Source organism: Notamacropus eugenii, chromosome 3 (genome assembly GCF_028372415.1).
Source record: "Notamacropus eugenii isolate mMacEug1 chromosome 3, mMacEug1.pri_v2, whole genome shotgun sequence".
Classification (NCBI taxonomy): domain Eukaryota; kingdom Metazoa; phylum Chordata; class Mammalia; order Diprotodontia; family Macropodidae; genus Notamacropus; species Notamacropus eugenii.
The window spans coordinates 432,486,600-432,715,315 of record NC_092874.1 but is presented as its reverse complement, the minus strand read 5'-3'; the positions used below and the strand labels follow the sequence as shown (position 1 = coordinate 432,715,315).

Genomic DNA, 228,716 nt, shown 5'->3' with positions numbered 1-228,716 from the left:
CTCCTCCTCCTCCTCCTCCTCCTCCTCCTCCTCCTCCTCCTCCTCCTCCTCCTCCTCCTCCTCCTCCTCCTCCTCCTCCTCCTCCTCCTCCTCCTCCTCTCCTCCTCCTCCTCCTCCTCCTCCTCCTCCTCCTCCTCCCCCTCCTCCTCCTCCTCCTCCCACCTCCTCCTCCTCCTCCTCCTCCTCCTCCCCTCCTCCTCTCTCCTTGCCCCCTCCCAGTCCAGGACCCTGCCCCCAGCCTCCGCCCCCCGCCCCGGCCCCGGCCCCGGCCGCACTTGGCGATCGCGCAGGAAGAGCGCGCTGACACTCCGGAGCCGCAGCCGCCGTCACCGTCACCGGAGCTGCCCGGTCTGGCTCGGCTCAGCTGGGGCGGACACCGGGAGCCAGGGACGCCACCGGCCGCAGGTCAGAGCGCCCCCGCTGGGCTGGGCCGCGGCCGCGGGGACCGGGGAGAGGGCTGTCCAAAACAGCCCGGGGCTGGGTGCCTGGGGCCAAGAGCCCCCACGCGTCTGGGGTCCCGTAGCCGGGAGCACTCGTGTCGCCGGGTGTCCCGGGATCAGGGCTCCCTCCTCGGCCGCCGTGTCCCGGACTACGAGGGTCGCGGACCTAGATGTCTTGGGATAAAGATTCACAGGCGTGCCCAGTGGCCCGAGTTTAAGGGCACGCGGGTCTGTGTGTGCCCGAGTCACTAAAGGAGACTCGCAGCTCCTGTGGCCCGGGCCGAGGGGGCTCTGAGCCGAAAGGAAGCCGCGCAGGGTGCGTGTTCCCTGCCCCGGGACAAGAGACTCTGGGGTCTTATGTCACGGAAGAGAGAGGGCACCGAGGCTTGGCTCCAGGGCTAAGTGGCCCCGGAAAGGAGTCGTAGAACTTAAGCGACCTGGGGTCAGAGGGAGCTGAGTCCGAGTGCCCTGGAATACGGAGGGTTGGGAAGGGGGTCACTGTCCCCCGAGAATAGGGAGGGAAGTTTCCTGGGAGACTGTGTGCCCTGTGTGAAGGGCGGACGCCATGCAAGTGGCTCCCCCCCGGCCTTGCCGACCTAGGCAAGGGAACAGAGCATCTGTCTCTCTGTCTGACTGTCCTTCTGTCCGCCAGGTCTGCCCTGGGGTTGTAGTGCAGGGAAGTAACAGGTGATGACAGCCCCCAGCCCTCCCGAAGTTCTGGGAGCATGCACGGGGCAGGAGGGGCCCAGGGATGCCAGCCTGCTTCCGAGCAGCAGGATGAGCGCGCTGGTACTAGGAGTTCCCCAGTGTGCCCCGTGCTGCCAAGCTGAGTCCCTCGATGCCATGTGGGCACGGCGCAGGACAGCAGCAGGCTATGCTCCTCTGAACTCTTGCGGGGGAAACGAGGTGGGTCAGGTAAACAGAGATGACAGGTTCCTTGGGGTTGGGGGTGGAAGGAGGGTGTGAGGGTGAAGAGAAAGGTGGTACTTTGTGCCTGGGCTTTTGGGGAGGGGCCAGGGAAAGAGCGCCGGAAACTGGGAGTCACCGATCCACGGCTTTTATATGGGGTCAGGTGAAGAGGAGGAGCAGCTGCTCCACTTTGATCCGAAGGGGTAGGAGGGCTCCGTCGGCACCTTCATCGCCGCTGACTTCTACAACTTGGGTGAGTCAGCTCGCATCAGCGACATTTTCTTGAAGTGCTTTGGTGAGAAAGTTTGCGGAACGTTTGGCATTTGCAGTGGTGACTGACAGCGGAGCCGGCTGAAGCCCTGGAGGGATCCTTGTGAGACCACTAGCCCATAAAGTCCGAGTGAAAGCCAGTAGTGATATTCTGGTAATAACTGACCTGTAATACTATTGGGGACTTGGAATATTTATCATTCTGACCTAAAAGCATTAAGGGCTTTTAAAGTAACTTTGCCTAATGAGCTTAAGGCCAAAATGCATAGGTGTAATTTCTTCTGGTAATTTGCTTGAATTAGCTGTTGAAAATATTTGGACGGGGAAATGGACTTTGGACATATTTTAATTAAAATGTATCATTTTATCAGCCATGCTACTTTTCACTTCAAAGGTGTGGTTTTGGTTTTTGTTTTATTTTTTTTCAAGTTGTGAAAAGAAAGTTTCTCTCTATGGAGAGATCAATGAATTACTTATTCATAAAACGGACCCTGTCAAACTAAGTGCCTAACCACAGTGGACTTCAGGTGCCCTGTAACCCTCCTCTTGTGCATAGGAAACTCATCATTGCTATGTAGTAACGTAGAGCTAACTCCCCCTTCTTGTTCTCTTTAGGAATTGGACATGGATGTTCCATAAAAATTTCGGGGGAAATTACTTAGGAAATTAAATACTGTAATAAAATGATGGACAGGTATCATTGATCATCATAAGCCTCCCCCCCAAAAAATAAGCCCTGATAGCCTTTTTGTGATTGTACATCGATTATACATTTTCGAGTAAATAGTAATAGACAAATTTCAGGATTTTTCTAATTGTTACAATAAAATGTCTTAGTTTTCCATTTTTGTGAATAACTTCAGCTTTAAGTATTATGCAGTCATGGACAATTTTACATGAGAAATTAAATATTTGTAATTACTAAATCATAGAATTGGAACTGAAAGGGTAATTAAGAAAAGTTTTTGGAGAATTGGAGTTTGAGATTTGATGTAAGAACAAAAGTTCCTGACAGTTTGGGTAGAATGGATTATGTCCCCTTCCCCCAAAGGTCTTCAGGCAAAGGTGGATGCTTGTCCTGTTGTAGAGGGGATACAGGTAGGGTTAGATGGCCTCTGATGTCCCATCCAACCTGAGAGTCAGGAATTCTGTGGTGGCAATTATACTCATTTTCTCACTTAAATCGTGGTTATTTGTATATCTTATGGTGGCCCAGCCTCTTTCACTATATTATAAACTCTTTGAGGGCAACATACCCTGCCATCTTTCTTTTCCCAGAGCTTAGTCAACAGTAGGTGCTTAATAAGTGTTTATTAAATTCAATCGAGAATATATCAGTCAAAAGGAAAATGCAAAAATAGAACTACACATTTTTCTTTTGTCATAACATATACTTTACACAAATGATTTTCTTCCTCCTTTATTTAAATCATATGACATATGATATTCAGTATGCTGACGATACCTTTAAAACTAGATGGGTATATTAAATTTTAAGACTCAGCTGGGGACCAGCATGGCTTTTTCTTTTCTTTGCTACATGATATAGGAAAAACCCTACTTCTGTTGCTCTGATACCAGATTTTTATCAAATATTCCTCTTCAGCCCTTTGTTTTCTAGTTTTTAACCACAAGCACAGTAAAACCAGCATTATTGAAACTAACATTGGCATCAATAAAACAGGAAGCTGCTCAAAGTAGAAATTATAGTTTCAGAGACAAAATGACCCCCTTTAAGAAAAGGAAAAAAAAAGCATTTCTCTAAAATTGCTTAAGTCAGATTCCTGCCTGCCCATGTTGGGATGGGGAGAGTGGGTTTGGATTCTTTAAAAGCCCAAAAACCCCCGGACCAATCCATAACTTCATTAAAACTAAAACGTGGACCAGGGTCACCTCTTTTAATAGATCTTCACAACTTAGCTACTTGGAAAACAATTTTTGGAATTGCAGTTTTAAATGATAAATGTAGCATTTTCTTTGAAAAGAGCTAGTTTCCTGTTCTTCAGAAATTAGGTCTCTGCTGCCTTACATATTTCAGTATTATTTATTTTAAAAGAGTGATAAATTACTTGTAGAAGAATTACAGTGTTACTTTCAAAGTCCTCAGGACATTTTAAATTTATACTGGAGGAAAAAAAGAGTTTGATTTAGAGGTATGAATCAGAAATACATTATGATGCTGGCTCTCTTTGCCAATAAGCTGTGTGAATTGTGAACATATTCCTTGTTCCTCGTCCTCCTGAGAAGTCTGTTTGCAAACTCTCTTCTCAGCCAGCCAATTTGTTAATTAATTAGAGATGAATTAGAGGTACTTCTGTATAATTATGTATTATTATAATTCTGTTACATTTAGGCTATAAACAATACATTGCATTAGTAACAGAGAAATCTTTATGAAACAAAAAGTTATGATGTTCTTAAGTGTTTTACATATCGAGGCCTGTATTCTTTTCTTGAAATCTGCATCCTTAAAGTATTTTTAGCCATCTCTTCATCCATTATTTTCTTCAGCTGTGTTTATATAGTTAGAGACTAGGAAAGAAAGATTCCCTCATTATAGTTCACCTGAATTTGGAAGTACAGTTCTGGCTTTGACCTTTTGGGAGCTGTGTTAACAATCTATATGTAGTAAATTGGATAGACTGAATCCTTAGGTCTCATCAGGAAATAAGATGTGTGAGTATTAGTGGCAAGAGGAAAAGTTGATTTGAACCACTACTAAATGAGGCCCTTTTTCATATCTAACAAAAAAAAAAAGTTACATTTTTAACATGAGTTTGACATTATTAAAAATCTATTCAGTTACACTAATGAAGTAATAGTGGAAAACACCTTAACTGAAGCACAAATTTGGTCTAATTACAATCCTTTTTTAAATCTTAGCTTGCTCTTTATTGGTCCACTTAAATCTTATGAGTGAACCGGGAATGGCCTTGTTTACTTGTAAAAACCCTTTAAGATAGAAATCAAACTTTTTTGACTACAAAAAAATAGTAGTAGCAATGGTGAGTAACATCTATCTTGGTGACCCTGGCTATCTTCTGTATATTATAGAACTTTTGTTAACAGGTATGGAGATTGGTGATGTGAATTGAGGGATATCGGAAGCAGGGACTTTAGAGGCCTTCTGATTCTGAAGTCCTTCATGGTATTTTTTTTCTGAACATTTTTACATTTTCCAGAGGCAGATTTAGGTTACTTTTGGGGAAGGTTAAGGTTAGGATTTTTTTTAACATTAATTTTGCAGGTACATCAAAAGATGAAAGATTTATCTATTTATTTAAGAGAACTAATTGAAGTAGGTATGTGTATTATTACTGAAAAGTAAATTCTTCTAGATCAGGCCTTGATTTACAGGGTGTCCCAAAAGTCTCAGTGCCATTTCAGGCAGTAATAGCTTTAGTGCCCTTAGCTCTAATAATTTAACACAGCACTAAGACTTCTGGGACACCTTGTATTAGAAGGAACTGTAACTTTTTTTCTTATGACAAAAGATGCTTTAATTACTTTTACTTGAACACAAGTAAGAAATAAATATTCTTAGTATTTTTTCAATAATAACTTTAACAAAGCAAACATATGGATTCTTTAATAATCAATGAATGTAAATAAGCAATGAATGTAAAATGTGTGTTTTAAGATCTAACTGGTATTTTAAAATAGACTATTTCAGCAATCTGTGAAACTTAAAATACTGTGTTCTGCAGCTAACTCAATCTTCACCTTCCTCTTCCTGTTCACTTATAGACTGGAAAAGAAAAATGATCTTTCCTGCTTTTTAAATGGCCAAATGATTTCTTAATTTAGAATAAATGAATTCTGAGGAAGAAAACATTCTACATCTGCTAAAGAAAGTGTTCAAAATCAAATGACCATTTTAATAGTCCCTGCTGAATGTAGGTGCCTAAGAGGCTTCCTCTAGCTCTTGGGTGTGACTTTAACACCCCCTCAGCAAACATTTCTTGAGTGATGTGACCTTGGCTCAGAAATTCATTACATTCAGTATTATGGAAGGATGCTTGCTGGATGCTCATCTTAGAGGCAGCTCATTTCCTACCACTTAGAATGAATACAAAGGCTAAGTACTGAGATCATTAACAAGAAAATTAGCTAGAAATAGATAGACCTGTTGGGAGCAGTTTATAGAACTTTACTGAAAAGGTTGTCGGAATAATATCTCAAATAATACCCAATTTGAGTCTATAATCCCCATTGCATTAGGACATTTTGGAATTTGATCATATTAAAATGAAAACTTTGTATTTTATTTTTACACAAAGCATTTTTAGTCATTGATATTTTTTTTTAGAAGTGATTTTTGTCCATTCCCGTGAAGATTCCAAAAGATCGTGTCTTTGCACAGTGGTCCATTTTTGTAGCAGAAGCCACTAGAAGAATATACTGCTTTTAATCAACAAACCTGGAACTTTTCTTTATGAATCATGCAAAGTCATTTTAACATTAAATGAACTTAAGGAACTGCATGTACCAAGAAAAGGGGAGTGTGTGAGATGAAGCAATTTACTGACTAGTTCCTTAGTGACTTCCGAGTTTATACATCTCTCTAACCCTTCACTAATTTCCAGGTAGAAATATCATGTGGGGGAAGGGAGGGGAGGAGAATTCCTGTTGTGGAATGACTAAAGGATTGAGCCTCTGAGGCCACGACTAAACTGTCCTGGTGTATAGCCACTGTCCTCAGGAATCATGAGGAATAAAGGAGAAAACATGAGCAAAGGTAGAAGAGAAACAGAGGGAGGGGAGGGAAGGTGTATGGGGGGGTGGAAAAGTGCATAGAGACATGGATTTATTAAGCACCAATGATATAATTCTGTGCAAGTGCTGCGCTGAAATTGTCATTTCATTTAATCTTCACAACAACCTTTAAGAAGTAGGTGTTGTGATTATTCTCATTTTATATTGAAGAAACTGAGGCAGATAGGTGAAGTGACTTCCCCAGGGTCACTCAGCTACTAAGTTTCTCAAGCAGAATTTGAATTCATTTCTTTCTGACTAGGGGCAGCTAGGTAGTGTAATGGGTAGAGCATTGGGCTTGGAACCAGAAAGATTCAGCTTTCTGAGTTCAAATCTGGCCTCAGATACTTACTAACTGATTGACCCTGGGCAAGCCACTGAACCCTCTTTGCCTCAGTTTCCCCATCTGTAAAATGAGCTGGAGGAGGAAATGGCAAACAACTCCTGTATCTCTGCCAAGAAAACCCCAAATGGAGTCATGAAAAGTCTGACACAATTGAAAAAACTTTGACTTCCTGATGGCTCTTCCAGTACTCTATTCCTTGTATCACTTAATTGATCAAAGGGATGATCATCCTTCTAGTCACCTTGATATGAAACCTCAGTGTTAATTCTGTACCCTTCCTTCTTCCTCATCCGCCATATCCAATCAGTTGCCATATCTCATAGGTCCTACTTCCATAACTTCTCTTGCACCTGGCTCCTCTCCACTTACACAGCAGAGAGAAGGGGACAGATACAGGCGGGTATTGTCAGAACCTATCCATTGGTCTCCCTGTTTCCTGATTCTCTCCACCTCCAATCCAATTCCACATACCCTCCCAAATAGAGGTTCCTAGAGTCTAACTCTACTCATATGCCTCCTCTGTTTAGAAGCCACCATGGCTCCCTATCTCACGAGGCTCCAACAGTTCTAGTGCACTCCAGGCTCTATTTACTTCCATTCTCCCTCAGGTACTGCATTACTGAGAAATTGAACCACACTCTGTTTCCCTTATGAGAGGTTCCAATCCCCCCTGGGATGGGTGCCTTTACAGACTTAACTCCCCATTCTTGGAACGCTCTCCCACCTTCGTGCTGTCTCTTGGAATCCCTGGCTTCCTTCAAGAATCAGTGCTAATTTCCCTCATTGTGATTTCCACAGTTATTTGTCCCTCTGTCTCCTTCCCCCTCCCTAAAAAAATGACTTCATATTTACACCATCTATGTTTTGTGTATTTATCTGTGCACAAATTGTTTTCTCTGATAAATAAATGCCTTGGGAGCAGTAACTGTTTCTTTTGGCTTTCTCACTTTGTATCCCTGTCCCCTAACACAGTGCCTGGCACAAAGGCACTTAACAAGCAAGCAACTTAACTGACCCCAGGGCTTCTGTATCCAATGGGTCATTTCATAGAAGAGCCAGAAAATCTCAGAGGGAAGGTCCTTTCCTAAACTTCACAGTACTCTTCTTGTGACAGGAAGAAATGACCTCATCGGCTAATGCTACCAGAATCAATACAAAATAGAAATGTAATTTTGGAAGCAGGAACCTGAATCATATGATAGTGATTTGATTTATAGTCAGTTTGGCAAATGTAAGCAGTGTGCAAAAGTGTTTCAGCTCAATCATTTTAGGAAACAGATCGAGGGTATTTCTAGTAGGAACGGATTCACTACGTATTTAATTTTTTTTTGTTTGGTTTGTAGCTGAGTAAAATAATGAATATTGGTGTTTGGTTGGGTTTATGGCTCAGCAAAGTAATCCAGTCCTTTCCTGTTTTTGATGTGTGGTTCACGACTTTTGAAGCAGTATAACAGGCTTTCTGGGAGAATTGTTTGATGTAAATGAGACTCACCGAAGCCAGTTCTAAGTCTTAGTAGACAGAGCTCAGACTGATATATACTTGCTGAGAGAAGTTCTTCACAGTATTTTACCCAAGTGGAAGATGCCAGGGAGGTGGAGAAATAATAAAACACCCTGACCTTTGCCTCAGCCCCCACAACTTCTAGGCTGTATTGTGGCTGGGCAGAGGCCTGGCTATTATAACTCAGATTGTAAGATTTGCAGTGTATTTTAAATATATTCTCTGATTTGAACCTCACAATAGTAGCCTTGTAAAGTAGGTTGTATTATAAGTCCCATTTTGCAGATGAGAAAACTGAGACCCAGAAAGATGAAAGGACTTGACCAGGGTCACACAGCCAGTGTTACAGGAAGGATTCGGACCCAAGTCTTCCTGACTCCAAAATTTAGCTTTCTAGCCACGTTATCAGCCTGTCTCTCTGGGAAGCAGAGTATGAGTTGAGGTGTCTAAGAATCTATTTGGATCCAGCTGAGGAGAACTAAATACCTCCAGAGCTAGCTGCTTTTCATTATATTTTCATTATATTTGAGGACTGACAGGATCTGACTTCTATCTTTGTGGAACCCAGGTCTTTCGGGCTCTAGGCCTGCTCTCTACCACTGCTAGACCGGATACATACTAGGTGCTTCATAATGTCTATTGATCAATTGATTATTAGATTATAAACCGCCTAAAGGAAGGGATGGTATTATTTCATTTTTGTGTTCTCAGCGCCAGTCTTAAAGATCTTCAGATCCTAGGCACTTATCAGATGGGAATAGAATGAAATTTTCTCATCTGCCCTCTGCAAATATGGACCCTACCTCATGTCTTTCCACTATAGCTTTTTCTTTGAAGGTTTTCTGTCTTCTAGAGTTCCTCTGTTGGAAAGCAAATAAATACTTTACACCTTAAATTTCAGCTAACACCTTAGGCTGTCATTTTTGTATCCTGGGATTAATTTCTGAAGGAAACCTCAGAGGTCATTGAATTTACACTAGGAATTTTACCATTGAGTAAACTGAATGTTACCTAAAGTCACAGCAAGTATTAGCCAGGATTCAAACTCTGGTCTTTAGACTTTAATACTATTTGTCTCCTGTTTCTCTAAAGACTCTTCAGGCTTTAAAGACAAAATCATGGGTATGAGAAGGAGAAAAGGGGAACATTTCTTTACTTAACAACTTTCTCTAGGGCTAGACTTAAAAGGCTAATTGGAAAAAATGTAGTAGATTATAAGCTCCTTGAGGGCAAAAATAGTCTTTTGCTTCTTTTTGTATCCCCAGAATTTAGCACTGTCCCTGATACCTTGTCAGTGCTTAATAAATATTGATTGATTGAAAAATATCGAGGGGTAAAAGATATTCCTTTTCTTTACACTCATTTTCTCATGAATAACAGAAGTTAGAAATTTCATCTCCCAGAATATTTTTCTCCCAACATCTGAATATGCACAGTTTTATTATTTTCTAGTATTCGTTTGCCTAAGGAATATTCCATTTTGATTTGTGGTTTAATGACCAATGTGTGGGATAAAACTATCTGTGTTTTTACTCTTCATTTCAGCCTTTTACTTTTTCCATGACCTTGAAGACAGTGCACCTGTGTCTTCAGCTTTAGCTTGTTCAGTCTTTTAAAATGGTCATCATTTTAACCCTGTCCAGGTTTTCATGATGGAAAAAAAGGGACTGAAGAGGTATAGCTATTGGTACTATGTTCTTTCTCTCTTTCCCTTTCTTTTTTCTTTCTTTTTTCGAGGCATTCAGAGTTAAGTGACTTGCCCAGGAACACATAGCTAGTAAGTGTCTGAGACCGGATTTGAACTCGGGTCTTCCTAACTCCGGAGCCCATGCTTCATACATTTTGCCACCTAGCTGCCCCTCTCTTTCTCTTTCTTGATTTTTTAAATTTTTAAGTAATTTTTTTAGAGAAATTTTTTATTCCTTCCTTCTTTCCTTCCTTTCTAAATGAAGACATGAAACTACTAGTAATATCTCCTCCTTTTTCCTTCCTTTTTTCCTTCTCATTTCTTCTTTTCTTTCTCTTCTTTTCTTCTATGTGGTTCTGTTATCAGTAAAAACTGAAATTATAAAGTTGTTCCACCAAATAATTTCAGTATTTGCTTCATTTAGTTTTTTTCCTCGGATATTTCATCAGATAATTAGAGTAAATCTACATGCTTCTGGTAAATAGAAACGAGGCAGTTCCCTCAAAAGCAATTTCATATGTTTTGTGAATAGAGTAGCAGGTTGTATGTTACAGAGAGGAAAAGCTCATCATCTTCCCTCATGACTAAGCATCCTACCTGCAAGTCATTCTGTTTTTCCACTTTAGTCAAACTAAAGCCTATAAATCCAAGACAAAGAATCCCAAAGTCCCATCTTGCTGAACTGACAGGTAATTGTGCCGCTGGTTGATAATTACCTCTTTTGAAAATCTACATGCAAATATGTACATTATGTTATACATTCATTCAACATTTATTAAACATCTGTTGTGTTCCATAGTACCGTTTTGGGGCCACAAAGGAAGTCTTTCTCAACCCTCTTCCCTCAATATCCTGCCCTCTGAGATTACATTCCCTCCACACTGCATTTGTTGTGTATATACCTAGTTATTTTCACTTTGGATTTCCCCATCAGAATGTGAGCTTCTTGAGGCCAGGGAGTTTTCAGTCTTTCTCTGTATCCCTAGTGCTCAGCACTGGGCCTGGTACATACAGTAAGCACTTATTGAGATAATCCCTGCCCACAAAGAACTTAAGGTGAGAGTGGGAGGTGAAGGAGGGAAGATCTCCTAATTCATATAAGTAAATATAATATAAAAAGTCAAGTACTTGTAACTTGAATGATGACCAGGATAGGTCTTTGGTAAGAGATGGTCCTTGGGCTGAGCTTTGATGAAAGCTAGAGAGATTAGATCCTAAAAGATGTATTTCAAGTGTGGGGGTGGGTGAGACAGCTGGTGTACATGTTGACTTGTACATGTATGAGAAAGATGGAAAGCATGAATGATATGTATGTCCATAATGAGGAAGACTTTATCAAAATAAGCATGTCAGTCAGCTTTCAAAGATAGAGAACATGGTTAGCCAAGGTGCGTTGTAGGGTCATTTTATTCCATGTTTTCCTAAAGCATTAGGAACTAATTGGAAACATGATAGTTTCATACAGCAATCATGCTTTGTCATTTTAGTATTTGTTGCTTAGTATCCTCCCAGGATCCTGGTCCTTCTTTGGCTAGAGCAATCCTGGAAAGATGAGTCAATGGTGATTCTAGATCCAACTTTTGGGTTGTAACTGATGAGTTCAGAACTCATCCTTTTTAAAAATTTGTTAGTGTCCAAATTCAGCTGCCATTAATTTTGTTTCCCGCCTATTCACAAAGAACTTTCTGCAGTCATCCATCTGAGGTGATTTCTCCCTAGTTGAAAGAACTAGTGGCAATGCAAAGAACGTGGGGAGGTAGACTGCAGGGCGAGAGGTACCATTTGTCCAATTGCTAAGGCAGAGAGCCTTCCAGAATGCCTGTATTTTGGTGACATGACCATGGAGGAGTTCAAGGTCTGGTTCTTAGCTTTTGAGATTTAGAACCTTGATTGTTATCAATTAACTCGGGGTTGGAAGTGGAATGTCAGGCACTAAGGAATTGATTTACAGTAATAACTTACAAAATGCTAATTTATAAACCAGAAGATCTTTGCATTTATTTAGAATGTGATATATGCCTTCCCAATGATAAGAATAGACATGTGTATAATTCAGGGAACGTGTGAAACTAATACTGTACTCTGAAAGTTTCTTGGTGAGCCAGGAATCAGATCAAAGGAATCCAGATAGTCTTCATTCTCCAGGATCAAATATAAACTCGTCTGTTTCTCTTGTAAAACCCTTCACAAGCTGGCCCCAGTCTATCTTTCCAGCCTAGTTGGCCATTACAATTTTCCCCACACTCTGGGATCCAGCCAAACTGGCCTTCTCTCTCTCTATCACATGTGACTCTCCACATCGCAGGACTCTTTGCATTGTCCATCTTCCATTCCTGGAATTCACTCCCTCCTTACTGGTGCCTCATAGAATTTCTCTTCCTTTCTTCCTTCCTTCAAGATTCTGATCAAGCCCAGTCTTCAAAATGTAGCCCTCAAAATTCCCCCAGCTACTAATGTCCTTCCTGCCAAATTACCTTTTATTTTGTATTTATTCTGTACATTCTCATGTAATTTGCTTTCTTTCCCACTGGAATATAAACAGGCTCCTCAAGAGTAAGGACTGCTTGATTCGTAGTATTGCTATCTTAAGTGCCTTGCACTTAGCTTAAGACTAGAATGGAGAAATGTGGACACTATATTTAAGTTAAATAGTAACTACTGGTTGAAAAGTCATACTCAGAATCTCAGTGTCAAAGGAACTCCAACAGCCTTCTGATGAATACCTAAACAGGTTGAACGAACCTAAGTTATTGGAGGTAATATGGCCTGGTGTGACTATAACTGGATTTGGAGTCAAAGGACCTGGCACATAGTAGGGGCTTTATAAGAGCTTGTTGATTGATTGTAGTATACTTTCTCCAAGATGTGGTTGAACCAGATGAACTAAATGTGTATCTCTAGTGACAAGTATATCTTTCTACCACACGTAAGGGCCTCTTTCCCCTGGGCAGCAATGTATCCATACAGTTAAATTCTTACTCTTTGGAGATCCTTTTTCTAGACGTCATGTAGATCAGTGGTATAAAATTCAAATAGCAAGGAATCTTTACAGGCCACATGTTGACTTAGAAAAACCACAGATTAATATTATTTATGTTGGATTTTTAAAAATTTCTTTTGCTAAACATTTCCCAATTTCACTTAAATGTGATTCAGCAGCAGTTCTCACCACTTGGGAGCTACTTTGCCTCCTCAGGCCCCCAGTGTTACACCTTTGATATAGACCATTATTGTTTAGTTTTTATAGCATCTCTTCAGCTATTTATTATTCATTAAATAATAATTTCTCTTATTTGTAATAATTTAAATTTCTCCTAAAGTTATGAGACATCCTTATCATGGAATCATAAGATTTATATAGAAATAGATATTCAGTCTCAGTTCATTTATTTATTTACAGCTAGTTTGTTAATTAGATGTTCAACATCCTTTTCATTTTATTACCAAGGACCTCTGAACCAACCAACTCCTCCAATATCTTTCTGTTAGAGCTGCCAGATTGGTAGATCAGGACAAGACATTTGACAGACTCTTGTTAGACAATAAGTTTCATAAAGACGTGAGCCATATTATGTTATTTATTGTTTCCATTTTGTCATTCATTGTGCTAAATCATTATATACAGGTGATAAAAAAGGTAAAAACTTAAGAGATACACCAAGACTTCTGGCACACCTTCTATTTGTTGAAATGAATAAATAAATCAGTGAATTAATGGCTTGAGACTAAAATGGAGAAATGTGGACTGGATACTACATTTAAGTAAACTGGTAAACAGGTTGAAAGAACCTAGGATATTGGAGGTAATATGACACAGGGTGAACCTAACTGGATTTGGAGTCAAAGGACCTGAGTTCAGATCCATCCTCTTTCATTTACCTGCCTGTGTGACCTTGGACAAGTCACGTAACCCTCTGAAATTCAGTTTTCTGACCTGCAAAATAATGGGATTGGAGTAGATAACCTGTAAGTCATTTCCACTTTGGCTCTCAGGCCCTGTGAGCCTATGGAAAAGAAAAGATTTTAGGGGAGGAGCGAGACTTTATATGTCAAGTGTTTTGCAAATTCCTAAGTGGGGTTTTTGTTATACCAGTGAAAGTTGCTTATCTCATGTTCATTTATATATTCTATAGAAAAGATAAACCAAATATGTTCTGGGTCTTGTTCTGATAGTTCTTCCTCCTTCCCCCCCCCCCATTTGTGCTATATAACTATAGTACCCCCTTTTTTCATCCTACTTTTCCTGGAAGAGATTCCTAATGCTAACTCATGTGTGTATGTCAAATTGAAAATATGGTGCTGTCTACTTGTACCTGTCAGTTCTATTTCCATTTCCCTTTGAGTCGCTTAAAAAGGATTCGTTGTCTTCAAATATTTGAAAAGCTGTCATTTGGAAGAGGGATTAGTTTGCTCTGTGCAACTCCAGATATCAGCTGGGAGGATTGTAAGTGACAAAGCAGGTATTGACCTTCATTGATAAGGGAAATTTCTTTATCAGAAATTCCCTATACCAATGAAATCATGAGTCTGATCCCAAAAAGCCCTACTACCTCCAGATAACAGAATCTGGATCACTGGAAGAAAATTACAAGGGGAACAGATTTCAGGTCAAAATTAGGGAAAAAATAAAAACAGTGTCCTACCAGAGCTATGGAGAATGCCAGATGATCTCCCTTATGAAGTAATAAGCTTCCTATCATTATCAGTGTTCAAACAGTAACTGTTATCACCACTAGTCAAGATTAATTCAAATCTGTTCATTCACTTATTCATCAAATAGTTATTGAGATTCTATAAGACATAGGGGGCAGAAGGGGAGTAAACAGAATAAGACATATTTCCTGCCTTCAAAACTTCCTCTTTGGTAGGGAAGTTAAGATTTATGTGGTTAGGGCAGCCAGGTAGTGCAGTGGATAGAATCAACTTTGGAGTCAGGAGGACCTAAGTTCAAATCCAGCTCTAGACACTTAACTCACTAGCTGTGTGACCCTGAGCAGGTCATTTAATCCTCATTGCCTTGCGAAAAGCCAAAAAAAGTTACATGGATTATATAGTAAACCTTAAATGTGAAAGTGTGAGGAAAGCAATATTTACAAAGTACCATGACAGTTGGGAGCCAGAAGAGGTAGATTGTTTGTGGAGAGGGCACATGGGTAGGTAGCATTGAAGTGGGTTGAACATTTGGTTGTCTCGCTTGGCATTTGCCCAATATAACATTTGTACATGATCATCAGTCTTCCTGTGAGCTATTTATTTACTTGTTAAACCATCCCTTTCCATTCCTCTCCCCTAAGACTCCTTTTTTGACAATTCTCAAACTAAATGTCTGGTTCTCCTTCTCCTTCCCTCACATTGAACTTATATTCATAATTAGTGACCAATAAAGAACCATTGCAGATTTTAGGGCTCCTTTGCAAATGGCCATTAAGAGGCCTAGATAACCATGTTGTATAGTTGTAATAATAACCCAACAAATTAAACAAGGGTTTAAAATAGCATGAGAACAGATGTTTCCCCAAAACCCTCTTGCAGCAACCTTGGTCCTCTGTGTGAAAATTGTAAAACTGCCAGAAAAAAAAATTTTTTTTAAAATCTGTATAAATAGCTCTTGAATTAATTCAATTCCCCCTGCTCCCTCCCCTTTTTCATTGTATTGTACAAGAAATCCCAAAGGGAGCCCTGGGGAGTGCTTTCTTCTTTCACCCAGATTAGGGGGGTTGAGTTTTTACTTCTCTTTCTTTGGGACATCTTTGAAGAACTTTTCATTGCTTTGGAATTGAACAGCATTTATTAAATTGTTAAGTTTTATTGTTTATTATTCATGCAAAAACATGAATAATCACCCTTTCAAAAGCTATTTTGAAGTTTTTTATATCAGTAGCTGTGCCTCTCATCTTTGCCCTCTTCTCTTTAATTTGTGACTATTTGTCCAATTTGTAAGAGGATTTTTTACCCTCTATTTATACTGGGCAATGAACAAGCTTTCAGTTGGAGGGAAAATAGAATAGCGGAAAATTGGAAAGAGCCCCAGGTTTAGAGTGAGGGGATTTACTTGTTATTTACTACTTAAAAGATGGGGTGGCCCAGTGCATAAAGCACCAGGTCTGGAGTCAGGAAGACCTGAGTTCAAATCTGGCCTCAGACACTTATTAGCTATGTGACTCTGGGCAAGTCACTTAACCCTGTTTGCCTCAGTTTTCTCATCTGCAAAATGAACTAGAGAAGGAAATGGCAAACCACTCCAACCGAGAAAACCCAAATGTCACAAAGAGTCCAACATCACTGAACAACAACTAACCTGTATGTCTTCAGGTAAGTCACCCTCTGATAAAATGAGGAGACTGGACGAAATGAAGTCTGTTCTAGTCTTTCCTTTCAATGTAATTGTGACTTTTCTAATTTTTTAAAATGAAAATGTCACCTCCTCTTGGAAAAAATATTAACCTGAATCAAGTATCTTGCTCTCATAGTTAATATTGACTTAGGGCAGTGTAGTTTTCCAAAGTTTGGGGAGCCGGAGGTTTTGTTTTCATTTTTTTGTTTTGGCCTCTGGGCATAGTATATTTCCTTGCCCTGAGGAACGTAGAACCAGATAGGGGGGAAGTTTGAACATCTGCCTGTGATTTTTAGGATAAGTTTGGTATAATTGGAGAGGGGGCACACCCTTTGAGAACCACTAGGCGAAGATTGAACTTTCAAGAGATATATATCAAGTCTCCAAATTAAGATACAAATGACCCAGATATAATTTGATTAATGAATCGGGAATGAGAGGGGGAACAGGAGCCATTTTAATGAAGTCAACCTGAGGATGGTGGAAATGAAGTAAATCCTGATCTTTTCCAAGCTGGGTTGCTAGTGATCATAGAGGCAACTGAGCAGGAGGCAGTAAGTACTGTCTTGGGTACTGACTTCTTTGGGCAGACAGCCCTGCCCAATGGGAGGGCATCCTCTCTTTCCCCATGTTGGTGCAAGGGAGTTGATTCTCTGGGCTTCCTACTAAGGAACCACAGGAAGGAACACACACACACACACACACACACACACACACACACACACACACATTGAAAGGGTACATTGCGGTAAGGATGGACATTCTAGAATCATTCAACAAGTATTTATTAAGCACATACTATTTACCAGGCTTAGGGTGGTAACAATGACAAATGTGGGATAGCTCCTGCCCTCAAGGTGCTTACCTTCTATAAATGCTTTCCTATACGTCTAATAATATTTCTAGCTAGGATAAAGAAATTCTGACAGAATGTACTATTCAAATGTAGTCTCCTTGTTAGTAATTATTATTATACATGCAAATGTAGATTTTCAGAGTTTGGGGAATTAGATTTTTGACATGAGTCTTAATTGTTAATGCAGCTCTACTCAGATGTAATCAAAAGATTAATTCTTTGTACCATGGCTTATTCAATTCAATGAAATATGTGTTTATGATTTATTGTGTACCTAGAATATATGTTATATATGCTGAATATATATTTTCTCATATAATAGATAGGTAGGTAGATAGACATAGGTATATTATGCATTAGGCCTTAAGGATCATTCTACGTAGAGAGTATGGCCAAGAAGGGTTTGGACAAGATTGATAGTATTGGCAAAGGAGGCCTTTCTTTTGGCTTTAAAGATAATTTCCCTGTCATCAAAATATTCATATGTATCAATAACTTCATCGATTTTCATAGCTCCCTCCAACAATACATAATTGATAACCCATCTAGTGTGCCTCTTGTCCATGTCTTCCCATAATTTCATTACAGGAGTTCACCCAAAATGCTGGAGGCCCTCCTTTCTCCTGACACCCTGAAAATACCAATGGAACCCTCTGGCTGGCTACCTCTCATCTTTTCCTGTTATACATTTCCTTGGTGACATCTTTTTACTCCTGTTCTTTGAAGAATTGAACATCACTTGTTGTCTCCTGGACACTTCCACCTGGGTGCCCCATAGTAATTTCAAATTTAACATGTCCAAAACTGAAGTCATTATCTCTTCCTCTAAACACACCTCTCTTCCTGAATTCCCTTTTTCTATTAAGGGCATCACCTTTAGGCACTGAGTCATTGTTAACTCTTCTCTCTCACTTCACATCCAATTAGTTGGTCAGTCCTTGTTGATTCTACCTCCACAATATCTCTCATTTCCACCCCTTTCTCCCACCCTGCCTCTCTTTATTCAAAGGTTACCACCCTAATCTGGCCCTCCTTGCTTTTTACCTGTATTTGCTCAACTTCCAGCCTCTCCCCTCTCCAATCCAGCCTTCACACAGCTGCCTGATCATCCCTTTTCTCTGCTTGAGAAGTTTCAGCAGCTCTCTGTCTCCTATAAGATATAATACACACTCCTGTGTTTCACACTTAAGGCTCCTCATGCTCTGGCTCATCCTCTTCTTCTGCACTTATTTCACATTATTCTTCCTTACATATTCCAAACTTCAACCAAAGTGTCCTACTTGCTTTTCTCTGTACAAGGCAATCTCCCACTCACCTCCCTTTGCATAATATTTACTTATTTACTGGAACCCCCAGTAGAATATAAGTTTCTCGAGGGCACAAAGATATGTACATATATTTTTGTCTTTGTAACCTCAGAGCCTAGGGAGATGTACTACGTATCGGATGCTTAATAAATCCTTATTGAATGAATGATGGCACGTTTGGGACTTTGATGATCTCTCCTTGATGGGGTGTGACCCATTGACACCACATTGAGGTTGGTTGAGTCATGGCATTTGGGATAATTGATTGAATCAAGGCTGGTGTATATCTGAGCTACACCCTTGGACTTGACCTTTATAGGGGAGTAGAAACAGATGTGGAGAGGAGACAAAGACCAGAACTCATCCTCCCCCACCTCTTTCCCCCACCTCCACACCCAGGACTTCAGTCCTCATTCTGTAAATAGCCCCTCTCTTATCTGTATCACTTAGGTTTGCTCTCTGATCATAAGCTTTATTAACGATTTTAAAATAAAACTTTATGTTTAGAAATTATATTCACATTTACCTTTTTAGAAAACTTTTTTTCCCCACAAAGCAAAGGTATACCTTTACATTCCTTTGGACTGGAAATCACATGTTTCAGGGCAGTATGACCAACTACAGGATTCACAGCTTTGCTTGAATTTGTGCAACCTTAGAAGACCTTATCTTAATTGACCACATTTTGGGACATATCATTTTCTCTGGCATAGCAACTACTAACTGCACTGCCCATCTCACTGGCCAGATCATTGATTCAATTTAGTCATTAAAACAACAGAAGATATCCAAGTAACCAATTAAAAGCAGATTTATAACCATGTGAAACTTTTTTGGGGGGAAATTATCCACCCCTTTAAAAAAATCTTTAAAAAAAAACAGACAGAAAGCACTTTTTAAGGAATCCAGATGGAGTTAAAATAGCCACTGACATTTATATAGTGCTGGAGATTTTAATTGCCTTAGCAACATGGTTTTGTTTAATGCTCAGACCAACCTTTTCAGGTGGGTTCTACAGGTATTATTATCCACATTTTTACAGATGAGGACACTGGCGGACTTGCCTATGTTCCCACAGCAAATCAGTTTCAGAGGTGAGGACTCAAACCCAGGTTTCTTGAGATTTCTGGCCCAGTATTCTTTCCACTATACAGCCCTGCCTTGGATAAAGCAAAGGTACTGGTTCTGGAGTTTTGGCACTGGTAGTCCCTTCTCATAAAGCTCGAGTCAGGAAGAATCAAAGGATTCAATTTAATTTTTCCTGAATTCATTTCAGATCAATTTGCATTGACCTGTCACTATTTATTGAGTTCCTACAACATACTCAGTGTCAATGAGTCAGTCAGTATGCATTATTTTAAGCACCTACTATGTGCCAGGCAAGCCACGTGGCATACTCTAAAAGGAACAGAAGACATTGTCCCTGAGTTTGAGGGGGTCTAGGTGAAAAGGCTGAAACACGCACAAGGAAAGATAACAATGAACAGTGACTGTCCCATGAATGGTAAGACCAGAGTTTCCAGTTCCTTGGTTCTCATCAAGTTGTGTAGGTGACCACAGGGTGACTGAGGGACAGTCTTTAAACCACACCTCCATGCAGTGGTCACAGAATGTTTGGCAATAGTTCTCAAGATCTCATAATTCCTCACTGATAGAGCTTTCCCACAGTGCAATCTCTCCCCTTCCTGGTAGTCTTTAAGCAAAGACTAGATGACCATTAGAGTGCTGGTTCTGAAGTTAGGAAGACCCAAATTCAAATCCAACCTCAGATGTTTACTAGCTGTGTGATCCTGGGCAAGTCATGTAATCTTTTTTTTTTTTTTTGCCTCAATTTCCTCAGCTGTAAAATAGAGATAATACTAGCGCCTATCTCCCAGGGTTGTTATAAGGATCAAATAAGATTTATAAAGTATGTCCTGTACATAGTAGGAACTACATAAATGATAACTTATTATTGGTATTATTACTAATTATAAATATCATTATCTCTTGTAGAGGAGCTTCTTTCCAAGAGATAATTGATTGAACTCGATTCCTTTCTACTCCAAAATGTTCAGGTTCTTTGACTTTAAGTCTCAGAATGACCTTTGACCCTGAACAAAAACACTGGACATAGAGTTAATTCTTGATGGTTCACAGTAAATTTTTAATCTCTGGATGATTTCCTCAGCCATGTAGCATTCTTATGTCCTGCCTTCCCCATTATCAATGGATACGTTAAGAAAATACAAACTGATTTGTGAATTAAGTATAGCTAGAAATATAAATATGCTGTACCTCACCCCCTCCTTCCAAATCATAGAGTGGCACTGAAGAAACACTGCCATACAAATCCTGAAAATTGTTAATTCCGCTCAGCAACAGATATTTACCATGGTCAGAGTGCCATACCTGAATTAATTTCACACTTGGTTGAAGGAGGCCAGGGAAAGCGATGCTAGGTTTGGAAGTTAGAACATTTGGGGGATTAAATTCTGGTTTTGCTACTTTGTAGACATGGAAAAGTAAACCTTTTGGGAATGTCAGTTTCTTCATTTCTAAAATGAGATGATGGGGCTAGATGGCCCATAAAGTGCCTTCCGGCATTTGTTCTGCTATCCTTATGATTGGGTCATCATTAAGGTCCCTTTCCATGATAAGCCTTATTTTTACTATCTTATATCATGGCATAATGATTTCATGTGTATGAATCCTGGGCACCCCATGAAATCTGAAGTTCCTAAGAACGTGACCTCACCCTTCTTTTTATCCCACCTGATACTTACCATAGTACTGGCACTTAGTAGGCACTCAGTAAGTATTTGCTAAATTGACTTGATTCTAAACATAGGTGTGGAATTTTCTTTAAAAAAAAATTTCTTTGAAATAACTGTGTTTCTACCACTGTCCTTGCTGACAAATATGAAAGAAGCTCGACTGAATGTCTTTCTTATGACAGTGGGAACCACAGTGGTTTAAAATCCATGCCAGAACCTTGAATTTTCTAGAGCAGGTAAGATGGGATATGAAAGGGAAAAATGTTAATTATAGGTTTTAACATTCTACCTTGGATCTTTCGTTGTTTGGGTCCGAAGAACAGGTTTTTACAGCCCAAGGGCTTGAGTTGTGTGCTACTGTTCTGCTTTGGAAGCTTCCCATAGCAAATGGAACCAATTCTGTTGAGTGCTATCGTCCTAGAAGCATTCCCACTTCTCTGTAATCAACAATATCACCCTTGGTAGATATGGGAAAGGATCAAAAGGGAAGTTTTTGTTTATTGTCATATTTAGCCATTTGCTAAATAGTCATTAAGCGGTTGGTCTTTTATTATATTTTTTAACAAGGCACAATAATTATGAATTAATTGACTCATTCAGCTGTCCTATATGTCCTCAAATTGTTTTTATTATAGTATTGAGCAGTTAAAGCAGCCTCAGTCTTGTGATTAACATCTATTGCATAAGACAGCCATTGTATGTGACTTAAACAGCACCCAATCAGATAGAAGACAGGGGTAATGATTTATATATACTAGGGAAACAATTGGAGGGACCAGTTTTCATATGGTCTTATGAAATCTGCGCCTACTCTTTCTCTGTAGGAATTAATCTATTGATGTAGGAGTCTAATAAGAAAGAATAACTGTAGTGAGTTTGTACCCTCTTCTCCCATGGGCAGCCTGCCACCCCACTCCCACTGTTGCACCTGTTCATCTGTTGGCGTAAGGGAAGGGCACCAGCAGTGTTAATGATAAATAATAACCATAGCAGCTCCCATTTGTATTGTACTGTACAGTTTGCAGGGTAGTTTCTTCATAACAAACAATGTAGGGCAAATGTTATGCCCATTTTACAGCTGAGGAGACCAAGGCTCAGAAAAGTTAGATGATAAAACATAGCCATACCCCTTCAAGTGGCAGAATTAGGGCTTGGGACTTTTGATTCCAAGTCCAGTGTCCTTTTCTAGTGAATTAATGACTTAGGATGTTCTGGAAGGAAAAGAAGAGAAAGAAGTGGAGTTGCTTGAATCCATGCAATTTTCTTTCACTTACTTAATAAAGAATTATAGTAGGCACCACAGTATACCAGGGCATTTTTTTAAAAAATGGATTGTAAGCCATGGTCCCTTGCCCTCCAGGAGATTATAGTTAAGTACAGGGCAACATACGAATAAATGTTAAAATGAGTAGAAATAATGAGTTAGTGTCTTGGGAAAAACTGTTGAGCTTGGAGTTGGGAGATTTCGTTTTAAATTCTTTTTCTACTCCTTATTACTCGTGTGGCTACAGGCAAACCATGCAATTACTTTTGGCCTCAGTTTCCTCATTTATAATAATGATGATGGTAATAATAGTAATAGCTAATATTTCTATGACAATCTAAGGTTTATAGAGTGCTGTACGTGTCGTCTCATTTTATTATTGAAACAACTCAACGCAATAGTAGCAATTATGATCCTCATTTTACTGGTGAAGAAACTGAGACTGAATGAGCTGCCCAGGATCACACAGTTACTAAGTGTTTGAGGCTGGTTTCCAACTCCAGCATGCTGCCCAGCTAGCTGCCTCACATTTGGAAAATGGTGGAGATGGAATAAATTATCTCTATAAAGTCCCTTTCAACTCAATCACATAATCTTGTGAAGAAGTAAAACTAAGTAGTAAGACTCTATATAATGTTGAAGAGGTGATGGGCCTGCTGCTCATTAGAAGCAGACCAGCCCCAGTATTCTTAAACAGCAGCAAATGCTGTTTGTACAAGGCATGGGGACATTTTTTAGACTAACGTCTGTGGTGCCCTGTTGGCATTAGTACTGTCATATTGTTGTTGAGTGATTTCAATTGTGTCCAACTTTTCACAACCCCGTTTGGGGTTTTCTTGGCAAAGATACTGGAGTAGTTCACCATTTCCTTGTCCACCTCATTTTACAGATGAGGAAACTGAGGCAAACAGGGTTAAAGTGACTTGCCTAGGGTCACCTAGCTAGTAAGTGTCTGAGGCCAGATTTGAACTCAGGAAGATGAGTCTTTCTGACTTCAGGCCTGTCAGCCTATCCACTGTGCCATCTAACTGTCCTACTACTATTGTGTCCTGCTGCATAGTAAACATTTTCATGCACTTATTAGATGTTGATAAAATGTCAGCCCTTAACCACTTTTATGTGTTTGAAATTTTTGAAATTCAAGTGTACCTTCCATAACATAAATAAACACTAGAATATCACACACACACACACACACACACACACAGAGAGAGAAGAAAGAAAACCCAGTGTAGTCTGGAATAGTTGATGGAGGCCTTACGAAGGTGGCTAAACTGTGAAAGATAAGGCAGAAAGAAATGGAAAAGCATTCCAGTGTGGAAAAGCCATATGAGCAAATTTCGAATGACAAGGAAGGGGCTAGCCTGGTTGCTGGGAGAGGCTTTGTTTTTAGGAAGTAGTTAAAAAGAAGCAAAGCCAAGATGAGCTCTCCCAAATTCACCTCCAATCAACTTTAAAAAGTTGCTTTAAAAGGGATATTGAGACTAAAATGCTATCTATACTAGGAGCTGACTACCTTGATAACTGACCAGTCCTTTATTGTGGGTGGAATTCATGCATTGGAAATCTAAGTGTTTCTATCACAGGTGGGATGTTGGACTGAGTGTTGGTTGAATAATGAAATGAGTGAGCTTCAAGGTTCTTTACAGTTCTGAAGCTCTCATGATTCCCTCATCCTACTTAGTACTGCTTCTTTGGGAAGACACATTTCTATTTCTTCCGTGAAGAAATTGACAGCAATGTCTTGCTTGAATTAGAATGCACCCCTTTGTTCTGTCCATTTTCACAGAACCTATCTTATAGATAGAACTTAAAGGACATAGAACTTAAAGGCAGTAGTTCTTAAACTCGAGTCTGTGAATTTGTTTTATAAAAGTTTTGATAGCTGTATTTCAATATAAATGGTTTCCTGTAAATGTATGTATTCTATATTTTATTACATGCATTTAAATATATGATTCTGAGAAAGGGTCCATAGGTTTCACCTGGCTCACACTCAAAAATGGTTAAGGATTTCTTAAGTCAAGAAGCATTTATTAAGCCATTACCATGTGTCAGGCCCCTTGCTAAGTGGTGGGGGTACAAAGAAAGGTAAAAACCTGTCCCTAATCTTAAGTAATCTAATGGGGGAGATCACATGCAGATAACTATGTATTGGAGATGATCAATAGCAGGAAGGAAAGGCATTAAACTTTAAAGTAGATCCAGAAAGGCTTCTTCTTGCAGAAAGTGAGATTTTAGCTCTGTATCTTGGAGTACATTAACCTAGAAATGACTGTAGGTTTGATTGTCAACATATCTCTGTGCACAGTTATGCATGTATGCATATACATACATACATACGTACATACATGTATACACACACCCCTCTCTCTTAATCACTGTCCTCTGAGGTAGCATTCATTCCAATCTAAGTTTTTAAAATATATTCTTCTTACAAGTGACTTATTATTTTTTTCAAGTGACTTATAAGGCAGATTTCTACAAAGCAAAGTTAAGTAAGATATTGTCAAAAAGCAGCTAATCTCCCCATTGTTTTCTCTTTCTTCTTCTGTGATGTTGTACTGTGGTTGAAAGAGTCTGGGCATCATACTCCATAAGAGGAAACAGGGAGAGAGCTATACTGGGGATGCCATTTTTGTGTGGGTAAAAGTTCAAACAAAGTCCCATAAGGCATAAAGCCATCCAAATAGCCCTGGATTGAAATAAGAATGGGGGCAGGAGGAGGACAAAGGAAAAGGGAAAAAAAGGGACTTAGATCCTTAGCTGCCTGTGTGACCTCGTGTCCTGTTCCTTCCTTGGGTCTCAGTAACTTCATCTGTAAAATGATGGGGTTGGTCCAGTTGGCCTCTGTGGTTCCTTCTAGCTCCACATGTATGATCTTATGCTCTCTGAGGCATAATAATATATATACGCACATATGTATATATATGGTATATGCCTACTATATATTTGTATGTATGTATATACATGTATACCATACTCTATACTATTTAGCATACATATATACACATATACGTATCATATGTAAAGTTATATCCGTAATAGTTTATGCATATCCTCAAGGTTTGCAATATAACTATTCTATTTGAGTCTCTTTTTTTACCCTCATTTTTACAGTTGAGGAAACTGAGGCTCTGTGAGGTTCAGGCTTATCATCTTAGTCTTAAAAAAACCAGCAAAATGCTAGCAACATTGTGTTTCCCCACTTTTTGCTAAAAGAATAGCTCCCCATGCAAAGGATCAAGTGAACCTGTTTTGGTTTCTTTAAAGTCCCACCCTCACATTGGAGAATTCTCATATGCCTTTAATTCAGAGAAGAGGGATTGTTTTAAATTTAGACAGGTTATTATGGCCTTTGTACTATCAGTTGAAGGAAAAAGATTAGCAATAGAGCAAGATCCAATTTGGTTATATAAACAAAACAGACTTCAGTCTAGGCATGTAGAGAGCCTCAGTTTTCTTGGGAAACTGTTCTCTTTACTTTGGAGGAACATATTGTGAATCCAACCCTTTTTGTGATATGGTCTCCTATATGTTTCTGTTCTGAGCTAAAAACAGTAGTCTTAAAATTTTGAGAAGTTTTTAAAGGTATAACTTTTTCCTTGAAAAATGACCACATTTTTTTTTTAATTCTAGAAAGATAATTACATTTGATTCTCATCTTATCTGAAAGTATTACCTTAACACTTGTTTAAGATATATACCCTTAAACAAGATAGGGAGCTAAAAAAAAATAGCTGTCTTTCTTGTGACTACGTTTTCACTCACAAGACCAGTTTCTTTAAGGCAATGTGAAAGAATGTAAAGTGGACTGTGTTTGAAGTCTCAAGACCTGGTCCCAATTCTGCCCTCTTACTATGAGCCGTGTGGCTTTGAGTAAGTCACTTGACTTCCATAGGTCTTCTTTTCTTTATCTCTAAAGGTTTTGGACTTGATGATGTCTCAGGTCTGTCTGGTCTAAATCTCTGATCCTATATGAAACTCCTGATTTGAAAGGCTGTTGGTTGCAGATTTTTGAGCTCTCATAATCTCTCTTTTTGATATGATATATCAGAGAACAGTGATAACTTCCTCTGATTCTCACATTCCAAGAGGAAATATGGCACAGTAGAATTTGAAGTTAGAAGACCCAGCTTGAATCTCAGACTTTGGACATCAGTTTCTTCATTTGTAAAATGAAAGGATTGGACTAGACAAGCTTTACATATGTTTCTATGAGACAACTCACTTGCTTTAGAATGAGAGAGAGAAGAGGGAGAACTGGCGCTCTCTCTCTCTCTCTCTCTCTCCCCTCTCCTCTCCTCTCCCTTCCTCCTCAGTACCTCTTCCTTTGTCTCCCTCTCTATGCTCTTCCCTCCTCTTCTGTCCCGTATTCGCTCTTTCTTCATCTCTCTGCTTCTGTTGTGTATTCTCTTCCTTTCTTCCTCCATTTCTTACGTCCTTTCTTTTTCTTCCTTTGCTTTTATCACTTAGCCCTCATCTTCTTGGCACTTTTTTAACTTTCAATAATATGGAACAGAACAATTTTATTTATCGTATTTTCTTTTCTCAATTTTAAAAGCAGTCTAACGGAATACTTTATATTTCACTTTTAAACAAATAAAATTAAGTTTCTGATTCCTTGTGTGTGGTTAGGTTGTTTATTTGTTTTTTGGGAGGGATAGGGTTGAGTAGTCAATGACCCTTGCCAGTGGGTTTCGGATGCAGTTATTTCACAGTGTCTTCTAAAAGTAATTTCCCTGGGTTGTCCATGGTCCTTGAGTTTAGGATGAAGTTAGATTGTGGTGACCTCTGAAAGTTTATTTTTATAGGTTATTGAAATATAAGCTACAGCTGTTATCCATTTAAAAAAAAGTGTCCCACACAGTACTTTGCACGTGTAGTAGTAGATCCCTGATTTCTAGGCTCTTATAATGGAATTAACAGTTTCTCTTAAAGTACATATAGTTATACATTTATATACAGACATTCTGTGTGTGTGTGTGTGTGTGTGTGTGTGTGTATGTGTCTGTGTGAGTGGATATGTATGAGTTTTGCACTATTGCTTCCGAATCCTCCCAAATAAAACACCATCCACTGTTAAGAAATTCTTACTTGTTTCACCCCTTCCCTCAGTCACATTATTAATGTCAACACACATAGTAATTGACTGGTCATCATCTTCTGGCTGACAATCAGACATAATTTAAATATTTGAAGTCAAGTTCTGTAGTTGGACTATATCTCCTATGAAGACATCTATACAAACCTTATGTTTCAAACTTAATATGCGTTGTCTTCGCATCTCTTAAAGTGCTCTGCATGTAAGAGGTACCCAAGAAGAATCTGTTGAATGAATGGAACACATTGATTGGTTTTTCCTCAGGCTAATTCTCTCACTTGGGCTAAATTACCTCAGTTTTACTTCCAGTAGCAAAAAATGATTTCTCTAAAATGTTTTATTCTATTGAAGTATCAAATTCGTCTTCCTGGGCTCCAACTGGGGAAGCATCTTTCATGGTCTCTGGATAACCCAGTTAACGAAATGTAATTAGAAGTCTTGTTTCAGATTAAAAATTAGATAGTTTGAAAATAGAATTAATGGAAATAGAAAATAGAACTAATCTTGTTATTGAAATCACTTGGGAGTGTGCCCATATGTTATATAAGTCAAAGATATTTTTTCTTGTACAGTTGGCTAATTCTTTGATTGATTCTTTACTGCTATGCAAATATTTTAAATCTCTTATTCTGTTTTCCTGAAAATTAAATGTGAAGTAAGTTAAAACATTAGATTATATGGTGATTCTTAAATAAAGTTATAGTAATATCTTTTGCTCCTAGAAAACAAATTACCAAAGACGGAGAATATAGAGGAATGATCCCGAGTTATACCAGAAGAGTTAAATGCCACAAGTAATGAAATGTTAGGTTGGACTCCATAAATAATAAAGTCAAAAGAGATAAACAATTTGCCTAGGTGAAATTGACATAGAAAAATGAACGATCTTATTGGCAACTAAAAACATTCAAATTAAACAACTTTAGGCTAACATTACATTAAAATTGCTGATAAAACCCAATGTTGGGAGGGATGGAAGAACAGATTTCTTTGATCGTTGCTATTGGCATTGTCTTTATGGTTAGAGAGTCTGTAACATTTTACAACTATAAAATGATTCATATCCATTAACCTGATCATTCCATTTTGGGAAACTCCCTCCCTTTGGCCTCTCCCCCACCTGCTAAGAAGTCAAACAATATGATATCAATTACACATATGAAATCATGCAAAACATATTTCCATAGTAGCCATGCTGCCAAAAAAGCCAGGAAAATAAAGAAAGTGAGAAAATTATACTGCAGTTTGCATTCAGAGTTCATCCGTTCTCTCTCTAGAGATGATATCACTTTTCATCATAAGTCTTTCAGAATTTTCTTGCATCATTGTGTTAATCAGATTAGCTGTCTTTCACAGTTGATCATCATTAAAATATTACTGTATACAATGATCTCCTAATTCTGTTGACTTTCTGAAATCATCAGGCTCATCATTTTTTATAGCATGATAGTATTTCATCACAATCATATGCCACAACTTGCTTATCCATTCCCCGATTGATGGGCATCCTGTCAATTTCTAATTCTTTATTCCCACAGAAACCTGCTTTAAATATTTTTGTAGCTATAGGTTCTTTTCCTTTTTCTTTGATCTCTTTGGGATACAGACCTAGTAGGGGTATTGCTGGATCAAAGGGTATGCTCAGTTTTATAACCCTTTGGGCATGGTTCCAAATTGTTCTCCAGAATGGTTGAACCAGTTCTCTACTCTACCAACAGTACGTTAGTGTTGCCATTTTCCCACTAGGGGTAATCTCCTCTAGTATTTGTCATTTTCCTTTTCTTTCATATTTGTTAGTCATATAGGTGTGAGATAATGCCTCAGAGTTATTTTAATTTACATTTCTCTGATTAATAATTATTTAGACCACTTCTTTCATATGACTATAGGTGGCTTTGATTTCTTCCTCTGAAAAGTGCCCCTTTATAGCTTAGGCCAATTTATCATTTGGATAATTACTCTTGTTCTTATAAATTAGACTCATTTCCCTATATATTTGAGAAATGAGGCTAGTTATTGACATTTTAAAAACAGTATGAACACATTGACGATATGTAATATGTTATTTTAATTAGACGCTTAAGAGAGTTTGGAGTGATGTGAATAAAGTTTTACATAAACTACATTCCTTTTTGTAAAGTTGCTTGCAATCATAATAAAAATAGATTTAAAATAAAGAAGTCAACTACCTATTTAGGTAAGTAGAATCCAAGCGGATGAAGGCTAGAGGGAGAAGATTGCGCAATTGATCTATACCTACACCTATACTTATACTTCCTCACTTGCAGCCCCAAATCTGGATTTGGTCTTCAAACTCAACTAAAACCTTTCTTCTGAAAGTCACTGGTGACTTCCTTCTTGCCAAATACCACTTGACTTTTTCTCCGTTCTCTTTCTTCTTGCCCTTCTTTCCAGCATCTGACAATCCTGACCAAAACTCTTTTCAGCTTCTGCTCCCCTATTTTTCAGGTATCAGCCCTAGACAGGGTTGTTTTTTTCCTGCTCTACTAATTCTTCTTTTTCTGATATCTTTTCTTCCTCTGAGTTTCCTTCTGTGTCCCTGTCAATGCAGATCAAGGTATGATCCTCAGCGTTTGCTCTGAACTCTCTCTGCCTCAATGAGCTCTAATACTTTCATGTTGATGACCCTTAATCTTTATCTTTGATCTTAGTTTGGAAATCACCTGGTCAGTCTATCAACAAGCATTGATTAAGGCTTGCTGAGCACTGTGCTATGTACTGGAGATATATACAGTCCCTGCCATCAAGAATTTGGGATGACAGCGTATACATATATAGATGTATACACAATAAACACAAACCAATTTGGGAGGAAAGGGACTAGCAGCTGGCGCAGAAAATGTGTAGTCTCAACTTTTCCTTTTACAGATGGGGAAACTGAGGCCCAGGAAGGTTAAATATCTTGTTCAGGATCACATAGGCATTTAGTAACAGAACCTGGACTAGAATCCAGGTCTACTGCTTCTCAGTCCATCTTCTTTCTACTACATCATACTGCCCCTCTTCCATTCCATGTCCAGTCTTGTAGCTACAGCTGCCTAATGGACATTTCTGCATCCATCTCCTCAAGTTCAACTTGTACAAAATTGAACACATCATCTTTGTCTCAAACTGGTTTCCCTCTCTTGACTTCCCTTTTCCATAAATAACACCACCATTCTCCCAGTCAGCCAGGCTCAGAAAATCTCAGAGTCATCTCTGAAACTTCCCCCATATCTCAGTCACCAAATTCTATCCGTGTTTTCTTAAAATCTCTCTTGAATATGCCCCCTTTCTTTTCTAGCTTGACTATTGCTGCTCCAGTCTAGGCCCTCATTGCCTCATGCTCGTATTCCCATAATTGTCCGTCCTTGAGTTGCTTACCACCACCACCACCACCACTACCACCTACACATACCTAATCCATCCTACATACTGCCACCAGACTGATTTTCCTAAAATTTTCCTTCTCTGCTCAAGAAACTCCAGTGGCTCCCTCTAATTACCTATCCACCTGTTCAAAGTCTACTCCGTCTTCAGGGACTGTCTTGGGTCCAAACTCTTTCCCCAAACCTTCTTGACTACTCTGTCTTGCAATAATATATCTTTACCTCATCTTAATTATCTGGAATTACTATTGTGTGTGTGTGTGTGTGTGTGTGTGTGTATACATAAATGTGTATGTGTATATACATAAATCTGTGTGTATGTCCATATTGTATACCTATATATGTGTGTACATAAATGAGTCTATATAGATACATGTTTGTATATGTACCTATCTATCTATATACATCTATGTATATACATACTTGTGTGTGTGTGTGGGAGAGAGAGAGAGTATCTTAGAGTTCTCACCTTGGAGATTCACTTGTAAATGATATTGTACTGAAATCATCAAGCTCCAGAACCTTGCTGTGACTGTTGTTCAGTTGCGTCCGATTCTTCATGACCCATTTGGGCTTTTCTTGGCAGAGATTTTTCAGCTCATTTTACAGATGAGGAAACTGTGGCAAAGAGGGTTAAGTATCTGAGGCCAGATTTGAACTCATGAAGATCAGTTTTCCTGACATCTGCCTCCTCATTTAGTTTAATTCCTCCATTTAAGAAATGAGGCTTGAAGAGTTGGGCTAGTTAGCCAGAATCACAGCAGTTTCATGTTGGAGCTGGGACTAGAGACCCTGGTCTTCTTGAGTCTGTTACTCCGTGCTACTTTTGCTTCATTCAGTATTAAATACATTAATTAACAGCTTTAATTTCTTGCCGTCCCTGACAATCCAAGATCCTTTGACCTCTCTATCTTGCTACTACAGAAGAGAAGGAGTAGGAATACTTGAATTTTAAAGAAAAAGATTTGGTTGTTGTTTTCCAAAATTTCAGTTCTCATGTGTTTTCTGTGCTATAAGGAATCTATGTGTCCCTTTAGTAAACCTTGTGTGCTACAAGGATGAGTGGCATTGATATGAACTCATAGTAGGAGCCCACACTGCCATCTCCTAGGGCCATAGGGACATAGATTTGGAACTTGAAGAGACCTCTGATACAACTGAGTCTAACACCCTCTTTTGACAGATGACGTACAGATGAAGTCTATAAGTAACTCTCTTTCAAGGTCATACAGGTAATAAAGTCAAGGCCTGAACCTTGAGCTGGAGAAGGAAATGGCATACTGCACCATGCTTCCTCCTTATAGTCTAATCACTTTGGCCAAGGAAACAAAGGAAAAAAAACCTCCAAAAGCATGGGAGGTTAAAGGGCAGTGCATGAAGGACCGCCAACTTTAAAACTCTAAACTCAGTTCTAAAAATAAATGCTTTGTTATAATTAAAGCAGGGATGGTATTATTATTAATAGCAGTACTCAGTACCAGCACAGCTTTTCATGTTCAAAGCTGTAGTATTCACAGTATATGCCATACCCCGAAGGGTACTAGATAATAACTATTCAAAGAAAACTTGAAAACTCTGTTGGAACTGGGCAGTCCTTTTCCAGATTGGAACTGGCTTGAACTCTAACATGAAGGAACGTTTCAACCCTGAGGTCTTCTGCTTCCATAAGATACACTGGGCCAGTCTAGCAGTATGGGAAGCACAAAGCTAGAGGTACTAGCATCAGAGAGAAGAAAACTCAGAGTTTATTTTGGGGTCAGAATGTACAAAATGTTCTTCTTTGCCTGGGTGCTGGGACTGCTAGGCTGAAACTGATATGATTCCTGGCACTGGCATTATTTTGTCTTCCCAGAGAGGACAACGTCTGTGAGATTCCTTTGTCCTCTTCATAAAATTCTAAATGGATAGGTCCCAAATCTGACCCCCAATTGACTTAGAAAAAGTGACTATTCTCATTTTTCATTTGACTGTTGTTTATCTACTGAAAGTAGAACGTGTCTTTACTGCTTCCCAAATTCTTCATAGTGTATGGGTTATACCTGCAGCTACTAAGCTAATATGTCACTTATATCCAGTGACATTATCCCCAAGATATTGTTGCATTTTTCAAGTAACTTATTTTGAGGTAATGAATGCTTCCTAGAGCTGACAATAGGCAGGGAGAAGGAGGTGGAGTCCAAAGATCTGGGTTTGGATCCTGGTTTTTCCATTTACTACCTCCATGACCTAAGATAGGTGCCAATATCTCCGGGTTTCAGTTTTCTCACCCGTAAAATGAGATTGGAATCCTTGGACTAGATGGTCTATAAGGTCCCTTGTGGTGGTTGTTCAGTTTTTCAGTTGTGTCCTACTCTTCGTGACCCAATTTGGGGTTTTCTTGGCAAAGATACTAGAGTGGTTTGCCATTTCCTTCTCCAGCTCATTTAATAGATGAAGAAATTGGTGCAAACAGGGTTAAATGACTTGCCCAGGGTCACAGCTAGTAAATGTCTGAGGCCAGATTTGAACTCAGGAAGAGGAGGCTTTTGTGACTACAGGCACAGCACTCTGTGCACTATAGCCCCTTCAAGCTCTAAATCTCTGATGTTATGACAATAAATCTATAGGCATCTCTGTGAAGCAGATGTCATTGTTAGCTCCATGTAACCTGGAGAAGGGGATAGAACAGAGAACTGACCTTAGAGGCAGAAAGTCCTGGATTCAAGTGTCTCCTCTGGCACATAATGGCTGGACAAGTCATTTAACCTCTCATTTCCCCACTCCCCTCCCCACCAGATAACTGTCTGAGTTGCTGAACAGGTAAAGGGGCTTTTCTCATCAGGAATTCCCAAAACCAATGAAATCACAGATTGTTTTAAAAAGTGAATCCTAATAATTATCTTTACATGTAACTGGAAATAACTACTATTTTAAAAGAAATTTAAGTGAATAATACCTCTCTGGAGAGAAGGAGGTGGAACCCATCCCAAGATCAGTGACTAAATTTGAAAGCCAGTGGGGGAAAACAGAATGGTGCCTAATGTAGGAATTGTTTTAGTGGGTTCCTCTGGCCCTCCATCCTATACCATTATTCTTAAACTTACATGGGTTTAGGATGAGGGAAGAGTTGTTCTTTCAGAGGGAGACTGTCTGGGTTCTCCCTAAAGACTTTGTGATCATATATTAAAATCAAGTTTGTTTTTTTCTTTCTCAGATCTGAAGAGGACAGAGTTGAAAGCATATTCATATACAGTCAGAAGACAGTTTTCTAGATTGAGTCAACTTTAAGGTAGGTGAAAAATTATTTTGAATACTGAATCTATACTTAACTTTGTCTTCTTAAGAACAAGCCCTTTCTTCCCAATGTTCTTTTCTACTGTGGAATTACTTAGAAAACTTTATTTTGACTATCTTAGTAGTTTCCATGATATTTTACCATCCCCTTCAAGGAGTGAGTAGTAGCACATTTTTCCTAAGACAAAACAAAGATAGGACAGAGACCTAGGGATGGTGAAACATATAAATGCTTAGAAACAAATCTCTAATCAGTTTTTCAAGTTACTCTTATTTTTCTGTGGCTAATAATACATTAACTCAAGTTTCGAAGCCTTTCATAAAAAGGCAGTGGGGTATAATGGATAGAGTTGTTTTGAAGTCAGAAAGACCTGCTTCTGACACAGTGGTCATGTGATCATGGACAGGTCACTGAACCTCTCAGTGACCTTGTATACCCATTTAAGACTTAACAGATGAGTTGTCAGGCTACATCTGTGAAGGTTTCCACACTATGAAGTACCTACCCCAATGAAATCACACATGCAAACCAAAGAGACCCCACAATTTTATAATTATATTAAAGATGTTAAGCTTGATTCTACCCTGTATGTCATAGGATTAAAATCTTTTAAGCATATAGGCATTCCCTCCTTTCCTCTTCATGCTTAGCTCCAAAAAGAATAATTGCTTGCCCATTTCTGATAGCCTACATGTTGGAATAACTGCCTTCCCAGGACTGGATCTACGATTTGGTACGGTAGTCAGCTATGCAAATGATGAGATATGAACAACGCCAGCAATGTCTCCTGTCCCCAAATCTGGTCTCCAAATACCTGTCAGTGTCTGAGATTTCACCATTTGAGATTTTTTGTCCCCTTTTGGTCTATAAAGTATTTCTTTCTCTGAGACTTTTAAAAGTCTTACTGGGGAACCTGACCACTTAAACTGCCATTGTGAGGTATGAGTTGAGAGCAAGTTGGAAGCAAAGATCATGGGAAATGGCACCCAGGGTAGACACCTGGTAGGACAATAAGGAGAGTGACCGCAAGAGGAGAAAAGGATCTAGAAATGAGAGAGGGAAGCACTAAGAGGACAAATTCTGCCAACTTCACTTTTGCTCAGGGTTTAGTACCATGATGAGGGTACTCAGTGTTATAGCTCTGCTCTCATTCTAAACAAGGAAATAAATGTTTTTGCCTGGCCGGAATCAACCTGGGGTCATAGCTCTAGAGCTGGAAAAGGCCTCAGAGGATATCAAATCTCAACCTCTTTGTTTTACTTATGAAGAAACTGTCCATGCTCACACGGTTTCCCTTTCTCCCCCTCTTTGTGTTATGCTAATACAGCCCCCAGCATCAGCATGGGACATGGGAGTCAGGCAGGTCAAGAGACCGATGATGTCAAGTGTGATTTTAAGTTCTGGGGGAAGAGATCAAAACTGCATTGAATTTGGAGCCTGAGAACATCTAGGCTCAAATGCCAACTCTTCAATTTGCTACTTTTGTGGTCTTAGATAAATCATTTAAGTTGTCTTTGTCCTCAGTTCTCTCATCTGTAAAATGTTTTGAGCTACTTGGTCTCTAAAGTCCCTTCACCATCATTCTTGTTGTCTAGTTATTTTTCAGTCATATCTGATTCTTCATGACCTCTTTTAGGGTTTTCTTGGCAAAGATGCTGGAGTGATTTGCCGTTTCTTTTCCGGTTTATTTTACAGATGAGAAAACTGAGACAAACAGGGTTAAGTGACTCACCCAGGATCACATAGCTAATAAATGTCTGAGACTAGATTTGAACTCAGGAAGATGAGTCTTCCTAACTCTAGGTCCTACCTGCTATCCAGTGTGCCACCTAGTTACCCACAAAGTCCCTTCTCTAAACTCTAAAGTTATAATCCTGTGTTCCTAAATTGTTGATATATTTTTGTGGATTTGAGAAGATCATATTTGCTTTCAAGGGAGCAGACATGGCTGTTGACTAATAAATAGTATTTTTTAATAAAAGTGAAATTATTGGGGTCCCTGAGTAGGGAACCAACACAGATGATCACTACTTTTCATTATAGCACAGTGCCAAGTCAATGCTTGCCCTTTGCAAGCGATGTATCCATGCCTACAACTGGGTCATACTGCCAAATCCCCTAAGTCTTTTCTTGAAACCTCTGGTTAACTCCAAGAATACCTAGGACTGTAGGTCCAGATGGTAGGGCTTTGTCTCTGGGGAGATCCAGCAATTCCTAAAAATCACTAGCTAAACAAGTGGATGCTCTGAGAGAGCATGAAAAATTCATGAGACTCATTTAGAACATAAAAGCTCTTTGAAAGAAAGGATTGTTTCGCCCTTTGTATTTGTATCCCATGAACCTGTTTAATAAATACCTGCTGCTTGATTAATTATACTCGATGTATCTTGAGGAACCCTGGTAGTACTTTTCTAAAGTCATTAAATAGCACAATCAGCAGAAGCCACGATGACTGAGAGAGGAATTGTCAAAAGTCATCATGGAGTTACTTGCATCAGCAATATTTGCTCAATTTTCAGCAACTTAATGTATCCCAGAGTTGAGTTTCAGTTCTTTCACAAACTATAGAAGGACAGAGAGGGTTGGAAATTGAGTCTAGGTTAGGACTGTATTCCTTAGTCTTCTTAACTAACCTCTCCTGGTTGCCTTACCCCTACTCTTTTCTAGCTCAGCCACCACTTAAAATCAGTAACTCCCCATCCCTTCAGAAGATTCGCTACACCTTCCTTTTGGCTACCCTCTCCTACAGTTTCCAGTGGGTACCAGTCAGTCAGCAAGCATCTATGAAATGCTTTCTATGTGCCAGGCACTGTGTTAAGTGTTGAAGATACAAACCGGTTTTTAAAAAATGGCACCTTCTCTCAAGGAGTCAAATAGGGGGTAACGATATGCAAATAATTATGGAAATAGAAGATATATATATATGTATATATAGTGTAAATACAAATAGGAGGGGTGATATCAGATAGAAGGTTCTGGTAGTAGCGGGCAGAGGTGAAGCTTACAGAAAGTGGGGAAGCAGGGAAAACCACAGGTAGAGATGAGGAGGGAGAGCATTCCAGGCATGAGGAACAAAGACCAGTAGAAGACCCAAAGTCGAAAACTGGATTGTTGGGTGTGCTAAGCAGCAGGTAGAGCAGTGTAACTGGATCATAGAGTATGTAGAGGGGAGTCAAATATGGAAGAAGACTAGTCGGCAGAGGCCAGGTCATGAAAGGCTTTAAAGGTTTTAAATGAAGACCAACTCAGAACTGGCACAATCCTGGGATCTTTTGCAGTCCCCTCAGTTTTGCTTTCAGAGTTCTACACTTCTTTGAGCCAGGTTGAATATTACCAGAAGACTTGTATCTGATCAGTAGGGTTGGATTAAGCGAAGGGAGACTGGCAAAGAGGAACCAGCTGAAATTTAGGTGTATCTGTGCTCCTGAGGAAATTATATATTAATTCAGTTTTAAAATATTTAGTGAATACCTCTTAGGTATAAGATGCTATCGGCGGCATGGAAGGGGATATGAAAATGAAGACCTAATCCTCGTTGACAACGTAATTGTTTTAGGAAGGGTAGGGCCTTTCCCTCATCCTCTCCCCCAAAAGATTAAGATAAGCATAAAAATAACCAGTAACACAAAGTAGAATGAAATGTGTCCCTAGAAGAATATGTGCTGAGCATAAGGGAGGCTCAGAAGAGAGGCTCTCATTTGGTAAGGTGCCATTTAAGCTAGACCTGAAAGGATGCATATGTCCCTAAGTAGGGATCCAAGGGTAAGGGCTTTCTAGCCAGAGGAAACAGCATGAGCAACAGTAGAAAAGAGTGGAAACCATAAATAATATCGCTTGACTGAACTGGAGAGTGCCTGTCAGTCAAAGAGGCTGGAAAGACAGGTCCAGGCTGTATTGCTGAGGACCTGGACTCTTACTGAGTTTAGACTGTTTCTTTTTTCAGTAAGTAGTGGGGAGCCATTGAAGGTTTTGGAGCACCATAATAGGAAGTGGGCTTTGGGAAATTTTATTTGGAAAACAGTGTATTGGTTGGATTGGAAAGTAAAGACATTGGCGTTGGGGAGTCTAGTTAAGAGAATTCTGTGTTGTTAGCTAGCTAGAAGCTTTAATTAAGGTAGGGACAATAGGAACAGAAAAGAAGCAAGGGAAATGAGGTATTGTAGAGGTAGAATCACTGGAACTAGACAAATCTATCGGAACTGAGCGGGGGATGGGTGGGGGCGGTGTTACTGAACAAGGGCACAGGGACAAGGGAAGAAAATGAATCAAAGATCACCAAACTTTCAATTTTGGACAGTTGAGGATATTGGTGGTACCACTGACAAAAATGGAGAAGTCCAGAGGAAGTCTCTAAGCTTGTAAGAGAAGAAGAGGTTTGAACTGGACCTAATGAACTTGAGGTCCTGGTGGGACAGAATATGTATCACTTAAAAACTCAGAAGTTTTGGTTTTTTGCAAACATTGAGATCATGTACAAAAAATAGCGACTTTTCAGATGTGAAAGACAGAGGCCAAAATTTGACAGGTCTCTGTCTCTATATATTTATAGAGAGTTTTTATGTATGTATACACACATATGTGTATACACATGTATGTGTACATTTTACATATGAACACACATATACAGAGTGAGAGACACACACGTATACACACACACTTTTGTATGTGTGTGTTTTTTTTTAAGAAATCTTAGATTTTTGGAAGAAGTCTCTAAAATCTCAGGGCTGTTACTCACTTCAGAATCCCCACTAATGGTACACTTTTCCATGAAACAGGAAGTACCAGAAATCCTGAGAGACAGCTCTCCCTCATCCCCTGGGATTTCCTCTGAGCCTCCTTTGTCAGGATGCCCCTCCCTGATCAGCCACAAACCTTTGGGGCAGTTTTTCTACCCAGATCCTTTCAGGATATTCCCCACCAACTATCCACCATTAGGAATGGTTCCTGCACCATAAATTTTGTAAGTCTGAAACTTGGTACACAGGAAACTCTGGAGCCCAGGCAGCTGGGAGAGTCGCCTGTGGGGTTAATTTATAACTAAGACAAATGAATCTATAAAAAGAAGGAAAACTCTATGAGAAATATGTTAACTGATGGCAAGTGGTGGGGGAAGGGGCTTAGAAAAATGCTATCTGAACTTGTTTGGTCCCAGTGATTTTACGGCTAAGGAATTCAATTATAGGTGTGCTGGGTGCAGCAAATCACAATTCTGTAAATTACTGATGGGACACAAAGATCTTTATCGTTTTCTGTATGTATCCACATGCAAAGTTCAGTCCTGCCTTCTGTAAATAAACTCTGATGCCTACTCTATACTGCCATGCCTACAGCTCCAGGGGTTGGAATATAGAGAACTTTTGAAACCTCACGGTATAATATTGGGCATATTTATAAATGAGATTAGCAAATAGGGCGGATTACTTTTCTTTTCAGGACTAGGACCATTCATTTGTTTCATTTTGCATGATTAGGCTTTATGGCATTTAAAAAGGACTCCATATATATCGGTTAATAGATGCATTTTTTAAAAAAATATCACCAGGAATTAGAAATGCTTTTAAAGTAACAGAATCTCAAAGTTGGAAATTACCCCAGAGGCCATTTAGTTCAACTAGTACAGAAATCCTTGGATGTGGCATTCTTTAGAAGGGTGGGGGGAGACTCACCTAATAGCTTAGGTATGAGCTGACTTCTTATTTGACCAAGGGAGGCTGATTAACCTCTAGGCAGTTATAGACTGTTTCCTAAAGGATTGCGTTCTAAATCTATACTAAAAGGTCAAATTCAAACATTTCAACCTTCCACTGGTTCCATCTTCTGTAAGAAGCCTTTTCTAATTCCCCTTAGTGCTAGCCCCTTCCCTTCAACATTATCTCTCCATCTCTCCTGCCCACATCTTGTTTTTCATAGTTGTTTTCGTGTTGTCTCCTAAGTGGATTGTGACTCCTTGGCGGAGAACGGAGAACTTTTTTTGCTTCATTTTATTACCTTTGTTTTTGTATAATGACTTAGCACATCTTAGGCATGCAATACATTTTTGTTGACTTGACTTTGCTTGTTGACTTGAGCTTTCATTTCTTAGCTGGTTCTTAAAAGGCATAAGTCAGGACCTTTTTTCCTATCTGTCATTGGTAAGTAATTGACACTTAGCAGGCCATTTTACCAAGGTAGAGAAAAATCAATAATTTCTTAAAATGTTGTTATTACTTAAGTCACAGAATCATAGATTTAGAGTTGAAAGATGGATAGATAGATAGATAGATAGATAGATAGATAGATAGACAGACAGATAATCATCCAGTCTGACCCTACCTCCCCTTCTTTTACAGATGAAGAAAGTGAGGCCTTAAGTAGTCAGATTTTTATAATTTAAATCGTTTGGGGGAGGGAGAGAAGAATTCATATAAACATAATTTTATTTTAAATTTTAAAGCTGAAAGATGTCATCATGAAATAGAAATTGTAGGTTCTTGTTATGTAGTTTCTAACATGATATGTTCATATGATTTTTTTGATAAGTCTTTATGGGTAGATCACAAGAGGCCATGTTCCATCTTGGCCTATTTTTTTCTTGCCAATATTTATAACCCTTGGTACAAGGTCCATTCATTAATTATGAAACTAAGCACCAAATCTTTCATGATGTATTATATGATGATATGAGAATTTAGCAATCATATATCCATAAAATAGCTATAATAAATTCAGGATTAAAGGTGACTCATTCAACTTACTGATGAAACTTATTTTAAAAAATCAAATAAAAGGTACATAAGTCTATAGATTCTGCAAACCATCGAAAAGACAATCTTCTACCGATACAGAAAGATTTTTTTTTATCATTTAGACCACTCCAATTTAATTTGAAAAATCATTTGGAATCAAAAAGGCAGAAGAGTTCATCTTTCTCTTCTTTCAGTTTTTGGGTATGCATTTAAAAAAAAGGTGAAGGTTGAGTGAAAGGCAAAATACTGATTTTAAATTTCCACATTGTTGCCTAGTCTGAATGGTTGATTTCATTTTCTTTAACAGAAGCAAAATTCGCCTTTTCAGGTTGTTAAGTAAAATTGCTAAAGATTTTTAAGTTAAATGAAGATAATTATGCATTTCTTATTGAAAAAAACTTGATACTATAAGCTTAATGCTTAGTTAAATAAAACCATTTAAATATAATTTGTTTTGGGTAATAGCAATTCTGTCTAGTATGCGTGTGTGTGTATATTCGTCCTTCATTGCCGAGGAAGACCACGCCATCAGAGAAATGATGACATGACTTGCACTTGACTTGGTTTTGAGTGAGGGAGGGCAGTCTGTCTAGTATAAAGTGGTAAGGATTGCTCTTGAATAGGACCTGTTCATTTTGAGATAGTTCACCTTTCCAGGACTTTAGAAACACTTTCCGTCAGCTTTGGTAATACTTGAGTTATTCAGCTTTTTTGTAATTGCCAAATTAATCAGAAAAAAATATCAAGTATATCATTACTTGGAGATGTGTACTCTGTATCTTCTACGAATGAAATCTTGATCTCTTTCTGAGTTATGAAGAATGCGCATGAAGTTTCATATAGCTTGCCTTTCTCAATGAGTGTGGGAGGGGCAAGCAGGAGGGAGAGAATTTGGAACTCAAAAATTTTTTTAAATGAATGTTGGAATGTGAATGAAGATTTAACTAAACCATAAAAATATATTTTTCAAGAGAAAATTATTATGCTGAAGTCTCTTGATCTGATTAGTAAATTAAGCCAAGTCTTATCAGCTCAATCAAGATTTAAATCAAATCCACATGGGAATAGGTCAATTCCTTTCTTGTTAGCAAGTATTTATTAAGCACTTACTCTGTCCTAGGTCCAGAGGTATCAAAAAAAAAAAGTTCTGCACCTTACAGAAGTTTACATTCTACTGTATGAACTGTGGTTAAGTCAATTTAAAAAAAAATTTCCTAAGTCTGATTATTTGCAATGCAATTCCACATCTGCCATTAACCACCACCACCATCATCATCATCAAAGATGCCAGCCTAAAGAGCAAAGTAGTCCCCACTAGACTGGCATTGGGGAAGTGCAGCCAGATAGCTTTCTCCTTTTTTTCTCAAGGGAAATTAGCTTTTTTCCATTCCTCCCATCTACCAGTCACCCATTACTCTGTCATAACAGGGGATTCAGTTTTATACTCCTGAATTTGTTGTAAATGGATAAGCCAGAAACGTGGTGTACGTGGCTTCATTTTTCTTGTGCTCACAAAAGGGACCACGTTTTTCCTGCACCAATAAAAGACTTGTCTTCTCCTTTTCTCAAGGTCCATTAATAACCTTTAAGCTATTTGATTTACTGTGTTCTTCTGATGACCTTAAAGGTAACACAACTGTTGTCTCTTTCATGCTATTTTTGGTGTTTTGATGGAACATTCGCCTTTTCCCTTCAGTCCAGGTCCTGAGGTCCAAAAGAACTTAAACTGTTAAAAGTTTGTAATTTTCAACTTTTTTTTATCCCCAATAGAACACACATAGGAAACATGGTGACGTAAACATCTTCATTAATCTTTGAAAGTCACAAGACTTGGTTGTTGTGACAAGAAACAATTAGGAGTCAATTTCAGGGAAATACCATAATGCTGTTGCTTTTGTTGTCTTTTGTTAACAAGCCACATGACTTTCCTTTCAAACCCAAGGAATACAGAGTGTGAACTTCTTTCAAGATCACAGTGTCATCAGCATCGCAGGAATGTACACTTTCCTAACCTAGTTTGTTCCCTATAATTTGTGATCGCTATTTTCCTTATCTTCGAAGGAAGTACAGCAACTCCCACTGGGGAAATACCATGTTAACTTGATCCTAAAATAAATCTAAGGGAAAGGTCACATCCTAATAACTTGTGCAAATCTAAATTCCCATGGAGATTGAAAATCATTTTGTATGACTAGGGCATTAACAATGCACTTCCAGAGAATGTTTTAGAATCTGAGAGCACTTTGTGTACAAGTGTAGGCACCAAAATATAGATACAACAGCCAAGACTAAATGTTTTTAGTGTCCTATTGCTATAAATATTCAGAAAAAAAATTAACTTGAATAATAAGCCACAACTTTAGAAAAAAAGCACCACCTCCTTTCACTGGAAATTTAAGAGGTATTACTAAGCAGTTATGACTGCTTAGTAATAGTTACTATTACTAGCAGTTACCACGTGCTAATATTGAAAATGCCTGTGGAACTCTTCCAGCAATCACAAAAATGCCTTAGTAAACAATCTTTTATGAAAGTCAACTCCTAATCATATGTGGATGGGGTGACCACCAGTAGCTTGTTCAAGGTTGATAGAGTTGAAGGCACATGAGGGACGACGATGTGAAGCCTCAAATTTCCCTAGAGGATGATTCCTTCCACTCCCAATCCTCCAAAGGATGTAGAATGCTCTCTATGTATTTTAGACCTCTATTATCTGTCTTTGGCATGTGGGGGAGGGTTGTCTCCCCCAGGTCTGTTTCTGCAACTTTTTAAAGCTTAATCCAAGATAGGGGCTCATATCTAAATAAGCCATGATTCATATTCCCAAATGCCTCCATTAGGCATCCCCAATGTGGGGGTCAGTGGAACAACTCCATTAGGAAAACATGAAAATCAAAAATGTGGTGTCCATGAGCAAGTTTATACCTGGGCTGGAGGGTCATCTGTCAGTTCTGTGAGTCTCAGTTTCCTCATCAGTTCAATGGCGTCAGTAACTGCCATGCCTTCTTTATAGCCTTCTTGTGGAAATAGATGGGATAATGCACATACAGGGCTTTGAGAAGTTTAAGAAATATACAAATATAAGGAATGGCAAGTTCAGCAGGCCTTCATTCCCTCCCACTTAACCAAAGTGATCTCCTGTCTCCAACTTCCTTTCCCCTCCAAACCTCTGTACGATGCTGCCAGATCAACTCTCCAAAGCACAGATCTGATCACTAGTTCCAAAAAACTTCAATGCTGAACAAGTAATAACTACTTGCAACTAAAGTTTACAAATTAAAAAAATAATAACATCTAACATTTCTATGGCATTTTTTAAGGTTACAAAATCCATTACATTAATTATCTCATTTGCTTCTTGTGATCCCTTGTGGCAGCCCACACATGCATTACTAACCCTGTTTTACATATTTGACCAGGGTCCTCAAATCCAGGTACCTCATTTTACAGTTGAAGAAACTGAGGCATGAAAGAGATAAATTGCTGGTCCTAGATCCCACAGGTAATTAATATCAGAGGCAGGATTTGGACCTAGGTCCTTAGTCATCAGAACTATTTCCCTTTTTCTGTCCTCCTGACTCCAGGGCTGTGCTCTATCTAATGTACCACTTGGCCACCCTAATATCAAGTCCTTTTCCCTTTCTCCCTTAAATTGATCACAGTTAGTTTCCACTGGGCCAGCAATATTATTTTCTGAAAATAACTGCCTTCTAAGTGATGTCCAGCAGGAGTAATACTCAGTAAGTGTTGTTTGCTCACATCTGTGAATGTATTACACCCTTGCAGGGAAAGTAAGCTTCTTAAAGTCAGAGAATGTATCTCCAGTATAGTGTCTGGTATATTTTTTTTTGTTTTGATTGGGATGTGTGATCTTATTGGTATAGGAAACTTCTTCTATGAATGTAAAAGGGCAGCTGTATTCTGCAGTTCGTATACCCTGCACAATTGTTTGAGGCACTGAGAAGTTAGGTGACTTATCTAGGGTCATCCAGTCAGTATGTGTCCAGATGGAACTTGAACCCAAGACATCATGACTTGAAGGTCTGGCTCTCTAGCTACACCTTATTGCAGAGCACAAGAAGATATGTCTGTTGACTAACTGCTTTGGTGATTATCCTCATTTTTCAAATAAAGAAGCCCAGAGGAGAGAGATATGTCTGCCTCCCCGTCAGGTAAAAGCTCTGGTTCTAATCCCTATCACGGGGTTCTCTTTCTGCACCAATAATTGTCTTCCCTTCAGTCCTTGTTTTAAAAGCATAGAATCTTAATATAAGTTGTTTCATTTTTTAAAGATGCAGAGACGCTCCATTTTATAGGCAAGATGGATGGCTTCCATGAACATAGCTAACCTTGTCTGTGGTATGCTGTTGAATGCGGACCTGTGTGTCTTTTAGATGCTTGTTCTGGATTATTAGTTCCTTGAGGTTGGAGACCTAGTCCTGTTTCCCCTTACAGTATTTTGCAAAGTACTTTATACCAGCTTTGTGCTCAGTCAATATTTGTGGCTGTTTTTCCATCTGAATTTTGCCCTAGGGCACTGTGGCTCCTCATTCCCAAGCCTCCACCCTCACACTGCAAATGGAAGCCTGGAATGCTGTTTGATTTTCTTTTTTTTACATGCTACTGCACAGTTTCTTGACAAAGATCATTTGATTCAATTCAACAAGCATATGTTTGCACACTTAAAGAGTGTGTAAACCTTCCTACTTGGATGCCCTGAGTGATGGGTCCCAACCTTAGTTTGTTTGTACCAGGGATCACCTATTGAATCACTGAGAGTTTTCCATATCTAACAGTTTCAAATAGGAAATAAATATGGAAGTTGCTTTTTAATAATTATTCAAGTGATACCTTCATAGAATTTCCAGAGCTACCTGGTTGTGGTTGTTGTTGAGTCATTTTCAGTTGTGCCCAACTCTTCATGATTCCATTTGGGACTTTCTTGACAAAGAAACTGGAATAGTTTGCCATTTCCTTCTCCAGCCCATTTTACAGATGAGGAAACTGAGTGAGCTACCTGATACCTTTCATCTATGTTTACATGAGAAGGAAAATCCAATTCCTTTTACCTATAGATGGAATGAGATTCATCATTTATCCCCCATCCCTTCATTTCATGTTGCCCTAGGGTCATCGTTTTCTTTTGTTTTGATTCATATTTTTGTTACATTTTAAGTTCTGAAGGAGTCATGGATTTTGAACCAGGAAAGACCTAAGAAATCATCTAGCCCAAGCCCTTTCTATTACAGATGAGAGACTGAGAGTAAGGGAAATAGGATGGAAAAGGTTGACTTGTAAGATATATGTATCTGCATCTAAATGTAGAGGCAGAGAAAATGTTATCTGTGTACCAAGAAACTGTTTGTGCAATGTAATGCATCACATTTGCACGTGTAATTTGCATTCTAGAATTGTAGAGTGAGAAGGAACCCTATTTTTTTTTTTTTTACAAACCACCACATTTACAAATAAGCAAAGGGAACAGAAACCAGAGAAATTTAATGACTTTGCCCAAAGTCGCATAACTACTGAGTGGCAAAAGCCAAGCTTAAAATGGAGGTCTTCTGCTGATTTGTTGCCTAATGTTCTTTTCACTACGCAGTTCTACCTCCTACATCAAAATGCAAAATAATAAAGCAATTTATATTAAGATCACATCCCCTTTAAGAATGACTGATCTCCAGCCAATGAAATGGCTAATAGTAGGATGGGATAGAGTAAAATATTAGCTCCTGCTTCACGTGGCAATTTGTTAAGTCATTAGAATTTTTTCAACAATAATCTAGAAAAAAAGGATTCCACTCATCTACTTTTTTTACCCATGATGCCTGAGGGCTTAAAGAATAAACAGTTCCATTGAGAAGGAAAAAGAGAGGTTGTCTAAAGAACTCAACCCACTTAGATTTTTAAAAGATGTATAAGGAAGATGGAAGCAAGGGCAGTGGGGTAACATGGTTTAGTTTTGTAAAAACAGTGTCAGTAGTGCTAACACTCAGAATGCGATGAGAAAAACTAAGGGGCAACCGAATTGGGAGAATGAAAAGCAGCAAAGAAGAAATTGAGTTACTGCTTAGTAAATGGGATGAGGGATGGTCACTGATGATTGAGAAGAGACAAAGTTCCACTTACTCTGCTTCTCTTTTCTCTGCCAATGATCTTTATTTTGGAAATGATAGAACAAAAATGACTAATAAGGAGTGGATACCCAAGCTAAATGAGGAGATTATGAAAGGACAGCTAGGTGGCCTAGATACATTCAAATATCTGGCCTATCTTTAGGTACCAAAAGAACGACATCCTCGGGTATTAAAAGAATTGTCATGTGCAATTGCTGAGCCTGTATTAGTAATGTTTAAAGCAAGAGGAAGAGTAAGAGAGTTGCATAGAAGTTGTTACCTTAGCTTTCCAAAAGGGACTTCCAGGTCCTGGAATGCCAAATGCAGTGCGATTTCCACTGTACTGCTCTAGGATCTAGAGTTCCGTTGGAAGAGAAGACCAGCTTAAAAACAGAAAGGAAGCATGAGGAGATCAGGACAGAGATGAGTAGGTTGAGGTGAATCTAAGAGATGATCAAATACCAAGTAAATGGCTAGGGAGACAAAAGTATTGAATATTTGAAAATGACACCAAAAAATGTGCTCCATTCACCAGGAGTTGGAAGAGCATGGTAACACGTAATAGATAGTATTGGTCCCTGGCACCCACAGCTCAAGTGAGCAAAAAGTTTGGGACTAATTTATTTATTTCCTAGTAGCAGATTTAACTTATGTCTTATAAAATATTTTCCTTTCTCCTTCTTCCTATCTGTCTTTTCTTTTTTTACTTTCTTTGTATGTGTTTCTCTGTCTCCAAGTGCATGTCTCTGTACCCCTCTATTCCCTACCCTTCTGTCTCTCTCAGATGTACCTTCATATACTTGAAATGGCTACAATAGATAATTGGACTATATGTGTTACTGTTGGTTTCGTTTATTTCTAATTTTACAAGTGAATAGATCCTTTTATTTTTCTCTAAAATATATACACATGTGTGTGTGTGTGTGTATATATATTTTTATATAAAACACACACACACACACACACACACACACACACACATATATATCTAGAGAGAGAGAGAGAAAGATACATACTTCTATATAGCTCTTGATAGGAAAAAAGAAATGTTTCCTATTCCTGAAGATATGGTTCTGACTGAGACAGGAACAACATTTTTAATCTAAAAAAAGATAAATTTCCGAGTCAATCCAAATTCTGTTACCTCCAAAACCAAAATTCTGAAACATTCTTTCTAACCCTTGTAAACTACAAAATCCAGGACTTCCCAGTGAAAAGAGGCCTTTTGCTGTAGGCCTCACTCTTTTCCATCTATCCCTCCCCAATCTCTTCTTCAGTTTTCTTTACGGCAATGCAGACTTCATTTCATTTTGTTCAACTGGGCACTACGTTGTTTATGAACTTATTTGGGGTCACTATAATAAGTTTGCTTCATTTCATTGCATCGTTGACATTTTGGGAAAGGGTAACTAAAGCCTGGAAATTAACTAAAATTCTCATGAGAGCTTCTGAAAATTTTTTTAAATAGACATTTGGTTTTATAGAACTTTAAATCATTCTTCCAATTTTCCATTTTGTTCCATTTTAATTCTATCAAGTATTTTTCCTTTGTAAAAAAATTTTTTAGATTATGGAAAAAAATGGGTGTAGAAACAGCAACAAAGAGAGCTATTTCTGAACAAATTTTGTGACACCAAATTGCTTCATTGCAGAAAAAGCCACAGAAAGTCATCCCAAATTTAGTAATCTGGCCCGGCTGAAACACATGATGTGAGCTGTCCGTAGGCTCATTGGAAAGGTTACCAAGAGTCATCCTAAGAAGTTTTGCTTCCTCATTGGGTTCTTGCTTACCCAGGAAATAGCTTGAGTTGTAAAAAGTCTGAAATATGACAGTATAATTTATTGCATTCTTAGTTAGAAATATTTTGCCCAAGAGTTCTGGGGCAAAAAGAGAAAATTTAGCTTAATTTGCAGCATTTACTAAATTACCATTTTGTAAGTACCTCCCAGAGTCATTTTCCAGACCATCCCATTGGCAAGCCTGTGACAGTTTTCATTCTTCATGTGACAGAAAAGGCATTGCCAAACCCAAACCAACTCAGACCCAACTGGTTCATATTTTTTAAATAAAACAGAGTAGAACTAAGACTGGAAAATTCTTGGTCCAAGCTCATGTCTTGGGCTTTAGAGCACTTTCCAGGAAATTATCAGTTTCAGTTAGTGCTTGGTAGAGTCTTCCCAGTCTCTGGATCTTATTGATAAAGGGTTGGGGTCAGAGGTCTTGCATTGTGGTATTAGCAGATTTTATCTCTGGTGACTCACCAACTGAGAGACATCCCTGGCCCCTTTCTGATACCCTACCCCTCCTGGTTTGCTCCCTTAAAGATGAAGTTATTGTTCAGCCGGTTTTTTCCTGAGGTAGATATTTGAGGTTATGTGGGGGTAGTAGCTAAGGCAGCTCATGGGTGGTGATGGTGTTGTAAGGAAGAGAGTGTTGATCTGAGTCAAGAAGAGCTGAGTTCAAGTCTTACCTCACACATTTGACCTCTCAAGCTTTAGTTTCTTATGTGAAAATAATAATAGCAATTCCTACAGAGCATGGATGTGAACATCAAATGAAATAATGCCATGTAAAGCACTTTACAACCCTGTATAAATATGATATTTACATAAGCATATAAATGGAAGCTGTTATTATCTGGGGTCCAAACCAGAGCCCACTGATGACTACATATGCTCACTGGGTCCTTTTCTAAAATCAAAAGGTAGGATGTGAGTTTAAAGTCGTCAACCAACCAAAAAGAGCCAGCTTTTCTCTCCAGTATTTCAAGATAGTAAACTGCAGCATGTGTCTGTGTCATCCATTGTTCTGGGAAAATATGAATGTAAAGATCACCAAAGAGAATTACAATTTTCCCCTCCCCCCTATCCATTCACCTTCATTTTCTTGGTTTTCTATAACTACACGATAATAGTCAGAAAATAGGATGAAAAATTCATTGTGCCATGGTGGGCTGAGGAAGGCTGAATAATTATGTTGTTTAAAATCTGTTAGGAATGGGGTATGAAAGGAATATGCTGTGAAGGAGAAGGAAAGTGAAGTATTAGGCAAATCTGGCTCTTCCTCTTCTTTGGTTTTAGGAGGGGGCGTGGATTTGAGTTGTGCTATTGACACATGGCTAATCTGTGTCACCACTTACATCACAAACCTCCTACATCCAGGGAGTATTAACTCAACTGAAAAATCAGGCTTTCGAGTTGAGTCTTGGCAAATGAGGACCAAGGCAAGAAACAAGTAGTTTATTTATTTAGATTTTTTTGAGTTAGTGTCTTTGGGCATCTAGTTTAGAATATCAGTCAGCAGGACCTGGAAAACACATCGCATGTAAGGTTATAGTAAATGTTACCATGCTCCAGGTCAGGGATTTGATCCCAGGAAACTTGAAACTGAAGTCATTGTCTCTTGTTTATTTGTCAAGTTACTGAAAGGGAATGAGGATCCCTGACTTAAATAGACTGGAGGACTTAGCACAGAAGTTTGAGTTGGCGTGCTGGTGGGCAGCATTAAGAGAGGCCAAGAACCTAGGAACCCACAAAAGTTGACATACCACTCTTCCAGAATGAAGATGGGGGGCGGGGAGAGAGGGTTACATTTGCTGCACAGAGCAACTCAGGAGTATTCAGAGGAAAACAATAAATTTTGAAACATGCATGAGATAGTAGAAAGAACTCTGAACTGGACTGTCTAAAGGCCCCGGTTTTAAGTCCAGCGATACCACCAACTGGAATAGCTTTGCTGGGTGATCTTAGGCAAGTTTCTGTCAAATGAGGCTGTTAGACTTACATAATCTTCAAGGCCCTTGCAACTCTATGACTCTGTGATGGTCCACGTGACAAAGATGGTTTTATAAAATCATGATGTTTTCCAGCCATGCTTATAATTATAAATATTATTTTAATATCATATATTACATATAATTATAATATAAATAATAAATATTAAATAATATGTAGATATAAGGAAGATAGGATTAATTCACTACATTGGGAATAGACAAGAGGTTGAAATTACCAGCAAAAAATTAAGCCTTTTAGACATATGTAATTTTCAGTCCTCCTTTGAAATCCTCCTCTCCTATAAATAGTACAGTACAATATATGAAGAAGATGTTCAAGAAACATCTTTTGAATTAAATTGAAATAGTTGAAATTAGTTTATCATTTTATTTAGTTTAATAGTATTGTTATTATTAGTTTCTTCTTTACCCAAGGTACAGAGAGGTGGCAGTTTTGTCCAAAGCAGAGCTTCTCCTGCCCATATGGGAACTTATTGCACCTATGAAGACATACATGGTTCAAAACCAGTGGATGAAACCAAGGAGTAGATGCTCCAGGGTTCCTAATTCTCAGGATCCATCATTGTAGAACAAAGTTTTCTACATGTCAGTAAATATGTGTTTTGATTTTCTCCTCAGTCATTCTCATGTTTACAATATGGAAATCGAACCCGTAAGTAGGGATGGCACCTCAGAGCTGGAAGGCACCTCAGAAGCCAGCTGGGTCAGTCTCCTGTACACTCTTTCCAAGGAGGCATCTTCCCATCTCTTACTGCAGATCTCTAGGAATGGAGAACTTACTACTTCTTATGGTATCCTAATGCATATCGATGTAGCATGGATTTAGTGAGTACCTGCTATGTGCCAACTAGTGCTGGGCACCTGGGGGTGATAAAAAGACAAAAGGTGACACTGCCTTTGCCCTCAAAAAGCTTCTTTTTCTACTCAGGGGAAGTCACATATAGGCAGCAAGTTAAGTATGCATATTGTATCTAGAGAGTAAATACAAATTAATGGCCAGGGAAAGCACTAAAAACTGGCAGGGGTAGAGGAAGTCAAGAAAGACCTTGTTGTAGAAGAGGGCACCTGAGCTGTCTTTGAGGGAAGCTAGAGATCCCAGGAGGTAGAGGTGAGGACAAAGAGTGAGCACCAGTTGTTTGGAAGGTTTTCCTTATGTCCATCCTAAACTTGACTCTTTGTAACTTCTGACTCATCATTCCTAGTAACTTAAAATATTGAATTGAATGTTACTGCAACTGTGTCTAAAGGCTATTCACAAAATAGAAAGCTCAAAAATTAGTTTTAAAAATCAAAAGCAAGATTTTTGAAATATCTGGTGTTAATTTCTATAAAAATTGCATAAGCAAGCTAATTATCTGTCTTTTTTCTTGTTTTTCACACACACACATAACACACACACACACACACACACACACACACACTCCAAACTGCAGTAAAATAGTCAATTTTATTTGAGTACAATAAAGTGTATTGAACACCCTTGTTCAATACTGGCTGACTCACTGTCAAAGTCACTTTCATCCTTTTGCCAAAATTGATACCTGAATGTCAATTTCTTTTTTCTACTAGAAGCTTTCTCTTCATGGATTCCATGATTCTGTATAAAGTTCTTTCCTTCCTTTCAAATGTCTACATTCAATAACACCCATATATTGCATAAATGATCCCTGGGAAGTGATTTCTATGAAGAGGAACTATGCCCATTTTCTTAAAGCAGTAGATTTTTAGAGCCTCAGAGCAGGAGTCCCTAATCTGGGGTCCATAAACTTGTTTTAAAAATATTTTGTTAACTACATTTTAATATAATAGGTTTCCTTTGTAATTCTGTTCTTACCCCCTTTAAAAACATGATTGTGAGTATGATGGGGACATAGTTTTCACCAGGCTGCCAGAGGGTCCATGATACCAAAAAGTGGAAATTCCTGAATTCAAGCTTCATCCACTGAGCTGATGCACATTTATCAATTTTCTGCAATATATAATCGACCTGATTATGTTGGTCTGTTATTTCCCTCACTTACCAGGTGATAAAATTGAGGCCCAGAAAGATGTAATCCCTTGTGTAATATTATTGCGCAGCAAAGATGGGGAGGGAGCCCAGTTCTCCTGACTCGTAATCCAGAATACTTTCTGCTATTAGTGAAGTTTGCGGAAACAAATACCAAACTACCATAAAAGCCTAAGAAATTTGAAAAACCTTATATTTCTGTCATAGGGACTTCTACAAATGTGATAAGTTAGTTAAATTAAATATTGTATGTTTTATTGTAATGAAAATATACTATTATACACATTAATTTTCTGATCTAAGATATTTGGTTATTAGTTTTCAGTTTTTTCCAAGAAATGAATTCTTTGAGACTAATCTGTGATTTTTTTGACTTTATTCTTAGTTCCTAGAAAACATTTTAACTTAGAGGAAGAGGTGGCTTCTTGTCAGGACATTTTATTTCTTTCCCCTCCTCTCTATGTTAATATGCAGCTCATTACAATTGGCTCTGGATTGAGTGAATCCATATAATATAACTTTAATGGTGGGTTTATATATTATTTATAACTGGCTAAGGCATTGGGCTAATGACTCCACAGTGGGAGTTAAAACTCCCTTAGTGACTACATTTTGACTCCAAGGAGTGTTTGTTTGATTAGAAGGGTGAGAAAATGGGTAACATCCTATCCTCACCTCTATAGTCAATTGTGTGGCAGATTTCCAATATTATCATCTTTATTCTTTTCTCCAACACCCCCAGATTCTGTCCCATCAAGTTTCCACTGCCACTCCCACTATCCCATTCTGAGCTAAGTGCTTTAGAGTAGAACTCAGCAGTGTCCTTCTGCTCAGGAATTTGCCTCTCAGTAACATGGACTCACACTCAATGACTTTGTCATCATCCCAGTATTGGCCATGCTCAACCCCTTCCTTTCCAATCCCAGTTATTATTAGAGTTGTGGATAGATTGCAAAAAATCCATGGACTTGAATAGGGGGAAAAATTGACATTTTTACTTTAGCTTATTTCACTTACTTTCCTTTGTAATTCTATATATTTTATTTTGCTCATTTAAAAACATATTTTCTGAGAAGGACTCTATAGGTAGGTACCAACAGATTGCCAGAGAGATCCATGACACAGAAAATGTTAAGAACCCCTCAACTTAAACATGATTGTTTGGATTAATAGGGAATGGTGAGAGAGAGCCCTTGAAAGGTACTGTTAGTCTTTAAGCCTGTTCAAAGGTAAGTTGTGTGAATCTGTAATTGTACTGTGTTTCCCCTGCTCCCTAAATGGTGCTCCCATTTTCCATCATGCCTTGTTAAACTTTAAATGCCTACTTGAACTAACAGTATATGCAGAACCTTGGCATGCAGGATGGGAAGAAAGGCACACTGAGAAAGACCCTAGTCTTCAATGTGGAATGGGGGGGGGGGGTTTCCTTTTTTTATCCTTGGTGACAGTGAAGAGTTAATCCATGATACTATTTCATCACAAATACAACTGAATTGAGCCTACCAAATCATTCAGTCAGACTGGTTCAATCATTGTGTGTGTTGACCCACCCATATTGCGTAGGAAGAAACATATTTTTAAAAGTCCAAAGCAATATTATGATTTTTTTTATAGCTCAAATGAGCCTGGTTAACTCATTATAACATTTGGCCAAGCAAGCATATTAAGATAATGTATTGTTCCCAAATAAATCTCATGGTGATATGTCAAACCAAGGGTTACCTTCTCTTGAATGGATGCCAGAGTGTGATAGAGATCTGATTCCACAAGACATCCAAATAGTGTTTATGAAACCAACTTAGGGGCTGAAGTATCTGACTTGACTTTAATATCCTCAGTATGAATATTTCACTTCTTTTCCCAGAGTTTCATCAAGTAAAACTTTGATTAACTGGAATGCTCAGTGGGTGAGTGATACTGGTTATCAAAGTAGAAACCAAAGTAGAAAACCTTTTTGGTTTTAAACTTTGTTGTCCAAAACATTTTCTGAAATGCCCCAGTCCTCTTCCCCTGCCTGACGACGCATGATATAATTGAATTTTTTTTGATAATTTAGGATCTTGAAGTACCTCAAGGACATCATCTTGAACAAAGTCTTCCTTTGACCTTAGATGACATTACATATCTTCTTCTTTTTCCATTTCATGTTTTAGTTTGCACTAGAGTTATTTTGTCCTCTGCAAGCCCCCAACCTCTCCTCCCCCATCATAACAGTGCGTGTTTATCTAAAGCATTATAAGTAACAAAGTGCTTTCCTCACTACAACCCTAGGAGACAGAAGGAGTACAATTTTTATTGCCTCAGTTTTACAGATGAGAAAATTAAGTCTTGGAGGATTTAAGGGACTCTCCCATGGGTACACAACTGAGTTTGACCCCAGAATTGAACTGGCTTTTTTTCAGTTGATCCTTCCGTTGTATCACTTGACTTCAAAACTGTCTGCTCCATAAGGACAAGAACTCTATCTCATTCTCCAATGTACCTCCTGCCATACTTAGCAGAGTGCTCTGCACAAGAGTAGCTAGTTAACAAATAATATATTGGATTTTTTGAATTGAATCAACTGTTATAGTAAAAGACTGTAGAAGAACTAGAGCATGTGCTGGGAGACTGAGCTAAGTCTTTACCAACTTCAGACAAACATGCCCCAAAACTGCTTATAAAAATAAATCTCAGTTATCCACTTGCATCCATAATATTTAGTTCTTTCTTTTAAAAATCATACAGACAAAATTCTAGTTAATTGGAGGTTCTGTTTATCTGGGTTGCAGTTTTTACTTTTAAAAAATATTTTATGTATAGGTTCCTATGGTGTCTCTAGTAGAACAGCCCTAATGTGTTAATAATAGTGTAACCATAGTGTCAGTAATAACCTGATAGTGAAGGTGTCATTCATTGTAGTTTCTCCCTTCCTCCATAATGTTATGCATGTATGAGACACAGAAAGTGTTCACGGGATCATAGGTTTAGAACTGAAAGGCTTTAGAGACCATATAATCCAACTCTAAGTTTACAGATGAAGAAACTGAGACCCAGAGAGGTTAAGACATTAGTCCAACCCCAGCTTCTGGGATAAGAACTCATTGTTTGACAAAAATTGCTGGGAAAACTGGATAACAGTGTGGCCGAAATTAGGCATAGACCCATACCTGACACCGTACACAAGAATAAAGTCCAAATGGGTACATGATTTAGGTATAAAGATTGATACCATGAATAAACTGGAGAAGCAAGGAATAGTGTATTTATCAGATCTATGGAGAAGGGAAGAATTCTTTACTAAAGGAGAGATAGAATGCATTATGAAATGCAAAATGGATAACTTTGATTACATTAAACTGAGAAGTTTTTGCACAACCAAACCCAATGCAACCAAAATCCGGAGGGATGTAGTAAATTGGGAAAGAATTTTTACAGCTAAGCTCGGGGATAAAGGCCTCATTTCTAGAATATATAGAGAACTGATCCAAATGTACAATCATACAAGTCATTCCCCAATTGATAAATGGTCAAAGGATATGAACAGGCAATTTTCAGAGGAAGAAATTAAAGCTATCTATAATCATATGAAAAAATGCTCTAAATCACTATTGGTTAGAGAGATGCAAATCAAAACAACTCTGAGGTACCACATCACACCTATAAGATTGGCAAACATGACAGAACAAGAAAATGATAAATGCTGGAGAGGATGTGGGAAAGTTGGAACACTAATTCATTGTTGGTGGAGCTGCAAGCGCATCCAACCATTCTGGAGAGCAATTTGGAACTATGCCCAAAGGGCTACAAAAATGTGCATACCCTTTGACCCAGCAATATCGCTACTAGGACTATATCCCCAAGAGATCATAAAAATGGGAAAGGGTCCCACATGTACAAAAATATTTATAGCAGCACTCTATGTAGTTGCCAAAAACTGGAAGTCAAGGGGATGTCCATCAATTGGGGAATGGCTGAATAAATTATGGTATATGAATGTAATGGAGTACTATTGTGCCATAAGAAATGATGAACAAGAAGACTTCAGAGAGGCCTGGAAGGACTTATATGACCTGATGCTGAGTGAAAGGAGCAGAACCAGGAGAACTTTATGCACAGCAACAACCACAGTGTGTGAGAGTTTTTTCTGGTAGACTTAGATTTTTGTAATAACACAAGAACTTCTTACCAAAAAAAAAAAAAAAATCCCAATGGAGGATCTCAAGGCAAAATGCCTGCCACACTCAGAGAGAGAAATATGGAAGTCACTCACATATTGTAGCAGATCATGTTTGTGTATGTGTATGTGTTTGTGTATCATGTTCTGATTTGTTATACGATTTCTTTCATTTATCTTAGTCTGACTACATAGCATGACTATAGTGAAAATATACTCAATAGGAAAGTATATGTAGAATCTATACAGAATCGTATGCAGTCGTGGGGAGGGAGGGGGGGAGTGGGGGGTAGGTGGGGGGGATAAAATCGCAATTGTATGGCAGTGATTGTTAAACATTACAAAATAAAAAAAAAAAAAAGACATTAGTCCAAGTACAGATATTTTAGGGACAGAGACAGAGTTTCAACCTAAGCCCTTTGACACTATATCTTGTGTTCTTTGTACTGTATCTTGCTCATCTCGTGATTGACTGTTGACTTGACTTGATGAGATTTGATTTAATTTGGCAAGGTCAGTTTTTGCAAGGTTAGACTTTTTAAAGTCAGGGCATATTTCTACAGTTCTAATTCATTCATGAACATATGTATCAGGGTCATTGGCTTATATGTGATCTCTTTCAGTCTCGTTTAACAAGCTATTATGGACAAAAATATTTGTTAAGAGAACTGTGCTATAGAGTTGTAGTGTCTGGAGGTGGGAGAAAATGCCAAGATAAATAAGCTGCAGAATTTACCATCATGGAACTTATGTTCCGATAAAAGATTATGGATATCTATCTCCATAAGCCTAGTTCAAAATAGGACATGATAGTTATGTATGAGGGACAGAAGCAAGATATATTATGTGGAATTAGGGGTAGAGACTAGACCTCTTTTTTTCACTGACCTAGGGAACTTCCTCTCCCAATGTGGATCAGCCCCTTCCCTGAAATTTACAGCAAAATGACTTGCTTAGGATTAAATACCAGTACATGCCAGAGGCTGCTCTTGAACCCCAGTCTTCTTGGCTCCAAAACTGGCTCTCTATCCATTAGGGCACAGCTACCTCTATTAATACAGAGACAGGAAGAGAGGTGAAAGCAATTTGTCATGTGGTCTTTGCAAAATTAATTCTACCTAGTATTCTAATGTAAAGGGACCAAGATAATGCACTGAGTGTTCTATTGCTTCAAAAGCTGCCGTGCCTCCTTTAATCATCTATGCTTCTTTTTTGTGCAATTTTATTTTACTATACCCTTCTTAGTATAGGGTAGCCTCTCCTGAATTACCGAATGTAATTCATCAAACATCCTTTTCTCAGGATGTTCACAAGATATAATTTTACTGGTATAATCTTGGTCAAATGATGACCATAGGTAATATGAAAGTTCATGTCTAAACTTATTATTGGTCTCATAGTGTAATTTCTGCTTGGTTTTAGTATCTATCTTCCTAAATTTTAGTATTGGAAAGCTTTTAGATCACTGATTTATCTGATTTAGAAATAATCCAGTTATGTAAAATGGAAACAACAGAAGTTGACACTAAAATCTTTTTTCTGGCCATAGATTGATTCTCTTGATTATAGTTTGAGAGTTGATTTAGTGGGGAGTTGGCACAGTGATCACATCTAAATGATGGCCTTTATGATTTGATAATTATTTCATAATGCCAAAAGAGTTTATTAAAGCTGATATCACCAATCCATGGGCCATGTGATCTTGGTGACCTTAGTCATAGCCAAAAGATTCAGTCATTGTGATCATTGTGGTTTAGGACCCCAGCCCTACAAGTGGTAGAAATTTATTAGTACTAAATTGTGAGTTCCATGAGGGCAAGGATTCTGTCTTAATTAATTGTTCGGTATTCTATAGTACTTAACACAGTAATAATATTTAGCATTTATATAGCTCTTTAAGGTTTCCAAATTATTGTACATATGTTAGCTCCTTTGGTCCTCACAACAACTCTGAGGTAGATGCTATTATTATACCCATTTTACAGATAAGGAAACTGAGGCTGAAAGAGGCTAAATGACTTGCCTAGGGTCACACAGTATCTGAGGTGAATTTGAACTGGGTCTTCCTGACTCCAGGTCTAGTTCTTTTACTCACTCTGCCACCTAGCTGCCTCCAGGCACTTAATAATGCATACTGAAGTGTACTTCCGGATCTTCTACCATTTGTGGATCTTATAGTTTGTCTGTGTTAAATTTTCCTGACCCTGCCTTTCTGTGTCTGATTCTTCTGTAGTCGTCTAGACAGCCTTAAATTTTTGAATATTTTTCTCCACATAAACTGAATGTTTTATTTGGGCATAATCAATACCTGTCACCTGGTAGAAGCCTAGATACTTCTAAGTACAGTTTGTAATTCAAATAGGCATTGGTTATCTCATGTCTGACTGTTTGCAGAGAAGCCTAGGGCACAAATCTACTCAGCTACTTCCCACCCTCCTTTGAAAAAGGACTGATCTGAATCTTTAATATTTAAAATAAACAAATACATAAGAAGACAAGCACACTCAGGTATTTGTGTACACACACACACGCGCACACGCACACACACACGCACACGCACACACACGCACACACACACGCACACACACACGCGCGTACACACACACGCACACGCACGCACACACACGCACGCACGCACACACGCACACACACACGCACGCACACGCGCACACACACGCACACGCGCACACGCACACACGTGCACACGCATGCACACACGTACACACGCGCGCACACACACACGCACGCACACACATACACACGCACACACACACACACACGCACACACACACACCCCATTCTAATCTGTGGGTCCCTAGGGAAATGATAGCATTATTGAATAAGATGTAGCAACTGATTTGGAAGAGAGCAGTAGGTGAGAGTGAACTGGGCCAATCAGCCTACAGTGGAGTGTCCTCACAGCTCCTGACTTGCAGGATCTAAATTTCCACTGTGAAACACTCCCCTATGCTAAGGCCGCCATCCCAAAGAACCCGCTTGGAGGTGATAAAGGAGGGGGCCTCTTTTAAAAGAAAAAGTCTTCAGCCAGCATCTAGTGTACTGAGACAAAACCTAGTTCTGGCATTTAATTAAAGGCATCACTGCTGATAAGCATTCAGAGCAAGCAAAATGAGAACTGATCAGCCTCAAACTCTGAGTTGCATTATGAATCAAGTGTGCAGACCTCAAGATTTATTAGATTAGTGACTGCTGCTGATTTGTGGGACATTAATAAGGTCAGGAGTTTGCAGCATCTCTCTTGTCTTCAATACAAATGTTGGGCTTCCTGTGTGAGACTGTTCACATTGGGATAATCTCACCTCTTGACAGATTATGAGTATTAATGATACTCAGTGACATCTAGCAGAAACCTTTTCAGAGGAAATAAGAGATAAAAGATAGTATGAATCTCTCTTTTAAATGAAAAAAGTCTTACTCTAAGACAGAAGTTGTTAACCTTTTCGTATGTCTTGGACTACTTTGGCAGTATAATGAAACTTTTCTCAGAATAATATTTCTAAAGACATAAATACAGAGGATTACGAAGGAAATCAATTATATTGAAATACAGTTGTCAAAATATTGTAAAAAATAACAAGTCCATAGGCCTCAAGTTAGGAATGCCTGCTCCGAAGAAGTATAGTGAACCTGAAGAGGCAAAACATACCTCTCTCCTTCCTTTCTTTCCAGAGACAGGGAAATCCAAGTGTGGAGCACTGCATGTACCATCAGACTTGGTTGATATGTTGGTTTAGCTGAGCTGTTCCCCACTCCTTTTTATCTGTCTTTTTTATTCTTTTTTTTTAAACAAAGGATGGTTCTCCGAGGAAGGGAAGGAGAAGAATATTGGAAAGTGATATACAAAACAGAATTTTAAAATACTTGTGTGTGTATGTGTATACATATATGTGTGTGTGTGTATAGAGAGAGAGAAAGAATGTCAGTAAAAAATAAAGCATGTAACTGAGCAGTTTTGTGGGGGTCTCCATGATACCCTTTGTTTCTGTAGAAATGTTTTACTTGTGATGTTTTCCCCTTTAAGGTATCTACCAAAGGGCTAGGCCATCAATTTCATCATGATCATTTCCTAGATGTGAGTTCGTAATGATTAACTTTTCAAATAAATCTATTTTAAAGGAAGCCCTTTAGTTATTAAATTACAAAATAATGCTTTTAGTGTCCTCATCACAGTATACGTTCTCTGAGTGAACGAGTAACAGCAGGGCCTCCTTGTAACAAAAACAGTATGAGATCCAAAGGACTTGGTGGCCAGAGGCTGGGGGGAAGGGCAGAGCAAGGAAAGTTAGGGAAGAGCTGGGATAAACTGATGAAGTGGGGGAAATGCTGGTTCTGGATGGAGTCCGAGGACCTGGCTTTGAAGCGTGGCTCTGACACTCAGTACCTGTGTAATTCTGGTCAAGTCTCTTATGCTTTCTTGGCCTCCATTTCCTAATTTGTAAAATTATGACTTTGGACCAAATGACCTCCAAGTTGCTTTCCGATTCAAAGTCAATGTTTCATTGATTATTAATCCTGTAAATGGGAAAGATAAAGCTTCATTTCTTTTGCACTGACCCTTCTTCATGCCCCTGATGCTCTCTGTCCTCTTCTGCCCCATTTACATCTGCTAAGTCTCATCTCAAGTATTACTTTCTGCATAAAGCCTGTACTGACTGCCCCCAACTACTAGTGAGTGCCTTCCTTCCTAAACTGCCTTATATTTATTTTGCATTGTGTATGTATGCACATACATATACATTCCTATATGCATATGTGATACACATATATATGTGTTGGCTTATCCAATAGAATACAAGCTCACAGGGTTCACTGTTACATTTTTCAGGGACTATTAGCATCATTTTTATATTTCCAGTGCCCAGTAGAAAGTAGGTGCTTAATGAATGCTTATTAATCAATTACTTGAAAATACATAGATATAGGGATTGAACTTGTGAATCCGTTAGTGAAGGGAACTCCTGGGTGAGGATCCTTCCTCTTCCAATGCAGCTCAGCACATTCTTTTCGACTTATAGTCTTAGAAAGTTGCCTGGAGCGCAGGACTTGCCCACAAGTCAGTATGTAATAGAGGCAGAGATAGGTCTCCCTCCCCTTGAAGCTTGGGTCTCTGTTTCCTACTCCATGTTACCTTTCAATATGAAGACTGAACATGTTAGTATTAACATGTTAGACCTGTGATTTCATTGGTCTAGGGCAGACATGTCATACATGTAGCTCAGACTACATGCAGCCCACATCAGCTGTTTTGGCCCAAACCTGATTGAAATGTAATTGGAAAAATTTAACAAAATAAATAAAAATATAACAAAACATAGATAATATTAATATGTGGTTTTCAGTGTCAATACGCAGCCTTTGAAAATCCCCATGTATAGTTTGATAACGCCCATGTCTTTTTTAGTGCTGTCTAGGGAACTCCTGGTGGGGAAATTTCCTTTGCCAATGTGAATTGGCATTTGCTCTGTGAGTTGTCATTTTATAGAGTTGCCTAGAGCACTGGGAAATTAAATATCTTGCCCAGTTTCTCCTGGGTAACGTTTATCTTCCTGAGTCTCTAACTTTCCATCCACTCTCCTGGGAGTCTCTCAATCTATATCTCTCTCACAGAGACAGAGAGAGACAGAGAGAGAGAGAGAGAGAGAGAGAGAGAGAGAGAGAGAACACCTCTCTTCTTCCTTTTTTAACAGTAACACAAGAGAAATTTATCCTAAATCCTAGGAGATACGTTCACTGTTGTTGAGCCATTTCAGTTGTGTCTGACTCTTTGTGACCCCCTTTGGGGTTTTCTTGGCAGAGAGATTGGAGTGGTTTGCTATTTCCTTCTTCAGCTAATTTTACAGATGAAGAAACTGAGGCAAACAGGGTTAAGTGACTTGTCTGGGTTCACACACCTACTAAAGTCTCTGAGACCAGATTTGAACTCAGGAAAATGATGAGTCTTCCTGACTTCTGCCCGGGCACTCTTTCTGCTGCTCCACCTAGCTGTGCACTAGATAGAGATGAAAAACCTAATCTCAGCACTAGAAGCCTTTACGAATAAGAGAAATGTTTCTATCATTAGCCCCAAATAATCAAAAAGTACCATATACCTACTGCATAACCATAGAATTTTAGTATTGGGAAGGGACATCGGTGACCATCGAGTCTCACCAATACCTGAAAAAGTATTCCCACTATACTTTATCTAATACATGGTCATCCACCCACTACTTGAGGACCTTCAGTGAGGGGTAACCCACTATCTCCTCACACAAACAACTCATTCCACTTTTGGTCTTGTTAGGCAATGCCCTCCTTTATACCAAGCCTAAATCTGCTTCTTTGCAATTTCTATAGTGCCTGGTTTTACTCTAGTAGAGTTAATAGGAATGAAGGGTTTAGTACAGTGCTTGGCACATAGTAGGCACTATATAACGCTTATTCTCTTCTCCCTATTGTCGGGGATGCAGAAATAAAAGACATGCTCTGTAATGGGCTAACAAGCAGTCTGTATGGGGAATAATCAACCGCAGCACAGGCAGAAGAATTGGTTCTAGGTTGCGGACAGATACGTCCCAGATGCTGTTACCTCATTAACATTTAGTAGCAGTGCTATTGGTTTGTCAGCAACAAACTCAAGGGAATCCTCTCAGAAATCCTGCCATAGCATGTTTTGGCATTTTGCCTGTTTTTATAACATTGTTCCACTTGAATTAACTGCCCTGGTAACATTGTCTTAGCAACTGTTATGTTTTTGAGGAAAAAATGAACATTAAGCACAGGATGCTTGTGGGATTTACCATGAATACAGGAGCATTTCTTAAAGAGGAGAGATCCTGGTGGCTTGGCGTGATCGGAGGAGGCAGGCTGTGAGTTGGGTCTCGGAGAACAGAATTCAGATCAATGGGAAGACTTTGACTGGTTTTGTTAGTTGTTTTTTCTCTTCTTGTATTTTTCCTTAAAAATTTTCTTTGTTATAAAAGATGACTCTGGGAGGGAGGGACCCGAAGGGAAATTATCAATTAAAAATTTTTTTAAGATAAAGAGAAAGGACAGTGTGAGAAAGGGGAAAAGACAAACAAAGACAAGAATGTGAAGAGGTGGCCTGAGTCTAACTAGAAGTGGAATTTACAAATTGGGAGGAAGAAATAATTATAGAAAATCTTTAAGAATAAATTTAGAATGGCTTACGCGTGGCATTCCCTGGATCCTGTGATAACTGACTGGAAGAGCTCTGACTGTCCCAGATTCCTAGAATCCGTGGAATGTGAGATCTGGAAATGAATTTAGAAACCTTTACCCCAACGCCTTCATTTTACAAATTCAGACAACCAAGAACCCTACAGTTCCATAGAGGGTGAAGGAGGCATAAGTCACTTTCCTGCTATTATGTTCTTAAATTTAATGTTCTATGGTCTGTTGCAAAGGAAGAGCAAATCTTGCATGGGTGGTAATTAAATGAGTGTTGTGATGGAAGCTCATCTTCTGTAGATTCAATGGAAACATCTTCAGGACAGCTCCAGGAGGAGACAGTTTGGCAGGGATACCCTGTCCACCCTCCCTTTGATTTCTTTCACTAGGTCTGTATATTTTGAAATCTTTTCATTCTACATAGATTAAAGATCTTTGAGTATTTAGTACAGTGACCATAAAAATATTCATGAAGAAGATTATGTTGATGGGGGCAATTGCAGGCGACATTTGTTTGTGATTATTGCCATTATTATAGAAAAGTCATTCTTCTTGTCTATTTCTATGGAGTTCAGATAAAAATGATCCTAGGACAAATTGCTATCCTGCAATTTCTATTTAATTTCCTATAGACATATTGTACAAATGGATAAAACTGTGATAAATGTGAAACAGAAGTATTAGCTTGGGAGCTCATTCTCTTTAGCCTCACTGAAAGCATCCTTCATGTAATTCAGCAGCCTTCTCAGCTTGGAACTTTTCTCAAGAATGGAACCTCACCCTAGAACATTTTCCTTCACCTGATCCCCTTCTCCCATGATTGAGTTCCTTGTGGGACCTCCATTTTGGGGATGAGCCCAAGCCAACCATGGTTTGTTCCTCTCCGAGCTGTGTTTCTAACTCTATGGACTTCATCATACCCCTGCAAGTATCTCCCCACCCCCATCCCCTACTTTCAACTCCTTTCTAAGGATTGTCTTAGCCCACTGGAATGTAAGTTTCTTGAGGACAAGAACTGTTTCTCTTTTTGGCTTTTATTTGTATACCCAGTGCTTAGCAAAGTGCCTGGCACAGAGTAAGCGCTGAATAAATGTTTGTTGCTGGCTGGCCAGCCCATGTGTAATAATAGATTGACAAAGGTGATATTTACCATAGCCTCTTCTCACATGATTCCGTTTTCTTTTGCTAGGTCTCTATATTTTGAAAGCTTTTTGTTCCATGTAGCCCCAGAGATTCTGAATATTTGGCCTAGTGGCATTTGTTATCAATATTGTCCCAAGTTTTTATATCCAGATCATTGTGAGAAACTAGGGTCTGTGATAATACTCAGTTTTCTGACAGTTTGTGGGTTGAGTTCTTAATGACATTTTGACATCTGTGTCTATGGTATGAGGATTTGCCATCTACCAGTCAATGGAAGACTCATGATGTATAATTACAGTTGCCAGGTTAATAAATCTTGGTTGATATTTGGTAGGTGATGAATTTTGCTGCTTTTGCAATAATGTATTGCATGGTTAGTATTGTTACTAATGGCAGAACCAGACCTAGAACCCAAATCTTCTGACAATCTACCATCTTTCCTCTATACCAACTCACATCTTAAGCCTCAGTTCAGTAACGATTTCCCAGTTTCTCTTTCTGTAAGGTCTTTCCATGACTTAGACAAATGATGATTGCTATTCATTGTAGTCATTTGCACGTGACAAAGCACTTAAAATATATTTTCTAATTTAATTTTCACAAGAACCCAGGGACACAGGTAGACCAATATCCTCCTCCCACTTTTGCTAAAGAGAAAACTGAGAGTCAAAAAGATTAAGTGCCCAGTCACATGTATAATAAATAGACTAATAGGACTCTAATGAGTGTTTTGACTTTAAATCCAAAGCTATTTCTACTACAGTACAATGAATGTCTGTCGGCAACTTGTTTACATGGGCCTGAAAAATTCATCTCACTGGGTATAACACTCTCCTATTATTAGGAGAAAGCATTAGAGAAAGCATTTCTTGTATTTCTATGCTCTGGCTTAGGTCCCAGGCAAAAAATTTTCTATGTGCATTGAACTCTTTCACTAGCAAATTATATGACCCTGCCTTCAGCCTTGTTTTTCTTATCTATGGAAGAAGCTGGAGGAGATGTCCTCAGGCCTATCATGTTTCTACTTTTTTTTTAAAGTATACATTTCCTTTTTTAATGGAAGACCTGTGTCATTGAAATGTCAGAAAATAAATTTAGAGCTAGAAGAGACCATTCATTTATCTCAACACTTTCAGTTGTACTAGTGGGGAAGGTTAGTGGGCTGAGACATCTGAAGAGTCCTGTACCTGCCCAAGCCCATCCAGGTGAGTAAGAGGCAGAGCTGGGATTTGAACCTGAGACTTCTAGCCGTCTCTCCATTTTGATGCACTGCCCTTGTAAGTAATTGACAGAGGTAAGATTCAGACCTAGATCCTTTTGTTCCTAATTCAGCATTCTTGAAGTCATCACCCAGAGAACACTAAAACTACTTGGTGATACTATACTTCCTTTGCTTTCTGTTCCAAAGTCCTGAACTATATGTATCTTCTTCCCCAAGTCCTTGATCAGTAATGTATGTTGGCCTCAACTTGTAGCCCTATCTCAGGCACAATTCCCAAAGTGTTTATGTGGAGTTCCTTTCTAGGATGAATATGCCCAGGGCCACGTTCTCATCCTTTCTCATCCTCTCAAGTCCTCCATGGAGGATCTCCCACAGATAACAATACACTTCTCCCTTGAGGCAGTACATGCAAGAAACAATGGCCCATACAATGGAATTCTCCTTTAAACCTACCTGGGCTGAGAACCTGGCCCATTGTTTGCCTGCCTGCTGCCTGAGGAGGAGAATGTACTCTTTGGGTCCCCATAAAGATCTTTGGCATGTCCACCTTCTTGGATTCTGTTAATTTACCACAGCATCAATTAAGCAATCTGGATTTCTTCCCACTGTTCATTTCAATGCATGGGATCCTTGGACCTTTGCCTGGAATGACTGGAGGCCTTTTGGGGTGTTTGTTCACCTGATGGTGTGCAACAGTTATCAAAATGCCAGTGATAGGGGGCAGAAAGGGAGAGCATCAGGGTGTACAAATGGATTCCAAAAATTCGTGGCACCTGTAAGCAGGGAGAGAAGTTCCTTAGAGAAAGGAACTTGCATGTTCCCAAATAAATGTTCATTAATTTAGCATCCTTCTTTCTGGAATGCAGTATGCCTCTAGCAAAGCTTATGAGTAGTGGATGGAAGGTGGGATGGAAGGTCGCTAGAGGAACCCGTAAACCTGTCAGGAGTTTTTGACTTTCTTCCCATAGCTGTGCTGCTTTGTCACATAACTTCGGTTGGGGTGGGGGGTATAGAGGGGCACTAGGGAGGTCTGTGCCTTCCCATGCCTTTTAGGAATAATCTACACCTTAAAAACTACTGAAGTTCCGGCTGACAGAAATTGTTGTGGAAAAAAATTGAGCTTCATTTGCATAGGGTAGGATTAATGGGGATTAATAAACATAAAGGAATTCAGCGGTAGAACAAAGAAAGGATTGCAAACCATGTTGGAAACTAAGTCATAGTCCTCAGAGGGGAAAAATGACATTGATTTGGGGCTTTAAAATTTCCATGAGGAAATAACATTTAATTGCACAAAAATCCTATGAAGCAGGCACTGTAGGTGTTATTGTCCCCATTTTACTGTTGGGAAAACAGGTTCAGGGAAGTTAACTGACTTGCTCATGGTTACATAGTGAGTAAGCCTCGGAAACAGTATTTGAACCCTGGTCTTTCTAACACCAAGACCAGCATTTGATTCAGCACATCTTTCTGCCTTTCATATTATTACGTGAACATAGGAAGGGTGGAGGAAACAGATTCCCACCAAGAACACTGCTGCAGAAAAAAAAAAATTTAAGGAATGCTGGTGTGAGAGTTCTTCACTGGGAAACCAAGTTGTGCCCTCTTTTATCTACATGAATACATTGTAAGAGTAGAGCTGAAAGGTATGTCAATATCCAAATGGTCTAAGGCTTTTATTTCTATGGTTGAGAAAACTGAAGCCCATGGAGGTCAAAGGACTGGCCCAAGGTCACCAAGTAATAAATGTCAGAAGTAGAGCCCTCTGACTCCAAAGTAATTTCATTTCCTACTGTACTATTGCATATACGGTTTAATTTTTCAAATGAATGTGTATAATATGAAATGTTTAATTCTAAAAATAACCATCCATCAAACTATGAGCAAATTCTAGTTCTGAGTCTCATGGTCCATAGTATAGGCATATAATAGACAATTAAAAACTGGACAGTTCCAGAATTCTTTCTCCCCATTGCAGATTTTTACAACTTCTCATAGAAACAAAATTGAGTAGTTTGAATTTCCACTCTTTTTACTTACCCCTCTCAGTCTACCAATAAGGGTGATCATGAACAACAGAAGGGACCCAGGATGCATCTGAAATCTGTGGACTTTCGGTTTGGATCCTGGCTGTGCTCTCTTGCTACTTTTGTGACTTGCAACAAATTATTTAACTTCCCTGGCCCTCAGTTTCCTCACCTATAAAAATGAAAGGATTGAAACAGGAGCCTTCAGAGGGCCCCTCATGGAGAATATCAGTCTTCTGACATGTCGTAAATAACTGATATTTATTTGACATTTGTAGAATGGCATTCATTTCAGTATTCCTGTTCTCATAGCTTAATTTTTAAAAAATTTTGGATGAATGACTACTACCTTCATTAATCCATCAAAATGCTAATTTTTAAGCCTGCTAAACATAGTCAATATGCTTGGATTAACTCTTTTCTTTCCCCAAAGCCAATTATTTGAGGCAGACGGTATGCTGCCATTTTTATTACTGCTAAAAAATTCTCATCTCAAATAATTATTAATGACAGATTAAGAAACTGCATTTTCTAGGAAGCAATAACAGCTAAAAAGATAAGAAAATCCTTTTGTGCTTTGGGAGTTAACCCAAGGAAATAGTTTCCTAAAGTAAGGCATCATTAGCTTAGTAAAAATTTTTCCTAGTATTGAGAAGTACCTTCTCATGAGCTGTGTCTGACAGCTGGCTCTAGGGAGCTGATGTACCAGCTTTCTGGGGGAAAGTCTGGAATCTGGATTTCTAAACTATTTCTCTTCACTATTCCGTCTTAAGGAAACCAGCAGAAAGCAAATGACTCAGTTTGAGCAAAGACCTACTACTATTGTGTGGAGGGAAGTTATGTATATTAATATAGAGGAAAGTTGGATACATTCTAAATTATGACAATTTCAAATGTTATTGCTTGTGGGACCTGTTCTTTTCATTGATGAGTTTCCCAAAGCAATTCAAAATCATCATTTTTCCTTTGAATCAACTGGCATTTCTTACTATGTGTCAGGCACTTGCTAAGGGCTAAGGATACACAGAAAAGCAGAGCAAACAGAAAATCTCAATCCCTGTCTTAAGGAGAAGGACCTAAAGTGGATCATTTTTCTAGATTCATATTCAACATTAAGGCCTTTCCCATGATTCCTCCATACATTTTATTCCTAAAAGAGATTTACATGTAGTCTATTAAGGAGAGAGGTTTTCTAATGCCTGAGTGACAGCATTATCAAGGAGCTGTCATTTATACCATTTTGGTAATAAGCTGTCAAGTTCAGGATGTGAAATTTTGAATATGCAAAAACAAATAAGCCTAGTGGTAAACAGTACAGCTACAAACTGTAAACCAGATTCCTTACCATTTTTTTTCGCAGTCTTGTTTAGTAATCTCTAATATTTTCTTACTTTGTTTTGAGTTCTTACCACCCAGGCATTGCACAAACATTGGGAACAGGAAATGGTAAATTCCAAACAGTAATTCCATTATTTTTGGAGCAACATAAACTATGTTAATGAGAGAGGAAACCTAACCTGTACTATGAGGAACAATACTTTTAAACTATGTTATTTCTCCTCAGAAGTACCATGATGCTTTATTAAAAGACCTATGAATATGAAAGAAAAATATTTCGAGAGCTAGATTGCTCAATTGATTTGATCTTCAAATATTAACCAAATTTCATAGTGACATTGCTTGCTAAAGTAAAATGTTTTCACAAGTTATTCAGCCACTTAAAGTCATAAAAAATTGCTTTCAAATCATGCCTCAGATACTAAATATGGGAGGTGGAGAACAAGTCATTTAATTTCCATGTGCCTCATGTTCCTCATTTGTAAGCTGAAGGGGTTACACTCAGCGGACTCCAAAGCCCCTTCTAGTTTTAAAATCTCTGATCCTATAAGTGAATAATTGTATAAATGCTGACAGTCTGACCGAATGAAGTTTGGTATGAATTTCCTTTGATTTTCCAAATCCATTTCATAGTAATCTTTTGATAGATTTCAAATGATCCATACTTTGTGTTCTATAAATTCTGCATTGGTACAGTCTTAGGTCTGAGATTGTACTTCTTTCTCATAAACCTATGACTCTAAGCTCACCCTTCCATAAGACATTTGTAGCTTTCACAACGTAACTCACTGTGAATGTATATGGGGACATAACAGGTCTGGGTGGAATTTCTCTTCTTGGAAGATTGATGAAACCAGAACCCAAGAGGCCTAAATACAAAATGTTTTCCCATAGCGTAAATAAGGGTTAGGTGACACAATCACTCTGTTTACTTTTTCATGCTGGAAACCAAACTCACTGAAACACTTGCAGCTATTTAAACCAAGAGAATGCTATAAAAACAAGGGTTATTACTGTATGCAAAGGCAAGTTAACATATTTGATACATGATGTGTTGTTTTGCAGGGGTGAAGAGGTTGTCTTTTTGGAAGGTTGCTTCAAAAAAAAAATAATTTTAAATGGCTTCAGTAAATCCCTAGGAAGTGGTTAGACTAGATAAATTAGGCCCTTTGGCAGGTATTGTAGACATTACACCCTTCTTCATCTTAACTTGTCAAAATGAAAGGAATTTTTATTTAGAATTAAATTTTAGGTATTTTATTTTATATTGGATATGCAGCTTCAGATGAGGACTATTGGGTAATACTGTGACTGTCTTGCACTCTATAACTCTAACAGGAGCAGGGGCTAGATTGCTGGACCTGGAATCAGGAAGACTTAGTTCAGATCTAGACTCAGACACTTAATTGCTGCGGAACCCAGGCAAATCACTTAACCTTTGTCTGCCTTATTTGTAAAGGTGGGATAATAACCACACCTAGCTCCCGTGTTGTCGTGAGGATAAAATATTTGTACAAAGCTTTGCAAATTTTAAAGCACTATACAAATGCTAGCTATTATTATTAAAATGTAATTTAAATTTTAAAAACATTTTTAAAAAATTTATTATACACAAGAAATTTCACATAAAAATCATCATTTCCATGTATAGCATAGAATGGAAAAAGAGTCACAGATGAAACTGAAATTGCTATTATGTAGAGTCTGCTTTTCCTTTTAAATATATAATAAATTTAACATGTAGATTTCAATCCTGTCTGTGATTCCTTCTGGCCTTTCCTCTATTCTCTCCTGAAAATGAGGAGGTTGGATAGGAGATCATCTCTTGGGTCACTTTCAACCCAAAGTCTGTGATTCCCATAACTAATCTCCATGAAGGCAAGGAGAATGGCTTATTTGCCATTGTATCTCCCAACAGGACCTTGCATACAATAAGTGTTCCAAAAATACTTGTTGAAGGGATGAATTTGACTTTTTAGAAAACAAGAAGTATCACAGTCAAATGATTAAAAGACTCATGATCATTGGACAAAAATTCAGCTATAAAATAAATTTTTGTTGTTGAGTCCATTTCAGTCACTTCCAACTCTTCACGACCCCGTTTTGGGGTTTTGTTGGCAAAGATCCTAGAGTGATTTGCTGTTTCCTTCTGCAGTTCATTTTATAGCTGAGAAACTGAGGCAAACAGGGTTAAAAGACTTGCCCAGGGTCACACAGCTAGTAAGTATCTGAAGTCAGATTTTGAACTCATGCAGATGACTCTTCATGGTTCCAAGCCCAGTATTCTGTCTACTTCACCACCCAGTTGCCTGTAAAACAAATAGTTCCACATAACTTTGTAATGATAGAAGGCATGCTATTAAATATTTGTGCATAGAGTTGACCTTAGAATCACTGGTTGTTAGAGCTAGAAAAAAGACCCTCTCCATTTACACATAAAGGCAACGTGTGTGTGTGTGTGTGTGTGTGTGTGTCCATAGGACCAGAACAGAGATAGAGATAGAAGTGGAGATAAAAAGCTGGAAGGGACCTTAGATCCAAGACAAGATAACAGGCATACATTAAGCACCTACTACGTGCCAGGCACTGCACTGGGGGATAAAGGCAAAAACTACAACAAAACCCAGTCCCTGCTCTCAAATAGCTCACAGTTAAATTAGAGGCCATCTAGTCCAGTACCTTCATTTTAAAGATGAAGAAACAGAAAACAGAGAAATGAAATGACTTGTCCAAGGTGAAGCAGTAAGCTGTAGAACCAGAATCAAATGACCTGTCTTAGATCTCCTAGCTGGTTAGTGGCAGGACTCGTCCTAGATTCCAAGCTCTCTGACTCTTGGCCCAGTGAATTTTTTGCATTGCTGCACTACTTGAATTCGGGGAAGGGAGGACAGGAGAGAATACTTTCTGTAGGGTAACTTAGGGACAAAATATGTTCCATCTCCTGAGAACCCTCAGTGGAGCCATGAACCTTTCATTTGTTAACTAACCAAAACACTATAGGCACTAAGGTTATTAATCACTAACAATAACTATCTTTCTTTTGGGGAAGTCTAAAGAAATGACTGTTTAGTGAGTACACTGGGACTGCTTTTGCCCCAAGAATTGGCAGCTCCAAAGGCCAGGCAAGAAGATGGTACCAAGATTGGCATGATCATGACAGGTTTCTCTTCCCTCTCTTCCTGTGGGAAGGTCCAGCTAGTGGGTGCTGGTAGGTGAGATTTGCATCCAGGGTGCAGGTTTATTTGTCCTCCTAGAATTCATGGAGCCCCCTGTCTTGTATTGCCTCCCCAGTGGATGTGAAGAAACCTTTTACTGATGCAACCATTCCTGGAGGCTAAAGTTTGGGGCCAATTCTCCTTGTACTGGTGAGAGACAGCTCTCTTGGGGAGAAGAAGGAGAGAGGCATTTCAGCGTGCGTTCCAGGCATTAGGTACTAAATGACTGGCCTATGTCAGTGGGCACACCATGGGGAATTTAAGTTTTCTTGTTGAAACATGAAGAAAACAGTGTTGTTCTCAGTCCATTTGATCTCTCTCATCTCCTGCTTGTGAGATGCACATGAGACAGTGTGGCAGGTAGCTAGTCTTTCATTGTAGAAAACCAGCAAGTTTAAAAAAACTGAGAGAGACAGACAGACAGACGCAGGCCCAGGACTCAAAAGACCTCAGTTCAAGTGGCATTGGACAAGTCATTTGACCTCCCTTGGCCTTAGTTTCTTTACCTGTAAAATGAGAGGTTGGTTCAGACAGCCTCTGAACATCCCATTCTTTCCCCTTGTCTGCCCCTGTTCACTCCCTGTGCCACTCCAGATGAGGAAACTCTACCAGTGTTGATGGGCAGTATTCTGAAATGAACAGTCTTACAAAGTTGTTAGGACAGTGGGAGGATGAGTGATGTGCCCAGGGTCACCCAGCAGTTTTCAAAGACTACAGTTAGCATCTGGGCAGTGAAAGTGGAGGACCTTCCTTCCTTATTGCTATGTAAATTTCCAGGAGACTTCTTTCTTGAATTTTATATAGGTGATCTCCTTCTAGGATTGGGAGAGTAAGGTACTATACGTAGGAACTCATTCCCTGCAAATTGGTAGGGACTCATGACCTGCAAGTTGCTAAGCTACCTGAAACACACTGGACAAAACCCCAGAGCCCTGAGACTGTAACTCATCCTATATATTCTTGCACTGGTAACTCCTACTTGGATTTTGCCAGCATAAAGGGCATAGGATGCTAAGGAATTGCTTTTTGGAGAATGATGCTAATAACACCTGCCATATCTGCTTTATGGAGCTTTTGTGAAGGTTGAATGAGACAGAAAACATGACTTAGAGCTGATGAAAGATTTCAGGTGTGACCTTAGATGACTGCGTAGACGAGTCACTACTTTCTCATCTGCAAAATGAGGACTCACCTTCCCTTTTGCCACTTATGAGATAGATCACTGTGAGCAAACACAAGACAAACAGCATGGTGTGGTAGGAAAAGTGTGGACCTGGAAGACAAGGAGCCTGGGTTTCCATTCTAGCTCTGCCGCTAATTTCTTCCGTTGTTCACAGAGGCCGACCTCTTGAGCTGTTTGAGTCTATTTCCTCTTCAATATAAGGGAGCAGTTACACCACATGATTTCAAAGGTCCTTTCTAGGTCTAAACTTGATAGTGTTTGTGAATAGGAACACCACCATTGGAAGATAAATGCAGATAAATATAATGAGCTATTTTTTTGGCTTTATCCACATCTCTTTAAGAATTGGTAGAGAAAGAACTATAAACTGCAGTTCTAAAATACTCATCATCTTGGCAAGAAGGTCTTTCCATGTTTTACAAATCCGCCCATTTAATCCTTTTGGTTGATAAATAGGTTCACACTCAATTTATAAGTAGAAAATGTAGGCAAAGAATAGTTAGTCCACACATTCTAATTTTTTTTTCTTGGCATGGTAATATTAGGTCCAATACCAGCATGCCCTACCTCTCCATATTTCTCATACCAGCCATTTTTAAAAGTCATATATTTAAGAAGCAGTTGATAAAAAGGGGCAACTAAGTGGTTCAGTGGACAGACTATTGGACCTGGAGTCAGGAAGCTCTACCTTCAAATCTGACCTCAGACACTCATGTGTGAGTCTGTGCACATCACTTAACCCTGTTTGCCTCAGTTTCTTCATCTGTAAACTGAGCTGGAGAAGGAAATAGCAAACCACTCTAGTGTCTTTGCCAAGAAACCATGAAACCCAACTGGGGTCATGAAGAGCCGAAAACACCTGAACAATAAATGATGATGAGTTCAGATTACAGCTTAGTATTTATAATAAAATTTAAGGAGTAATCATATAGCATAATGAAACTTAGAGCTGGAAAAAGGACCTCAGAGATAATAGAGTCCAACTCCTTCATTTCATTCATGAGAAAACTCAAGCTCAGATAGAGCTTGTCCTTCAATAATGATGAATTTGTCCAAGAAAATGCATTATGTCTGGTGTACACATGCTGTTTATGTATGCTTGCATATGTGTGTATTAATTAGGCTTTCATCATAAAGTGTTAGTCTTACTGTTTTAGACACATGTACTAATTCTAATGGAAAGAATGTATATTAAATAATAAGCAAAGTATTGGCAAGTATAACTTGAATCTCCCCCTAACCCAAGGCCAACTCAGATGTAAAAGCTGAACATCACATTATAACGAGTAGATTTCTGAATGCTCAGTGGGGAAGGAGCGATCCCTTTCTTGGGATTTTTAGGTGGATAGAGATAAGATATTCAAAAGGACTCTAATTATCTGTGTAATTGGGACCAAATAAAAGCTTGCTTTGACTTCAGTTACCTCTATAAAGAAGAGCTGGGTTTTTGTTACTGTTTTGTTAGAAATGGAAATACAATTATGCCCACTTTCCACTTCCCTCTGCATTTAAGCTCAGCAAATAATGCTTTCCCACTAAACTTCTGCTCTGTAATAGACAAGGAAACTTTCACTAGGCCATCTGAAGGATAAATGGTTACCCAACGTTGATTAGCCAGATCTGTAGTCTAGTTTGGGGGTGCTAGGGTAAGTACAATTTAGAGAACTGTTGCATACGACTTAACCCACTTAAGGATAGCCATATTGCGAAGTCTTTGCCATCTGATATGTTAGCCCTATGTGGGGGTATATTTTTAAATCAGCAAGTCACTGCAATCCTATTAGGCCACTTCCATGACAAGAGGAGGCCTGCTCCCACATTAGGAACTTGGCACGCTGAGCTTCTTTCCTCGCCAAAAAGGGCAAAGGCCTTGAGCAAGAAGACAGCTTTTCCTGATTACAAAACTGACCATAATTCCTTGCCAAACTATTAGTATAGAAAACTTTCTTTCTTCCTTTCTTTTTTCTTTCCCTTTCTTCCTTCCTTTTCCTTCTTTCCTTCCTTCTCTTTCTTTTTTCTTCCTTTCTTTTTCCCTAGTGTCACTTCAGTTTTTCAGAGAGTAAGGATTCCATTTTTTATTATGACAGGATATAGAATTTCGGCATCAGATGATGCAACATTGCTGCATTTTTATTGATTAAGAAAACTCAATCAAGTTTTAGAAAAACACAACTCCTTCAGTGCATGAAAACATTCAGTCATTAAAAAACTCTAGTCCCTTCACTAATTAATTTTATAGATTTGTTTGCCATTTCAGACTGTACAGACTAATAGAACAATTGTTCTTTAGTTTTTAGCACTCTAGTGTCTTAGCATTTACATGCAGGATTTAAAATTTTAATATATAGTCCTGTCCAAAAGCGTTCCTTAGAAAATAGAGCTGGAAGCTTATCTCTGAGGATGATATGAGAATATACCTCCTTTCCTTTTTTTTGTAGAAATAGAGAATTTTATGGGGCAGTTCAGTAGTGCAGTGGATAGAATGCTGGGCCTGGAGTCAAGAAAACCTGAGTTTGGCTTTAAACACTTACTAGCTGTGTGAACCTGGGCAAGTCACTCAGCCCTATTTGCCTCAGTTTCCTCATCTATAAAATGAGCTAGAGAAGGAAATGGCAAACCACTCCAGTATCTTTAACAAGAAAACTCCAAATGGGATCACAAAGAGTTAAACACGACTGAAAACAACAAGAGGGAAAATGTGGGAAATGACCCATTCTACGGAATTTGATTGCTATATTTGTTAATTTTGCCAATCTCCTTTCTTTCCTTTTTATTCCTTATGATAAGGGGAAACTCTCCAGGTGGGATAGGGAGGAGGGATTTATTGGGAAGTGAGAATGATATAAAAACAAAGGTATCAATTTTTTAAAAGAATGAAAGGAAACTAAAATTGGATGCCTGTTTGAGTAAACAAGAGGCCTCCTATGGTTTGGAGTTTTAAAGCTGGACCTTAAAAATCTCCTCTAGCCATGCAAAACGTCCCTTTCAGCTCCAGGATACCATGATTCTACGAAAGTTAAGTTAATCTTGCCGTTCATAACATGAAGACCTAGAGTTTCTCCTTTTAAAAGGAAACCTCTGACTCTTGAACAATCTCCTTGCTTAGATCATTCTGTCTGTAGATCTCTTCCCTCACTAGGGAGCATGTGGGTCACCATCGAGACGATGTGGCAACGCCTTATTTGTAACAGCTCCTAGAGTTGCTAAAGCAGCAAGTAACAACGTGACCCAATGGCTTGAGTCGACAGCTGGCTCTCCAACACTGGGCAACCCTCTTTAATCAGGGATTGAGCTTTGAAATTTCCCATTCTCCCTTCTGCTTTTATTTCCGAATACTCAAGGACTGCTTTCTTATATGTGTAGGGTTTCCACTTATTTCATTCCTTCAGGATTGGGATTGGTTTTTTTTCCCTCTTGGTTGATTAAGCATTTTTTAAAAAGTCATGCTATCAGTATTTTGCCATCTCTCCCACTATGTCTGTCTCAGCAGGGAAAAGATAGGGAGATTCTCCTACTGACACACACAGATTCTTTTCACTGATATACAGCTTGAAAAAAGTTCAGAAGAGAAAACTGACTCTTCAGGAAAAGGCTGTGGGGAAACATTTTTGTTCTTCTGTTAAAAGGTTCTTGCGTTCTATGTTTTTAAAAATATGAACGTGATGGCTGGAAGCCAGGAGTTTTCACTACAGTACTGAGCCGCATGGTTGGTCTGCTCTGTGTCTGCTTGCGGAATGTGCTCAGCACCTGTAAATGAAACCCAGCCTGGCCCATAAGTCTTAGTGTGGTTTTAAACTTTAGTAGTTTAAAACTTCGCTGAGACTTTTGCGATACCTGGTATTTTATCTCTGCTTCCACCTACTGAACATTAAGCATGAACAGAAATTCATATCTAAAAGCACCACTATTCATTTTGATCATTTGCCTGGGTGCACATTTCCAAAGGGTGCTTGGGGCTTTTTCGATAATTTTTTTTAAAGGATGACTGTAACTCTTGTTTTTGCTTTTACTGTGCATACACACATAGATGCACACGTTGCTGTTTATGAACCTTGTTTTTTTAAAAAAAAAAAAAAAGGTATTCTTGTTAATTTCTTCACGGAACCTGCAAAGTGTAATATATCTGTTCCTCCAGCTCATCCTAGTAGAGTTCCTCATCACAAGATTTATATTTTTCCTTCTTGGTCATGATCTCCATGCAAATATGACATGTGGTAAGTCTTGTTGACAGTTTCACACTTTAAAAATGGAGAAGCTAAAAACACTATGGAGTTAAACCGTTGTTTATTAAAGGGTGAACCAATAAATATGAAACTCATTAATTTTACAGAGTATCTACCATGTTGATGTCATATACAAATTTGAGAAGAAAAAGACATTCATTGGAAAATTTTAAAATATTTTCTAAAACACTTGTATGAAATAGGACTTTATTTAGAGGAAATCATGGTCCTTCAGTCCATGCTTATGTCTATTACTATGTTTTCATGAGAGTATATGAAATGGTGCTATGTAGTCTATTTTTACAAACCAGAAGAATTATTGCTCTTTTTCCTCTGTTGTTAATTTAACCCATGTTAGGGCAGGATGTCCTGGCTATTGTGACATAGCTCCTAGGTCAAAATTTGATAGCTTTGTCTGTTTCTAAAGAATATGTCTAGAATGTAGTACAACACCCCTTTTTGGTTTAAGAGTGAGTGCTGTTTTATGGTAAGGCATATTTATGTGATCTAAGTTAGCTTTCATTTTCTGCTTATCTCTTATTTTACGTCTTGGATTTACCCTTTAAATTTTCTTTCAAATCTTGAATCTACTTAGACATTTCTGAGGGGTTTTTGTTTTGTTTTGTTTTTTGTCTTAGCTTTTGTTTGAAAGATTAGAACTGTACAAAATGAAAACACTGGTTAGCCCTTGGCTATGTACTGTCTGTACTCATCTCTGATGGCTTCTTTTACGTAATCAATCAAAAAGCATTTTTAAGTGCCTACTGCATGCTGGTCACAGGGGTTCTAAAAAGGAATGCAAAGATACTCTCAAGTAATTTGCATTTGATCATAAATCATTTCTAATAGATTGTTTGCTCGTCAGGACAGATTCTCTTTTATATTTCATTTGCATTACCATTAATACAATGTGGTCACTTACTTAATAGTGCCTGATGTCTTAATTGATTAATTTAACTGAACAGTTTTATTTCCCCTTGGAAATTTGAACCCACCCAAGAATTTGCATCATTGATTTAGAGGTAGAAGAAATTAAGAAGTCATCTCAGTCAACCCCCTCATGTAACAGATTAAGAAATTGAGGTGCACAGTGTTTAAGTGATTTGACCACTCAGGTGGCGAACTGGGATCTGGACCCAGGCCCTATGTCTCCAAATTCAGCATGATTTTTCTTTTGCATTGTAAATCCAGGCTTCAGTTAGGATGTCATTCATTCATTCATATGTATCTGAATTAAGAATGGTTGAATACAAGTCCAAAAGGGGCATATACTTAAGTGACACATTTTGTTTAAATACCTTCTGCCCATGAGTAAACTGACTTAGCTTTTATTAACATTGAGGCTTGTAACTTCTGTCAAGCCATCAACAAGTATTTACGAAGTACCTACTAGTTCCAGGAATTTTGCTAGGTACTAGAAATACAGGGTCAGAGAATGATATAAGCACCACCCAAAATGAGCTTACATCGAATGGAGGAGACAGCAAGTCCATATAAAAACATGGACAACAAAATATAGTTACAAACACATACACAAAATTGTTTCACAGAAGTTTGGGAGGGAAGGCACCATCAGTGGTGGGCTTGAGGAAAGGCTTCATGCAGACAATGGGGGATGAGCTGCTTCTTAAGGAAAGAAAGTCTGTGAGAGAAAGCTAAGGATGGAAGGCATTCTAGACATGTGGCGCTCACAGTTCAAGGGCTTGGAGGTGGAGATCCAATGTCCTGAGTGAAGAGCCAGAGAAGGCCAAATGGCTGGGTTGCAGAGTCTAGGAGTAGGAGGGTAATGGCCAGTGAGGCTAGAAAGAAGTTGGAGCCAGGTTGTGTAAGGAAGGACAACGTGGTGGTTCAAGTTTTAGCAGTTACTGAGATAATTCAGGCAAGAAAATACACTCAGTTATTAAATTTAAAATGGCTTTTTTGGTTTGAAGGGTCCAGATAATGGGCTATAACACTAACATTCACTAGGTGACACTTCACTTATAGCCTCATGTGACCACAGAGCTCTTACATTTGCCCTCAGTTCCCAGAATTGTGTCTTTCCTTTCTTTTATCGATATGAACACATCAAACAACCCTCAGTAACCTTGTGCTGGATCCAAAGCCATTTCCACAAGTAGAAGTTGGCAAGGTCAATCAAGGGGAGAAGCTTCCACAGGTAGAACTCTTGCCTTTGATGCCAGACTCAGGCCTGTGTGAATTTTCTGAATTTTAGACTGTTGCACCAGAGCAGGTGATAATCTTGATGACACATTCATCCTCCAGAGCATGTTAAGCAATGAAGATGCCTTAGAGTCAAGATGAATGATAAAGGGTGCCGCAGAGGCTGCTTCCACTGAGAGGCTCCCCTGAGACAGGGGGTGATTATTGGATGCCATTTGTACTTTAATATACCTCAGTAATGTCTACCAACAACCAGGGATAGATACTTGAAAGCATTCGGATAACAGAATAAAATATTTACTCATCCAGGTGTTTAAAATAATAGAAATCAGAAGCTTCTGATATGTCCCAATGTAAAAATTAAAACTATTCTAAAGAGCTGGGAGAAACAAAGACCTGTATAGTTGTGTTATACACTTATTGGCAGTTGTTTGAATTGGATTGGGCTTGGGATTGACTCTTTTATCAAAGCTGCAACCAGAATGGGGCACTCAGGGCTTTCTCCAGGGCACCACAATTTGGAGGGAGACACAGCCTTCCCTTCGCCTTTCAGTGTTCTTGTGCCCACATTTCTGATCCATATGTATTCTCAACATGGCGGCTTCCACTCCCAATGACCCCAGAGGTCAAGTGAGATGATTGCTGTTTTGTCTTGCACCCACCAAGCTCCCTGCCTCAAGGCTTGCTCTTGCTTATTAGCCAAAATGGAATCCTAAAGCCTTCCTGAATCCCCAGCCTGTCCACCCTACTCCCTGTCCTCATCCTTTCCCACACCCAAGTCATTCCTACCCCACATGCATTTTGTCACATCTGCCCCAGGCGCCAGAACTGCTGGTGATTATGAGAGTCAGAAGAACTGGGCTTTGGATGGATCTCTCTTGCCTGGTGTAATGTTGGAAAGCCAGTTGTCTCTCCACCATACCACAGCTCTTTTCAGTTTAGAGAAATTAAATCACCTTTATATCTTAGGTTACTTTTAAAGGGTTCCTGCTACTGTCATGAAAACTTGTCTTTAAAATTAAGTTCCTTATTGCTGAAATGGCTCTTTCTTTAATCTTGCTAAAAATTGCTAAGCTTACATTCATTCCTTCTTTCGGTGAGCATTTATTAAGCGCGTGAAGCATTTTGTTGGCTGAGTATGTAGAGAAGGAATACAGCCAGAAGAAGAAGACACCATGCTTGACCTTGAGGAGCTTATGTTCTTGGTGGGAGATAACCATGACTGTGTCCTCCAATGTTTTTCTCCTTAGGACCATCCTGCAAGCAGGCCTGGGTAGTAGAATATGGAGGAGAGAAGGAGACATGATTTAGATCTGGGATCATTAACCAGATGAGAATTTGCTCAATACACTTGTCTTCAAAAGTTCACTGTTCTTAACATTCTTCCACAATGTTCCTTAATGTTCTTTCATAGGTAACTACTAAAGTCTTCTGCCTATCACTTTCAGTAATCAGTGAGGAAGGTATTCATGGGAGTTTTTCCTAGCCAGTTTAGTGTCACTGAAACTCTGTGGGTGGAAAAAGGTCACATGAATGACTTTTAAAAACTCCTCTCACCTTTTCTCTAATTATCAGAGTTATAGCATCAGAGTACTTCTTTAAATAGGAGCCTCATTTTTTTATTTTAATTTTTCCTTTACATAGCCACCAACCTCCTTATTTTACAGATGGAGCTGAGACTTGCTTAACATAAAGTCTTCTTCTTCTTGACTTCCTAACTCTCCTCTTCCAGTCTATCCCTTATTCCTTCCTTCCTCTCCTAGCGCCTTCTCTGCTGATAGTGGTGACAGTAACCACAGCCATGAAAATGGAGTTGGTGGTTGGAGCAGGGCAAGGTTGGTCCAGAGTGCAAGGAAGCAATGACAAGAAATACAAAAACAACGTACTTCCTTTTGTCTCCTGCCTTCAAACCCAACCTTGCACCATTTGAAAAAATAGATAGTATTTTATTTTTTTACAATTACATGTAAAGACAATTTTAAGCATTCTTTTTTTAATTGTTGAGGTCCAAATTTTTCTCCCTCTCTCCCTTCCCTCCCCTCTCCCTAAACCAGTAAGCCATTTGATATGTTATATATGTTATACCACTATTATTCAGAGTAAAGATTTCAACCTCTTGAGATTGATCAACTAGCAAACCCTATTTCATTTCCACTTAATGACTGATCCAAACCAAGCTGGAAAAGTAGGCAAGAACAGCTGAAGGGGAGCAGATCCGAAAATGATCGGGTTGTGCTAATTGACCTTTTGGAAGGAGCAGTGAACTTAGATTTAGGAGACCTGGCTATGATACGTCTTCACTGCATGATTATAGCCAATCATGTCATCTCATTAAGCCTCAGTTTACTCATCTGTAAAATAACAGCTAATAATTAATATAGCAAAGCACTTTAGATGCTATTAAGTGACTTCTTCTGAGTCTAACTCCAGGTATGGGAAGCAAGAAAGGCGATATGAGCCTCCAATACATGATGCCAGTAAGCTGACGAGATGCTGGTATGAACTGCATAGGTGATCTCAAGGGAAGGGTGGGAGAGCGGCTCTTCAGCATGGGCTGAGGTGGGATTCTCCTGACTCAATTTCCCCACTGACACCTGGCAGACTTTAAGCCTGACTGAATGCAAGTGGATAATCTAATCCTGCCTGGAGTTGACATGAAGTTGGGGAGATAATGTATCCCTGCAATGTCCTTACTCTTGGTGGCAATTTCTTGTAGTCAGAAGGTTTGTAAGCTTAATACCAGATCTATTGAATTATAGATTATGGGTAGGGGAACATCCGAGGTTGTCTAAAATTAAGCTATTAGGCTTAGGACTTTAGACCAACAACATTAAGTTAGGGTCCTTTAATTCTTAGTAATACTGTGGAGACAAGTAGGTCAAGAGCTTGTGAAGTTAGCAACATAAATATTGTCTGTGTCTCAGTTGGTTAATGTTTAAAAAAAAAAAATTTTTTTGTGGTCCATATTGTAAATGCTTTAAAAAGAAGTATCACCTGACCAAAAGCTGGAATTGTTTTATCTGTTATAAACTGTGTTAAAAATAAATTTTAAAAAATATAGCTAAGCACCTTAAAATATCATTTCATTTGATCCTTACCACAACTCTGGACATAAGTGCTATCACTAGCACCATTTTACAGTTGGGAAAACTGAGGCAGACAGAAGCAAGGTGATTTGCTTAGGGCCATACATCTAATAAGCATCTGAGGTCACATTTGAACTCAAGTCTAGTTCTAATGATACCTGGCTTCCTTAAAAAAAGAAGAGAGAGATAACATGTAAGTGTATACAACTTTTTAGTGTTGTGAGAATTATTGTGACTCATGAGTAGACTATGTTTTTGTGCCTACCATTTTAGAGAACAGGACAGTTTGTACTTGTTTAGGATTCTCCCAGGATAGCTACTCCTTCCTCTATCTTTTGTTTCTTCCTACTGCCTTTCAGACTTGGAGTTGAAAGATAAACAAAAATTCTAGAGGCAGCCTGGAGAGCCTTCCTAGAAGCCAGGAGGACCCGATTGTGAGGCTGGCCCCTCTGACTGGTTTTGGCTGTGGGAATCTAGACAAATTACTTACTTCTCAGCACCTCAGGCAAGAGCCTAGAAGACCCTAAGCTGTGGGTCTGCATTGATGTAATTTCCTTGCTGGGTAGTTCCCTGTAGTTCCCATAGGATGGGACCCCCTCCCTCCAAAAAAAGAAATACAAAACTCAATCACATAAAGAATGCTTGACTGCATGCAAAAAAAAATGGGTTATTGACAATTTAGCTGTTATAGAGCCAGGTTGTCATGAAGTCATATTTTGGTCAGCCTTCACACTTAGAATTTCATAGTGTTTTCCCATGTTTTAACTTTAATCTGTGTGACCCATGGAGTAGGGAAAGGGAGGAGGGCTTATTCCTTTCCATGAAAGAGAAAGCTTTGCTTATTTGGGAAATAAAGGCAATGGAATGCTCCAGAAACTAGTCCATCCAGGCCACCCACTAGTGCTGTTTTCCAGAGGTCATCAAGTACTGAACGTGTCCTTTGGTTACAGTGCCGGCTGCATCGGCACAACAGTGCCCGGTCATGGAAGTATCTTTGGTAAAGAGTGATTCATGTTCATTTAAACAGAGCCAAGTTGTCTCTAAGCCTTCACCAGATTACTTCTCCTTGTGGGTGCAGTTTTGCACCTGTGTCAAATTAGAGATATAAAAATTGTCTGTGTACCTGATTGCATCTGCAATCCACCCCTGGTGACCTCAAAATTAGGGCCAAATGCCTACCTGAGTACACAGTTATATACCCATGTGATTTTTATATGAGCAAGGAATTGCCAGCCCAGGATTCTAATGCGGAAGGTTCCCACAAGTGGTAGGTGATACTCATGGTTTACACTATAAAGCAAATTGAGGATAGTTAACTGTCAATTACCTAAAGTGGATTATCCCTCATAACTTCGTGTTAGGGTTATTGCAATTGCTTCCTAGCTGACCTGCCTAAGTCCAGGTTCTCCCCACCTTTCCAATCCATCCTGTGTAAATAAACCTTCCTCAAACACTGCTTTCATTATCAGTCTGTCAACCAATATTGAGCACCCTCCATGTGCAAGTCACTGGGAAACCTATCAACTCTGTGTGGATTTCATATGCATGCTCCACTATTTTTATACCATCTTACTTCTTGCCAATATCTAGAACCAACTTTTGCTCTAGAGAGGCTAATTATATGTGTGTATACATATATGTGTGTGTATGTATATGTACACATACATACGCATATAGATTTCTTCATTAGCCCAAGAGTAACCCATCCACATGCCCTTCTCCATGCCTAATAGTTGCCTTTTCCTTTCTAACCATCTAAGTCCTTCCTATCATTCAGTGTCCTGCTTGAATCCCAAGATTTATTTGATTCCTGAAGCCTTAATTGGGCTCCCATCTCTTCCTCTAGACCTCAGTCCATCACCTTTATTTTTCAAATGATAAACCAGGACTAGTGGTCAGACAAAGGCTATTATCCCTAAGCATGTTACAGATGCTCAATGCTTTCTGGCCATTTATTGACTGATAAAATGAGTTTGATAAGGGCAGTGTGGTGGGGGTGGTGTGGGGCAGGAAATGCCACTTGTTTTTATTGTCCCAGACTGGATTTCTAGTCTCAGCTACCCAAGGGCTCCTGCTGTCTGGCACGGTACAGAAAAACATGTTTAATTTTTTCCTTTTCATCCTCAAAATAATTTTGGGAAGAGTCTTTTCATCCAATGAGATATAAACATGGGACTCTTTTCATAGCAGAGATGAATTTCTACTGAACCATTTTTTTTTCTTTTGGTTCTTCCTTTTTGTCCAGTAGCCTGAGTTTGGGTAAAGGTTAGCTCAAGCTAGAAATCCAAGCTGGGGCCTTTGAAAGTTGGATGTTAATGGGGAGAAATTACGCACACACACAAAAAAAGACACCAGAGAACCTTCCCTTTGGGGAAGGGAAAGGACAAGCTAACGTTCATTTGAGTCTCATTTATGATCAGAACTCTTAGAGAAAGATTCATAAAGGAAACTAATATGTTTATATGAAGAACAGCTAGTGTTACCACAGAATTTGTCAGTTGGAAGGATGTAGCCCTTTGAACTTATTCAGCATAAATGATGCATCTCAAAATACTATTGGCTGATTCAAGCATGGGCTTGGTATAGGCATTAGCATTTAGAACAGGAATGCTATACCTGGGGACCTTAAATGTGCTTTATTTTAGATAGATACATAGATAGAGAGTGAGTGAGTGATAGCTAGAGTGATAGATGGATAACTGTATAATTGACTGTGTCATCCTCTGTATTTTATTGTATGAATTCCAGAACATTCTGAGAAGGGTCCATAGACTGCACTGGACTGCCCAAAGGTTCTGTAACACAAAAATGTTAAGAAACTCTGATTTGGACTTTAAGTTAAATAAATTATTGCGTATTTACATCTAAAGCGTAGTGCCCTACACATAAAAACCAACAGATTTGACTTAAAGTTACATTTTTTCTTAATTCTAAGTGTATCCTCTTTCATAGAGGCAAAATATGAATCCTTAGACTTTTCACATGCCCTAAGCCCTGATTCAAGGGACCCTGATTGCACATCTATTAAAGCCTAGTGGCAAATAACCAGTTGAGTATTTGGTAATCAATCAATCAACCAGCCCATGGTCCAGGAGATGTGGAGGCTACAATGAGTACCAAGACTAAGGTGTAACTGTCCCTTTTCTCAAGCAGTTCACATTTCTAAGGGGGGAAACTGCTTGAGAATATAGTTCTATCTTTACCTAAATTCACTTTAAGCAAATTCAACTTTATGTAAAGAATTCTGAAAGAAATATGCAGAAATCTGCATTTCCAAAAACACCTTTGTTAGCTTTACCAGCCTGATCTGTGTTCTCCCTTTCTACCCCCTAGGCCAGGTGCTCCAGGGCCTCTCACCTCCCAAAAAACCCTTTAAAAAACAACCTCTAAGTGAAAGTCCAAGAATGAATGCATGGGGACACCTCAGCAGGTACACACTTAGGTACCACGTGTCTGTCCCCAGCCTGTGTGTTGCCTGTTCTCTCCTGTCTGTTTCTTTCTCCATGGCTGGCCCTTTCCCATTGTGGCTTGGCTCTGTACCCCTTGAGTTTCTCCTCTTGTTCTCAGCTCTTTCTCCCCAGGCCCGATGTGTCCCTTCCTCCACAGATGAAGCCCCCTTCCCACCTCCCTCCCTCCCAGTTCTAAAGCTACAACTATGTAAGCCCTAGACAGACTCTAGGAGGTGATTTTGTGGAGGAAGCTACCATCTAGATGCAAAACCAAAACACTCCTACCTGTTCACCACTCCCTAATATGTATTAATTCCCCAATTAGAATGTAAGCTGTTTGTGGGCAATTTCTGTCCCCAGTACTTAGTGCAGTTCTCGACACATGATAAGTGCCATTTATTTTTTTTATTTCTCTATCTATTATTTATTTCTTTATTTATTCGTTCATTCTATAGACCTTGGTGAGAGAAGACAATGACCTTCCTCCTCTGGACTAGATGATCTTCCAGGGCTTTGCTCACCATTTCCTTCTTACTTTCCCTTCCTGACTGCTTGTCTAGGTTTTATTTAGTTTTTCAACAGTGATAGAACTTTCATTATTTCCTCATTCTTCTCTGTTATCCAACCTCAAAGAAAAGGCATCCATATTTGTTGCACAGTATCTCATTCTTTCTGGCACCAGGGTGGACTCATGAATATAAAATGAATATATTGGAGGATTAAAATCCTTCTCTGATGCTCACCATCTTGGTGGAGAGAAGTTCAGTGGTTCTCAAAGGGAACATAGATTCTGACAACTTCTGCTGAAGACCCCTACTCTTTCCAACTCAACAACCCAACTGAATATCTGTCTGCCAAGAAACAGCCATACCCAGGTCAAAGATTCTCAACACCAGAATGTTGTCTCCTAGGTAACAAATACTTACACCTTTAGAATTTCCCAAAGACCATCTACCAAGGCATAATGGGGTTTTAATTGTCATTGGTGGTGAAAATACCCAGCTGTTAAAGGTTAAGTTTAATATTTTAATGTCCCATCCAAGACATAGCTCAATAAAGCCTGTGAACCAGTGAGTGCCCAAGTAAATATCCTTTATCTGTGTTGAAAGTATTCATTCATGTTACTAATGTCTCTTGTCCCTATAAAGGTCATTCATTCAACATGGCCTCATAGAGGGGGGGAAAGAAAGGATGGTATGTCCTTTTACCAGACTCAGTACAGAGCCAGTGGCCCTCTACTCCCAAACAACTCCACCTGACATTGGCTTCATTTGTGCCTCTAAGGCTTTATTTACAATTTCCTTCTCACTGTCTCTGCCCACTTGCCTCCAGAGCTTTTGCTGATACTTAAGGTGGCAGAGGAGACATCAAGGAGCCATCTTTGGTTCCTTTTTAAATGGCTTTCATTCCTCCCCATTTCTGAGCCAGGTGCAAACTATTCTACAATACCTTTTTCTCTTGCTTTCCTCCCTCCACCTCTCGCCACTTTGCCCCCTTCTGCCATGAATAAGTGAAGACCAATGTGGCAGATATGTTGAAGGATGAAACCATTCCAATTTCTTTTTATATCTTTTTGGTCGTACTCTTCTTTCAGGGCAAGTGTGTTCTAAAAGAAAAAGGGTAAAGGGAGTGGTATAAACCAACTAACTACTTCCACAGGCAACCAGTCCATCCTCTTTCCTTACTACGTGATTTGGATTCCTTTCTTTTAGAAATACAGAAGGTGAATTTTGGCAGGAGAACCAGCCTTTAATCTAGTTTGCCTGTCATGGGAACTATGGCATGAAGTTCCAGCTAAGGAGGCAGAAATTAACATGCATGAAGGCATTATCCTCTAATCTGTGGATTTTTTTTAAGGCCCCAGGATTGCATTGTGCAAGTTATCAGTACAGAGACTGGCAGGCAACTCATGCCAAGGTGTGGTCTAAGCCAAATGAACTGCAGTCAAAAGAAGCATAAAAACAGAGTTGTGATCTGGGAAACATTCAGTAAACCCTGAAGAAAACCAAATTTGAGGTTTTGCAGTGAGTGCCCTCTGGTTTAATGGAAAGAAATCAATATACACTGGAATTCTTAGCTCAGAATTACAGATAGGGGAAATCAAGCTACAGAACCAATGAATTTAGATTTCTCAGTACTTAATACTCTAAAGAGTAAAGAGTGTGAAGTTGTACTGTTCTTATAGAGTAGAAGGGAGATTGATGCAAAGAATTCTATCCTTTTTAAAATTTATGGTCCAAATCTGATTTCTCCCTATGTGACCCAATTCACTTTTTGACTAACATAAACCTGCCATCAAAAAAGAAATTGATCAAAAAAAACCAAGAAGTTGTTTTATTTGAACAGATTTTCAATTTCAATTAAATAGCCTTCAACTTTCATCAAGAATCTTTTTATTTGATTTTCCTTTCTACTTATATATTTCATATATATGTATTTTATATATTTCACATACATAAATGTATTCTATATATTTCATATATATAAAAATAATTGCTTTCCCATTAGTTGTGCGCACTTCCCTTTAAAAGACTTGTAAAAATACGCTCACAGTATTTTGTTCCTTTTAAGCAGAAGTCTCAGGAATTCACCTGCTAATTTTTTACGGCATTTAAAATTAGCATTTAAGGGAACTTAACTCACTGCTTTCCCACAGAACTTCGTTTAAAAACTTGAAACATTCCTCCTTGGGGTTTTTTTTCCAACCAACATAATTTCTTGGCTTTAGCTATTCCATATTTAAAAGGTGATTGAAGGGTAGCTTAATAACAGTCTTCTGGGTCCCACAATATATGGAAAAGGGCAAATGTGCAAAATATGGTAATTGACTAAGGGAGTAGAGGGGGGTAGGGAGAATAAACTGCAACTCAGAGAAATTAGAATAGACTTGGGAAGGTTTCTATGAACTGATACATAGTGAAGTAAGTGAATGATTTACAGAAGAACTAGACTGAAGGACTGAAAGACTTCAGAACTCTGATTAATACAACGACCAATGTTGACTTCAAAGTACCAGTGGTGAAGCATGCCTCCTGCCCCTTGGGAGAGAGGTGAAATATTTGATGTGCAGAATGAGGCATACCTTTTCAGACATAGCAAATGCCTTGTTTGCTCCTCTGCCTTACCTATCTTATTACAAGGCAGAGTACTTTTGGGAGTTGGGGAGCAATTCGGAAGTTTCAGTGATGTTTAAAAAACGAGCATCAATAAAACTTTTTCAAAATTAATTTAATCATAATGAAGACTATTCTGACATTTGAAGTTGTTTAATCTGAGAATGAGTGTACAAGGGAGATTCTGAAATCGTAGGTCTAGGCTCCAAAAAAAGAGTTTTCTATCTTTCAGACAAATTCCCATTCCATCTCCCACCTCCATGAATTCACAGCGACTAAAAATCCCATGTTGACAATGTGCACTTTGTAAGTCTCTGCGTAGACCTACATCATCCAAGGCACTAGAATTCTTTCCACATAGACTCACAGGGGCAGAGATTTTTTGTTTGCCACATAAAACTGTTGGCTTGTATGTGTGTATATACATATATATATATATATATATATATATATATACACACACATATATATGTAGAGAGAGAGAGAGAGTATATATGTATTTATATATACATGTAAAGATGTGTGCATATGGGTGTGAGCATATACTGTTGTAGAGAAAGAACCAACTGGGTAGAGAAATACAACAAATTACTAGACCATTTACAAGTCGATTTTCCTCTTTGCCTTTACTGACTCATCCAAAAATTTAAAAAATTGGATTCATTGATCTCTAAGGTCCATCCCTCTGTTTGTTGACAGTGGAGAATGCAATTTGTGAACCTTTGAGTCAGGTTTGGTTTTGTTTTGTTTTTATTGTGAATAACTACGCTAAAGACCTAAAGTCTAATATTGAAATCACTGGGTTAAAATGTGGTCCTTTATTTGTCATTTAGAGCCTTTCTCAACCTGGTTCCTTTCTACGTTTTTCCTTCTGTTTCATGATAGGGAGAGGAGGGGAGAGTGTAAAGGACATCATAATTGGCTAAGGTCAAAGGTATATTTCAAAAAGTAACTTAGAAAGTATATGCTAAGAGCAGGACACATTCAATTCTATCTCTTATTCCTTTAATAATAATAGTGATGATGATGATGATGGCCAGTGTTTGTGTAGCATTTTTTAAAATCGACAGCTCTGACAAGTAGGTACTGTTATCCTTATTTTATAGGGAGGAAACTGAGGCAGATTAAGTGGCTTGCCCAGGATCAGGACACTGGGACAAAACCCCAAAAGCCCCTCCCCTAAATCTTCTGATTATCCTCTCCTGGTGGGCTACAACCTATTCGCAGATAAACAAATAAATAAATACGAATTAACTTGAGGAGGGATAAGAAAAAACCAGGTGATGACACTTGAGGTGAAGCCTAGGGAAAGGCAACAATTTTTAGAGTCAGAGACGCAGAAATTGCCCATTGTCAACATGGGATTTAGTCATTGTGAATTCATGGAAGTGAGAGATGGAACATAATCCAGTTTGGGTGTAATATATCACACTCTACTTATTAAGGAAAGAAAAAAGACTGATGCAACCCTTCGTTAACCAGAAAGATCAAAATACTCTTCATTCCTTGAGCTTTCAATTTTATCTTTTTAATTTAAATCCTAAAGTTTTTTATTTTAAAATAATAAGTAATAACTCACATAAATACATTTTATAAGGTTATGGTATTTTAAAGTATTCTTTTATAGATTAATTTCCATGTAATTAATTGACCAATCAACTAATATTTATTGTGTATTAAGTGCCAAGCACTAGGATACAAATAAAAAAAGTGAAAAAACCTGTTTCTGCCCCCAAGATGCTTGCATTCTAGTGGAGAGGACACAGAATATAAATCAGCACATAGAAGATAAGTACAGAGTAGATGAAAAGTTAACTTAGGAAGAGGCATGAACGGGTAGAGGTGTGTGTAGTTCATAAGGATGGGAAGTAGGAAAGGGGACTTCATGGGTGATAGAGACAGTCCTTGAACCCAAATCAGGTAAGTTGAGTGTTTGACCTTGTTTTGCTCTGAAGTATATGTCACTGCGCCTTCTTCACTTGGAGTCTCCCATTTTCTCATGTAAAGGTTGACAAGACTGGGCTTAATGACCTCTGAGCTCCCTTAAGATTCTCAGGGTATCACCTCACCCAGCAACAGAGAAGCTGGACAGTTGTAACTGGTCAAATCATTTTACGTAGCAGAATAGTTTGAATGAACCAGAAACTAGAATAAATTGGAGCTGGAGAAATGAGTGTACACTCTCTAGTAGGAGTACAAGGCCATAAAGGCAAACCAATTTATGAGTATGCCAGGGAATGAAAATTAGTGGGATCAGTGGCTCCTAATTAATTCAATAATAACTCTTTGAGGTCACTTCTTCTGGGTTTGGAGGTATCAGTCACAGTTGGGTTTTGTTTTGGTTTTTTTTTTTCCTAGCATGCGATTCTGCCCCTGTAACAAATCACCATTTCACTAAAAGCTTTCCAATACAGGGTACTCTGCATTTATCTACAAAGGAGCTAAGAATGCATCCTTTAATAATGTGAAAGTACAGGACTAGGTGCTTCTGGCAAAATGCACTGAATTCAAAAAAGGGTCAGAGATTTTAGCTTGATTATTCCCTACAAAGAAATAAGGAACCAAATCTTAATATTCTGGTGCTTAATTTCTGAGTTGATGTACTATTCCCTTCTCCACACATCCTTTTTCCTTCATTCCCAATTTCTCACAAATGATGATGGTGCCTATCAGATTGGAGAATCTATTTTATTTTTTAACTTGAAATTTATCATATCTTGGTGTATTGCGAAAAATCTGCTCATTGACCATTATATAGCTTAAGGCCAAATTTGATGGTCCAGAATGAATGGCGCAAACCCATACCCCTCATTGCAAGGCGGGAAAAAAAAATGTTATTTTCAGTCTCTGCTCGAAACAAATTGAAAGGTTGTGAAACACTGGGCAATGCCCTGATGCAACAAGGTTCAGTGTCTCCCAGCTGGAGAGTTGAGACATGGTTACATGTCCCTGAGAAAGGGGCCTGTTATTCATGCAAATATTTTGTTCATTTGTCCTTTCATGGATAATTGCACTGAGTAACTGAAAACACCTACTCGACTTACAGTTTGGCAAGAAACGGTAGCTTGTGTTTTCTAGAGACCAAATTAGAAGCAGGCTGCTTGGACCTAAATCTCTAAATCAAAATAAAATAAAAATGTCCAGGGAATCTCTGTGCCACTCAGTAACTGTGGTCCATGGTGTAACACTGTTTAGGTCAGGATGTCCCAGGGTAAAGAAGAAGGACTGCATGGAGAAGGAGGAAGAAGGAAGAGGCTGTGGGAGGGAAATGTCCATCTAGGAAGAATGTTTTCTTAGAGGGCACAGGGTGGATTGTTTTCTTTTCTCACCAACTCAGCAAAGCCAAAATTTTCTGGCTGTATCCTATTCTTAGCTAACATAGAGACCATCTACGCCTGAGAGACATATTAATGGGGGGATTATGCCCAAATTCACATTTTACATATAACATTTGGCACTAATTTTTGTTATTGGAAAATCGTGAAGTTTAACCAAACCTAACAGAGGTAATGCATTGGGGATAGAGTGCTAGACCTGGAATCAGAGAGACCTGTGTTCAAATCCAGTCTCAGACACTTAGTTGTGTGATCCTGGGCATATCACAACTCTTGTTTGTCTCCATTTCCTCCTCTATAATATGAGCTAGAGAAGGAAATAGCAAACCGTACACTAGTATCTTTGCCAAGAAAATCCGAAAATGGGATCGTGAAGAGTCAAACAGGACCAAACAACAAGATAGCACTTCCTTGCAGAGTTATTACAAGCATCAAATGAGATAATATTTGTAAAAAGCGCTTAGCACAGTTTCTGGTTCCATTCTACTAAATATGCTTTGAAATTTTTTAATGGTTTAAACCATAAGTGTATTAGTTATCAACCAGTTGTTCCTCCAACCCTGGTTTTTTGATATCTTTTTCCCCTAGGACACCATTTCAGTGGTTCACTAAGAATGATTTTTAAGGTCCCTTCCAACTCTTAAAATCCTGTTTCTGTGATCCTAAGCACATGGACTTTTATTTTACTATGTTAGAGGTAATCAGGGTTAAGTAACTTGCCCAGGGTCACAGAGCTAGTAAGTGTCTGAGGCTAGGTTTGAACTCTGCTCCATTCCCTGCACTACCTAGTTGCCCCCTGGAACGTGCTTTAAACCTGACTTCAGATAGTCGGCCCCTATCACTGCAGTGCACTTAGTACTGTAGGAAATTACAGTGGGAATATTAGGCCTTTAGGTGGCCCAGTGGATAAAACCTCACACCTGGTCAGGAAGCCCTGAGTTCTAATCTGACCATAGACACTAACTAGCTGTGTGACTTAAAGTAACTTAAGTAACTTAAAACTCTCCCTCAGTTTCCTCATCTGTAAAATGAGCAGGAGAAGGACATGGCCAACCACTCCAGTGTCTTTGCCAAGAAAACCCCAATGGGGTCACAAAGAGTCAGATATGGCGAAAATAACTGAGCAATCATTAAGTAGACACAGAATCCTAGAATTTAAATAGGTTTGTATTCATGGGGTCAGTGGTTGAGGGTTGCAAGAGATGATGGAGGCTGTCTAGTTCACTGAGAGATGAAAAAAATGAGGTATAGAGAGCACGGTCAGGTTACTTGCCCAGCTCACACAGGTAAGTAAACAGCAGAGCTGGAATTCAAGCCTTGGTCTCCAGACTCTAGACTAGTATTCTTTCTCCTTCTTTGGACTCCATCCACCAAAGGCCTGCTTTCGGGTGGTATGGAGCTGGCTTTAGTTCCTCATCCTCTGTGCCAATGAAACACGAGCCCTAACCACATTCTCCTGAGCTAGGGAGGAGGCACGATATAGATGGTGATACAGATGTCAGAAGCCTTGGATTCAAATTCTGTCGGTATTCCTAACTCCTATAGGGAGATCACTCTCTGGGCCTCAGTCGCCTAGAAATAAAGAGTTGACAAATTGCACTGGATGATCTCCAAAGTTCTTCCTAACTTAAAATTGTATTATTCTAGCAGCAGGTACCAGTCAAGTGATTTATTAAATGCTATGTGCCTAGATCCTGGTACAATGATCCAATGACAGGCCCTGGATTGTCAAAGGTTCCTCTGGTGCCCAACAGTTAAAGACCAAACACCTTTTCTTGACTCTCAAGCCCCTTCACAGTCCTGTTCCACCATACCTTAGCTCATATTCCTTCCCTTCATGCACTGTGATCTAATTTTGAAAAGGTTGGCCATAGGGCAATGAATATATTTGACCGTGACATTAATGAATCTATCCACTAAGGCATGAAAAGATTTTAGTCAACACTGGTGAAGTTCATATTCCCTAAGACTGAGCTCACAGGTATTTTGAAGGCTTGAAATACATACCTACATATTCAAAATGAATTAACAAACCAGTAGAGGGAGGATACATAGGAAGCTGAAGGGAGTCGGTAGAGGGATCTGAATGGCAGAGCTTTGTAGGCTTCATTGTGGAGGTAAATGCTGAAAGGGGAGATGTCTTTAATGAGTTCCCATCATTTAGAGGACTAACTTTTCTCTGGATGTCATTGAGAAAGAGAGAGATGACCTTTAAGCCATCACCAACACACATTCCCCTTTCCTGTGCTGTTTACACTGTAATCCAGATAACTGGGGGTTGTTTGGGTTCTTGTTTGTGTAGACATTCAGACATGTGAACAGTGTGAGTGCCCAATATCTCCTCCTGGGACCACTGTAGCATGTTCAAAGTTCCCTTCTCTCCTTTTTTAAAATAAATGCTCTCTGGGCATTTTGTTTATTTCATAAAGACTCCCGATTCAAACTTATTTTAGCATGACTGTTCCCTAACCTTTCAAAACAAGTCCTCTGCTCATGGGACTGAAATAAGTCAGAATAAGGATGGTACCAAAGAATGGTGGTGTATTACAGCAAGAAGAGATCCCAGGGATTAGTAAATCTCACTACCTCGGGTGACAGATGAAGAAAACCAAGGCTCAGAGGGAGAAAGGGGACATTTTGAAGGTCACAGAACTATTTAGTGAAAGAACATGTTCTAGAACCCAGTGGATCTAGGCCTAGCTCTGACACCACTCCATTGTCTTGCCCGCTAGTCCATGGTGTTGTGTCCTTCTCTCTATAACTACCTGGGAGGAGGTGATGATTTCTCATCTATTCAGATGCTGTCAGGCCCAGACCATTCCAGATATGGAGCATTTTACTCCATCAAGGTCAGGGAATGTTTCCCCTTCTTTCTTAAACCTTTTCATCTCTGAGAAGGTGCAGGGGATATGTTTGTTGTCACTTAATACAGGGCAGGGATTCTTCACCTGGGGTCCTTGCACTCGGTACTGTTCATTTTGATAACTCTTTCAATATCATTGGCTTCCCTTTGTAACCCTAGTTTTTCATTTTTGGATTTAAAAAGATTACTCTGAGGAGAGGTGCATGGGCATCACCACATTTCCAAAGAAGGGCTATGAATGACCCGCTCATGCAGAGCCACCCCACCTGTGTGCCTCCCACTGTGCATTGACAGTCCCTTGCTGTAGCTACTAGCAACGCTACCCCTCAGTGCCCATGCCCTCTGTCTCCACTGTCACTCCTCTCTCAATGTCAGAGCATCAAAGGCCAGCCCCCTCACTGAATTCTTGACAAAAGAATTAAAATTTAAAATTTGTAGTGACTGACATTTTTGGTTGCACGCCTAAATAGTATGAGCTGGTTCTAAGTAAACCAAGTCAGACAGATTCCTCTTATATAAAGGTTTAAAGTCTAACAGACTGCAGTGAGTGGGTCATAAGTCCATGCCAAATGCTCAGAATTGAGCCTGCCTCCGTGTTTTATTTCACCAGCAGTGATTACTCATCGGAGATTTAGAAGGCTATTGTGTCATCCAACATCCCAAGCAGAAAACTTGGGAAGGCAGCTCGGTTCTGCCTTATTTAAATAGCATTGCTTCCCAGGGCTTTTGGAGGATCAGCAATTTCTTCTCCATGAAGTTTCTTCTAAAAATGCAAAGCTAGATTTTCATCTTCCATAACTCTCAGTTCTTATGATATCTGTTTCCAACTCCTCCTCTCTGTCCCCCACATTTGTTCAGCTTGTCCAGGGAAATACTTCAAAAGGCAGGTATCATGAAACAGCCATGTGACAGAGTGCACAGAATGCTGAATTTGGATATGGGGAGACCTGAGCTCAAATCCTGCCTCAAACACTTAATAGCTGTGTAACCTTGGGCAAATCGTTGGGCCTCTCTAAGCCTCAGTTTCCTCATCTGTAAAACAGAGATGATAATAGCACCTACTTCACAAAGTTGTCATGAGGATCAATGAGATAACATGTAAAGTGCTTTCCAAACCTTTAAGTTCTATATAAATTCCAACTATTATTAGCTATTAAAGGAAACTATGACCTTAATACTATGCAATTCCTCTTTAAGAAAACTAGAGTCCGCACTGCAGAAATATTAGGGGATAATAATAACTCACATTTATAGAGTGCTTTCAGATTTCCAAAGTTCTTTCTTCACAGCCAATTACAGTGTAGATATTATTATCCCCATATCACAGATGAGGAAACTCAAAATAATTTGCTCAAATAAGTGTTGTAGCCAGGATTACACCTGGGTCTCTCTTCCAGCCTTCCCTAGTACTGTCAGGGGCATCATCATCTTCCCAGTCACCCAGGCTCAATGCCACTCTCAACTCCCCATTTTCACCCAGCCTGCATATCCAGTCTGATGTCATGTCTTATTTCTCCTCAGTATTTTGCATATGTCTCCTTTCTACTCACACAACTACCACCTTAGTCAAGGCCTTATCACCACTCACCTGGGCCATTGCAAAGCCTTCTCACTGGAATGCCTGCCTCGGGTCTCTATGTCTCTCTCTCTCTCCCCCTTTCTCTCTCTCCTTGTCTGTGTCTTTCTCTCTCTGTCTCTTCCTCTCTCTCTGTCTCTTTCTTTCTCTCTCTCTCTGTCTCTCACATGCACACATACCCCCTCTAGGATCTCCTTGGTGCCTGCAGGATCAAATGGCATTGAAAGCTGGTAATAATCTGACCCCTTCCGACATTTCTAGTCTGGGACATTGTAAAGCATTCCATCAACGTTTGTTGACTGACTAGGTCAAATCTAGCCCTCTTAGGAAGAGATTTCCTGAAAGGCATCTCTAAATAGTATTCTTTCTCATTGATTCAATTAAAATATGAACCAACTTACTAAAATACAAATAATTCTCACTTTTCAAGAACGTGGCAGGACACTAACCTATACTTTGCAGCCCCTAGAGGATGTATTTAGGGCCTTCAATTCTGAGAAACCAAAGGAGTTTGTGGATATGAGGTTATTGTTGTTATTTTCATTATTAATGACCTACATTGCTGGAGCTGTTGCAATCGTTAAAAATAAATGAGATCAGGGCTATTGTAAAATATGATGCACAGCCTTGTTGTTGTTCTAAAATTGTCTTGAGACAACAAGGTAAAGGTGTTAAACACCTCTTCTCTCCAACTCAAAGGTGGAAAATGGTGTTGAGAAAGCACTCCTGAAGATAAGGCTTCCATTATTGCGTTTGCCCAGAAAAGATTAATCACTAGCAAAGCTCCCTCCCTTCCCTTGCCCTCCTTTCCCCTCTCTTCCCTTCCCTTCCCTTGCCTTCCCCTCTCTTCCCTCCGCTCCCCTTCCCTTCCCTGCCCTCCCCTCCCTTCCCTCCCCTCCCCTCCCATACCCTTCCCTTCCCACCATTTCATTAGTAGATTGCTTTGCTCTAGGTCTCAGTTGTAAACTTCATACCTTTATCATTATTCTTGTTTTTGGTTACAGGCATTGCCATGGTTGACACAGAGATGCCATTTTGGCCCACCAACTTTGGGATCAGCTCCGTGGATCTGTCTGTCATGGATGACCACTCTCACTCCTTTGACATCAAACCCTTTACCACTGTTGACTTCTCCAGCATTTCCACCCCACATTATGAAGACATCCCATTCACAAGGGCTGACCCAATGGTTCCTGATTACAAGTATGACCTGAAACTCCAAGAGTGCCCAAGTATGAACTTTATTTTCACTTTTCACGTTGCTTAGATAGTAATTATGCTAAACTCTGTCTAGAACTTTATACTCCATAGAACAGGTGTCAGAATTTCCAGTGTCCCAGTAGGTCATCTCAGCTCAAGGTTAGGAAGGGAAAAAATTTTGAATAAGATAATTCTAGAAGGCATGAATAATTTAACCTTCCCACGTGGTTGAAAGTTAAGATTAGAGGTTTAAATAGGATTATCATTTTTAAAAAGGAATTTGTTAACCCAGATAAATCTCCAAATCAGATGTGGTCATACCTACTGTTTATAGTTACTCCTTCCCACAGTAGGCAGAAGATAAAGGTGTCAGAACTTCATTCTTCTCTTTTGAAATTATTAGTCCTTACTGGAAGGCCATGCTTTCTCAGATTCTCTTATGGTCAATAAATCAATATTTATTAAGCACCTACTATGTGCCAAGCATTGTGCTATGCACTAAGATCTATCTTAATTGTTCAGCCTTCCTTCATACTCCTTTTTAATTAATCCTTCTGGCCAGTAGCAAGCTCAGTTTACAATACCAGTTGTATTCTAGCCTAAAGAGACCTAGCCTCTTGAGTTTCTTTAGCCCTTTAGATGTAAATAAGTGAACAATTCTAGATTCTGGCATTTATTAAATATCCCTTATTTGTTATTATTTATACTGTGCTAAATTTCCCATTTTCGCTTTACTCAACCTGAAAATACTAACGGTCTCACTGGAGTCTTATTTTCCAGCTCAAATATAAATGTAGAAGATTTTAGGATGTTTCTAGGTCTTGTATTTTTTCCAAAATGACTTTGTAATATAATTAGAATAGCCTTGTCAAAATGGAGTACATTTTCTTAACTTTTCTCTTTTGCAAATGTGTGTGCTTCTAGGCCAGATTTGTAAAGCCATGACTGCTGACAAAACTCTCATTTCTGTTCAATTTAACAAACATCTTCTGGGAATTAGTGAGAATCATGAGCTTCCTGTATTTCTAGCTTATACTTGGATAAATTTATCTGTATGACTTCTAGTTAGAGGTTGAGGGTACCATTTAATGGGCCTGGTTCTACTCATAGAAAGGTAATAAATTGCTTACTCTTTAGAGATACTCTGACTCAGGAGAACCATTTTTAAAACTACTTCTCCTACTGCAATAGTTGGGAGCTAATTGATTTCATGTCCCTCTAAGTCAAGCACATCTGCCCTATTCTTACTGGGAAGCGCATGTAATGGGTTTATACTGTAAACATTATTTCAGGCTAGATCTAACGGGCAAAATCTTATCATGATGTATCATAGCATCTTGGAACTCTAAGGAACCTCAGGGGTCATGTAATCCAGTTCAGGGCTGAATGGGAATTCCCAACAAGTAGTCATCCAAGCTTCTGATTGAACACCTTCACTGATGTGAAAGTAACTGGTTGAAACCTTTATTCTACTTTTGGATACATCTCATTGTTCAGAACATTTTCCTTATACTGGACTCAAAGTAGTTATAGTCCTACCTTCTGAGGCTGAACAGAATAAACGCAGCCTCCAAGTCCTTGACTACCTTTCATTTAATTGAAGATAGTGATCAACCTTCCAACCCATCCCCAAGCCCAACAAGTTCCCTGATTGGGTACTTGCCTTACTCTTTTTAGCAGTATCCACTCCCACACTTCCATCTTAAGCTTAAAGAGCAGATCCCAGGAGTTCCAAATCCTCAAAATCTGTATAAAGGTTAGCTTCCCTGCCTCCAGATTTACAGAACTTGGAGATCATGTTAATACTGTAACAAAAGACTAATACTCCCCACATGGAGCAGGATTACCTTCACTATTCCTGGCATCCTAACATTGGTATTAGGCTGTGTGATTCCCCAGTGCCTGTGACCCCTCTGGCATTTGCTTCCAATTAAAAACCTGGTCTTTCCAATGTTCTTCCATCTGCAGGTGCTATCAAAGTGGAACCCCCATCTCCTCCTTATTATTCAGAAAAAAGTCAACTCTACAATAAGCCTCACGAAGAATCCTCTAACTCCCTTATGACCATTGAATGCCGAGTCTGTGGGGATAAAGCTTCTGGGTTCCACTATGGAGTACATGCTTGTGAAGGCTGCAAGGTAAAAATGGTGACCCCCTTTTTTCTTTGTCTTCAAAGACCTCATTGATCTGCTCTACCCACACTGAGGGAGATGCTTCAGGGGATACTTTGACATGACCAACTATGGCCTTTATCCTGGTCCGTCAGTAAATCTTTAAGCAGACACCCGTAGTAATGGCTGCCAAGTACAGTGAAAAGTATTTTTTTTTTAAGTACAGAGAAAATAATACAGCAATGTGGAGAAAAAGGAAAAGAAATTTTTTTTAGTAAAATTTTGAAAGTTTCTTAATCTCTAAAATGCAGAATAAGCACATTGGTCTCGGTTTTAACACTGAGATCTGAAAGTCAGTGGCTGTTCTTGAACTTCTGGCACCAGAACAGGACATAAGGACTGGACAGGGAAAGGAGGCACAGAATCATAGATTTTGAGCTGAAAGGTACTGCAGAGGTCATCTAGCCCAGTGCCCTCACTTTTCAGATGAGGAAACCGATCCCCCGAGTAGTCACGTAATTTGACCCAAGTCACACAGGGAGAACACATTACCAAGATTTGAACCCACACCATCGGATGAGGAGTTCTGTTAACGTTGGCCTTCCAGTTGCAAATGTTTTTTCATAAAGAGCTTATTCTTTAAGTTCTGAGCACTTCATGAAGAACAAAAACATTGATTCATCCATCAGGGGAAAATACACCAAACAAAAACCTTATTTTTTTTTTACCTCTAAGTCTAATATCCATCTCATTTCCATTTTATCAACTTCTATCTGTCTAACGCAAGTCATATTCTGTCTCCTTATTGACAAGCGTATCAGTCCAGCTACATTTCACTGTGTGTACTCTTTTGCAATAATCACTCATGGAAATATTCTTGGCATACAATAATTCAGAGAAATAGAATGACTTGCACATATACCCCCTGTCAGTGCTTGGAGCAAACTGAACATGAATAAAAGCCCCCTGTGGAATAAGGGTTGTTTCTCTTGTCCCCTAAAAATTAAATTAAAAGATCAAAAGTATATTCTATGAAAGAAAGACAAAGAAACTGAAAACTGTAAACATTTATACAAAATGTCGATATTTATACAATCAGGCTGCCATTGCTGGGCATCAGGAGACCTGAGTTCTGGGTCCAACTCAACGGCTAAGTGGTTTTATGACCTCGAGCAAGGCACATTTTTTGGTGAGGCCTCATTTGCTTCATCTGTAAAATGAGGGAATTGGACTCTATAGTTTCTAAAGACCCTTCCAGCTGTTACCTCCTACAGTAAAGAATGACTCCTTGAAATAAACTTTGTAGAGGAATATAAATTGCTGTTTAAACTGGCACTTGGATTTTCAAAGCATTTAGCCTCACTGTGGAACGAAAAAGAATGATATTAATGACCATGACTGATATTTATCTGGGTCTATGGAAGGTTCTTACGTAGACTCTTTCCTTTAATTCTCACAACAACCCTGGAAGTTGGCTTCTTTATTATTCCCTTTTTCCATCCAGATGAGGAAAAATCTCCGAGTGCTCGAGTAGATTTGTCCACAATAATACAGCTAATTACTGGAGCTGGATTTGAACATAGTTCTTCCTCCTTCAATCCACTATGCTTTTCTAAATGGAAGTTCTGTGATCCTGCTTGAAGTCACATAGTATTTTGGTTATTGTTGTTGAGTTATTTCGCAAGTTTTTCCTTCTCCAGCTCATTTTACAGAGGAGGAAACTGAGGCAGAGAGGGTTAAGTGACTTGCCCAGGGTCACACAAGCTAGTAAGTGTCTGAGGCAGGTCTTCCTGACTCCAGGCCCAGTGCTATATCTACTGGGTCACCTAGTTCCCCTACTATTCCACTTTAGGATAACTAAGACTGTTAAGACACTCCCCCTGCTTTTCTCAATTCCAAATCTGCCTTTCAGCAGCTTTCACATGTTGTTATTAGCTCTACCCTTTGGGGTCAAGCAGAAAAAACTCCAATCCCTGTTCCATTTAATAGTGATCTTAGAGTGATTCTTTTTAAAAGGTTAATCATAATAATAATAGCGTTTGCCAAGTGCAAAGTGTTTTATAATTACGATCTCATTTGATCCTCACAACAACCCTGGGAAGTAGGTGCTATTATGATCCCATGTTACAGATAAGGAAACTGAGACAAACAGAGGTTATGTGATTCACCCAAGGTCACAGAGCTAATAGGTATCTGAGGTCTTTGTGACTCTACTGCATCATTTACCATCAGTAGAGTTAACAGATCTCAGCAGCACTCAGCGCCCCTATCCCATCCAGGGCTCAGGTTTTATCTCCCTCTTGTCACCATTGAAAAGGATGCTGTCACTCTGTTGCTTGTCCAAGTTTATAGAGCAGAAAGTGCAGCAGGGCTCTCCTGATTCACAGTCCAGGGCTTTTTCCTTGTCACAAGAGCAGATCAATTCCAAGGAAATGAGGTGCTGAATTCCAGTGAATTCCTGCTCCCCATAAAAAGGAGCAGAGATCTCCCTCACTGATAAATCCTTCCCCTCCTAATGGCCCCATCATTCTCTCCATCCCTCAGGCTCATTTTTCAGTTATCTTTGACTTCTCCTCTCTCCCCCTCCCCAAATCCTACCTGCTACTAAAACCTGCTGATTCCTCTCTATGAGATATCCATTGCCAGTCTTCTCCTTTCCATTCCCACCACAACCAGCCCAGTTTAAACTCTCCTTTAATACCATTTACCTCTGTCATCTTAATAATATTCTCACCAGTTTCCAACCTCCATGCTTTCCTGTTCACGATTCACCCATTATTCTACTTTGCGGAAAATCTTCATATTCGCACACACAGTGCTCATATGCTCAAAAACCTTCAGTGACTCCCCATTACTAACCAAATTAAATATATATTCTTTAGCCTGGCATTCAAGGCCCTCCACAATCTGGTGATGACCCTTCCTTTCAGACTCATTTCTCTCTTCTTCCCTCTGTACACTGTGTGTGACCCAGCTAAACTAAATGAATTACCTTTTCAAGTCTTAGACGGAACTCCCCCACCCCCTTCCTCCTCTTTATACATAGGCTCCACCATGCCTAGAATGATTTCCCCCCATGCACATTGTTAATAACTATAACAATCTTTCCCTTCTTCTAAGTCCCCCTTCATGCAGGTTTTTCTCTGATCCTCCCAAGATCTGTGATCCCTTCCTCTACAAAGCACAGGACACTTGGAGCTAAAGTATAGTGAAGAGGGCACTGGACTGGAAGTCAAGAAGACCTAAGTTCAAATTCTACCCACCTCAAACACTTAGTAATTATATGACACTGACCAAGTCACTGAATGGTTTTGTGCCTCAGTTTCCTTATTTCTGTGTCTCAGCACAAACCGAAGTTTCCTTAACTCTAAGGTGAGGGGGCTAGACTAGGTGAGCCCTAATTTTCCTTCTAGCTCTAAATCCAAGATCCTCTGTCCTTTCTTCTCTGTCATTCCAATTTATTTTATTCATCTTATTCTTCCCCTTCCCCCTTCTCCACTAAATTATAAGCTCCCTAAAGACAAGAATTATGTTTTATTTCATTTTTCTTTCTAAATGGTGGACATTGAGATGTTTATTGAATTAAATGATCACATTCTTTTAATTCATACAATCAAAATATGACATGGAAGAAGGAAGGAAACATGCATTTATTAAGCACCTACTATGTGCCAAGCACTCTGCTAAGTGCTTTACAAATATCTCATTTGATCTTCACAACAACCCTGTGAGATAGGTACTATTATTATCCTTATTTTAAAGATGAGGCAAACAGAGTGACTTGTCCTGGTTCACATAGCTTCTAAGTGTCCTAGGTCAAATTTGAACTCAAGTCTTTCTGGCTCAAGATCCAATGCTCTATCCATTTCATTACCTTACTGCCTCCAAGAAGCAGAAAGTTTCTAAAAAGAATGTTCTTAAAACAATATTGGTTTAATTGGTAAAAAAAAAAACAAAAAAAAGAATACTATTTTAAAAAATTACGTTGCTGTTACTGTGTACAACATGCTCTTGTTTCTGCTTTTATTAGACTGTGTTATGGAAATGGTTGTTTTATTCCATAAATTAGAAAAAAATTAAGAGAATGTTCTTTAAGTCTCTCCACAAGGCACAAAGTCTTTCCCAGTTGAAGGAATGTGTAGGATGTCAGACCTTTCATTTGAAAGACCTCCTGTCCAGAATTGGTATTGGATTAGAAGTTCATGAAGGAGTTCTTATAGGAAAGAGAGAGGGGGAGGGAGGGAGAGGGACAGACAGACAGACAGACACAGAGAGAGAGAGAGAGAGAGAGAGAGAGAGAGAGAGAGAGAGAGAGAGAGAGAGAGATTTTCAGCCTTTACTGTCCCAATACTTTGGAAACAGCCAACTTCATCTGTCAACCACTTCACCTCAGCTTAAAAAAATAATGCTTATAAGTCATCAGTTGAAAATAAACTTGGCAAGTTAAAAGTTCCCAGATCACTCTTTTTTTTTCTTCAGGATAATTCACATATTCCCAGTATCATGTGAAATTTCTGGTTCCTCCCTAATTATGCTTTTCCTGAGCCAATACCACCCCTCACTCCCCAAAATCACCTTTCATTTTATTGTGTGTTTGTGTATGTATGTATATAATTTATACTTATGTGTATGCTCTGTGTGTATGTATATATACATATGTGTATATATATATACATGTGTGTATGTATACATATATAAATATATATACACATACATACACAGTGTACATGATGTCTCTCCAAGATAACATAAGGTCCTCAAGGGCAGACTTTATTTCATGTGTCTTTGCATCCCCAGAAACAAGCATAGTACCTGGCACATAGTAGGTACTTAACAAATACTTACTGATTGATTGGTTGATGGCCTGTTGTATTTGGAAGACCATGCGCTAGTTGTCTGACTGTGGACAAGACACTTTACTTCTCAGTACCCCCAAGAAATCTTTAAGACTATATGTTTCAGAAGATACATATATGCTTCACTATGTTGCCATTCCATTCTGTATCAGGGGATATGGTTTCTGTACCAGCCCTTCCATAAATCAATGAAATCCCAGGCCTAGACCAAACACAAGGAGAAATGAATTAATGGAATTTTAGAACAGGAAGGGACTTTGAAGATCACTTAGTCCAGTCTCACCTACCTCCAGAGCTACTGAAAGTGTCCAAGGTTTCTCTCTGAATCTTGGCTCTCCCTTTTGCCTCCATGACAGCACTAGGTTTCCTGGGGAATTCTGTCAATTCCTGCATGTTGTTCCCCATAATGTTCTTATGCCTGTAGGCTACAGTAACACAGGACCCTCCTGCATAAATAAATGAAATGAATTTCTGCAGGAAATTATGCAATGTAGAGAATTCCTCAAAATTATCCACATGTGAATTTTTATTGGCCCCGATAACAGCCTCGGATGGAACCACTCTAACTTTGCCAGACCGCTTAGTGCAGTTGGGAAGAATGGGGCCTGTGGCTGAAATGATTTGCGGGGAGGTTAAACTGATTACATGGTGGTTTATTCTCATTACACTGAATCCAGAACCTTGCTTGATCAGACTGAAAACCAAATGGAGACCTAAAATGGAGCAAGCCTGTGTGACCAGATGAATATGATCATATGCACAGAATTAGAAGGATCTTAAAGATCATGGGATCCAACCCATCATTTTACAAATAAAAAAAAAAAAGCAAATAAACAACAAAGGGCAAGACTGTGGAGATGATAGTAACGGGTCACATTTATTTAATGCTGTAAGGTTTATAATAGCTCTGTGAAGTAGGTATTTTCGCTTGAGTCTGACTCTTAGTGACACCATTTGAGGTTTTCTTGGCTGGAGTGGTTTGCCATGTCCTTCTCCAACTGATTTTACAGACCAGGAAACTGAGGCAAACAGGATTATGTGTCTTGCCCAGGGTCACACAGCTAGTAAATGTCTGAGGCCATATTTGAACTTAAGTCTTCGTGATTGTAGACCCAGTACTCTATCCAATGTGACACCTAGCTGCCCATTTGATGGCTTGGGAAACTGAGGCTGAATTCTATTTAGTGACTTGTTCCTGTTCATAGAAACAGCATTCAAACCTGACTTCCTAGTCTATTATTTATTTGTTTTCCTTTGCCCTCTTTAACCTAAATGGACCCTTGCAACTTCACACAGCAAGTTAGTGGTGGGGCTAGAACAAGGAACCAAGCCAGTATGTGTCCCACCAGACCATGTACCATACATCCCTTCGGGGGCCTTGACATCTTATAAGATGGTCTTCTTCTCTATGTCCCTTTGCAGGGTTTCTTCCGGAGGACAATCCGTTTGAAACTGATCTATGATCGGTGTGACCTGAACTGTCGGATCCATAAGAAAAGTAGAAATAAATGTCAGTACTGCAGGTTTCAGAAGTGCCTTGCTGTGGGGATGTCCCATAATGGTGAGTGTATTTTTTAATGACACAGAACAATTACTACTCAGGAACTATTGTGTGAAAATAGGGCCACACAGGTCAGCCAGTGAGTGTTTACGAAGTGTTTGATGTATGCCAGACACCATGCTAAGGCCTGGGATTACAAAGAAAGGCAAAAACATAATGTCTCCCCTCCTCGTTCTACGGGGAAAGGCTAACTGCCAGCAACTGTGTCCATATACAATATACAGAGTAGGTGAAAGTTCACCTTAGGGCAGGTGGTAGTTGTCTGGGGTGGGGGGGGAGTTGAGGGTGATACTTAGAAAGTCTTCCTGGTGGGATTTGAGCTGACCAAGATGAATAGGCAGAGGTGAGGGAGGATACCATTTTAGGCGTGGGATTCAGCCAGTGAAACGACAAGGTGATTGGAGATGGAATGACATATAAGGAATGGCCCTTGCTGCTGGTTCTCAGAGCATGTATCAGCAGCAAAATAGAACAAGACAGGGAAGATAGGAGGGGACCAGGTTTTGAAGAGCTTGAAAACCAGAGGGTTTTATATTCAATCCTAGAGTCAATTAAATTTATCAAATGGGGGCTTTGGGTATGGAAGTCTGACATGGACAGACCTGCACTTTAGGGAAATCCCTTTGGTAGCTAAGGGGAGATACCTGGATAAGGGAGATTAACCAGAAAGCATTTACAAATTATACAGGCATGAGGTGATGAGAACCTGCATCAGAGAAGAGGGTATGTAATTCAGAGAAAGGGTTATTTTAGCTATTAAAGCTTAAGACTGTCTTATACCTTTTAGAACACCTTGTATGTGAAAGGTTAATTGTGAAGTTAGAAATAGGTTGGATAAGTGGAGTGAGTGCAAGAGAGAATTCAGGGATGACCTTGACAAACCTTGGTCACTGGAAGGATGGTGGTACTCTCTCAACAGTAATAGGGAAGTTTGGGAGCAGAGGTAGGAAATAATGAGTTCTGTTTTGAAGTGTGAGATGTCTTCGGGTCATGTAGCTCAAGGATATCCAGAAGGTAGTTGGCCATACAAAACTGGAGCTCAGGAAAGAGGTTAGTTCTGGATTTATAGATCTAGGAATAGTCTGCCAAGAGATGATAACTAAACATATTGGGAGGTGATGAGACCACCAAGCAATATAGGATAGAGGACTGAGTACATAGCCTTGGGGGATACCCATAGTTAGTGAGCATGATCTGTACTGAGATCCAACAAGGGAGAATGGGCAGCAGCAATCAGAGAGGTAGGAGAAGAGCCATGAGAGAACAGTGTTAGAAAAACCCAGATAGGAGAAGGAGACCAACCTTGTCAAAGACTGCAGAGAGACCAAGAATTGAGTAAAGGCCATTAGAGTCAGTTAAATCACTGATGACTTTAGAGAGGACAATTTCTGTTCAATGATGAGTTTGAAACCAGATTTCAGTGGGTTTAGAATCAACTGAGAGGAAGTGGAGGAAGCAAATGTATTTTGCTGTATCAAGGAGTTTAGCTAAGGAGAGAGAGAGGAGTTATAGTATGATAACTCTAGGTATGGTAGGAGCAAGTGACAGGTTTTTTAAAGAATGGGAAGAGACGCGAATGTGTTTGTAGGCAACAGAGGAGTCAGTAGATGGGAAAAGATTGGGGATAAGAGGGGAGATGATAGAGAAGGCAATCCAATAGAGAAGACTGGATGAGATACAATCAGGAATGCTTATAAGGGATTTGTCTTGTCAAGAAGAACCACCTCTTCCTGCAAGGGAAGGGATGAAGGAGAAGATAATGACAGAAGGTGGTTCAGGGCTCTCACTTTAAGGAGGAGGGAAAAAAAGAGTTCTTATTAAATGACCTTCATTTTTCAGTGAAGTATGAAGAGATGTATTAACTTAAAAGTAGGAGGAGAAAGGATACTATGGAAGATTTGAGGAGGGATGAAAAGGTTTGGAATAGCCATTGTGGTCGATGATAGAGCAAACTAATTGGGAAGGTGTACAAGAATTGCCTTGCAGCAGTGAGGGCCCAGTTGAAATTACGGAACATAAATTTTTATTCATAGATTTAGAACTAGAAAAGACCTCAGAAGTGATTTATTCCAACCTCCTCATTTTAGAGATGAAGAAACTGAGGCTTACAGTGGCAAAGTGATTTGTCCAAGGTCACACAGAGAGTTAATAGTGGAAGTGGAATTTAGAGCAAGGTCCTCTGACTCCAAACATACTATTCTTTTCATGGCTTGGGACTAGTGCTTAGTACAGTGAACAACGTGTTACACAGTGGGTCAAATTTAAGAACTATATGCATACATACATATATACACACATGTATCAATGTATATACAATCAATGAGATACTTTTCATTTGGGCAGTGATTGTCAAACTTTTCTATGTTGTAGACTCTTCTTTCATGGGATTGAATATGTGTCTACCATCTTTGGAAAGTTAGGGGTTTTATATTGTCATGGTTGAAGCCCAATGTGGTAGAGGGCTTAATTATGTGTTGCAAATGTCCTGGAGAAACGTTCACAGCAATACCTCTGCAGGAAACATGATGTGTTCTTTGTCTCTTCACTATAGTGAAGTGATAGGTCTACACTGGATCTATAAGTTTTGATCTGTTAGAATTTAGATTGCACATATTAGTGAAACTTAGGAAGCTATTTCTTCCTAAAGCTTTATTTTTCTCATAATATGCCTAAATTTAAAATAATAGTAACCTTTGGAATTTATATAATTCTTGAGCTTTTTAAGTGCTTTTTTATGCATCAGTATTGATAAAACATCTCTCTAAACCTTCTACTTTTCTATCCACATAGGTGTTTCTCATGATGCCAAATTACGTATCATTAATACATTTCTTTTCAAAATGCTTTCATATTTATTTTTCCATTTTATCTTCAGGGCAACCCTAAAAAGAAATAGAGTATGTGTTAGTATTCATGTCTGATTATGTGTTTTCTATCTCTAGTACCTAGCATAGTTGTTAGTTGAATAGCTGAACATAGTTCAATAAGTATTATTAAGTGCCTACTATGTGCAACAGACTATGTAGACACTGGAGATATCAAGACAAAACCAAAAAAAAAAATTCCACCATTCTCAGGAAGCTCAGATTCTACTGGGGAATGAAAATTAAGTCACTTAATAATGCTTATTGAATTGGGTTAGATTAGAGGTAAGGGCCTCAGATCCCTATGAATACTCACAGAAAGAGATTTCAGAATCAGTTATAAAAAGGTGGTAGACTCAGTACAAGTGGAGACCTCTACACATAGCCAATGGAGCCATTCATTTTACTTGACTGTACGGAGTTTTTAATAGGAATTTTGTTTGAGGGAGGAGAAGGGAGAAAAAGCACCAATTTTTATTGATTAACAAAAATAAAAATTTAATTTAAAAAAGAATCAATTGTAATATTCTTATCAATAGGAGCAGCCTGGACTTAAAATATAAGAGGAAGCAATTGTTTCTAAGTATTTCATTCTTTGATATCATTTCCTAATTATTATGGGTTCAGATTTGACAAGATATAACAAAGAGTAACTTTAAAAGATGCCGAAGGCCAGATGGACCTCATGACTTTATGAACTGGAGGCCTCATTCAGTCCAGGCATGGAAGATGCGCCTGTTTAAAACATTCACTTCTAAGTGTGCCAATGGATCACTTAATATGTCTTTTGCCTTGTATTAAATGTAGTCAAAATTAGTCCATTTCTTCCAAAACTGTTTTGGAACCAACAATAACAATTTCCAGCATTTATGCCATACTTGAAGATTTACAAAGCACTTTATATATGTATCTCAGTTGATCCTCACAACACTATAAGATAAGTGCTATTATGATCTCCATTTTTAAGAAACTGAGGTGAAGAGACTTGCCTCGGGTCACACAATTAGAAAGGTCTAAGGCAAGACTTGAACTCAGGTCTTCCTGACTCCAAGTCAAGCACTCTGTCTGATATGATGTGTTAGTGTCAAATGTTAAGTGCCAAGGTGTGGAGACAAAGCAGAGACCTTAGCTCATAATTATACCCATTTGTCAAGACTCTTTTCCCTCATCCTTCACCCCTTTGAAATTTAATCTGATCAGGTGACATTTCTAGTCACTAACTTGAAGTTCATTAAAACATCTTCCAAGAAGTTGGAGGGGTGAGGGTGGGAATCAGTCATTTATGCAGATTTTTTTTTCTATGAGATTATGTACTTTCAAATATATGGCTGATACCTTCCCCCACACACACTTTTCATCTGGTACCCAGCACAGTCAAATGAACACAGACTTTCAGTAACCGCTGACTCTGGGTAGGCCCAAACTCAGGTCAGGCCCACCAGGGATGCAGGAACAGGAGAAGAGGTCAGCCTACTTGTCTTTACAATGGACTTCAGCTGCTGTGTGGGGGGAATACAGCTGTTGGCTCTGATTGTAAAATAATTTGCTGATTTAATTCCATCAATTTCCTTTTCACTTATAGGCCTTATAAAGCAGAAGGCCCTGGTTTCCATGTCAGGGTGATGCAACCAAGTTGTAATAAACTTATATCATCTTTGTGGGGAGATCATTGACTTCAAGGCTAAATTCTCTTTTAACAATGTTTGGTTTTAGTTTTTTTTTTTTTAAATGTATGTCATCTACATATTCATGGTAAATCTATCTCATATTGCCTGGAGGCAAACAGTACCAAAACCCCAGCCTTTGTAGAATATGTGCTGTACTTTTCTTTTGCCCAAAAAAGTCAAAGAAAGGTACTATGAACTTGAAAGTCCAGTCATTTTATGACTTCATGTGAAAAAACTCACTTCAGAATCTCCAAAGAGAGAGACAGAGTGGTAATGAAGAGCCTCCACTCATTCTTTTTGGAAAAGTCAAGAGCGAAATAGGAATTAAATGTCATAACAAAAGACTTATGCAATTTTCCACTTAAAAGATTGCAAACATATCTGAGAAAATGAATTCTCAGAGGTTCTTATAGGAATATATTTGTTGCACAGAAAAAGAAAAGACTGAGTTGAGTTATGCACAAGAAAGTACCTCTAGTCTGTATGTCTAGATGACATTTGCCATATCATCCCGATAGTGGAATAACAACCCCAACAGAGAGATTTCTAGAATGCTCGAGGCTTCTTTAAGATACATTGCCATGACCGGTAAGGCGCCATTTGACTACAGTTCCCGGTAGACAGTGCTGACAATTCCCATTCACCTTGATTGTCCTCATGTTATGAAACCATTTAGATATTCCCCTGATCAAAACATCTCTTGTGGCTTCAAGTTGCCTACAGTTGAAGGTACAAATTCCCCCTCCTACTATTCAAGATCTTCCACCATCTGGCACCATCTTTATCTCTCACTTCTCCCCCTAAATGTTTTCCTCATCCACAGGTAGAGCTCTTCAGCCTTCCCCATAGATATCATGTTTTCTTTCTTGTGTGTTTTTACTCCCATGTCCCTCTTGTTTGGAATTCCTTGTCTGCACATGGATACTTGCACGTTGTATCCCTCATTAGACTATAAGCTCCTCCAGGGCAGGACCTGTTTTTTGGGTTTTTTTATTTTGGTTTTTTTTTTTGTTATTTTCTCTCCCTAGTGCTTAGCACATAGTAAAGGTGCAGATAAGGCAAAATGTTGAGTATATTTGGAGAATGATGCCTGGCACATAGTAAATATTTAATAAATGTCTATTGACTAATTGATATGGTGTATAGTTTGGCATTTTCAGTGTTGGGCACTATTTAAATTTATAACTCATGTAGTTCCAGAGACCAAAGAACTGTACCATTGGAAAACCTTTAGTACCTTTTAATATTATGGACCCCAATGACCATCTGAATGACGCTTTTCAGAATATTATTTTTAGATGCATAAAATGGAACACAGAAGATTACAAAGGAAACCAATTACATGGCACATGCAAAAAAAATGCAGTTATTGAAGTATTTAAGAAACAAGTTTATGAACCCCAGCTTAAGAACTGTAAGAATTCATCTCCCTTCTTTATATAGGAAGTAGCAGTAGCAGCTCTGTGTCCAAGGTTCCTGAAGAAAAAATAATCAGTCTTACCATACTTCTGGAAAGAGTTCATGGTGAAGGTAGCCATCTTTCTAAGTCAGAAACCATACAGTATAGAATGGAATACGCATTTATTAATCCCCTATTGTATGCCAGGAACTATGCTAAGCACTTTACAATAATTACCTCAATTTGATCTTCACAAGCAAGGGAGGTACTCCTATTACCTCCGTTTTTACAAATGAGAAAGCTGAGGCAAATACGGGTTAAATGACTTCCCAAAGTTACACAGCTCATAAGAGTCTAATACTGGATTAGAACTCAGATCTTCCTGACTCCAAGCCTATTGCTCTGTCTACTGTGCCACCTAACTGCCAAGCTGTCTTTCCATGTTGCCTCTTATTTGGTAGAGTTTCTTCTTTACCAGATGGAAACTTTGACTTTGGGTGACTTTAGTTCTACATCTTTGAGATATGTAAGACTCCTCATACTGCCAGGTTACATGATTAAGTCACGGGTTGTGTTTATCAGTTACAGTATATTAAACATTCTCATTGTGCCTACTCTGTGAGTTTGGATTCACAAAGCAAATGACCGCGAGTCACAGGGTAGTTCAGTTGCCTAGACTTGTTCAGATTGGTTCCCCGTAGCTTAAACTTGTGCTCACTGCTCTGGTATCTCTTCCATGAACTTGCCTTTCTAAACACGACAAACAGTCCACCTCTAGAGAAAGATCCAATGAACTCTGAGTGCAGATTGAAGTGTATTTTTTTCCACTTTCTTTATGTTTTTTTTTATTATTGTCTGGATGTTTTTGCAACGTAGCTAATAGGAAGATATGTTTTGCGTGACTTCACATGTGTAATTGATATAGTATTGCTTGCCTTCTCAATGAGTAAGGGAGGAGTGGAAGGGAGGGAGAGAACTAAGAACTCAGTTGTTTTCTTTAAATGAAAGTTATAAAGTTGTAATAAAAAAACCAGGATCAAAATAAACACAACAAATAGAGCCTCTTTGTCTGAGGCCAGTCACCTTTTGTGTGCCGAATTGTATGTGTGTTCGTTCATCCTTCGTTGCTGAAGAAGACCATGCCATCAGAGAAATGATGACATGACTTGCACTTGACTTTGTTTTGAGTGAGGGAGGCCTGTGCAGGTCACCAGCCTCACTTCTCCTCCAGAGCCATCTGAATCCAGTGACCAGATATTCATCAGGATGACTGGAGATGACCCAGAATGAGGCAATTGGGTTAGTGACTTGCCCAAGGTCACACAGCTAATGAGTGTCAAGTGGTAATTTACCAGAGCCTCCTTCCAAGGTGACTGACTTAAAAGGTGTGGCCACAAAGTAATGAGATTAGTTTGAGTGTTTGGTTTAGTACCGGAAGGTAAGTAATGCCTACTGAGTTACACCCTTGAAAGCCTACACACTTAACTTTCAGCAAGGCTGCCATGACTCAGGACGTAACTTGAGCATCTCATGACGAATGACTTTCAGGACCCCTTTCTGACTCATGCAAAAAAAGTTGTGGTATTTTACATTTACCCCTGGTATACCAACACTGAAAGGCAGGTACTGTGGGAGCTATTAGCCCCATTTTACAGAAGAGGAAAATGAGGCTCAGAGAAGGTGTTTCATCAGTTAGTCAATAAACATATATTAAGTGACTACTATGTACTAGCCACTGTGCTAAGCCCTGAGAATACAAAGAAAGGCAAAAGACAGTCCCTGTTCTCAAGGGGCTCATCATCTAGAGGGAGGGGGAACAATATGCAAATATATATAGAAACAAGGTACATACAAGATAAGTTTGAGGCAATCAATGGAGGGAAGGCACTAGTATTAAGGGAGATTGGGGCAGGCTTCTTGTAGTAGGGTGGATTTTAGCTGGGACCTGAGGGAAGCCAGGATGTAGAGATGAAGACGCAGACAATTCCAGGCAAGGAGGACAGTCAGAGAAAATGCCCAGTGTCACTGGCATCAGGGGAGGGAAAGGGAGGAGGATATAAAATGTGAAAAAAAAAAAACAAAAACCTATGAAAGCAGAGGGGGCAGGTTATGAAGCGTCTAGTGCCCATGCTCTCACAGCCATGAAATGTTATGGGAAGAATTAGACAGCAGATCTCCCCACTGCACCTATCTTGTGTGTGCCCAGTTATTTACATGCTGTTTATCGAGTAGAACGTGAAGGCAACTATTTTTGCCTTTCTTTGCATCCCCAGTGCTTAGCCCGGTGCCTGCAACATGGTAATTGTTTAACAAATGCTTTTTGGTTCATTGGATTGATCAGCCTGTTTCCAGTCTAGCCCTTTTTCCCTTTCTGTCCCGTAGTCTCATGTGCTAGTACATCCAAGGTGATGCATCCCCACTGAATCAGGCACCCAGCTTGTGTAACTATTATATGAATCCCACTCCCAAACGAGTCAATTAAGAGAGATTGGGGTTTCATGGCTGTTCCTATTGGGATCCAGTAGGGCAGGGAGGTAAGGTAGAAAAGAAGAGTAGCGAAGCAACACAGTCATGGGGGGGGGGGGGGGTGAGCAGGAAAGATAGATGGGGGAGAAAACAACAGAAATCTCAGTGTCTGAAGATGTTATTTTAAGGGGAGGGGAAGGGAATGAGCATTTATATAGCACTGACTGTGTGCCAGGCACTGCACGAAATGTTTTTAAAAATATTATCTCTGGGGGGGATAAAATCACAATTGTATGGCAGTGATTGTTAAACATTACAAAATAAAAAAAAAAATATTATCTCATTTGATCCTCAACAGTCTGGCAAGGTAGGTGCTTTTATTAGCCCCATTTTACAGTTGAGGAAACTGAGGCAAATAGCCGTCCTGTGACTTTCCCAAGATCACTCAAGCTAGTTAAGTGTTTGAAGTCAGTTTTAAACTCAGGTCTTCCTAATTTCAGACCCTGTCGGACTCTATCCACTATACCATTGGGTGTTCCTGAAGGAGACCAGGAGGAACCTGGTTTTATTATACCCTAATGTTCACTTGGGCAGTGGATAGTTGAATAAATTATAATCATTTACTTAAGACCTAATGATCTCTCCAGTAACTCAGAATCGTCTTTCCTCACTAAGGAGGTGGAAGGACGGGAGGTTGAGGCAAGGGATACAGGGGAAGGTGAGGCAGACTGCTTTTATTTCCAATTTTATTTTTGCAATAGTTGTTTAGTTTATCAAGGAGATTTTACAGGTGTAGGAAAGAATGACTTGAGGAGTTGTAGATCTTTTATTGGATTACCACTGATGGCTTCAAAGTTCCTCGAATTCCATCGCTTTTATTTACATTGAAATCCAGACTGCCTCATTTTATGCTACCTGAAAGTATCTTAGAGATCAGCAGGTATTGCCTTGTTCTCAGAATCACCTCCCCCTCTACACTCCCCAAAAAGGTCACATCAAGTTCTTTGGACCTAGTTGTCTCCAAGTAAAAATAATATAGAGTGGGGGGACAATCCCCACCCTGAAAACGAGAAAACATTCAGAAAACACTTAGGACCAAAGCTGGAAAGGATCCCAGAGGCCACTGAATCTAGCCTTCTCATTTTACAACTGCAGAAACTGAGGCCCAAGTTAAGGAACTTGTTTAAGTTCACACAGGTAGCATGTGGCAGGACTGAGATTTGCCCTAGGTTTTCTGACTCAAAATCTAGGATCCTTTCCAGTGCTCAGTGGGTTGCCATTGTTTACATACCTTCACTTGCTTTAATCAAGCAACAAAAATTTGTCTAGAGAGGTTCCATGCCTTGCCCAAGTGTCGGAACACTCAAGTATTCTGAAGAAAGAGAGATAATACAGAGGATAGCTTGATGATCAGGGAGGGTTTTATGAAGGAAATAGAACCTGAGTTGAGCCTTGAAGGGAGAAGTTTCCAAAACATATTAGCTAGAAATACATAACAGATTTAAAAGACAGAATAAACACAGAAGAAAGGATGGGATTAGGAAATAGAAAGGATCCCATTTTGGCTTAAGTATGTAGAGACATAAATTTGCACAAATTAAGGCTAGAAAGGCAGGCTGGGATCAGATTGTGGAGAGCCTTGAATGCCAGAATCACAAACTTATACTTTCTTTTGTAGACAGTGGGTTACCACTCAAGGTTTTTGAGTAGAGAAGTGGTGTGAGCCAGAAAGATTACTTAGGGAGCTTTGTGAAGAATGGTTCAGAGAGGGTAGAGACTAGAGGAAGGAAGTCCTGCTTCTCTATAAGGTGGCTGTTGGCTAAGAAGATGCGAAGGCATCTGACTGACTCATTGGCTCGATTTTGAAATTTCTGAGCCAGATATTTGCAATTTCTGTGAATCAGATTGGCAACCCTCAAACTAATGTGCAACTTAAGACCTGTCAATTTGGTGGTCATATAAAACCCTGGATTCATCAGCCAAACAAAATACAGATTGGTTCAAGGAAATTGAAATTTAGTTTGAGTCTCTGTTGATGGGAAAGCCCTTCCAATGAGACTCATGTTTTGACTGTGGCCTTCATTTTAATTCAATCATAGGAAAACCTCATTAATTTGATTTAATGAATAGTTTCTTGTTACAATCCTGAATCCAGATGAAAGAACTCAAGAATTTTCTCACTGGAAATCTACCCCAAAACTTCTCTTCAATGCTCTGATATTCTTCATTTGCCTTACTTATGGCTCTTTGGGGAGACAGTTGAGTGTAGTATAAGAAGAACTTTGGATTTGGAGTCAAAAGACCTAAGTTCAAATCCTAGACTCTGCCAGCTACTATCTCTGAGACTCTGGGCAAGTCACTATCTCAGTGACTCTTAGTTCCCTCATCAATAAAATAAGAAGGAAAAATTACATAAGCTGTAAACTCCTTTCCAGTATCTTACACTATCTTGGGTGATACTTGCAACCACACCAAAACACAGGGTTCAACATTCAGTGATCAATTCTTAAATGCCCACTGTGTGTAAAGAACTTTGCTAGGTATCATGTTTTGGTTGTTTGTCCTTCCTTCTCAAAGAGGACCATGACATCAGGAGGATGATGCCATGACATGCAAGTGAAATGGATTTAAATGAGGCAGGGCTGTACAAAGTTACCAGTCTCACTTTCTCTTTTGGAGCCATCTGCGTCCAGTGGCTAGATATAGAAGGAAACTAAAGGCAGATAACATATAATGCCTGCCTTTTAGGGTCCCTATAATCTATTCAGGCAGTTAATATATGTAAATAAATAATTGTGAAATATAGAAGGTACTTGTGTGAAGAAGATGCTAACAAACTTTTATAAAACGCTATGATCCTGGGCTGTGTGAAGGGGTAGAAGGTGTAGGAAAAATGGAGATGATAATCTCTCTATATGCCACCCTGGTCAGAATACGTGTGAAGTGTTGCATTCAATTTTGAATGTCACATTTTAGGAAGGTCATTAAATTAGAGGGTGTCCAGGAGGTTGGTGAAGAGCCTCAAAGAGCCATCATGCCTAGTGTAGAGTGGTCAAAAGAATTACATGCTTTCCTTGGAGAAGGGAAGACTTAGTGGAAACATGATGGCTATTTTTCATCAAGTATTTTGAAGGTTTCCATGTGAAAAAGTCAACCTATTCTGCTCAACCCCGGATAAATAAATGAACAAATGAGCATTTATTAAGTGTTGTCAATGTGCCAGACCTGGTACTCAGCACTAGGGATAAATACCAAGAAAAAACAAACACTTCTCTGCCTTTAAGACACATTCTATTTGAGGAAGATTATGCATGGATAGATGGATAGATAGATAGATAGTCAGATAGATAGATGGATAGATGGATGGAGGATAGATAATAGCATATAGCTATATATATTATAGCATATAGATTATATATATATTTATATACAGAGATACATATTTGGCCTTGGTAAGAGGAAAAACTTGCTTACAGTTCATTCTATCAAACAGCAGAATTGTTTGGAGTAGATTGGAGGGAGAGAGAGAGGGGATCTTCCATTTAATGGGCCAAGGCTACCTACCAGTAGAGGTGGTTAATAGACACTTAATAGACAAAGATGACCACTTACCAAGTATGCTGAAGGAGGGATCCTGGTTCAGGTATACGTGGGACTAGATAGATTTTAGGGTCCCTCCCACTTCTGTGAGTCCTGAGTAATGATCTTTTCCAGTGGAGAAGCTTCATGGAATGCTGTTTCCTTTGAGTAGGATTATAAAAGACAGTCAGGATTTCACTAGGAGGGGCAGGGAGGAAAGGGTTGGGAAATAAGTTACTGAACTTTTCTGCTTTCAAAAGGGACTTGTGGGTATTATCAAGGTGCATCCTAAGGTGACCAAAATAGCTGTATCTCTCCTGATTATTTAGGTCACTCGATGGCCAATCAAATAGCTCATGAGACAGATAACAATTCAGCAATCTCCCTAAATCAACCCAAACACAGTAATACATTTAGTATCTCTCTGTCATAGATGTAATCTTAAAGAAAAAAATCACAGGAAAAAGTGGAGTTGAATTGTTGGGCCAGAACAAAAAGCTCAGTGGTTTGCAAGATATTTTGGTAGACACTGGAACACTATGACAAATGTTATTTACCTTGTCTTTGTGACTCAGTATAAGTGATGCCTACATAAGCTTGATACGTTGTCCATGGCTATTTCTTGAATCCAGTATACACCTTTTCATAATTATTTGGTGTGGCATAGTAGAAAGAGATCTGGATTGGAAAGTTAAAGGTCCAGGGTTTGAATTCTGGCTCTGCCACTCCCTGCGTGACATTTACCAAGTCTTTCTACTTCTTTGGCCTTCTTTCCTCATCTTTTAAAGGAAAATTTTAAATGAGATGACCCTAAAGTCCCTTCTGGGTCTAAATCATTGGTCCTATGATAAGACAGCTTGGTGTCATGGTGGACAGAGCCCTAGACCTGGAGTCAGGAGGAATCAAGTTAAAATTCAGGCTCAGATGCTTACTAGCTGTGTGATCCTGGGCAAGTCACTTAACTTTTCTCAACCTCAGTTTCCTCATCTATAAAGTGGGGCTAATAAGAGCACTTACCTCCCAGGATTGTTGTGCGAATCTAATGAGATAGTATTTATAAGGCCATTTGCAAAACTGTAGTGTGAATTATTGAACCCATCCTCCTTTGATTAGCCTAAATGCTACTCAGATTTCTGACATGTATTCTTAATGGTTTTTTAAAATATAAGACCTTATCTTCAGGAGGCTTGTATGATTAATGTCACCATGTCGAATATTCATAGCTGTTTTTCATTTGTGAATTAGGGGGGAAAGCTTAAGCTGTAATTTTATTTTGAAAAATAAACTTAAGCCTGTGTTCTTGATCTTTACATCATACTAGCACTGTGAGACGAGGACCTTCTACTAATCCAAAATATACTTTTCAAAGAAGTAATTTATAGGCATGTCAGTCAGATAGGTTTCACCCCAGTGCCCCTGGGAATTGAGTCAAAATTAGATTATTTATAATTGCTTAAACAAAAAGAAAAAAGAAAAATTCAGCTTTCCTGTGTAGGAGGTCCAATGAGGTGTCTAATACTTTTCTGGAACTTTTGAAAAATGATGAGAGGAGAGAAGGAAAACAATCAAAGGCTTCCTACTAAAAATTATCCCATATTTTGTTGTATTGTAATTTTGTCTGACTAACTATTGCCTTCGCTATTTCTAACATCTCCCCTCTTCCTCTCCACTGCCCCAGTTTTAATGTATATTTGTTAAAGAACAGGAAGTAGAGAGGAAGAAAACAGTATTGATAAGTAGACAAAAAAAAAACAGCATTTTAAAAAGTGACTTTCTGTGGCACAAAATAAAATGAACAAAAATAAATACATTTTAAAAAGAGATTAGAAGTCATAGTTGTATGTGTTTATATCTCACGCTCACCCCTATCATGTAACTAGGTAATTTAATTTTAGACTTTTTTCATATAAAGATTTTCAGTAGAGCTTTGTGCCCCAGAGGCAAACTAATGCCCATTTACTCAAAATCTGTCACCCACCCTTTGAAAACTTGGATGACTAATTTGGTGCAAACACTTTAATCCTTCAAAAGTTTTACTTTCTATGACTCAGGCCACATAGGAGCGCAGGTTTGCCCTTTCTGCCCCTTGGGAAAGGCAGCCACAAAAAAAAATCTTCCAGTGACTTCACCAAAGAAGAGGGTTGAGGATGAATATTATTTTCAATTTTCATCTAGGGATCAGCAGCATTTCCTCAAACAGTTACTTAGCAGGAAATGTGACCAAAATATTCATTTTGAACATACTCACGTGATATCGCTTACCACTAAAAAACAAGAAATAGTTTCCCAGCAAGAAACTCACTCCACATTCTTCAGAAGTGGTTTTTGACCCCATTTTTAAAAATCTCATGGTCATCCACAAGGGTTCATGTGAACCTCCAACCCCTATATTATACCTCCTCACCAGAAAAGAGAAGAAAATAAGAAAGCTAGCAGTCTATCTTGTGGTTAATGACCCTACAAGTACTGTACCTCCAAAGTATCAATCTCACCGTCAGGGTCCCTACTAGTCTTAAAGGCTGATGAACAAAGGACTATGGAGGAAAAACTCAGGAAGCAAAGGGAAAGACTAACTTCTACTGCCATTCCCCAGTCGTTATTTGGTTATCTGGAGAGCCCGTCTCTGTGGCTCCTCAGAACTTTTCTGTGATCTCCCTGAAGGTTTCGGGGGGGTTGTAAACCTATAGAGGAAATGTCATAAGAACTGAAACAATGTTTTCACAGATAGTCAGGACAGATGTGTTCATGAATTTGTAGGAACATCAGTTTCTCATCCTGCCTCTCCCATTAACTTACGGCATCATCCTAGACAAGTTACTTGAATTCTCATCGTCCCTTAATCAGAGATTTAATTTGGTGTAGCAGACAGAGCTTTTGGTTTGTTTGTTAGTTTCTTTTGGGGTCAGGGGAGGAATTCAGGGTTAAGTGCTTGCCCAAGGTCACACAGCTGGATTTGAACTAAGGTCCTGCTGACTCCAGGCCTGTGCTCTATCCTCTTTATCCCCTAGCTGTCCCTTGTAGATAGAACATTGACCTTGAAGTCAGGAAGACACAAGCTGAAGTCCTGTCTCAGTTACTAGCTATGCATCCCTGACCAAGTCACATAGTCTCAGTTTCCTTATCTGTAAAATGGCGATGACAAGTGACTACATCTATTTATTTCACAAGATTATTGTGAGATAATGAGTTAATGTATGTCAAGCACCTTGCAAAACCTTAGAGTGCTATTTGTACTGTCTTGTTGTGGTGATTGTTTGTCTGAACAACAAGGGTTGAGGCTTCTAGAAGGTCTTTTTCCTGCCCTGACTTCTCATAATCCAATGAACAATAGCCATTTCTAGAACCACACTGATTTATGCCCTCCCCATCCATTTTCTAGCTCAGGTAAGAATAAACACCAGGGGGTGGTTCTCAGGCTAGAAGTCTTCAAAGGGGACAGAGATGGGAGTCCTCATTCTGAACTTGTCCTATTGGACTTGTCATGAAATATCTTAAGAAACCTCTATTTCTCAAACCAATGTACACAGATGGGGACATCCACCACATTTATGACTCTCAGGGAGAGCCAACAACCAGACAACTCAATCTCATTATGACTTATTTTTATTAAAACAAGAATATGCTATATTATCCACATGATTCAGTGCTCTTCTCTTTCTCTGATTTTCCTTGGCAGAGGGAATTTTCAGATTCTAAGTCACCTGCTTGGCAGTGACAGTCTCAGAGTTGCCTAGAGCACTCAGAAGTTAGGTGCCTTGGCAGAGTCATGGAGCCAGTATACCTCATAGGGGGGACGTCTTTCTACCTAATAATGAATACCTTTCTACCTAATAATGAATAATTCCCAACACCTGTAATTTCCTACCTCTCAAATTACATCCTTCTTAGAAGGTCTTGATAGAGTACCTGTGACTTCTGATAATTCAACCACATATCCAGTCCTCCTTTGTAAATTGTTATCCCTGTTCCTACCTCCCCATTAACTCTAAATGGCATGGCTGGTCACAAGCAGCTGCCAAAATCATCCTCAAGTTTTACTAGGAGTCATTTAGGGTGTCAGTGTTAATCCTATCCAGTCAGATCAGGAACTAGTAAGTGACTGGTTTCTTCATGAGGAATGCATCTTGTTAGACTCCTTTTATAAGTCTGAGAACTCAGGAAGTTTTGGTGGGGGGGAAGGGAGATCCAGATCCTCGATATAGTGGTATAGAGAACTCCCAATGTGGAAATGCCTTCCACCAGTAAAGATAGCAACTCATCTGCAATTTATCATCTCGAAAAATTTCTTGGATCACTGAGAGTTTATGTGACTTACCCATAGTCACAAAGCTAGGGTGTGTCATAAAGAATACTTGAACCCAGGCCAACTTTCTATCTTCTGTATTGTGCTAGTTTTCAATGGATAATTACTAGAATTGAGGGAGAGGGGGAGAGAGATTAGCTAAGAGTAGAAGATAATGAAACTTATACTAAAAAATTTAGGCTTTGGAGTTTCATTCCCTCAAATACCTTCCCCTCATATTTCCTATTGCTTTTACTCTATTAAAAATCTACTTTATTTTTAAATTGCCTAGGGGAGAGAAAGTAATTGCTTAATTGAAATAAAAATTAAATCCTCTAGTTATCCACTGTCAGACAAGAGATTTAAACATTAGGTTACTTATTCTCTTCTTGCAACAGTCTAGACCAATGCCTATGTTACCACATGGGCTAATAGTGATGAGTTACAAGGCAAGATGAGACTACAGCCACCGGCTTCTCTCTTTCCAGAGCCAGCTGCCTGATATGTGAATGCCCTTTTTGCCCTTAACCCCACAGTTGTCCATTACCTTCCCTTTAAGAAAAATGTTGTGTACCTCTATCCCCAACCCTACATAATAGTGCTGGTGCTGAAGTTGCTTCTCGATTTATTTTGGAGGAGCTCAGAAATGAGATCTTGTGGATTGCCAAATCATGTAAGGCTCCATTTACACTGCACCATCAACTCCCAAGTTTCTTTCTCAAGAGAGAGAAGTGGAAAAACATAGCTTATCGGCAGCAGTTCTATGAATCGCACCAGAGCTTTGCACCAGCCCTGTGTTTGCACGATGAGACTCTTGCAAAACAAGCAACATATGTAAAAATGGGACAAATTAATCTTGGGACACATCCCTATTTATTGTCAAGCCTCTGACACCATTTCAAATCTACCATTTGGACTGGTAGGCTTTAATAGGATGGTTAGCAGTGTATTGTATTAAATATATGATGCTAAAATCTGTCCCTGGTCAGTTGTGAGCTGGATGAATTTTTTGTTAAGTGTGCACTATATAAAGGTATATGTGTGTATGTGTGATACACATACATACTTACAACAGATTAATGACATCTATCAAACCTCTTCTTAGCTCATTGAGTGTATGACTATTGACTTTTTTTAAGTAGGGTAAATAAAATATTCTTAGGTAATTAATAATCACAAATATAAAACTCCTGGAATCTTAAACCTGGATTTGGAACCTGCTTCTCAGCTGCTCTTTGGGGACAAGGGGAGGACCCCAGGAGCAAAGAAAAAGTGCCTTAGTTTTCTCTTCTCCTTCTCCCCCATACCTTATGTCTGTTAGGGAAAAAAAGGTAGTTCTCAAGAGTAATGTATATCAGAATTTTAACACCAAGAAAACATTTGGGAATAATTATTTATCTAAAATCACCATTTGTAATGGGGATAAGCTAGAATCCTTCCCAATACAATCAGGGTAAAGCAAGGATGCCCATTATCACCTCTATTACTTAATATTCTACTAAAAATGTTAACTATAGCAATAAAAGAAGAAAAAGAAAGGAATTAAAATAAGCAGTGAGGAAACAAAACTGTCACTCTTTTCAGATGATAAGATGTTATACTTAAGAAAATCCTAGAGAATAAACTAAAAGACTACTTAAAATAATTAACAACTTTAGCAAAGTTGCAGGATACAAAATAAACCCACATAAATCATTGGCGTTTCTATATGTTACCAACAAAGTATGCAGCACGAGCTAGAAAGAGAAATTCCATTTAAAATAACTGTAGACAATATAAAATTCTTGGGAGTCTACCTGCCAAGACAAAACCAGGAATTATACAAACACAGCTATAAAACACTTTTTACACAAATAAAGTCAGATTGAAACAAATGGAAAAATTAATTGTTCATGGATAGGCCAAGCCAATATAATAAAAATAACAATTCTGCCTAAATTTATTTCTTCGATGCCATACCAATAAAACTATCAAAAATTATTTTATAGAGCTAGAAAAAATAATAACAAAATTCATCTGGAAGAACAAAAGCTTGAGGACATCGAAAGAATCAATGAAAAAAATACAAAAGAAAGTAGTCTAGCCATATCAGATCTCAAGCTGTATTGTAAAGCGATAATTATCAAAACAGTCTGGTAGTGGCTAAGAAACAGAGGGGTGGATCAGTAGAATAGATTAGGTCCAAATTACTTTGTAGTAAAAAACCATAGTAATCTGGTATATGATAAATGCAAAGAGTCAAGCTTTTGGAACTCATTATTTGACAAAAACTGCTGAGAAAACTGGAAAACAGTATGGTAGAAACTAGATATAGACCAACATTTCACCCCATATGCCAAGGTAAGGGCAAAATGGATACATGATTTACACGTAAAGGGTCATACCATAAGCAAATTAAGAGAGCATGGAATAGTTTATCTGTCAAATTTATGCATAAAGGAACAATTTAGGACCCAAGAAAAAATAGAGAACATTATAAAATGTAAAATAGATAATTGTGATTATATAAAATTTAAAAGGTTTTACACTAACAAAACCAATGCAGCCAGAATTATAAGGAAAGCAGAACCTGGGGAAAAAATTTGCAGCAAGTATCTCTGATAAAGGTCTCATTTCTCAAATATATGGAGAACTAAGTCAAATTCATAAAAATATAAGTCTTTCTCCAACTGATAAATGGTAAGAAGATGTGAAGATAGTTTTCAAACAAAGAAATCAAAGCTATCTCTAGTCATGAAAAAATGCTCTAAATCATTATTAATCAGACTCTGAGGTACCACCTCATACCTATCAGATTGTCAATATGACACACAAGAAAGAAAATGTTGGATGTTGGAGGGAATAGAGGAAAATGAGTTGTGAACTGCTCCAACCATTCTGTAGAGCAGTTTGTAACTATGCCCAAAGCATCATAAAACTGTGCATACCCTTTCATCCAGCAATAACACTACTATGTCTATATCCTAAAGACATCCAAAGAAAGGGAAAAGGCTTTATTTATACAAAAATATTTATAGTGACTTTTTTTGTAGAGGCTAAGAATTAGAAATTGACGGGATGTCCATCAGTTGGGGAATGGCTAAACATGCAGTGGCATAGGATTGTAATGGGATGTTATTGTGTTATAAGAAATGACAAGCAGGATGATTTCAGAAAAAACCTGGGAAGATTTATATGAATTGATGTATAGCGATGGGAACAGAACCAGGAAAATGTTGTGCACAGTAACAGTAATACTGTTCGATGAAGAACTGTGAATGACTTGGCTATTCACAGCAAATAATGATCCAAGACAATTCCAAGGGACTAAGGATGACACATACTATCCACCTGTAGAGAAAGAACTGATATTGACTGAATATAGACTGAAGCATGCTATTGTTCACTTTCTTTCATTTCTTTTTTCAAGTTTTCTTGTACAAAACAACTAGTATGGAAATGTTTTCCATAACTGCATGCTAAATCTAATTGCTTACTCTCTCACGTAGGGGAAGGGTAGGAAAGGAGGGAGGCATAGTGTTTGGATCTCACAACTTTAAATAAAAATTTTTTTTAAAAAATGAATGATCTTATCCAACTCCCCCATTTTACAAGTAGGGAGATTGGAGCCCAGAAAGGTGAATTCATTTGTCCACCACTAACTAGCAGCAGAGTTGAGCCTAGAATTCAGGTCTTTTGGTTCCTAGTCTCTTACTCCATTGCTCTGCCTCCTATAGCACCCCTTTCCCCCAAATTCTACCTAGAAAACCTTATTTAAGCCAATAGAATAAAAGCTCCTTGAGATCAGAGACTTGTTCACTTTTATCTCAGTCAATGAACATTTCTTTCTTTTATGACCTATTACGTGCCAAGTGTCTTTATACCTTCAGTTGCTCCTGAATAGTAGGCTCAATTATTGGTTGCTGAAGAGTTTAATTGATCCAAGTAAGGGTTAGGAGTGTTTTGTTTGGATTCCTAGAATCATAAAGCTAGAGCTCAAAGGTCATCTAGTCCTTGTTTTACAGATGAAGAAACTGAGGACCAGAGAGAGTCAGTGATTAGCCCAAGGTCACACAGTTAGTGTCAGAGGCAAGATTTGAACCTAGATCCTCCAATACAAGCCAGGAGTGGTTCCACTGTACCATGCACCTCTTGCTATTTTGCCAGTTGGCACATGTAGAAAATGATGTCACTCATTCCTGACCTCTAGGAACTGACCATTCTTTTCTATCAGAGTCATGACTTCCACATGCACACAGGGCACAAAAACCTACTATAAAGAAGCCCAGAGAAGATTCTACCCTCTACCCCAGTGGGTAGAAGTGGGTATAAGGTCAGATCCAATACAGAATTGCTTAAGTGAGAAAGTGAGTTTCAAAAGTAGCTTCAGGGAACATTTGAGAAGTATTCTGTCAGGTGTGCCGAAACTGCATTTATACCTGTGAGAAAATACTCAGGGTGGGAGGCCATGTACTGTAGTTTCCTGCCCTTTCCACCCCAGAGATGCCCTAAAACTAAGGTACTTGCACAGAGCCATGCAAAAAAAGTGGGGGAGACAGTTGGAGGTGGGGGTGGGGAAAGAAGTCATTCTTTATCCCCCTGTTTGCAAAAATCCATGAAGATTTGGCATCGGGGGCTACCTCTTGTGCCTTTTTACTCTGGAAATCTTTCTCCGAAAGAAGTGATAGCAAATCTTCGAGGAAAGAAAGATAAAATCATACTTTTGTCCATTTGTTTTAAATTAATAAATTTTTTAAAAATCTTTCATTTCTTCTGCAGTGTTGGAATTCTCTCCACTTGGGATACAAATTCAGTCCTTCTAGGAAGACAGGGCTTGCACCACTTTAAAATTACACCTGTAATTCATGGTACCTACAGATGGTTCACAGATCATGGGATGTTAGAATAATAAGAGATGTCAGAGATTATCTAACCCAGCGCCATCATTTAACACACAAGAAAACTGAAACCCGAAGAGATTAGGGCACTTGCCTAGGGTTATAGAGGAGTTAGTGTAGTGGTAGGATCAAGATTTAAGTTAATTGAACTTAATTTGTTGCATAAGGATTTGGAAGGATGTCAGTGTTGGAAAGGCCCTCAGACCATCTCACACAATCCTTACCCACTCAGACAAGAATCCTCTCCACCCTTTCCCCAACCTGGGGGCCTTCAGTCCCTGCTCAAAGACCTCCAATCCCTGCTCAAAGACCTCCAGTGAAGGGAAAAACCACTATCTCAGTGGTATCCCATTCCACTTTGGGAAAACCTTAGTCGTAGGAAAGTTTTTCTTTGTATCAAGGTAAAATCTATCTGTTTGCCCGTTTAACCTGTTGCTTCAAGTCATTCTTTCTGGGGACAGCAGGACACATCAAATCCCTCTGCATAGGAGAGACTATCAGATATTTAAAGGTGACTATCACTTCTGCCCTGAATCTCCTCTTCTCCTATCTTAACATCACACAGTCCTCATGTGGAATGATCTTCAGACTTTTCACCCCCTTGATCACCCATCAAGTATGTCCATGTTCTTCCTGCAATGTGGTGTCCAAACTTGAACAAGGATTGCAGATGTGGTCTTTATGGGGCAGGGAACAGTGGCGGAAGTGTTTCATCTTTCAACTTAAGATTGAATTTGCTTTTTTAGTGAAAAAAATCATATGCTTGAGCCAAGGGTGGGGAACCTATGGCCTCAGGGTCTTATGTGGTCTTCTAGGTCCTTGGGTGCAACCTTTTGAGCCCAAGTTTTAGGAGAACAAATCCTTCTATTAAGGGGATTTGTTTTGTGAAGTTTGATTCGAAGGGCTGTACTGGAGGACTTGGAGGGCCACCCGTAGCCTCAAGACCACAGGTTCCCCACTCCTGTGCTTGACTAATGTGGAGCTACCGAAATTCTGAGATCTTTTTTTCAAATAACCCATTCTGTCATTGATAGATACCAAAGCTGATGGGTCAGAACATTGGTTTCCTAAGATTTAGTCTTTTGCAGTGTATAGGGATTTCATGTTCATAGTTGAATTATAGCCATTAAAAGAAAGCTTTCAATACTCCAGTAATTAAAAAGTAATAAAGCATCACCTTTTTGATACATCCCAAAACAATGATCAGTTTTGGGAAAATATCATGAAAACACTCCAGAAAACGTAAAATCCCTAGTTTTTGGCCAATGCTAATGTTGATAATAAATAGAAAGCAGAGTCAGGGAGTCAGAAGATCTGGGCTTTATTCCATGATGTCAATAATGAGCTGTGTGACCTTGGATAACTTGATTAACCTCTCTGGATTTTAGCTCCATCTTCTAGAAAACAAAGTGATTAATCCAGATGATTTCTCAGAGTTCCTCCAAGGCCTAAAATTCAAGAAGTCCATGTCAGATTTATTTCCTCTTTAGTGGCATGTTAGTACCACCCTTTCCTTTTCCACATGTTACTCTCTGTTACTCTTAAACAAGTCATCCCACAGACTACTATTGGACCCAAAGCATTATGAAACCTAATAGGACTGAGATTTCTTTGTGTTGCACAACCTAAGGCTAGAAATAACCTACAGTGGGTCATTCTGACCACCATTTACTTGCTGTTTCACAGTCCTGGCTGGAAGTCAAGTCTAAGACTTCTTTCTTTTTTTTTCCTAATATGAAAAAATTTTTCCCCAACACATTCTGCAGCTTTCCCTCACTATCTTGCTCACAACAGAGATGTAGGAGGGTATAGTAATGAGGAAGAAAAAGAACAGGATATAGAAACAGAGAATCTCATTCAAATCTCAGTTCTCCTATTACTACTTCAGGGACATTGGGTACATCACTTTCCTTCCCTAGGCTTCCATTTCCTTTTCTGCAAAATTAGAAAATTAGATCTGATGATCCCTGAGGTCACCTCTAGCTCTAGCCCCCACCACCTTCTCCCCTTCTTTTTACTCTTATGAAACTTGGCACTTTGGTAGGAACTGTTCCCCAATGCCCTAACAATCAGGATTGGGGCTGTACCATCCCATTGGGCATTTCCCTGTCTTCCAAGGAATACTTATCTACCATCCCTATAGAATCAAACAGAGTAAGAGAGAATAGTTGATTTGTACATACCTATCAGTTATCAGTTCATAAATATATACTTCAAGTAATCATGAGCAGGGGTCTTGATTAGGAAATGTCTGAATACAGGTTTATTCATGGACGCTAAATGGCACAGTGAATAAAGCTCCAGGCCTGAAGTCAGAAGGACCTGAATTCAAATCCAGCCTCAGGCACTTACTAGCTGTGTGACCTTGGGCAAATCACTTAACCCTGTTTGGCTCAGTTTCCTCATCTGTAAAAATGAGCTGGAGAAGGGAATGGCAAACCATTGCAGTATCTTTGCCAAGAAAATTCCAAATTGGATCACTAAGAGCTGGACATAACTGAAATATCTGAACAACAAGAAGTGATCTCAACTATGGGATGAATTTCTCTTTCCTCCTTACTCTTCTGTGAGTTTAGTGGATACAAAGAAGCTTTCCCTAAAGAAACAGGGCTTATATCATGAGATGAGGAGGATTTAGAACTGGAAGAAGCTTTATGGACCTTCTATCTCATTCCAACTCTTTCATTTTCTTCATGAGAAAACTAAGATGGACATTTGCCCAAGCTGGGTTGGTGCTGAACATTTGAGGTGAAATGGTTTGGCATCTCCAAGATGCAAAGGAGCTATTTCTTTAGGAGAACCCTGTAGTAAAAACCACTGGGCAATGGTTTTACAGGGAACCATAGCATATAAGAGCTAAATCATCCAGTCCAACCCTTCGTCCACCAATTTACATGAGAAAACAGTATGGCCAAACTCTCTGAGCTCCTTAGTGATAGAGCTAGGGACCAGTACAGAGATTCCTTGACCCCTACAGCTCTGTGCTCTCTCCAGTCATCACATGCCTCAGATTATTGGCATTCTTGATGGACATGCTATTTCTGGCTTAATAGTATGTTGTATCAAGAAGCGATCCAAATCTTCTTGTAACAGGAACAAGTTGCGGTCTAAAGTATGCACCCCTAAATTAGCAGTTAAGAAATGCTGTGCATGGGAAGGTCTTACAATGGGAAAAGGAGGTACCAGAAGTTGGAAGGGTTACAAATGGATCATTCTGCCTCTACCCCAGGCCCCCCCGCCATCCTCCCAAATGGCTCCTCCTTTCTTCTAAACTTCCACCCCTGAAAAAGATACTGTTACTTAACTCGAGTTACAGTGTCTGAATGTGAACTTCTTTGCAGTTCTTTAGGAAAAAGGAATTCTGTGGTAGGTCCAGAAACGCAATCTGCATAGTTGGGTGAGGATCCATGGACTTCTCTCCTCTTCTGGGTCGTCAACACCGTCAGGACTTAGGACAATGTCTTTGACAACTTGAGTCCCACAATGCTTTTCCCTGAGGTGATTACTCTATCCGTATTCATTCAGAATAAGAGTAGTGTAATCAATCAGATAATCCATAAATTACTAAGAACCTACTATGTGCAGGGCACTGTTCCAAGTGCTGGTTAATGGCTCTGGGGATACAAAGTAAATCAGTCCCTGCTGTCAAGCTCAAATTTTAGAAGAGGAGACAACATAGTTGTGTGTGTGAATGTATGTGTGTATATACATACGTAGGTATGTATGTATATATATGTGTGTATGTGTGTGTGTATACAAAATATGTATTATATAAATACATAAATTCAAGGTAATTCAGAGTGGGGAGACACTATTGCCTGTAGGGATTGGGAAAGGACTCATGAAGAAAGTGGAATTTGGACTGAGAGGTGGAGGCAAGGAAGGAATCCCTTCCAGGCACTGGGAGGATGAGTACAAAGGCATGAAGGCTGGAGATGGGATGTGTATGAGGGGCAGGATGAAGATCCCTTTGCCTGGATTGGACAGTGTATACGTAAAAAGAGGGGGTGTAATAAGGGCCAGAAGGGTAGAGAGGAGCCAAGGAGTGAAAGATTTTAAACACCCAACAGAGGAGTTTGTATTTGACCCTCAAGGTAAAACCACACAGTAGAAAGAGCATTGAGTTGGGAGGCAGACCCTGATTCACCTCCCAATCTTCTACTTCTGGCCTTTGTGACTTTGGGCATGTCAATGTCTTTGACCAGACCTCAGACCCCTCCTCAGCAAGATCGGGGAGTTAGACTGTACTGTCTCCAAGGTCCCTTCTAAATCTGGATCCTACAAAAGAGTAAATACATAAATAAATGCTTTCCTTTGTATTCTCTCTCTCTCTCTCTCTCTCTCTCTCTCTTTCTGTCTCTCTCTCTCTCTCTGTATGTGTGTGTCTCTTTATATATACTGTGTATTATATATAAGCACATACATTCACATACACATATATATGCAATAATCTGTTATTGAATTCATTAACTGCAAAATACATATTTATGTATACATACATATATGTATGTATGTATATATTTTCTATAGTTAATGAATCCAATAATTGATCATTATTTATTGTTTGTGTTCCAGTGAAATAACAGTTCTGGAAAGGCCATTGAAAGAAACCAGAGACCCAGATTTGGGGGAGTGGGGGGAGTTTATGAGAACTGGGAGAGGAGAACATTATGAGCACCAGAAACTCAATGATTCATTCTGTCATTCCTTTTTCCTCTGCAGCGATCAGGTTTGGGCGGATGCCACAGGCCGAGAAGGAGAAGCTGTTGGCTGAGATCTCCAGTGATATCGACCAGCTGAACCCAGAGTCTGCTGATCTCCGGGCCCTGGCAAAACATCTGTATGACTCATACATAAAGTCCTTCCCTCTGACCAAAGCCAAAGCGAGGGCGATCTTGACAGGAAAGACGACAGACAAATCAGTTAGTACTCTTTTGCTATCTTCACTGGTGGGGTGGGCGGTTTTTCTCTTTCCTTTGAGTAAATGATTTACCATGTTCACTCACATACACACACACACACACACACACACACACACACACACACACAATACCTTCTGCTCTTGGCTGTTACATATTTCAAGCTGAGTCTGAACACAGGAAATGTTTTTAGATAGGATAAGTAAACATGCAGAAAAGGGGAGGGGGAAATTCAAGTTCACCTAATAAAATCCTTGAGAACAGACCTCTAGCATTCGTAAGTCAGCTTAACCTTAAGGGAATAATCCCAGTTCTCTCATTCTGCCCCTCCTCTTCTTCAGTTGGGGTATATACTCATCCCTTTCTCTGAAGACAAAAGACTTAGCCACAACATCCCTATAAGCAGGAACACCTGAGCAAGGACCTTGGAAAGGCACCCAGCACACCTTCCTTCTTTCAACAGAGGGATGGTAGACAACAGGTACAGAATGAGGCATGTGGGCAAATACATTAATGCATTTGCTTAATTATACTTCCTTGTTACATAGAAGAGTGTTCACCTTGGATAGTAGCAGCGATATAAAAAAAGAATCACTGTATGTTAAGGGCATGCCTATAAAGCAGAGATATTGGGAAATGTAATTGATAATGAAAGATACCAACATTTTTTTTAAGGTATGCAGCATGCCTCATGCCTCTCAGGAAAACTCCTGGAGTGGCCCAATATAAAATGTAAAAATGAAGTGTAAGAATGCATCCCAGCTTTTATGTTACCATCCATTTCTCGGGGTGCTTTATCAACATGTATGGAGGTCTTAAAGCCATAATGCTATTAGGAAGAGGCATTAACTTTTGGAGGTTTAGAACATGGAATTAGGTAGAAAATAGGGTATGATGAAAGGGGAGCTTTATTAGGAAGTTAAGATTCTAATCCCAGGACTAACTCACTAGCTCACGATCTTAAACAAATCATATCTCCTTCCTGTGCCTCAGTTTCCCCATCTGTAAAATGAAGGGTTTGGATCTATAAGATCATAGATTTCAACTTGAGAGGGACCTCAGGGGTCATCTGTTATAACACAAATTTTACAAATGGGGAAACTAAGGCCCAGCTAGCATAGGGTCGCGTAGATAGATAAAGGAGTCCAGGTCCTCCAACTCCAGAGCAACAGCTTTTCCCTCCTTGATTTCTTGAGTTGGTTATCTGAGATCTCTCCTTGTTCCAGCTTTCTGGGGCAGTCCACAGACTTTGACCCATGGGCCTTGGGCTATTGCAACAGGTTTTCAATCACCAGAAGACTCACTTTCTCATTGACTTGATAATCCAGGATGAAACCCCTTTCATGAGCAAGAGGAAAATGGTGATTAAGATTCTCCAAAAGGCATAACTGCTTCCTGGGCATAACAAGGAGCCAGCCAGTGTTCAGTTCAATTCCATTCAACAAACTATACTAAACACACCCTAACAGCAAAATTGCAATCTGTCTTCCTACAGCAATATTGTACTCAGTAACGTCATAGGGCCACAAAGGGAGTTCATCAAGCTACCTTGATGTCTAATTGGAGACCAGAGAGAGGTTGAGGCAGAGCCTTAGAGCCGTGTCCACCTGCTGGGCCTGCTCAAAGTGGAAAATCCCATGGAGCATGCCTACCAGAAACTGACATTCTAAGATGACTCTCTTTAAGCCATCTTTTTCTAACCAGGAGTTCCCAGTAGACCCAGGCATTTCTAGCTTTAGGCAGGGCAGTGTGGTATAGTAGAGGAAAGGGGAAGGGATTGGGGGGGGGGGTGTTGCTGGACTTGGAGAAAGGAAGCCTTGGATTTGAATCCTGACTAAATACCATTTATATGCTATGTAACCCTCAGCAAGGCGTTTCATGTCTCTGAGCCTCAGTTTCACTAGCTATCAAATGGGGATTATAGTATTATACATAAAACATATACATATGTATGTGTGTATATAAATATATATGCATATATATACAAATATGTGTATATACATGTATGTATATACATACACACAGATGTGTATATATATAGAGAGAGAGAGAGCAAGTTTGTTTGGAGACTTAAAAACCATGTAAAATACTATGTAAATGAGTTATCATTTTATCTTAGTGGGTAATATAAGGGTTTTTTTTTAATACATCGCCTTGGTCTGCTCATGAAAATGATTATCCAACAGGCATCAGTTCTTGGGCCTGATTACAGCCAGGATCCTAAGCCTTGGCACCATGGAGGCATCATAGTGTAATAGAGACGGGGCTGCATTTGGGGTCATCTGGTTTGAAACCTGGCTCTGCTATGGATAAGCTCTGTGACCTTTAGCACAACACTTAAGCTCTCCAGGTTATAGCTTATCTGTTAGTAAAATATGGGCATTGGAGTAACCGATGTCCTTTCTTCAAAATGCAGGTATAGATGCTGAAACCCTATGGGGCAAAAAGGACCCTTTGGTGGTTGTTAAGTCATTTTCAGCTGTGTCTGACTCTTCGTGACCCCATTTGGGGTTTTCTTAACAAAGATATAGGAGGGGTTTGCTGTTTCTTTTTCCAACTAATTTTACAGATAAGAAAACTGAGGCAAACAGGGGTAAGTGACTTGACCAGGGTCACACAGCTAGCATCTGAGGCCAGATTTTTGAACTGAGATCTTCCTGATTCCAGACCCTGTGCTCTATCCATTGTTCTATCTAACTGCCCCTGAGGAAAGAACCCTTAAAGATATATTATAGTTCAGTATATCCAGATATTGAATATGTAAATGAGTTGGTGCTGAACCACTCCAGTAGGTAGGGGGAAGGGTGGGTCAGGTGTGACCAAAACCCATGACACAATTTGAGATTGAGTCAAACTCAAGCTCCATGGACATTACATTTAAAAATCTTGTCCATTGGGATAAATGTCTCTACCATGTTTGGGATCGTTGTTGTTTAAATGTAGCTTCAGGGGTAAGGCTGGCTAATGACAGGGCCCCCAGGGTTCTATGTAGCCATATTGGGAGCAGAAATGCTTATGGAAATCCACTGAACTCACCTAGAGAAAGGCTATGATGGTCTTATAAGAACAGACAGAGTCACTTCCTTTTCTTAGCATCTAGAAGTGAACTAGGAAAATAAATGTGTTTAAAAAGAGAGCCAGGGAACAGCTAGGTGGCATAGTGGAGAGAGGATTGATCTTAGAATCAGGAGGAACTGAGTTCAAATTCAGCCTTAGACATTTGACATTTATTAATTGTGTGACCTTGGACAAGTCACTCAACTCCAGTTGTCTCGCAAAAAAGAGAGAAAGAGCCATACATTGGGAAAATTTCTGGTTATTCCATATTGGTAATGCCTTATGAAACAGCAGAATTTGTCTGGCCCTAATATGCATAGAAATGTGCATCAAGGGAAGCAAGACCAGGAAGTAGTTCCCTCTGCTACTTCTCTCACTGAGGGAGTAACACAGGATATGGATATACTGACCTTGGCAAGCACAAGATTTCAGCATAGAAGTGACAAGGAGATTGTGCCTGTCTGTATGAAATTAACTGAGGCACTACCATCTCGTTGACTTCAACCTTTTTCACAATAGAAGCCCATTTCCAAGTGGGTGAATTAGCATCAGTGGCTGGTCTAAATGTTGACTTCCCCCAACGTCAGTGGTAATCCATGTGAAATATTGAGTTTACATCACAAAAAAATCGAGTAGTCATTTGTTTAACCAAAAATAGAGTTTTGTTAAAGGATATACTATTTTTTTTAAAAGATACAAAAATGGATGCCTGGGAGTTCTACTATCTGAGCATCAAAGGGGGGGGTGGGAGGGAGAAATGATCTCTTTAGTGTGCATTTTGGAAAGGCTGATTAACCAATTATCCAAGTATTGACTGCTTCTCAGGCTCTACTCAAAGGAAATTGAATTCAAAAAGTCATTATTAAGAGAAAAGGCAATAAATAAGTGAAGCCTGATATCTTTTGGTGTCTGGCCAGGGAAAATGAGGAAGATACACAGGAAGGATAGAGTAGAATTCGGATTTAGGAATGTGAGCTGACCAAATGCTTTACACACCTTTGTTTTCCTCCTTATGCCATCCATAACTTTTATCCCCACATCCCTTTGTCCTTTTTCTTCTTCTTTCTCCCTTCATATTAGACATCTAGAAGGGCCAGCCTAGACTGAGTAGCCAGCTGAGAATCTAGTGCTTTTAATTGGAAGACGCTAAGTAGACCCAATATTGGAAATTCTTTCACCCACCACCTACCACAGTGCCTGAAATTCCATGACTAGGGATTAGAGATCCTTTGGATCTAGAAGAACTTCCCTATGAAAATGTTTCTATGCCCTGTAAGATATAATTTTGTTCCCCTAGATGAAGTTATCACAGCCCAATGATGGGAAGAGGGTTAAGGGTGGAAGACAAAAAACAGGATGAAGGATACTCAATGGGGAAGCAGAGGAGCCTAAAAAAAACTCCATTTGTTTTCTAGACTTGTCTAGGGCCATGCTGGCCAACATCTTCCCTTGCCTCTCATCCCATCCCAGACCTACTGATGCCACCTTCGATTGCCAAAGTCAGAGAGAATCTACAGTTTCTGGGGGAGTGACAAGTGTGAAAGAGGTGGTAGCAATACTAGGGAACATAGATGGTGGAGAGGTCAGAGGTATACTTGGGATCAGGAGGAGTGGGGTTTGAATCCTACCACAGACACTAGTCATGTGACACTGGATCAGTGACTTAACTTATATAATAGCTAGTATTTATATAACACTTTGGGACTTGCAAAGTGCTTTACAAATGTCTCATTTTATCTTCACAGCAACCCTGGGAGATAGGCGCTATTATTATCCCCATTTTAAAGATGAGGAAATTAAGGCACTCAGAGGTTAAGAGACCTACCCAGGGTCACATAATTAGCAAATCTCCAAGGAAGGGTTTGAACTCAGGTCTTCTTGATTCCAGCTTTATCCACTACTCTAAATGTTGCCTCTTCTTTGAACCTTGGTTTCCTCATCTATAAAACTGGAGTAATATTCATTGTAGGACTTGTTTCACAGGGTTATTGTGAGGATAAGATGAAATCATATATGTAACATGCTTTCCAAATCTTGAAGAATTAGATATATGCCATTCATTATTATTTTTGAAACTTGCTCAGGCATCTAGAATTTCAATTAATACAACGAGTTGCTCCCCAGCTCTCCTGGACATTTCTGCGGGTTACATAAACCAGGCCCGTCTCATTTCATTCTTCATACTCACTCCAGGTAAATCCTTTGGCAATGAACCACTGCAGACAATTTGAGATACTAACCACCCATTGGTTCAGTAAAAACTGAGAACGATTACCCCTTGGAAATTCTAGGAGCCAAGCGGAGGAGTGCTGGCCCCTGCAGACCAAACTCCCATTAGGAGTGCTCTGGGGAGGGCAGAGCTCACAAGAGTCGAAGTCGTGGAAGTAGGAGGAAGGCGATCCGAGGCTAAGAGAGTTTATTCCCCAGACGGCCAAGGCTGAAGTAAAGCCGTTTGGCATCTCGCTTTCTCGCTATCCTGCAAAATCAAATTAAGCAGAAGGAGAAAGCAAAGGGAGGAAAACCAGAAAGTACTCTCCAAAAAAACTAGCAGTTCATTCTTTATTGACACAATCATGTTGTTCTTTTGGTCAAGTCTATCTCCAGGGTGTTGTTCTGTTATCTTTTGGCCAGGACTTATGAAAGTAGAGATCGCTGCCTAGAGAGGAACAATCTGCAGAAGTCAGGACTCCTTAGAGGGTGGAGATCACAATTTGGTTAGAGCTGGTGTGGTGAAGCTGTTTGAATCCCACTACACACCCTGTTGGGACTGAGATCATTACTGCTGCTCAGGCCAGGACAAGAAAAGCCTGCTCCCATAACCCAGAGCCCCAGGAGGAGGGAGGGAAATTGAAGTGACTTTCTCAGAGGGGCCATTTTTAAAATTTGCATTATTGCTTGTTTTCCCATTGATGGTCATGACCCCTTTTAAAAGATCCTGTTGATGAATATCCGTATCAGTCCTGGACTTTTTTTTTCCTATTATGAGGCGATCTAACCAGTCAAAGGGATGAGAGTGGTACAGCTGAATTGGGAATTGGAGCAGGGTTAGTATCATAGCTTTACTATTTACAACCTATGTAAACTCATCTCTCTGGGCCTCAGTTTGCCCATTTGTAAAATGAGAGGATGTTCCAGATGACCTCTGAAGCTATGATCTTGAGATCCTATGACCTAGAGACAAATGGAATCTTTCTCTACATCATCTAATCCAACCCTCATTTTATGAATGTTGAAATCAAAACCAAGAGAGGGGATTGCTCAGTCCAAGATAACCAAGGTAATGCAGGGTAGAATTAAAATCCTCTGACTTTACATCCAGTGTTCTTTCCATGACACCAGGCTGGTTCTCAGCAAATGCAATCAAGTCATCTTATAAAAGAACCTGTTGATTGTTTGAGATTCAAAATTACACTGAATTATTCATCTGTACCATGGATGTATACGTTTGCTTGTTTACTGGCCCACCAAATTTGTGACATGGGCAAGCTTTGTTTTTTAGCATCTTCCCTGCAGCATGCAAAGCAATCATATCTTCTCTTTCTAGGGCCAGTGTCCAAACTTGACCCTGGATCCCCTAGGTGACATTCCTGCTTATACTTCTGCCCCGATCCCCTCTTTGTCTACCCCCAATCAAAACCGCTGGATCTTATGTCATGAGTGTATTGAAAAGAACATAAGTAGATTCCAATACACCTATGTCATCGTGTATAGGAAAGAGCACAGGACTTAGTGTCAGGACACCTGGGCTCACATACAAACTCTGCTGCTTTGTGGCTACATGATGACATCGTCATTGCCTTACTGCTCTGAACCTGGGTTTCCACATTTGTGAAATGGGGGCGCCTTCCTTTATTGACCCACTGAGAGCAAGGCACTGTTTCAATTTTCAAGCCATAGAAATTAGAGCTGTTATAGAAACTTGGAAATGGAGGAGGAAGTTAGAAGGCATCTAGTGCACTGCAGGCATCTCTCCCCAGAAGACCCCTCCACCACCCTATAGGTGGTCATCTAGCTTTTCCTTGAGTTTCTGCCTTAAGAGGTAATATCCTATCCCCTTAGACCACCTCCCAGATCAGGATTTCTTAACCTAGAGGCCATGAACTTAGAGGTTTATTTATAGATATAGATATAGATAACTGCCTTTCAATAGAATTGGTTTCTTTTGTAATCCTGTGTATTTTGTTTTATGCATTTAAAAATGTATTTTCTTAGGAGAGGTCTATTAATTCTAACTCACAGCCAAAAGAGTCCATGACACCCAAAGTTAAGAACTCCCCCCTGTTCTAGGTGATCCAAAGTGATGATAACTAGCTACTTTGATAAATAAATGTGTCAAAGAGCTAGAGGAAAAGGTTGCCCTATCCTTTTAGGGAGCACAAGAAACTACTTCATTTTAAAATTAGCATTTTGAGTATAACATGCCCAGTTCTGATATCTAACTAAGAGCTTTGCTGCTGTCAATTTTAGGCAGATGGCAAAGAAAGTGAGTGCTACTCCATAGCATTCCAGTAGGCCAGATGTTTAAGAGGAGGTTATCCTTCTGGCAGCTTCTTCCAAATGCACAAAGGAAGTGATCGACTATGAGCACAACTCAAGTTTTCTCCAGTAGCTTGACCCCTTAGCAGAGGTCTCCCCGAACTCTGGCAGTTGGGGGAACTAGTAGATGAACTTTGGTGCTCTGTTCCATGAATGGCAATTTGATAACTAGCTGGACTTTGGAAGTGCCTTATGTTTGACTATTACCCTGGAGTGATATTCATATAAGGTGTATCGTTGTCACATGGTTCCATATTTGTGGATGAAAACAAATAGAAGGCCATTCTCAAAAAAACCATTCTCAGCACCATGGTTTGTCATAAAACAATAAATAAATAGACAAACCCTTGGGTTCTGCCTGCCAACTTTTCACGCCATATCTAAGAGATGGCGGCTGTGCTCTATCTACAAATAGTGAGTAAAACTTTTTATACTATTTGTACTATTTTGGACTTTGAGCCCCAGAGCATTACACTGTTTACTATGGGCACGTTGGAAATTATGCTCTTTCCTTATAATGGAAGGGACTATTGTCACCAGAAAAGTGGCTTGTTTTAAGCAGGATCAGAAATACAAAATCCCCAAGAAACTGGTTTTATGACCCTATTCCTTGTAGGTAGAAATGTAAGTTGTGGGGAGGGGAGCAGTACAAATCTGAGGCCATTTCTAGTTCATAAGTTATGAGAGCATGGATTTAGAGATGGAGAAGAATCCTAGAAGTCATCTAATCTAACCCCTCCATTTTACAGATAAAGAAACAAGGGCAAAGAAGGAGACACGAATAAGTGGGAATTCACCCCAACTCTGATCAAAATGATGTCATCAACTGAGTCTTAAATTCCTAGAAGAGAAACCAGGAGAACCTGAAAACAAAAGAATCCAAAGTAGAATGATGATAGCAGAACAGAAAAGGGGGCTACTCTGGGGGCTTCTGGAGTCATTAATCCATGCAAATATGGTCATTTTATATGTATTTTTTAAAAAGCATCTCTTGCAGGACTTTGAAAAATATCCTTGCCCACTTTCCAGATTTGTTTGATCTAAGCTAATACATCTTGAGTTCAATTTCATAGATATTTAAGTGCCTACTGTGTGACAGATACTACACAAAGGGTTGGGATAAGAATACAAAAATGAAGCCATGTCTTACCCCTGAGAAGTTGGGGTGGGGGGGCAGAAATCTAAGGCCATTTCTATTGGAGGATGGAGAACCATGAAGGAAAAGTAAATAGAAGGGAAGCTAATAAGAGGGGTCACAAAGAATGCTTCATGTTAGAAGGTGTGTCTGACCTGAGCCTTGGAGGGAGACATGGAAAGTAGAGGTGGTCAAGGCATGCATGAGTCTAGAAAGGTAAGCTATGGCCTTGATATAGAGATCATTTAATGTTACGCTGAGGAGTTTTTATTTTATGCTAGGGCCAATAGAGATCCTGAAGGCTTTTTGGTCAGTCAGTAAGCATTTATTAAGCTCTTACTATGTGTCAGGGTACGTTTGAGCTGGGGAATTAAATAATCTGATCTAAGTCTGGCTGCTGTGTGGAGGATGGATTAGAGAAGGGAGATGGTGGAAGCAAAGGAGACTAATTAGGATTCTGTTCAAGTAGTCCAAGGGAAAGGAGAAAGAAGACCTGATTTAGTAACAAAATTGTGGCTCTGTGGTTGGAAAGACAGACAGGAAAGATGCGGAGGAGGTACAATGGACAGGTCTTGGCAGAGCTTTTTTGAGAGCCCTGTTTTAACATTCACACATCTTAAAATAAAAAAAAAGAAAGATAATGCACTATATATAGCTAATTAACAAACTACTTGGATCATTTGTTTTTGCTCAACTGTTGGGCCAATATTAGTGTTTATGCTAGCTGAGTGATATTCAACTGGCATAGAGGATTTTAAGAGTTGTGGTTATGTTCTAGCTCATTGGAAGGCGGGTAGTTGGACCTATTAAATTTTTTGTTTATTTGTCTCTATTTATTTAAGTCTCCAAAGGAGCCAGGAAAAGAAAGTTGAGATTTGATAGGCGTTCATGTTTACCTCTGTCTAATACAGGACTAACCTGGCAGCTGGAGGACCTAACGGTTCCTAGTTCAAAGGTACCACCCCTAGAGCTCCAGGGTATGAAAACCTTAAATAAATAGATCTGACCCCTAGGATAGTCTTTGACTCTAAGACAGGAGACCTGAATTCTAAACTTGTGTTTGTTTTTTATCCATCTATCTTGTGAATTCGAGCAAGTTCTTTTCTTCTCTGGACCCTGTTTCCTTTCCTGTAAAATGCGGTGGGAGGATGCAGGAGGCTGCTTGGCATAGTGGATAGAAAGCTGGCATCAGATCCAGGAAGACTTGGATTCAAATCCTGCCTCCAACACTTCTCAACTTTGTAATCCTGGGCAAGAGACCTAACTTTTCAACTTTCTAAGACTTAAGTTGCAAAAAAGGTGCTGACCTGCGTTGTTCAAAGGAGCTCCCAATGTCAGTGAAATCCCGGTTCTAATTCCTGTTTTCAAAATAATGGGCTTAGAAAGGCATTGTATAATGGAAAAAATCCTGAATTTTCAGTCATGAGACCTGGGTTCTGGTCCCATCTCTGATACTTTCGACTTCACTTTCCTCATCTGTAAAATGAGTGGGTTAGAAAAGGTGACCTCTGCAGTCCCTTCCAGCTCTAAATCTCTGATGCTTCTGGGATCTGAGGACTCGATAACCTCTCAGGTCCCTTTCACTTCTACAAATTTAGGATAATAAATAAGGAAAAGAGTGAAAATTGGGGGCAGAAACCAGCAAGGGGAGGGAGCCAACCCAGAATGTCTGAGGCTTATTGCCCTTGGTGATAGCCAACTCAGGAGAACCATGTGTGATTTGGTAAATTGAAAACACAAAAGCCATGCAGTCAGAAACATGAAGAAAAATAACCAGCAAAGACATTTGTAGATACCATATTGGGCTATATTATAATATGTGACAGGAAGCCAGGCTCACCTGTACTTGGTGATTCAGGTAGCACAGGTTTTGCTGTTTTCTCAGGAGGCTGTTTGTAGGAGAATATGGTTGTCCTTCCAGAGATCAGTCTCAAAGATATGAGAGATAACTTCAAGACATCGTGTTTTTTTCCTTTACAACCCTGTATGGATCTTTCATCCATGAATTTACCTGAACCATTTTAAAGACATTTTTATTTTCAACTTGTATCACCCCTTGAAGTAATGAATGAGTTCCTTAGGTTTACTACTGTCCACTGGGTAAAACAATATTTCCTTTTTCTGTCTTACACTTACTGCTTTTGAGTTTTAAAATGGCATCTCCAAGTGGTAGAATACTAGTATTTGACCAACAGTCTGGGTGTGTGTTTCCCATCACCTTCTTTCTACAAATTCCTTCCAACTCTCAGTCTATAACCCTATGACTCCACAATCTTGACTTTTCAGTTTTCATCTTCTCAGATTTTTGTATTTGTTCTCATTCAGCATCCGGCCTCCTTACTTCCCTCCTCCCCAATTCTTTGATGATTACATTAACCTCTTGTTCCTTTAAACCTTTCTCGGATGCTGGTAACCACAACGGGGCACAGAATTCCCAGGTGTCCAGCTGTACTGTGGTCTATACAAGGAAAAGATAATGTGTTCTCATTGGTTTCCTGTAGATTTCCTGATGATGCCCAGAATTTTATTGACCTTTTTGGCTGCAGCTGTACATTACAATGATATTTCAGGGAACAGTTTTCAGTGATTTCCCATTTCCCTTTTCTGGGTCATAATTGGGATTTTGAAACCCCCTGAATATAGCTTAGATTCTTTTGTTCTAAACATATTCTTTTGCATTTGCCTCAAACTGATCTCTCACACAGCCTCGCTGGACTTTCCAATAGTACTAGCCCTTAAGAGGCACTCACTCAACACTGGCTTATCTTCTTTGCAATCTGTCCCCATAAGTGTGTCATTTCATTATCCAGAGAAATTTAATGTCATCCACAGATTTGGAGATTTCCTTCTCACAAATCACTTATAAAAATCTCAGATGTCTGGAGGGCCCCTATGGGGTTTACGTACTTCTATCCAGATAAATGTTCCTTTATTCCTACCCTTCCCTCTTGTCCTTTAGCTATAACCTTGTCCTCTCAAAGAGTCCCCAATGCCAGTGCTGACTCATTTTTCTTAATAGCCCATGCTGTAGAACATTTCTGGAAATCTAAACCAATTACCTCTATGTAATCCAAAGGGAAATTTCCTCCACCTAGAACTCTGGTAGGTTAATCAAAAACTGTTTCCCTTATAGAAATCATAGTGTCTCTCATAGAGTGGGTTATATTTAATTTGAAATGGTAGGGCCTTTTTTGTTCTTTACTCCACATTTCCTATTTTCTGTGACTGTAAATCCAGTTTTGCATTGGGTTGGAAACCTTCATGTGGCTGTGCTTTTTGTCCTGGTCAAACTCAGATGTGCGTCTGCCAGTTTGATGCAGAATCTTCCTCTACGTTGTTAGCACCAAATACTGAGCATCAAATCTTAAGGCTGAATGTAGAGAGGGAGAGTTCTTTCTAGAATAATAATGCTGCCGATGATATTGTATACAGGCCAAGAATGATGTTAATGACAGATTTATTTTAACTGTAGAGAGGTCAGCAGGGGACATTTATTGAATGTCTACTACGTGTAAGGCAAATGTGACTTCAGCCCTGGAGAGGCTTATAATCTAGTTGGAAAGATCTGTCCACAAACAACTATAATAATACAAGTTAGGTGCCCAAAGAAAAATACAAAGTATTTTGGTATTTCAGAGGAAGGAGAGGTCTTATGGTGGAGTAATTAAGAGGATACAGAGGAAATGCACTTGAAGTGAGACATAAAGAATGAGTATTTTTGCAGACAATAATATGGTAGATCGGAGATTCTAGGTGGCATAGGAGATGTTGACTAGCCCAGTGGGACTGGCTCATAGAGCACATGAAGGAAAGTTAGAAGGAGGTAAGTTTGGAAAAACTGGTTTGAGATCAATCAGGAAGGGCCTGCAATGCCATACCTCAGTTTTTTATGGTTCCAAAAAAAAATGCATATGGCACACAGAAAAGTTAAGTATGCTTTATCAGAAAAAACTTGGCACAAGGGAGGAATATTAATTCAGTGACTCAAGATGAACTTCACAGGCCAAATTCCACTCTCAATTAGGAGAGATCAGCTCTCATTAATGCAAATGAACCGCTATCTTTTTACTGAGTCTTAAGATAGGCAGCCGATTTCATCATTATTGCTTTGTGTAAAAGTGATGAGAAATTTAACTGTTTGCAATACTTGTGTAGTCTGATGGCCCCTAAATGGCAGAATTCTCTAGAAGGTAAATATTCTAGGACAAGGGGATTGTGTACATATTGTCAACGTAACAATCAAAATGTTCACCCAAAGGCCAAAAAAGGCCTTAGCCTGTATGGATTTCCAGAGTACAATGAAAATATCCTAGTCTGCCTAGCAGCCAAGATAAGTGTTGTGACTAAATGGAATAAAGAGCTCCCTGGTCAAGTGAGCCCCGTGTGCATGTAAATACCCAAAATTCTCTTCCAGCTCAGCACCATCTGAGCAGAGTTGGCACCTGAAATGCTGAGGGGGGAAAAATGGAATGACTTGGTATGGTGTGGTGGGGGGGGCTAGATTCTTTTCTTTGTCCTTGAGTGTTTATTGCCAGGAAATCCTGACCACCATTGATTGCCAAGGGGTTAAAGACACATTGTTGTTAAATGGGGAGAAAGAATTAGCAGGATTTTTGTGCCCAGAGTTTAACTATCATAGTCTCAAAAACAGGAACCAAGAGCTGTAGTTGGAGGGTGAGGGGGAAGCGCAGAGTCACAGGGGTGACTTATTAGGGCATTGTTCCAGATAAAGGGCTTCCATTGAGGAGAAAGCACTCTGTACGTATCCTCAGAACTGAAGAGCTGTGCCATTAGCCAGAAGCATGTCCAAAAAGTAAAGGCAGATGTTCCATACATGCTATTGCCTTATGGGAATGAGAGATGGTTTTACAGCTATATTATGTTGAAGCATCTTAGAAGTTTTATTTGGCCATCTTTTCTAGAAGTACTAAAGAGAGCTGACAATTCACTAGCATGGATTCAAACAGACCATAAACGTCACGTGAGCAGGGGCCACACTTTGGCTTCCATCAAAGCATCCACAGCCATCCTTTGCACAACTGGCCATCAAGAAGTGCTTCTATGGCAAGGCAAGGGCAACTAATAAAAACAATGATATTGTTCGCATTCTTCTAAGACTTTAGACATAACAAAATATTTTCTTCTTAGCACTCCAGTGAGGTCGTCAGGGCAAATATTATTCTGCCCCTTTCACAGATGAGCAAACAGAAGCCCAGAAAGAGGACAGAAAGTTAGGAAGTAGAAGAACCAAAACTAGAACCCAGGTCTTATGACTCCGAGTTCAGCTCTCCTTCCACTACCTTGCGAAATACAGTTTTATTTTGGGACCAGACCTGTAACTTCATTAGAATAGGGAACTCCTAGTGAGGAAATTCTTTGAACCCATGCAGATCCACAACTGAGGAGAATTGGAAAATTGCCTAGGGGGGTTTCGGGAGTTTTAAGTAACTTGCCCAAGGTCTCACAGTCAGAATGTATCAGGGGTGGGATGATGAATCTAGGTCTTTCTAGCAGAAAATCCTGAAGACTTTTCTGGTATTATCTCTAAATCAGTTGCCACCACTACAAGTCCAGTTGCACACCAGAGTTGGTAAGAGTTTCCAACAGGGAAGGAATTCAACTGAAGTGACATCCCTTTCCCTACTCTGTCCCTACAGACTTTGCTACCTCTCAAAAAATAATAGTCTGATCCAATACAATAAACATTTACTAAGAGATATCTAAAGTTAAGATAGGAAACGATCCTTGCCCTCCAAGGGCTGACGGTGCTTAGGGGGAAAAGATACCAGTGTATTTAGCTATAATGGCCAACATACACACAAAGTGCATGAATGCATTAAAAAAAAAAGTTATATGCAAAATCTAAGAGAAAATCATTCTTGACCTCACAACAATGTACATTTAAGAACACATGATAACATGGTGTAAGGCAGTGGAGCCCTTAGCACAGTGCGTGGCACATAATAGGCACTTAATAAATGTTTACTGATAGATTATTTTTTGATTTGAGTGAAAAGTGCATTGGCATTTGGAGTTAGAACACCTGTGCTTGAATTCCAGCTCTGTTACCAATAACTTGTGTGACCTTGGGTAAATCACTGCCCTTTCTACTTCTGTAGGGTGAGGAGTTGGCCCAGTTGGCTTCTGAGGGGCCTTCTAGCTCTGAGACTGATTCCCCCAGGATCCTGAGAAGACACAGTGAATACGGATCTGAGCCAGTCCATCCCCTGGCATTATCTTCTCTCTTCTTCACGTAGTAACATAATTTCTGAAGACAGAAGTCTGAACACCAACTTTTCTTCTGAAATCACAGAAAGCAGCCTGATAAATGGAAACTGCCAATTTGACATTACAGAGCAGCCTGTATCTTAGAAACCTAGGAGGAAGCGTTGTTGAAGGCAGGCTTACTGCCATCTCAAATCCTCCTTCCTGCCGGAGGCTGAGGTAGACAGAGATACCATGAGCTGTGCCGGACCCGTTAACTCATTCTTGGCCCCTGAAGCTTAGGGTTGCTAACAGTGTCATGAAACTGAATTGCTTGTTAGAGAACGTTCATAGTTGTTGAGTAATTGTACTAAATAGGGGTAGATTAATTTGGGTTGTCAAGAGATTGGGGCTTCTAAAGGATTATAATGCCAGGACTATTTCTTCCAATGCATAACTGACTGGTCTGGAGTTAAGAAAACTCACATTCTCAAGTTCAGATCTGGCCTCAGATAATTACTAGCTGTATGACCCTAGGCAAGTCACCTCCCCCTGTTTGCTTCAGTTTCCTCATCTGTAAAAATGAGCTGGAGAAGGAAATGGCAAACTATTCCAGTATCTCTGCCAAGAAAACCCCAAATGGGGTCATAAAGAGTCGGACATGACTAAAACAACTGAACAACAAGTAACTGACTTAAGGCTTCGGCTAATAGAGCTGGAAGAGGTCAGAGGATAATAGGATTTTATTTATAATAGGATATTCACTTATTCATTCATTTGTGGGCAAAATCTTAAAAAACCATTCAGTTCAATTTTCCCCATGTTACATAGGAGTAAATTAAAATTTTAAAGGTCATCCTGATACCCATTCAGCAGACCAAGCCCTAGCAGAAAATCCTGAAGTCTTTTCTGGTATTATCTATCCCTAAACCAGTTGACATCACCATGAACCCAGTTGCACATCCAGAGTTTGCCAGGGTTCCCAGCAAGGAAGGAACTCAACTGAGGTGACCTTCCTTTCTCTGCTTAGTGTGAGTTGACTTTAGTGAGCATTCTGACTGCTCCTCCAAGGATGTGGCTCTTGGCATCATCACCTTCCCTTCACCATTCATGTTCTCAACCCTCTGAAAGGCATTTTACAAATAGACTTAGATCTGGACAGGAACTTAGAGTAGAGGCCTCCTAGTCCAAAATGGTCATTTTATGCGTGAGGAATTAAGGCCTAGAGGTGTTAAATGACTTTGCCCAAGGTCACACCAAGTACCAAGTGACAGGACCATGATTCCAACCCAGGTCCTCTGACTCCAAAGCCTCTGACTTTCCATTGTAGAATCTTGGACTACAATTCAGGTCACCTGACTTCCAGTTCCCTGGCTCTTTCTTTGCACTCTACTAGATAGATCCCTGGCCACATCTGCATGATGCTGTAATGAGCGAAGAAAAGCCAATTACTTTTCAAATACAACTTGCTTTTCCCAAGTAGTCTGCTGCAGACCCACAGAAATGATGCATGTATTTTACTCGATAATTTGTCCCTTAAGGATCCACATTGCTAAGATAAATTCAGACCTTTTTTTTTTGGCCATTTCTTTTTGCAGTTCTTACCCAGAGGCCTTACATCTGTTCTTTCTAAAACTGATTGCTTCCAGAGTATTTTTTTTAAAAAGTAGACATTTTCTTGGCCTTGATTTTTCTAATCTGTTTTCTGACTGATTTATTATCGTTTAGTATATTTCATATGTAAACTTTGAAGCCTTTGAGATTTTAGATTTAATCTCAAGTTATATAGTGGATCTTTTTAGGTTGAGGAAAGGTTTTTTTCTTGACCAAGTCGATCCACTGGTGACCATTTTTTCAACGAAAGAAAGCTAAAAGTTTGTTCCGTATAACAGAACAATTAGAAGTAAACAGATAGTTTTGCATCATTAAGGCCAAGATCAACAGGCATTTTTATACCGTGGGGTGAGGTCTAGGTTTAGAGTCAAGGTCTACTTCTGACATTTTTTACTCACTGTGTACCTCTTGGCAACTTAATATTTCAATATTTCAAGAAACTAAAGCTATAAGTTACAGAGGAGATGTGATGTATAAACTCATTAATGACAAGGACTGACTCAATTTTATATCTGTATCCCCAGCACCTAGGACAGTACCTGGCACACAGTAGGCACCTAATGAATGTTGATTGATTGATTGAAGGTGTTTTCACAGCAGGCATTTCCTATATCCTGGAAATCATAAATCTGATCCCTCTCCTTTAAAAAGCCCAAAACAATATATCCTGAGAACATGAAAGATTGTCACTTAAAAATCAACCAGCCACAACTTAATGGTTTCAGTGAAAATGCCTGAAAAAGATTAAACATGGTTGGTTTCAGTAGATTATTTAAATGAACAGCAAGATAAGAGAAGTCTCATTAAATGTGTCCAGCTTTGAGGATTTCTACAAGGGAGGCAAATATATGTGAAAAAAAAAAACTGTTTTATGAACTTTGATGCTACAGTAATCTAATTAAAATTAGGTTAACTCCATCCACTTCTCCCCCTTTCTGTTTTCAGCCATTTGTTATTTATGACATGAATTCCTTAATGATGGGAGAAGACAAGATTAAATTTAAGCACAACACGCCCCTGCAGGAACAAAGCAAAGAAGTGGCCATACGTATTTTCCAGGGGTGTCAGTTCCGCTCCGTGGAGGCAGTCCAGGAGATCACCGAGTATGCCAAGAACATTCCAGGTTTCGTCAACCTTGACTTGAATGACCAAGTGACCCTCTTGAAGTATGGTGTCCATGAGATCATCTACACCATGCTGGCCTCCTTGATGAATAAAGATGGGGTTCTGATATCCGAGGGCCAGGGATTCATGACGAGAGAGTTTCTGAAGAGCTTGAGAAAACCCTTTGGTGACTTTATGGAGCCCAAGTTTGAGTTTGCTATAAAGTTCAATGCACTGGAATTAGATGATAGCGACCTAGCAATATTTATAGCTGTCATCATCCTCAGTGGAGGTAAGCTTCCCTTATGACTTTCCATGGAGGGTGGGCTGAAGAGGAAGGGGGGAAAAGCAGTGGTCGACTTCCCTTTTCCCTCTTAATGGGCTTCCCCCTTTGTAGCCCCATACCTGCTGGAGTCTTCGGATATAAAATACTAAAGGTGTGCCAAGTGGTGTGATTGCAAGTACAGGATAAAGTCAAGCTTATAGGCCAGGTGTCTACTCTATGAGCATGTGAGGGAGATACAGGATCTTTTTTTGTCCATGCTTCCATGTACTATCTTTATCACCAGAACCCAAACACTAATGACTCCTTCACCTACTACAAAGCTTCTCCTTCTCCAGTTTTTATTTAATTTTAATAATAATGGACTATACTTCCTAAAGGGGGTGGAGCTGGTGACCGCCTCATCCAGAAGGGCAAGGCTTCAGTTGTTTTCCCAGTCTCAGGATGAATTACCCTGCCACATCCGCACCCTGGCTTGGTTAGTACCCTCTTGCCACACCCAAAATTTTTTTTTAAGTGCACTTTTAAGAGAGACAGCTGACTAGGTTAGTGCACAGAAAAACAAGCTGATTTGTTTAGGGACCAAAATCATGCCTTTCATCCTGTTAGAACCTTGATCCAAATGAAATGGCCGGTCCTTAGATCTGATGAGAATCTAGTTGCCTCTCTGATTGTGTGTTGTCTGTATTCAACAGACACTTTGAACAGTCTAGAAGCCAGGTAGTCAGGATGGGAGAAGGGGAAGGTTGTCAGTAACTCTCATCTTTCTTCTTTCCTTCCTTCCTTCCCTTCCTTCCTTCCTTTCTTGTTAATGAAGAGGCACCTTGTCTCCCTCCCAACTCCCCCCATTGAAAAAGAAAGAAAAGCAAAATCCTTGTAACAGATATGTATAGTTACCTCCTATTTTTCTTTAAAGAAACTGTTTTTAAGGGTAAATTTACTACTTAGTAAACTGAAGGTTTTAGGTGAGTTTTCTGTAGACTAACTGCAAGCTTTCCTATGTTTAAGGGCCTCAGTACCCTGAGAGCCAAGTGAATTGAATGGTAGAAATGAGAGAAAAACCTAGCTTGCTGATGCGGCATGGGACCTAATTGCTCGAGCTAATGGCTTCTTTTTCCATGTGTCGAGGTTTGAGTCATTTTCCCAGGTGTTACTTACACCTGGCACTGTCTCTTCAATGTGAACAATGTGTGTTAAAGCCTTGCAGGTTCTTTGGAAAGAAGCCTTGTACCAGGGTTACCTTCAAGCACCATCCTTTCTTGTGCTTCTAGAGGCCAAATTCCTCTGGAATCCAGGGTGCAATGCATCAGAATGAAGCATGATCCCCTACAGCCTATTGGCATCTCATAGTGGCTTAATTAGAATCCAGCAGTTTACTTTTGGAGGCACAAATCTCATTAAAGTTACTCTGTTAGGTTGAAATTAATTTAAAAGTAACTTTCTGGCATTGGGTTTCATTTACCAAAAATATATACTAGAGGATATCAGCATGTTTTATTGGCCACTTCAAATAAGCTCAGTTCCCTTCAGAGGACTTTGTTCAAATTTAAATTAAAGCAATCTTTAGCCTCTGAGAATTTTAATTAATTCAACAAAGAAGAATCTGAACCCAATTTATCGTAGTTCATGGTGAGAAAGTATAGCCTTTTGACAAAAACAATCAATTTTATAAGGCACACTTTCTGATATTTAGGGAAAGTGAACAGCTGGGACATGAGCCAATCAAAGCTTTCTGGTTCCTAATTCAGTGGGGGAAGGGTGGGAGGATGACCAGGGCAGCCGAAGCTCTGATGAACTTGGGCAGTATTATTTTATATGATTGGACGCATGACGAGAATGAGTAATCGTGCATCTGTGGTTCCAAAAGTGGAGTCATCAATAAAAGGGTTGTGAATGTACCCTGCTGCATTTCTCGTCAGCAAGTCTGCTTTAAAAAGTGATTTATAGCCCTTTTTGAAATTCATTAATTAGCCTCGAATTAGCCCAGAAAATGATTTGAGATAAATTTCACTAAAGTCTGGTACTGGAGAATGGACTTTAAGTCTTTAAGCTTTAGTTTTTCATCTCTGAGAATAGTTCCAGGGCTGGCAACCATCTAGTTTTTAAAATGTGGCTTTTATCTTAACACACAAAAGAAAACCTTATGATTAGTGTAATACAAAAATAAGCCACATTTATGTAGCACTGTTAAGGGCCATTACTTTTTTCACCAAAACCACCTTGTGAGTTAGATAATACAAATATTTATTATTTCCATTACACCTGAGGTGCCTGAGTCTCAGGGTTAATTAATAATGGTGTTTATAGAGCACTTTAAGGTATGCAAAACACTTTACAAATAACTCATTTGATTCTCACAATGACCCTGCTTATCATTATTCCCATTTTATAGATGAGGCCACTGAGGCTGACAGATGTTAAGTGAACTTGCCCAAAGCCACTCAGCAAGTAAGTGTCTGAGGCTGGATTTGAACTCAGGTCTTCATGGCTCCAGGCCCCCCATTCTATCTACTGTACCATGAGTATCAGAATCTGGAATTCATCCAGCCATTTTAACTCCAATACCAGTGCTTTCGACTTAATCAAAAGTGACCAAATCTGGATTCCCCGATAACTTTGCAAGAGTTCTGCCTCCTGAGTTCTAGGTACATCTAGACAGATTCTACTCTAAGCAAATATTGCTTCTCTTAGCATGAAGTAAACAGAGAAGAAATAGGTCATGGTGAATAAGCTATGAAATAGGACATTGGGTTTCTCAGCCCCCCAGCAGGAAGGCAATTCTGCTCTTTGTTTAATTCCGGGGACTAGTTAGACTCTGAAGAGGTATTCAGCATGGTGCCATGATCATTCCCAGTCAACAAAAACCTGTTGATCTCAAAACTGAACCAAAGATTTGTATTTACTCCAGGATAGGCCTTGAAGAGTTTTTTAGACCCTAAAGTAAGCTAGACCAGGACCTAGTTTTCAGTGAACCTATTTCCTCCAAATAGCCATAAAACCCCCAAGGACCTCTAGAGTGCCAGGCCAAATTGCCTAGGTCTGTTGTCTTTTTTTTTTTTTAGTGATGGTGGTGGTGTTTTCTAGGCTTACTCTCAACCAGATTTTCACCATCATTTAAGATAACACATGTAAAGCATTTTGCAAACTTTGATATGCTTTATAAATACCAGCAATTATTATTAACTGGATGCAGGAGTTAATACTGAGGCAGTGTGCCATAGTAGATTGACCTAGAGATGATTACAAGATTATACAAAAGTTGCCATCTTGATTTTCAATTAATTCCTATCACCTGAAATAAGTGACTGAGCGAATTGACTTTTAAAAGCCAGCGAAGAAGACAGGCAGCCTGGGAAAGCGACTAAAAAATGGCTTTAGAATCAAGAAGACCTGCCACCTGAGGCATCACTACCGGGCAAGTTCTTTAACCTCTCAGTGCCCCAGACACTTCTCTGACCCTGGAGTTTCTAACCTTGATTATATCATGGACTCTTTGCAAAGTCCAGTGAAGTCTATGAACCACTTCTCAGAACAGTGTTCTTAAATATATAAAATGAAATACATTAGATTATAAAGGCAACTAGTCACAGTGAAATACAGATATAAACATAGTAAGAAGAACAAATTCATGAACTCAAAGTTTAAGAACACCTGCTCTAAGACTAAGTTGCAAAAGAGGTGTCATTCTGCATTGGCCAAGGGAATTTTCTTACTGGAAGGTCCTTAGACCAGTGAAATCACAAGTCCTACCAAAAAAAATAAAATACAAATACAGTGACAGATAAGCACATATAATTTCTTTTCTACTCAGTTGTAACTTTCCAAATGAACACTGAAGGATACTGTCCGTTATACAGATGTTTCCAAGTATGCAAGGTTTTCATATGGCACAATCAAATACTTGGTGGAATGTTTCCATTTTCATACATTTGAATAGAGCAAACTCTGGCTAGTGAGCATGACAGCCCAAACTGCAGTTAGTTCAATCAAGTTCATTATTCCATCTTTTAGTTTGTATAAGGGGGTGTGGGGTATGGGAGGGAATCCATGTCTGCAAAAAAGCCTCTTTTTCCATCAGACTTCCCGTCTTCTCCTTCAACTCAGCCTTAGCAACTGACAGTCTTATCCTCTTCAGTTTCTCTTGCCTCAGGGATTTCAGAAAGAAAAAAGTTTTGGCAGGGATCCAATTGACCTCATTCTGGTTAAGGTACATGTGTTCCTGGTCTAGGTGAGGTACAAAAATGGGGAGGCCCGTTGAGGAAATGAATGTCAGGTTCGGGGTTTTTTGGATGTTATGTATCTGATTTGACCTAACTCAGTATTTAGCAGGGTGAAGGTGGTGGCGGAGAGTGGGATGAGAGGAAATAGTGATGTAACACTCAGATCACTGTTATTCAACATTCTGTGCCCTAAGAACTGATGACACCCTCAGATTAGGGAGTTGGGTTTGCTTCCCTAGAGCATCTACACATTGTCAGTCAGTTTTTCTAAAACCAGGTTTGAAAAAGATGACTCAGTTCCTCTCAAGATTTGTTCCAAGCTCACTTACTCTACCTTCCATTTTGTGCAAAAATTGGACTAATAAAAAAAGTTATCCAAGTGTGACAGCTTCTTAATAAAGGTAGCTGAGTTTAAAGGATCTAGGGTCAACTACAATCTCTTGTAGGTCATGTCAAACCTAAGCCTGGAACTTGATTTCTTCCTATAATTTAACCCATCATCCCAAGCCCTAAATAATCTAGGGATATGTTTGTATATTTCTTCATTAATTAATGAAGTATCACATCTTTCAGTCAACAAGCATTTATTAAATGCTGACTGTATTCTGGGTGCTATGTAAAGAGCCAGGGATACAAAAAAAAGTTTAAAAAAATATATCCACAGTCCTTGCTCTCAGAAAGTATACATTCTAATGAGGGAGGTAACATGTAAATATCTCATAATTTATTTAATAAACTGGCAAAACCTTTCCCAGTAATAGTTATTCACATAACTGTGTGTATACATTCACATTAAATCCCTTAATCACCTAAGTTTTTTTAAATATTACTGAATAAAAATTACTGAATTAACAATAATAATATCTAGCATTTATAACAGTGAAATCGATAACAAAAGAAAGATATTGATAATCATCATCACAACCACAGTCACCTCAAACCCTCATTGTAATGGCAAATTATTCACTTCTGAGAACACAGCCCCACACCATTTAGTTCCTTCAAGATAACATATAAAGTCTCTTCACAAGATAGAGATTTAAAAAGTTCCATCAAGAAAAAAGACCTCCATCCTCTTTCTTTCACCTTCTCCAGATTCTCTCAAGCTATCACTCTTAATAGTCTCTCCCCAGACTTAACTCTATACAAAGTTTGACTCATATGTTACCATAAAACAACAATTAATACAATTCTAACTAGAGAAATTTATCTTCCCCGTTTCATAGATTCTCATGGTCAAAATTAGATTTGTGCAGAGGAAAGAACTCAACGAGAAAAAAAACCTAATAAAATGACAGTTACAACTGCAAATCCAAACTGCCCTTTCCACAACATTCCATTTGGCTCTTAAATATACAGTAACAGTTCTGTAGCCTTCATGAGAAAGCCAAGTGAAGCATGTGTTACAGTAGTAAATAGTAATAATAAGTAGCTTTTTAATAGATTTGTACTTTTTTAAGTACTTTGTACTTTTTAATAGTTTTATACTTTTTTTAAAGTATATTCATAGTTGTTACATGATATAATGATGATAGCTAACATTTATGTTTAAGGTTTGCAAAGTGTTGAGCAGTTATATCATTTGATCTTCACAATAACCCTGGGAGGTATATGCTATTATTCTCCCCATTTCACAGCGGAAGAAATAGAAACTGAGGGAGATTAAGTGGCTTTCCCAGGTAATCAGTGTTCCTAAAGCAGGATTTAAGGTCAAGTCTTCCTGACTCCAAGTCCAGGTCTCTAGCCCCTGTACCACCTAGCTATTTCCATATATAGTACAAGGACCATGACAAAATATGACTTGATCTCGTTTGGTCCTCATAGCTATTTCTTGCAGTAGGCAGTGTAGGAATTATCGTCTCATAAACATGAAAAAACGAGTGTAAAAAATTCCAGTCATTTGTGCAAAGTCCCATAATGACGGAGTCTAGTATAGAACTCACTACTCCAGATCCCTAATCCAGTACTCTTTTCAATGTGTGCCCTCCTCCTTCTAAGGGAAACTCCTTGAGTATGGCTGGAACTGTCCTAGCACCTAGGACAGTACCTGGTACATACATACTAGTCACTTAATAAATGCTTAGTGTTAACTAAAGAAATAAAATAAGTGACTGGGGCGGGCGGGGGGGTGGGGGTGCGGGGTGGATTAAGCAATGTTCTATGTACAGAGTATTGGAGGGCACAAATGCCAAATCATTTACTTTGTTCCTTTATCCTCCTCGGTAAACCCAGCACCATTCTGGGAAATGTGGGATACTGAAAAAAGCATTGACTGCAGTTGGATGACCTGAGTTTGAATTCCAACTCTGCCACTTACTCTCTGGGCCTCGGTTTCTTCATATGTAAAATAGAAAGCTGGACTAGATGTCCTCTAAGGTCCCTTCTAGCCCTTAATCGTATGTTCCTATGATCTCACATACACAGACATTTATAGCCTGTGTTGGGGTATTGTTGATGATAACTATGACCCCTATTCCCCTTCACTGTATAAACTCATCAAGTTTAATGGACCCAGATTAGCAGTACTCTTCATAGCTCAAAAGTATTGAGTAGAAGTTAGAAGCTTTTAATCAAAGCTTCCCTTCTACTTCTTCCTTTCCCCCCTCCCACAACACCATTGATGGAGGGGGAGGGGGTGTCCAGCACTTTAAAATTACCTCCAGCACAAGCACCCTCCTAGCTGGCATCATCTCCTGGCCCCAGCTAGGCCAACAAGTCCTCTCAAAATGCGCCCAAAGATGGAAGCCAAGTGGCTGTGTTTTTTTCTTCCACTTCAGCAAAGCTGACAAGCCCTGAGCCATGATGTTGGACACACTGATCCCTTGAGTGCTAGAGCTTATACTGCATGGCACAGGAAAGTAGGTGAGGCTGCCAGTTGGAAAGAGCCCACACCAAGAAAAGGTCCTTTCTGTGAATTCAGAAGAGTTTGAAGGCCAGCAAAACTCTTCCCAAACTCCCAAGTCATAGGAGTGGGTAATTCACCATTTTTTTTTAGTTTTTGCAATTTATTTTGTGAGGCAAAATGCCCATCAACATCCTAACAACAGGGAGAAACTGAAAAATGAACTGCAGTGGTAACAAATGGGAAGTAATATGACCTTCCCAGGTACCCACTCAAGCTTGAACTGGGTTAGGCAAAGTCCCAAGAGTCAACTCATTTATTCTCCATCAATCCTAGCAGCACTTTTTTTTAAATCACTAACATTAAATGTTCTGGGTAGGGCAGTTGTGTACATTTGCACAGTGTACTGGGACCAAGTGGAATGAATGTTCTCCTGTCTACACATTTCTTTGTATCTGGTATCACTGCGCCATGACACTTAGGCCAAGCCTATGTGCCTACCCACAGGTGATATGTGCTCATTTTTCCTTCTTTCTCAGAATTAAAGTTTAACCAAGCACTGAACCCCAGTGAATTCCATCAAGATGTGGACATTTATCACATAACTGGGAATATTCGCACTCTGGCAATCAGACCTACCTTTTCTTCATCCTGTCTCAGAAAGACTTAAAGGGAAAGGCTCAGTTACATCTCTCAACACTAAAGCCCTTTCCTATGGGACTGTTTAGTGAAAAGCAAAGCCCTTTGATTATTGCCTGAGTTCAGATATCTATTTAATCGCTAATTATAAGAAAGTCTACTGCAGTGGTGGGATCAGTGAGTGAGAGATGTCAAGCTTTGCTTCATATCTTTTTTATTATTATTCATATTGTCACATTTCAGATTCAACACTTATTAGCAAAATGTTTTTCATGATCCATGTGTTTCCCAGTTTTGCTAATAATTGGGTTCCAAAAAAAGAGAATGTGTCTCTGAAACCATGTCACTGCTCTGACTCAAGAACCTCTAATGGCTCCCTATTAAAGTCCATCACAGTCTGGCTCCATTCTACCTTTCCAGGCTTACTACCTGCCACAAATTCTACATTGCAAGCTAAACTTGTGGTTCCCAGTGCTGAATGTAACATTTCATCTCTCACCTCTGTCTTTGCCTTCCCTCCATGACTAAAATTCTCTCCCTCACCTGTGCTTCTCGAAATATCTAACTTCCTTCAAAGCTAAGCTTACTTAGGACCTCCCATATAAGACCTGGTCAGTTACTAATGTTCTCCCTCCTCCCAAAAAAAATTAGTTGTTTTTTTTTACTTCATAAATTTTTATTTACCTATATGCATCTCACTCCCAAGTGGCAATGAAGGTAAGCTTCTTGCGAGCAGTCAGTGTTTCTTTTTGAATCGTCTGGAACAGTGCCTAGTACATAGTCGCTGTTTAATAAATGTTTGTTGAATGAATGAATGAATCGGTGAGGTGTGGTGTCTTTACCCTGGTTGTACAAACATTTCTTGACACCTCCTTTATGTTCCTAAATTGCCTTTTCTGTGGAGGTGTTCTTTTTTCTTCTCAAGTTTCCAGGCTCCTGGGAGGACGGAGAAGCAAAAGATAACTAACCTGTTTTAAAAAAATGAAATATAAGCTAAGACAAATGCACAGAAAGAGCATATCCCATCCTCTTCTTTGAGTTAATGACAGGATCAGTTTTAGGGGAGAAAAAATTTTTAAGGGTAATGTTCTTAAAAGGATCCCTACTTCATTTTCTCCATGAATTTAAGACTCTCAGGTTCCTAATAGTCCACAGCCTAATAGTAAATGGGTGAAAAGCAAAAAGCCCCTCCCCCAGGCTCCTCCCACTGCCTCTTCATCTCCTCTGCTGCTTTTACTGACATTATTCAGATTTAGAAAGGATCATTTCTATCCTGTATTACCAACACAGGTTTAGGCGAATGAATTCATAACTCTTCCGTTTTACACATCACCAGTTAACTGCTAGTGATACTGATGAGAGAATCCATCCAAGGAGATACAGGTCATTGCATGAAACAGAATAAAGACATTTTGTTGTTTGGGTTGCTTTGTAGACTCCCATACTGGCAAAGTCACTACAGAATGTCTGGTTTCCTCCAATCTCTACATCCAGAGAACCCACTTGGTGGTATAGTTTTATGACTCCAGCAAAGCTGCAGCTGCAAGAGTTGATTCTATAGAATGTCTTCCCGTCACCCATTTACTATAAGGCTGTGGACTGTTAGGAGCCCAAGCATTCCTAAATTCATAGGGAGAATGAAGTAGGGATCCTTTAAAAGACAAGAAAAAGCAGGTGGTGTGGAGAGTAATCCAAGGCTGAGGCCTGCAGAATGGGACAAAAGGAAACATGAGTTTGAAAGAGATTTGGGAGGAGGGTGCCTGGAGGGGAATGAGGCACACTGCAGGGTTAATCGTAGGGGAGTGGGGCACATTGCAGAGTCGACTGTAGGGGAGTGGGGCCCATTACTTGGTTAACTATGGGGTCAAGGCAAGGAAAACATTCCTAAGATGTGGGTAAAGGATAGAACAAGGAATGGACTGAAGGTTTGGGGAAGAATGAGAAATGGGTCTGAGTGTCATGAAACAGAGAGATGGAATAACGGATTTGGATAATGACAGAGGAGAATTTCAGTATTCAAGATCATGGAGGTGGAACAATTTGGTTGGGGTGATGATGAGATCTTTGGGTGACTAAGGTCAGTAGGGTGACAGTGTAAGTCTTGTAGATTGATCAGTTTGATGAATCAGGAGGCCAGAGGACCCTTGTAATAAATAAAAGACACTATACTCTGGAGGGATCATGTGACTCCCCTAGCCAACCAGAGACCCAGCTAGGACCAGACTATACTGTTGTTCAGTAAGGGCTACATTTCACCATAGCCATTCTGCCCACAATTGATAGGCAAACTCTACCCAGTGGGTGAGTTGAGTGGGAAATGACTCACCAGACCACTGAAACTAGAAGCATCCCTGATGTTTGCTCCTAATAACATTTCTATCTTTGCTTCAGCCAACCCAGTTATGGTCCTAACGCCCATGGCAGAGCTTAGGTATTGCAGAATTTAACTTAGCACATACTGTAACTGTGAAATATTTAACCCTGACTACTGCTGCTTCAGCCGGAAGATGCCCATGTTAGCAGCCAAACCTGACAGTCTGGGAGAAGTTACGTGAGCAGACAAGCAAGCATCTGTAAGCTTTGAGACTGTGGGATGTGGTAGACAGGGCACTCAGATCCAAACCACTGAATCATTCCCTTCACCACTGGAGGCTGTATGCTCTGGTGTATTTGATCATTTGGGGTTCTCATAATGTGTGTTTAAACTTTGTATGACCCCAGACTGAGATGGGTCATCCTCCTGGTGGGCACAAAATGCCCAGATGTCCGGGCAGCCTTCTCTCAGTGAGGAATAATGAAAGTCTTGGCTCAGTCTGAAAACACTAATAGAAGTCATCAGTGAAGACTTCTGATATGGAGGTGGTTGTATTAGATGAGAGAGAAAGAGAGGGATTCAGAAATGAAAGACTAGACTCAGTTCTTTGGAGGGAGTTATCAAGTGAAAAGAGCTTCAGTCTTAACAGAGAAAGCTTAGGGAAGTGCTGTGAGACCTAGCACAATACCTTGCACATAGTAGGCATTTAATAACTGTTTGCTGGATTGAATTAAATGATCATTAAATTATAATAATTATTATTATTGAATCATCTACCCATCCCTGTCTGCCTCCCCTCTTTTTAGCTACTCTGTGTGTGTGTGTGTGTGTGTGTGTGTGTGTGTGTGTGTGTTTTGTTTTGTGCTTAGAAAATCAAGGCCAGTTATCAGGATATTTTAAGGAAGAGGGGAAGGTGATCAAGTGAGCTGTGTAGGTGTAAAAAGGGACACTTGCTTACTTAATGGAAGAGTAAAAATTGTGAATTGTTCAGCCTGGATCTCCTGCCCTGTCCCTCCCTCTCTCCCCACCCCCATAATTCAAACAAAACATAATCAGGTATTTTATTTATAGAAGTGACTGTTACTTGGACCAGGACCAGACAGGGCATTAATAGCATCATGACTATAACAAGGAAAATGTTAACATGTGAAACCTACTTAAGAATGAAGGACTTTGGCAGAAGCTTTTGACTTCAGACAATGAATGTACAAATTATAAACATTTTTTTATGTGTGGGTTAAACACTTACGAGACCTTTTAACAACATTGTTCCCCTTTTCCCTGTCAGCAGTTTTTCCTGAGAGTAATCAACTGCCTATATTGTATAGAGCCAGGAAGTTGTGGGTTCAAATCCAGTCCCTGACTCCTACTAGCTGGGTGACCCCTGGCAGTCACTTAACCTCGAGACTTCAGCTTCCTCATCTGTAAAACAAAGGAGTTTGGAATGGAAGCTTTTCAGATCTTGACTGGCCCAACAGCTATGCTCCTATTCGTCTCTGAATATGTCCTTCTTTAATTTAGACTTTTCATTAATTCAAACTAACAATCCCCTCCTCCAGAGTCAGCAATCAAGGACAGAAAGTCAACAAGTGGGTGCCATGAGGGAGAGGGGTATAGAGGAAAAAGACAAAGCAAGACCAGGACAGGAGAGTAAAAGGGAGAGAGATGAAAGAAAACAGACAAGAGGGAGATAAGGGAGGGACATGGGAAGATCGCAAGAAAATTGAAGAGAAAAAAAAAGTAGGGTGTATTCATGTAAATGCTCATATTAGCTACTGGTCAATTAAAATGTTGAAAACTATATGGGAAATTAATTTTCCTTAAAAGTAAAAGAATAGGAAGAAGTTCATGAGTAAGCAATGACCATGGCAAGGGATTCCAAAGACAGAATTTGCCTGGATTATTGTTTTACCTAAGTCCCCAATTTTAATTGGCCGATCAAGACATGTCTTCATATTTTCTCTAATATTCCCTCTTCCTCTCTTCCTTCCTCTCTCTCTCTCTCTCTCTCTCTCTCTCTCTCTCTCTGGCAATCAGGATTTAGTGACTTGCCCAAGGTGACACAGCTGTGTCTGAGGACACATTTGAACTTAGGTTCTCCTGACTGCGCCTGCCTGTAACATTCTCTTATAGGATAGTGAATTCTTTAAGCATGATTCTCCATGTCCTTGCCTGAGGATCTCCCCAGTAACTTCAGGGGCCTCAGCACCCACAAGCCTGTGTCCACAAATGATCTGTCCTATGGTACAGATGATACATGAACTTCTTTCCCATTTCCTCCTTCCTACTTATTGCCTGTTCTTGAGAAACCACTAATTTAAGTGGGCAGTTTGCAGAATGTTCAGAGAATTTGGACCCACCTTGGTTAAGTTCCCCCATGACTAACCCGGACATGGGCTCATAGCCCTTCTGGATTCACCCATAGTTGACTGCTTTCTAATCAGCTCCAGGGCTCCCAGCTTCGGGATAGGCAGGACTTCTTTCCCAATCCTTTGGAGCCTAGGGAATGACAAACCAGTAATTGACTCCAGGTTCTTCGGGTGACTTAATACCGCAGTGTATAAATCACAAAGTTCTCTTCCAAAGGGGCCTTCTAGGAGGCCTGGCGTCAGCATGGAGCCAGTGGAGATGTCAGGGGAAGGGGGACCTGTAGCCTGATGCTGTCATGGACCCCAACTTTAATCCTCATCACAGTTTAGAAGAGGCTTGCATTTGGGGCAAAGTATTAGCTACAAAGAGTGGGAAACTGAGCAAAAGGAGTAGCAGTAACCTGGCAGATATAAATAAAAGAGGTGGCATGATTTAGTGGGTAGAGGGATGGATTTGGAGCCAGGAAGACCATTGAAATCTCCCCTTGATACTGTGTGGCCATGGAGAAGTCTGTAGCCTCAGTTTCCTCCTCTGTAAAATGAGCATAATATTACCTGTAGCACCTGCCTCACAGGATTGCTAGAAGACTAAAAGAAGAGCACTCTGACAATTTTTAAACATTATATTAATGTCAGTTATTATATAAAGATCCTTACTAGAGTATTAGGAAAGGTGCCTGTCACCCACTGGGCCCACTGAGGGCCAAGGAAGCAAGATGGGGGCGTTCTAGGTGTCTGAGGAAGAACCATGACACATATCATTAGTTTAGAGCTAGAAGGAACCTTAGAGGTCATCAGTTCCAACCCTCTCATTTTACAGATGAGGAAACTGAGGCCAAGGGAGAACATAGCATACTCAAGATCAGAATAGAATAAAATTTGGACTCGCTACGTTACATCAGAGATTATAGGTGCATAACATCACAAACAAGGACTGAAAGAGACTCAGGGATCATTTACTCCCAATCCTTCATTTTACAGATGAGAAAACTGTCCCAGGAGAGCCAGTGACCCCCAAGATCAAACAGGTTATGAGAGTCAGAGCGGGGGACTTGCCCTCTAAGCCTCAGCCTCCAGAGACAGAAGCTTAAAACCACAGGAACTTTAATAAAAGGGGGAGCTGGGTGGGGATGTTTTGCTTTGATCTGTACACCTAGAATAATATTGCATGAGAGCTGAAAGGGACCTTAGAGCTAATATCTGGTGCAACCCTATTTACAGATTGGGAAACTGATGCCCAGAGAGGTTAAGAAATTATTCAGTTTCACACTGGTAGTTAGTATCATTGTTTTAGAACTCAGATGATTCCTAATTCACCCAATGAGCTTGTCACACATCTTTCCCATTACATTTTTGGTTTTCCTTTCTTTTTTATTCTATGAAACATGCTGGGAAATTAAGTGTCAAATAATGAAACCGCATTTTGGAGCAGGAGGCACTCCAGAGATTTTCAAGTGGGCCAGGACCATGGAGGTCATGTAGTACAGCTCCTGCATTTTCTACACAAGGGAGGAGAAGTGATTTGCCCAATTTCTCACAGGTGGTAAATGACAGAGCCAAAATTTGAACCCAAGGCTTCTGATTTCAACTCTGGGACTCTTTCCACTACCCTCCACTGCTTGTCCTCATATGTGATCCTCTCCCCTATGGGCTGTTTCTGGAAGTGAGCTAACTGGTCTTTGGAGAGAAGGTATTTAATCAGTGGCCACAAAACTTCAGCCCCTCAGCCAATCTTCCTCTATCACATCATAAAGAATAATTCCAAATGGGGATTTGAAAATCCAAAACAGATCCTCTTCCCCCTCAGCCAGTGAGGCCAGTTCCATTACTGAGCAACGAAGCCAAGTGTTTCCAGCAAGGTCGATCAGTTGGATATCAGTTGGATCAGCCAAAAGGCTCTTAGTTCATTGGTTTGTTTTTTAAACTCCCATAGAAAAATTAAATATTAGATTAATGTGATAGCTTCAGCAAGTTTGGACCTTATTGCTTGGCTAGCTGCTATTGTAGCTCATGGGGAGGGAGGCTTCATACCCTACAGCCACAATCTGAATGAATGGGATACCCTGCAAGAGAGGACCATGTCCCTAGGCATGCCACTAATGATACCCCCGCTCCTGCATGCTGCACAAGGTCACTCCCACTCCTGTCTCTGTAGAAATGGCTGTCAGTTGTTCAGAGGACACTATGTATAGCCAGTTGGTTTGGAAGTGATGATGTTCCCTTTCTTGATGGATTTGTGTGTGTGTGTGTGTGTGTGGAGAGAGAGAAAGAGAGAGAGATGGATGAATGGATGGGTGGATGGATAGATATAGATATTTGTTTATATTTATATATTTTTATTGATGCTTTTTGCTTCTGACATCACAGTCATTTTTGGAAATATCCTCTGCTTCCCAGTTCCCTCCCTCCATCAATCATTCCCTTATAACAAAGAAAAACAGATGACTACATCTGAAAATGTATGCAACACTCTGCCCTAGAAGTCCCCCACCTGTCTGCTAGGAGAAGCCTTGACCCTCCATTTCTTGCAAAGAAGCTGGAAAGCCATCAGCATACATGAAGTCCAAAAGGCACCAGCCCAGCGTCTGAATTTGCTTACAGCCTGGATTACTGGTGGTTTTCATTAGTGCAAAGTAACTGTGGGAAAAAGACAGCTTTTCCAGGGGCATTCATTACTCCCTTGGCCAGGACTAAATCATTGCTTTCTTCCCTAGAATCTGAGATCGTTATTATTCCAAGCCTAAATGCTAAAATCCCAAAACCACCAGTACTCAAGTCAGTAGGGTGTGTTAGGAAAGCTAGAGAGGAGGCAGGCTAGCTTCTTCCTGTGCTGAAAAAGTGAAATTAAGTCTGAGATTCCTTGTGATGCTAGAGAAAGAAGGGACCTTGGACATGATCTAATCCAGCCCTCTCCTTTTACAAAGCCCAAAGGAGAGTAAATGACCTGTCCAGGGTCACACAGAAAGAGCTCCTATGAGAAATAGGAGACCTAGGTCTCCAGATACTTTCTATCACTCTGTACTCCAGGGCTTAGCACATAGGTGCTTAATAAATGTTGACTGACTTCCAGATATAGAGCCAAAAAGCCTGGGGTTTCATATCCCTTCCTCTTCCCACAGGCAGAGGCTGCAATCTAGTTCATCACTGGCTACTGGCAAAGCCCCTGAGTTAGAGTCGGTGGCTTTTTCACAGCTGAATGATTCAGGCTTGCTGGCTTAGCTGGGCAGTTGTAGCTTTCAAGCCAGTGTTCCAATCTGAGATCAGCTCTGCTGAGAAGGCTTCACCATCACCCAGGGCAACTGAATAAAAAGCACAGAAATGCTGTCATTTTCCCCAAATGAAACCCCAAATGAGTTGGAAGGGACCACAGGGAAGTATTTCCACTAAGGACCAGAGCTGATAATAGAAATGAGAGAGGCACGCTATAACCTCAAGGAGTGAGATTTGGGGATTTCTGCTAGGAATATCGGAGGGGCTGCGTGTCCTGTGTATAAGCCAGGCCCAAAGATTTAAGCTCTTTAAGGAAATTGCCCTGTTGTGTTCCTTCATTTGCACATTGTGCTTTAAAATGACTAGAAGAAAAATGATTTTTAAAAAATTTTCAGGTTGGAAACTTAAGATTAGAAACTGCTTAAAATAAAAAGTCTCTGTTGAAACAGTACCTGGCACATAGCATTTAATAAATGCTTATTGATTGAAAGCAGGTCAAGGCAGTGAAGTATAAATTGTGTTAATAAGGAAACCAGGCAGTTGAAAATGAATTAGCTAAAGTTCAATAAGACTGTCCAAAATCTGATTGGAGATAGGATAGTCATGGAGGAAAAAACATTTTAGGGACTTCTTACTGTCCCCCAAGGTGAAACTCCTTTACCTAGAGTTCAAGGCCCTTTGTGGTCTGCCACCATCCTTATTTCCCATCATTTCCCTCCATACACTGTGCAACCCAGCCCTGGTCTACTCTCTGCACCCCAAACGGCCCATATACTCTCCAGCCTCCTTGCCTTAATTCACAGGGAGAGGTCCAGGTCTGGAATGGCTTCCTTTTCCCTTCTTCATGTACTGAATTGGCATCCATCCTTGAAAGCAGAACTCAAGTACCCTCTTCTCCATGAAGTTTCCATTTGGCAACAACTATCCTCCTGAGAGTTCACTTCATGCTGCTTTACCCTTCTCTAATGACAAAATAATCTTGTGTATTATAGTCATTTGTATTTGCATCCTAGATGTAAGCTTCCTGAGGGCAGGGGCCATATCTTAGCTAAGATTCAGATCTTTCCTCAGTACAAGGCTCTGTACATAGTATGTGCTTAATAAATGTTGAATGAATGGGAAGATAGTAGCATCAGTCTGGAGCTGAAAGGAATCTCTGTGGTTCACAAACATACACACATGTACACACACACACACACACACACACACACATGCATGCACAAACACACACCTCTCCAACATCTCTTATTGGGATTTGCTTTTAAAAAAGAAATCGGTAGGCTGCTTCCTTGATGACTTGGGGACCACGCTTTCGCCGCCTGTCCTGCTGTCTATCTTCTGACGTGTTTCCCATTCTTGTTCCTCCAGATCGCCCTGGTTTGTTGAACGTAAAGCCCATTGAGGACATCCAGGATAACTTGCTGCAGGCCTTAGAGCTCCAGCTCAAGCTGAACCACCCTGAATCCTCCCAGCTGTTTGCCAAGTTGCTTCAGAAAATGACAGACCTCAGACAGATTGTAACAGAGCACGTGCAGCTGTTGCAAGTCATCAAGAAAACAGAGACAGACATGAGCCTTCACCCACTCCTACAAGAAATCTACAAGGACTTGTATTAGCACAGGAGTCCTAATCCACTGACAGCGTGTTCCTTCTTCCAATTGCACTATTTCTTTGAGGGAAAACATGACATGCCTAAGAAATTACTGTGAAAAAAAAAGCATTTTTAAAAGGAAAGAGCTTTAGAATAATAAGATCTATTTTATGCATATTGTTTTTAAAAGACACATTTACAATTTACTTTTAATATTAAAAAGTGACTATATCATGAAATTGCTGGCAGTATTTGGAGAATGAATCTGGTTTTCTGGGGTTGTGTCTTGTTTTCATTTTTATTTTAGCCCCTCTTTTTTCACAGTATTCTGATTTTTGTTTTTTTACTGTGGATGGCACTGCCCATAAATCTTCATCTTAAAATAAATTAATTTCTTTAACTCCATCTACAGGAACCATTCTAAAACAGCTGATATCATGTGTTCCCAAAGACTCCTGGGAATTCCACTGTAGCCCTCTCAGAGTTTTGTTTCTCAATCTGGATTGGATTAGAAATCAGAATTAGGCTCTGTCCCAGGATGGTTGACTTTATTAAGAAGCCAGCCTTTTTCCGTGACTCTCTACCTAGTTTCCAACACTACCAGATACACCTATATATGCAGCCTGTGCATATATTATAAATGTGCTCCATGATCCTAGATCTGGAGTTAAGGGAGACCTCAGAGAACAACTAGTTCAACCCTCTCATTTTATGGATGAGGTAACCAAGGCAGATAAAAGTGACTTGCCCAAGGTCACATAGGGAGTAAGCAGGATTTGAACTCGGGCCATTTACCTCTGGATCCAGTGCTCTTTCGACTGTACCACATCATCTCCCTCTCTGTCAAGTATTTATTAAATATCTCATGTACACACAACACTGTGCTAGGCACTGTGGGATAACTGAATGACATAATCCCTGCCCTTAAGGTTAGAGTCCCTGTGAAAAGACAAAACCAGCATTCATGCCTTCATTCAACAAACCTTTACTAAGCACCAGCTATTTGCCAGGTACTATGCTAGGTACTGAAAAAACAAAGAGAAAAATGAAACTCCCTGTTCCAAAGAACTTACATTCCACACAGGGAAACAAAATGGACCCAATTAAGTCATTATAAAATATGTCATTTCCAAACGAGAGAAAATTAACACTGAGGAAGTTGGGAAAGGCCTTGGTTTTCTAGGAGATGGGTATTAAGCTGAGTATTAAAAGAAGCTAGAGATTCTAAGAGGTGAGGAATGAATCCATTCTAGGCAAGAGGGACAGCCTTTTCAAAGGCTGTTGTGTACAGTAGGTGACTTTAGCTGGAATGTATCCTGCATGCAAGGGGATGAGGTAAAGACAGCCTGGAGCCAGATTTTAAACAGAGCAATTAGTGGTTTGTCCTAGAGATGACAAAGAGTCACTGAAGCTTCTCTAGCAGGGAGATGACTTGATTGGACCTGTGCCTTAGGAATAGTAATTTGATGGCTATAAGAAAGATAATTTGGAAAGAGGAAAGATTGGAGACAGAGAAAGCAATTAGTAGGCTAGCAAAAGAGTCTAAGTAAAGGGGAGTGAGAGCCTAGTTAGAAAGATTGGTAATGTGGATGAAGACAAGGAAACAGATATGAGGACTGTTGAGGAGACCAAATCAACAAGAATTGGAAACTGATTAAATGTAGGTTAGGATAGAGAGAAGAGTTGGGAAAATTCTGAGATTACAAATTGCAGTGACTGAAAGGATGGGGGTATCTTCAATAGTAGTAGACCAGTTAGGAAGAGGAGAGTGGGTTAGAGAGGAAAGATGAATAGTAAGTTCTATTATGGATGTGTTGAATTCCAAATGCCTATGAGACATATTTGAAACAGCTAGAGAATACAAGGTAATGTGTAATTAAGGGCCAACTGAGTGGAACAGGCCATAAGTACAAGAGGAATCCAGAAGAGCGGGGATCAGTGAGAACTGGAACCTCAAAAGGCTACTGAAATAGATTAGAGTTAAGCTAGACCTAGGACAACGGTTCTTAACCTTTTTTGTGCAGGGGAGAGCATGGACCTCTTTGGTAGTTTGGTGAAACCTATTTACTCCTCAGAATAATGTTTTTAAATGCATAAAGTACATATGATTACAAAGGAAATCAATTATAATGAAATATATTCATCAAAATATTTAAAAAAAAAAAAAGTTCACAAATTCCAGGTATTTAAGAACACAGGGCAAAATGGCTTTGATTTGGGTAGAGAAATATGAGAGAGAGCATTGCAGAGTTTTAAAAAATGGAATAAACAAAGGTACAGAAGTAGGGATGAGCTTTGTGGAAGATAGTATGAAAGTAACCTGATCTTTCAGGTTCTCCTGGGACCACTCCAGGGACCAGAACCCTCTAGTTCATGTTTATGTCTTGACTGTATTTACCCTAACCTGTCTTCTTCCTTCTGCCTTCACATATCCACTGTGTGTTCTCTCTTCTTGGAACCCATGGCTCTTACTGTCCAAATCATTCATTTAGTGGCCTAGTTGGGGGCAACTATTGTCTATCCAAGCCCCTGCGTCTTGGTGTCCTTTCTGTGCCCCTCACCAGTGTTCTTTCCCTTCTCAAATTTCCCATTATCCTCTATCTTGTATTATTATATTTATCTGAAATGGGGATGGGCATGTTGGAGATACATGTTGTATCCCCTGATAGACTGGAAGCTCTTTGAGAGCAGGAACTGTCATTTTTTTTTTCATCTTTGTATCCCCTGAACTTAGCACAGTGTTTTGCACATAGTAAGCACTTAATAAATGTTTAATTGAATTGAACTGAATTGGCACTAATAACACATTGGCTTATATAGTTATCTTTATACTTGGATCTTGTTCCCTCCACCCCCAACTAAGCTGTAAGCTTTTTTGGAAAGGGACTGTGTCATCTTTCTTAGACCCTTCATGGCACATAGCTCAGCACTAAGCACACAGGATGTACAACTCAATGTTGATTGAGGGATAGTCATCTTAGCTGTCACTGGATATCTATAACCTCACCATCCTTTGGCTTTGAAGAGATCTTTATCATAGCCACACCATCTTGGAGGTCTTTCTTCCCAGGAATTGGGTGGAAGATGACCATCAAAGTCTTGGTCAGGGCTAAGAGTCTGTTATTACAAGATTAATTTGTTCATCTCAACAAACATTTATTAGCGCCTACTATGTGCCAGATATGGTGCCAAGCACCTAAGAGGGCACAGGAATTAAAGTAAGATGCCCTCCCTGCTCTCCAGGAACTGATAGTCTACTAGGGATGATAAATACATGTACATGGCTAACTGGAATACAAATGAAACTATGCTTAAGTCTGTAAGTAAAGTACAAAGGGCTTAGGTCAGAAGAGGGAATGATCCCTTCCTTTTGGGAGCAGGGAAGGGAGGTAGCATTGGAGTCCAGCATTGAAAGAGTATTCAGGTTAACTGAATGAGACAATGGATGAAAGGGCTTTGAAAACTAGAAATATATTATGAAACTGTAAGAGATTATAATTACTGCAACAAAATGATTATCATTTCTTCTAATGGTCATTTTCAGGGGAATCTCCTTTCCTTGACTATAGTTTTCCTTAAGAGAAGTTCCAATAAGCACTTATTGATACCCCCAAGGAGCAAGTCAGAAAGGGCAACCTCATCCTCTCTTAACCATAAACTAAACACATATAAGAGACAGACACCCCCATCTTTCATTATATTAAAAGAGATGATATCTCATTATATCTAAAGATATAATCATATCTCTATTGCATCTATAGATATAACAAGCCTGCTACTCTGTCCCACCTCTGGGGCCCTTAATTTAACTTCCTCAAGAAGCTCTAGAGTAAATCTGAACTTATCCTAGACTCTTAAAAGCCTAGCAAATACTTCAACTGCCTTGAATGAGCTGGAGCAAGTCGCCTCTTTCCTTTGAGCCTATTTCCCCATCTGCAAAACGAAGGGGTTGGCTTAGATGATCTCTAAAGGACCCTCTTAGCTCTAATGATTCTTTGATGCTAGGATAACCCGTATATTATAGTTCCACTCATTGCACTTTCTCCTGGGACTCTGTGGGACCAGATACAAAGGCTCTCTACATGACAATGAAACATCTGGAAGTGACAAAAGTAAATCAGTCAACTGGATCTTCTAGGTTTACATGGTGCCAAACATCTGGATGTTTTGAAACATCCGGATGGCTGATGAGTTTTCACTGTCCATCGGAGGGCTTGGTTCCATAGGGATCCAGCCAAGGAGAGAACATGGAAGAACCAGACGGGAAGGTAGGGGCTCTACCTCCAAGGGAATCACTTGCTTTTTGCTGGATTTCACAAACAAGAAGCCTTTCATTCCGATTCATTTCTCAGAGCTGGGTTCCCATCGCCTCTATTCAGTTGTGTCCAAGCCCTTTCCACATTATCAGAGCTATCCTTGCCAAAGTAAGAAAAGGGGAGAGAAACTCTTCCCCCACCCCAAGCTCTGTTCCTTGGCACCAAACATTCAATAGCTTTCAAACCCTGGCTACTTCTGAATTCCCATCTTTCCCTCTCTTTCCTTGCGGTTTGGATGATAATTTCCTAAATACTTTATGACACATTATGTCCCCCCTTTCAGAGCTTTAGCTCCTCTCCCCCAGGATGATTCACATCTTAATCACTAACTGTATCATCAGTTATTTGTAGGACTTTCTTGAGGCACATAAACACACTAGGGGATTTGTCCTAATGAAAATAGGAAGAAAAATAACTTTAGTCAAAAGGCGGAAAAGGTTTCCAGTTATCCACAAATGCCCTCTCCCCTTGTTCCATCCCTTGCAGCATGCTCTGTACCCTCTCCCATTTCTCTGGGCCTCATACAGCCCAGGAACCAGCTGTTATGCTCCTCCATGGATGGTAGCTTTAATATGTATACATCTAATCCCACTGGAAAGCTAAGCTGAGCTAAATTCATTATTTTACACACACACACACACACACACACACACACACACACACACACACACACACACACACACACACACACCACCTCTAACATTGAGTGAGGATCTGCATGACTGGATTCTTTAGGAAAAACTGGAAAGACTTAGGTAAACTTCGATAGATAAACTGCCTCAATTTACATAACTAATCTCTGAACTACATGCTTAAAGGAGAAATTGGTTGCTGTCTGACCAATATTCTATTGGTTGGAATGGATCCAACACCTCTGAAGAATATTTTGGAATTATGCTAGAAAAGTCACTAAACTTTTCATCCTCAGAGCTGTCATTCTTGGTAATATGCCCCAAGGAAGCCCATGGCAAAAATGAAGGTCCCTTGTACACCAAAATAATCCTAGCAGCAAATATATATGTTTACAAAGTACTGGAAACAAAGAGGGCATCCATTGGTTAGGGGGAACAAATTGTGGTATATGAACACAATGGAACATTACTGCACCTTAAGAAATGACAGCAATGAGTAATCCAGAGACCTGAAAAAATTCGTGTGAACTGATGGGAGTGGACTAAGCAGAACCAAGAAAACAACATGCTCAGTGACTGCACTGCTAGAAATGAAAAGTTTAATTGATTAATTAATTTAATAAGATCAAAACGAAGTTGAATGCTATACAGTTGTAATGGCTTATCTTGGCCCTGGCGAAAATGATGAGACATCTCCTTCCTTTCTTTGGAAGGATGGGGACTATGTCGCATGCTCTGCCGGAAAAGTTTACTGGAATGATTTTGCTTAATTTTCTTTGTTACAAGGAAAGGTTCATTGTGTTGGAGGATATCCCAGAAATGACTGTAATATAAAATCCAAAGACATCAATAAAAACTTTAATTTTAAAAGAAAAAAGGAAAGGAGAGAGAACACCTCCCATTTCAGGGAAAATGAAGAAAGGAAATTACTGTGACTGAGCCATTTGAGATCTACTTGACTTTTCATTATTCCTCCTGAAACTACCCAAGTAACACTCTTTTTGTAGGGTAAAGGCAAATTTCTGGGCAGCAAAAACATCCATCACACCTAAAGTTTGGTGTTACAGGGTAAGGGATGAGCTGAGGCGGGGGGAGGGAAGATTAAAGAAAGTGACCGTTACTTTGGAACCTGAAGTTTGAGTCTTCCCACATTACCAAGCCCGCAAGTTGCCCCAAACCTCTTTTATTAGTAACTTCTTCGGGTCCCAGCTGCTTTTCCATCGGGGATCAGATTTGTTGTCAAGGCTCTGACTTAGGGGATCATTGGGTGACAAGCCCAAATCACTCTGAAAATTCAGGACTGCAGGTAGGAGACTCTTACCTGCAGGGCCCAGAGCTAAGGCCCAAATCTCAAAGCAGTCAAACCAATCAGTAAGATGGAAATGGTGACACAGGAGAAGGGCACAGAAAAGAGATTCAGCAAACCCAAAGCCTCGGAACCATGTGTCTGTGTCAGGAAGATGCAACACTGAACTAAAGAGACTCACAATCCCATCAGAGGTTTGGGGTGAGAGCAGGAATAAAGGCAGAGCTGGTTTCTTCTGCATCTGCCTGGAAATGGAAAGTTCCTAAAACTGTGAATTTATGAATTGCATTCCCCCCTCCCCATCTGCCTCCTCCCATGTGCCTATTCCATCTCCTGCACTCACCAAAGCAATAAGCAGGAGAGTGGTTCTTCATTAATTAGCTGCCAGAAAGACAGTACAGTCAAGAAAAAAGAACATTGGACCACAATCCTCGAGTCCTGGGTTCTGGTCCAGCCTCTGCCACTAAGTCACTATCTAGCCTTAGACAAAACATTCTCCTTCTCTGTTTCCTCAAGTGTAAAAATGAAAACCTGTAGAATCCATCCCAGCTCTCCAAGACATTCTTTTCCCCACACACACTTCTAAGCAGTTGAAGCTATTTCAGATGATTTCCAATCCTCATAAATGACAAAGCAAAATGTAGCACTGAATGCTAGGCTAACAAGGTTTAAACTTTATTTGTTTGATAATGGGGAGAAACTGAAGGCTTTTGAGATGGTGAATGGTGGGATAAGAACTGGGCATTAGGAAAATCCCTCTGACAGTGGTTCTATAAGAGACAAGCCAACACTCTCCTCACTCCCTCTGTCTCCTCTCCTTTCTTCCATTTGCTAACATCCAAGGTGACAAGTAGAGAAAGAAAGGGTGGTCCTATTGGAAAGAACTGCATCTGGTTTAGTTTTCTATTTGGTGTAAACTGACTCTACAGGAACCTTGATGATCTGAGATAGGAGACTTTAGGATGAAGATAAAATAAGACTAGTGGGGTATATAATTCATAAATGTACAACTTTGGGACCTTCCATTCTCAGTCAGATTTAGAGGAAACCAGGCCCACCTTTATTCCTGCTCTCACTCCAGGTTCCTTATGGGATCTCGTGTATTTAGCTCAAAGTCACATCCTTCTGATATGGCCACATCATCCCCTTTAGATCATCCATACTCTCCAGGCTGGAGAAAGACTGCCAGAGGCAAAAGTCATTTGACTTTGTGTCTGCTGAGTCTCCTCTCGATGCCCTTCTATGTCATCAAGTACCAGTGCACTCCTCCAAGTCTAAAATGGTGGCACTACTGAACACTTTGTTTCCCAACCTCCTCCCTTTCCACTCTCTCCCTCAGTAGATCTCATCTTCTTTGTTGGTTCCAATGATCACCTTTATGCAGATTTAAATCTGTCTACAGCCCTCACCTCTCTTCTAGACTCTAACCCCATTTCCAACTGCCTGTTTGACATTTTCATTTGAAAGTCCTGCCAAAATCTCCAACTCAACATGTTTGAAGTAAAATTTCTCTTTTCCCCAAAAGATTGTTCTCCTGCTGATTTCCCCCTTTGTCATTGGTAGCATTCCAAACTAACAAGAATTTAAGTACTTACTATGTTCAAGGTACTATGTTAGGTGTTGGAAAATCACCATCCCAACCCCCAGCCATGGTTCCTGTCCTCAGAAAAATCACACTCCATTTATAGCCTCTCAGTGTGTGTATTCATCCTTTGTTGCTGAAGAAGACCATGCCATCAGAGAAATAATGACATGACTTGCACTTGACTTTGTTTTGAGTGAGGGAGGGCTGTGCAGGTCCCCAGCCTCACTTCTCCTCCAGAGCCATCTGAATCCAGTGACCAGATATTCAACAGGATGACTGGAGATGACCCAGGATGAGGCAACTGGGGTTAAGTGACACTGGAGATGACCCAGGATGAGGCAACTGGGGTTAAGTGACTTGCCCAAGGTAACACAGTTAGTGAGTGTCAAGTGTCTGAGGTGAGATTTGAACTCAGGTCCTCCTGACTCCTGCACTGGTGTTCTATCCACTGCACCACCTAGCTGAAGACTATACTTTCAGACAGGAGAGAAGTCTCTCAGTATCCTAACCCCAAACAGTATTATCTTTGATTTCCCATCTGCCATCTCCTAATCAATCAACAACCCTGCCTAGCACTGCGATAAGTGCACTTGAGTTCTGTCATTTCAAATTCCACTGTCCCGCTCTAACCAAACCTTCCCTTTCCCCTTATTTATTCTTATGGTCACCACCTTAAATTCAGGCCCTTATCACCTCTTGCCTAAATAGGTAGTACAGTGGATAGAGAGTCAGGAGGACCTGAGTTCAAATCTTACTTTAGCCACTTACTAGCTATGACCCTGGGCAAGTCATTTAACCCCATTTCCCTCCGTTTCCTTATCTGTAAAATGAGCTGAAGAAAGAAATGGCAAATCACTCCAGTATCTTTGTCAAGAAAATCCAAATGGGATCACAGAATCAGACACAGCTGAAATAACAAAACAAAGATCATCTTAGCAGCTTCTTAATAGTTCTCTCCACTTTCTCTCTATCTCGAATCCATTCTAAATGCCACAGCCAAAATCATCTTCATGTGCACCTCTTATCCCATCATTCCCCTTCTCAAAATCCTTCAGTCTCTAAGCAAATAATATCCCCTTAGACTGGCATTCAAAGTTCTTCATAATCTGGTCCCAATTTACCTTTCCAGTTTGATCTTCCACTAGCTGGCTTTACACACAATGCTCTAGCCAAGCAGGATGACTCTGTTCCACAAACACACTTGGTGTTATCTGCCTGCTTTTAATCAGTTCATTCTCTCCACATGGGGTGCCAACTGTCTACTGAAATGTTAACCAGCCTTTCAGATCCAAAACAAATGCCACCTCCTCCACAAAGTCTTCCCTGATCCTCCCAGCCAAATATAAAATTCTCCTTCCTCTGAAGTCCTATACAACTTTGCATTCTCTTAAGTACTTATTACATTCTGCCTTATATTTCATTCAACAAGCATTTATTAAGGACCTACTATATATAAAGAACTATACTAAATGATGAACATATAAAGAAGCAAAGGTTCTTGACCCCAAAGAGTTTAGATTGTACTCAAATTGTATTATAGTTATGTCACCTCCAGTACTGGACTATCAGTTCCCTGAGGTTGGAAACAGTTACAATCACCTTTGTATGCCCCAGTCCTCACAGGGTATCTTGCACATAGTCAGTACTCAGCTGTGATGGTGAAAAGAATGGATTGAGCCAACCATTCTCAGCAGTACTTTAACTCTGACTCCATCCTTCCACTCTTCCCCTAAAAAAACTCTCACACTGTACATGTCGTTCCCCAAAGGATGTTGCCCTTAGCATCAAATCCTTGAATCCCAGAATTCAAGGATTAGAGCTAGAGAAGAAACTGAAACCAGAGAAAGGAAGACACTTGCTTGAGGTTAGTGCAGTCCTTTTATAAATGAATTTATACTGTCTTAGGCTGATCTAAACTGTAATGAGGAAATCCTGAAGGTAAGTCTTCAATCTAGCCAATGGTGGGATTTCCGGCACTCTGACTGGCTGAAGGAGGTCTCTGGGGTCCAGAAGGAACACCTTGGTGGCGCCTTCAAATAAAAGTAACTTGGTGATGGATAGAAGAATAGAGCACTTATGAAGCACCTACTGTGTGCTGGGCAACTCTTCTAGGCATAAAGCAATTATGCCCTGAGTTTGCTGAGGATTAGATCACAGAACTGAGGACCAAGCTTTCAGGATAGCAGGATGAGAACTTCTCCAATTCTGGGCTAGGTCCTACTCGTAGATCTCAACCTCCTTTGAACTGAATAGAGTTCAAAGCATTTCCTCTCCAGGCATGAGTCTTAACAAAAAAATCCTCATTTCAAGAGTAATCACCGTGTCCTGATTTAGAATAAATGATCAGCACAAGGATATGAAAATATTTTCTCCAAAGCATGGGGGTTTTTTAATTCTCTTGTGACTTATGTTCCTAATTTTAGGTTAATTTGACATATTTCGGGTTTCCGGTGGACAAGGGAGGGGATGGAAGTTATGAAAAAATAGGAAACTTGCTAATTTTGGTTTGTAGTGGACTGGGTTATTTCCAATCTCTCTTTTCCCACCCCCAACAACCCTCAGGACTCTGTGTTTTAAAAAATTAGCTTTCAGGCCCATTGATCCTTCAAAGGGTTTCAACCCTAGGATTCAGTCATATGTGAGACTGCACTCTCTGAGAAGACTTTGTGGTCTTCTGGGAGAGCCAAAGAATACCAGCTCCTAAGACCACTTCTCAATCTGTGGCCAACAGCTCCATCCAAGAGACAGTACCATGAAGCCCAAGCTGTCTTACCTGGGTCATCAGGGCTGCAGATCTTGGCACTTACTTATTCTCCATGAAGGTTCATTTTATTCCCCAACTAGATTATAAGCACAGTTTATGATGCCTTATACTTACAGAGTTCTGGAGCCATTGTAATTCTAGAGCTGGAAGGGACCTCAGAGGCCATATAGTCTTTGTCTAAAGATAAGGAAACTGAGGCCCAGAGAGAGGAAGTGGTCTTGCCCAAAGTCATACTGAGTTAACAGGGGAGCTCGAACTAGAAACCACCAACTTCCAGAGGCAGTTAGATATCCAAACGGATAGAGCACTGGGCTTACAATCAGGAAGCTATAAGTTCAAATGCAGCCTTAGACATTTACTAGCTAAGGGACCTTAGGCAAATCACTTAACTTCTACCTGCCTCCATTTACTCAGCTTTAAAGTAGGGATCATGATAGCACCTACCTCACAGGGTTGTTAGGAAAAACAAATGGGAATAAGATCTGTAAAGTATTTGGCACACAGTAGGGGCTTAATAAATGCTTTTCCCCCTCATAATACCATATTCCTTTTTCCCTCCAAAGGAAACAAAAAGATTTAGTCATTATAATAGATGACATTAATATTGTACCTTCAAGTTTGTAAAAACGCTTAACTGTTTATGATCTCATTGGCTGTAGTGACAGAATGGATTCCATATTCCTTTCAACACCACTATCTTAAAACGTCAATGTGTTACTTAGGTGTTAACACAGTAACTCATCAGCACTTTAGTATACACTAGTATATATAAAAATTTGCCCAGCCTATGGACAGAGCACTGGAATAGGAACCAGGAGACTTGCATTCTGTTTCCTGCTCTGCCTGTCATCAATCAGTCCATCAACAAATATTTAGTACACACTTGTGATGTATTAAGCACCTAACTAGTTGCTGATCAGTAAAAGTGAAGCAAGTCATTTCCCTTCTCTGGGACTCAGTATCCCCTCTCTGTAAAAACAAGGACATTGGATTGGGATGATGTCTCAGGTCCTCTCTGACTCTAGTATCTTGTGATCCTATAACTTGGCAGCAGGTATAACCTAGGACGTGGGACACCAGATAGGTTCATCTTGGGAGGAAGAGAGGCCTTAGAAGGGTCAGTAGGGCACTGCCTAGAAAAGAGAGACCTGTGGGTCTTGAATATGGCAACCTCAACCAGAAGGTATCAGACAAGAAGAGAGCCTGAAAGGTAGGAGGAAGAAACAAAGAGAATTTGTGAATAGTTCTCGGTGTTGTCCCTAGTCCTACGGTGAATTATTGGTAGAACCTGGATCCTGGAAGTTAGCATTGGAAGAGACAGTAGAAATCATCTAGTCTGACGCCCTCTTTTTACACTCTGAGGCCCAGTGAGATCATGGAATTTACCCAGGAGGCCACTGCTAATAAGAAGCCAGTATCAGAACCTTGACTCTCTGATACCAAAACCAATGTTTTCTTCTTCCACTCTGCCCTCCCACCTTGTTCCCTTGGGAGCCAGACCTCCTGATTCCCAGTAGAGTAGTCCACCTAACCACCTTCGTCTCCTGTTGAGTGGAAACAAATTAACTTTAGGCACTGCTGCAGCTAGCTCATCTTTGTCAATTCAAAAACCCCTGCAAAGGGTGACCTATTGAATTCCCTGCTTACGCAGTATAAATGAGGAACAGAAGGACACTTGGTTCCTGGACACTGGGGAGAGGCAAGGGGACCTTAGCCTAACCCTATCTACTCTAGTGTTCAAGCACCTTCATCTGCTCACTTGCCATGGGACCTTGGACCTGACCTGGGACTCAGTTTCCCCACCTATAAAATGTGGGGTTGGATTAGATGACCTTTAAGATCTTTTCTAGCATTAAAATTCATGGATCCCAGAGTGAAGGCAAAGGTGGTGCCCCCCCTCAGTAATAGCTTCCCCCGCCCCATTCCTGGCCCAACCTGACCCCCCCCCCCCCACGTGGCCAGCTGGTTGAGAAGCCTGACTTGGAAGCCCCTGACAGTTTTCTCTCCCTCTCTCTCTGAGCTGTCCAGGGCCAGGCAGCAGCCAAGACTCATTAAATGAAACAGTCTTACCCAACCAGGCCAGGGCCTCAGAGGAAGAAGGGATGGGGGAAAGGGAAAGGAGGAGAGAGCAGCCTGGGAGAGCCACCTCCCTCTCCAGAGAGAGGGGAGGGGAGGGAGGAGAGGCCAACCCCCAGTTCCATTGGCTCCTGGCTGGGGGAGCTAAGCTGGCCCACAGACCTTGCTGCTACTTAGAGCACATTGTACTGAGTCAGCACTTTGGCCAAGCTCAGCCCTGGGGCTCCCCTGCCTGCCTGGCCCTCCTGCCAAATGAGCCTGAGCCAGGAAGGCCTCAGAAGAGCCCAATCTTGGGACATCACAAATGATGCCATACTTTGAAATGTTTCCTGAAAAAGCCTTTTCTCCAATCAAGTCTCTCAGTTCCCTCCCCAGGAGGGTTTTTTTCCTTTGGCAAAGATGAGGGGGAGGGGTATAAGAGGGGAGGGACTGCATGGGGAGGGACACCAGCAAGATCCCAATGTCTCTCAGCTCCTCCAGGCCTAACCCTGCTCACTCTCCCCCCACACTGGGGGCTAAGTACAGAAGCACTGTTCTACCAGAGGGTCCTTGGTGGAGATGAAGGGTGTGGGGGCAGCTGGAGGAGAGTAAGGACAGGAAAGGACTAAAGATTTAGGATTATCACTCAAGGGGAGTGGAGAAGGTGAAATGTGTGGTTCCTAGGGATGCACTGAGGGGCTGGAAAAGATCACAGCTTTCATGCTGGAAAGATCCTTAACGACCACCTCATTCAACCCTTTTATTTTACAGAAGGAGAAACTGAAGTCCAGGCAAAGAGGTGAGATCCCTAGAGCAGAGGAGGAACTTGAACTCAGAACCCGAGTTCAGCAATCCTAGTTAGGGGTTTTTTCTACTGCACAATGGGAGAGAATCTTTCCCAGACACCATGGTTAATTCCAGTTCTCCCATTACTTCACTCTTCAGCTTTCTAACCTCACCATTCCATGGCCCCCAAACTCTTTTAGCCCTTCCCCATCAGAATCACTGTCTCCTGAAGACACCTAAACAAAAACTAGATTCCCTAGAAGTGAATTACTTTTCTTTGTTTTTACTGTGTAATGAAGGTAGAACCCACTCCATGGACAGCTGAGCAGAGCAGAGCAGAGCTCCCACTGGCCACTTCTGCAGACAAGGTACTCATGGACACTGGAGGATATTGGGATGATTCAACAATCCCTTGTTCCCTGTCCATACAGCAAAGGGAAGAGGGGACAGAGCATTGAACCAGGAAGAGCCGCTCACTCAATGGACCTTAAAGAAGTAATTCTTGTTCGGGTCCTCTTTCTTCTTGTCTGTCGATCTCTGTGAAGACTCTCCTAGAACTTCTGTGAGGGGGAAACTCTCTGCCTTCTGCCAAAAAAGACACAGAAACTGTTCATACATGGAAGTGGGAGCCTGGGCCTGAACCTATGACCTCTGGCTATCTGTTCTACTTTCCTGAGTAGAGGTGACCAAAGAGCCATCCTGAGATGGATGTTTCTAGCCTTGGAGGTAACCTCTTGAGTTGCAGATTTCAGGAACTTCTGGGTCCCTCAGTTGAAACCGGCTGGCAGCAGGAGAAGTTTTACATACTTAAACCCTTTTTGAAGGAGATGGTTACTGACAGGAGGATGAGCCTCAAACCATAGCTTGACTTTCTGGAAGATAGGGATCTTGAGAGGGCTATTCGGACACACAGAGCCAAGGTCAACGTGAAATGGTGTTCAGCAGTACTGTAAAAATGTTTCATGTTTTGATGATTTAATTATCAAGCTCCTGAAAGAGTATAATAGCAGTTATGGATTACTGTTTCCTATTTAAGTCTTTGTTAATACATGCTTCTGAGTGTTTTGTGGTTTAAACACTTACTTTATGTGGAGGAAATAAATAGCTGTCCTGTATCTGAATTATATTATCCACTGAGTTCCTTCCTACTAGCCCCTTCTGAAAGACATTAGATAAGACCTGAATCTAAGCTTTACATGATTTTCCCTAGAACTCCAGGGTAGTGGTATAAATGGTCCAGAGACAGCAAAAAAGAACCTGATTCCTCTTTTTGGAAGTCAGGCTCCCCCAGGACTGAACCTGGTCCATGTGTGTCCGGAATTGAGACACCCCTTCCTGAGAGAAGCATTTTTTTTATAATCTCTTTGACTGAGCAGAAGCTTTGCTGTTACAACTGCCAATTTGCTCCAAAGAGTAATCTAGATCCATTAATTGCTCCACCCCTCAGTCACTCCTTAATCCAGCAGTTGGTTCTTCACTTTTTTATGTATAAAGGACTCATTTGGAAGCCTGGTTAAGCCTATAGACCTCTCTCTCAGAATCATGATGTTAAATGGATAAAAAGAAATATGTTCATTATAAAAGATGCCAATACTACTGAAATTCAGTTGTCAAAATATTCTTAAAACAAGTTTACAAACTCCAGTTGAGAATGCCTGCTTACAGGTTAATGTTCCCAATATTATATAATTATTAAATAGAAATACCTACCTAGGTGGTCCAGTGGATGGAGAACTATGATTGGAATTAAGACCTGACTTTAAATCCATCCTCACAAACTAGCTGTGTGACCTTTGGCATGTCACTTGAACCTAGGTTTGTCTCAGTTTCCTTCAACAGCAAAATGGAGATCATGAAAGCCTCCCAGGGTTGTTGTAAAGATGAAATGAGATAATGTTTGTAAAATACTTAGCACTATTCCTGGCACACATGGTAGGTACTTAATAAATGCTTGCCTCCTATTGCCTAAAGGTCAACAATGACCTCCTGACGATCCTGCCCAGTGACCCTTTCCCAGCCCTTGACCTCTTTTTAGCATGACACTTGCCTTGGTTTCCATGACATTGCACTTGCCTCATTGTCCTCTTATTTCCTACCACTCTTTCTCTATCTCCTCTGCTAACTCTTGACTCTTCCCACACATACATGGAGGTGCTGGCCAAGGTTCTGTCCTCAGTCTTCTCTTTCCTCTCTCTGTTCTCTCCCTTGGCGATCTATGGGCCATCATTCATTATTTCAATGCAACAAAGATTTATTAAGTGAAAGGCACTGGACTAGGCACTGAGGACACAAAAATGAAAAATAGCAGAGTCCTTGCCCAAAGTACAATATGGAGGATATGGCATGCATATGAACATGATACCAGCTTAGTATGTGATGAGGGCTATTCCCCTCTGTCTCCCACTTCTGTTTCTTCTCACATACTGGCCCCTACATCCACTCTCCCATCTCATTTCCAGTTCTTGAAATCCATGGCTCACTTTAGGGACTAGCACAGTGCCTGACTCAGTAAACACTTAATAAATACTTTTTTCATTTAACTAGCTCTTTCAAGAAAGCTTTCCTGATTTCCCTGGTTGTTGGTGCCCACCCACTCTCGACTCCAGTTTACTGAATATTTATTTATCTATGAACAGGTTTTATCTTCCCAGCAGCTTGTAAACTCCTTAAGATCTGGAATTTCTCATTTTTATATTTGTGCTTGGCACATAGTAGGTGCTTAATAAAGGCTCATGGGTTGATCAATTGAATGGAATGAGAGATCCAATGGAAGTGCTCAAGAAAATTTGAAGGAGGGTTTAAACTATCACCTTTTTACAGCTGGCCTCCAAGTGTATGAATCTCTAGCCTTCACCATTTTCCTGCCTACTGAACATAGCCTTATAGATTTAAAGCTGGAAGGAATTCAGAGACAACCTCTAGGGGAAACTGAGGCCCAAAAATGAAATGACTTGCCCAAGATCACCCAGCTAATAAGTGACAGAGCTGAGATTTGAACCCAGGTCTTCTGACTACAAATCCAGTGGTCACTGCCTCAATAATCCTTTCTTGGTATCTTTCTGGTGGCACATCTAAGCCCAAACTCATCTTCTTTCCCTGACATCCCTACTTCTGTTCATAGGAGAGTGCCATCCTTCCTGTTCCTGTGGCCCTAAAGCTTAGAATTCTCTCTGACTCCTTCTCCCTCACCTTGCACATTCAGGGTACAAGGCCTATTGATCCTTCCCCATCAATCTCTTTCCAGCCCCTCCCCTCCTCTTTCATTCTCCCATGAAGACAGTGCACCTGCATCAAAGAGAACATGAGTACAGAGATGGTCACCTGATCCAAGAAGAACTTGATCACCGGTCGGTCATCTTTGCCCTGTCTTCCTCAGACAAGAAACAGGCCAAGAAAGGCTAGGAATTTTGAAACAGGACAAAATAATAATGTAATTATTACTATTATTGACATTTATATAATTAACATTTTATATATTATATAATATATTATCTTAATATTAATTATCTTAATATTTTAATATTTACTAATTTTTAGGGTTTGCAAAGCACTCTGCATATATTTTTATAGAAATCTTATTTGAGAAACCCAACAACCTTATGAGTTAGGTACCATCAGTATCATCCCCATTGTCATCCCAGGCCTGTACAACTTCAGATTCAGCAAGCGCTCTATCCTCTATGCCCACTACTTCTTGCGATAGCAGCTTAATGCTGACTATTGGAAGGAGCTGATGACTTGCAGATATGCCCAGAGAATGATCAGATCCACCACCATCTAAAGGCTGCCAGGAAGAGCAAGTCGAGGTTCGGGATCAGGCCTTATGGGGAAACACTGAAGTGTGTATTGAAAGTAGTAGCCACCATAACAACTGGGCAAGGCATTTCAACTATTTGTCACTCAGTTTTATTCAAATATAAAGTGAAGGCTCCTTCTAATAATTCCATGATTCTCTGCACAGATTGAAATTTCAAACTGGACAGACAGAAATGGGTCTGGGTAGAGAGTAGGATTTCCAGAAAATGGATCCATACATAAATTCCAAGTGAGAAGACAGAATTAAAAAGAACATCCAAGCTCCAGTCTCAGATCTGCCACCTTGAGCTACTCACATCATTTCTCAAAACCTCAGTTTCTTTATTTGTAAAACAAAGGGGCTGAAACCAAATGATCTCAAAGGTTCCTTCCAGTTGTAATACTTTGTGAGTCTGGGGTAAAAAAAAAGCAGTAGTTAGTACTGGGTAGCCTGAAGCCTATGGGAGGATACTTAGTGCCTAATGAAAAAGTACCTTCTATGCAGGGGCCCAAGAAACAGAGTGGATATTGAGCCAAAGTCTAAGGAAGCCCCAGACCAGAGCGGACTACAGTTAAGACTCTAAAGCAGGTTGTGAAAGAAGAGACCTAGAGGCCAAGGCAGGCCAAATCTAGTTCATGCTGGGGATCCAACCCAAACAGGACTGAAGCAAAAAGTAGGAGCTGGGGCTGAAAACCTGCTAAGGTATGCCAGTCAGGCCAGACTGTGGCTGGACTTTAGTGACCTTAGAGAAAGGAATTTGCCATTCATAAAGGTTTATCTTTCCATCAAACTGTCATTTCAGAAATTCAGGTGCCAATGTGGTGATGACATCATTCACCTCCTCTGAGAGGACTTTGCTGATCCCCCAATCACCATCGCTTAAGTATCAGGGAACCTGCCTCCCTCCAGTGGCCAGCTGGATAATGGGAAAAGGCAGGTGAAAAAAATGAATTTAATTTCCTGTTTCTCATCAGTTTAATAGGGGTGGGAGGGGGAGGAGGGAGGGGAGTCACAAAGTGGGGTTCTAAACAAGCCCAGGACTTTCTTCTCTCTCTATGATGGATGAGCCTGGGTAAGCATTTCACCCTCAATATATTGGAAACAGATTTTTCCCAGTTACTGCTGCTCTTGGATTTTCTTTTTCTCTCCTAGAAACCAACTGATGCTCTGGGAAGATGCCCTGAGTTGGCTGGCATGACTGAGCTAGAAAATTCCCAGGAGCTGGGGGAGGGGGAAACCCAGGAGTGATTGACAAGGAGCAGAGGGTCCCAGAACTAATAAATGCCAAAAAGATTAGCCAGGGGAGCCATGGGAAGCCACTCTCCTGCCCCACAGAAGTTAGGGGTAAAGGGAAGGGTGGGATGGAGAGGGGAGAAAGGGGAAACAGAGAATGAGTCAACCCCTTACTTCCCTTTGCCACTGCCCCCAAGTCGGCCTTGGGTGTGGGCACTGTACCATTGGTACAGGTGTGGGCCATCACTCATTAACCAAGGCAGGGTGGGGAGACTGGGGAAACGACAAGAGGAGGGGAGGGAAGGAAGAAGGGGAGGAGCTCCCTCTGAGATTGAGCTGAACTGCCCTGACCTGAAACAAGCAGGGGGCCTAATGGCCATTTTCTGCAACTTTGCCAAAAAGTTTGAGGCCACTGGCAGGGGAAGTACCCATTCTGACTCAAGTCCTCCTACTATCCCCATGGCATTTTCTTTCTGACTCCCCTTCCCCAAACATGGCAAGGTTATTATCGAATCACAGATGTAGAGTTAGAGCAATAGATCAAGTCTGCATGAAGCACCTATTATGTGTCTCTTGGGGAGGCAGCATGGCATAATGGGAAAAGCTCTAGATTTGTAACCAGAAAAACCTGGGTATAAATCCTGCCCCTGCCCCTTACCACCTCGGGTCAGTCTCACGGTCTCCCTGGACATCAGATATAAACATCCTTCATAGATGAGGGATCCTGACTAACTCAGTGTCAACACTTGGGGTACAAAGACAGAAGCGAGCCTGAAATTGTTTTGTGTTACCGACCCCTACAGCAATCTGGTAAAGCCTCCACAACCAAATACAACTGATTACAAAGGCAGCCATTTATACTGAAACAGAAGTAGCAAAGAATGTTTTTAAACAAGCTGACAGACAGACCCCAGGTTAAGACCCTCTGAAGAAGCTAGGTGTTTGAGCCTTTGACTCCGGAGACTGTCTCATATTTGTGATGTAATCCCCCCCCCCAAAAAAAAACCTCTTAGTTTGGAGTCCAGAAATCTGGGTTAAAATCTTGATTCTCTCTCCTGTGAACTCATCAGTGAAAATGAGGCTAATAACATATGTGTGGCCCCCAAACAGGTCATCTAAAATCTCTGTAATATGTGAACTTTAAAATGTGGGCCTGTCTCTCAAATTCCTCCTCACTCTAATTCCTATCATCCTATCAGGGCCATTTATTTACCAGGCCCACAGACAGACAGACGCCAGAAAACCTGCCTGTAGGCCTCCCTCCTTCCTTCCTTCTCTACCACCTATCCCCTGGCCTCAGGTTCAACACTAGGCTGCCCTGGGTGGAGTTTATGAATAAGATTCCCATGAAACCGGGAGGGCCGGCTGTCAGGAGGGGCCCAGAGCCAGTCTCCCAGTCTCCCCGGTGTTTATCCGGATCAAATCAAATTCAGTGAACACCTAGGCCAACCTAGAGCTCCAAAAAGAGGTAGCCGGAGCCTGGAGTGAAAAGGAGCATCCCCACCCCACTGGCCAGGGTGAGGGGGCGGGAGATTTGGAGAATGGGCCATGTGTGGATGAGACACAAGAAGTGAAAGTCTAAAGTGCTGAGGGTTAGCCTCCAAGAGAGGGGTGAAGAGGAAGGGTTTCATCATTCAGGGTTATTAGTCAGACATACCATACCACGTGGGAGGGGGTGTGGGAGGGGGAAGGGGCCAGCATCCGGACTTAGGAAAGTCTCCACAGGACCCCTCCCCAGCAGCCTCTGGGGAGCCAGCTTGGTGGACACATATTTATCGAGTGCTGACTCTGTTCCAGAAGGCTTCCCTTTATGTTTCTTTCTTTTTTATGCAGTGGGGTGTTCCCCCCACCCCCATTACCTCTCACTGATTTGGTGTGTATTTTCCTATACATGCTGTCTCCTCTACAGATTATAAGTTCCTTGAGGACAGGGACTGTTTCGATTGGATCTTTGTACCCAAACTACTATAGACCTGGGCTGATCCCCTCAGCTGCTGCTGCCTCCACCCCCACTTCCACCCCCAATTAACTTGTATTTCTTTCTTCCTTTTTTTTTCAACTGGACCAGTGATTTCATCTGTACAGAGAACTTCTGGGGAGAAACTTCCTCTAGTCATTTGGTGTTTCAGAAAGTTGCGTTGGAGTGGGGGTGAGGAGACCCAAGAAGTGACTTGTCCCAAGGCACTGAGGCTGGCCTTCAGTTCTCTCTGGGCCAGCTCTGAATCTCCTCCACCAGAATACCTCCTTCACTGTGTCTGCACTGTGTGCACCTATTGTCTTCCACCAGCCCCCCCCCCCCCCCATAGTAGCTTGTAGGGGACGTGGCTATCTCATGTTTGTCTCTGTAACCCCAGCATGTAGCATCAGGCTTCTCTCACAGAGGGGTGCTTATCCCCTATGGATATTTACCCCTAATCCCCCAGGCTAGGAAAGTTCTGCTGGCCCTAGCTCGTTCCTGCATGGGAGGAGAAGCAGCCCACAGAAGACCTTCTGTCGGGCCCAGGAAATAGATTTTCATTTTTTAATTAAAACGTGACACCCCTTTTCCCTTCCCTGGGTCCTCTCTAAGCGCCCCCTCCTCTGTCTCTGGGCCTGCATCCCTGGGCCTCCTGATGCCTGAGAGGCAGATGCAGAGGAGGAGGTAACCTGAGCCCCAGATTGGGCCTGGGCCTGGGCCTGGGCCTGGGAGGACACACAGTTAGCACCGATTTCCTCAGACCATATAACCCTCCCAGGAGGGAATAAAGTTTTACCCCAAGAGCTATAAGGGCTGCTGGAGCCAACTCTCTGGCCCACTTTTTACAAGCTCAGGGCTATGGCTTTATCCTATGAGTAATATCCCATCCTGTGGCTCCTGGGCTGTTTCTACCTGCTGGGCAGGAAGTTAGCCTCAGAGTTCACCTCCACCTCCACATGACCCACCTCAATCACTGGGCTTTACAGTCAGGTAAAGCTAGTCCTCAAACTTTACTATCTCGGGGCTGGGAGAGATCGCTGATAACGGCTAATGGAGTTTGCTTGTTCCCACACCCTGGCTGAGCCTGTGCCCAAGTCACGCAAGTCCTGTGCGGAGACACTCCAGGAGGTGGGAACCAGACTCACACATCAGGACCTGCCCTTCCCCCCACCCCATTTACTCCCCCCATAAAAGTCATGAACTAAACCTTCTTCACCAAAGCCCCGGGCAAAATGAAAGCCTTGTCCCCCTGCCCCATTCCCTTTCTACACCTGTTCTACACTCCACTGGCTGGGGCCTCAGAGAAGATCCTGTGGACTGGGCTTCCACAGCTGAGGTCTCAGATTTGGGCTCCAAGCCTCGTCCACCTCCACAAAGAGACCTAATCCAGGACTGGACTCTGAGAAGGGAGAGAATCTAACTAATTTATTTAAAGTCCCTGAATATGCACCATGGGGGAAACTGAGGAAGCAATGGATTTTTTTTTTCCCCCTGCCTGTGGTGGGACGAGAGGGTTGCTCTGCTCATCCCAACGGGAAGGATGAAAGCGGAGAGATAATCAGCTGTTTACTCTTATTCTAGAATAAAATTCAGACACAAAGACTACCTGGGAGAATAAAGCATTGTCTGCTCCTAAGTCCGTAAACCTATGTCTAGATGGATAAATTGGTCATTGACTGATTAAAAAAGGAGCAAAACATAACTTTCCTCAATTCAAGTCAATTCAATTCAACAAACATTAAGTGTACTAGGTACAAGTTGAGTGGCCGTCTGTGGTAATGGATAGAAAGGTAGCCTTCAAGTCAAGAAGACTTGGGTTCCAATCCTACTTCTGATACATCCTGGTCATGCAACCCTGGCTACTACTTTACCTCTCAATGCCCTAGGCCACTCTCTAAGATGATAAGTTACAAAGAAAATAAAATGAGCATTTTAATGCAAAATACAGCAAAAAGAGTATTATACACAGCACAGCAAATCTTTATTACATAGTTTGCATTTTTTTTTAAGCATAAGACTTCAGCATGTAACTTGCAAAGCTTTCCTGCTTGTCTGTTTCCGTCTGGCCTGCCTCTTGTTTTCATCTATATGTTGTGGAGTTTGGGGGGTTTTTTAATGCTTCAGTGACTATCTTTCTTTTCTTTTTCTCTTTTTGCAACCCGTTCCTCAATTCCCTTTGAGAAAAAGAAAAAATAAAATAAAAATAAAACCGTTGCAACAAATATTCATAGTCAAGCAAAACAAATCCCCACATTCACCATGTTCAAAAGTGTCTGTCATTCTGCACCTTGAGTCTGTCTTCTCTGTCAGGAGGTGGTTAAGGATGCTTCATCCCTGGTCCTTCATCACATGGTGGCTCACTTCACTGATCACAGTTTTAAAGTCTTTCAGAATTGTTTGTCTTTACAATGTTGTTACTGTATAAATTGTTCTTCTGGTTCTGCTTACTTCACTCTGCATTGGCTCATAGAAGCCTTCCAAAGTTTCCTTGAAACCATCCTTTTCATGATTTCTTACCACCCAAAAATTTGTTCCGCCATGTACCAATTGACAAAAAGATCAGCTGAGAATATTTTTGTGTATAAATCCCTTTTTTCTTTTCTGGAAGAAAGAACCTTCTCATTTTACAGATGAGGAAACTGAAGCTAAATGGCTTGCTTCAGTTTATGTGAGTCTTACACATCAGAGGCAAGACGATATCACCTTCTCTTACTGCAAAACCAGTGCTGTTTCTACTCAATCACCTCCCTAGAAAGTTATTAGGTACATTTCCAGAAGTCTCTTCTGAAGTCATGCTAAGACTTAATGTGCATTCCACTCTTTAGATGGATCTGCCTTCTCACTGGAGTGAAAGGTCAATGCTTAAACCAAAAGAATGATGCCCTGTTGGTGGAATTATAGGCACCAAAGAGGATGCTGTATTAGGCGATAGATATCCCCCAAGACCAGTCGCCTCAAAACTGTGTAGAGGACCACCTCCTCTGCCCTTCATCAGTTCAACTGTATTCTCTTGTTCTGAGCCTACAGAAGAACTGCCCTTGCTCTGCCCCTGGCTAAGCGCTGAGTCATGGTTTGCAAAAGCTGCTGAGAACTATCACTTGGAAGGAGGCTGGGGGAAAAGGAAGGAAGGTCAGATTTTCCAAACTTAGGCAGTAAATCAAAAAGAGCAGGACTTGACCTCAGCCTGTCCAATTAGGATGATGCTATCACAGCTATTGAAGCCAATAAAACATTAATGCTTTCAAAGGCAGAGTCCAAAGTCAGCTTTGAGGGCCCACTAATGCCTTGAATGATTCTTGAAGCATCCACAGAAATAAGGAGAAATAACAATAGCTAATATTAACATGGCACCTACAGTGTATCAGGCACTGTGCTAAGATTTCTCATTATTATCTCACATTGATCTTCACAATAATCCTGGGAGATACGGGCTGTTATTATCCCCATTTTACAGATGAGGAAACTAGAGGTTAAATGATCTGCCCCAGGGGGACACAGCCAGGAAGTATTTTGAACTCAAGTTTTTCCCACTCCAGAGACAGTGCTCTGTCCACTATACCACCAAGGCTGGAAACATCTTGGAAGCTATTGATGCTTTATTTTAATCCAGTCTAATCTGGCTAACAGCAGTGAGGTAGAGAACTGGACCTGGAGTCAGGAAGACTCATCTTCCTGAGTTCAAATCTGCCCTCAGAGGAGAAAGAACAAGGTCATCTCTGAGGTCTCCTTCAGAACAAATCCTATGGTTACAGTGGTATTTTGGGGGGATGGAGGGTGGGAAATAACTGTGATTTCAGTGATATAGAGACCTCCCTCTACCAATTTCAAGAGATCCTTGTTTACAAAGGTTCTGCGCTTCTCACTGTAGCCTCACAACCTTTTCTCCCCCAAGACAGCAGTACTAATGAGACTATGCCCATTTTATAGATGAGGAAACTGAGGATCAGTTGACATGGGTTGGCCAAGGTTACCTGGATAGTAAATAATAGAGCAGAGGCTCAAATCTGGGTCTTCTGACTCAGTCCATTACTCTTTCAGTGACACCCTATGTAGCATGTCTCTGCCCCAAAAATTTGTCATCTTTAGAGGATCTATAAAACAAGGAGGCTGAATTTGATGACCTATGTCTATGATCTCGTGAAAGCACTTTGAAGAGTATGAAATCACACATACTGAGCCTAACAGAAACCGCATTAGGTTAGATGGACTATCCTTACAAAAATCACAGGGGATCTGAGGCCTGCTCAGGTATACCCTCCACTACATCCATGACAAGTGGTTGTCCAGCCTTCCAATGGAGACCAGCAGTGAGGTGAAGCCTACTCCCTCTTGGAATAGCCCACTCCACTTTGAGAAGGCCCCAGTCATTCGGAAGCTTCTCCTTCCCCCAAATCCTAAGTCTGCCTCTTTATCATGTCCAGTTAGCAGTCCTAGTTTGACCTTTCAGAACCAAGCAGAACATATCTAAAACCTCTTTCACATGCCAACTCTTCCCATATTTGAAGACAGCTCTCATGTGTCTCATGAGGCCTCTCTTTAGGCTGTCCATCCCTAGTTCTTTCAACTCATCCTCCCGTGGCATGATCTTAAGACCCTCCACAACCCCAGTCAGCATCCTCAAATCAGAGCTTATAGATTTAGTTGGAAAGGATTTCAGAAGTCTTCCGGTCCTGCTCCTTATTACACACAAGGGTGACAATGAAAAGCTCAAGCATTTAATGATATGTCCAAAGTCTCATAGCTGTTGGTTAATGTCTTGGGCAGCATTTGAACCCAGATTTGATGACTCCAAAGCCAACATTCCTTCCACTCTAGCATGTTTCCTTTTACTGACTTCTAGTTTATCAACATCCTTCCTGTAATGTGGCACAAAAAAGTGAAGATAATGCACCAGGTGTGGTCTGACCACAGAACAGCCCAGTGGGACAGGTTCAAGGTCATAGATTTAGACCTGGAAGGAAACTTGGAAGTCATCTCCCTCTTTCTGGAGGTCATATAACGCTTTTTTAGACATAATTTTATTGTTTTCAATTGACAAGCATTTGTTTTCTTCTCCTCTCCCCCATTGAAAAAGAAAAAAAAAAATCTTGCGACAAAAATATGCATAGCCAAGCAAAACAGATTCCTGCATCAGGCCACTGTGCAAAAAAAAAAAAAAATGTAGTTCATTATGCCTTTCTTAAAGCAACCTAAAATTGAATACCCCCTCCTTTTTTGCCTTCCATAATGCACTGTTGACTCATAATGACCTTGCAACTCACCCAAACTCCACCCCACATCTCTTCCACACAACTGCTATCTAACCAGCCTCCTTCATCATTACCACCAGAGATCAAGCCTGAGAGGAGCTAAGTTGGCTCAATTCTGCTGTCCCTGGGAGTGTGCCCCCATCCCCTCATGTGGTAGTCTCCCCAATTTAAATGTAAGTTCCTTGTGAGCAGGGACTATCTTGATTCTGGATATATAGTCCCAAAGTTTAGCATAGTGCTTGGCATATAGTAAGAATTTAATCAATGCTTTTCATTGATTATTCACTTAGCACACAGTACCCGGCACATAGTAGGTACTTTAAAAATATCTGTTGACATAAGTACTTATAAAATTGATTTTTTAACCCAAATGTACAACCTTATAATTAGCCCTATTCAATTTCATCTTATTTGTTTTAGTTTATGGAGATCTTTTTGGATCCTAATTCTGTCACCCAAAGTATTTCCAGCTTTAGAAACATCTTTGGGAGCTACCAATTGCTATCATCTACCAGTTTAGAAAGCATACCATATATGCTTTCATCCAAATCATAGCTATAAACTGTCCAACCATACATGGCCAAGCACAGAAATCTCGGTCACCCCAATGGATCCCTCCTTCCAAAGTGATATCAAACCATCAATGTCTCTTTGGATCAAGCCATGAGAGAAATTATAGGTGCTTAGGCAGTATTTGACCTCTCATGGGGGAAGCTGGATTCACTAATCAAACTTAGATGACATCTAAAATTCCTTTCCATAAAATATATTTTACACAATTGCTTATGTATAATTTATATCAGATTGTTTGTCATCTTGGGGAGTGGTTAGGGGAGAGAGAAAGAAAGAAAAATTTTGAACTCAAAATCATATTAAAAATGGATGTTAAAAATTGTTTTTACATGTAGTTGGAAAAAATAAAATACTATTTACATTTTAAAAAATTCCTTCCCATTCTATAATCCACCTCAATTTTCTTGTGTAAAATAATGAAGTTGGCCTGGACTTGGAATGCATTTATCATTGATTACTTATTATGTTTAATATTTTGTTTAATGTATTTAATTTATTTGGTATATATTAATTATATTTAAAATTCTATGTTATAGATTTCTGTTGATATCTTATCCCCCTATTGGTCTGCAAGCCTTGTCCTTGTAAAGTCAGGATGCAAGGGGAAAGAGCTCAGGGTCTGGAGGCAAAGAGCCTGGTTCTAATCCTGACCTCTACCACCATGAACATTGGGCTCATGGCCTCAGTTTCCCCATTTATAAAGCTGGTCCTGTTCAGCTCCAAATCTATGATCCCATGATCCTTACAGGCAGAGGCTGCATCTGATCTGAACTTTGTATCTCTCTGGCTTCTCACAATGGTCAGAACACGGTCAGAAGTTATTACACGACTCAAAAGCCTTTTTCCAGCCCTAAGATTTTATAACAGTATATTTCTATTAGAGAAAAAGAGGGTTTCTGGCTGCTGATCAGATTTGTCTTACAATGTGCACCTCAGAACATGTGGCCTCACCCTTAGCAAGTTCCTCATTTGTAACAGGGCAGACATTGACAGGAGAAGCGTGCCAGCTCAGACGTAGGGCAATAACCTGGTAATCTCTTGGCCACATCCATATTCCAGTCTACAGGGATGAAACCAGCCATCACATAGAGAGCCGTTGCTACATGCCTATTGTGGGGAGAGGGACTGCCATTTTTTAATCAGACTATGGAGACTCCAGAGAGACGAGCCTGTGTTGCAAATAGCCACGTGATGGCAATCCAGATTTTGCAACAGACCAGGTCCTTGCCATCTCCAATTGTTATTGATGTGTGGTTGTTCCAATATATGGAATCGTGTTGCTGCCTCTACTAGGCAAACACCAAAGAGTCTTTTTCTTTGTGATTTTTATTGCTACTCACAGTGACACATGTTGACATGTTCTTTCTCTTTGTCTGCCTCATTCCTTTCCCAGGACTTAAGTGAGTGAATTTTGGTCCTTAAGAACAAATAATGAGACTTCTCTCCTTCCCCTTAAGAGAAAAGTGGGGTCATATGTATGTATGCGATCATGGCATCTGGTTATTTTAAATTGTTTTTCCTTGCTACAAGGGGAGTGAGATACTGTATCCGGAAATTATTATAATATGAAAATAATAAATGTCAACTAAACTGACTAAAAAAAAGAGGGGAAAAAAAGCAAATGGCTGTCACATCTGAGACATCAGCTATAGATTGATGAGAATACCACTTTCCAAATGGATTGTGTTCATTGTTATTCATAAGAATAACAATTATAACAGTTTGCATTTACATAGTTTTAAAGGTATTTTCTTAACAACCCCTGAGAGGAACATTAGGCCAGTATTATTATCTTCATTTTACAGAGAGGGAAACTGAGGCTAGGAGAAGCTAATGAGGCTTGCTTACAGTTATCCAGGTGGTAAGTGTGAGAGCTGGAACTTTAATCCAGGTTAACACCAAATCTAGTGCCTTTTCTACTCCCCAGCTTCTCTCAAAATATATGTATTAGAATGGTGCATCTTCTGCTGCAGAAAAAAAAAAACCACGTATTTTCGATGAAAAATGGTGGACTATAAATAGAGAATGGCAAGGGAAGACATTTATTGGGCATATTCCCCTCAAAGGGATCCGTGGGCCTTTTTCATGAAGGAGGCTTAGAATTGAAGGTAGAAATCTCAGCTAGACCTCCATGGATATAGCATTACTTGTTGTTAATTATTCTGGATGGTTTGGGACTCCTAATGAACTTTCTCCATTATAATGGGCTAGGCTGATGAAACAACAGTCAGAACCGGGACCACTACCCCTAAACCAAACAAATCCATCCCACCATAAATTTGGGCTGATATAAAACTGACAAGAACACATCCTCCAACCTTTATCCAAATAGTGGTACTTTGCCTATGTGGGAAGACTACCCAAACCTCCCACCTTCATTGGGTTTTTATGTCTAACCCCAGGGATTCCCTAGGGATTTAGTCAACTTATTTCCCATATCCAATAGATCCCAAAAGGACTGATCCCTGCCTTCTACCTAATAAACTCATACAGCCATAGGGCTTATAATCCTTCTTGGTTCTATGGCAAGAACTGCTTGGTCTTATTTCTGACATTCAGATTCCATAAGTATATGGGGTTCCCTGGTGACCCCACCCTTTCCTTCTACTTCTCCTAATGTTTCCTAAAGGAGGCACTAAAGGACTGGCTATTAACCTCCCCCATGTTTTATTCAACTCCAAGGTGGCTCAGTGGATAAGAGCACAGGCCCTGGAATCAGAGAGATCGAAGTTCAAATGTGGTCTCAGATACTTACTTGCTGTGTGACCCTGGGCAAGTCACTTAACCCCTACTTGCCTTAACTCCTCATCTGTAAAATGGGGACCCAATGGAGAAGGAAATGGCGAAGCATTCTAGTATCTTTGCCAAGAAAAATATCATAGGCAAAGTCTACAACAACAGCATGTTTTATTCACCAAATCCATAACTTCTCCCTGGCCAAAGCAAGGAAAGGTATAGTGATGCACCCAAGGTTATTCAGTGAATCAACTCTACAGCTAGCACCAGGATCAGTATCTCTTGACTCCTAGGTCTATGCTCTTTCTCTCACACCATGGAATAGTAGGAAAAGTGCCAGACTTGAAATCAGAGGATCTGAGTTCATTTATTAGCTGGGCAACCTTGAGTAATTCAGCCTTCCTTAACCTGGGTTTCCTCATCTGAAAAACCAGCAGAACAGCAGGCTACCTAACTTGGAGGCAAGAAGTAAGGATACAGAAGTTATTTATCACCATGAAACAGGGCCCCCCCCCCCACCCCACTGAGTAGCACTGAGATTTGTCTGCTGTGGGTGGTTCATGGGCTGAGAAACATAGACTGGAGTCTGCTGCACATTTGGAAATGCTGAGACACAGAAGGATGGAACAGCACCAGTCACTTTCCTAATAATGAATCCAAAATTGCTTGGGCAATTCCCAGTAGATTGCCACCAAATAGGATAAGGCTTTATTTTATGATGCCCTGGAGTCCAGAGAATATCATGGAATGAGGCCTTGCACCATGGTCTTACAAGGCTGGCATTTGTGAAAACGGTCCCTTTGGGAGGCTTAACTATATTCAGTTATTTAATTTTTAAGACTCATTTACGGCATCTAGCTGCTTCTGTGAAGTTACTGTTGGTTGAGGAGAAGATTTTGAGATCTGAAAGTCTATTTGCTAAGGTAAAGTGTAGCACAGTGAAAAGAACACTGAATTCAAAAGCCACCCCTATAACCTACCTGACTGACTTTGGGTCAGTCCCTTAATATCTCTGAACATCAGGTTCTTCCACTGAGATAAAAGATAATTTACAGGCTAGATAGCCTATAAACTACTTTCCTGATCTGAATCTATTCTTCTATAACCCTCCTTAGCTTCATAATACTAGCATATCTGAGCAGATTGGCCAATGATCTGGATATTTGGGCCCTACATCATCAAAGGCAATATGGTATAGGAAAGGAGACCTGGACTAAGATAGGAGACTTAAGTGTGCATCCCACTTCAGCTACCAATGAACTGCATGGTATAGGCAAGCCATCAAATAGCTCAGAGCCTCAATTTTATCCATCCATCAAATGGGAATAATAGCCCCCTATTCCTTTTAAGGGGGAAGAATGCAGGATTTGAAATCAAAGGACTGCGGCTCCAATCCTAACATTGAGATTTATCTCTCAAGTTACCTTGAGAAATCCCTTAGCTTCTCTGGGTCTCAGTTTCCTTTTCCATTAGATGAGACATTTGGGTTATATTGGGTGACCTCTGTGGTCCCTCCCCGTTCTAAAACTACAATAATAGAAAACCAACAACAGTAGTGTTATGAGAGACAGTCAACATGAGATGTGTAACAGTATTTTGAAAACTATAAACCTCTATGATGATAATAGCTCACATTCCTACCTCTCATCAAGCCTTGAGAAGTATTATCCATAGATCATCTCTCTGGATACTCAGAATAGTTCTCTGTTAGGTTCTACAGGCATTGTTGTTACTCCCATTTTATAGACAAGGAAACAGCCTCAGAAAGGTTAAGTGATATGCTCACAGCTACAAAGCTGTAAACATTAAAAATGAAATCTGAACTCATGGTTTCCAGACTCCAGACACTGTGGCAAGCAACTTTCACAAATATGGAACCTGGCAATGGATTCTGCTACAACACCCTCTCATTGTCTCCATCTTCCCTCATTCCTCCTATTCTGGTATGGAATTACTTTGTGTTAATTCTCCTGGGCAAAGCCTGGGGCTATGACCCCAGATTTACACCCAACCCCCAATATATAGTCCGAGTTTGTGTCTCGAATTCAGTCAGGAATCTTGTAAACATCAGGCCCTAGAAATGGTCAAGAGGCCAACAAAAGTTTAAGCGGATGTAGTTGGAGGGACCTAGAGTAGAAGGAGGGAGGATATAAGGTCCTGATGTACCTCCACTGGTCAGCCCATCAAATCAATGCCTGGTCCAAGAGAGGGATAGTCCCATTTCTCCTGTTTTCCTGAGAAATGTGAAATTGCCATACAAAGAAATCATCCCCCAACCAGACAAAAATCTGACCAGCTTCAGAAGAAATCAAGCTGATTCAAATGAAAAATTTCATCATTAAAAGGAAAAACAAGCAGTCAACTTTGGTCCTACTCAAAACCATCACTGCTCTGGGAAGTAGAAGAAATCAAATCCAATTGAAACCAGAAGTGTTGAATGAGCTCCTGCTTGAGCTTAGCCAGTGAAATCTATCTATCAACCAAACAACAAGCATTTATCGCATCTACTACCTGCTCAACACTGTGCAAAATGTCAGTGATGCAAAGAAAAAACAAGCCACAACTCCTGCCATCAAGGAGTTTAGATTCAGCTTGGAACCAATGAGGTAACTAACATATGTAAAAGCACAAACAAAATAAATACCAAGTGATTTGGGGTTTGGGGAAAACATTGAAGAGCTGAGGAGATTGGTAAAGGCTTTGTGAGAAAGGCAGAATTTAAACCTAGTTTTGAAGGAAATTAGGAATTATGAGAGAGAAAATGATGAGGAATACAGTCTCTGACCCTATGGGAGTTCCCAGCATCCTTGAAGAGGCAAGACCTCACAGAGAAAAAGAAGCACCTGGTGAGCAGGTATTGGTCTGCTTAGTGAATGCAATCTCCCTTGTGGAAGAGTCTAGGGAGCTTGCCTCTGGAAAAACCATGGCAGTATGTAACACATCCAAAAGGCACCATAGCAAGCCAGAGTCAATTCTCTTGGTGTGTGTTTTTTTTCCTGGACTTGCTGGCATTGAAGCAGGATGAGATGCCAAGGACTTGCAGGTCTGGGAAAGATCTCTGGCTCTCTCTCACCTGGAGCCAACATGAAGCCAGGAATTCACGGTCTTGCTACGCCCATTCTTTCCTGCTTCCAGATGGAGATAGGAAATGGCTATGACCTTGGGAACTTTGGAAGGTCAGGAGAAAAAGACACCAAGAGTAGAATTCATGCCAGGTTTTGCAGGCAAGCAGTCCAGCGTCTAGATCCAAAGAGAGTCACAATTTTCAGATAGCTGAGAGAGGACAAGTCAGCATCTATGCTGCATTTGGAAGTGAACTTATTATGTGGAAAATGTCAAAATTTGAGCAGAGAAAGAAATGGGATAAGAAAGAGTGCGCCTCTAGTATACTAGGGGATGAAATGTTCATCCATCTGTTCTTACGATATCTTCAAAGAAATACCCATTTGGTTTTGTTTTTGTTTGTTTAATTTGGAGGCAATCGGGGGTAAGTGACTTGCCCAGGGTCACACAACTAGTAAATCTCTGAGGCTGGATTTGAACTCAGGTCTCCCTAACTCAAGGATCTGTGTTCTATTCACTTTGTCACCTAGCTGCTCTAGAATATCCATTTGTTAAAACTAATTGATTTTAAGTAATTAAATGGAACTGAGACCTTAGGAGAAATGTTACAGACACTCAGAAGAGACAGAAAGGAATTTAGTGGAAAAATCTCTCAAGCTGAGGAAGGATATGGAAGAATGAGGAATAATCTCCTTTTTTAAAAACATATCTCTAATTTTAAATAATGACAATCCCTAAGAATAAGGACTACTTTCTCTCTGTTATGGAAAATCCTAGTATCACCTTATCCAATGCAGTACATTCAGTGGGCATTTGTTGAATAAACATTCATTTTTAGCACTGTGCAATTCAAAGAAGATTGGATTTGGAGATAGGGTATGGGTTCAAAACTGGCTTTGTTATTTAAAGCCTCTGTTGCCTTGGGTAACTTCCTAACTCTAGATCTCAGTTGTCTCCAAGCAAATCCGAGAGGATTTCAGAACTGGGGGGAGGCTCACAGGCCAGCCAGTCCAAGCCATGCCTGACCAAGAATCCCTTCTACCTCTTGTACAAACGATGCTGCTTACAAACTTGCCAGGCAAGTAAGGCCACAATCTCCCATAGCTGAGGCTTTGGGACAACTCTAGATGCCAAGAAGTTTGTCCTTGCTTCTTAACTCCCCCCCAACTGCAGAAGCTTTCACCCAATTACTCTTCCTTCTGTCCACTAGGGCTAAGTAGAATGTCTCATCCTTCTTCCAAAGGACAGTCCTTTAAATACCCGAAGATGGCTTTCACATCTCTGCTCCAGACAAAACATCCCTACCTCCTTTCATTTGTCTTCATCCACAGGCATCTAGGTTAACACAGTGAGTAAGAGTACTAGACTTAGCACGTGGAAGATCTGAATTCAAATCCTGCCTCAGACTCTTAAGGGCTGGGTGACCCTGGGCAAGTCATTTAACCTCTTTCAGCCTCCATTTCCCCATCTGCAAAATAGAAATAGTAATAACACCTACTTCCCAGGGTACTGGTGAGGATCAAACAAAGAAACATCTGTACAGAGCTTGGCAAACCTTGAAGGACTTTGTCATCCTCATCATCATCAGGAATCATTTCCAGACCTTTTAGCATCCTGGTCCACTTTGGTTGGACTAGAAAATAACAAAAGTCTTTCTACATTTTTGATCTTATGATTACATTAAACAACACCTCACATTTCATCAGTTAGAACTGCAGGATAACTTAACAGGATAACCCCTTCATTTTATAGAGGACAGTAAGGCTCAGGCAAGGTTAACGTCTGATCCAAAGTCACTCAATCTCTTGACTCATAGTGCAGTCATCTTTCCACCTTGCTCACAAGGCCTGGGAAGTTCCTCATTTCTCTAACCTGACTGGACTAGGTCGATCTTCACCTTAGCTGTCCAGAAACAGATATTCCCATAGGCAAACTCACTTGAGGAACTGGGTGTCTTTGTCCAAGATGGAAATAAGCTTCAGAAGGAGAGACTGGAACAAATCCTGAAAGGACTAAAAATCCAGTTGTGTCTAGTACATGGGACAAGACCCCATGCTTGTCACCCTCCTTGACAGTTTAAATCATAAAGAAGACAAGGAGTAGCTCTCCCTAGAAACTCCTCTTTGGTACCTTTCTGGGGGGTGGGCACATTAACAAGGCCAGAGCAAACTTTCTGCCGATTAGAAGTACGTGCTCAGACACACACAGACCACAAAGAAGGCTGGGAATAAAACTCTCACAGGAAACATTATCATATTGACTCACGGCAGACCCATCCATAAAACAAACTTTGAAACAGCAAGAAATACCTGGGGCAGGGCCCTGGGAGCTAGGATTCTCAGTCACCCACTGTGTGCTGTCCCCAGTGATATCAATCAGGGTTCATTCCCCATAACCCTCAAGGTAGAAGGAAATGTATGAACCTGGGGCAGAGGGTGGGTACAGAGACAACTTTCCCTTGGGCTGTTCCTACACTTGCAAAGTCAAGTGAATGATTCAGAAAAAAAAAAATCATGGAACTCTCGAGTTTCTACAAAGTCACAAGTAGACTATGAAAGTTACTGAGGCAATAAAAAACTTGAAAATCATTCCTTATGTCACTGAAGAAAATACTCTCTAAAAAGGAGTACTCGTTTAACAACTAAGAATGGCTACCATTAATATAGCACCTACTATGTTCCAGGCATGTTACAAATGTTATTTCTTCTGATCTTCATAACAATTCAGTATTGTCAAGTTGTTTTTCACTTGTATCAGACTCTTCATGAGGGGTTTTCTTGGCAAGAGTGGTTTGTCATTTCCTTTTCCAGTTCATATTACATATGAGAAAACTGAGGCAAACAGAGTTAAATGACTTGCCCAGAGTCACACAGCTAATAAGTATCTGAGGCTGGATTTGAATTCAGGAAGATGAGTCTTCCTGACTACAGGCTCTATCTACTGTGCTACCTAGCTGCCTCAATAACCCAGTGAGTTAAGTGCTTTTAGTATTTTCATTTTACAGTTAAGGAAAATGAGACAAATAGAGGTTAAAAATGACTGACCTTAGGTCACATACCTAGGAAGTGTCTGAGGCCATATTTGAACTCAGGTATTCTGACTCCAGGACCAGAACTCTATCCATTGCATCACTCAAATAATATACCTCAATTTTCTATATAGACATAGCTAACAGATAGATATAGAGATGGAGGAAGATGAGAGAGAGAGAGAAAGAGAGAGAGAGAGAGAGATGGGGTGGATAGATACATGGATGTTAGGTCACAGATAGGTAGATTATAGGCTGATAGATACATAGAAGACAGAGCATTTATTAAGAGATTACTACATGCCAAGCAATGTTCTAAATACTGGTGATACAAATCGAAGCCCAAAAGTTTCTACCTTCAAGAAGCTTACCTTCTAATGGCAAAAGCTAACACATGAAAGGAAGTTGTAAGGTGGTGGAAGGGGGATGGTACAAGAGAGAGTCATGAGCAGAGCAGGAACAGAAGTGAAGATGGACGGCTTGGGCTCTTCCTAAAGGAGGGGTGCTGGGAAGGATGTCACCAAACACAGGTGAGGTTGCAGGGGCAGAGGGATCTTCGAGGTGAGAAGACTTTCAGTGTGGAAGCCAAGGAAGCTGGTGAGGCTTTTACATCCCACTCTAAGAGCTACCCAGGATGGAAGCTCCCATTCAGAGCTTGGCATACTGGATAGGAAACTATATTTGGCATCAGGAGGAAGTGGGTTCAACTTTCACCTTAGATCCTTAATCGTTGTGACATAGGACAAATCACTTGACTTTTCTGTGCCCATCTGCAAACTGGGGCTTTGGGTTTGACAACCTTTAAAGTCCTTTCTGGCTCTAAATTTATAATCTCATGATCATATGAACAAGCCTGTGAGGAGAGAGGAAGGAAAACCCTTAGCAAATTAGTCATAGAGAGCAGGGGCAAAAAGAACCCAAACCTATTTCAGCACAAAATCCTATGAATGTGTGGATTTTTCTGATTATTGAAACAGGCAACACCTGGGCTCTAGGCCTTACTCTGTTGGTGACCTTCACCTCTCTAACTCTCATTTTCTTCCAAAGGACACAAGATCATAATACATTACCAACAGAATATTGCACAAGAGAAGTGGGATAAAGGGTTTCTACAGAAAGATGTATGACAACAAGAGAAATTGGGCTGGTCATGTGTCAAGAACAAGAGATAACCAATGGGTCGCCAAGTAATGTCAAGAGACCTAGAAGACCACTGGGTTTAGAGTTGCAACGGTTCTTGGAGATCATCCCATCCACCCCTCACTTTACAGAAGAGAAGACCCAGAGAAGTGAAATGATTTGCCCGATATGACCTAGGTAGTAGATAATAGAACTAAGATTTGGACTGGGTCCTCTGATTCTAAATCACTGCTTCTACCACAGCTGTGTAGAATTTTTCTGGGATGTGGATAAGAGGAATGTGAAAGCAGTCTGTACTGTTGGAGGGAGCCCCTCTACAGAGAGGAAATCAGAGATCCATCTAAGTATGAGGAGGACAAGGTTTAGGGCTCCGTTAGGGTTAGTTCTCCCGACATTATTATGAGGATCCTCTGAGAGGCTATGAGCGGAGCAGCTTTGCCTTCTGTAAAAGGATACATGGAAGGCCCTATTACTTCTGTGGAAGGAAAAACAACAGTCATGTGGCTATTTGAGCAGAATGAAATCTCTCTCTTCTCAGAGAGTTCATGGGCCATGGGGCCATGTTGCAATATTGTCTGAATAGCTGATATTTCTCCATACTGGAGACAGAGCTATTCCATTGCAGTGAACTCCTTTTGTTCTAGAGTCTGGCCCCAAGAGAAGAGAAATGTTTATGTTTTCCAGTGGTGAATAAGTAAGCAAAAGTCTGGTTGCTGGGGCGGGGTCTGCCATGGGCATAGAAACCCTTTTGCCCTGTGTCTCTACCGGATTCCAAGCTTGCTTCAGGAGTGCCACCCCCTGAACCCCCGCCAATTCCCAAGCAATGACTGAATCCACATTTCTACATTGACCAAATGCCCATGGCATGCACTTAGTCAATTGTAAACACAGCCCTGACTTTGCCCTTCTGGGCTCCATCCCCAGACCTCCTGTAGAAGTCCCTCCTAGTAGAATGAAAAGAGAACTCAACTTGGAGTCAAAGGCCTGCTTTAAAACTTGCTGTCTCAAATCTCATGGAAGTGACTGTTGAAAACTAAAAATTAAAAAAAAACTTGGTACCTCTAAGACTTTAGAAAAGTCACTGCTCTTTTGACCCTTATTTTCCTCCTTTTTAAAATGGACATGATAATATTTATACTAACTATTCTTACAGAGACATGTGATCATAGATTTAGGGTTGGCCATCTTGTCCAGGGGTGTCAAACTCAAATAGAAACTGAACTGTATATAAGGGCTACATATTGACTTAGAAAACTACACATTCACATCATCTATGTTTGGTTGTATTTTTTATTAATTTTGTTAAATACTCCCCAATTACATTTTAATCTGATTCAGATGAACTGGGGAGTGTTGTCAGCCCCAGTGCAGCCCAGTTTGAAACCTCTGATGTAGCCCATCCCCTCCTCATTTTAAGGATGAGAAAAGTGAAACCCAGAGAGGTTGAGGCTAAATAATTTGTGCATGGTCTCATGGGGAGTAAGTTGCAGAACAGGTATTCGAACCCAAGTCATAGTTGTTTCTGTCATGTCTGACTCTTCATGACCCCATTTGGAGTTTTCTTGGCAAAAATACTGGAGAAGTTTGTCATTTCCTTCTCCAGCTCATTTTACAAATGAGGAAACTGAGGCAAATAGGGTTAAGCCAGGGTTACCCAGCTAGTAATTGTCTGAGGCCAGATTTGGACTCACAAAGATGAGTCTTCCTTACTTCAGGCTCAGTACGCTATCCATTGTGCTATCCACTCCTCCCCCTCCTTTCCAGATTCCCAGTTTTTTCATGTCACCTCTTTTTACCTATACTCAAGAATCCTTCTTCCATTAGGACATTGATTGAGATTAATCCACCCAACATTCCAGACCTTCCACTGTCTGACCCCACCCTACCCATCCAACTTACCTCCTATTATTCCTAGCAGGAATCCTCTACTTTTGTTGTAGCTTTTGCCACTAACTTGGGCCCAGAGCAAACATTTCCCCCTTCAGGTCTCATTATATCCTTTGTCAAAACGAGGGGCTTGGATAAAGTGATTTCTAAGTGTCACTCCAGTCTAACATTCTATGATTCCATTGGGCTGTTCTGCCAACACCCCCTCACACTTTCCCCACCACTAGGCCTTTACTTACTCTTTTCCTATGGAACCTTCCTGCCCTTTAGTTTTCAAAGTCATCCTTTGCATTCTTTCTCCCACCACCAAGATATATGGTCATATAGTAGGTGCTCAATACATAGATTCATAAAATGTTAGAATTAGAAGGGTCCTCCCATCTCATCCAACCTCCTCGTTTTACAGATCTACAGATTGAGGCCCAGGACAGGGAAATGAACTGCCCAAAATTATACAGCCACCATGTTAATACACTACTTCACTGAAGTGTTTTACACAAAGCTGCTTCTTTATCTCCCTCAGAACTCTGGCCTCTAAGCTGGGTTGTGTCGATCAAGGCCTTCAGAGAGAGGACTGTGCCTCGTGGCTCAGGCTTTGGCCAAGGGCTCCTTCAAAAAGGACAGACTTCACCTTTCGGCTTCAGTAACTTGTTTTTCCCACAGAGAAAATAGAAATGGGTTTGGAATGGCATATACTGATGTTTACTGATGCGTATCCCATATGTAAAAGTTTTAATGTGTAACTGTTTAATTCCTTTCAGTGAGATATCTTGTGGGTGATAGAGATATTTTGTAAATAATATACTTATTTAGTGTTTGAGTCAAATCAGAGTCTGAAAAAAACCAAAGCATGTGGGAGGGGAAATTGTTTGGGCAGTATAGTAAATAAGGTTACGCTAACTAGAGACAAATGGTATTTTCAAACTTATGGGGGGTCACATAGCCTGGCCAGGGCAGTCTTGACAACTTCTTAAGAAGCCCGCATCTCTGTAAGTGAAGAAGGCTAAATAGAGGGAAATAAAGGCTTTACAGGTGAGATTCCAAAGGTTATGAATTTATTATGGCTACAAAAGGGCCTTTTGATTCCAAAATTTAGAAGAAAGCAAAGATTTTCTTTCTGAGTCACCCCCATTTTTCTTCCCTCCCACCACCTTGCTATCAAAGCCTGCTTTCAGCTACCTTTGTAGTCCCTCTCCCTCCCTATTCCAACTTCCCAATTCTCCTTCCATCCCCTTTCCAAAACTAAACCTACTCTCAGCTCTTTCATTCATATTGAACAGTCATGTCACTTCAACCTTCAAGCCTCAATTTTCATCCCTGTAAAATGAAGGAGGCAAAGAATGGTTGGAGAAAAAAGACAGTGGTTTTTAGATGGACTAAATTAGTTTTAGGAGCACTTTCAATCCTGAATTCACATATGTCAAAATGTTCACTTTCTTGGAGCAAAAAGAACTGAAAACAAAGTGAGTGTCCATCATTTGGGGTAGAACCTTATGGTATAAGGAATCATAGGGTCATAGAAACAGACGTAGAGCTATTGGGGGAACCTCAAAAGCCATCTTATCCAAGGTCCTCATTTTGATGAGGAAACTGAGACCCAGGGAGGTTAAGGGACTTGCCTAAATCACACAGGTCATAGGCATGTACAGTAGGATTTGAACCCAGGACTTCTGACTATAGGGCGAGTGCTTTTTCTACTGAACAAAGAAATGATTTTCATATGAAAGTCATGGAATATTTTAGAGCCATAAGGAAAGAAAAAAGTGAATTCAGAGAAAGTAGAACCAGAAGAACAATATATACAATGCCTACTATAATATAAACAAAGACAACGCTGAAAGTCAACTTGACTTAATTGAAAGGACCAATCTTGGTGCCAGAGAACCAATGATGAAACACATTTCCCTTTTCTCCTAAGAGGTGAGAGACCTGAATGTAGAAAGCTGCACATGCTACTTAGTAGATAGGATATTTGTACCAGCTGGCTTTTTCCTTTGTTCAAGATGTATATGGTAGGGGAGGGAGAGAAAGGGGAGTTAGGAATACTGGGAACTAGCTGTATTGTAAGAACTAAGGGCAAAAATTTTTTAAATTTTTTAAAAAATTAAATGAAATCAATGAAAAATTAAAATTTGTCCTATAATGCTAGTTGCCAGTGGCTGATAAGAAGACAGGTAGAGGGTCAAGTTTTTTCCTCCAGGGGAATTTGCTTCTTTCCAGCCAATCTCCCATTCAATCTACTCTTAAAACCTGACCTGGCTAAAAACTCAAAGCTGGAAGAGTGGGTAGAAAGGAGCCACTGACTTTATAGACTTTACATTATTCTAGATATTTGCTGAAAAAAGGCAAACAAGCCTCAAATGCCAATGCACCAAAGAGCTGTCTGATTACTACATTTTTGACATTTTTCCGCTAAAAAGAGACAGCATGATGTTGGGGAAAGGGCACTGGAGGAGGCTGTAACCTCACAGCAGAGACTGTGTCCAATGCATCTTTTTATGTTCCCATGGTGCCTAGAATACAGTCAATCTTTAATAAACAGACTTTGAGTGGATGGATAGATGGATAGATAGATGAATTTACAGGTTTAGCTACTGACTATAAAGTATTTAAAATATTTCTTTCTTAATGCACCATCTACCACTGTTATTTTTAAACTGTTATTGAGAACAAGCCATACAAAACTTCATTCAATAACTCTAAAAGATAATTTTTTCAAGTCCTTCAATTGGATAGCAACATAATGTGTAAATTTTATTGACATATTATATCAATATAATGTAGATATGTAATTTTATATATTATATATAATTTTATATTATATACATGATAGGGCTCAAAAAACACCCTAGATTATCATTCCAACTATGTCATTTACTTGATACATGACGCTGGGTAAGAAGACATTCATATCCCACAGCCTCAATTTCCTCCTCAATAAAATTCAGAGATTAGGCCAGATGGTCCCTAAGGTCTCTTCCAGATCTGAATCTACAATTTCAATGACATCAAGAAAGAAGAACTGAAAATAGGAGAAAAGATTAACAAATGGGAAAAGGGAAAGAAGAGAGAGAAAGGGTTACATTCCCATTCACACCTCAGCCCCAGTAGGTTCCATTTATGTTCTGCTTTCCCTGGACCACTGGGTCTAAAAGCTGAAAATAAAAGTCCACAGTCATACAGTTCAGTTCCATGTAGATCCATATATCCAATGCTAATCTCTCACCAACACTCCAGACCCACATCTTCGATTGCCTTTTGGACACCTTTGCTTGAATGTTCCCTTAACATCACAAACTCAGAATATCCCAAACAGAGTTCATCTTCTCCCCTAAAATGGCATCTCATAATTTGGCATCACACTCCTCCCAAACAAACCCAACTAGAAACTTGGGAGTCACCCCCAACTTCTCCCATAACCCCCTATGAGTCACAGGGTCTTGTTGACTTCAATTGCCAGTAAAACTCCTAAACTATATTATTACAGATGGCTTGGTAAACACATGGAAAAAGAAGCCATGATAATGCAAAGCCAGGATAGCTTCATTGAGAACTGGTCACCCTAGACTGATTTTATTTCCTTTTTTGACAGGGTTACAAAACTGGTAGATCAAGAAAATCATACCAAGTTTATCTAGAGTCTAGCAATGCATTTAATAAAGTCTCTCATGTAATTATTTTTTTAATTTTATTATTATTATTTTTTAATGTTTTACAATCACTGCCATAAAATTAAGATTTTATCCCCCCCACACATACCCCCCACTGCCTCCTCCCTCCCCACGACAGCATACAATTCTGTATAGGTTCTACATATACTTTCCTGTTGAGTACGTTTTCACTATAGTCATGCTATGTAGTCGAACTAAGATAAATGGAAGAAATCATATAACAAATCAAAACATTATACACAAAAACACACACACACACAAACATGATCTGCTACATTCTGCGAATGACTTCCATATTTCTTTCTCTGAGTGTGGAAGGCATTTTGCGTTAGAAAACCACCATTGGGATTTTTTTTTTAAATAAGTTCTTGCGTTATTACGAAATTCCAAGTCTACTAGAAAAAACTCTCGCACACTGTGGTCGTTGCTGTGCACAAAGTTCTCCTGGTTCTGCTCCTTTCGCTCAGCATCACATCATATAAGTCCTTCCAGGCCTCTCTGAAGTCTTCTTGTTCATCATTTCTTATGGCACAATAGTACTCTATTACATCATATACCATAATTTATTCAGCCATTCCCCAATTGATGGGCATCCCCTTGACTTCCAGTTTTTGGCAACTACAAAGAGAACTGCTATAAATATTTTTGTACATGTGGGACCCTTTCCCATTTTTATGATCTCTTGGGGATACAGTCCTAGTAGTGATATTGCTGGGTCAAAGGGTATGCATATTTTTGTAGCCCTTTGGGCATAGTTCCAAATTGCTCTCCAGAATGGTTGGATGAGCTCACAGCTCTACCAACAACGAATTAGCGTTCCAACTCTCCCACATCCTCTCCAGCATTTATCATTTTTTTGTTCTGTCATGTTTGCCAATCTTATAGGTGTGATGTGGTACCTCAGAGTTGTTTTGATTTGCATCTCTCTAATCAATAGTGATTTAGAGCATTTTTTCATATGACTATAGATAGCTTTAATTTCTTTCTCTGAAAATTGCCTGTTCATATCCTTTGACCATTTTCTCTCATGTAATTCTTAAGGAAAAGGTAGAGAGATGTGAACTAGACAAGGATATAGTGAGATGGATTCAGAATTAGTTGAGTGATCATGTCCAAAGCATTCAAAGTCTATGGTTCCATGTCATCCTGGAAGGCATTTTACAGTGGAGCACTCGATGGATCTTTGCTTGGTCCTTTACTATTAACAAAGACATTTAATAGGAATAAATTTCCACTTAGGCTCACTTCTCAAGTACAAAATGGCACTGGTATAGTTAGACAGCAGTGTATCTGAGAAAGGACCTGAGATCATCTGAAAGCTCAATAGGAGTCCAAAGCATGTTGGGTAGTTGAGAAAGTGAATGCAATCTCAGGCTGCACTGGGAGAGGTAGAGAATCCAAAGATAAAGAAGCAATAAAACGGCCCTGGTCAGGGCATGTGTGATGTATTGCTACGTTCAGTTCTACACTTCTTGTTCTTACAAGTATGTTGATAAACTTGAGAGGATCCAGAATGGTAAAGGGAAACGAGCTCCTATCATTTAAGACGGATATGTGACCTACAGAGGCAGCTAGGTTGGCACAGTGGATACAGTGTGAGACTTGTTATCTTTCTGAGTTCAACTCTGGCCCTCAGACACTTGCTATCTATCTGGGTGACCCTGGGCAAGTCACTTAGCCCTGTTTGCCTCAGTTTCCTCTTCTGTAAAATGACCTGGGGAAGGAAATAGCAAACCACTCCAGTATCTTTGCCAAGAAAACCCCAAATGGGGTCATGATGAATCTGAATAAATAAACAGTAAATAAATAAATAAAAATAAAGAATCTGAATAAATAAATCACAATTGAATAAAAAAATAAAACAAATTTATCTACAGAAGAGAAGACTTGGTGACATCGGAAGAGAGAGTGGAGAAGAATACCGTAACCACCTTTGAATATCTGAATGTGAAGGAGGATTTAGGCTTGTTCTTCTTGGTCACAGAGGTCAGAACTAGGAGTGATGGGTAGTTAAAAGGAGCAAATGTAAGCTTCATACAGAGCCTCCCAAAAGCCTTGTTGCAGTTGTAAGCCACAGAATGTGTACTGCCTCTCCTGCCAATCTTTATCTTCCTTAGTCTTTCACACATTCTACATTCCAGCCAAATTGGATGACCTCCAGGCTTCTGCTCAGCTGTTCCACATGCTTGGAATGTACTCCCTTCTCCTCACTTCCTCTCAGAATCCTCCGCTTCCTTCAAGGCTTCAAGGTTCAAGTACCACCTCTAGTTAGAAGCCTTCCCTCATCTCCCCAATCAATCGTTAGTGCCTGTGCCTCCTCCAATAACTTATGTATCTGTCTACACACTGCTTCTCCAGGGTAACAACTGTCTTGATTTGGCCTTTTCTTTCTTCAGCTCCTGGTCTGGTACTTTGCATATAATAGGCACACAACTAAATGAATTTAAACACTTGTAAATTCATAGACTGTTAGAGCTTGGAGATCATCTAACCTAATCCTTCTTTTAAAAAAAAAATAGTCTTACAGTTTAATTATGTAATAGAAGTAGCCTATACAATAATATTTTTGATACTATCTTTAATAATAATACCTAGCATTTGTAAAATGCTTGAAGCTCTTTATACACATTATCTCATTATATTATATGTGTATAATATACATATATTGATTTTACTATTAAGGTAATAAAATTAGATTATATTAAACAATTCTTGAAATGTAATAGAGAAATTGATTATTGTCTCTATTATACATTAGGCAATATAAGTTTCCTATGACAGAGTTTGCAGATTTTTTTCCAATCCTTTATTAAGCAGCCGTCGTGTGATGAGTATTGTACTAGCTGTGATGGTTTTTATCTTGATTCTAGCTGATAACCTAGTTAGAGGAAAAGACAAAGAAAAAAGCGTAGCACCTGGAGTAGCCCTCTCTTGCACATTGGCCCCAAGAATAGCCAAGTTCAACAACTACCCTGTGTGGTTAGTATTAGAGGTATTATTATCTCCATTTTACAGGTGAGGAACTTCATAGAGATTAAATGGCTTATTCACAGTCAGAGAAATAATGTCAGAGAGGTGATGGACTTGGGGTATAGAATGAGACACAGACTTTTTTGGAGGTGGCCAGTGTAGGAATATGTTTTGCTTGACTGAATATTTTTTATGAGTTTTGTTTTCCTTTTTCTTTTTTCAATGAAGGGAAGGGGATAAAACACAAATTTTTTTTCCTTATTTGAAAAAATATTAAATTTTTATAAAAGCATCAGAGTCAAAATTCACGGAGATGCTTCTCCTGATGTGAAGGAAAATTTTCATTTTACCATATTATCTTAAGCCAGTTAGGGAGCACAGTGGAGTCAGGAAGACTCATCTTTCTGAGTTCAAATCTGGCCTCAGACACTTACTAGCTGTGTGACCTTGAGCAAGTCACTTAACCCTCTTTGTCTCCGTTTTCTCATCTGGAAAATGAGCTGGAGAAGGAAACAGCAAATCACTCCAATATCTTTGCCAAGAAAACCCCAAATGGGGTCATCAAGAGTCAAACACGACTAAATAACAGCTGAACAACATCACCCGTGTAAATCACCAGAGAAGACATCACTGGTGTAAATTCTGCAGAGATCAAGGAGTATAAAGGCAAGAGGGGAAGGTTTGGTAGTTATAAGATGGCAGATGATTTTAGAGAGAGTATTTGCAGGAAAACGGAAGGAATCCAAGTCAGACAGCAAGGGACTGAGGAGAGAATGGGTCCAGATTTAAAAGCAACCAGAGGCAAGGGAGAAGAAATTCTATGATGGGGTAAGAATTTGCAGTTTGAGAATGACGGAAGATCTATCCAGAGGAGTTTCACAATAATCACCAGGAGGGGCTAGAGCACAAACGCATTCCAAGGCATGGCAGGTAACTGAATGAAGTAGAAAGAATGCTGAACATATTTTTGTTACAGCAAAGAACTAGAAATCAGGGAAATCCTCATCACCTGGTGAATTACAAAGCATAAATGAAAAGAATATTGTGGTGCCCTTATTATTCAATAGTGTCTGAGTCATTGTGACCCCATGGACCAAATCATACCAATACTGTCCATGGAATTTTCGTGGCAAAGATACTGGAAGGGCTTGCCATTTCCTTCTCCAGGAAATTAAGGCACAGAGGATAAGTGACTTGCCCGAAGTCATACTGCTGGTAAACGTCCAAGGCCAAATTTGAACTCAGTTCTTCTTGACTCTAGGTCCAGCATTCTATCCACTGAGCCATCTAGCTTCCTTATTACACTGTAAAAAGCAAAAAATATGAAGAATTCAGAGAAACTTGGAGAAATGTGTATGAGCTGATCAATATGGAGTGAAGTAAGTCAATCCAGGAGAATGGTTTACACAACGACCACTTGAATGTAAAGGAAAACCATTCTTAAAAACAAAAAGACTCGTATCAATGCAATGACCAGTCTTGACTAAGGAGGACAGATGGTGAAGCCTGCCTTTTGCCTCTTGGTAAGATGTGAGTAGACCCTAGGGGAGGAATGATCTAAATCGCGCTTCTTTGCTATAATGGAGGGTTGTATAGGACAGGGAAGGGGGAGAGGGTGACATTGAATAGGGAAAGCAATAAAAATACACAAGCATCCATAAAACATTGACTTATTTTTAAAAGAAAGAACACTAAACCAGAAGAGGTAAGTTCTAATCTTGGATGTACCACTCACTAGCCTTATGATTTTGTATAAGTTACTCCCCTGTAAAATGGGGATAAAAATCCCTGCTCTGGCATTTTAAAAGGTTTGAGAGACATAGTTTTGAACAATTTATTCATTTTACTAATAAGACCAGCATATTTATTAATAAAAGGATGGTCATTTGGCCATCTCTCTTAAACCAAGGGCCCCTCATGGCAGTGGGTTCACAGTTTATATGCCCTTATGAAGAGCAGGTGTTCCTGAGGGTGACAATCAACTCTGATGGGTTAAAAATTAATGAGAAAAAGAATATTACAGTGAGAGGCTGGGCTATATTACTATAAGGGTCTTGAAGTATGTGACTTAAATCAAAGAAACTTATCAATTTCCATAACACCTGTCTGACAAAAGGAAGGACCCACATTTTCCCAGATCTGTCTGAGCAAACATAACAAGCAGGAATGCACCTATTAGCCTAAACATAGAATTTCTTTTGCTGTCTTTGATTAGATCTCAGCCATCCTAGCTGGGTAAATCTTTTAGAAAGATTTCCCATACTGGTTAATTTCTAAATGAGGAAGTAGGAAAAGGGAAAAAACTTGGTTCTAATACAATAATTAGTTATTAAATACAAGAGAGAAATAATCATTTCTCACACAGTCCTGCCTGTGTCTCCAGGATGTTACAGTCAAATGAGTTAACTTTTATCAAAAGGCTTTGAACACTGCAAAGCATTCTAGAAATGCAAGGAATTATTTGATATAGAGAGAAAGACGTGGAAAGAGATATGGATTGAAATATACAGATCTAGCTGTATAAATATATAATATATATATACATATATATTCACAAATAGGTAAACTAATGTTCGGAGATATCAAGAAGTTTGCACAAACTTTCATTAAATTCAGGACTTTAACTCACAATCCAAGTTCTTTATATGAATCGTTATCACCATGACCACTGTCAAAGGAAGCTCTAATACCGTCACTCTCTTAGCTCAGGTTCAATGTTGGAACAAAATGAGGCATTCACAAACCAACAATTAACAAAAGAAGCCCCCAAAGGAGATGTGGATTTGCCTCTCTGGTGGAAAGAAGTCCACCACAATAGAAGAACAAATTGAATTGAAAATCAAACTGAAAGCTTCCATACTATTATTAATAGAATAAATGGCAGCAACAGTTACAAGAGAGGTGAATTCAACTCTAAGTTCTCTATAAAACTGGAAAATGGTGGGTCTGAATAACAGCCATAATTATTGGCCTAAATGCTTCCCAGTTGCACATAATTAAATAACTAAGTATTTTCCTGGTATCCCATCTGATGTAAGGTTGATCCCATCTTTTTTGACAGAAAACATCATGGAATTATCACGAAAGATAAAAAAAAACCAAAAACAATGGCTCCTTCAAAGAGAGGCCAATGAGGTATTTAAGCATCCCATATAGAGTCTTCAGTTTCATTCAGAGCAATCTATAAACATTCACATCCTGATAATATTTCTTTAATTATAAAAGATAGTCATTTTATGTACATATGCAACGGTAGCCAGTGTTAAGCACAAAAGAATAAAAGTAGGACAGTGTCTTGGCCACCCCTAGCTGAACTCCATCCAGAAAGATGAGAAAATAATCCTGATTAATACCATAAAAAGCACTGCCACCTCTAGAGCACTTTGAAGTTTGTAGAACACATTGCACACATAACCTCATTTGGTCCTCACCACAGCCCAATGAGTATTGATTATTATTTATATTTATTTTATAATAATTAATAATTTGTTATTTTATTTATTATTATCCCACAATTTATAGATGAGGAAACTGAGACTTGAAGTGTATGCAAAGTATGCATTTAATAAATTTTTGTTTCCTTTCATCCTTACTTCTTTCCAAGGTGGTGAGAAAAGTAGCGGATGAGACTGCTGAGTCATTGTCAGTGACCTTGTGGAAAGGGAGAAGCATCACTGGGATGGGAAGAGCAAATATTGTACTGATTGTCCAGTTCTCATCCTAGTTCTGCTATTAATAATGCTAATAATCATAATAATAACAGCTGGCGTTTTAGCAATAGCAGTAGCATTTGTACTGACTAATTGTGTGATCTTGAGTGAGTTTGCGGAGGCAACATGGTATAACTGAGAGTACTAGACTGAGAAGAAAGAAAAGAAGCAATGATGAAGCACTTACTATATGCCAGTCTCTGTGCTAAGTGTTTTACAAATAATTATTTAAGTGAACCTCACAACCGTTCTGGGAAGTACTATTATTCCCCCCATTTTACAGATGAGGAAATTGAGACAAACCAAGATGAAGTGACTTGCTCAGATCTCACAGATAGTAAGTGTCTAAGGCTGGATTTCAACTCAGGCCCAGTTTTCTATCCATTGTATCACCCAGCTGCCTTTGAGGAATTAGAGGACCAAGATTGGGGTCCTAGGTATTTTATTCCAAGCTTAGTGACCAAGGGTAAGTCATAATACCTCTCCAACCCTCGGTTTCCTCCTTAGTAAAGATGAGGAGGCTAAAGTAGATGATCTCTAAGACCTTTTAGTGTCAAGAGTATGAAAGACCAGAATGAGCCAAGAATGCTGAGGAAAGCTAAAAACAACAGTAAAGGTCTTAAAAAAAATACTTTGGTAAAAAAATAAAGTAAAAGCTACATTGAGGGAAAGGGGGGATCAAATAAGGAAGAGCACAGTTGATCAGGGTAGACAGGTAGAAGAGGAGAGGGATGATGATGATGATGATGATGATGATGATGATGATGATGATGATGATAAATTGGGATGGCTAGGAGATGAAGTGGATAGAACACTAGACTTGAGTTCAAATCTGATCTTAGACTCTTACTAGCTGTGTGACCCTAGGCAAATTACTTAACCTCTGTCTGCTTCAGTTTCCTCTTCTCTGAAGGGATAATTACAGCACCTGCCTCCAGGGGTTGTTACGAGGATCAAATGAGATAATATTTGTAAAGCACTTAGCATGATGCTTGACACATAGTAGGTGCTTAATAAAAGGTACCTATATGATGATGGTGGTGATGGTGATGCTTATTTAATGAAAGAAGCCAGAATAGCTTGATTCTTCTTTTGCTTCTGTTTTCTCTTCCAAGGAGAATGATCTTTGGATTAAAAAGGATAAAAGGAAGATGACCTATAAGCAGCCAAAACTTTGAAGTCACTAAAGAGGTACAAACAGAGCCCCATGCTGCCCATGAGTTCAAATTACCAAGCTCAGAGTGCCTGGCACATGTATGCATTTAATAGATCCTTGTTTCCCTCCTTCCTTTCCCTTCATGCTTCCTTTCTTCCTGCCTTCCTCCCTCCCTTTTTCTCTCTTCCTCCCTCCTCTTCTTTCCTTCCCTCCTTCCCTTACCTTCCTTCCTTCCTTCCAAGGTAATGAAAGATTGCTGAGTCACTGTCTGTGATCTTATAGAATGGGAGATGGAGCCCTGGATGGGAGAAGAGCAAATATTCTCCAGATTTTCATAAAAAGCAAAAATGGTGGGAACTGCTAACTATAGACCAGTGAGTTTGACTTCTATTCCTGGCAAAATTCTAGAATATGTTAGACAATGTGTTCTTTATCCTTGGCTACATGGCATGTAGAAATCTCAAAAAGGAAGCATGGTCACAAGGAGTCACAATGAGTTCACTCAGAATAACTTTCTCCAGACTAACCTCAGTTGGGTTACTAGTCTGGTAGATCAGGAGAATGCTATGGATGAGTGTATCTAGATTTCAGAGAAGCATTTGACAAGCTTCCCATACCATTTCTGTGGAAAAGATGAAGGAATATGGGCTAGTCAATAGTCCAAGTAAGCGGATTCAAAACTGGTTGAACAGTTGGTTGATTGTTGTCCTTCATTCTCAAAGACCAAAATGACATCACTATGTTGGAGTCAAGGTACAGTATGTCTTACTATGGCTGATCAGACCAATAGGAGCTCTCCCAAAGAATAGTCATTAAGAGTTCGATGTGAATGTAGAAGGAGGTCTGTGGAGTGCCCCAGAGATCTTTCTTGTCTCTGTGTTGTTTAATGTTCCTGTTGATTATACTGATTTACATGCTTCTTAAATTCACAGATGATGAAAAGCTAGGAGGGATAGTTAACATACTGTGATGTGTTGTAAGGATCCAAAGACATGGATAGGCTCAGTGGATGAAATGTTGGGTGGAATCTAATGCAGCTAATCCTTGATGAATGGGAATAATAAATCTCCTGACGTGGTCACCTGTTTTAGAATTCACACTACATGAAGTTATAATTATGTGAAATATGGTAAGTGGTTCCAGTCCCATGGAAATGTGCAGTGCAAATCTGAATCATGTGACCACTTCAGGGGATTCATTATTCATACTCATTAGGACCTAGCTATACTAGAGATGGGTTCCTAGAAAGACAAAATCCATTTTGAAAAGTTTTTATTGTTGTCTTTTGCATCAAAATCACTTCCTTTTAATTGACTCCTTGCCCTTGAACCTTCCATTGTAACAAAGAAAAAAAATTAAGCAAAAAACAAAGGGCAAAATGACTTCACCTAAGAGCAGATGAATCAATTTGAGAAGGAATAAAGTGCTTTGATAATTGTATTAATAGAGATGACACTACACAGTAAATAGTTTGGGCATGGCTGAAAGAATCAGACATGCTTTTGTTTACATTATCTCCCATTTCTCTACTGAATTCACAGACAAAATGAGTTTTAATAATCAGAAATGTAAAGTCTTACACTTGGATCCAAAAAATCAGTTTCACAAGTTTAAGATATGTGAGGCATGACTAAATAGCAGTCCATTTGAATGATAATAATGAAAATAGCTAACATTTATATTTACTATGTGCCAGGCACTGTGCTAGGTGCTTTACAATTATTAATTCACCTGTTTCTCACAACCACTGTGGGAGGTAGGTGCTATTATTATCCCCATTTTTCCAAATATGGAAACTGAGATGGATAGGGATTAAGTGACTTGACCAGAGTTACTCAACTAAGAAGTATCTGAGACCAGATTAGAACTAAGGGCAATGTTTTGGTTAGCTTTATGATTTCTCCCATTCATTTAAATTCTTCTATGCAACATGCCTAAGGTAAAAATGTATTTAATAGGCATGTATGTGTAGAATCTATACAAAATTGTATTCTGTCTCAGGGAGGGAGTGGAAAGGGAGGGAGGAAGAAGGGGGAGGGAGAAAAATCTAAGATATATGGAAGTGATTGTAGAACACTGAAAACAAACATGAAAACAAAAAAAATAAAAAGAACTAAAGTCTTCCTGATTCCAGGTCTAACACTAACTGCACTAAAGTTCTGTAGATTTTAATAGTCTGTGCCACCTAGCTACCCTACAGTTCTGTAAATTTTAATGGTCTAATGCCCAAATATGCATAGACAGTATGTGATCTACAATCCAAAAAGTCAATGTGATCTTTGATTATATTAAGAGGTACAGTGTCCAAAACTAGGGAGGTAACAGTCTGCCCTGGGCAGTCCACATCAAGAACATTGGGTTCATCTCTAAGTACCATAGTCAGGGAAGGATTCTGATAACCTGGAGCAAAGGTGGGGCACCTGCAGCCTTGAGGCCACATGTAGACCTCTAGGTCCTCAAGTGTGACTCTTTGAGCGAATCTAAACTCTTCTGTGAAGTTTAGATTCCATCAAAGGGCCACACTTGAGGACCTAGAGGGCCACATGTGGCCTCCAGGCTACAGGTTCCCTACCCTTGGGGTCCTGAGAGGACCCCAAGAGGTCACCAGGATGGTGAAGGGCTCTGGGATTATATATACTGCATGAGTGTGGATTGAATGACTTGTGAATGTTTAGTCCAAAGAAGACTTAGACAAGACATGACCACTGTTGCAAGTATCTGAAGGAAGCCTAGGTGGAAGTGGAGGAATGATTGATCCTTCCCCCAGAGGGCAAGAGCAGGAGTTATGGTTGGCAGTTGTAGAAAGGCAGGAATAAAAGTGATGTATAGAAATACCAACTAACAATAAGAGCTGTCTGAAAGTGGAATAGGCCGCCTTAGGAGGCAGTAAGGTTGGATGGCCATTTGTGGCGTACATGGAATAAGAGATTCTATGGGTTGCACTCAGCGGTTTCTCAAGTTCTTTTCCAATGCAAACACCCCAAGATCCTCTGAAACCCCATCCAAGCTAACTGGCTAGTTACAGTGGACACAGCAATGCAAAGGAGATGTCCCAGGAGCCCGCAGAGCCGGGGAAGGGAGGCACGGAGGCAGAGTGGAGACTGTTAGATGGGATTGTTTGCCTTCCCCCACTTGGAAATGCTCTCCAAATAAACACTCTGTTTCCTATATTACTACAGGCTGTGGAATGCAGATCTTTTTTTTTTCCCTCCTCTTTTTTTTTGCTGATTAAGTTCCCCAAAACCCCCTTAAGAATTTTAATAAGAAATGTAAAAATCAACAAAAGGCATGCAAACCTTTTCCTGTTATTAAATAAACGGAAAGTAAATATTGCAAATTGGACACATTTCACAAGAGGATGTTTAGTTTGGGCAAAAGAGAGAGAGAGAAGAAAAGGCAATGCTCATTCTGGCAGCAAATACATTTCTTGGCTGAATTTTGGTTTCTAATTTGATGACTGAGGCATTATTCTTGGTTTGCCTGGAATTCAGGCCTTTTGACACTGAGGTACATAATCTCAGATATGCAGGAAACACAGATTTCGGGGCGGTTGTGGCTCCTTTTCCCTCTGCTCCACAGTCTGAGTGGACCTGGGTGCATCCTGGCCTGCACCTGGCTTTCTCAACAACCCAGCACATCTCAGCTTGTAAAATCACAGCTTTAGAGCTGGAATGACTTTACAGGTCATCTAGGCCAACCCTCCTCGTTTTCCAGAAGAGGAAATGGAGGGCCCAAGAATGTAAGTGTTTTGTGAGTAGTAAGCAGCAGAATTCAGAGATTCAAAGGCGAGTTCTCTTATGGCTGTACTTGCTGTATCTCAAAGTCTAACCAGGGTGGGGTGGAGAACCTTCCTTTTTCCTCTTAAGGTCCAGTGGGCTGGGGTGGGGAGTTGGGGGGGGGGGGGATAGCTTATTGAGGGGTCAACAAAAGTATAAAGCAACTTTAAAATGTCGGTTCCTGTTGGCCCCTGCTGTTGGTCCACAGCAACACTTGTAAAAATCACATGATATATGTCTGCATTAGACTATTTGTTCCTTGAGAGGCAGGGACTGGTTGTCATTGGTGCTCTTTTTGCCTTTCTTTGTATCCTTAGCGCTTAACACAGTGCCTGGCACATTGTTTTGTTCAGTCATTTCAGTTGTATCCAATTTTTCATGACCCCTTTTGGGGTTTTCCTGGCAAAGATACTGGAGTGGTTTGCCATTTCCTTCTCTAGCTCATTTTACAGATGAGGAAACTGAGGCAAACAGGGTTAAGCGATGAGATAGTATCTGAGGGCACATTTGGACGCCAGGACCAGCATCACCTAACTGCCAAAATGTTTAACTAAGAGGTTCCTATCCCCTCTCAAATTAATGTAATCACAGAAGGCCTAGACAGCTCAGGTGAATTGATCAATCAATCAAAATGTAAACTAGCTTTGAAAAAGTCTTTAATTAATTTGAAAAAGAATAAAATGCTTTGATAGTTGTATTAATAGAGATGGCACCATGCAGTAAATAGGTTGTGCCTGGCTGAAAAAATCAGATGTGCCTTTGGACCTATGGATAAAATAGCAAGACAGTTTGGAAGCAGGTATTCTAGAAGCAGACCAGCCTACAGAAGAGCTCCCAATTGTGTGAGCTTGAATGATCCATCAGAGCTTTAAGACATTCTATTGATAGTAAGAATTGGTACTGGAACCAATAGCACTGACCAGTGAGGGGTAGTAGCCAATGAGAGAGGAAGTATCTACAGATGAATGAGAAAAGACAGTCACCCAAAAAGGGCAGCGGTTGGAGGAATCACAATCCCTTGTGATGGAGAGAAGTAAGAGAAGGCCCAACTATGATCCTACAAAGACACCACTTCATGGAGCTACGCTTGTGGGGAACTCATGAGGACTCTGCCAAGGGGGAGCAGGTCTTGTAGTGACCAAGAGCTGTGAGGCACGCTTTGCCACCTGTGCTCTCTATGCACATCACCATTTTATTCTCAGCTTGATCCTTGTGCACCCCTGGTTTGGGAAAAATGCTTTTGTGACGATTGTTCTTCCTATACCTTCTCAGTAAATACTTTTTTGTAAAAACTAATTAAGTCAGGTTGATTATCAATACAAGGTTTAGCAGGGGCAGTCATGAGAAACAATATTAGAAACCCAAGTCCTAAGAGTTACTCCTAGAACATGGAGGGGAGTAGCCAGATGTACAATCTGGGGATCCCAAATGAGGAAGTGGCCCCTCAGGGAGTGCAACAATGCAATTAATCGTTTCTGTTCAACTTGATCATGAAGAGCAGAGGTCACCACCACCAGATATTTCATTTTATAAAATTTCCCAGAAGCCAGATGGAATTACACCGAAGGTCAAGTCTAGTCCAAGTACCATAAGATACCTCCCTCTGCTCTAATCAGTCTAGATAAAGTTAACAAATCAAGAACTCCATCCCTAATCTGCCAGCATACAAATGTTCTGTGGGTCCTGCCATGCTTGTAGGAAAAATCAGCAGTAATACAGAATAATTCAAGGAAAATTGGGGTTCCAGGCTGCACTGTATATTGCTCTAACAGTTTATCCTCATTCAAAAAGAATTTGAAAATGGGTGTTTGAGAAAGGCAACGTGAGGTAATGGACAGAATACCAGACTTGGAATCAGAAGATCTTTGTTTAAGTAAGACACTTACTAACTGGGTGAGATGGACAGGTCACTTACCTAACCCTTAAAACCTATTTCTTATAGCCATAAAATAAGTAAAATCATTTATTACCTACCCCAGGATTGCTGTGAGGAAACAAGAAACATTGTATATTGCAAAATATAAAGCAATTTTCAAATGTCAGTCATTATTAAAAGATAACCAGCAAGGCTATTTCCTAAGTGAGAAGATTTGGGTCAAGCTTCTGCAGCCATGATGAAAGAGGTAAGGCCAAGGTCCAGATGATGTAGACCAGCCCTCAGGCCATCTCCCCTCCCCTTGTCTTTGCCCTAGAATGTTCTTTCTCTACTTTTCATGAGAGAAAAAATGGAATCCCAACTTTTTTTCCAGACTCAGCTGAATTGCCACTTAAGAGGTGAGGCCTGAGTTATCTGGGCTCTTCCCTGTGTTTGCTTTGTATATATGTTGTATTTACCTGTCGGTGTACAGACATACCTCATTTTATTGTGCTTTGCTTTATTGTAGTTTGTAGATATTGCATTTTTTTATAAGTTGAAGGTTTGTGGAGAGCAAGCCTATCAAGCCATTTTTCCAAAAGCACGTGTTTACATCACGTCTCTGTGTCACATTTTGATAATTCTTGCAATATTTCAAACCTTTTCATTATTATTTCTCTGTTATGATGATCAGTGATCTTTGATGTTACTATTGTAATTGGGGGAGGGGAGCAGCACCATGAAGCGTGCCCATATAAGATGGTGAACTTAATCGATAAAGGTTGTGTGTGTTCTGACACCCATCCACATGCCATTCCCCATCTCTTGGGCCTCCCTATTCCCTAAGACACAGCAATATTGAAATTAGGCCAATTAATAACCCTAGAATGGCCTCTAAGTATTCAAGTAAAGAGTCAGTGGACGGGGCAAACTTCATTGTTATCTTATGTTAGGAAATTGCCACTGCCACTCCAACCTTCAATAGCCACCACCCTGAGCAGTCAGCAGCCATCAGAATCAAGACAAGACTTTCCACCAGCAAAAAGATTACAAATTACTTAAGACACAGATGATGGTTAGCATTTTTTTTTAGTAATAAAGTATTTTTAAATTAAGGTATGCTTTTTTTTAGACGTAACACTATTGCACACTTAATAGACTGCAGTATGGTGTAAATATTTTTATATGCACTGGGAAACCAAAAAAAATGTGTGTGATTCACTCTTGCGATATTTACTTTATTGTAGTGGTCTGGAACCAAACAAGCAATATCTCTGAGGTCTGCCTGTATATGGTTTTTTTCTCCATTAGAATTTAAACTCCTTAAAGTCTAGGATTATCTCACTTTAGTGGGAATGGAGGAGAGAAGGAGAGAATTCTTTGTATACCCGGTACCAAGCACAGTGCTTTGCACATAGTGTTTAATATATGGTGGTTGGATTGAACTGAATTATTCGATCAATACGGCTGTGCCTTAGGTCCTTTCAGGAAGGGGTTATCTGCCATGGCTATTGGACAAAACTTCCCCCACCCAGAGGAAGTCATTCCTTCCTACCACAGGAGCTCCCTAGCCTGCTTCCTGCTCTCTGGTCCCTCTTCTCCTCCTAGCTCACATTATTAAAATGTTTATCCAAATCTCCAATGAGTTCAGTCCTCTGAAGGCTGATGCTAATCTTGGGGTGGCTGATGCTAATCTTGGGGTGGCAAGGTCCTGAAATCCCTTCTAGAGAGACCCCTTTTAAAAATACAGTTCTATCTAGCCCAATTTCATTTATTTCAATTGAATTCAATTTAATCCAATTCAACCAGTCTGTCTGTGTGGAGCAAGGGCATTGACCTGGAAACCAGGCCATCTGGGTCTAATCCTCACTGTCTCATTTCCTGGCTATGTGATCATGGGCAACATGCTTCTTAGAATCACAGAGTTGGAAGTGACCTCCCTGCTCCAACCTGCACCTAAACAATCACTCCTTCCACAATATACCTGAAAAGTGAACATTTGATGTCTGCTTCAAGACTTCAAAAGGGACAAAATCCATGACCCTCTCTCAGCAATCCATCCTTCTTCAGAAGAACTGGCCATTAGGAAGATTTCCCTGGCATCTTGTTTACAATTTCTACAAATTATTCCTAATTCTTCCCACACGGATCCAAGCAGAATAAAACTATCTTCCCTCTTCCATGAGATGGTCCTTTAAACACTTAGTCATTATCAGAGATCTAAGGCAAGAATGGATCTCCAAGAGCAAAATGTCCACTATGACCATGTCCAAAAAGGTGTGTCTGCACTGGTCCTCTGGAATGAAGGTTGGTCACTTCTTTGATAACTTCTTGAGTTGTTTCAAAGTTGTTTGTCTCTACAATGTTTGTTTTTATTGTATCAGTTGTTCTGGTCCTGCTCACCTCATTCTGCTTCAGGCTATCCAAGTCCTCCCAGGTTTCTCTGAAACCATCTCTTTCATCATTTCTTATGGTACAATAAGGCTTCATTACACTCATATTAACAATACCATAATTTGTTCAGCCATTCCCCAACTGATGGCCATTCAGATTGCTATTTTAGACAAATTGCTATTTAGCAATGCCTACACCTCATTTTGTACTTGCAAAGTCAATTTTTTGAACCCAAGTGTAAAACATACATTTATTTCTATTAAATTTCATCTTTTTCAACTCAGCACAGTGTTCTGATTAGCCTATCAAGATCTTCACCCTCAGAGTCAATCTCTGATTTTCCTCCTCTATAAAATAAGTAGAAGACTGTCATCTAAGTTTTTTAGTAATCTTTGTCACCTTCCTCTCATACCACAAGGACACTGGAAACTAGCTTTAAATGCTGGTTCTAAGAATTGAGAATTTGCCTCTGCATACACATGTATTTGATGGGGATAGGGGAAGTTCCCAGACCAATTGATTTCCTTCCTGCCTCCTAGGCCAGTTCAAGAAATCACAGAAGTGACTGGTAATAGATAAGGTATTAAGTGTTAGAAAAAACAAAGTGTGATAGGGATTGCTTCATTCATTTTACTTGTATCCCCAGCATCTAGCATATGATAGGCTCTTACTGAACATTTTGGACTGAGTGACTGAGTGCATCTAACCCTTTTATTCCTTTACAGAGTATGAAGAAATTTCCCTAAAGGAATTAGAAGGACCACACCGCATAGTCCTTTAAAAGACAAGTCTGTTAATACTGAATTGAAGGTGAGGCTGTTGCCGGCAGGGATCAACTTTGTACCCTAAGTTCCCCCACCAGATGATGGAGGAAATGAAGGGTACTTTTTCTCTTCCCCATGCCATCAGCCATGGCATCTGGATGGGAGGCAGAACCTGAGGAAGACGTCACTTCAAGCAGGAAACAGATTGAGACACAGCCACACAGAGATTAAGGAGCAGGAAGTAGCTTCAAGCTTGACCTCTGGCAGCAGAGAAGAGAGCAGACTATAGATTCAAGAGAGGACTAACCCTGGCAGTCAAGAGTTGAGTTTCAGAGAGAAGGTGTCAGAGAGGCCAGCTGAGCAAGCCACCCAAGGGAGATACTGCATTCATGGTGAAGCAACATTAGTACACCTCAAAAAGACAAATGACACCAGAGCCCCACCCCATAGGACCTGAGGCAAGAGCTGTCACAGCCACGTGGTTTGCCTCACTACCCCTGTCCTCTAAGAATCTACCTACTCTCCTCATGGCCACTGTGTATTTGTGGGAGGTTATGGTCCAGGTTCACTGAGGGGAGAAGGGAAATGTATCGGAGCTATTGCTCTTACTGTACACCATCATAGGAAATGCCTTTACTTTGAGATGTTCTCCACTCCTTTCAGTCCTTTATTGATAACTCTCTGGGTTAGCTGCTACTGGCAGTTCTGGTCTTCTTCATTCCTTTGACCATTCTCTCATCTCAGGCCACGGTTAAGGTCTCTGGGCTTCTCTCAGTCCTACAGAGGTCCCCTTTTCTCTCTAGTTTCTCTCTCCCACAGGACTTTGCTCTTTTCTTTCCTTTTAATTTACTGCCCTTGTGGCCTGGCAATACCTTTGGGAGAACTTTGTCAACACCTGATGAATATTTTTCTCCTTAATTACACCTTTTATTACCCCTCTAGGGTAAGATTTTTACAAACCTCTCCTCTGAAGGCCCTGTGAATATTAGGGAGATAAGGATCCCTCACCATTTACACAGACTACTTGTATATCCATTGAAACATAGAATGTTGGAGCCTAAAGGGACCGATCTTTTCTTATCATTTTCCCCCTTTGGGTGCAATGGGCCGTCCTGAACTTGGAGTTGGGAAGATCTGAGTTAAAATTCTACCTCAAATACTTAGTAGTTGTGTGATCCTGGGCAAGTCACTTAAACTCTTTATGTCTCCATTTCCTCATCTATAAAATGAAAGGATTGAAATAGCCTGTAAGAACCCTTCTATCTTTATGAAGCTATTTTCCCTCTATATAAAT

At 40.0% G+C, this 228,716-nt stretch overlaps 1 protein-coding gene across 5 annotated transcripts; it reads left to right on the top strand.

Moving 5' to 3' along the window:
- The first annotated feature begins 261 nt into the window (after nucleotides 1–261).
- PPARG (peroxisome proliferator activated receptor gamma) lies at nucleotides 262–169,259 on the top strand. 5 transcript variants are annotated; one of them, XM_072598457.1, is made up of 8 exons: nucleotides 262–405; nucleotides 34,112–34,186; nucleotides 99,126–99,353; nucleotides 101,290–101,459; nucleotides 107,711–107,849; nucleotides 133,706–133,905; nucleotides 151,394–151,844; nucleotides 168,798–169,259. In XM_072598457.1, exons 3-8 carry the CDS (start codon nucleotides 99,134–99,136, stop codon nucleotides 169,043–169,045), a joined length of 1,428 nt encoding a protein of 475 aa, XP_072454558.1. In that variant the 5' UTR covers nucleotides 262–405; nucleotides 34,112–34,186; nucleotides 99,126–99,133; the 3' UTR covers nucleotides 169,046–169,259. The 5 variants fall into 5 exon arrangements, with proteins under 5 accessions (XP_072454558.1, XP_072454562.1, XP_072454559.1 ...); XM_072598458.1 differs by lacking the exon at nucleotides 262–405 and adding an exon at nucleotides 1,482–1,602; XM_072598459.1 differs by lacking the exon at nucleotides 262–405 and adding an exon at nucleotides 1,663–1,773.
- The last annotated feature ends 59,457 nt before the right edge of the window (nucleotides 169,260–228,716 follow it).

Bases quoted from the DNA above. Each gene is read 5' to 3' on its own strand.
- PPARG (XM_072598457.1), top strand. From the start codon at position 99,134: ATGGTTGACACAGAGATGCCATTTTGGCCCACCAACTTTGGGATCAGC. The intron at 99,354-101,289 runs GTATGAACTTTA...TTCCATCTGCAG, and splicing joins GAAACTCCAAGAGTGCCCAA to GTGCTATCAAAGTGGAACCC. The intron at 107,850-133,705 runs GTGAGTGTATTT...TTTCCTCTGCAG, and splicing joins TGTGGGGATGTCCCATAATG to CGATCAGGTTTGGGCGGATG.